The sequence below is a fragment of the Medicago sativa genome, chromosome 5 (genome assembly GCF_051527215.1).
Source record: "Medicago sativa cultivar Bolivia chromosome 5, Bolivia_mono, whole genome shotgun sequence".
Taxonomy (NCBI): Eukaryota; Viridiplantae; Streptophyta; class Magnoliopsida; order Fabales; family Fabaceae; genus Medicago; species Medicago sativa.
In genome coordinates, this window is record NC_140753.1 from 2,781,682 (window position 1) to 3,067,294 (window position 285,613).

The following is a 285,613-nucleotide window of genomic DNA, read 5'->3' on the forward strand; positions in this document are numbered from 1 at the left end:
TACCATCTACTTTTTAGTTCATAATTCACCTCAGAGAATATTTTGTTGTGCACAATTGGTGTATAAATGACATAAATCTTGCATCATGTGTAAACTAATTTTTACTTTTGGATCAATAAAATTTACCGTTAAATTATGAGATATGATATAAGTTATAACTTATTGATTCAATGGTGAAAAACCACTTATGCATAATACGAGACCATTTTGTTTGTGTATGTTAGACAAAGCCTTACTAGTATTATCAATACAAGAACTCATGCATGATGTTGTTATTATTTCTTATTTTCTTTCACAATATTTTATGGAACAAGTCTCTGATGCATAAAAGATGTAAGTCTTATAGCATGCACTATATGTCAATTTCACCTTAAATTAATAAATTTATTAAATTAAATTAAATTAAATATGTGGAAAATTATTCATCTAATGATGAGTAAAAAACTTCTACATGATGGCAATTGAGCAATCACATAGGAACACAATGGATATCAAATATCTTTTTGAATAGTTTTAATATTATTGTATTCTTAGAGTTCAAACTATTTTAATGTATTACGTTGAATTATTCAATTTTTACGGGTTAAATATATTTTTGTTCCTATAAAATGTCTATCATTTAAGAATATTTCATATTTTTTCTATGTTTGTATATACACTTATTCCATGTTTGAAGAATTAGTCTCTACCACTTATTTTTTGCTCATTGGACAAACTATTTTTTTTTTGTCTCAACCCTCTGATTTGTAGGAAAATGACCCTAGATAATTCAAAGTTTTGCTTGAAGGGTAAGTAAAATCTAGTCAGAAAAACGATGAAAATCTTTAATCATAGATAATTAGCAACTTGAATTCAACCACTTGATTTGCAAACAAAAATATTTAAGTCCTCATACCTGAGTTAGCATGCATTCTAGTCTTTTTAATCATAAAAAAAGTAGTAATAAACCAAATTAAAAAAATAGAGGATAAGGAAGAGATCAAACTTAAGAGGAAACGAATGACTTCCATATTAAAATACAAATAAGACTAGATTTAAATAAGAGAAACTTTGTAAGGATGAAATCATATTAAACTACTATTTTTTTAACAAAAAAAATATTATTTAATGCAAAAAATGAATCATTCAAATAAAACTCAGTTAAAAACAATTCTTGATCAAAATACCTACCTCTCAATTAAACTCTAAATTAATGTGCTCGTGAGTGTAACTCAGTTGGTACCAATCATGCATAATATATGCAAGATTCAGAGTTCAAACACAGACCACAAAAAAGAAAAACTCTAAGTTACTATAGATTTCTTTTCCTAAGAATACGATGGTTAAAGAAAAAAAAACTTAACTACGCTTAATATTTCAAATATTTAATTACTCCTGAGGCCATACAAATAGGGCCTGAATAATGTGCAAGCCTTTGATATCATGACACTATAAATTTTCGAGTAAATAGACAATTTCCTCCCTGAAATGGTAAGTTTCATCAATTACCCCCCTGAAATTAACAAAACTTCAATTATCCCCCTGAAATTGCATAATGTTAATCAATTTACCCCTTCCGTCAAATTTTTCTGTTAACTGTTTACGGTTATGATCAAATACCCCCTTGAAATTTTGCACTTATGTGCAAAATGCCCCCTGAACTTGAAATTTATATTTTTTTTATCATTGACTCAAAAGATATTAAAGGCAAACAATTAACAATTATTGATCATATAAATCTTTATGGAATGTATGTTTATGCAGCTATTGGTCATATAAATTTTTATTGAAGGTATGTTACTCTCATGTGTTTTAAATATATACATATATAGAAGACTTTTTTTTACACAAGTTGGTAATTATGTTAGAGTATGCAGTCATAAAGTACACAAGTCTTTGATAATTGTGTGTCCATAAAGAAAATTCATAGGTTAATATCTACAGAAGGAAGAAGAAACAAGGCTTAGGTTTGTGAATTTGCAACTTAATTAATGATAAAATTTTTATAATGCAGGAAATGCCATATCTATTAGCTGCAGCATGTTAAATAGACTGTGTCACAGATCTTCTGCATGAAACCGGTAGATCACATTGTCCTACAAAGTTATGTGATAGATATCAATTTTTTGCTGTTATGACATTCTTGTCTTGGTTTATTTCAACAACTTGATATATTTTTAATGTTTGGTTTTTAGTTTTACCTTCTTTGTAAAAAAATTATCTTGCTCCTTGTTGATAAATATGAAATATGAATGAAAAGGCTGCACATGACAAAACCATTATTTCTCTGGCATATATTCATTCATGTTCTCGTGAATAGAATTTTGATGACAATAGGTACAATATACTACTTGAAGAACTGAATGTATGATTTTTGGTAAGGAAAAAAATATAAATTTTTAAGTTTAGGGGGCATTTTGCACATAAGTGCAAAAGTTCAGGGGGGTATTTAATCATAACCGTAAACAGTTAACAGAAAAATTGACGGAGTGGGTAAATTGATTAACGTAATGTAATTTCAGGGGGTAATTGAAGTTTTGTTAATTTCAAGAGGGTAATTGACGAAACTTACAATTTCGGAGGGGGGGAATTGCCTATTTACTCATAAATTTTCTGTCATCGTGCACAGATTACTTTATTTTTCCTGCTAATGTACTATGTACAGATTACTTTTATCATTCTCTCTCTCACAAAAAGTAAAAAAATTAAACACAGAAATACATGATGTTAGAAAACAATACAACGTCTATAGATTATAAAAAAACACTTATAAGTCATTTAGAGGTCACATTATTTATGTCAAAAATGAAGTTGTGATGACGAAAAAAATACAGATTATAAAAAATGTCATGGTAACCGGTGTTCTAAGTCATTGTTTAAAGTTAAATATTATAATTTTTAATGTATTTATTACACATTTTTCCATAATACTTATTATTTAAACATTAAACAATACTTTCTCCTAAACAAAACATCAAACAACTTAAAAATTATAATAGCAATAATTTTTTGAAAACTATATGCTCGTGTTTAAATGTCATCAACAACTTAAAAATAGGATGGAACTTTGCTATTTATATCATTTGACTATATTAAAGTTGAAGTGATGGTCCCTCTTTTGTACCCAAAAAAATGGAAGTGGTAGTAGTATTTTGATTTAATAACAAAATTATATAAGAGCTGCCTTAAAAAAACCAATTATATAAGAACAATGTTATTTTGACATTTTTTTTTATGGTGGCCGTGGTTTGAACCTCAGACCTTGCATATATTATGCATTGTCCATACCAACTGAGCTATGCTCACGAGGACATCTAAATCAGACATCGTATTTTCACACCGTACAAATACATTTTAAGATAAAATATTAAATAAATACATTTTACAATAATTTTAAGACTATCGTGGTTCTCTTTAGTACATCTTGTACTATGAAGAATACTTTAAAATGTTAATATAATTCATTTTGGTTTTGTGTTAATAAATTTTCTCATCATAGCTTAAAAAAATCTTATTATATAGTGGCATTTTTTTCACTAGTAAAATGTAACATAAAATATCTTAAACAAGCACTAAGATGCAAATAAATGGTGCAGAAAAAGTGATGGAAAAAGCTCTGCAAAGTTGATGCTCTTTGTGTTCCCCTCAGGGGTATTGAGAAGGGAGGTATGCACTACGCAAGAACATATCTATAAAAGGCAAAAACTCTGACTGTTTGACATGCCACAAAGCCAATTCTAATTAAGCAAACAAAGTACATGAAAAGCCTAATGAAACTTATGTTTAGAATCCCAAACTCTTCTTTTGTAACTGAATTTAGATTTGGATTCCATAAAGTCAAAAATCCTTCCATTTCCTACATTTAGTCACAAATTTATTGTACTTTTGTCTATACAACATACCGTAAAGCGGTATATAGCATAAAAGAAAATTTTATGATTAATGCATTTAAAAAATAGCACTGTTTTTTTTTTATATCAAAGAATAAAAAACAAATTAATCGTGTCTTATAAATAGAAGGGTTAATTATGTTTTTGGTCCCTACAAAATTGCGACCTTGTAAGTTTAGTCCTTACTTAATTTTAATAGCATTTTTAATCCCTACAAAAAATTTCTGCACTCAATATTAGTCCTTACTCAATCCAAATTTGTTTAATTTATGCTTAAACTCTTAAGTTTTTCAACAATTTTTTACAGGCGTGTTAAGAACGTTATTAAAAGGTCCTCCGAAAAAAATATCGCAAAAATTTGATTTCTACATCCATATTTTTGTTACTTATATCTTAAACTTTTGTCGTTTTAAAAAATTCATATTTAATTTATTTCATGTTAAAAAATTATAGATTTTAGTAAATGAACCTTTCATAGTGTTCTAAACTTGTATAAAAAGAATCGTTAAAAAATTTAAGAGTTTAAGGATAATTAAACAAAATTTATTTTAGCAGGGACTAAAATTAGAAGTAAATTTTTTTTTGTAGGGATTAAAAATGCTATTAAAATTAAGTAAGGACTAAACTTACAAGGTCGCAATTTTGTAGGGACCAAAAACATAATTAACCCTAAATAGAATAAGAGGGAGTATCAAATGTCACATCAAATTTATTTTATTGATGATTATTGTAAACGAAATCTAGAGGTTATGTTTGCTATTTTCCACCTTGTCACTTAAGACTACATATGATTATTTATGATTCCATGATAGTTGACAATGGTTTGTCATGGTGTGTGTGTGTATATATATATATATATATATAGTTACATGCACAAAATAGCCTTCAAAATTGAAGCATTGTATGTTTGATGTGGTATCGATAAAAATTGATTTTGTAAAATTGATTTTGACTAAACGTGATTTGAAAAGTAAAATACTTTATGTTTAAATACATTTATTTTAAATTGAGTTGAAGAATAAATTTGAGTGTTAAAATTAATTTTAGCATAAAAAAAACTCAATTTTTTAGTTTCAACTAGTATCAATTTTTTTAAACAAAATCAATTCTAATAAAGAGTAACCAAATATGCTAGAATTAATTAGACATATTTAAAATCAATTTTGACTCATTTAAAGGTGAAACAAAACATCTTTAGAATGAAAAATATAAACAAGAGTATATAAAACCACAACACTGAACCCCAAAAAGGGTGGCAAACACATGGGCATGACCCCATAACAATGAACAGAAAGAAAAAGACAGAGGAAGTGTCCTTATCTTCCGAGAACTTTATTTAGTAGTAGTATATAAGAATTTTTTTGAAAGAGTATTGCACTTTATAATATACAATTTTTTTAATGACAAATGTTAATTTTTTGACAAAAATAAACGATATTCATTCATTCAAATTGATAAAGTACATCGATACAATACAAATCCAAATTCGCTAAAAACAAAAAGGATGAATCTGTGAACAAACTCACAGCATCCATGTTAATATAGCATAAAACGGCAAAGTACCTATGCCTACAAATATGACTAATATGACTATATTCATGTCTCTGAAATACTCATGTCTCCGGATCTGCAACGCTGACGACGCCAAAGTCATTGTCATTGATCGGATCTGCACTTGCTCCAAGCTAATCTTTCAACTTGAATCAAATAAACACCGCACTACGACGGGAAATCAAAAACACACCACACAAAGACGGAAAATCAAAACAAACAGAGTCATTCAGAAACGACGAAACACAAAAACAAACGAAAGAAAACAGAAAATATGTGAAATCACATATTCAATTAGAATAGAAGGAAAAACAATTCGGAGGGGTGATTTTTGGGTCAAAATTGATCCTAAATCACCCTTCTAAAAAGAAGAAGAAGAAAGGGGTGTCGGCTAGGGTTTGAGAAGGAGAGAAGAGAGAATATATTTGAGAAGGTGTTCGGATTATAATGACAAATGTTAATATTAAGTAGTTTGTTAAATTAATACATTCTCATTTACTTGGGTTTGAACCCTCCAACTCATTTTCTATTAACCCTAACAAGTTTTTTTTTTTTTTTTTAAACAAACAAAAGGGTGCAGATGAAGAATCAACTGCAGCACCCTAGATATATAAACATAAAGAGAAACAAGGACAAAAGGAGAAGGGGGACCTAACGAAAACCTTCTCAAACGATAAAGGCAACAAAAAACAGGGGCCAAACGCCAAACCCAAAAAGAACAAGAAAATAAAAGCATACAAACAAAGGGGAAAAGAAAACGAACAAGAACAAGAACAAGGAAAGTAACTCATAGAAAGCTCATGAATCAATCTAGTAACCTACCCACGGAGCGAGTATTGTGAACCCGAAAACCCTTCTGCTTATTCCTCTTCTTTGTGGACCGAGACTCCACCTCAATAAAGGGCTCTTCCGAAGCAGCAGAGCAGTTCCTCAGATAATTGATAGCGGCCTCTCTTTCTTCCTCATCAGTGTAAAGTTGAGGCACAAAGTTCCCAGCATCATTACCCTTCAAGAAATGTGGCCGCAAAATCTCCAAGTCATGAGCGACGTTTGGGTTTAAAACCTCAATTCTTGAGGGAAGTGTGCCACACAATGACGAGGAACCTTGAGTGTAGTCTAGATTAGTGACAACATCACTCCAAGGACAAACAATGCATAAATCAGGATATTTGTCACTCTGTTGTTCCTCTCTATGTTGCTCAGCCAAATCAGAGGTAAGTATCTGAATTGGTTGCAGAGGATCCGTACCTATAAAAGAGCTAGGAAGAAGCTCTTTCTCAAATATTATAGGATCTCCCATAAACACGCTAGATGTTGCATCTTTTGACCTTATTATATCAATAATAAGGGGATCTTCAAAAGTCATAGGTTTTTTCCCGCCTTGCACTTGACCCACATTTTTTTTAGGAACAAAATCCTGTTTGAGTTTTTGTACGGGGTCACTTTTGGAGACAACCTTCTCAAGAGCTGCTTTATTGACAAGATTTTTTTTACAGTGATCCGGAGAATGGCCAATAGAGTTGCAATTGAAACAATAGTATGGAGGCTTTTCATACTCAATCTCAATTTCAAAAGAATAATTTTCTCTTTCAACGCACAAAGAGTTGGGAAGAAAACCAGCCATATCAACATCAACCAGCACACGTGCATAATGTCCAAAAGCATGATTTTTAGTATTCTCATCAATTGTTATAGGCGTACCAATAGCCCCAACAATCTCAAATAAAGTTAAAGGTTGCCAATACTCTAGAGGAAGATAATAAAAACGAACCCATACCTGACTATGAGTTTGTTTTTGGCTGGAAGAAATAAATTCTGGAGACCAACGAGAAAGCCGTAGCAATCCCGGTTTCAAGTTCCAAGCACCATTTGACCATACACTTCTAAGATCATCCGCACAAGAGAAACGAAATTCAAAAAATCCCCAACCTAGAGGAATCATCTTCCACTGATTGAGAGGTTTCCATAACAGCAAGAGTTTCTCGCGCAAATCTTTAGAGGAAATGGGTTTATCACCCCCGAGACAGCATCAATCTTCCATGAAGATAATTGTTGCTATTAGCAAGATCAATTTGGTATACATGATTATTTTTCTAACAAGTTTGGTTTATAACCCTAACAAGTTGAGCTACCCAACCCGTTATAATATACATGATTATTTTTCTAGAATATAACAGTGCGGCATTATGTATTTAAATATCCTTGGTAAAATTGGAGGCGGATTGCTATGTACAATGTGTTTTATAAATTGGTTTAAAAAATGTTGGCTAATCAACTAAAGGAAGTACTTTCTAAATATATTTCTAATAACTAATCATCTTTTGTATCTGACAGATCGATTCTAGATAATGCATTGTGGTGACATACATGACTCAAGTTTATGTAGAAATGCACTCGTTATTTCTCACATTTTATTTGCGGGTGGTTGTTTTTTTAGGGGCCAAATATAATGAATCACAAACAATGAAGAATATCTTATCCACCTGTGAAGCAACATCAGGTCAAGCTATTAGTCTTCCATAATCAAAGATTTTCTGTTGTATAGAAATGCCCCTAAAATTGTCCAGAACTCCATCACCAACATTATGGGGGTTTAGGTTGTCCTAGGGACCAAAAAATATCTTTGATTGCCTTCTATGATAGGAAGAAATAAAAGGGTTAATAGTGCTTTACCCCCTTGTAATATATGTCATTTCCGATTTTCCACCCTGTAAAATTTTTTGTTTGGTTTTCGTACTTGTAATTTGAAGATTTTTTGGTTTTGGACCTTCATGACAAATTTCGCCCCCTGTAATTTGATAAAATTTTGGTTTACCTCCGTGTAATTTGAGCAAATTTCGGTTTACCCCCTGTTAATTTGAGCAAATTTCGTTTTAGCCCCCTGTCATATCATCGAATTTGCACTGTCAAAAATCATGAAGGTCCAAAACCAAAAATCTTCAAATTACAAGGATGAAAACCAAACAAAAAATTTTACAGGGTGGAAAACCGAAAATGACCTATATTACAAGGGGTTAAAGCACTGTTAACCCGAAATAAAATGACTACATTTAACTTCAGTAAAGACAGGTGTGGCAAAGAATTAGCTATTGGTGTAGCAAGTGCCTACCAAAAGCGGGAAAGGAGATGATGATCAAGTCAATGCTTCAATATATCCCATCTTATGTAATGAGTATCTTTTTGCTCTCTAAGTCTATTATTACCACCATCGAGAAAATGAACAATTCTTTTAGTGGGGTAATGGTGGAACTTGTTGTGCATAAATCTCATGGTGGAATGGGTTTTAAGGATCTTGTGACATTTAATCTAACTATCTTAGGAAAACAAGGGTGGAAATTCTGAATTAGCGTGGATGCCTTGGTGATCACTAATGTTTGATGAGAAATTTAAATCACTTTTACCACAAAAATATGATGTATAGCTAGGTAGATATGAGGGTGGTGTCTTTCTACGAGCTTTTGGTGTTCTAAGATCGCATGATTTTTATAGGAGATGCTACAATTTTATAGCTTAGGACCCATAAATCGATGTTCAAAATTGTTTTAGAATGTCATTATATGAGCCGAGATTACTTTCATTTAACTCTTGATATAAATCATTTGAAATCTTCATAGTTTTTTAAATTCTTATAAAAGCTTATGATATAAATCATCTGAAATTCAAATTCAATCTTAAAAGTCATTAAAATCTTGTAGTCTTTTAAAATCCGCTAGACTTTTTCATTCAAATATTGTCTTTTAAAATCCTGATCGATTATAACTCCCTAAATTTTAATCGATTGAATATATTTGGGTTAAATATGTTTTTAGTCCCTACGAAATTATGAATTTTCTAGTTTAGTCCCTATAAAATTTTAATGGTAATTTTAGTCCTCCATAATATTGTAGTTTGTAAGAATAGTCCCCATAAACTTTTAGTCCTCCAAATTATTCCCTATAAAATGCAAATAGGGACTAAAAGTGAATAAATTTTTTGTAGGGACTAAACTTAAAAACTTATAATTTTGTAGGGACTAAAAACATATTTAACCCAATATATTTTGACAGTGTATTGATTGATCGTAAAAGGTAATTTAATGTTAATTTGTTTTTAATTTTTCTTTTTAATAAATTAAATTTAGGGTAATCAAATTGAACTAGTGATTAACGATCTACACAAATTAAGATGAATGGTTGAGAAGAACCGACCAGAGCCCGGATTAATATGACCCTTCTCCTAGAAACCTAAAGCTAACATAAAAAATATGGGTAATGCTTGAGTGAAGAGATATGCCTAAGTCCAATTTGATTTTTGTTTTTTACAAAACCTCAGTCCAATTTGATATAAAAGTATTTTTTCGGTGAATATTTGTTGTGAAAATATTTGAGTTTAAAATAAATCATCATCATCAAAATATAAAACCTAAACAAAACTAGGTTTCTTTTATCATCAGAGAAGAATGTCCTGCGGTGAGGAGAAGACGAAGTCAGAAGTAGAGACGACGATTGAGTTGCTTCCTGACGATCTTCGATGTCACATTCTGTCATTCCTTCCGACGAGAGATGCTGCTGCTACTAGCCTTCTGTCAAAGAGATGGAAACCACTTTGGCTCTCACTCCGTTCCTTCGAATTCAACAACAGATACTATACTGACTTTGGTAAGTTTTCAGATATCGTCATCTCAGTTCTCTCCTCACGACACTCTGTCCAATCATTACGCCTTACTTGTCACTCCAGTGATCCATTCAAGGTTGTAGATGTCAACCACTTTCTTTATAAAGTGGCGCTACAAGGAATTCCGGAACTCCACCTCTGCTTGTTCACATATTCAACCATATTGCCTAATGGCTTTTGCAAGAATCTTGTCACCCTCGACCTACACTATGCTAGTTTGAATTACTTTTCATGTGTTGATTTTCCGTTGATCAAGTCCCTAAGTTTGATCTTCGTCAAATTTGAAAGTCACGCCATTATGTTCAAGTTTTTGTCTGGATGCCCCAATCTTGAATATTTAGATGCAAGACACTTAGATGTAAGTAACCGTGACATTCCACCTCCCGCGGAAGAGATAGCAGAAGCCTTGCCCAAGTTGGTCAGAGCAAAAATTAATCATTCATCTATCCTGGGGCCCGTGCTTGGTAATGCACGGTTTTTGTGCATACAAATGGTATAAAATACTTCTGTAATATTAATAATTGTTTGGCTTAATGGTGTGTTTCGCCCCTGCAAATAGGCGGCGTTTAAAAATTGGTCCCTGTAATCGTTAATCCTGGCATTTTACCCCTGCAATTGTTAATCATTTAAAATTTGGTCCTTACGTCACCAGATTAGCAAAAATGGCATGGGAAATGACGAAATTACCCCTGACTTTTTTTTTTCCTTAAAAAAAAAAAATTCAGTTTTTTCCCGAATTTTTTTTACGATTTTTTCCCGAAAATTTTTCAGTTTTAATTTTAACAATTTTTTTCCGAAATTTTTTTTGACTTTTAATTATTTTTTCAGATTTTTTTAATTTAAAAAAGAATTTTCAAAATTTTGAAAAAAAAAAATTTGAAGGAAAAAAAAATTAGCCCAGGGGTATTTTGGTCAATTCCCATGCCATTTTTGCCAATCTGGTGACGTGGCAGTGATTAAGTTGGTCAAAGGACCAAATTTTAAATGATTAACAATTGCAGGGGTAAAATGCCAGGATTAGCGATTACAGGGACCAATTTTTAAACGCCGCCTATTTGCAGGGACTAAAGACATCATTAAGCCTAATTGTTTTTACTTGTTAGAAATTCTTATTACTTTCTAGCAACAATTACTTGTTTTTCCATGTGACTAGAACTTAATGAACTTAAGGGACTGTGTCTACATTCCCACGTTTCACAATCTATCCCACATGGACCTTACCTTTGACCGTGTGTACATTGGCTGCAATGTCGTGTGGAACTGGTTCGCACAAATGCTCCACAATAGTCCCAAGCTTCAAAATCTTACCATCAGCAAGGTTTGAATTTCATTTCAACAATACCCTTTTTTATTTTAAACCTTACTCCGGCATATTCTTTTTGACAAAAAAAATTGCATGTTATCAGCAGGAACACTCATATACATGTGCAATTGGCAAATGCCATTGGAAGGATCAACAAACTGTTCCAAAATGTCTTTCATCACAACTTAGAACGTTCAAGTTCAGATCATACAACGGCTTTGGTTGTGAGGTTCAATTTGCTAAATATATCATGCAGAATTCAAAAGTACTGCAAAATATGACAATCCACACTAAAGCAATTGACCTAAAGCACCAAATCTTGGAAACATTCTCTCGATGTCCAAGGGGCTCTGCGGCATGCAATCTTCACTTTGACACAACACCTTCTTAAGTCGAAGACTCTTGGAAGCTTCTTTATGATTTTTCAGTTATGTTTGTGATCACAAGTGCAATTAGGATCGTTAATTATAATTGTGATCGTTTCAATGCAAACAGCGGCTGCTGCAAGATAAAATAATTTTGATAGCTGCTAGTGCATTATGTGGATGGAAAAGCAGTATTTAGATTGTTTTATGGATCTAGACTCTGTTGGCTTTTACTGTGCCACTGTTCCGTATGAATATTTGTTAGTTTTAAGGGCATTGATTCTTCTGGATTTTATCGATGTAACCTTTTCATTTAGCTCCCAGCTCACTCCTTTTCTTTTCTTATCGACGATTGTTTTACATTCGAGTTTATATCAATCTCTATCATTGTTTGGCAGTTATTTTTCTACTGTTTAGTTTAGACATGAAAATTAGAGAGAAAGAGAGGAATTACTTCTGAATGCATCACTGTTCTGGAGACTATAATCCACTGGGCATCGAGGATTTGTTTTGTGATGGTTACATTGCAGTTTTTTTGCTGTCAAAATACTTTTAATCGATGTTGATTAATTATCTGTTAGGTGTTCCATGCAAAACTCTTCAGCATTGTGTTTTTCAAGTCGTTGATTTTTTCACATTGAGATACAATTTGTATTTCTGTTACTGTCTTTATGTTATTCGGGACATTTTGAAACTTTGCTCTTCTTGTTAAGAGTTTGTCTTCGTTTTATGTTAAGGGTCTCTCCTATCTATGCACCAAACTCTTGATGACTTTGAAAATTGAAATGCATGTAGAGAAGGGGACAGACTTTGTTTTATGTTTATTTCATGAGATTTTAAAATAATGTAATTGGGTTAGTTGGACTCTAGTGGCTACTCAGATGATTATTTATGAGTACATCAACTGTGCTGTGATGCATGAAGTTCATGCAATTATACTTTACATATGTTAATTGAAGAAGAGCAATTAATATGTTCACTGTGAAGTGATCCAACTCATTGTTTTGAACAGTAAAAACTTGTTTTTGACTCTGTCTCATCCCATGAGAATGTTGGAGTTTAAAATGCTTTTGGAGTTCTATAGGTCAATGCAGTGTTTGATAGTTTTATTTCATTCATGTTTGATGAGAAGTGTAAACCCATTTTACCAAAAAAATATTATGTCTAGTTAGGTATGGACGAGGAAGTGTCTCTCTATGGAGATTTTGGTGTTCTTAGATCACATATGATTTTGATAGGAGATGTTACAGTCTCATAGCTTAGGATCCACAAATTGGCGATGTTCATCCGATGGCTCTACAAATTGTTTTGTAATGATACCGCTTTCTTGTAGGTTAAGGAGTTATGGAAGTAGTATCCTACTGCTACTTTTCTTGTTTAGATACTACTTTTCTTGCCATTTTATCATTCTTTTCGACTCTTCTGACTCTAGTTCCAACTGTTCGGAATGCATGATTGCTTCATTTGCATACAATTTTCATTTTTAAAAGGATTCTCCAAGCATCCTTTGGGCTGGAGTAACACAAATTCACGAGGCTTATCATATATCTATCATACATTTGAGTAATGGTTACCTGTAATTATATATTATTTATATTTATATGATCTAATTATGAATGGCCTGATAATTTTCTCATTCTATCATAACTTCCTTACCGTATAACGATGATCAGGTGAAAAAAATAATAAAATTGCAACCTCAGTTTCTTATCATTGTGTTTTGAAAACAAGGAGGAAGCTAGGTATGGAATATATAGTTTTGTTTTTATGGTAGGTATAGTTAATTAGGTTGCTAGATTCTGTTTAGAAAGTCTATAAATAAGACTTGAGAATAGTGCAGTTTGTATCCCTGTCTACACATTTTTTCCAATATGATGAGCACCATCTTGGCTAACCAATAAATCAAGTAAAGTCTATACATGTTGATACAGCCACCTGGAATAATAATTTTATCTAGGTTGAAATCATGGGTTGAGTCATGAAACTTATGACAATTTAAATTGAATGAAATAGCCAATCACGAAACTTTAGTTATGCATATAATGAAATTAATATTGTTTGGATTTTATCTTTCAGCAAATCATTAAGCAGCTGATACAAAATTTGAATAAGTAGGTTATGCGCCTTTAAGGTGCTAGTTTTATTTCTTCTTGTTTATGCATAATGTAACATATTATTTCTGCCAAAACAAGTGTAATTCGTTGAAAACCATGAAGGGTACTGAGAAGTTGAACATAACAGCAAAAAAAGCGAATAAGATACACATTTTAAGCTATGCTGTTGTTTTCGCATCTACTCATGAAGGCTAGTTCATGTGTCATCAGTATCGCATCAGTGCAGCAAGACATCTTATTGGTCAATAGCATACGAGTTCATGTCTGTCATGCTTACATTTGAGCTGATTTAATAATCTGATTGCATCTTCCTCTGTTCTTTAGTTCTGGTTTGTAAACCTTTCTTTTGAATCAACTCAATTTTCCATCTCATATTTGTTAGAACATATTCGCTGTAATCTATTGCATTCTTAAAAGCCTACTATATAAATTGTTTAGTGAGGGAATTTTTAGAATCTTTTAGAAAGAGTAGACGCAGATAAACAACTGCTAAACAATGATAGTCATCAATACATTCTTTTGTGCATTGAGGCCATCGACTTCCCCACAATAAGAGCTCTGCCACGTCCATTGTTTAACCTCTTCATTTTTCCTCTTCAGATCCTTACATCCTTACTCAATCAATAATTTTGTTTCTTTGTCGATATGTATGCAACTTACAAAATAAGACACCATTAAGGATGTTTGTGATTATTTGAAACGTTTGAATGTTCAGTTTAATTTTACAAAACAATATCAGTTATTGATATTTGAGCTCTTAAGCAGAAAAAATATAACCATTCAAAAATTTTATTCTGCCAAGACTAATTTTTGGGATCAATTGGCCCTTAGAATCAACTGAATTGCAAGCTCTGAAAGTGTGCATTGATTATAGAAATGAACATCGCGTAATTCAATTTCTGATGACTCTTCGGTATGACATTGAGGAGCTGAGTGGGACTATTTACAACACACTCCTCTTTCCAAGTATTGGTTAAGTAGTTAGATCGTTGTTGGCAGAAAAAAAAAAATCATACTTTAACCTTGTAGGCCGAAAAAGGATTTTGTTACATGTAGTCTGTTATTTTTTAGCTAAATAGATTTATAAAAATGTCTTGGTCTTGTGTATTTTATTTTAGAAAAAGCTGGCTGACGTGAATTTGATTTAAGCTAGACAGAGGTGAAGTTTTGTGAATGCGCTTGGCGGAAATTGCAAGTTTTGAAGGCTAACACAACTTCCTGGACCGCCTTGCTGAGGCATGACGTCCATCAGAAGGAATTTTGTTAAGGAATCTTGTGGAACACTTCTGATTGGAATATCCGGCGGAGCACCTTGCTGCCTGGCAGAATTTGCCTTAAAAATGCTTTTTTTGACCCTAACCCGCCATGTGTTTGGAGCATTTAAATGACTAGCCAGCTCTTTTAAAACATGATTATTCCGGCGGGCGTTATCTATCAGTTAAGCGGTTATGCTTGAGATTCAAATACTATCAAAGCCAAACTTTGGGAGAATTCAAGGGTTTTGATTCAATTTCATCTTTTGAATGTGTGACTCTCAAACTCTATTGTAATGTTTGTAACTATTATGAGTAGATAAGTCTCTCTAGATTAAAATGTAGATGAACCTCTTTAAATATGCTTGAGCTATGTAATTCATGAATCCTGGTTATTTAATTGATTTCTTCTGTTTATTTGATCACTTTCAAATTGAAATTAGGGTATAATTCACTATTGAAAAATATGTTGTAACCAGATAATTGTTTGCCTAGATTATTGCTATAGGAATATGGATTTGTCAACTTGTTATATAGAAATTAGCGTTCTATCATGCTTTTGATAACAATAGTTCACTTACTTAGGGTGTGTTTGAATTAAGGGTTTAGGAGGGGAGAGTTGACTTTTCTTTTTTAAATTACGGACTATATAACATGTTTTTCTAAAATAAATTAAGTGTGATTGAAGTATTATATGATTGTTTATCATGTTAATATGTTAACTTTTTAAAAAACATTTCATAATGTCCGTAATTTAAAAATGAAAAGTAAACCCTCCCCTCCATTCTCCTCCTAAACCTTCCATACAAACACACCCTTAAGGAATCAGGACGCCTTTGTTTGATAACAATAGTTTTAGTGTAACTGGCTAATTTATGGTGAACATAGGTTTTTTTTTAATAGAGAAAATCGTAAACAGGTCATTCAATTACTATGATTGAGATCTTTACTACCATTACCAAGCAGTGAAAAAAAGATTTTGTCAAAAAAAGTAGTGTAAAAAAAGAATTTGAAATCCTAATCGTTTTTCTTTATCATCAATTTGAAGCAATTATTTTATTTCACCAAGTTTCTAAACAATTCACAAACAAACTCCTCAATTTAATTATCACCCAAGTAGAACTGTAATTCCTAGTACGTTTTAAGATTATTCTCAATTTTTGTGTTTGCGGTGTGATTTGGATCAATTTTGAGATAAAAAGTCATCTGTTATCTAAAATAAAAATTGCATGAGGTTCAAATGACTATTTTTAAAAAAAATGTGATTTGATTTGGTCAAAATATATGCCATTTAGATCAGTTTTTGTTTATAATAAAATATAGAGGAGTATGTATATTTTTTGATTAGTACAATAATTACCTTTTTAATAAAAAATACATTTAAATTGTTTATTAAAAAATAAATTATACATATTTTATTGGTAAATCAAATCTATCCGTGGTTATTATTTATTTGTACCAAGCAAGAGAGAGAATAGGGAACAACGTGTGGGTTAACCAATAAACTAGACTAGACTAGGGTTTCATTCTTATACCGATCAAAAGAATAAGATGAAGAAGACGATGCCTTCCTGTGTTTCAACTATCGAGTGTTTTCCTGACGATGTTCGGTGTCACATTCTCTCATTCCTTCCAACAAGAGATGCTGCTGCTACAAGCCTTCTGTCAAAGAGATGGAAACCACTTTGGCTCTCGCTCCGTTCCTTCGACTTCCATGACAGATACTTTCCTGACTTCCGCAAGTTTTCCAATTTCGTCATCTCATTTCTCTCCTCACCAAACTCTGTCCACGTCCAATCCTTACGTCTCTCTTGTGGCTCTGATGTTACCTTCAGATCCTTCCCAGATGATTTAGACCTCTTTTTTAATAGTGTAGAGCTAAAAGGTGTTCCGGAACTTGATCTCCGAATACTCTTTCGGACCAAATTGCCTAGTGGCTTCTACAGTTGCAAGACTCTTGTCACCCTCAAGCTAGGCAATGTTGTTTTGGATTACTCTTCTTGTGTTGATTTTCCATTACTCAAATCTCTAATTTTGAATGACTTCATCTTTGGAAGTCAAGCTATTATGTTCAACTTTTTATGCGGATGTCCTAATCTCGAATATTTAGATTTTGATGCAAGATCAGTAAAAATTGATCGTGACACTCCTCCACAAGTGGAAGAGGGGGCTAAGTCCTTACCCAAGTTGGTCAGAGCAAGAATTGGTTATTGCAACTATATTCTGTTTCCTGTGTGTTCTAATGCACAATTTTTGCACGCACAAATGGTATAAAATGTTTCTCTAATGTTAACAACTTGTTTTTATTTCTTTATCAAAAAATCTCATTATTTTTAGTAACAATTATTTGTTTCTTTCATGTCTATAGAACGTTAATGATTGTGTCTACAATCCCATGTTTCACAATCTAATCGATTTGGACGTTACCCTTGCGTGGGGAAACTGCTGCAACGTCATGTGGAACTGGTTTTCACAAGTGCTGCACAGTTGTCACAAGCTTCAGAATCTTACCATTTACAAGGTTTGTTTTAGTTCGACTTCTATTTTAAACCCTACGTGTTTCATTTTATTTTTTTGACAAATGAAAATTTACATATTGTAACAGAATTTCAAGTGTGTAGATGAAATTGGCAAAGAGCATTGGAAGGATCCACAAATTGATTTAGAATGTCTTTCAACACAGCTTAGAACATTTACACTCAAAAATTACATAGGCTTAAGTTGTGAGGCTCAATTTGCTAAATACATTATGCAGAAGTCAAAAGTACTACAAAATATGACAATTCAGAGTACTTTAAACATTGATCTAGAGCATCCAATGTTGGAAACTTTCTCTTTGTGTCCAAGGGGCTCTGCGACATGTAAACTTCACTTCGACTTACAGCCGGACATGTAATCTTCACTTTGACTTACATCCGACCCTACGCCATTTTTAATTATAGTTGTGAATTGTGATCACAAATGCAATTATGCTCATTTATTATAATTTTGTTCATTTTGACGCAAACTGCGGGTTGTGTAGGACAAATTGATTTTGATAGCTGCTAGGGCATTATATGGATTAAAAGGTACTATTTTCATAGTTTTATGTATTCAGACTCAGTTGCCTATTATTATTATGCAAATATGTAAAATAGCAACGCTTGGTAGTTTTAATGGCATTGACTCTACTGCTTTTATTTATGTAGTTTTTTCATTTTATCTCCTCCCACCTTTTTTGTCCTTTTCTTTTACTTTTGATGTTTGCTTGTTGCTCTAGTTATATCAATGTCTATTCGTTGCCTGGCAGTTACTAGTATTTTTCTGTTGTTTAGTTTAGACATGAAAATTCTAGGGAGGGGAATTGACTCTCAATGTATCAATGTTGTGCTAGTTTTGTTTGAAATTTGGTATAAGGATAATACACCTGGCATTGAGGATTTGTGATGTTATGGTTTTTTTTTTTTTTTTTTTTTTTTTTTTTGTAATCATATTGTGGTCGATTTGCTGTCATATTGCTTTGGATTAACAATATTGAATAAGATATGGTTGGACAATGTGTTCATAGGTGGTGGACTATCCTAAATTTACATTCCGATTTCGTAAGGATTGAGTTATGTCAAATCCGAATTCTAAGATGGTATCAAAGAGTACTATTCAAGGCTTGTTGAACTACTTGCCATGAGGTCACCGCTATCCGGCTACTCGGGGTCATGCTCTAAATGTCCAGTTCTGGGCACGATGGGTGTTGACAATATGGCCTGAAAATGTGTTTCTAAGTGGTGGTTAGTCCTCACCTAATCCTATTAATTTGCTGTTACGTGTCCAATGCAAAATTCGGCTGAATTATGTTTTTCCAATTGTTGGTTTCTTCCGTATAATTCACAATGGGGATCCGTTTGTATTTCTGTTACTTTGGGAGCCTTGCTTTTCTTTGGAAGAGGGGAAGGGTTGATTATGTGATTGTCTTATGCTGTTGCTTTCACTAGGAGTTGGTCTTTGTTTTATATTTAGGATAATATAAGATTCAGTTTTCTAATACTCTTCTTCCTCTTACGCTGTCCTCTTTCTCTCTCGCGATACTCTTTTCCTTCACATCTCTGCTTCCATTTTGTGCCTCAATTTTGTAAGTTGATCTACTTTTTTATTTTCTAATTCATATGATTTACTTGTCCGATGTTCTCGACTGGTTTTTTCTATTGATTTGCTATGATGCTCGTTGTTTGCTAATGAGTTCTGTTTAAATTCCTGCATAATTTTCATGGATGAGTTCTTTCAAAGTTACTTGGCAAATCAAAATCTTACATTGTTAATTTTCACTGATGTATGTTGTTTAACTTCCTGCATAATTTCCATTACTGAAGTGTTGTGTTACTCATATAATGATCTCTGTTTCTGTATGATCTGCTGCTGCATATTGTTCTGATTTGCCAATATGTTTTTTGCGCGTGGTTTCTGTTTTAGAGCATCTTTGTTGTGGATGTTTTGTTGGCTGTTTTTGTTGTTCTATTTGTGCAAGATAAACCCTTGAGAGCTTCCTAATTATTTGTTCCAATGCCTTTGATGAAACTTTTAAAAGAAAATGATTCCTGTAATACGAGTTCAAACAATTCACCGAGATAGATACTGTCAGATTACTTTAAAATCATCAAATGCCCCCTAAAAGCTAGTTAATCTTTCATTAAGTTTTTCTATCACACATTTCTCTATCTACTACTTATCCCTACTCCACCCTATAATATATCATTCATTCTTATATTCTGTTGTTATAATATCACCATGTAGGTAATGTACCATCTCAATTATGAAATCCTTTACTTTTTCATTCGTCCTTTCTTTATGTTTTGTCACCCTTTTTATCAATTACTTTCTAAAATAATAACAAGAAACAAGTAATATTGGTTGCATGATAGAGGCAGTTAGTTAATGTTGTTTTCAATTTCTTTTTGAAGGGTAATGCTATTTTCATTTTAAAGAGAACAAACCGAGGGTTTTAATTGCACACTACTTTGTTAACAATAATTATTATGCTGGTTCAAGTTATTATGTATGTTTCAGCCAAATTTGCTAAGATTCTTAATTAGTATTTCCTTTCAAATTTTACGTAATTGCCATCTTGCATTGGTTTTTCATTTGTTATGTTTGCTTCTGTTTTGTTTCTTTTGGTTTTGGTTTGGTAATGTCAATAAGATGTGGGTTGTGCTCATTAGTAAAGTCAATAAGATGTGGCTTGAAATTCATCTTCTCCTTCCCCTTCCTTCCCATAAAGTACAACTCTATCCCTATCTTTCTCTATCCCTCTCTCATGTATCTCTTGAATACTACCTTTTTAAGTGTTTTCTTTTTTAAATTAACACTAAAATAGTGATGTGTTATTTTTTTATTATTATACCCTCATTTTAATCCACCAATAAATTCCTATTTTTTTGCACACACTTTATCTTTCCAATAAATTTAATATGTTATCTTTCTCTCGTAACAAACAGTTGCCAGTTGATAACTTTTTCTCCAACAAATTCCAATTTTTTTTTGCGTGCTCTCTCTCTCTTTATCATATCAAACAATTGTCAATTTTCTAAATATTGTGCACATCTTTTTAATTATTTTAAATCAATATAAAATTTATTTCAATTTCTTCTTCATTGTCATCTTGTTCTTGTATCTTGTTAAATGAATCTTGAGTTAATTATGTTTCTAGTCCCTATAAAATAGCGATCTTGTAAGTTTAGTCCCTACTTAATTTTAGGTTAAAGTGCAACTTTGGCCCCCTATCTTTCAAAAAGTTGCGATTTTGGCCCCCTAAGTTTGAAAACTACAATTTTGGTCCCCTATGTTTTAGCCTCTTTGCATATTTGGTCCTTTTGGTCAATTTTGACCGGTCAACGGCCATGTGGCATGCCACATGGGTAATTATTAAATTAAAAATAAATAAAAAAATCATTTTTTAATTAAATAAATTAAAAATCTAATTAAAAACATTTAAAAAATCAGGAAAATTGAAAAATTAATAAAAAAATTGAAAAAAATTCTGAAAATATTAAAAAATTCTGGAAAATTGAAAATTAATAAAAATGAAAAAATATGGAAAAAATTTAAAAATTCTAGAAAAATTAGAAAAATACGAAAAAAATTTAAAAATTCTCGAAAAATTAATAAAAATAAAAAATGATTAAAAAATAAAATAATCTAATAAAATGAAAAATTCTGAAAAAAATAAAAAAGATTAAAAAATTTTGGAAAAATGAAAAATTAATAAAAAAATTTCAAAATTTTCAAAAAAATTAAAAAGATTAATCATGTGTATTTATAAACCGAGCTTAGGTTTATTCAGTGTATTTATTTCCAAAAAATTTGCAGTGTATTTTTGTGTATCTATAAACCGAGAATAAGGGAAAAAATATGTGTATTTATAAACCGAGCTTAGGTTTTTTTTTTATTTTTCGAAATTTCGAAATTTTCATTAGTATTTTTTCCGGGAATTTTTGTGTATTTATAAACCGGGAATTTTTGTGTATTTATACACTGAAAAAACCTAAGCTCGACATATATACTAATGAAAATTTCAAAATTTCGAAAAATACTAATGAAAATTCTAATTAAAATTTTAATGGAAATTTCGAAATTCTAATTAAAATTCTAATTAAAATTAGAAACGTGCCGAAATTCTAATTAAAATTCTAATTAAAAATTTTCATTAGTATTTTTCAATATGTTTTTTGCGCGTGGTTTCTGTTTTAGAGCATCTTTGTTGTGGATGTTTTGTTGGCTGTTTTTGTTGTTCTATTTGTGCAAGATAAACCCTTGAGAGCTTCCTAATTATTTGTTCCAATGCCTTTGATGAAACATTTAAAAGAAAATGATTCCTGTAATATGAGTTCAAACAATGCCTTTGATGAAACTTTTAAAAGAAAATGATTCCTGTAATATGAGTTCAAACAATTCATCTTCTCCTTCCCCTTCCTTCCCATAAAGTACAACTCTATCCCTATCTTTCTCTATCCCTCTCTCATGTATCTCTTGAATACTACCTTTTTAAGTGTTTTCTTTTTTAAATTAACACTAAAATAGTGATGTGTTATTTTTTTATTATTATACCCTCATTTTAATCCACCAATAAATTCCTATTTTTTTGCACACACTTTATCTTTCCAATAAATTTAATATGTTATCTTTCTCTCGTAACAAACAATTGTCAGTTGATAACTTTTTCTCCAACAAATTCCAATTTTTTTTGCGTGCTCTCTCTCTCTTTATCATATCAAACAATTGTCAATTTTCTAAATATTGTGCACATCTTTTTAATTATTTTAAATCAATATAAAATTTATTTCAATTTCTTCTTCATTTTCATCTTGTTCTTGTATCTTGTCAAATGAATCTTCAACTATTTCTCCCTTTTCATGTCTTATCAGCAGTTCCAATGAGTCTCCACTCTTTCTTCCTTTTGAACATTCATGAAGTCTTTTATTTTTCTTATCTCAAATATGTTCTTTTATTTTGCATTTGAAATTTTTAACAATTGCTACTCTTCTTATTTATAGAATTTTAACTCTTCTTAGAACCATTGTTTGTAACAAAATTTTGTTTAAATTTGAAGATAACAAGAAATAAATTTTGTTTAAATAAATAAACAAATTTTAATTTTCCAAATAAATAACATTAATTAGTTTTATTGAAAAAGGTAAGAGTAATTGACAAAAGGGTATAATTGACAAATCAGACCCTTGAAAATACCAAAAGACAGTTAAATAGGAAAAAAAATTCACCCTAAAAAGACACAGACACTTAAAAAGGGACGGAGGGAGTAGAAATTAATAAAAAGTTCAAATAAAATAATAGTTTTTTTGGACAAGATCAAAGTAATACATGTAGTTTATTGAGATATTTATGCTAAATAGATAATTTTGTTTTAAAAAAAAACAAAAAAAATTAAAAATAAACGTGGGAATGACATGTGACATAAAATACTTTACTTTATTATATTTTTTAGTAAAAAAAAACTTACTTTATACTACCTCCGTCCCTTAATATAAGACCCTTTTGAGAATTTTTTTTGTCTCTTTTTATTAGATCCCTTTGGTATTTCTAAGTACATTAATATATAAATTCTTTACCAACATACCCCTATTTATTTTACATCTTTTTCTTCAATCAACATTAAATACTATGTTGAAAACATACACTAATTCCCTCTCTTAAGGATAAAATTGTAAAATCATTAATTACAAACAAATTTATTACCACTTTCAACTTTCTTAATTCCAGTTATTTCTCTAAAAGGGCCCTATAATTAGGGACCGAGGTAGTATATACTAGCGAAAAGATGGGCACTCATGTGCTTGTCTTTCCGTTTTTTTTATTGCATTAACGTTTAAAAATTATGAACTGTGTTTTTTCCGATTTTGATTAAATTTTGATCATTATATTTCCAACAAAGTTATTGCCATGAATAATTTTTTTTTTGTGGCCGGGGTTTGAACCCCGGACCTTGCATATATTATGCATTGTTCTTACCAACTGAGCTAAGCTCACGAACTAAAAACAAACACCTAGTAGATAATTTTTGTTTTTATTATTTAAAAGAACCCCTAAATAAATTGGTTTTGCAGAGTTTAACCCTTGATATGCAGGAAAGAAAAACCTCTTGATAAAGGGGTTTATATATTGGAATTTATGGGCTTTTATATATATATATATATATATATATATATATATGGGGGCTGTTAACTTGCACCCACCTAAAAACACTAAGGTGCAAGTTAACAAGCTGCACCTACTAGTTATTTACCAAAAGACCCATGTTTTTCTATTATAAACAAATATTATTTATGCTATTTACAAAAATGTCCTTTTAATTAAAATAAAGTTTAATAGAGACAAAAGAGTGTTTTAGTAAAGTACAAGTATGTGCAGCTTGTTAACTTGCACCTACTAGTTATTTACCAAAACACCTATGTTTTTCTATTATAAACAAATATTATTTATGCTATTTACAAAAATGTCCTTTTAATTAAAATAAAGTTTAATAGAGACAAAAGGGTGTTTTAGTAAAGTACAAGTATGTGCAGCTTGTTAACTTGCACCTTAGTGTTTTTAGGTGGGTGCAAGTTAACATCCCCCTGTATATATATATATATATATATATATATATATATATATATATATATATATATATATATATATATATATATATATATATATATATATAAACCTTTCGAAGGAAAGGAAAGAAAAAATTAGGTTTCTTTTTCACAGAAGAAGTTGTGGCGAAGATGTCGTGTGATGGGAAGAAGAAGATGGAGTTTTCCAGTGAATCGAATTCAGAAGTAGAGAAGACAACGATGGAGTCGCTTCCTAACGATGTTCGGCGTCGTATTCTGTCATTCCTTCCAACGAGAGATGCTGCTGCCAGCAGCCTTCTGTCAAAGAGATGGAAACCGCTTTGGCTCTCACTTGCTTTCTTTGACTTCAATGACGGATACTTTCCTGACTTCCGCAAGTTTTCCGATTTCGTCACCTCAGTTCTCTCCTCACCGCACTCCGTCCAATCATTACGCCTCACCTGTGGTTTTCATCCTTTTGTCAACTCAAGTTTTCCTGATTTCCACTTCTTTCTTAATATGGTGGCGCTAAAAGGGGTTCATGAACTTGACCTTGGCTTGGTCACTTTAACCAAATTGCCTTATAGCTTCTACGGTTGCAAGACTCTTGTCACCCTCAAGCAACACAATGTTATTTTTGATTTTGATTGACTCTTCCTATGTTGATTTTCCATTACTCAAATCCCTATATTTGAATGATATCAAATTTGGAAGTCAAGCCATTATGTTCAAGTTTTTATGTGGATGTCCCAATCTTGAATATTTACATGCAAGATCCCTACAATTTATTGGTCGTGACAGTCCTCCACAAGTGGAAGACGGAGATAAACCCTTACCCAAGTTGGTCAGAGCAAGAATGGTTGATTCTCCATATACCCCGTTTCCTATGCTTTGTAATGCACAATTTTTGCGCGCAGGAATGGTATGGAATGCTACTCTCATATTATTTAGAGTTTATTTATTTATCAAAAGTTCTAATTACTATCTATCTACTAACAATTATTTGTTTTTTTTTTTTTTCCTTCATGTAACTAGAACTTTAAAGACTGTGTCTCCAATCCCAAGTTTCACAATCTAGTCCAGATGGACCTTACTTTCAAGTATCAACGCTGCAAAGTCATGTGGAACTGGTTTGCGCAAGTGCTGCACAATTGTCCTAAGCTTCAAAGTCTTACCATTTACAAGGTTTGTTTTTGTTGGTGTCTTCTATTATTTTAAACCACGCTCACGTATTTTATTTTTGACTAATGGAAAATTTATACATTGTACACAGAACCACACATGTGTAAATGAAGGCAATGAGCACTGGAAGGACCCACAGATTGTTCCGACATGTCTTTCATCACAACTTAGAACATTCACACTCAAATATTACAAAGGTTTGAAATGTGACCCAATTCGCTAAATATATTATGCAAAATTCAAAACTACTACAAAATATGACAATTCACACTACTCTACACATTGATATAAAGGATCCAATATTGGAAACTTTCTCTCTGTGTCCAAGGGGCTCTGCGACATGTAATCTTCGCTTTGACCTACAACCGGCCCAACATCGTTTTCAATTGTGGTCGTGAATTGTGATCACAAATGCAGTTCTGATCATTAATTATAATTATGTTCATTTTGACGCAAACTGCGGTTGCAGGATAAATAGATTTTGATAGTTGCTAGGGAAGTATGTGGATTTATATGCAGTATTTGATAGTTTTATGGTTTCAGACTCAGTTGGTTTTTATTATTATACAAATGTCCAACAACAATTAATACTAGACAGTTTCAATGGCATTGACTCTACTGCAATTTATTCATGTAGCATTTTCAATTTAGCTCCTCCCAACATTTTGTCCTTTTCTTTTCCTTTTGGTGATTGCTTCCCACTTTAGTTAATTTCAATACGTATCTTTGCCTTGCACTTACTAGTATTTTTCTGTTGTTTAGTTTAGACATGAAAATTAGAGGGAGAAGAATTGTTTATGAATGTATCAATGTTGCTGAGTTAGTCTGTGCTAGATTTGATAGAAATTTGCTGTAGGGAATTTAATCCACCGGGCATTGAGGATTTGTGATGTTGTGCTTTTGTTGTAGTCATGTTGTGTTTTTTTTTTTTTTTTTTGCTGTCATATTGCTTTGGATTCAAATCTGTTAACAGTTCCACATTGAATGATATATGGTGTAACAATGTGTTTATAAGGAGGGAAAGTCCAAATTGTCAAAAAAAAAAAAAAAAGTGGGGAAAGTCCTAACTTTACAAGTCAATTTTGTATGGATTGATTTAGACCAAACCCAAATTCTGAGAATGTATCATATCCTATCCAAGGCCCGTTGGACTAATCACTCGGGGTCATGCTCCAGATGCCCAATTATGTCTGTGATGGGTGTTGAGAATATGTCCGGTCCTCGCCGAAACCCATTAATTGAAGAAGGGTCATGAATATTGTAATGAGTAAACCAACTCATATTATTTAGAACAACAAAAACTGGTTCTTAACGTTTATGTCGCTTTCTATGCTCTTCCTCTAGGATCTAGGCATTGATATTCGATACTTTACTACTCATAGTTGACTCTAGGTCGCGTCGCCTGATAATCTTGGAGTTCAAATTGCACTTTTGACTTCCATAGGCCACTGCAGTATTTGATAGTTATACTAATGTTAGATGAAAAGTATTTTGGATATTTTGAGAAGAGGTTTTAATTTATTTTTTGGTGGCAGTGGCTCCCCCGTAACTAGGCATGTTAGCAAGGTCTGTAACCAAAAATTGACAGCGATTCCCCCCTTTTAACATTCGTGGGCAGGGTAATGATATCCTCCCCGCACTTACCTGTACTAAATGAAATTACTAATTTACCATCATATTTATATACTACCTTCTTAAGGTAGTAACTTGAAGACCTACTGTAAAAAAAACAAAAAAATACTAAAAGATCTAGATTCCCACAAAGAAAAACTAATAGCACTAGAGTAAGAGACCAGTTGAAGTTTGATTCCGCATCCACAATCCTCTGCACCGCATCTGCCTCTGCCTTCCTTCATGATCACTGTGCCACTCCTCCGTAACACTCTCGTGCTGTTCCAGACTTCAGATAGCTCGTGCTGCTCCACTCATCTCGTGTTGTTCTTCTCGCATTATTCCCCATCTTCCCTCGTATGCGGTCAATCTTTTTAAATTCCTATATAATTTTCACCGACACGCAAATAAAAGTTACTTGACAAATCAAAATCTTACATTGTTAATTTTCACCGATGCATTCTGTTCAAATTCATCTGGAGTGCTATGTTCCTTGTATAATGAATTCTATTTCAGTCAGCGCGTTTCTGGTTCAACAATACTGTTATATTATATATACTGGTTTATTTTATTGTGCTGCTTTTGCATATTGTTCTGGTTTGTGAATGTGTTTTGTACTTTTGTGCGTAGTTTCTGTTATGGAGAGTCTTTGTTGTGTATGTTTTTTTTGGCTTTTGGTTGTTCTATTCGTGCAAGATAAACCCGAGAGCTTCCTAATTGCTTGTTCCACTGGCTGGATATTGGTGTCCAAGATGAAACTTCTGAAAGAAAATAATTCCTGTAAAATGATTTCCATTGTCGTAATTGAATTTTATTTTTCTACAGTTCTTATAGCTTCTTCTCATTCTACTATGCCAAAAATTCATTAAGATAGAAACTTATACGAATTAAGTTTGCTATTAAATTTAGATGCTGTCAGATTACTTTGAAATCATCAAATTAAATACCCAATAAAAGCAAGTTAATATTTCTTTAAGTTTTTCTATCTACTACTTATTCCCTACTCCACCCTTTATAATATATCATTCATTATTATATCCTTTATTATAAAAGCTAGAGTTGTTTGGCTACAATGTTTGCCCTAATTCACCATATTTTGCCCTAATGTCTAGCATTTTTCCCTCCTAAACAAGTATTAATTGCTACTCTAATCTCACCGTTCAAACTCTATTTTCACATTTGATCACACCCATTGATTCAAACTCTAAAAATGTTTCCTCATATAACTTCGTTAATGCAATTAAAGACGTATTAAATGCTAATCAATTCATTCAACAATCCCCTACACTAATTGTTAATCAAAAAAATCATAAACATCCATTAAAATGAACTTATATCAATTGGTCACGAAAAATAAAAGCTAGACTTGCTTGGCTACCATGTTTGCCCTAATTCACCCTATCCTTTATTATAAAAGCTAGAGTTGCCAAGCTATCATATTTGCCCTAATCACCCCCTCTTTTTCCCTCCTAAGCAATTAAATGATCTTAGCCGTTTATGTGAATTCCTTGCTAATCTAATCTCAGCCGTTGATTCAAATGATATGTTTTAAACTACTCATTTCCTATCTCATACAGATGAGTCATAATGTCCATTAAAATCGTAGTTAATGCCAATCAAATCACCATAACTCCCAACGATTAGTAAACTTTTCTATTTAGGGAATCATATCGTATGTATTCATTTAGTGAGTAAAATCGTAACTACTCATTTCCTATCTCATACAAATGTGTCATAATGTCCATTAAAATCGTAGTTAATGCTAATCAAATCACCATAACTCCCAACGATTAGTAAACTTTTCTATTTAGGGAATCATATCGTATATATTCATTTAGCAAATAAAATCGTAGTTAATGCCAATTAGTGCCCTAATCACCCCCTTTTTTCCCTCCTAATCAATTATATGATCGCTGCCATTGATGTATTCATTAATCAATGCAAATAATGCAAATAAAATCGTAACTACTCATTTCCTATCTCATACAGATGCGTCATAATGTCCATTAAAATCGTAGTTAATGCCAATCAAATCACCATAACTCTCAACGATTAGTAAACTTTTCTATTTAGGGAATCATATCGTATGTATTCATTTAGCAAATAAAATCGTAGTTAATGCCAATTAGTGCCCTAATCACCCCCTTTTTTCCCTCCTAATCAATTATATGATCGCTGCCATTGATGTATTCATTGTTGGTTACCGTGGTTAATGGAAAACTATCTTGCAAATGATGCAAGGAATGCAAAAGCGCTGTTCCGAGGTAAATATGCCGCTTTTATATGAAACATATCAATGCAAATAATTAAATTGGATTATAACTGATATCATTAATCAATCCATTGTAGGTTCAAGCTGCATGTCATTGTCATGGATGATTCTGGCTCGACAACATTTGTTCTCTTTGATCGTATTGTCACCCAGTTCATAGGAAGGAATGTCCAAGACTTGATTGCAGAAATTAACAAGGTTGCTTTCTTATTCTTAGTTTTATATTTTATATGCAGATTCAAGTCAACACTAATCACTACAAACTGCCATTTGCTTGGTGCAGCCTGAGAACAAGTCAATTGGTTATCCTATGGATTTCAACTTTTTTATGGACAAAAAAATGCTCTTTAAGGTGGAGGTTAGTGATGGTAATATCAATAGGAAGTGGAGGAACTATGGTGTCAAAAGGGCTACTGATGATGTTGAAGTCATCAATGATTTCATCAAGAAATACAATCTCAAGGTTTTTTTTTGTTTATATTTTTTTGTACTATCATATAGGTATGGATTCTTGTGCATGCCGTTATATATTAGAATTTTGACACGGAAGAAACTGTCTTTTTAACAGGATTCAACTGATGATGATGGTGTTGATAAGGAATTAGAGTTGACTGCGCTGGGTAGTGATGCCAATAATTTGGTGAGAAATTTATAAGCAGACTAATTGATCTTATGCCTTTTTTAGCATCCTGATGGCCGAATTATATCAAGTCTAATATTTTTAAACATTTCAGTCACTTTTGCGCAATCACAACTATATGAAAATTAATCGTTTTGCATATATCCTCTCTCAGGTGGGGTGTAGCATTACTACAGATACCTTTGTCAACATGCTGCAGGTTTCAAAGATGATTTCTGTAGTATTTCCTTCCCACGAACATATAACTGTCTACTACGTTTTAAATGTATAGTTTTTTTCATATAATGTCACAAGAAATTTATAGAATCCTCCTAACCGTTTTCTTATGACTTTACAAAGCAATACGCGGTTAAAACTTTTAATTGCTGCAATTAATAGGAATTACTACCAATTGATTTACAGTGATCATTTACATTAAAAACTTTCTATAAAGCCATACGCGGTACAAGTGAAAATTTCCATGAATTATTTCTTATGACTTTACAAAGCAATACGCGGTTAATGCTTTTAATTGCTGCAATTAATAGGAATTACTACCGTTTGATTTACAAGGGCAATTTACATTAAAAACTTTCTATAAATCAATGCGCGGTGCAAGCGAGAATGTCCATGAATTAACGTTGTGAGTATTTACAAAGCAATACGCGGTTAAGGCTATTAATTGCTGCAATTAATAGGAATTAATATCAATTGATTTACAATTGTCATTTACATTAAAAACTTGATTAAATTACACTCACCTCCCCTTAAAGATGCTTGAATTACACTCCCCTCCCCTCTTATGTTAAAATACACACTCCCCTCCCATCTTATTCAAAACATATTAGAAATTTTTTCACTCCCCTCCCCTGAGAGAAGCTTGAATTACATTCCCCTCCCCTTTTATGTTAAAATCTACACTTTACTCCCTCAATATTTTTTTTTTATTTCTAATAATCTAGCAAAAAAAATAATAATCTAACACAATTGGAAAAAAATAGTACTGCGATTCTATTTTAATATAATAAAAATTTGAATACATATTTTTTCGCTATTTTTTATTCATAATTTCATTAACATGTAGTTTTAAACTATGTTATAAAATATGAACAACCCAAAATAAAATTAAAATATGTGAAAAATTACTAAACACAATAAAATATGGTTATTTAAAAGTTAATTTTATACCATAAATTATAAAATCAATAGCAAAATATTTAAATTTAATTATCATTGACATTTAAATTATAAAGAAATGAATTAATTTTTCTTAAATGGTGATTCAAAATTAATGTATATCATAAAAATATTTATTTATATTAAAATAGATTAAAGTGTAGTGCACGTTTAATTATTAAGGGAGGGGGTTGTAATTCAAGCATCTTATAAGGGATGAGAGTATAAATTTTACTTTTCAAGGGAGGTGAGTGTATCTTTTAACATAAGGGGGGAGGGGAGTGTAATTCAATCATCTTTGAGGGGAGGGGAGTGTAATTTACTCTAAAAATTTTCTATAAAGAGTTGTCTTCTCCCTATATCTTTGTGCAGATTTTCGATTCAAAGGGTGCGATATTCGGCGATGTACGCGTAAGTGAGTTTCTGTTTATATATTGAGGTCATATTTATACATCTAGCCATTATAAACTAACCTATTGGCGCTATATAATATATATTTTAATTTTTTTGCTGTTTTGCTTTTTTTCAATTCCAGTAATTTATACGATTGAGTTTCAAACCTTTTTGTTATGTATGCTACCATTTCATTTTGTTATGTATGATATAAAACTTCTATCGCCAATGTATGGTTACATTATTTTTATTGTTCCGATCAACTTTTACGTGGTTGGACCCGTGCGGTAGCACGGGTCATTGGTCTAGTTCTATTGTTATAATATCACCACTTAGGTTATGTACCATCTCAATTATGAAATCCTTTACTTTTGATTAGTCATTTCTTTATGTTTTGCCTCCCTTTTTATCTGTTGCTTCCTATAATAACTAAAGAAACAACATTGGTTGCATGATAAAAACAGCTGTTAATTAGTATTACTTTCATTTTTTAAAGGGTAATAATGTTATTTTCATTTTAAAGACAACAAACTTAGCGTTTTAATTGAACACTAGTTTAGAATACTGGGTTACACTTATCGTTAACTATAGTTGCCATCTAGCATTGGTGTTTCTTTTGTTATGTTTGCTTCTGTTTTGTTTCTTTTTGTTATGTTTGATTTTAACTTTCTAAACTCTAAAACAAACTTAATATTCTTCAAAAGATCATGTCTTCTCCCACCTCCGACCCATTGTGAATTTTCGGCATCAACCTTAATTTCTTCTTATATATATATATATATATATATATATATATATATATATATATATATATATATATATATATATATTTTATTTCTTGTTTCTTCTCGGCATGAGAGTGGTGGCTGGAAAACGGTAGATCGTTGAATGATGAAACAAACTAAAATTGTTGCATAGGTCAACTTGCTCCTTGAATCCATGATTTCAATGCTATTAACAACATAATATCACAATGGAAATAAATGAGTGGATTGAACCCACGGATGAATTGATAAAAAGAAATGGTCGAACACAAGTTGGGAAATTTTTTTTATAAATGATGTAGTGTGATTCATGAAATAATGTGGGTTACAATTGTTCTGTTAATAAGGCGATTAGGGGGATCGTGCAAACATCGTTGAGGTATATGTTGGAGGGTGTGGTTTGAATGAGATTGCTCAACATTTATGTTTTGAATGTTCGAAGTTTGGGAGGGTTTGGATGGAGATGTTGGGTTGGTTGTGCATCAATACCGTGTTAGCAGTTGGAGTGTTAGCTCGTGCTCAATACTTTTGTGGGTTGAGTTTCGATGTGAAGAATTCTAAGTTATATAATTAGTTGGCGTGGATATGGTTCATATGAAAGTTGAGAAATATTGTTATTTTTTCCAATATTGTGTACAATATTTCTCACATTGTTGAAAATATTAAATGGTTGTCTTGCTCTTGGTTAAGAGCTAGGAATTAACTACTAAAATTGAACCTCACAAGAACAAGACTTCTCTAAAAAAAAAAGAACAAGACTTCTTTTTTTTTTTTGACAAAAAAAAAAGAACAAGACTTCTTGAGCCCTAAAGTTTTTTCTTTTTTGGATTTGGACACCGTCCCATCAACTTAAATTTTTTAATTAAAAAGCGACAAAATTACAAGTAACATTGATCGATAGAGAAAAAATTGATAATAATGAAGGAAATTAAGGATTACCTTTGATGAAATAATTAATATGAATTTGATAAAAAAAATTAATTAAATTTAACAAAAATTTGTACAAAAAAGAAGAGTTTGAAGTAAACGATGATCTATCAATCAATATATTATCTTATCAATAAAACATCAATATATAAAAATAAAAAAAAAAATTAGAGCAATGATCCAATTGGATTCCTCACAATTTTTTCGTAACAAGAATTTAATTCCTGGCAAAAAATAATACTTAAATTAGTCTATAATATCTTTATTTGGAGAACAAATTAATCCCAACTAATTATAGAGAAACTAAGTTATTCTTGATGTGAAAATGTCAATGATTGTCAAAAAAAAAATGTGAAAATGTCAATGATTCATTTGAGTATTATGTTTTGTCTGGGGATTAAATTTGACAGTCGTAAAATTATAGAACTAAATTGGGTCATTACTCTTTTTTAAAAGAATGTCTAAATTGAAAAAGGAGAGTCTAAGTTAAAAGGGGTCAATGTATGTCCTCGTGAGCTTAGCTCGTAGGGACAACGCATAAAAAATGTGTAAGGTCCGGGGTTCAGACCCGGCCACCACAAAAAAAAAAGGTCAATGTACAACAGCGCTTACTAGGTTTTTAGTTTTCGTATGAGGAGAGCGCTAGCTAGGGTTGTTGGTTCGTTCTTCACAGAAGAAAAAGACGAAGATGGCATCTGACGAGAAGAAGAAGAAGACGACGATCGATTCGCTCCCTGACTGCGTTCTGTGTCACATTCTGTCATTCCTCCCGACGAGAGATGCGGCTGCTACTGGCTTTTTGTCAAAGAGGTGGAAACCACTTTGGCTCTCACTCCATTCTCTTGAATTCGATGACAAAGACTATCCTGACTTCCGCAAGTTTCGCAATTTCATCAATTCAGTTCTCTTCGCAAGAAACTCCATCCAATCGTTACGCCTCATTTGTGGCTTTATTAATTCCTTTGATCTTGATGATTTCAACTTATTTCTTTATGCAGCCTCGCTGAAAGGAATTCAGGAACTCGACGTCAGTTTGTACTCTTCTTACTCCACCCATTTGCCAAATTGCTTATACAGTTGCAGGACGCTTGTCACCCTCAAGCTACGCAATGCTACTTTGAATTGCTCTTCATGCGGTGTTGATTTTCCATTACTCAAATCTCTATACTTGGACGATGTCATCTTTCAGAGTAGCGCTTATTTCTTCAAGTTTTTTTGCGGATGTCCCAATCTAGAAGATGTATATGCAAGAGCCCTAACAATTTCTGACATTCCACCGTCGGTGGAAAACGGGGCTGAACTCCTACCCAAGTTGGTCAGAGCAGATATTTCTTATAACTCTATCCCTTTTCCAATGCTTTGTAATGCACAGTTTTTGTGCGCACGAATGGTATCAAATGCTTCTCTAATATTAATAACGTGTTTTTATTTCTTTATTAAAAATTGTCATTACTTTCTAGTAACAATTATTTGTTTTTCATGTCAATAGAACTTTTTGGATCGTGCATACAATCCCACGTTTAACAATCTAACCCACATGAACCTTACCTTCGAATTCAAACACCTTACATTTGAATTCAAACGCTGCAATGTCATGTGGAGCTGGTTAGCAGAATTGCTGCACAATGTTCCCAAGCTTCAAAATCTTACCATTCACAAGGTTTGCTTTTGTTTATCTTATAATATAAACCCTACCCACACTTATGCATAACTTAATTTATTTTGGCACAAAAATAAATTTGCGTATTGGATACACAGGATCACATATGTGTAAATGAAGGCCATTGGTGTGATCCACAAATTGTTCCAGAATGTCTTTCGTCACAGCTTAGAACATTCACATTCAAACATTACAAAGGCTCGAAAAGTGAGTTTCAGTTTGCTAAATATATTATGCAGACTTCAAAAGTACTACAAAATATGACAATTCACACAACTTTAGACATTGATCTAAAGCAATCAATGTTGGAAACTTTCTATTTTTGTCTAAGGGGCTCTGCCACATGTAATCTTCACTTTGACGTAAAGCCGGCCCAAAGCCTTCGTAGTCCCAAAGCTTTGTGAGGCCTTTTATGAAAAGAAATTTAGTCATGGTTGTGATCACAAATGCAGTTGGGATTGTTGATTATAACTGTCATCATTTTGACACATGCTGCGGTTGTCGGAGGATAAAATAATTTTGATAGGTGTTCAAACATTAATGGGTATGTTGATAGTTTTATGGATCCAGATTCTTTGTTGGTTTTTATTATGCAAATGTCCAATAGTAATATTTGTTCGTTCTAAGGGCATTGTTGACTCTACTGGATTTTATTTTATTTATGTAGCCTTTTCATTTTAGCTCCTCCCATCTTTTTTGTCATTTTCATATTAATGATTGCTTCTGACTGAGTTTATATCAATGTCTATACATAATTGCTTCTAAATGCATCACTGTTGCTGACCTTACTCTATGCTAGTTTAATTTGAAATTTGGTATAGGGATTGTAATTTACTGGGCATTGAAGATTTGTGATGCTATGCTTCCTTCTGTGGTAATCACATTGTGGTCTTTTTGTTGTCATGTTCAAAATCCTGCAGCATTATGCTGTGCTTTTTGTTGCTTTTACTGGGTGTTGGTCTCTATTTTATGTTTAATTATGATAAGAATTGGAGAAACATATAATAAATTGTAAAATCATTTTGTATGCAAATACCTTTTAATTAATTAATCTCTACTCACTAGTTTGTGTTTACTACTCTGGCCCTTTTTATAAGTAACAAATGAGTCAATAAAAGTTGATGTAACTGGTTCATATGTAGACTAAATACATCAATTTTATTGTTCTATGTGTCTCTTGTAAAAATGACTGGAGGAGGTATTGTCTGCATTCTTCATTCCTTGTCTGCGCTTTGAGGTCTTGGTCATGTTGTGGCAATTGAGAAAGTAAGAATCATTCAACACATCTTTGGTCCAATGCATGCAATGCAACTAAGTTGGATTTTGAATTCTAATTTGCTGCATTGCGGATATGTTAATGACTTGGTGTAAGGTTTAAGGCTTCACCATGTTGTTTGCATTCTGTTTCAAATATCTCAATTGTTGGTGCAAATTAACTGCAATGTTAACTTGTCTGTCTTCTACTCAAATTGGTAAATTCCTCAGAGCCAAATTTTTACACAGAATGGTTATATGCCAATATTGATAAATTTACAACATCATTAACAGCAAAAAGAATAAGCTGAATTGATAGAGGATGAGGATAATTTGTTTTGTAGGCATAATTTTGTTGGAAAGGTTTGATATTCGATTTTTAAGTGGATTGGAACAGGAGTGATTTTACTCGGGAATGTGGTTTCTTTACTAGACTATTTCTCATCATCCTCTTTGAATTAAAAAAACCCGGGAAGGATTAATTCTAAGTTGGCACACAAAAATTTGGAAGATTTGGGAAGCTAGGAATGGGATAATTTTCTCATCATCATCACATGTCAAAGAGATTGTTGACGGGATTAAAACAAACTCTTGGAGCTGGTTTTTCCATGAGAAATGATATTTGTAAACAATTTCAATTTTATCTTTTACATAATGTTTTTACTTTCTCTCTATTACTTTAATTTTTGTGTCAATACCTCATTTTCTTTGTAAAGTATGGTTGTCCCATAATTTGTCATTGAAATGGTTGTACAAATAACATATATCTTTTTGTATTATGAGTGGTTCTCGAACCATCTTTGTTTTACCTTAAGTTTTTTAGTTTTGTTTAGCAGGTCGAGTACCCGTTGTACTTTTTCTGGATTGTGGGTTAAATACTCTTTGTACTTCTCTTTTTTTGATAAAATTTTGTTGTAAAAAAAAAAAAAAAAGAGTATGATTGATCATCAACGTTGGCTCAAGCGTAATCACACAAATGAGTTGGTCTCCACCATCTATCTTTATCCAAAATCTTTGTTTTTTTAGAGGATCTTTACCCAAAACCCTAAGCATTGAAATTATCGACTATCTTGCTTATATGTTGCTCGACACTCACTTTTCAATTCCATGTGGGACTTCTAACCCACCTTACACTTGCCACAATAATAGAAGGTTTAGTGACTTGATGAGTTATGAATTAGTTTTCTCATGAGAAAACTAATTTCTTTCTAATAAGAATGATTAAATATTTTAAATTCTACAATTAAATATTAAATAATAGGCTTAATTGATCCTTTAGTCCCTTAACTTAATTCTTTTTTTCGAATTGATCCTCTAACTATTAAACGTTTCAATTTGGTCCTTTATCTTTGTTTTCATCATCAATTTGGTCCTATTTTATTAATTTTAAACCTCTCAAAAATAAGACCGTTGGATAAAGGAGGTCCATCAGATCTAATGGTGTATCACCAACACCTAATTATATTACTTTCTTCATCTTCTTCCCAATACTAGAGATCCTAATCTTATGGATCTGTTAATGCTCTGCTGCTTGGGGGTGATGAAGTGATTTCACGGCCAGAACAATTCTTTCATTAGCAACAACATAAATCAGCAACAATCATGAATCATCATTTAAATTCATAAAAATTAATTAAATCCATTAATCAGTAACAAACAACAATTTATTCGGCAGCAACAACATGAATCACCAGAAACAAACCCATAATCCACCACAAATAATTCACCCCTCTTTCTATTTGTATCGATCCCAACTTACAGTGGTGTACATACTCAAACAAAATAAACTATGAAAAACAATTAACATTAAAAAAACAAGAATTATGAAAAGATTTGTCTATGGAAAAAAATTCACAGGCTAGTAAAACTGTTTTCGTCCCTGCAACTGCAAAGATACTAGTTTGTGCTTTTAAACGTTGTAAATTATGTTTTGGGTTGCAGAACACAAGGAAAACTTGTGCGGTAATTTTTTTTCCCGTGTTGTGATTGTTCACGTTCGAATTAATACTTAAATTACATAGTCCAAATTTTAAATAGTAAAGATAAAAACGGAGGTTTGATTCGGAGGTGGATGGAGGAGGAAGAAGAAGGATGATTGGACAGAGTGATTTACCGTTTTTTTTTCCTGGGCTGTGGTGGTGATATGAAGTTCAAAGGAAGGATAAGAAATAGAAGATGGAAGATGAAAGAGACATAAATTAGGTGTTAGTGATACACCATTAAATCTGATGGACCTCCTTTATCCAACGGTCTTCTTTTTGAGAGGTAAAAAATTAATAAAATAAGACCAAATTGATGACGAAAACAAAGATAAAGGACCAAATTGAAACGATTAATAGTTAGGGGACCAATTCTAAAAAAAAAATTAAGTTAAGGGACCAAATGATCAATTAAGCCTAAATAATAAAATTACTTTGATCTCAATGCAACTACTCATACCACCGCATCTTTATTTTGTTGATAAATGTTAGTAGTTTTTGTTAGATTATTTTTTTTTCTTTCTTTTTGTTCCCATGAACTTAGTTCAGTTGGTAGAGACATTGCATAATATATGCAGGAACAGGTGTTTTTTTGTTAACTTAAAAGGTGAATTCTAGTCTAGTTAACCCAAAAAAAAAAAATACTCTCCTTCGTTTGTGTTTTTTTTGGTTACAAGGCGAAAAACAAAACAGAAAAAAAAAAAAAAAAAAACAAAAGGAAAAAGGCTAGCACCTCATAAAGAGGACTCCTAATTCATCTGTCCTAAGCAGAGGCAGCAGGTCCTCCGGAGGAGAAGAGTGGAAAGTCAATTCAACATCATTCGATGCTCCAAGTTTAGCCATAAAGTCCGCACACTGATTTCCCTCTCCTTCGTTTGTGTTTGAACTAAGAAATCTCACTTCTTATCCCTTAATTCATACCAATTAAGTTTTCTAACCACAAACACCATGGGCTATTAAGAAAGGAAAGATGATGCCATAGAAAACCTCCATTGCAACATGATCCAAAGCCCTCACAACTTCTATGTTCATTGCTTCCATGATCTATTTATTTATTTTGTTAATGTTTCTACGGAGAATTGGAACATGACCTGGGTGGACCGTAATTATTTTAGAGTGCAACAATTAGCTAAATCTGATTTCTCTCCCATATCAAAGGAAAGATCACATTGAGTATCTCTTTTTTTTTTTTTTTTTGTCTCTTCCAAAGATTACGGAATTAATCCTAGCACACTATTAACCCTATAAAACTAGGGTTCATACTTATTATACCTACCACAAGAACAAGAAGAAGACGATGATGTACTTAGGTGAGAAGTCTCGTTGTGAAATAGGGACAACATATCACCGTGACATTAAATCTGGGCCACACAACACACATTGCCATTTGCATCTGGGCCACACAACACATCCATGAGTACATTTGTGTGGCCCAGATTTAATGTCACGGTGACATTATATCACCCAAGTATTTTCCCCATTGAATCACTATCTGATGACTTTCTGCGTCACATTCTGTCATTCCTTCTGACGAGGGATGCTGTTGCTACTAGCCTTTTGTCAAAGAGGTGGAGACCACTCTGGCTCTCCCTCCGTTCCTTCGACCTCGATGACAAATACTTTCCTGACTTCCGCAAGTTTTCCAATTTCGTCACCTCATCACCACAATCCATTCAATCCTTACGCCTCACTTGTGGCTCCCATTTTACCCTTGGGTTCGAGGACATCGAAGAAGATTCTTTCGACCTCTTTCTTTATGGACTGTCGTTCAAAGGAATTCAGGAACTCGATCTCCGCTTGGTCACTTTGATGGAATTGCCTTTTGGATTCTACACTTGCAATAATCTTGTCACACTTAAGCTACACAACACAATGTTACTTTCATGGATTGCTTTCCCTATATCAATTTTCCATTACTCAAATCCCTCACCAACATCTTTGACTTTTTTCGCGGATGTCCCAATGTCGAAGATGTAGAAGTAACATCGCTATCAATAGTTAATAGTCACATTCCTGAGCCACCAGAAGAGGGGGCTGAAGCCTTACCAAAGTTGGTCAGAGCAAAAATTTCACAATTCTATAGGCTGTTACCTTTGCTTTGTAATGCACAATTTTTGTATGCAACAATGGTATCAAATGCTTCTCTAATATCTATAATAACTTGCTTTTTATTTATTTAAAATGTTCATCCTCGTTACTATCTAACAATTATTTGTTTTTGTTTTTGTTATAACTAGTTCTATCTGCGTTGTGACTATGTCTACAATCTCACATTTCACAATCTAATCCACATGGACTTTACATTTGAGTTGATTTCTTGCGATGTCATGTGGAGTACTGGTTCGCGCAACTTCTCCGTAATTGTCCCAAGCTTCAAAGCCTTACTATTCAAATGGTTTGTTTGCTTTTGGTCATCTTGTATTTTAAACCATAATCTCACCTATTTCGTTTTTGACCAAAATAAAATTGTGTATTGCACACAGAATTACGCATCTCTAAAACAATCTGGCGGCGATGTGCATTGGAAGGATCCTCAAATTATTCCTCAATGTCTTTCATCACAACTTAGAATGTTCAAGTTCAAATCATACAATGGCTTTGATTGTGAAGTTCAATTTGCTAAATATATCATGCAGAATTCAAGAGTACTACAAAAGATGACAATTCACACTACATTAGACATTGATCTAAAGCATCCAATGTTGGAAACTTTGTCTCTGTGTCCAATGGGCTCTGAGACATGTAATCTTCACTTTGACTTAGAGTCGACCCCAACATCTTCTTAGGCCGAAAGTTGTGTGAGGCCTTTTTATGATTTTTTATTATGGCTGCGATCACAAATGCAGTTATGGTATGATCATTAATTTATTGTAATCACTTTGACACAGACCACGGTTGTTGCATGATAAATTAAATTTGATAGCTGCTAGAGCATTATGCACTATTTTGATAGTTTTGGTGGATCTAGACTCTGTTTGGCTTTTATTTTTATGCAAATATCCAATAACAATATTTGATAGTTTTATGGACAGTGACTCTTATGAATTTTATATTTATGTAGCCTTTTCATTTCAGCACCTTAGCTTTTTTGCTGTTTTCTTTTCTTATTGGTGATTGCTTCTGACTCGTGTTTATATCGATGTCTATCATTGCATGGAAGTTATGTTATATTGTTTAGCTTAGGTTTGAAAATTAGAGGGAGTGGAATTACTTCTGAATGCATCATTCTTGCTGAGCTTACTTTCTGCTAGTTTTATTTGAAATTTGGTATAGGGATTGTAATCCACTGGCCATTGAGGATTTGTGGCATTGTGCTTGCTTGTGTGGTAGTCGCATTGTGGTTTTTTTCCTGTCATATTACTTGGGATCGAGACCCGCTAATTTGTTGTTAAGTGTCCCTTTCAAAATCATGCAGCATTATGCTTTTTCGATCCAATCATTGGTTTCGTTCGTATTTCATTTACAATGAGGTACAGTAGGTGTTTTTGTTATTGTGAGAACTTCACATAATGTTACTTGAAGAAGAGCCATTAATATTGTAATGAGTTCACCAACTCACTGTTTTGAACAACAAAAACTGGATATTGACAACCATTTATGTGATGGAATTCTCTGTTCTTACTTCTTGTGATAACTAAATGGATTCACCAAGCTTCCTTTGTGCTTGAGTAACACAAATTGATTAGGCTAATATGTGATTGACTAATTTCCTGTTCAAGTGAAAAAATGTAAAATAAAATTCTGACCTAAGTTTCTTTCAGCAGATGTGCTTTATAAAATTATAATATTACTGTGTTTTGAAATTGAGGTGGAAGCTAGGTAGGAAATAAAATTACTCTTTATGAGTTGTTTTTGCCACCATTGGTGTGGAATAAGTTTTCTTTTCTCTATCTGCCAATATATGTTACTCCAGAAGAGTTCTGCTGGGATTTACAAGCATTATGATTATAAGCAAGAGTACACTAATGATCAATAATGTTGTCAAAATCAAGATTTTTCTTCGAAAAGAATATAGCAAGATCACAAAACCTAAAATCGATAAATAAGACTTTTTTTGGTTTTTTGCTGATCTTTCGTACTGTGAATTTATGGAGGCGTCTTTGTCCTATTTTTGGGTTGTTTCCTTGAACTTGGAATTTCCTCACTTGAGAGAAGTGTAGTTAGTATCTGCTTACTTGTATTTGGTAGTACTAGTTATACCTTTTCTTCTACATGATGAGCACCATATTGGCTTGCCAAGAAGATAATAATTCTATCAGCTTCTCACTTTTAGGCTGAAATCATGGGTGAAAGGGATCAACGGGTCAGACTTTGCTATGAAACTTAATGTCAATTTTTCATAATTTGATTGCAGTAAAGAAAAAGAAAATAAAAACTTAAGTGTTTTAAGCAATACCATTTTGTTATTAGAAGAGTATTATTATAGATTGCTAATGTCTTGAAATTTTACTAAAAATCAATCTCAGCTTATGATATCTACTTAATCTGAGTACATCACTGATGGAAACTTCAATTATGCATAATGTCACAGACTGCACATGGAAGGAAGGTCGCGTCCTCTTCTGGCTAGAGTTTCATTAGTAGGTAACTTATCGTGTAAGCTTCTCCGAGGAATAAAAGGTTTGTCAAGGGGAATAGCTATATGCCAAATATGCTTTGCCCAACTGGTATTTTGGTCTAAATAATCACCATGAAAATCATAAGCATCATTGAAAGAGAGATGACCATCATGAGAGTGGTTCCACTACATTGTGTCCTCTCTATCTAAAATAGGGATAGTCACCATGTCAATCATAGATTGAAGAATGGATAAGCATGCATAATACGACATGGAAAGATACATCTTGATATTGAGAGAGCTCCTAACAAAGTTTGATATTGAGAGAGCTCCTAACAAAGTTTCAAATTTGTTGCTTCATTAATTTGTGACAAACATTTGATGCCCAAACCATTTTCCTTTGTAAGGGAGCACACTTTATGTCAAGCAACAGTTACTAAACTTTCTCTTGTTGATACCACCACTCCAGATGAAGTTTCTCATTCACGTTTTCCAAATCATTGATAAGCTTAACTGGTCAAGAGTATATGGTGATGAAATGGAGAAGCATGCTTTGGACTACACTTCTAACTAATTCAACTCTTCTAGTGATGGATAAGAGAGAAGCCTTCCAAGCAAACAACTTTGATTTAACTCTATCAACAATTGGTTTAAAGTGTATAGTTTTGAGATTGCCTTTGAAAATTGGAACCCCTAAGTATGTGAATAGAAGAGTACCAATATTAAAACATAATATGTTAGCAATTTGAGATAACCTAGGATGGCTTGTGCCTTGTTAATTAGTCTAAACTATTTTTACCTCTGATGGAAATTAACCTTGTTAGTAGGATATAATTTATTTGTGTATATTTAGAAGTATTTCGGTGCGTACGTATCCGTGAAAATATACACCCAAATGCTTTTTTTTTTGTAGTGGCCGAGGTTTGAACCCCGGATCTTGCATATTTTATTCATTGTCCCAACCAACTGAGCTAAGCTCACGAGGACACACCCAAATGCTTTGCTCCATCTCATTCATAAGAGGGATATTTGATTTTTTTTTTTTTTACCAATTAGTAATTACCTATGTGTGCAGACGCACACTACATCTGCATTGAGTTTTGGATTTAGGATATAAATGAATGTGGATAACTTCATCATCCTTGCTAATAGGTGTTTTTTAATTTTATTTAATAATATATTGTTTTTAATTAGGGTATATATACAAACACACACTATACATTTTTTTAAGGAGCACACACAATACATATATTACTTCATCCGTATTTTATTATTTCACCTTGCCACTTTCAAACATATTAAAAAATGTAATTATTTTATATGTAAAAGAGAAATTATGCGTGGTTTTACAAAATTATTCTTCGTTAAAAACATAAGAAAGAAAAATTAAAAGAAATGTAAAAAAAAATAGAGTAATAAATAAGGGTGTGATAGAAAAGAAACATCAATGTTTCATTATTATTGTAAAGTGGTTTATAACATTTCATATTTTTTAAAAATGCGACATAAAATACGGATGAAGTAGAAAAATAATATGTCAAACGTTTGTTTTTAATTGCAAATATTACTAATTAGTTTTTTGTGACGAAGAATGTGTTAGTAATCAGTTGCTAAATTCATATTTAATCATTCATTTGAATTTGAACTCAAAAGCTCCAAATTTTTACACTTACCCACCATAAACGTCATCATATGTTCTTTTTAGGGGATAATTGTCACCTTATGTTTTGTTTTATGGTGTATACTCTATCCGTCTCAAATTATGTGTGATCTTTTATATTTTTCTTTTTCTCAAATTAAATGTTACATTTATAATACCAATACAACATTTATTTTTCTTTTTCGTTAATGTAAATTTATTTATTGCACTTCAATCATCTAACTACTCTATTATATTTAATTAAGAAATATATTTTAGTAAATGAAGTACATTTTATCATTGAAATCGATATTACAAATTATTTTCTTAATAACTAAATTCAAAAGATACATCTAATTAAAAACATAGAGAATAATGTATGTGAACATAAGAGAGGTGACAACGCACATATTAAACACATATTTTTCAACACATTATATTTGATTGGTTAAAAATCATATAGATCCAATCAAATCATGTGAATTACATATAAATTTGATGAAATTCATATGAATTTTAACCGATCAAAGATAATGAATTGGAAAATGTATATGTGGAAGATACTTGTTGCATTATTATATATACTATCAATATTATGTGGAAAATGTATATTAAAATTGGTGTAGTTAACATTACTCATGTAATCGAATGATAGAAAAACAGTGATGATTAAAAAACGAAGAGAAGGGGAATGAAATTGGTGGGGTAAGAAAGGGAAAGGTGATGGTGTGAGTTAATTTTATTTTTTTTTTCTTTTTAGGAGGCAGGTGTCAGTTAAGCTTTAGTTGTGCATCTGTGAGTACAGCTGGACTTAGCTGAAGCCAGCTGGCATTGTACGGACACGAATACGCAGCTACCGTCGCCGTTTCAGCACGTTCCTTTTCTCTCTCTCTCTTTCAAAAAAGAAAGAAAATGCAGCGTGTCTTAAATATTAAATAGGCTTAAATATGGTATTGGTCCCTGCAAAATAGGCCAGTTTTGGTTTTAGTCCTTGCAAATTTTTTTTATAGTTTTTGGTCCCTGCAAAATAGGCCAGTTTTGGTTTTAGTCCCTGCAAAAATTTTTTATAGTTTTTGATCCCTGCAAAAATAGGTCAGTTTTGGTTTTAGTCCCTGCAAATTTTTTATATAGTTTTTGGTCCCTGCAAAAATTCTCGAAAAATGAAAAATTAATAAAATCTGGAAAAATGAAAAATTAATTAAAAAATATTAAAAAACTTCTAGAAAATTGAAAAATTAATAAAAAAATAAAAAAATCTGGAAAATTAATAAAAAAATTGAAAAATTCTGGAAAATTGAAAAATTAATAAAAATTAAAAAATTCCGGAAAAAAGAAAAATTAATAAAAAATTGAAAAAAATATTAAAAAATTCAGGAAAATTGAAAAATTAATAAAAATGAAAAAAAAAATACTGAAAAAAATTAAAAATTCTGGAAAAATTAATAAAAATAAAAAACGATTAAAAAATAAAATAATCTAATAAAATGAAAAATAATGCTAAATTCTGAAAAAATTCTAAATAAAATTTTAATGAAAAATAAAAATTCTGAAAAAATTCTGGAAAATATCTAAAAAATTTCGAAAAAAATTAAAAAGATTAATCATTTTTAAAAAAATGAAATTTTTGAAATTTTCATTAGTATTTTTCGAAATTTTGATTAGTATATATTCCAAATTCCCTTATTCTCGATTTATAAATACACAAAAGTTCCCGGTTTATAAATACACAAAAATTCCTAGAAAAAATACTAATGAAAATTTCGAAATTTCGAAAAATACACAAAAAACCTAAGCTCGGTTTATAAATACACATATTTTTTCCCTTATTCTCGGTTTATAAATACACAAAATTCCCGGAATTTTTTTTGGAAATAAATACACTGAAAAACTTAAGCTCGACATATATACTAATGAAATTTTCCATAATTTTTATTAAAATTTTGAAAATTTTAATTAAAATTTCGAAAATTTCATTTTTCCAGAATTTTAATTTTTTTCAGAAAATTTTGAAATTTTATTTTTTCAGAATTTTTTAATCTTTTTATTTTTTTCAGAATTTATCATTATTTTTCATTTTATTAGATTATTTTATTTTTTTAATCATTTTTTATTTTTATTAATTTTTCCAGAATTTTAAATTTTTTTCCTTATTTTTTTTAATTTTTATTAATTTTTCAATTTTCCAGAATTTTTTAATATTTTTTTCAATTTTTTTATTAATTTTTCAATTTTCCAGATTTTTTAATTTTTTTATTAATTTTTCATTTTTCCAGAATTTTTTAATATTTTTTTTCAATTTTTTTATTAATTTTTCATTTTTGCAGAATTTTTTAATATATTTTTTAAAATATTTTATTAATTTTTCAATTTTCCAGAATTTTTTAATATTTTTTTCAATTTTTTTATTAATTTTTCATTTTTCCAGAATTTTTAAATTTTTTTATTAATTTTTCATTTTTCCAGAATTTTTTTTCAATTTTTTTATTAATTTTTCATTTTTCCAGAATTTTTTAATATTTTTGCAGGGGTCAGGGACTATTTCCAAAAACAAAAATTTTGCAGGGACTAAAACCAAAACTGGCCTATTTTGCAGGGACCAAAAACTATAAAAAATTTTTGCAGGGACTAAAACCAAAACTGACCTATTTTGCAGGGACCAGTACCATATTTAAGCCTATTAAATATTCATTCATATGCTATAGTTTTCTGAGAGATATTCATTCATATTATTATATAGTTTTTTAATAAATTTTTGATAGAATGGGAGTTGAAACCAGTACACGAGTGACAGAGTGGGGACCAGTATGCTGAGACAGGGAGCCATGCCATTACCTACGAATCGTTACGAGATTACGGTCTTGCCCTTTTATTTTGTTTTGTTATTTTGAACGTTCAATGAATGAAAGGCTCTTTTCTTGGTCTACGTGCGTGGGATTTGCTATGGCAATGTGCTAATTACAGGTTTTGTGTTTCACAACAAAATATAAGTTGTCCCTTCAAAAAAAATATATATAAGTTGAGACTAATATCAATAGTGTCATTTAGGTTTGTATATGTTTACATAAAAGTAAATTGATTGTAATTATTCTATCAATATCTTTCTTGGATGGAATCTCCTCTGTATCTGACTTGAATTTCTCCATCACCAAAATTTTTTTTGGTCAATTTCAACATTTTTGTACCATGATAGAAACATCACATTTTGTATATGGTTGTTAGTAGTTAATCTATCTCTTCATGTAACACATGATTATCATTCATGTAACACATGAAGATATAGTCATTATCCACATCTTCATGTAATGCATGAACATATATTGATGTAACATGTAAAGATGTAGTTGTTACTTGTTAATTGTTGTTCATCTATATTTTCATAAATTTTTTAATTGTATCTTAATGATTCTTATTTTAAATCTAAATCTAAAATCTTTTAAATATATCGTATTATTCTCATCAAGAAGTTGCTGATGTAAATGTTGTTGTTTTTGGATTTTGAAAAAATTATGTTATACTCCCTCCGTTTCAAAATACATGTCCAAGTCAACCACTTCACATATGCCAATGCATAATTTTGACCGTTAATATCTTTAATTATCTAAAGTAAAAAATTATAAAAATTTAATATATTGAAAATATTTGTCGAGACAAATCTAACAACATCTTACATGCTAATATTTGTATTTATACATTAGTAAAAAAGTATGGTCAAAGTAAGTCAAGTGAATAGTGCACATTGCAAAAATTGGACATGTATTTTGAAACGGAGGAAGTATTATTGGGTTGAGTCATAGACTAGGCTGATTTTTTCAATGACGGAGACCATTTTTTTATTACTAAAATAATTCTATTTGGTCAAGCTAGAAGCACAGGCTGGGTTAGACATGGTCGACGTCACTCGTGTGCTATTAAATTTTGTGTGTATCCTCTTCCGTTCACAAAACTATGTAACCCCAAGAGCACGCCCTTGAGGTTCCACTTCTATTATAACACACTACTAGTTGGTGCTAACTTTTCAAGTAGGACTTTGAGATTTTTAGTTCTCATTGCAATGACTCTAATTCAAAACTTGGTATTTAATCTTCTATCCTTCCAATTTTCTAAGTTCCAACAAGTGGATACATAAATACAGTCACGAATATAATGATAGGAGAAGCACATAGGAAAAACAATCTACCACATTCTTCTTTCAGAAAAAACAATCTACCACATTCAATTTATCATTGAAACTGCAAAATTTGGGAGTCGATTTATATAAGTACTTCCTACATCTCACCCAAACTTTATTGGTTTTGTTTCACTGCTATATGTTACGTCAATAACAAAGGTTTAATGAGATTTTCATTTATCTCTTGGATGATCAAATTCATCTTATTTTCCTGATTTTGTTGCATTATCTAGTTTTTTTACTGCTATATTTGGCTTTTGATTTTTTTGTCTTTCTTTTGAATACGTTGAATCATTTTTGTTTGGATATTTTACACATTCTTGTCCTTTAGGTTTTCCAGTGGATTTTATTTTTCTATGTCCTTAAACATTTGCTCATTTTGATAAAAAGAAATACAACTTACCAACCTTGGATTGAAATTGAAAAAAATAGTAATAACCATCTACTACAAGCCCTAATTAACCTTTACTAAAAAAAAATTTAATTAACCTCCTCTCTGGTTTCAAAAGTTGGTATTGATGACAAAGTAACAGCCACACACCTGTGCAATGTGTAAATATTAGAAGGGTGGGTAGAAGAAAACAAATAATATAAATCGATGCCAGCTATATGTGTTTGAACTTTGTTGTAAACGATGCAAACTTTTCTGGCATTCATTATTTTTTTTAATACTATAAATAAATTAAATTAGTATATCCCCAACATTTTGAGGTGCATATCATCAATTAGAGCACAATACAAAACCAGAGAAGCAATATAGCATCTCATGTGCCTTATACCTTGCCCATGCTGCTGCAGTAACTACCTTTTCACAATTAATCCTAGTACGCACTATACATAATTAGTACTTCAAATGAAACATCTTGTGAAAGCATTTGACCCCACTCCAAAGAGATCAATACACGTAGGACAAACCATATACATGACTACGTACAAATGTTATGTTACACAATGCATTGCACACCATCCCAAATTGAAAGCGTGCATGAAATGAGCTGTTGTAGGACAAAAGTAGGACAAAAGAAGTCGACTTTCAAATTATATTTTTAAGGTAAATAAATAAATAATTGAAATAATTAATGTAATATATCGCTGAAGAAAAAATTGGTTGAGAGAGGAGAACTCATCTTATATGTTCCAGGCGTTCTTTGATGAAAATTAATTATCGATCAACAACGACGAAAACTTCGTATTGATAAATATGTTAAGAAAAAGAAGACAAAGAACGAATCTTTGAAAACATTTCTAGAAAAATAATCCCTTGCACCTAGCAATATATGGAACTTTTTATTAAAAGGAAAGCTTAGTATTAGTATAGTATATATTATTTTATCACTGAAGGATTACAAATTAAAGTGAGTATTCAAATAAGTTTTTTTTTTAAAGAAAAGGAGTACTCAAATAAGTTTTAGAACTAAATATAATTATATTAAACAATATGATCCATCAACATCCTTATTTGTTTTGTAAATAAATATATATTTTTTAAATCCAAATTTAAAATTACAATATTTAGATGGCAACTATTATGAGTTGAGTCCAATAAATACATTTAAAAGTGAAAATGTAAGTGTTTGATTGGGGAGGACATAATATCTAATTAAAAATCAATATAATACCAAGAGAGATTAAATATAACATAAGAGCCTAAACTCTCACAATGTGGCGAATCAATATTAAAATTTTGACCGAGAGAGGTATCCATATTGAAAACCTGAAATAACTCGGATAAAATCATCTCTAGTTGAAGGAACCTATGAGAAACAAAAATATCAATATAAAATAGATGCTCAAATTATTTTAACATAAATTATATTATCTTCTTATTATTATTCTTATAATTAATGAATATTGGATTTTTCTTTAAAAAAAACGAATGTTGGATTTTATTCCATAAAAATGCTGAATTTTTTATAATGTCATTTTTGACAAATAATAAATATATATACCAAATTTTATATTATCTTCTTCTTATTAATTAATGAACGTTGATTTTTTTATTCCATAAAAGTGCTCGTTTTTTAATTGTAATCTTTTGACAAAGAATTTTAATTTGTATATACCAAAATTTATATTATTTTCTTAATATTTATCATGAATGTTGAATTTTATTCCATAAAAAATGCTGAATTTTAAACTATTTTTTTAACAATTTTTTACAAAGAATTATTAATTATATATAGACCAATAAAATTTCAGTCAATATATACCAATTATTTTAGTAAAAAATAATAATATTAAATTGATATTAATTTGGGAATGCTCATAAATTCAAGTTTGAGAACATGCACCAAATCCAATCCTGATATTGTATAAGTGCTATATAAATTTCAATGTATCAAGTTGGTTTCATAATCATAAAAAAATACAAAAATGTGAAGGAAAAAAAAAAAGAACGTTGATTATAAAAAGACGATATAATGAGCACAAGAAATTTTGGCTTTCTCTTTAATTGCTTTATAACTGTTGTTGTTCTCATTGTCACCTTATCAAAGTCGCATCATTCTTATTCGTAATACTATACAGTAGTCGTAAATATTCACAGAATTGGCATCACTTTTAAAAATATTCATTCAAACCGTGATACGGACATCAATAAAATAGGAAATAAATAAAAAAAGATTATTTATTTTTGCATGTGATATTAATATTTGTCAAAGAAGAAATATAAGAACGTAGAAAGAGAGAGAATGAACCAAAAAAAAGAGCACAAGTCAAAGTTGTCATTAACCTCAAAATCTGTCATAAACGGTAAAAAGATCGCGGAGAGATACTATGACAAATCTGTAATATCATAACCTGTCTAAGGACAAATCCGTCTTTACACTTTTATTATAAAAAGTTACCATACCGGTTCATCTTCCAACATTTCCTTTATTTTCTAAACCGGAGCCGCCCCTTCTTTCTTTCTCTCTCTGCATTACTTTCTCTCTCTTACTTTCGCCGGAAAATTAAATCTCCGGCGAGTTTTCCGTTTCCCGTTTCACCGGAGTTTGTTAAATCGAATCATTTTTGCTCAATCTTAATTATTCTTAAGCTATTTTTCGTTTAAGTTTGTTGCGTGCATGATAAAACGGCGACGTTTTCTTTCGGTGAGAAATCTTCGGAGAGTGGGAAAACGGCGTCGTACGGATGTAGTTTGATCGATCGGTGAAGATGGGAAGAGTGGTAGTGGGAGTGACGGCGACGGTGGCGGTGGCGGCGTGTGCGGTGGCGGCAGTTATTGTCGCTAGAAGAGTGAAGAGTAGAAGAAAGTGGAAGAAAGTAGCGAATGTGTTGAAAGAGTTTGAAGAAGGTTGTGATACGAGTGTTGGAAGGTTAAGGCAAGTGGTTGATGCTATGGCGGTGGAGATGCACGCCGGTTTAGCTTCTGAAGGTGGTTCTAAGCTCAAAATGCTTCTTACCTATGTTGATAATCTTCCTAACGGGTAATCACTTTTTTTCTTTCTTAAAGTTCATTTTTTTTGTGTTCTTAATCTTAACTGTGCTATTGAATAAGTTGATTTTTTTTACTATTAAGCTGTTGCTTTCAAAATGCTGACATTTTTTGTTTTTTGATTTATTATGTTTGGTTCAACAGTGTCATTTCAACGGTTTTTTTCCTTCCCAGTTTTGTCTATGTTTTTGTTTTTCACGCCGTTTAAATTTCTAATTTTTATGTACAGCTGTTTCTGTTGTCTATTTCATGCTTTCTGGAGTACCATGTTAGGTGTTTTTCATTGCTGTTTGCATTTGATTTGATTTTTGAATAATGTGAAAGACATTTTTATGAAATTTTATTTAAATTTTGTTTATGGAAAATGTACTTTGGATTTGGACATTTAATAAATGGCTGTTGTCTAATTTACTTTGTGAAAGTGAAGCATGATTTGTGTCAATGATTAAACTAATTTGCAAGCTGTAAGAATGGTTGATAGATTGTGTTTGGATTGGTTTTGGGAGAGGCCATGTGTCACTATGTCAGTTCAGTTGAGTCTATGCCAGCTATTTACTGGTTGGCATTTAACACGCTAAGGCACACGCACATAGATGTGCCTGTTGGCCGGTTTGCTTTGCGAAAAGTGATGCGCTCGGATACGTGTCGTGTCCGGCAACACGACATGACACCGACACATATGATTACATTGAATCATGTCATTTTCTCAAATTTTATCGGTATGGGCGTGTTCGTGTTGTGTCCGCGTCTGAGTCCATGCTTCATAGGTGATTCATGATTTGTGTCGGTAATCAAGCTAATTTTTGAAAGCTGTAAGAATGATTGATAGATTGTGTGTTTGGATTGGTGTTGGGAAAAAAGACAATGTGTCACTGTGTTAGTTGAGTCTATGACAGCTATTTATTGGGATGGGATTTAACGCGCTACGGCACATGCCAACAGACGCGCCATGCATTGTTGGTTCTAGCTGTACATTTTTGTTTATATCAAATTTGAGCGTTACTAGATCTGCCAATCAAGAAGGTTCACCCGGTGGATTTGTATATGCTACTATGAGCACACATTGCAGAAACCGCACTCCTTATCTTTAGCAAGATTTGGTGATGCTTACACGTGTTGTCAACAACACTCATAAGCATAACATCTTTTATTATGATTACCGAGTCCTTTTGTTAAATTGGTTTGTTTGTCTTTTTTATCAGTACTGAGAAAGGACCATATTATGCGCTGCATCTTGGGGGAACAAATTTTAGGGTAACGCGGGTTCATTTAAGTGGTCAACCATCTCCCGTCCTTGAGCATGAAGTAGAGCGACAACCTATTCCCCCACATCTAATGACTAGCACAAGCAAGGTGACATGATCAAAACCCTAAAACTTTGGTTTTCTTTGCTATTCATTTGTTATGATAATGTCCTTTTCATGTAATAACGTTAAATTGAATTTTATGCTCGCAGGATCTCTTTGATTTTATCGCATCATCGTTAAAAGAATTCATTGCTAAAGATGGTTCCAATACTTCACAGGACAGAAGGGAACTTGGCTTTACATTCTCCTTCCCTATGAAACAAATGTCTGTTTCCTCGGGCATTTTAATCAAGTGGACAAAAGGGTTTTCCATTGTAGATATGGTTAGTCACTTTGATTTCTTAATTGATCTTTAAAATTGGCTATTTTTGTTTTCTTCTCCATAAATAGTTACCAAACAAGCATGTATGTCCTATTCAAGTTGCACTTGGTTTTTCAGTATAGAGATGAAAATATTAACAACCCAAAGCTATTTGTTGTCAGGTTGGAAGAGATGTTGCAGCATGTTTGCAGGAAGCATTTGCACAAAATGGCCTAGATGTGCATGTAGCTGCCTTGGTAAGGAATTCCTTTCCTTAGCCTAATTGTATGATTTGTTTTTCTTTTTTTATCCAATATTTCCCTCTGAAAGCAATGCTTGCCTTATACTTACACAACCGGGATTAAGGTATAATACATAATGTAATTTATGAGCTCGCTTCCGCCTTCAACAGATTGTTTTTTTCTAGGGCATATTTATGTTTTTGATCTAAATGTAAGGAATTTATAAGTGTGTTGAATGAATCAGTTTTTCGCTGCAAATCCTTCTTTTATACAAAAACTTTTAATTCTATAATAGTGAAATGGTGAATAAATGATAATAGTTGTAAATGGTGCTTGTATACAATAATGTCGATAAATTATGTCATGATTTTTATTTCTATAGTTGTGTAGTTATTATTTTTAGATATCTTAATTTGGTGTGAAGGAAAATGGGTGTTGTCATGTAAAATAAATCCTATTTGTTTCATTATATTACTTAAAAATATGTTTTTGATTTCATTTTAAGCAGGTTAATGATACTGTTGGAACATTAGCTGTTGGGCATTATCATGATCCAGACACTGTTGCTGCAATAGTCATTGGTACTGGTACTAATGCCTGCTACTTGGAGCGAATTGATGCTATTATCAAGTGTCAGGGTCTTCTTACAACATCAGGACGCATGGTATTGTTCTCTCTTTTTTCAGTTCTTATTTTTCATTTTTGGGTTCTAGTTATGACTTATGAATTTATTTTCCGTCTTTTAGGTTGTCAATATGGAATGGGGGAACTTTTGGTCGTCTCATTTACCAAGAACACAGTATGACATTGAATTAGATGCTGAAAGCCCTAATCCAAATGATCAGGTTAGGTTCTGCTCCTAATGACTTTTGTTGCTTGATTTGTCATTTGTTATGACTAAAACTTTGGTGATTTGGGTGCAGGGTTTTGAGAAAATGATATCAGGAATGTATCTCGGTGACATCGTGAGGAGAGTCATTCTCAGGATGTCACTAGAGTCGGATATGTTTGGACCTATTTCTTCGAAGCTTTCAACGCCGTTCGTACTGAGGTTTGTACCGATTCTCAGTCATACACTATGTATGACCAATGTCTTTAGGAAAACATACTTGATACTATGGCCAGATGTGTTCTGTTATTCAATAAAAAGGCAATCTGGCAGGACAAAGCATCTCTTATGTGTCTAGGGAAAGGTCAAACCTATTGTTGTTCTATTGTAGGCAGTTTTATCTTGGTTATACAAAGCATTGGAAAAGGCAAATTCTACACTTACAATTTTTTTAAAATATTACATTATTTTTCAACGTTGATGTGTATATATATTTATCTGGTGATTTGGTCTCAGCCTACCTTAATTTTTTTAGACATTGAATATTTCTGTTCTACCATACGCCCTTCATTAACTAAGTTAATAGTTCTGTTTCAAGTTCAATTTCATTGACGTCCAATTGTAGTGCATGAAACATAGTGGATCGATTTTTTTTTTTTGCTTTCTTTCATATCCTCTTGTGGTAATAAGACGACTTCGTGTTTAACTATATTTTTCTTTTAGCACACAAGGGGCAATGATTCATTGCTTAGTAAAATTGACTTTGCTATAAACTTGGACTTACATATGACAACTGCCTTTGGCTTTTCTTGTTTTGATTTTATTACATGCTTTTTGAAATGTTGGACTCGAACATTTGTTTGCTGGCTATGCCTGTATTCTATTCTATGTACACTTGATTGAACTTGCAAACATCATGCACAGTTTGTTTTTTCCTGGAGTATTTGAGGTGACATGTGCTCCGTGAAAATGATGCATAGGCTGATAAGATATATTTCCTTGGATAACTACAATGTTCCATACTCAATTGTTCTGGTTTTCCAAATCTCTGGTTTGAATTTGATCTGAAACTCTTGTCATTTCAGGACTCCTTTGATGGCTGCCATGCATGAGGATGATTCACCTGACTTGATAGAAGTAGCAAGAATCCTCAACGACACCTTTGAGGTAAATAAGTCAGACACCATATTTTTTGTCCCTAAATGGGTGTCCTTCCTGTAAATCTAAAAACCATATATCTTGTATTTGGCTGTCTTAGATTCCAGATCTTCCATTGAAGGCAAGAAAAATTGTTGTGAAGGTGTGTGATGTGGTGACTCGAAGGGCTGCTCGATTAGCAGCTGCTGGTATTGTTGGCATCTTGAAGAAGATTGGTCGTGACGGGAGTGGTGGCATCACAGGTGGACGGAGTAGGAGTGATATAAAAATGAAAAGAACAGTTGTGGCAATTGAAGGAGGATTATACTCGAGCTATACATTGTTTAGAGAGTACTTGCATGAAGCTTTAAACGAAATATTGGGGGAAGATATTGCTAAGCATGTAATTCTTAATGTCACCGAAGATGGATCAGGCATTGGGGCTGCATTGCTAGCTGCATCATATTCTTAAAAATGTGGATAGGGTACACACCTGCTATTTATATATATCAACATTGATTGATATATATAGACACATACACACATATAGCCCTGTAAATCAGAATTCGTTCTTTATATTTAATATCTCTGTATAGAGGTTTCATCTATTCTTTGATCAGGTTATGTTCATTAATATTGTTATCGTTATTATTCTTTACTGAATGTTTATATTATGACATTGATCTCTTATAAGTTGTAAGAGATCCTTTGGGTTGTAAATGCAATAGTATTAGGAGTAATGACTTGAAATTCTTATTATTATAGTCTTGCTTTCTTTGAAAAATTTGTTGTAATCTGGGAGGTTTTCTTATTAACTCTGTCAGCATTGATGACCCTGCTTTACGTGCAGAGCGGCTTACATTTCTTAAGATTGGTAGAGGTATTTCCCACGTTGGTGGGGAAATAGGAATCATTTTTTTTTTTTTTTAAGGAATTGATATTTTTTGTCTTTAAATTTAGAATAGGACTACTTTGATTTTCTAAAGTAAGTTCTATTTAATTTGACCGTAAAGTTGAAAAACATAAATTCCAGCCTACTTTATTGTCTAGGGTAAGATTTTGACCACCGCAATCAGATAACTTTATAAAGGGTTTTTAATAGTAAAAAGTAGGGAGGACAAATAATAGTTGATATGAGCCAGTAGTGCAATACATATTGCATGCAATGGATTGATCTAAGTGATAAGAGACCATTTGAGCCTCTTAAGCAAGTGGTATGTTTTATCTCACAATGAAAATTTTCTACATATTACTTGATGCAGATGAGTTAGCCAATAATTCAATACATATTGCTGAGCTCTAAGCAATATGTATTGAATTAGATCTATCATAGGTTGTTGATGCACCATGTTTGTGAGTATTGTAAATCTCTAAGCATCAAGTTTGCTCCTAATCATAGAAAAAACATTGCTTACATGCGTGTAACACTAAATTTACTATTTTATTTTATTTAATCAAGGGAAATAGTGAGAAAACAAATCAATGCATGTTATAAGCTTAAACACTACTTGATCTAACATATCTCAAAATGGTATAACCTCGTGACCAATTGATTTAATGAAAATGGACATTACCATATAACTTAACTTTAATTATACTCCGATTTCAATTATACACAAAATTTGTTAAAAGAAAGTTGATGGATTTAGTTTAAGATTTGAACTAAATACATTAATTTTGTTTGATCAATCTTTTTTAAAAAGAATTTTTATTTATATTTGATTGAAACACAAAAGTACACCATAATAAGTTGACAGTTTGTTCCCTAAAAAAAAAAAATTGACAGTTTGACAATACCAAACAGAGCAAAAATGTAAGAAAATAATGTTGCAACACCATCATAAGGTTGACAGTTTGACTTTACGAAACATACTCCCTCCGTTTCAAAATATAAGCAAAATTCACTTTTTAGGTTCATTCATTTAATGATGTATGTGGTCCATATTATGAACCACATACATCATTAAATGAATGAACCTAAAAAGTGAATTTTGCTTATATTTTGAAACGGAGGGAGTAGCAAAATTGGAAAGAAATAATTTTGTTACACCATCATATAGTAAGTAGTAAACTTGGCGGTGCGAGTCAACCCTGGAATTAATGCAGCAGGAATGATTGAATGAGTGTGGAGAAAGGTTAACTTTGAAATCTTAAGCTAGTGGCCAATGGTCAACGCATGAGACCATACTACCTTTGAAATCCCATAACTTTCAATCTGAAATTTTTGAATTGTATTTGTCCGAAAATTTAAATATGTTTTGTTTAATAGGACACAGACAAAACATGTTTTTCAAGTTTCTTTTTTGATTGGCACATGTTTAACAAGTTATATCCCAACCAATCACAGCAATTTCCACAGGAATAGCTTCTTATTAAATCAAGTTCAAGCATAGTAATAACAAGAGTTGAATGTGTTCTTGTCAAAAAAGTAAAAAAACAAGAGTTCAATGACGGCCAACAATGTAAAATAATTTCACCTAATGGATAGATTGGAATAAATCCATAAAAGAATTCTTTTCATTTTTCATAATATGGATAGATCACAATTTGTCTACTTATTTTTTTAATTCAAATGATCAACTCAAAAAATAATACAAATCTATTAAGTAAAATAGAAATAATTTTGACCAAAAAAGTATAAACAATTTATTTATAAAATTAAGGCTTTATTGCAGTTTTGGTCCCCTATTTTCATGATTTTGCAAAATTGGTCAATCTATTTTAAAATTCGACAATTTTGGTCCCTCGAATATTTTGTCTAACATATTGTGATAAGATATGTTTTAAATGAAATTTTCAAAGGAATTTTGTTACAATTTTATCGATGTTGATCTTTTTCCATTTTTAGATCATATTCTACAACATTTAAAATTTATCACATCATATTTTTATAGTTAAAAAATATGATGGAATGACCAAAATTGTTGAATTTTAAAATAGGAGGATCAATTATGCAAAATGGTGAAAATAGGGGATTAAAACTGCAATTAAGCCTAAAATTAAGTAGACATTGATGTGTATATCTATTTTTATAATCTTGTATGAAATTGTGTTCACATTTTTTTTTCTAATTTTTTGAAATGACACGATTTTTGTAACTGAAAAATATTTAAAAAATTGATATAATTTTATTTTTTTTTGCGGTGAATAAATACAATTTTATTTCCTTTAAAAATACATTTTTTTTTTTTTTCTTTCAAAACAGAAGGAACTCGCATAATAAACTACCACTAACCCACTATTGAGTAGTGAGTTACTCTTTTGCTAAATCGTGCTTTGGTGTAGTAATGGCGCCCGATACTGCTGCCGCCGCCGGTGGAAAGAAGAGAAAACGCTATCTTCCTCACAACGTATCTTCTCTATTACACCTCACCTCTTCTTTCAATTTCAATCTTTCTATCATTTTATTTATTTTCTGAATCTGTTTTCCTTTAATTTTTGCAGAAACCAGTGAAAAAGGGTTCGTATCCATTACACCCTGGTGTTCAAGGTTTTTTCATCACTTGCGATGGTGGAAGAGAACATCAAGCCACTCGCGAAGCTCTCAATATTCTCGATAACGTATCATTTCATCTTTCCTTTTCTCTTATAACCGCTTTCCATGATTTTTTTTTTTTTATTTTTTTATTCATTTTCAATTGCTAATCTTCAAATGTCAATTATTATTACTCTACAAGCATATACTAATTCGTTTTACTACAGTGAGGAAAATTGATTTTGAATGAATTGATTATGGTTAAAATTGGGTTGAAAGTAAACTGAGTTATGTTTGGATATATTCATGCAAAAGTGATTTCAATAGTAAATTTGAGTGTAAAATTCGATTACAGAATCAAAAGTTCCAATTTATAGTTTAAAGTTAGAATCAATTACGGAGGCAAAATCAATTCTACTTTTGAACAACCAAACATGTTAAATCAAATTTATATCTCTATAATCAATTTTGGCACCTCCCAAAGTGGAACCAAACATACACTTATTGAACTATCTCAATTGAAATAAGTTCATGATGCTTTATTTATAGGAAAACGAATATCCTCATAATTTATATATGTTTATGGAGAAGGTAAATGAGTGCTTTAGCAAAAAACTTAGAGGTAGAAGTTGAGTTTGACTAATAGGAAAATATGATGTTTAAAAATTTATTGTTACTGTAAGATTAATTAAAAAAGATTCTTTTAGGGTGTGTTTGGATTGGGGGTTTAGGAGGGGAAGCGAGGGGAGGGTTTACTTTTCTTTTTTGAATTACGGACTGTAAAACATGTTTTTCTAAAATAAATTAAGTGTGATTGAAGTATTATGTGATCGTTTTTCATGTTAATATGTTAAATTTTTAAAAAACATTTTATAGTGTCCGTAATTTAAAAATGAAAAGTGAACCCTCCACTCCCTTCCCCTCCTAAACCCTCCATCCAAACACACCCTTAGTGAATTAGCGAAGTTTATCATATTCTCTTTGATGGAAGAAACTTCTGTTAAGGAAGGAGACAATATTATCCCATAAAGTATGCATAAAGGATGAAGTACTTTACTACATTTGAAATTTTGAATACACTGTGGATCTGCTTATGGCATATGTATGTCTTGAGAGTTTGTTCTGTGTAGTTTAAGTGTTAGTTTGGCATTAACTTAAAGATAGTGGGTGGTGAAAAGAAATTTAGAGATGAACTTTATTCAACAAGTTGAATTGTATGAAAAATATACGCCTTGACTTTAACAAGATTCAAAGTAATTCTTTATGATGTCCATTTATCAATTTATACAAGTGAGGTTCCCATTAATGTGTATCGCTTTTTTGTTCCTTTATTGTTTCTATTGTTAGTGAGATGACTTTTGTCCTGCAAATTGATATCACGCCATTGTTTCAATTTGTCTTGCAGTTTTACGAAGAGCTAATTGATGGCGCACATCCAAGTGTAACAAAGTTGTCCGATAAACCTTTAAATAAAAAAATCACGTTTGCAGATTCTGACTCTTCCAGTAATGACGATGATGAGGAGGAAGAGGAGAAGGCGGAAGTGCCAGAAGGAAGTGAGGAAAAGGAGGACAAAAAGCCTAAACTGGATGTTTCCAATAGCGACAATACTAGCCATGACAATGAAACAGGTGAAAAATCAGATCCTCCTAAAATTGATGGTCTGCATGCTCAGGCTGGGGATAAGGCTAGGGATGATAAAGGAGACGTTGACAGTCCTAAGACCATAGAAAAGATAGCTGATGAGCCACCGGCTGTGAAAGAGTGCTGCAAAACAAATGCGCCAACAAGTGATTTGGGTGAAAAAAAAGTGGAAGAGAAGTCCATTGATAAGTTAATTGAAGATGAACTCGTAGAACTGAGAGACAAGAGTAAGGTGATTTGACGAGACTTCCATTCTGTATATTATTCTATTCTGTTTCTGTTAAAAGTTTCCTAAACTAACATATCATATGATTTTTTTTTAATAATTTCTGGCTTTGCTCAAACTTTTATGTGGCTATCCAATATTAATAGTTTCTCTCGTAATTTTCTACAATACAGTATATTCAAGATAGAACATCATGGCATAATTTGATCCATGTAGCCGACTGCACTTAGTGGGATAAGGCTTGGTTGTTCTATATCATATTCAAGATTATATACATATTTATGCAACAGATGCTAAGATTTTTAGTCATGCTAGATGCTGATTCTCTTTATTCCTTGTTTTCTTATGTTTCAATGACACTGCCGTATATATCTCTTTATTTTGTTTTCTTTGCTAGATTATATCCATGTTTCCTTCTTTCACTTGTCCTTCTTTATGACTCCTGAGATGGAAAATATAGTATGATATTGGAAATATTATCCTTTAGAGTTCAAAATCGTTCTGAAACATAATCATTCTTTGTTGACTTCTTAGTAAAGGATACTTATACTTCAAGGGATAATATTGACTTTCATCTGATTATCTCAGATATTTACTTTTGATGGCTTTTGTTAATTAAGTAGTGGCAGAATCAGGTTTTATATTTATCATTTTTTTCTTGGAAGATTTTGATTTTTGGGTGAAGAGTAAATTTTGTTTTGTAGAAAGACAAATACCTAATTCTTCAGTTCCTTGTGCATTGGAGTATAACTTTGAGGCACTGGGGCTGAGGCCTGCCTAAGTATTTGTTTCACATTTCCTTTTCATTTGTGAATAGGTGTGTGTTTTGCTAAGAGGCTGTCTTTTTTTCTTCATTGTTTTACACAGAAACGCTTTGCCAAGCTTGAATCAGGTTGTAATGGTGTGGTATTTATTCAAATGCGGAAGAAAGATGGAGACAAAAGCCCCAACGAGATCGTTAACCGGATAGTGACATCAGCAGCATCGACTAGGAAACATATGTCGAGGTAAACTTTCAGTTTCTATTCTAAGAAGAATGAACATACACAGAAGAAACGCTGATACATTGCTGGCTACTTCTAGGTTTATCTTGAGAATTTTGCCTATCGAAGTCTCATGTTATGCTTCAAAGGAGGAAATTTCAAAAGCAATCCAGCCTCTTGTGGAGCAGTACTTTCCTGTGGAAACTCATAATCCACAGAAGGTAATACTGTGCATCAGTTTAGCTCCGCGTGTATTAGATTATTTTTTCTCCTATTGCACAAAGTTTACACACAATGAGACTCATTAGCTTGCAAAGCATGAGAGCCATCCTGGAAAGTAGCTTTACTATCATAAAAATTATTGAAATTCTACTTAAATGTGTCTTTCATTGAATTCGCCATTAGATAATTTGTTGTCACTGCATTCATTCATTATCTTATTTCTTATTTTCCTTACAAGACACAAATGTTGTTGACAGAGTTCATGCTCATGTCTCTCTATGAATTGATCTTTTGTCTACAGCTTGACCAGTATTTTGTATGTGTAGTTTGCTGTGATGTATGAAGCCCGGGCAAATACTGGTGTTGACAGGATGGAAATAATTGATGCTGTGGCAAAGTCGATTCCTGCACCTCATAAAGTTGACCTCAGTAATCCTGATAAAACCATAATAGTTGAAATTGCCAGGGTAAGAAAGGCTGAATTTCAATTAAAGTATGTTGCATGCATATATATTATACCCATCATGCCATATATTTCCCGAGTAGCAGCCATTTTTTGAAGTTTTTTCTTGCTGTGCCAGATTATTTCCATTCCTTTCAAATCAACTGCTATTACGTTTTTGCGTTCACTTTTTGCCCCCGCTAAATCATCCACCCAATGTTGTGTGAAATTATGCATTTTCATGGCTTTTCAATTATTTTAATTATGAAATCCCTATTGGAAAGAAACCTATTTGTCAAAAAGTATGTTTTACTGCATCTACTCTTGCTTTGGCTGGAGAATCGCTAACTTCTTGCTTCTCTTCAATGGCAGACTTTGTCATTTTTCTTTTTTTGCCAACTTAAATCGTTAACACAGTTAGGCCACATAAACTAAAATGCTGAAGTGAAAAATTATTATTGAAGTTTAAACCCTGACTTGTTTTATTATACCATCTTTCTGTGAGAAATGCTCAGTTGTACAAAACTCTTCTTACACGAATGAGTTTCAATCTGTTGTATAATTTTTTATCAGTTTGGTATAGAACTAATGCATGCTGTTTGTTTGGCAGACTGTTTGCTTGATCGGGGTCATTGAGAAGTACAAGGAGTTGTCCAAGTACAATATTAGGCAGTTAACCTCAAGTAAAGCATGAGCCTTTCAGACAATCTGTATGCTTCTGATTGTGGCAAAATTAATACCTAGACATATTCATACTTGCAGCAAGTGCTAGATTTCGCAAGTCCTTTAAATGTAATCCAGTTCCTCACAAATCAAACTAGAAATTCACATGCAGCACAACACTAGGTTCAACTGCCGTTAAGAATATTACTTTCAAATCTTTTAGAATCTGTAGCGCATTCATGCTTTGATGTTGTTTTTTTCGTTAATGACTTTTAAACCGCGTTTATACAAAATATCGTATTGGTCCTCACCTTCTGGGCAAGTTATCGCTCTAATCCTTCCTCTGATGACATCATGGACAGAGTTTAGGACAAAAGCTTTGGACTAGTTTCTGTGAAATGTATGTGTGCAGTATTTGTTAGTTGGCGGGATCCAATTTTTTCTAGAGCAATGTTTAAATGTGTCAAGTTAATACAGTATCTTTTGGGCACATTAACCCTCAAAATGAACTATTTGTCTTACTTTGGATAAGTTGCAAGTTGCTAGTAGTTTGTGAAAAATATATTTCGGTTCTCTTCCCTGTATGGGTGTTGGGAAAATGACCGAAAGTGAAAGAAAGTGGATAAAAGATAATTGGAATTCGAAAATAGCTTAGAAAAATTCATCATACTCACTGTCATTCGTTATCAACCTCACTTCTAAAGCTTGTCAAAATAAATTGGAATTCTTACATCTTTTTTTTTTTTTTTTGGAGTTGAAAATATACTACTAAATCTTGTAAAATAAAGTTTAAATATTTTTTTGTGTACAATTAACATGCTTTTTTTATATTTCAAGCAAATATATTATTGTGTTTTGTCCTTATAAAAATATTCTTGTTTTAATCCCAACAAATTGTTTATATTGAAATTGGTCCTTGTAATATTTATTTTAGTTCATATTTTTGTAAGCGACTAATTATAATATATGTTGTGTCAAATGTAACCAAAAAAAATATATGTTGTGTCAAACAAAATAACAAAGACCAAAAATAAAAATTCCTTCAACAAAAAAAAATGATCTATTTGTAAGGAATAAAAACAAAAAATTAAGTCCATGTGATCCTAGTTATCTAGCAAATGGCAGGGACAATGCAATATGTAAAGATCGGGATTTGAATTTCAGATTTTTCAGGTACTCAATGATCCTAGTTATAAATTTTACATGGAATGACCAAAAAGAAATAGGCTTAATTGCACTTTTGCCCCCTATATTTTGTCAATTGTGCGATTTTGCACCCCATTGTTTCAAACGAGCGATTTTGCACCCTATAATTTGCCAATTGTGCGATTTTGCACCCCATTGTTTCAAACGAGCGATTTTGCACCCCATAGTTTTCCCCCTTTCTGATTTTGCACCCCAAAAAATCATAAAAATATTCAGTTTTTTTCCAAAAAATTTAAAAATCAAAAAAAAAATCAAAAAATTAGAAAAAAATCAAAAAATATAATCAGATTTTTTTTAAAATTCTGGAATTTAATTTTCAAAATACAAAAAAAAGTAAATTTTCAAAATTTTAAAAAAATCTGACCTTTTTTTAAATTGGTATCCAGATTTTTAAAAATTAAATTATCAAAATTAATTTTTTTTTAAAAAATCTGACATTTTTTTAAAATTTTGAAAATTTACTTTTTTTGTATTTTGAAAATTAAATTCCAGAATTTTTAAAAAAATCTGATTTTTTTTCTAATTTTTTAAATTTTTTTCGATTTTTTAATTTTTTTGGAAAAAAACTGAATATTTTTATGATTTTTTGGGGTGCAAAATCGCACAATTGGCAAAATATAGGGTGCAAAATCGCTCGTTTGAAACAATGGGGTGCAAAATCGCACAATTGGCAAAATATAGGGGGCAAGTGCAATTAAGCCAAAGAAATATTAACCAAGAACAAAAACATAAATAAACTAAAAACAAACCTCTAATTATTAAGAGCATCCACATCCATTATACTCATTATGGCTCTTTAAATGGATCTCACTTAATTTTTTATAGGCTTATTTGATTCAATGGTCCCTCAAATAATTTCAAGTTTTCATTTTGGTCCCACAATTAATAAAACGTACTTTTTTATCCCTCAAGTTTTCCTCCGTTTGCCAAATAAATCCCGACTGTTAACTTTAACTCTAAGGGGGGTGTATTGGATTAGGATTTTGAAGGACAATTTTTGCTTAAAAAAGTCTCAAAGATTTTAAAAGATTTTGTAGGATTTTAATGACTTTCATGATTTTAAAAGACAATCAGGATTTTCAATTTGGATTTCAATGGATTTACATTATAAGATTTTAAAGGATTTTAAAGGATTTTATGAATTTATAAGATTTCAAAAGATTTTATGAATTTTGAGGACTCATTGAAAAGAAATGATTACAACACACTCTCTATCATAATATTTTGAATACATGCTCTTATTTTTTATTTTATTTTTATGAGAGATAGAGAGAGGGGGAAGAGAGGAAGGAGAGAAGGGAGAAAATAGAGGAGTTAGAGGGAGGAGAGAGAGAGAGAGAGAGAGAGAGAGAGAGAGAGAGAGAGAGAGAGAGAAGGGAGAAAAGAGAGGAGAGAGAGAGAGAGAGAGAGAGAGAGAGAGAGAGAGACGAAGAGAGAAGGGAGAGAGAGAGGAGGGAGAAAAGAGATGAGAGAGGGAAGGAAGAAGAGAGAAGGAAGAAGAGATAAGAAATAGATAGTAAAAACTTTTAAAGAAAAACAATCCCAAGAAATCTTATGTCTTCATGAAAGACATTTTTTTGTTAAAATTTCACTAGACAATCTCACAAAATCCATCAAAATCTAACTTATTGAACAATCCTTTGAAATTTGAATGATTTTGAATACCATGAGACTTTTTTTAAATGATGAAAAGTCTTGATTGAATACCTCAAGACTTTTTTAAAATGACAAAGAATCTTAATTGAATACCACAAGACTTTTTTTAAATTGCAAAGAGTCTTGATTGAATACCACAAAACTTTTTCATAATTAAAAAGTCTTTTAAAATCCCTTAGATTCCTAATCCAATACATCCCCCTAAATGTCTATGGTGGGCCAACCTTAAGAGTGGTCCATCGTAAACCTTATTAATTTTGTTAATTTTAACCGTTTGATCTTTTTTTAAAGAAAGTGGACCGTTGGATCATACAAGTCTATTATATCTTACGGTGAATCATCAACACATAATTGTTTTTACTTATCAGCCTGTGTGGCATTTCTTGATCTTCTTCCCTCATATTCAACAACATTCATACCAAAATCCAGAAAAAAATTAAAAACTTGAAATTATTTGTGGGACCATTGGATCAAATAAGCCCTTTTTATATTATTTCGCACTTTTCAATTATTTAAACAAGGGTTTAATATGTGATTCGTCCCTGCAAATAGGGCTCGCTTAAAATTTCGTCCCTGCAATCGCTAATCCTTTTTTTTTGCCCCTGCAAAGTTTAATCAGTTAAAAATTCGTCCTTTGACCCAGTTTAATCACTGCCACGTCAGCAAATCACCAAAATGGCACGCGAAAGGACGAAAATACCCCTGGCTTATTTTTTTTCCTTAAAAAAAAATTTCAAAATTTTGAAAATTCTTTTTTTAAATTTAAAAAAATCTGAAAAAATCATAAAAAATTTCGGAAAAAAAATTTTAAAATTAAAACTGAAAAAATCGTAAAAAAAAAAAAATGGCGAAAAATCTGGAAAAAAAGTTTTTTGAAGGAAAAAACAAAAAAAAATAAGCCAGGGGTATTTTCGTCCTTTCGCGTGCCCTTTTGGTCATTTGCTGACGTGGCAGTGATTAAATTGGGTCAAAGGACGAATTTTTAACTGATTAAATTTTGCAGGGGCAAAAAAAAAGGATTAGTGATTGGAGGGACGAAATTTTAAGTGACCCCTATTTGCAGGGACGAATCACATATTAAACCCTTTAAACAATTCACTACATTTTCTTCCCTCAAAAAAACAAAAACTCAACTACATTTTCTAAAAATCCATACAACCTATCAAAAAAATTAAAATGGATTCAACTAAACCCCCCGCAATAGATGACACTTATATGGTTTTTAGTTGGCTAATGTTAACTTGTGCCCTCAAGGCACGTGTTAAGATACTCATTATAGAAATACACATATCAAAAGGCGTGCATTCAACTTCTTAAAAGTTGTTATATTGTGTTTTCCAATGCAAAATTGCTCTATTTAGGTTGCTTAACATGTGCCCTAAGGGCACAAGTTAACATGACCCTTTTTAGTTTCAATTTCATATATTTGGTCCCATCGTAAGGCAAAGGACCGTTCAACACAGGAACGATGTCATATTTGAAAACGAGCTTTGAAGGCAAATATTGGTGAATGGCCTGACATGGTAGTTGTGAAAAAACGTTTAATTTCTTTCTCTCTTGGTTGAAGTAATGTTTTATATTTTGTTTTATTTCTACCGTTGTTGTACCTCATGTACATTTGATGTGTTTGCTAAAATGCTTCAATCGAACCTTTACTAGATTGATATCGTGAATTTAATCGGTTATTTGAGGTAGTGATGCAATGTGATGATGCAGTTCGTTACCTTGATAATGTTGTCAATTATCTCAATTGCCAATATGCTTTTGTTATCACAAGGGCACCATTGCAATTATTTAAACAACAAAACTTCCTAGTGCCAAGCAAACACTTGTTAGAAGCGCCAACTTTGAAAGATGGAAAGAGTTCATTTGAGAGAACTCGAGTTCGATTGGTCAGGTTATATTACCTCACAACCAAATTCACGATTAGCTTAGCATGACCCATTCTCTTGAGAACCGGAGAGTTAACACCAACAAAAGATATATGAGACTCATAAGAGTGAAACGTACAAATAAGATTAAGTCTTGCTAGCAAGTGTCTTAAGGGTATTGTTTAAGGAACTCATTAAAAGAAATTTTATCTTAAGAATACAAGTCAAACACATGTAAAATTCATAATTTTTGTATGTTTAAACAATGTCCTAAGGGCACTTGTTACCTTGAGAATTTACTCCCTCTTTTGTATTTTTCTTGCAACAAATTACGAATTGGAAGTGTTTAGAGGAGCAAATCGAGTCATTGTTGAATGATTGAATCGAGTCATTGTTGAATGATTGTGTGAGATTCTTTGACTGCAAAAAATTAATTTCGATTCCAACAAAAGTCATTGTGGAGATCTCAGTGTTTTTTTTTTGAAAGAAGTGGAGATCTCAGTGTTGATTCACCAAAAACGTTGATTTGGAGTTAAGACAACCTAAATCATCATTTGTATTATGATTGGTCATGATTTGTTGATTACTATCTATTTCTTTAATGAAATTTAAAATGAAGATTATGATTTAGTCATGATTTGTTGGTTTATGGGAATACTATAGATTAAAGTTATCGACATTTGTATAAACCAAGATTTGGTAACATTGACATTACTCAGAACGGACAACAATTTTGAAGTAATAGTTGGCATTTTCGCTTGGATAAATGAATGAATACCGTAAAGAATAATGAATACCAAGTGTTGTGGTGTAAATAAATGAGTACAAAGTGAAAAGTAAAATAAAAGGAAAACAAATTTGATTGTTGAATCAAATAATCTTGCACAAAGCAATTTAATTGTTGAATCTCATAATCTTGAACAAAGTAATTTGATTGTTGAATCTCGTAATCTTGTACAAAGTACCCCCAAAGCTCCAAAGAAGAATAAAATAATCTATGACAATGTTTTAACTTTTAACTAATTCTCAACAAAAGAGAGAAACAATCATGTATGGAAAATTTCAAAGCAAAGGAAAGGATGAAACAAGCTTTAAAAATTTCATCCCTTCTCTTTTCCAAAGCAGATCACAACCAGACATAGAGAAGAGAAATCAATGAACTCCGAGATCAAAGTTTAAGCAGCAGGATCTTTGTACAACTTCTCCACCATCTTCCTGTATTCTGTAGAAGTAAAGTAGAACACAGCAAAATCAGTTCATCTTTCAGAAGATATACTCTACAAAATATCAATTATGTTTATTTACCTTCTTGATTGCTCCAAAGCTGTGCTGCCTGTGGATTTAGCGGCGAGCTAATGTTTGGCTCTAAATTATGAAAGAAGTAAAAATACAATTAACAAACAGGGAAGAACAAAATAAAAGTGTTATATTATTGATTCAGGTTTCAAATTTACCTCCTAGCAGGCTTTGAATTGACAAAAGAATTGTTCTAACATCATAAGCAGATGACCATTTATCCTATAAAACAGATTAATCAATTAATCATAATCAATATGCAATAGTTGTATTGAAAATGACACAACATAACAAGATGTCACCATCATCACATGCTACTGACACAACATTCATTACCTGAAGAATGTCCAAGCAAATATTGCCATGCAAATCAACATTGGGGTGGAAGCATGTGGTGTCAAATTTGACCTTTGGAGCCTTAAAAGGATACTCATTGGGAAATGAAAGTGACAATTTGTATTCTGTTCCTTCAAAGACAGTGTCTTTGCTTCCTGCTATTGTTCCTTTCCAGCACAATATATTGTCCTCTTCAGGAAAAGCAGATACACCAGAATCTCCACTCATCTGCCAAATAATCACATTAATGAATTAATCACTTTTCCCCAACTGATTTCATACAAACTAAGTGCTCAAATTACATTGCATACACACACAAGAATAAAAAATAAATGAGCCCAAATAATCACATTAATGAATTAATCACTTTTCCAAATAATCCCATTACCATCTAATTACTTTTTTAAGTCCTCAAATTACATTGCTTTAGACCAAACTAATTGATAAACTAACACAAAATTAGATCACAGAAAGTGAAAAAGAGAGATCCAATTTCTTACCATCAAAGCCATCAATTCAGACTGCAACCTGCAAAATTGCAACAACCCACAAAAAAAAAAAAAAAAAATTGAGTTAGTTAGATTAGGAGAAACAAACTGAAAACCCTACCAATATTTTAAATTAACTAAACTAAAAACCCTAAATTTAGTTTAATCAACAAAAACCCATTGATTCCCAAAATCAAATAAATTCAAAAGTTAAGTAAAAACCCTAACTTTAATTCAATCAACAAAAACCAATAGATCCCCAAAATTAAGTAAATTAAAAAAAAAACCTAAATTTTAATTCAATCAAGAAAAACCCATTAATCCCCAAAATCTATCCGAAGGGTTTGATTTCTTTTAAATCGAAAAACAAAACAAGATTCAAAAAACTGTAATGCTGAATTGAAAAAACGAACCTTTTGAGAACAGATTGAGTGTCAACGGATTTAGGCGGAGGGAGAGGTTGCATTGAAGGAGCAATGTTGCTTTGAGAAGCTTCAGTTTGAACGTTAGCGCTAGCCATTGAAAGAGAAAGAGAAAGAGAAAGAATAGAGAGAAATTAGCGATTGATTTTCGATTTAGGGTTAGGGTTTTTGTTGAAGGAAGAAGCAATTGAATTGAATTGAGAGAAGAGTGTTGTTGTTCTGTTGTTTGATTTTAAAGGAATTGTGCCTTTCACGAAACGACGTCGAATTTAAGGTCGGTTCAAAGAATTCGAACGTTGAGAAGCCTAAATTAATCACAACGGCTAGTAATCTTGGATAAATGGAAATAAATCACAGTTTGGTACTCTATTAAATTAAAATGTTAAGTATTATTATTCTCTCTTTTATTTATTCCTTAAAAAACTCATTGTTAAATGGTATTTTCTAATGAGTATTGCTGCTATTGAGCACTACAAATTTTATCAAGAATGTATCACGATCACATTTTAGCCAATTAAAATTCTTGTTGGCCGGAAGTTAAAGAAGGCAATAGATATAATTTAGAAAAGGTATTGAGCAATTACACGGTCGGAAAGTTTTCGTGATAATATTCTTCGCTACACCTATCATTTCCCTTTTCTAAAACATTGTTTCAGTAAAAAAAAAATGTTACGTTGATTCGAGTAGAACTAGACTATGACCCATTAAGTAAGGTATTATGTTCAACGAACATAGTTATAACAAGTAATAGATTCATTCACCATTTAGTTTTGAATTTGATTTATGGCTAATGTATATCTGAAAACAATTATCGAAAGAGGTTAACCCCTTAAAATGATCTCATTTATCTTGTGATGATTTATCTCTACAATTACAAATGGATGATACATTTTATCTTGTGATGATTTATCTCTACAATTACAAATGGATGATACATTTCATTTACAAAAAATAAAGGTGTTAGGTTTGTTAGAGTAGACAACTCAACATAATTTAAGGCCTAAAACAATATATTTTTCATGAATTTTATATTCTTATTACACTAAATTTAAATTTTGTTGTCGGCGGGTAATCGTGCAATTTGACCCAAAAAAAAAGACATTGGTACATGAACTTGACCACTATTTAAATTTTTTAGATTCGGCGTTCTGAATTAACACATCAAAATATGATGTGAATTGCTAATATAAATATCAATGTATTGTACTTATACTTGACTTACCCTTGCATCTCACTGCCCACATACGGATATGGATTTTCTCCATTGAAAATCATCTCAAGTTTTCAATAGAGAGAATCCAAATTCCCCACATACCTAAATAAAGAACTTTCTTAACTAGTTAACAAACTCAGTTGATTTTTTTTTTTTTGAAGTAAACAAACTCAGTTGATAAAAGTCATTAATAAATTGTTCAAAAAAAAAAACATTAATAACGGATGATATAACCTCATTTTTCTCTAGGGAGTTGAACTCACAACCCATAGCCTCCCATAGCCTCCATCCAAGCACTTTAACCACTTGACCAGTAGCTATTTTGGTGTTATAATATCGCTTCCACTAATACATTATGATTGAAATGAATGAATAGCATATCATGAACAAACCAACAATGAATTAATATCATTTGGCATCAGCAATTTTGGAAGCTTAAATTCATTTAAAACATATTTTTAGTTTCTGCATGTGTAAATAGAAAAAGATGTTTAATTATATTTTAGTTTCCTACATCAATAATGTTTTGTTAACAGTGCCAAAGGTTGTGTTACTAAAATTCACCCATAACATAAGCACTTTTGTTTATAGTGCACTTTGTGAAAAAGCTTTATATAACATTTTAAAGTTTGGACAGTATATCAATTGGCATACATATAATAAAAGCTGGTATTGTTATTATGGATTCTTGAATTCATGGAAGATAAACTATTACTACCAAGGCCTATGAATTTTAATAATCGATATCTAGGAAAATTTTGGCACATTATTACTATAGAGTCTACACCAAAAAAACATTACTACTGTAAAGTATATAGTTATTTAGCAAATGAAAACAAAAATGAGGGTCGGTTGGTATATGTGGAAATTGTCTTCTCTTAAAAAATGTTGGTTTTTAATTAAAATGGATTTTGAAAGTTTAATAAAAGTGGATTTTAGTTGATGAAAGTTTATTTTTGGTGTTTAACAAAAAAATCTTAATATATTGTGCATGTATGATGGATAGGGCTGGGACCATTTGCCCTAGCATTATATATTGTCTTCTGTTAAAGAATGTTGGTTTTTAATTAAAATAATTATTTCTCCCATATGATATAAAAGTGGATTTTGAAAGTTTAATAAAAGTGAATTTTTGTTCATGAAAGTTTATTTTTGGTGTTTAACAAAAAAATTAATTTTAATGTTATTTATAAAAGTTGGGTAATCATGTTATTTTGTGTGAGTTGGAATATGATTGATTGAAAAGATATCAATGGACTTGGCAGTTATTTTGATGGAATATCAATTGCTATAACTATTGCTAATTCTAATTATTGGGACTTTTCACTCTCAATTTTGATGGAATATCAGTTGATGTAAGTGCTGTTATATCTAATTATGGAGACTTTTCACTCTCAATTTTGATGGAATATCAATTTTGTATGAAAACCGTTTCTCATTCATGGCAAGGCTGCGCCCAAAACTGAAAAAAAAAAAAAAACTGATAGTGGGATTTTAATGAGATACCACAAATTCTGGTGTATATATGGACCATGGATCATCACTCTATTATTCACTAAACATTGAAATCAAAGTTCTAGGTGAAACTCTTCCTTCGTGTGCTTGATATCACCATGGCTCCATTCATCACTCCTGTTGCCGCCATTGTTGCTGGAAAGATCAACATCAAACTTCGACTTCGTGTCGTCCATGTTTGGACCGTGTCTGAGTTCAACAACCCAAATGAGGATAACTCTATTCACATGCTATTGCTTGATGACAAGGTTGGTTTTTTGAAATTATATAATGTGGTCTTATATTTTGAAAATTATATTTGGCTCAGGTTGTGTTATATTTCACCTTTGTTTAATTTAAAAAAACAGCTTGGAAAGATACAAGCATCTGCTAAAAAACATTTGGTGCCAAAGATAAGGTCAAACGTGGAAGAGGGATCTGCATACGACATTGAGAATGTTTTGGTGACTAAAAATGATCCTAAGTATCAGGTTACCCAACATAAGTTCAAGCTAAACCTTATAGACAGGACAAAGTTCTTTAAAATTGATGCAAGTACCATTCCTTTAAATCATTTCGATTTTATGCCTTTCAATGAAATATTGGAAGCAGAGAGGGAGGAAAAGACTATCGGTGAGTGTCTAGACTTGGAGTAATATATTGAGCATGATGTTATTATCAGTTGATATCAACAATTAAAAAGAATACACAAGGTCAAGTAATACAAGGCACAATTAACTTTTAATTTGACGTTATGCTTTTTGTTTCATTTTACGTTATACCTCCTTCACACATTCTTTACATGTTTATTATAGATTATGGATGGATGGATTCATTTCTATCACAACCTTTGAACTGCTTTTTTTTTTTATTCCGTAACTCATTTTTTAATTATGACCATACACTCACTCATTATATATACAACCACTAATATGATCTCAATATTTTTAGTTTCTACATTGAAAACATTGTGTATAAATATGTGATTTTGTGCATCATATTTTGGGTTTTGTTCATCATCACTTTCAAGTAACAATTGGATAGTTTATCTTCAATTTTGTATTGTTGTTTTTCCACTCACTTTTACTCTTCATCTTTTGATTATCAAAGTCTAAAACAAGAGTGTTCTATTTGTGGATTGGAGTTTGCAATAGGACAAGTTTTAGGTGGCTACATGAGGAGACATAGAGCTTCAAATATGAAAGGAAATAACAATATTCACAATTCTAATAATACTATGTGGTGGTAGTAGTCTTGATTCGCTGCAAAAGATGAAAGCTAGAAACCAGTGAGTTTTGGTGTTGGATTTGGATTTGAATCCATTTTTCAATATTTCTTGGTATTAATTATATGACGATTTATTCATTAGTGTAGGTACAATTTTTCTCTTATCTCTTGATTATTAACTGGTTTCTATGATATGATAATTGATAGGGAGTCAAGTTACTTTTAGATTGATCAAATAGTTAAGCTTCAAATGTTTATTAGTCTATTTTTCGAACTTTCTTTTATATATTTTTTTATTCCTTAATGTGTATGTGGATTTTTGATTTTTTTTGTGAATTAGGATAAATGATGCTTCTATTTTTTATTTTGTTGCATCATTGATGGTGAGGAAGAAGCTTATTAAAAATGGTTGTTTATTGTCACTTTCTCCATGAAACTATTGGATGATTCCTCTTCAATTTGGTGTTATAGTTTTTCTTCTCTTTTTTACTCTTTATTTTTTGGCTATTAATTAATACAAATTGGTAATATAAATAAGGGGTATATTTATAAATAATACTGTTTTTTTATAAAGGTGAAGACAAATGTTTACCATTTTTTCGTATAAAAATAATAATAAACATATTACTCCAAGTATAATGATAGAGATAAACATTGTGTATGTGTAATTAAGATAAAGATAGATAAAATTGAGATGAATAAAGAATAGTGTCTCTAAAAACAATATATAGAGAAGGTTAAAGGATATGATCCAAGTTACACATCTATCTCTCTATCTTCTATATATTTATATATCTTTGAATTTGTACATCTAAAAAAAATTTACACTATTAATTAACAACTTGACTTTCCAATTATCTTTGAAGAATTAAAGAATTAATTAATTATCAAATTGAATAGTTTCCTCCACTATTGAAAAAAAAAAGGAACTTCCCATTTTGCATGTCACACAAAATGAAAGGAGAAAACAAAGACTTACTTGACAGTTAGTACTATATACCTCAAAGAAAAATATGTATGCTACAATTATTAAATAATTAAATCCATATGTCCACATAAAATAAATAAAAAAACGTATACACTAATCAAATTGTCAGAAAATTTAGGAAAAGTCAGTCCTAACATGATAAGAAGATTAAAATGATTATGATATCCAAAAAAAGTTCCATTCATTAGATTGGAAACTCTAAAAATGAACGTTTTAATTTTTTCAATAAAATCTTGCCCCAACTTATCTTATATATGCATGATTGCCCAACTCTACTACCATGATCATTTATGCTTTTGTGCTTTGTTAAGGTGATGTGGTTCTCCTTTTACTTTCCTTTCCTTATTTTTTGTGTTTGGGTATACATTTTCGGTCCATAAATTGATTTTTTTTTTAAGGAAGGTCCGTAAATTGGTTGATATGTTTTCTCAAAAAGAAGTTCGTATATCCCACACATACAACATATAAGATTATACATAGAGAACACATTATTTTCTTAGACTAATACAGTTTTATTTTCATATTTTATCCATAACAACAAAGAGAGTTGTGATCACTAAGATGTACTTTCAAGGTTTGATACTTACTATTAAAATTTGCTTTTAGGATTTACACATATGCAATTTGTATGACCCGTGCGGCAGCACAGGTGCAAGGACTAGTATTTAGCATTACTTTTGTTAAACAAGTCGCTACTTGTAAACTTGTATACTCAAATACCATTTCATAAAAAAGAAGTGCAATTTCAATGTTTCTTATATACTTAAAAAATATATTTCATGCTCACTAATATTATAATGACAAATTTTGAAAGTCTTTCAATGTTATTTAGTGATTCGTTCGTGTAAACCAAAAAACACAATGTTCAGACTTTTTTGTTTTTAAATAAAACTCATTTTTAACATTTTAACATAATTTTCTATCTTTAAAAAAACATATTTTTCTATATGTTTTTTCTTTTAAAACAAATTAATAAACACGACCATTTTAGAACTAGTTATATAAAAATATATATAGTTTTTTAAGTAAATTATTTTTATCTACCTCTTAAACAAAATTATTTTCAAAATAAGTACGTAAGATACAATAAAATAAATAATAGAGACTTTTTCCCCAACAACAACAACAACAATAATAGAGCTTTATGCAGTGACTATTTTGGATTAACACCAATTATGTAGTTCTTATAAAAAAAATAGTGTTTTAAAAGAAAAATCATAATCAACGTTTTGAAATTTCAAAAATATCAATTGATTGAACTTATTCGAACCAATTTACTCTTCATCGATTTGGTTTGTTTTGGATTTCGTAATAAATTTATTATTGCAAGAAAAATTACAATGTTGAACTTAACAAAAGTTTACATTGCAACGAGTGAACACTATATTGTTGCTAATATGAAAAACTCTCAATTAATGTCCTTGTCAGAGACTAGGTAAGATTTGGTAAAATAAATTGTACTTGTCTTCAAACAATGCTCAAATCTTCAACATCTTTTCATTCATAACGTTGTAATATGTTTTTAATTCCAAAAAATTATTATTGTTTACTTTAAATCATATGTACAGAGACATCAAGTTGAGGTGAGATGACATCAAGGTGAGGTGAGATGTTTACGACAATCATGTCAAATACATTGTGAATAAATGGAAACCTTCTATGGAAGTTTGCTGTGAAATGTACTCCACAAAGTCTTTTTAATAAATTGTTAAATGAGATCCTTCTATGGAAGAAGTGAAGGTTTGTTGTGAAATGTACTCCACAAAGTCTTCTTAATAAATTGTTAAATGAGATGTTAGTTCTCTTATACTACCTATTTTCATTAACTAAAGTTGTACTCCACAAAGTCTTCTTAATAAATTGTTAAATGTACTCCACAACTGTTTTTGAGAAAATTCAAATTGAACTACAAGGACAAGTTCAACACGGGGTAGTGTGCCCCACTTGTTCATCATATTTTTAAACAACACATGCATAGTTATGTAATATTAATAGAAAAATGCTAACTTGTACCATTAAGGCAGAAGTTAATGAGTCAAAAATAAAAATATTTTATTGTAATCAATAGATTTGAATTTAATTTTTGTTACTTTTGATCAATTGAATACGCAAAATTTAAGAAAATGATTCTACTTTTGGGTTGTTTAACATGGGCTCTTATGACACAAGTAGCATGACTCATGTTAGAAAATTGCTATTGACACACTAAAGAATGCTAAAACACACCAGTAAATTACTCAAATGCCTCCATCGACAGTTAACTGCCGCGGAAATTAAACGGCGGTAGTTAACTGCCGAAATTCAATTTAATCCATCGGCAACTTAAGTGCCGTGGAAATCATTTGAGAGAAAGAGCTGGAAGGAGAAAAAAAGGAAGGAAAAAAAAACTTTTTCTTCTTCTTCCACTTCAATCACTTTTTTTCTTCCAAAAACAGAGCCCAAGAACAATCGCTTTTTTCTATCACCACTTTACCTGATTGTGTTTTCACTTGCAATCTTTCGAATCTCTTCATCTAGTTGAACACCCAACAATACAAACTCTTAGAATAAGTATTCATACTTAAACTGATCTCAAAAACAAATTAAAGATTGTAAATTCTATTATATTTATTGAAACAAATAAATTGGAAAATGAATTGAAGAAAACTATTCAGATGTGAATTCCTCAGGTTTTTGGAAAATAAATTGGAAAATGAATTTGGAAAATCATGAAGAAAACTGTTAAGAAAATTGGCACAGGTTTTTGTTTCTGCCATAGCCGTGAGTTAGGTGTGATGACGGAGGATTTTTCCGTCGGTCCGAACCGGAGGTGGAACCACAAGGGACCACCGTCGGAGATGACTGCGGTGGCGGACGTTAGAGTTGCGGAGGTGAAGCCCCATCTCTCTGCAACTGCGTCGTTTTGTGCGAACCGTTCTAGGAAGCTTGCAGATTTTCCAGCTCTTTCTCTCAAATGATTTCCACGGCACTTAACTGCCGATGGATTAAATTGAATTTCGGCACCCGTTAATTTCCACGGCAGTTAACTACCGATGGGGGCATTTGAGTAATTTATCGGTGTGTTTTAGCTTTCTTTAATGTGTCAACAACAATTTTCCTCATGTTACTATACTTGTATAATATTATTGTCCTCGTATAGTTCATTTATAATATTTCAACAAACTACTCACTACGTCCCAAAATAACTGAGTCATTTGCAATAAAATATTATCCCAAAATGACCGACTCATTTCACTTTTCAATGCAGTATTAATTACTTTTTTTTTTCATTTATATACTATAATTAATACTACTTTTATCATTCTCAATTCAACATCATCCACTTTACATTTATGATAATTGTGAATGTATCAATACTTAACAATGACACTCAAAACTTTTGTAATAAAAAAAAAAAATGACACTCAAAACTATTTTTCTCTCTCTTTCACTTATACGTTTTTCTTAATATGTGTGAAATAAACAAAATGCTCGCTTATTACGGAACGGATGGAGTATAAATTTAATGAATGTCCTAAGAGTTTTGGTTAAATAACTAAATGAAGTTACTTTTTATAAAAATGGTGTAATTATTAAATTGATAAAAGTAATTTGTATTGTCGAGATGAATTTTCCTTTTATGAAATCGACTCCACTTATTCAAATTTCTTGATTCGCCTTTGCCTTTAATTTCCAGATGTATTGTTCATAATCATTGTGGAGATGATAAAGATGAATTCCTTAGTGCAAAATGTTGGGATAAGTTGCTTAATTTTGTGCTAATCTAAAGTATATACATCATAACAGCTATACACTAGATTACCGCATCAATGCATTCTCTGCGATGATCCTCTATACCTCTAGATTCTCCGTACCTCTAGATCCTCTATACCTCTAGAAATGAATTACTTCAAGTCCAAACACAACCTCACAATGGTACCCTAATTGTTCACCAAATCTAAAATAATTGAAAATACACACGTTTAATTAACACAAAGAATATATCAATTTCAGCCATGAGATAATTCAATATTATGTGAGTCGTGAATATAATTAACACAAAGAATAGTAGGTGAAGAGGAAGAAAAATAGTATACGTGAATCTATTTGTAAAAAGTTAAACTTATAATTTTAAACAATGATAATTTTGGTATTATGATTAAATTTTAAATATCTTTGGCGTTTTTGGGTGTAAAATTTAATCATAACTAGTATATTTACCCGACGTTGCCTGCGTTAGACATATAAATAAGGATGACCAAAAATTTATCTGTGATATCCGCAAACAAAATTCACGACGGACAGGTACATGACAAATATCTTAATGAGTACACATGAAATAGAATATAATAAACCATATTTTAAGTAACTGTAAATTAGTAGAAGCACTGACGGATGAAATTAACTGGATTTAGTAACATTATTAACTCACATAGAATAAAATTCCTTCAAAAAAAATTCACATTAAATAAAATAAACATTTAAGTATTGGGAGTACTCTCTATAGAAATTAGGGTAGCCGAGTTTGCATGGAAATTAGGGTAGGCGAGTTTGCATGGAAATTAGAACTACTAAGAAAGATCTAGAGATTAATGAGTTGGATAAAAATATAGTTTACGATAGAACATTATGACGTCGTGTGATCCATGTAGCCTAAAAACTTACGTGGCCATTACTTTTCTTACAAAAGTTCATCCATTTGCAATTTAACTTGTTTTATCTTTAATTTCATAAATACGAATGTTCTTAAATTTTGCTGAAATCAATTAAAATTGGTGAAAAATGGAGCTGGCTCACAATAAATCTGAGTGGTAGCATTCCTATAACTTTTTAATTCTTTATATACCCATTATTACCATTTTGATATGTTTCAATGTTATCCTAACCTTCACAAAGAACCGCATGCCTTATAAAATTTGTTTTTCTCAAGTTCATAATGTATTGTAAATTATAAGTAAACATTATAAAATTGGTGCATCCTTGAGCAACATTTCAAAAATACAATAGTATCTTGTGCAAAATATCTAATTAGGATGACAGATAATCCAATGACAAATCACATAGTATAAAACTATATATAAAATGCAATAACAAGAACCCCAAAAAACAAAATATACAGTATATGGAAAACCACCGATTTCTCAAGTTGTAAAATCAATCAACTATTAATTAAAAATAATTCTAGAAGTCGCTCATAATCAAAACAAGTACAAATTAAATAACATAAAGAGAAGCTAACATATATGTTGCGGTTGAGTCTCATACTTAAGTGACGTAGCACCACATCTACATCCTAGCATTAAAAACAAGGTGATATCAAACTCTCAACACAAACTTCCGGGCACCACATCTACATCCTAGCATTAAAAACAAGGTGATATCAAACTCTCAACACAAACTTCCGGGGTCCTTTCAAAATTAGCACACTTAAAAGTACAATTCCTAGAATTGTAAACAAATATCTTTGAATGCGGACTAAACTTCACCAGCACTTGATCATCCTCGAAAATATGTATTGCCTTGATGTGAGATTTCCTAGAATCCACCGTGTACAGTTTAATCCAAAACTCTTCATTTCCATACTCCTTCATAATCCAAACATCCTTCATGGCCCAAACATTATCACCAGAAGTTGCACACAAGCAATCACTCACGTCCAAGGTCCACAATTTACACACAATTGGGAGGCAAAATCTTTTGATAAGACTCTTTCCCCAAATCATAGGAAACAATAAAGCTTGGATTTCTTAGTTGGAATTCATCAGAGCACAACCAATTAATTGCACCACTTACAAATTTTCCTGATTGTAGATCAATAGGGCCAACACCAAAAGGAAAGTCTTGAATACTTTTCCAAAGATCGATACCCAATGTATGAACCTTCACTTCTATTTTGTAAATGTACTTACCATTACTATCTTTTATATGATATCGCAAAACAACAACCACCTTGTAAGCATCTCTAAAAGAATCATAGCCAAAACCAAACGTCATTTTAGTGGAGTACACATTTGGCAGCTTTTCAAAAAGCAGCAACTCCTTGATTTTTCTAATAGAAGGGTTACACAATATAACTAAGCCTGTATAATGGTTGGCAATACAAATGATGCCATTGCAAGAGCCAACGAAGTCCATAGGAGAATATCCACCGTTTGAATACTCAAACCGCGTCAAGTTGGTGGCTTTTGTTCTTTCTTTCCTTCTTCTTTTTCTTAATCTTATGTTAAGAGATTCTATCGGATAAGAGGTGAATTTGTACTTGCTTGAGAAGGTGGCACGGCTTAGGAAGTGAAGACGGCGAGTGGTTGACTTGCAGAAGTGTTTCTTAGCAAATTTGAGATCGGAGATTAGAGAATTCCACGACTTACAGACGCAACGGAATCGAAGGAGGAATATCACGGGTAGCCAACACAGAATTTCTGAAATGAGGTCGAATGGAAGGGTGGGCCGAGGCTGTGCGTTCAGGGAAGGTGGCTGTGATGTTAGGGTTAGGGTTTTCTCCGTTGTTACCATCGTTGACGAAATCATCAATCAGGATATGAGTGTGGCTGTAGCGTAAAGAAAGAAATATATATATAGGAGGAGAGACGTTCCAAAACAAGGGTTTTGGAAGGCTGTTGATGTTGATCATATTCCTATGCGATTTCCACGACAATAAATCCAAGATTCTCTCAAGAAATAAAACAATACTATATTTCTTTTACAAGGAAAACAATAGTTACAAACAGAGTTATCCCAAAAAAAAAAAAAAAAGCACAATATAAATTTTTTCTTCCTCCATCCAAACAAAAGTATTAAAAGACAAAAGCAATTTAATTAAATCATTTAAATTGCATAAAATTCTAAATTCTTTAAAATTTTCCAATTACATCATCCAAATAAGGTTTTGGCCATACTAAAGTCATTTATGTTTTCAATTTGTTAGAGTTATCCACATTAAGAATTTCTTTATGCTTCCCTCTGGGAAGTCTTGCATATGAGCACATTGAGACAACCATTTATTTCAGCAATAACTGACATTCTTAAATATAAGATGTTTCACATCTAACTCAAGTTTCTGGTTTTATTGGCACTGCAATCCATAACTGATGGAATTACCTGCACAAAAGATTGTATTTCTTAACAAAGAAACAGCATCATTAGAAGTTAGTTTTGGGCAATTTGATTCTGAAGGGTGGAAAATTGAAGACTATTTCTCTTGCACATAAATATTCCAATGTATATATATGCAAGCATATTAGACTCTAAAGGGAAAGCCTTCAAACGCTTTAGAGCGAGTCTAGTGACAAAACTGGTGCATCTAACTTTACATTTGTTTGCTCCTAAATCTCAAATCCTGCACACTGAAGTTTAATAGACTCTCAAACTGATCAACACAGAATCCGCACTGACAATTAAAGGGAAAAACTATCAACTAGAGTCAAGTAATGCAATAACCAATAGTTTGTAACTGAATGCTTAGAATGCGTTAGCCATATTGCATTTATATGTTTTTTTTTTTGGTAGTGACATTTATATGTTTTTGATGCAAAAGTAAGTTTCTGATAAACAATTAGAATATCATGGAATGCTTCACTGTCAATGGAGGAAAGCATTCTGCAGAAATAAATGATTAAAATATGCGTATTATCCGTAAATCATAAGTCTGAGTAGGAGCGAATGATAAATTAATGCATATGATTACTTTATTTTTAAAATATTATAACAACATAAATTAAATTTGAAGAATTCTTATTAAACCCTCCAACCCCCCCCCCCCCCCCCCCCCCCCCCCCCCCAAAACCCTCCTCCAATACAATTTTTTAGTTCCTCCAAATGAGGAGGGTTTTGTGTTATGAAGAAAAGTTAACCCCCCAAAGCCCTCCTCTCCCATTTTCCTCTATTTCTTCCACTTGCTCATTCCTTTTTTCCTAAGACTTCCCCTCCCTCCCCTCCAAACTCGCAAACAAAGCCTAAAAGAAACTACTAAAAAAGATCTAGAGATTAATGAGTTGGATAAAATTATAGTTTACGATAGAACATTATGGCGTCGTATGATCCATGTAGCCTAAGAACTTACGTGGCCATTACTTTTCTTACAAAAGTTCACCCATTTGCAATTTAACTTGTTTTATCTTTAATTTCATAAATACGAATGTTCTTAAACTTTGCTGAAATCAATTGAAATGGGTGAAAAATGGAGCTGGCTCCCAATAAATCTGAGTAGTAACACTCCTATTACCTTTGTGATATCTTTCAATGTTATCCTAACCTTCACAAAGAACTGCATGCCTTATAAAATTTGTTTTTCTCAAGTTCATAATGTATTGTACAATATAAGTAAACATTATAAAATTGGTGCATCCTTGAGCAGACATTTCAAAAATACAATAGTGTCTTGTGAAAAACATCTAAAGACTAATTAGGATCACTGATAATCCAATGACAAGCCACATATAAAACTATATAAAATGTAATAACAAGAACCAAAAAACAAAAAAAAATATGGAAAACCACCAATTTATCATGCTGTAAAATCAATCGACTATTAATTGAAAATAATTCCAGAAGTCACTCGTAATCAAAATCAAGTACAAAGTAAATAACATAAAGAGAAGCTAACATATATGTTGTCGTTGAGTCTCATGCTTAAGTGACGTAGCACCACATCTACATTCAGGCATTAAAAACAAGGTGATATCAAACTCTCAACACAAATTTCCGGGGTCCTTTCAAAATTAGCACACTTAAAAGTACAATTCCTAGAATTGTAGACAAATATCTTTGAATGCGGAAAAAACTTCACCAACACTTGATCATCCTCAAAAATATGTACCGCCTCGATATTTACCGCCTCGATGTGATATTTACTAGAATCTATTGTGTACAGTTTAATCCAAGACTCTTCATTTCCATACTCCTTCATAATCCAAACATCCTTCATAACCCAAACATTATCACCGGAAGTTGCGCACAAGCAATCCCTCAACACGTCCAAGGTCCACAATTTACACACATCTACCCCGCCATAATTGGGAGGCAAAATCTTTTGATAAGACTCTTTCCCCAAATCATAGGAAACGATAAAGCTTGGATTTCTTGGTTTGATTTCATCAGAGCACAACCAATTAATTGCACCACTTACAAATTTTCCTGGTTGTAGATCAATAGGGCCAACACCGTAAGGAAAGTCTTGAATACTTTTCCAAATATCGGTACCCAAACCTTCACTTCTATTTTGTGAATGTAATTACCATTACTATCTTGTATGAGATATTCTTGCATGAACTCTTACCTAAGAGATTATTCTTACACCCAACCAATAAAAATATGACACATGTTATTAACTTTAAAAAAATGTGATTTTAATTAAGGAAATGGAAACAATAAATGGTGGTGGGTGGTTTTTGTCGGTTAAAGAAAGTGGAAAAAGGAGAAAGAAATATTAAAAATAATGAGAAAAAATTATAATATTAATTATTTTTATTATTTTAATGAGATGTTTGATTTTAATTGGTTGGGTGTAAAAATAATCTCTTAGGTAAGAGTTCATGTAAGAATTTCTCAAAAAGAAATTGATTTTTTTATTTTACTATTTTTTAAATTTAAATGATGTGTCCTATTTTCATTGGTTGAGACTAAATATAAGGTGTTAGGTGAGAGACCATTCAAGAATTTCTCATCTTGTATTTGATATCGCAAACCAACAACCACCTTGTAAGTATCTCTAAAAGAATCATAGCCAAAACCAACGGGAAGCACTTGGGTGACATAATGTCACCGTGACATTAAATCTGGGCCACACAACACACATTGCCACATAACATCTGGGCCACACAACACATACTGTAACACCCCGTTCTCAAACAACGTAATATTAATAAATAAAATCAGAGTAACCACACAACGGAGTGTCACACTACTTTTCAAAATTTCATAAATAGGAAATATCTATTTATTTAAAATCAACGTTTAGAATATCTTAATAAACTGCAGCGGAATAATTCTTTAAAAATATAGTTTCAACCAAATTCAACATCAATGAAAATCTTGGCACAAAGGCCTCAACGTAATAGACATTATCCTCAACAATAATAAATCCAACAACGAGGTCTTTTCAAAATATGATACATCAAAGAAATGAAGAAGACATTCGCGACGATCCCCATCCTAATATGTATCAGAGCCCTAGACACTTGAGCCAATCAACCTACAAGCCATCATTACCTGCACATTACCCACGGTCGAGGCAACATATACGCAGAAGGGGTGAGATACTTATCCAATAATAATATATAATTCATCAAATTAATGAAACAACGAAGCATATCACAACAGGCATCATTAATAATGTATATAAATAAATACATAAGCAACAACATAATTATTTTCAGCAACAAGATACAACAACAACAACGTTATCCACAACGACACCGATAACTCGACTATTCGACAACGACAACAACTCGACAATGCTACAACGACAACAACAACCCAACAATGCTACGACAACAACAACTAATGCATCATGCAGGTGGTACCAATCTACGCGCGTTGAATGCTAAGCATTCCAGGGCATAAGCCCCCAACAAATTGGATGGTTAAAGCATCCCAGGGCATAAGCCCCCAACAAATGAATGATAAACATTCCAGGGCATAAGCCCCCAACGGTTGAATGATAAACATTCCAGGGCATAAGCCCCCAACGGTTGAATGATAAACATTCCAGGGCATGAGCCCCCAACAGATGTGAGTATGCAATTGGACTCAACTTGTGTATATCAACATACAACTTCAACAACGACCACAACAACAACATATGTGCCTAAAACATTTATGACACACTCCCCAACTTCGACATCAGATGATACAACAACGTCAACGACGGAAAGGAAACAAGATAGCATAATAGAATGCATTAACATCATTTAAGGAATGAATTACATCAACATAATTGTCATATAACATCATAATATTACTCATAATCAATTATCATCATATATTTAACCACTTCAGACATCATAAACATCAGCATTACTAATCATTTAGTATCATACTATTATCATCATCAATCATAAACAACATCATCATCAAGACATCATCATCAATAATCATTTATCATCATAACAACTACAACAACATCTATGACAACGACAATGTGCATTATTTACTATGACTCAACGACACAATAATTTTCAACAATGGAACAACAACTTTATTATCAACAACTAGCATATATATAAATCAATTACATTCATCTCAAAGTCTAAAACATCCCCCAAAAGCAATTAAGTTTTGATCAATAGAACATAAGTCAAATATCCATAAAACACCTCAACTAAATCCCTAACACTTAAGTTTGACGTTGGGAAACCAACCATAAGTTTTTGGACTAACTTGGGATTAGTTATGCTAAGTTTTCTTAAGGTTTTCTGAAGACCCACCTGGACTATTTTTATCATAACTCAAAAACTATGAATCATTTTCATGTCAAACTAAAACCATTAGAAAGCTAACTTAAATATCTACAACTTTTATGTTTACACCGAAAGCTAATTCAACACGGAAGGGGGTGAAAAAGACACAAGAACGCAACGATCGAAGTTCTGACAACACGCAACGAAAACACAACAAGCAGTCACCCATGAGGGGCTGCCTTGCTGCGCCCAGGCGTGGAAAACTGCGTCCAGGCGTGGGAAGGCAGTAGCCACCTGCGCTGCAGCTCTGTGCAGTCCCATTTTTTTCGGTTTCACCGTTTCGTGCATAAAATTCAAACCGTTAAGCGGATTTCAGTGCCGTTTTCGCCTACACGCTCCTGACATTTCCCTCTATCATAATATACAGAAACATTCAATATTCCACCACTCAAAAAAAATCGATTTCCCAACCTCCCATAATCACTTGTCTGTAGAACATTCAGACACCGACGTTTCGATCGAAAGTCCCAATTTTCGATCCTTGATTACCTAAAATACGTTTCAACAGAAGTTTCAGGTTCAATTAGGCAATATAGCAATCAATTAACATAGAAACATGCATCAACAACACAATTCATCATATTATAGCAATTAACCTAAAACTTTCTAACCCTAATACCAAAACACCACAATCATCAAAAATCAGAATTATACATATTATTAGTGAAAGGAATCCTACCCTTACCTTATCTCAGCAAATTCTACAGCAAAAATGGTTGGATTCTCTCTTCCTAGCTCTTCTCCTAGCTTCCTCTTCCTTCTCTCAAAACCAGTTTCTAAAGTTTTTACGTGAAAATGTTTCTGCCTCCTTTTCTTTCTTTTTTTTTCTCCCAAAAACTATAACCTCCCCTCTTTTCATTTAACTCCCACTAAACTCACATAATTACTATTTAATTCCCTTTAATTAAAATAAATAATAATTCTATATTATTTCTATTTCTCATATTATTTCCTCAAATAATAAAACATTATTCATTCAAATAAAACACAACTCCATAAATCATATAATAAAATAGAATTACACCATATATCACATAAAATCACACAAAACATATATTTCACATGAAATCACACACACACACACACACACACACACACACACACACACACACACACACACACACACACACACACACACATATATATATATATATATCAAATAAAGTCATATAAAAATATTCACACATCTACTAAAAATAATTAAATAAAAATGGGGCGTTACACATACAATACATCTGGGCCACACAACATAACACCTTTGTGTGGCCCAGATTTAATGTCACGGTGACATTATGTCACCCAAGTATTTTCCAAAACGAAACGTCATATTGTTGGAGTACACTTTTGACGGCTTTTCAAAAAGCGGCAACTCCTTGATTGTTCTAATAGAAGGGTTACACAATATAACTAAGCCTGTATAATGGTTGGCAATACAAATGATGCCATTGCAAGAGCCAACGAAGTGATCCGAGTTGGCCATAGAAAAATTTCCACCTGTTGAAAAATACTCAAACCGTGTGAGGTTGGTGGCTTTTATTCTTTCTTTCCTTTTTCTTTTTCTTATTCTTATGTTAAGGAAGTCTATCGGGTAAGAGGTGAAAGTGTACTTGTTTGAGAAGCTTCTGTGGCTTACAAAGTGAAGACAGCGAGTGGTTGACATGCAAAAGTGTTTCTTAGCGAATTTGAGATCGGAGATTAGGAATTCCACGACTTACAGACACATCGGAATTGAAGGAGGAATTTCACAGGTAACCAACACAGGATTTCTGGAATGAGGTCGTATGGAAGGGTGGGCAGAGGCTGTGCGTTCAGTGAAGGTGGCTGTGAAGTTAGGGTTAGGGTTTTCTTCGTTGTTACCATTGTTGACGAAACATCAATCTGGATATGAGGGACGTTCCAAAACAAGGGTTTTGGAAGGCTCATATTCCTATACGATTTCCACGACAATAAATCCAAGATTCTCTCAACAAATAAAACAATACGGAGTATTTTTTATTTTTTACAAGGAAAACAATAGTTTTTTTTTGGTTGCAAATAAAACAATACTCCCTCTGGTCCTATTTACAAGAGAAATTTGCGTCAACAAAAGTTGATGTATCTAGTTAAAAATTCAGTCCAAATACATCAACTTTTGTAGACCCAACTTTCTCTTATAAATAGGACCGGAGGGAGTAGTTACAAACAGAGTTAACAAAAAAAAGCACAATATAAAATCGCTAGATATATATTTTTTTACCTCTAAAAAAAATTATTTTATCAAAAAATAAATATATCACAGCCCTTATAAATTAATTTAAAATTGTGTTTGATTAAAAAATGGTTAAATATGTTTTTGGTTCTCATAAATATATCAACTTTTGGTTTTAATCCTCTAAAGTTTTCCTTCGATTTTAGTCCTTATAAGATTTTCAATCACAACTTTTGGTCTCTAGTTTTAAGTCAACTCGTGTATTTTTTTATGAAATTATAAATGTGTAGAATATTGTAAAAATCTCTCAAAAAAAAATTAAAATTTATTAACAAAACATGAATTTTTAACCTGCAAAAATATAAAAATTCATATTCAATTTATGTTTTGTTGTAAAAAAAAATTATTTTTGTTAAAAAATTCTAATTTTTTTTTAAGATTCTTATAATATTATAAACTTTGAGTTCAATGGTAGTGGGTTGGCAGTCCAAAACAACTTTGCACATACATTCAATCAAAACATTCTGAATTGTTAATGTTTTTAATTTTTGTGGCAATTCGGAATGTTTTGATTGGTTGTGTGTGCAACGTTGTTTTGGACTGCCAACTTACCATCATTAAACTCATAAACTTTTTTTGTAAAATTTTATTCAATAATATAAATTCTAAATATAGGTATACTTAAAAGGAGGGACCAAAAGTGAAGATGGAAAACTTTTGGAGAACTAAAAGGAAAAGTTTATATATTTATATGGACCATTACACTTCTACACACGGTTTTAGAGCCCATTAGTTATAGCTTTTTTTGAAGAAAAAAAATAATAATAATCACTTTTAAAGAGTATTGCATATGTACCAAAAAAAAAAGTATTGCATATGTTTGTTACAACTTTAAAAAATATGAATTTAAAAATAATCACAAAACAACTTAAAATGAGAAGTTGTTACGAATAACTTCTCAAAAAAAAAATTACATGAGAGAATAAGATTTCGGATAAAGATATCTTATAAAAATTAATATTTCAATCATATCCTTGTGTTTCTCAATTTTTAATGTCCTTCATAGTAATTATATTATAAAAAATCACTTTAATATAGTTGTATCCTTTTAATGAGTTCACCCAACTCTCAGATTTATCAAGATAAAATGCTGCACTTATATGGGATTTTTTTTTTTTTTTTTTAAAAAAAAAAATTATTAAAGATGAGATTTTTTCATTTTTAAGACTCTTGAATTCATTTAAGCCAAAACCGATGCATAGAATAAACTATTCTATTAATCTGTCTGCTCTATAAATTCAAGTTTCTCAAGAAATAAAAAAATCTCAACTCTCCAATTGACAACCGACCAAAGGGTCTTTTATCGAAAGAAAAAAATGACCAAAGGGTCTTCACCCCAAGGGGCAACTGAACACATGACTTATATGGGATTAAAGAAGGGGTTTAAGGAAGAAAAAAAAGTATTACTTTTCCCACTCTATGACCTTCTCCCGCACCCTGTACAATTTCCAAAAGTGCCCTTGTGCAGTCCGGATTTTAAAATCCGGATTCATGTTTACTATTTCGGATTTTATAATCCGGACAATTCTTATGTATAATTAGCGATCAGATTCTCTCACATTTCAGCAGTTTTGAGTTTTGTTTTTAAAAACAACAAAAAAAAACTAAGTAAAAAATGCTAAAAACCTGTCAAATAAAATCATAAAAATATAAAAATACCACCAAAAAATTCTAAAAATCAAATAAAACTAATGCAAAATTTTTCGGATTTTTCTGAGAATATGAAAAATGAAAAATGGGTCTAAACGATGGTATTTTGGATTTTGAGGGGCGGAGTCTCGTAAGAAGTCCCTTCTACGGGAGTCATGGTTCTTGAATTTTTTTTGATTTTCTTGGAAAGTTTCGGAGCAATCCGATCAAGTAGCCCGAAAACCCGATTTTTGACTAAGAACAGGTAACAGTGACTCAAAATAGAAGGATGAGAGTTAAGAAGATTAATATTGTCCCTAAAATGACTATCCATGTTACAAACATGTTTAAAATTTGTGCTGATACAGTTCGGATTATATAATCCTAACTATTTTTCACTTGAAAAAATGGGGTTTAGGGTGTGTTCAGATTATTTAATTTGGAAAATTCATGTAACGCGCCCTATTTTTTGAAGTTCCTGGCTTACAAAATCCGAAAAAATCCGTAATTCATTTTTTCACCCTTTAACAAAGGAAAACACCATTCCGGATTATAAAATCCAGAAACATCAAGGGCATTTTTGGAAAAAAAAAATAGGGTGCGCGAGAATTCTATAGAGTGGGAAAAGTAATACTAAAAAAAAAAAAAAGCTTTAGTATTTGCACTTTTTTCCAATACACTACCTCTTTAGTCCGTATACCCAATTTTGGAATCTTATTTCTAGAACGCTTTTGTTTATGGATAACTGAACACTTTTTACTCCATAATGACAAAAGGACTTGAACCTATAAACTCATCCAGACTGCTCAACCCTCCTCACAAGTTAGAAAAATATATACTTGCAGCAAATCTCAGTCACAAACTAAAAAAAATCTGATTAATTACGGTTTGAATATGCTTTCTTCCCACCAGTCATTTATAGTTGTGCAATTTACAATAACATCATGTAAAAAAATTGGTATGGGAAGGTGTCAAGCTTGGTTGCGTCTCATTCAGTTTTATGAACTCTTCAAAGCTGATAATGCTTCCCTTGTTGCCATCGAGACAACAGCATCCGAAGCATTTGGCAAATAATAGTACTTCCCTGCAGTGAAAAATTTATGAACATAATTTTCTTCTATATCAGAACTAAACATGTTTATTCAGTAAAATAGCACTGCACAAACCTTGAGCAACTCTAGCAATCTCCTTCGCGAAACCTGTTGAGACAAACTTGTTTTCAGTGTCAATGACAAGGAGAGACATTCCTGATTTATATATCTTCCCAGCCACCTCAAGAATTTCATCCTTCATTAAAACAGAGTCAGTAGTTAGTTCAGACTGACAGAAGTTGGAAGTGAACATGTAATATGTAAAATCCTGTGAATTTATGCAGATTTAGGAAGACTGTGAAATGAAAGTAATGCTTATTCAAAAAAAAAAAATTAAGGATAAAACATAACAATTTTTCCCCTCAAAAAAGGAGATTAAGAAGACAACAAAATGTGTAGCGTCTAATATGTTGACAAACCTCTCAAAGTGGGAAAAATAGATATTGGAACCTCAAAGGAAATTGTATTACTTGTCTTGAATTCAATATAAATGGCTTCTACCCATAAATAGCTACCCACCATACATGAAATGAAAGTTATAGGTTTATATTTTCGTTTATTTGGTTACTAAGGAGATGGTTTATCTCATTTGGACGTCAAAAATTTGTCTGATTACAAAGCTTAGCCGTACCTTCAAGTCTTGTGATGTAGGTTTAGGGGCATCAGTAGCGGCAGCAGCTTCAGGATCAGTTGACCTTTTTAAAGATATGTTGGCTCGGCCATCAGTGATTGCAACAATCATTATACGTCCAACATCGCCACTTTTCTCTGCATTTAATCCAACCCTAACAGCCTAGACATTTTCAGAAAAATAAGTTTAAGATTCAGCAAAAGAAATATTGAGGGACAAAGTCAACTTCTGATTCATGAAAGACCAAACTGATTTTAACATTTCTTAATCAGAAAAGACAATATAAGCAAAGATCTAAACTGACATTGTCCATCTCTCTACTGCTTTGAGTTTACTGCCATTGTCATTTGCAAATAAGTGGTAATGTCAATTCCTTAAACATGTCAATAGTTGGAAATCATCATTAAAAATATTAAAAACAGGTTCAGAATAACGTTGCTTTCTACATTTGACCTCGGTAGAACTTGTGTTTGTTTAAATTTTAAATATATTACTATACTAAACATGAGATGCTAAAGATCTGCATACCGTGGTAAGACCATGGGCAAGGGGTGACCCTCCACCACACGGAAGCCTTTCAAGACGTTTCCTAGCCATTGCAATCGATCTAGAAGGTGGCAGAAGAACTTCAGCTGAATCTCCACGGAAAGGAATTATTGATACCTATTTAACCAGAATAGTAATTATATCAATAATATCATGAATCTTCTTTTATGTTTAGTCCAACAAATATCACCACTTAAACTCTGATATGTTAAGGTTAGGTGTATATAATGAATCATATAAACAAATCAAACTTATTGTCATTGTTCTTTTCTAATACAGTGATTCTGGTTCAAGGATTAGCAAATATACAGTTATACATATCTGTAACCTCTGAAAATAACAGGTATCAACTTCCGCACACCCAAGGAAGTAAAGAATAGTTATAATTTATAAACTGCTTGAGTTCTCAGGTGACAAAGTAACTGTTCTCCTTAGGTGGGTATATATGCCGTATTTGAATGATGAAAAATTTATTTTTTCGAGTTCTGTCTGATAATTCTTATACGAAACCCAAATAGTGGATGGGCATATGTAATCTCTGACATAATATAAAGCCTCATTTTTGTTAACCGTTAAATTATAAAGAAACAAACAATGAATGTTAAAAATTACGAACCTGATCCCTGCTTGTATAACTTTCTGCCAGAAGCTTAAGTGCTGCACCTTTTGCATTCTGCATCCTGTTCAATGCCATGCTTCCACTGGCATCAACCACAAATATCACCTACAACAATTCAGGTTATTTTTTAAACAATAGTATAAAAGCTTGCTGATAAACAATTCCATATTTCTGTAGTAAGTATTGTCAGAGCAAACTGGAGATTTATATTATATTCCATACAAGCCAAGTAAAATAAAGGTCTTTGATGCAAAATTAATTAGTCAGGAACAATATGGATGTAAAAACAGAATGGATTAATTACTAATAATAAATTGTATAGACAGTAAGACACTAAGAGTCTAAAACAAATTGCATAATGTCAAGATCAACGATATTTACAGTTTGATGTAACAATTGTTAACTTCATAAGTTCATATACATTAACACCTATGCATCCTTAAAAGTTTAGAAAATTAAAGTGATCAAGACTGATGAGGGTACAGATTATAAAGAAGAATTAAAGGACATTAAGGAAAGTTGAGAATATTTTAGAATAGATAGGATGAAGATCGGGGAAGATTAGAGGTTATATAGTAAAATAATTCTATGTAATATTATTATTATTATTATTCTTAGGGTTAAATATGTTTTTAGTCCTTACATTTTACGCCCTTTGAAGAATAGTCCCTACATTTCATTAAATGTTTTGAAAATACTCACATTTATCTCCGTTATCAAAATTAGTCCCTGTTGTTAATTCTCTAACGGAATGATGATGTGGCAGTTAGTGGGTCCCAATTATTTTAAGGTTAAATATGTTTTTGATCCCTACATTTTGCGTGACTTTGAAAAATAGTCCTTACATTTCAATAAATGTTTTTAAAATCCCTAAAATAATAAGGACTATTCTTCAAAGTCACGCAAATTGTAGGGACCAAAAACATATTTAACCTTAAAATAATTGGGACCCACTAACTGCCACATCAGTATTTTGTTAGAGAATTAACAGCAGGGACTAATTTTGATAACGGAGATAAAATGTGAGGATTTTAAAAACATTTAATGAAATGTAGGGACTATTCTTCAAAGAGGCGCAAAATGTAAGGACTAAAAACATATTTAACCCTTATTCTTATTATAATTAATTACTGTAAATGCAAGTTCTGAAGTGAGATAACATATGTACCAATGCTCCTGCTTTACGTGCCATTCTCTTTGCCCTCATGTCAGTTTTTTCAACAAATACTTTTCTACGGTTTTCAGTGTCTTTTTCCCTTCGCAACTTTTGATAAGGTGCAGCAGCTCTAAGGGTTGCATCAACTGCTAATCTCTTTACAGGACCCTGCAAACAGTAGCATCATTTAGCGGGGGAAAAACATATTCAACGAGAACTTGTAACGAAAGTGAAATAGTTTTGATCATCAAAGATAATTACTTAACAGGGCATTGTAAAAGTGGTTCGATTAGAATGCCGTGACATATATGTCCCCCCCAGTCTTTGTATCTCTGTTTTTTATTTAATTTTTGTTACTTTTGTTTAAAAAAAAAAAAAAAAAAAGTGATTCGATTAGAATGCCGTGACATATATGCAAGTTGATATGAATCGATCAAATCATTTGATTTTATACCCGATTGCCGCTCACCAAACTTCCAAGAAAAAATTATAAACTGCAAACCAGCTAAATATATTTGATGTTTTATCTTTCAGTTGTAGTCGTATAACAAACGAATGGTGTGAGGAGTACCTTTGGAAGCATTGGCTTGATATATCGGCCTCTGTCCTCTGAAAATATAACATTTTTTGCCCTTCCAGCCTTCCCACGGCGCCTCTGTGCTTGTTGGGCAAAGAAGAGAAGTTTTTCATCCACCAAGCCCCCTTCAGCATCAAAGATAAATTCTTCAGGTAATTGTTCTTGCTGTTCTTCCTTCTCTTCATCCTTGTCATCCTGTTCAGAAAGAGAATATACAAATTATATAGGTACGGTGAGGTGGATGTTTACTTCAGAAGAACTGTTGCCGAACATTCCTATTCATTTTTCAGTAACAAGTTACGCAAATAAGTCCGTATATAAACATTCATTTCAAAAGATAGGAAACCCACTGTACTTGACATGGTTAATACTCGGCTGTGAATGAGCAAAATTTTATTACTTTCATAAAGAGACTGTCCTCAAATTTTTATTTAACATTTTGAAAGATGATTTAACTTAACCTCCTCTTCTTCTTCTTCCTCTTTGTCTTCTTCTTCATTCTGTTCTTCATTGGATTCTTGGTTTTGTGGAGGCGGTGGAGGCGGAGGCGGCTGATTTTGTTGCTCAGGTGGATTATCAGTAACAATTGACCGGGGGAGAATGACCAATTCTACCTGAATTACAAAATATACGACAAACAATTTATCAGATGGACTCTTTAATTTTGAAAAGTAGTAACGACAACTACGTGATGAGTATTATTGGGCTGAGATCAAGTTTGATTACACCATTCACAGTGATTCTTGTACTTAATCAAAATTCTTCGAGCATAAATACATATAAAGGGCCTAACCGAGATCAAGTTTGATTATACTATTCACAATGAGTCTCTCTCTCTCTCTCTCATGCACGCACACAAACACACTCGCACGCAGAGAGATACATAGAGGTAGAGCTAAAACCAGGATAAAACCCTATACTTCAGCATCTCAGTCTCCTTCTAGAACAAAGAAAAAACCTTTAAATTAAGTCAAAGAATATTGAATTTCTATTCTTCATTATAATATAGACAATTAAGGATCAAATTGTTGTCCAATTAATCAAAGATGCTGTGATTTGTAGAGATAATAATTTTAGAGTGGAAAATTATTTCAGCTCAAATAAATTTCTTTTAAAACTTTATATTCTTTTCACTTCACAGAAACAGAATATCACAAAGCTCGAAAACAGAAGGCCGAGGAAATAAAATTATATTTAAACAAAGTATCAATAATTTTGCAAATGTTTCAATATAACAGCAAAATCAAATTATGAATCTTTTGGATGCATAACTCAAGGATATTATTTTTTCACCCTTCCTTTTTAACAGGCTGTCGGGACTAAAAACAATTAGTGGCAAATATTTAGCTACATCACATTTATTTGAAACAAATTAAAGTAACTAGACAAATTTATATTTTAAATGTGTGGGACACAGGCTAATTATTGACCACTAAGTGTTCATGGATGATAGGAAAGGCATGGAAAAACCTCCATACTTCAAACTATTGACGCATAGTGGTTATGTTCATAGGAGGAGACCATAAGAACAGTAGAGCCAGCATTTAAATTTCAAAGAAAGCTTACGGCTTTTTTAAGGTCATCCGCGTAAACCTTTTCACGTCCCTCCAGAGCAGCTAAACACTTAGCAACACGAGCAGCATACAGCTCAGCTCTGTGTCCCTGCAGTTCATAACAAGTACTTAAATTATCAGACCACGCGGCAAAGGATATCAGCTCTGACGAGTGATGAATTTTTTCTGTTAAATGGAGTATTTATAGATTGAAAATTTTCATGTCACTTATGTTTCAAACTTTTGTTTAAACTCTTCCATGGTATCACCAAGTCAATTTTTAAATTATACATAGCACTGAAACCTCTATTCTCTATTATACTGCATAGCTATTCCTCTTTCTCACTATACACTGTAACAAATATGATGACATCAAATATACTCACAGTTAATGCTAAAGCACATAACAGTTTCAGAGAAAGAAGAGCCTTGTGTTAGACCACGCGTAATTAATAAATATCATAGGAGAACCAGGCAGGTTAAGGTGGTATCTTAGTTAGGTAGTTATGCAGTTACATTTGTGTGTTAGCAGTTATGTGTTTCAAGAATTGTAATAAATAGGGAACCAGTTGTGTGTTACTATGCCTGTCTCTATAGACTTTCCTTTATGTTCTGGTGTGTGATTGCAATAATAAATCTATATCCTCTGTTTTAAGACCATTCTGCAGAGGATTTATCCTACAATTTCTGCTCCTATCCTACTTTATTTGAATAGAGATACCAGTTCTAACACCTTTTTAAGGAATAAAAAAGAAATGGTATTTAATGACCTCAGTAAAGTAATCAGTATTACACACACACACACACAGAGATTACACTCCCCTCCCCTCAAATATGCTTGAATTACACTCTCCTCCCCTCTTATGTTAAAATATACACTCCTTTCCCCTCTTATTCAAAACATATTTGAAAACATTTCACTCCCCTCCCCAAAGAGAAGCTTGAATTACATTCCCCTCTTAAGTTAAAATTTAGAGTAAATTACACCCCCCCCCCCCCCCCCCTCCCCTCAAAGATACTTGAATTTCACTCCCCCTCCCCTCTTGTGTTAAAATATACACTCCCCCTCCCTTGAAAAGTAAAATTTATACTCCCCTCTCCTATAAGATGCTTGAATAAACAACCCCCTCCCTTAATAATTAAATATGGACTACACTTTAATCTATTTTAACATAAATAATTATTTTTATAATATATATTAATTTTGAATCACCATTTAAAAAATATAAATTTGTTTCTTTATAATCTAAATGTCAATGACAATCAAATTTAAATATTTTGTTATTAATTTTATAATTTAGAGTTTAAAATTCACTTTTAAATAACCATACTTAATCGACTTTAGTAATTTTTCACATATTTTAATTTTATTTTGGCTTGTTTCATATTTTATAACAGGATTTAAAACTATATGTTAATGAATTTGTGAATAAAAAATAGAGAAAGATATGTATTCAAATTTTGATTATATTAAAATGAACCTGCAATGCTATTATCTTTTTTGAAGTATGCTATTGCTAGATTATTAGAAATAAAAAAAAAAAATTATTGAGGGACTAAAGCGTAGATTTTAACATAAGAAGGGAGGGGAGTGTAATTCAAACTTCTTTTAAGGGACGGGAGTGAAATATTTTCTAATGTATTTTGAATAAGAGGGGAGGGAAGTGTATATTTTCACATAAGAAGGGAAGGGAGTGTAATTCAAGCATCTTTGAGGGGAGGGGAGTGTAATTTACTCTAAAATTTACACTTTACTCCCTCAATTTTTATTTATTTCTAATATTCTAGCAAAAATAATAATAATCTAACACACTTCGAAAAAAATAGTATTGCGGGTCTATTTTAATATAATCAAAATTTGAATACATATTTTTCCCTATTTTTTATTCACAATAGATTATAAAAAATTTCCCTATTAAAATAGATCAAAATTTGAATACAAAATTAGTATATATCATAAAAATATTTATTTATGTTAAAATAGATTAAAGTGTAGTGCATATTTAATTATTAAGGGAGAGGGTTGTAATTCAAGCATCCTTTAGGGGAGGGGAGTGTAATTCAAGTTTCTCTTAGGGGAGGGGAGTATAATTTACTCTTTAAATAATAATTAATGGCTAAGATTAATTACTAATAATCCCTATGGTATTGTTTTTCTACTCCTTCCAAAACTCTTGAGCATTGCATCTATGAGTTTCAATCCTTTGAAACTCCAGTACGTTTCGTGGCTTCGACAACCAAAAGTCGTCCTCACTCTGCCAATGCTTTTGATTTTCAATATTCCAATTTCAATTTTCATTATCATTTTATTTTTTCCAAGGATATCACTTCATTCTTTTCAGGTTTTGTATTGATCCATTCATGTAGAATTTCTGGATTTTTTTCCAACGATATCAATTCTTTTTTTTTAATTATTGTGTTTTGAGTATTGACGATGTAGAACCGTCACTGCCTGTGATGATTGTGAAATTCAAAACCTGTGGATTGCAGATTTCAAGGTTACGAATTCTATAGAACCAAAAATTGAGAGATGACCACTATGATTTGCATCGTAGCAATTTGATTTCAAATCATAGATGGAGTTCCACTTGGGAACGGCCACAACAGGTTCAATTTTTCTGGGAATTAAACAAAAAATTGAGAATGTGTTTAGGAGGAAGGAAGCCTAAGGTGGTTCACGTGAGGAGCAAATAAAATAAACTTCAAAACGTTAGATTCAAAAGAATCAAGGGCATGGAATTGGAGTAGTCTAGAGACTTAATCTTGGAGTCAATATATCCCTCCTCATGTATGTATGTGTATATATATATGTGAGAGAGAGAGAGAGAGAGAGAGAGAGAGAGAGAGAATCCAGAATATTTCCTTTAAAACTATAGCCTTTCTTTGGTCTCACTAATACACGATGTTTCTTGTGTTTTCAAAATTTATATTGCACACATAATCTCCTAAACACAGTTAGTAGATGAGAGAATATAGAATGATCAGTTATTGAGGCAATGTTTTCTCGTCCCGCTCACTTGATTGGTTTAAACTAGATGATTCGTAATCTAATAGTTAGAGGCAGCGGCGAAGCTAGGAAATTTTTTACGAGGGGGCCAAATACAAATAATTTTTTTAATCAAGGAAAAATTATATATTTTAAAATATTATATATTAAATTTAAAGGTCAAATATGTTTAATCTCTATAAAATTAGGTTTTGAGAAGTCGAATATTTTTCTTTTTGAGGGAAGAAGTCAAATATATTTATAATTGAATATTTGCTAAATAGATTAACAATTTTTTTTCAACGTAGACAAATAAGCTATTTGTATTAAATTATCGTCTATTATGTTTCACTGTTGATAATTTATATTTCTAAAAATGCTTTCTCTATAGTTGTTATAGAGATCGAAATGTCGAAATAAAACAAATAAGTTTATTAATCAAGTTATAATTTGTTAACCTTTTAATTTATGTTACTTTTGTGCAAATGAATTTGTTTGAGGTAGCTAAAATTATATTATTGGGGTAGCTAACCATATAAATATACCTAATGACTCAATAAAAATAAATTTTTTGGGGTAGCCAAAGCTACCCCATCCCATTGAAAGGATTCGCCCCTGGTTAGAGGAAGAGGGAGATCAAGATAAACTATAAGTCATACTATTAAGAGAGATTTTGATGCCCTTCTCAAACAAAAAGAGATTTGGATATAATAGAAGAACAAGACATCTGTTTGGTGATTTACTTCATTAGACAGTAGAAAAATTGCTTCTCTTAAGAAACAAAAAGAATTGTCCAAAAATTCACAATCAATGGATATATGTAGTGTAAATCAGATTAACTATATAAAATACTTCTCCTGAAACCTAGGACTTGTTACAGAGCATTTACCTGGACACCACCTCGTAAAGCCTCAAGTACCAGGTATTTTAATTGTTCTTTGCCAATAGTAACATCCTTGAGATACTCTCTAGCCAAGATGATCTGCATTTCATAAATATCAAGTCATAGAACTGTTGCTGTCAATCTACATAGAAAAGCCTATATTGTGAAATAAAAGCTGTCAACTAGGAAGTTCATTTAACTATATAGCAAAAGACCAAAATAAAATAGACAAAAGGAATTTATAAAGAAGATACCAACACAGCATATATATGGTAAAATTAGTAATTTCGTGGTAAGGTTTACAAAGTCTCAGCTCGGAGACTCAACTGCATTGTTTGCCTCTGGGACTTGACCTGAAAACCCAATTTGGATAAAATTATGTAGATCCTCACCATCTATCTTAACTGTCATTTACATTGTGGAAATGACACTAGGACTGTGAACTTATGCATTATGCTTACAATCTTACAGTGGCTTGTAACTCTTCAGTTTAAGTGATTTTATTTATTACGTTCATAGGGCTTCAGGCTGCTCTTCTTTACAGGTTTTCTTGTCGGCAGAACCCACGTTAAAAACGTGTTTTGTAGGCAGAATAAGGATGAGCAGGGGGAACAGAATTTTGGATAATTTCTATTGTGAAAACCGGGGCCAGTTCAAGTTAATGATTACTGTATTAACAGTTATTAGAGATCACAACCAAATTAGAGGAGAAATACAGAAACAACAATGTATAGATAGTAAGAGGAAATAGTAGAGATCCGATTGGATTTAGTGCAAACAATTAGTGCAAAGTTTGCGAGGGAGTGCGAGGACTCTCCAATTTTTTGGGGTTATGTGTACCTATCTATAACTCGTGTTCTTCTATCCTCCCTTGTGATTTTGCAATCATCCTGATTCAGAGTCAGGAAGGAGATTGATATTCAATAAAAACCCTAGTGTTTCCTATCTGTTCTTCACTTTTCCAATATGACTTTAATTACCCTCCTAGGCATACCTGTGTCTTTGCATTGTCTGTATCCTCATCAACCATTTTAAATACTTCGCCACAGTTATCCTGAAATTCTGTCGCAATTCCAACAGCTGCAACACGGTTTTCAAAACTCATTGGAAGATCTGCACTGCAGAGGGGTGTATAATTAGAAATAAGGGAGATGGTCAAATTTTGATAACTCATCTAATTAACTAAGTATTAGGTCAGGGTTTTTTTAACCACTCAATCATTTTTTATTAGTTTATAAAACTATGATGGCTTAAAAAGTTTTTCAATTGGTTTTTCTTACCATGTCAGATGCCAAATTGTAAATGCTAAAAGTAAAAATTGGCAATGAACCAGCTGTTGTTTCCGGGAGGGGGAGAGAGAGAGAGAGAGAGAGAGAGAGAGAGAGAGAGAGAGAGAGAGAGAGAGAGAGAGAGAAAAGAGGAGACAAATACGGAAGAAATCGGAGCAGGAAATGAAGACACAGGGAAAGTGAAAGAATTTTCATCACTTGAAGACAGTTTCAGTGTATTTTAAAAATAATGATTTCATGACATTTTGAATCTGAAATTTTGTAGCTTCCAACCCCACTCAGTGGGATAAGGGTTGGTTGTTGTTGTATGAAATTTTGTAGCTTATTTGCCTCATCGCCACACAAGATCTTGGGCCTATCTTGTAAAGGGAGGAAAATTATGAAGAATCCTGAAGGAGCAACATTGTAGATCACAGCAGTACCTCAAGTTAATTGCAATGCGATCTAGCAGATGTTCACGAACAGAACCCTCGTCAGGGTTATAGGTAGCAATCAGAAGGGGCCTGCAGGGGTGCCTAAAGCTGATTCCCTCTCTTTCAACAATATTTACTCCTTCAGTCAATACATTAAGGAGCAAATTACTGATACCCTCATCCAAAAGATTAATTTCATCAACATATAGAACACCTCTATGAGCTTCAGCAAGTAAGCCTGGTTGGTAAACAGTCGTGCCAGTCTTCACAGACTCCTCAACATCAACTGATCCAATGAGTCTGTCCTCTGTGACTCCAAGAGGAATCTGAAGCATAAAGAAATTTATGATGCTTCATAGAAAAATAATTTCTTCACAAATAGTAATTAACATAATGAATCGTCAATGCTAGAACTTAATCACATTATGGAAAGCTTATTCTCTGAATAGTACCTGAACAAAGGGAGATTTGACAATACGAGTTTTAATATTTCCATCAGAATCATATTCCACGCGTTGGGCAAGATCATCTTCCCACCTACAAATATTACTCTTAATTTAAGACAGCTTTTAAAACAATGACTTAAAGGTAAAAATAAGAAAGGGGATCAACAAAGATTGCTTCATCCCAATTACAAAGATGTGATGTCAATCATGGTTACATGAAATCAATTCATTAATTCTCCGGCAGAAAAAGAGGGGAACACAACACAAAAACTTCAAGGGATATGTTACTTCTGGTTCTAACTACTAAGGCTGAGTGTGTATATCTAAAAGATGACACACAAATTTACAATTGCTTATTTAATAAAACCAATTAACAGTGTTACTACATCATCAAACAAATTTACAATTGCTTATTTAATAAAACCAATTAACAATGTTACTACATCATCAACTATGCATGATCAAATCATGCTCCATTGAGAAAGTATGACTAAACTCAACCCATGATATTATAATGTCAATGTATTACGCCTTAGCCCTTGAGCTCATATCTACTTTTATGTTGTAAAAAGACAACATGCCACCTTAAACTTGTAAAGTTATTTTATTTATTTCTCAATTCCCCAAACTGGCTAACATTTTTCTCAATAAAAAAAAAAAAGGAAGAAACCAGTGACCTTACTCTTCTGGGCACGAGGGATCTGAATTGGCTATGGAACCTTCTACTACTTCAATAGGCGGAAGTATTGCATGCATTCCACGTGCCATTATCGTTTTAGCAGTTCCTCGCCTTCCTGATATAGCAATCCCTCCAATCCTAGGGTCAGTAGCCCCAAGTAAAAGAGCAGTTTTAATAGCATCCTGCATAACAACCATAATTTGCAAACTTCATCCTTCAACAGCAAAAATTCAACTCGCATTCACATTTTTAATCCTAAATCGTTTGAAAAGTTGGTAAGGTTTTCAAAACACCTCATCAAAGAAAAAAGTCACATAATTAACTGTTACATGTCCACCATTTTCCCCTACTCTTCTATCATTACTTGAAATAAACAATGCATTGTTTATGCAAACTAATATACTTTAATTTTGAATTTAATTTTTAAAAATTAATATAATCCAGCATAGTCACACTATGGGTCTATTTGGCAAGTACAATAAACTATATGTTAGTTTATAAGCTCATATAACTAAAAAGACCCATTTAGTAACTGTCATTTTCTCACGAGCTTATAACTTATTTTTACTAGCTAATTCAAGTAGCTTACAACTTATCATTTACTAGTAATACATTTTGACCTTCTAAGAATGAATAATGAGTAAAATCATGAAGATAGTGTTTTCATAATAACAAGTATGAATTGATTATTAATACAGAAAATGTTGAAAGCTAAGAAAAGGAAGAATTACTTGGCCAATAACAGCAGCAAGAGGGAAGTACTGTCTTCCATAAGTACTAGCATCGAGCTTGTTCTCCTCCTCAGAAGTAAGGACCATAGCACCATTTTCAGATTGAGCGCGAAGCTTCGGAACGCTGCGTTTTGGTTGAACTCGACATGTTTGATGAAATGGCAAAGAGAGAAACGGTTTTGATGAAAATAGAGAGTGGAATTGGAGTTGAAGATTAGTGTAAGGGGTTTGTGTTAAACTGAAACCCATTCCGTATGTTGTTTGCATGAAAAGAGAGAGAATCACAGCTTCTTATCCATTCTTCTCTTCTCTTCTCTTCTATGCTTCCTTTTGGATTTTGGATAACAGCTACCAGCAATCATGCATTCAAGTGGAAATTATTAAATTATTTTAATTTCACTGTAAAAATATGCATTTTAAAAATTATACAAAGAAACAATATTTGTACCATTATTTTGTGACAGTTTTTAAATAATTTTCTATTTTCTCTTTTATATTCGTATTGTGTTTTTATTCTCTCTTTTTCTTTTTTTTATATTGTTTTTTACCAATAAAAAAAAAAAGAAAGATAATATTGTCCTAAAAATTGTCACACTTTTCTACATACGTTGCTTTAACTAGCAACTTAGATATTCTTACGTTGTATAATGTTCCTCAATTAAATTATGTTGAAGAGAAATGCATGTGTTTGAAAGAATTTATATCAACATTTTACAAATACTTGAAAGAATTTATAGTAATGATAAATGACACGTTCAGATTTCAGAAGTTGCTATTAGTTTATTTTTTATAAGTTTCTCTTTGATATAGTATTAGTTTAGGTAGAATTTATCTTTATTTTTATTATTTTTTCGGACAGGGTCAATGACACACCAAGGTCAAACTCAATATATTATGATGTTACTCATAATTTTTTTACTGCATATTTGTATTATAAAATTTACTGTTGAGTTGAAGACGATCATCACATAAGTTGTTGTATCTATTAAATTTTCCATTAATCAGAATCATTTGATTGTCAATAAGATAAATCAAAATTAGTGCGTTTGATAAAAAAAATCATGAAAAAATGATTTGATGTAGCTCATTGAATTATCAAATGATTTGAGATGAATGTTAAATTTTATATACTTAATCTATAATACAATCCAATGGTAGATTTTGCAATAAGGATATGTGATAAAGAATCGTCAAACATTAATTTCAATTGACCTTTTTAGTAGAAATTTCAATTGTTCTTGTCCTTTTTTATTAACAAATCGTTAATTAAGTTTTTTTTTAAGACATAAAAATGGAATATATTAACAACGGTAGTGAAGCACCTAAGTACAAGATGTACTAAAAGTGTCACCCCTATAAACAGTCAGTCATACAATGAATAGTCAAAGCGAAGGTCAGTCGATACCCAAACATAATAAAGGGTCCGACCATCATCTTTGAGTACCGTACATAAAATTGGCCTTATTACCTTTGAGCCACCACAAAAAGTGATATTTAACTTTTTCTACTAGCTGTTCCATGTTGGTTTGGATATTATGGAGTCTATTATTACGTTCATTCCAAACCAACCATGTACAAAGTAACCAAATAAGTTGGAGGAAGAATTGTCGAGCCTTTGAGTGACCTGTCACCCCTATAAACAGTCAGTCATACAATGAATAGTCAAAGCGAAGGTCAGTCGATACACAAACATAATAAAGGGTCCGACCATCATCTTTGAGTACCGTACATAAAATTGGCCTTATTACCTTTGAGCCACCACAAAAAGTGATATTTAACTTTTTCTACTAGCTGTTCCATGTTGGTTTGGATATTATGGAGTCTATTATTACGTTCATTCCAAACCAACCATGTACAAAGTAACCAAATAAGTTGGAGGAAGAATTGTCGAGCCTTTGAGTGACCTGTAAAGTGAGTAAACTGAATGAAATGGTCAAATTTTGTTTAAAGTTATTTATCCAAACATCTTGCTGTTTAAAGTTTAAAGAGAAGAGGTAAATTTTGACATAAATTTGAGAAGAAAAAGATCAAATTAAAAGTTTCTTTCACCAAATCATACTTATAGTATTTTTTTGTTGTGGTGGCTAGGGTTTGAACCTGGACCTTCCATATATTATGCATTGTTCATACCAACTGAGTTAATCTCACGAGGACAGACATACATATAGTATATCAATCGAAATAACAATTCCAAAATGAAATAACAATTCTTGTAACAAAAAAAATAAAAATAACAAAACAATTCCAAAATGAGGGGATACAAATTAGTAAAGTAAATCCAGTCAAAAAATAATAATAGTAAAGTAAAATATTTGTATTCTAAATTGCAGCTTAAAACTCTTCTTCTCTCTAAGGCCAAATCTTTCTGGGATGGAAACACTAGTTCTCCCTCACAAGCAAAATGTTGCTTAACTAATTATTAAACCACTCAAACTTCAATTAATATAAATTAAACCACTCAAAATGTTGGGTGAATTAATATAAATTAGAATTTTTAGAATTTAGACCACTAGTTCTCCTTCACTATGAAAGGTTCAATTACTAAAATTTAGAATTTTTTAACATGAAACAAATTAGATATGATTTTTTTAAAACAACAAAAGTTAAAGATAAAAGTAATAAAATATGGACGTAGAAATCAAATTTTGCGAAATTTTTTTGCGGAGGAACTTTTAGTAATGTTCTTAACACGTCTACAAAAAAATTGTTCAAAAACTTAAGAGTTTAAGAATAAATTAAACAAATTTGAATTGAGCAGGGACTAATACCGAGTGCATAATTTTTTTATAGGATAAAAAGAACTATTAAAATTAAGTAAGGACTAAACTTAAAAGACCTCAATTTTACAGGGACTAGTGTAAACTTAGGAAGCTATGTAATGTCAAGACCGCCATAATGTAGAACTATTAAAATTAAGTAATGACTAAACTTAAAAGACCTCAATTTTACAGGGACTAGTGTAACCTTAGGACTAGTGTAACCTTAGGAAGCTATGTAATGTCAAGACCGCCATAATGCATATGTAAATCATCCTATGCCCGAAAAAGTTCAACATATGCACACTTATATTGCTCAAGTGAAAAGCATAATTGTTTGATTGTCTCCTTCTCCTCCTCTCTAAGATCACACCATTCTGCCTAGTCACCTCTTTTTCAAGTTCTCCCACTCAGTTTTGTATTTGTGAAGAAGAAGAAAAAACATAATACGGTTTATAAAATTGGATCATAAAACTAAAACAATCTAAATTGGATCATAAGTATTTAGTATTATGTCTCATAAGTCCTAGCTCAACTGGGAAAAATGCCGAAATTGTTGGGTCGGATGTTGTTGGTGATTTCCAAAATAATGGAATCACTTTAGAACCAAAAGTTGTAACTCTTCATGGGAATCTTTCATATACATTGGAACCTTTGGCAAAGGGGTGCTTAATGAACCTTTGCATTGATTCAAGTGTATATGATGATAACCTTTGGCAAAAAGGTGCTTAATGAACCATAACATTGATTCAAGTCAAAGGGGTGTTTTCTCTCATGTGAAGGGTCATATAATGCACTATAAATGTTTGGCATTTGGGCATTAGTTGGACACACTACAACACACAATTTTGGATAGAAATTTGTTACATTAACAACATAATTCTTCATCATTCTCTTACTCTAAATCATCCATCAATTCTCTAATGCATGAGTGAATTGCTGGAATCATAAATCTGTAAAATACTGTTAGGAGATACGCTTGGTGTGGTTGTGCAATACACGTCAAGGAACTCATAGTATCCTGAAGGGGATTCGCCGGTCATTCCTTATTGCATCCAATATACAGTTATTGGTGGGGGCGAATCGAACCTAAAGGTTAGTATGGCAACCCCATACGCTTTGAGTTTACATGCATAACTATTAAACTTTTCAGGTTTCAAGTGCAGCAGCCTCTTCCCAACAATCAAGATATACAACAATCTTTGGAATTTATGTGCACACTTCATCGTATTCATCTTCATCATCTTCTTGGTCAAGTTATTGCAGCAGACCCCCAACACAAGTTCCAACAGATGTATGATTAGGGTTCGAACCCCGGTACCTCCACTTTGTGTGTGTGAGTTTATGATGGCTTTGTCATCTCATCTATCTACCCAAAAAAAAAGTATGTAGTATTATTAGTTAACAAATAAAATTAGACCGCATGAATTCTTGTATACCACCTTACAACAATCCAAGTAAAACAAATGGAGTCCATGTTTGGTGTCAAGTAGTTTTGCCAGAATCACGGTGATCTACTTGACTGGCAAAAACTACAGGTTGTAGTTTTTACAAAACCACGGGTTCATATAGATACCAAATATGCACGGAAATGCAAGTAACAATATCAAGGGGGACTGTGTGGGTTCCTTCAAAACTTGCCCATAAATCAGGAAAAAAAAATCAAAGAACAAGACTCTCTTAAAAAGTACTTCTTACGCAACTGTGTCAGTCAAAATCCAAAATTCTATCGTTTAGACTCATTTTTAATTCTTTTTTCATATTCTCGAAATAATACCAAAAAAATTTGCATTACCATTATTTAATTTTTTTCAAAAAACTTGATGGTATTTTTATATTTTTAAAAAACTATTTGATAAGTTTTGTCGTTTTTTTCACTTTGTTTTTGTGTGATTTTTAGGCCAAAGTTCGCGAAAGTTGAAATGGAAGGAGTTTAGGATCATTGCCTATATATAAGTGTAATTATGATTATATAATCTGAATTATGTGGTTTTTCTTACAATTATATGATCCGAACAAGGGCAAAATGGGAATTTCAAAATTTGTTCTCATGCACTCTCGAAATGACTATTTTATCCTCAACGGTAGTTTTTATTTTTTAAAGATATCCCCAAAAGTATTTTTTTTGTTAACCACCCGGTTCAAAAGGAAAAGAGTTTGAACAAGAATTATTCTATCTAAAAATCAAACTCGAACAATTCGTTAATTGGTGGGGAGGTCTGCATTGTCATCCCTACTCTCACGAAATCATTGTTATTACGCATAGTTAGCATCCCTTTAAAATTGACACATTTACATTTACATATTCACCATTATAATTATGGATTGAGCATTGCTAAATAGTGCAGCAAGCACCTTAACGGAATTTGATGAACTAGAAAAACACTTACCTTACAAGGATAATGTGGTAACAGAAAATAAGTGAAGGATAAAAATAATATTCTCTCAAACAATAATGATTCCTGGTCGTTTTTCATTAACTACTTTATCGATCCGTCCAGTAATTTCCAGAAATTCACTTTTTTAAGGTAAATAACTGGGTGTCTTTAATGGAACATCTAGTTGTCATTCCAATGGAACATCTAGTTCTTGTCACTCTAATGTGAGTTGTTGAATTTGTTGGATTCACAATCACTATTGTTGATTTATTTTGTCCAGAAAAATAGGAAAACAATGCAGGTGGAGAGAAAAAGAGAGGTGACTGCATATAGTTTGCATTCCAAGATAAATGATTACATTGAGCAAGTAAAGTAAAATGAAAAAAATAGCTCATATACATTCGAGTACCATACAGGTTAGAGTATAGGAGTTCATGAAGAACAAAATGAGTAGCAGTCAAGTAGGAAAATAAAAGTATCTCTAAATTGACAATCATGAATACTCATTACCATATTGGTAAACTCATTCATTCAAACAAACAAAAACAAAAAGAAAAATTAAAACCCTCAAAACTCTACCCATCATTTCTTCACTTCATATCATATTTTTCTTCTTTCTAATATTCCCTTCTTTTTCTTCTGGCTTGAAAATTAGTCTTAATTACTTCCTAGCTCTCCAAGCTGTTGTTGAAAACAAAGACCTATCTTGCCAGCAAGTTACTACACAACCATTTTCTTCTCTCATTCTATATCCCTCACAACCATAACTCTGTAGAAACCTTCTTGCCTGCAACATACCATAATAGCTTAAAGGCACATTACCAAATCCACACGAATCAAGTCTCATAAACCATTTATCAAGTTTTTCATGTCTTTCCTTTCTTTCAGCTCCTTCACAAGCAATTATGTTCTTGATTTCCTCACCAAACAGCATCTTCTCAACCTTTAATCTCTCTAGGGATGTTCTTGATACAGTTGACTCCAAACAATCAAACAATGCTGCATAAGAATATAGGGCTTCAAGCAGCCTCTCCATCAATGTTGAACCGTTGTGATTCGAGTCCTGTTCGGTTACAACCATGACTTTTGGTGACAAACTCCATAAAGCATTGAGAAAACTCTCCACATTCATTGAAGCAGATGAAGATGCTGGCGACGATGATGATGTTGAATCGGGACTTGGACTATAGCCATTAACCATATCTTTTTCAAGTAAATCACCTAATGATGTGTTTTGGTTCATAAACATGGCTTTTTGCAGGTGAAGTCCATTTGAGTTTCTTGACATAATAGGAGTTTTTCTCCTTGAGGATGATTCATCATCCAAGGCCAAAAGGGAATGTAACTGCAGAATAGAACTAATTGCAAGCGCCTCGCCGGTTTTCACACGAAGTTTGTCGAAATCAAGATTTTCTAGCTTGCTAAGAACAGGGTTGAATTGGAATGGTATATCTAATTTCTCAGCTTCTTCAGAAAGCTTATGGCCCATTTGCTCCAAAACCTCTTTCTGCTGATGAATCCCTGTGATTCTCAAATGAGGAGGACCTTCAGGTCTTGCACTCAAAACTTGTAAAAGAGCAATCCATTGTGCAGGTTCAGCAGCATTAAGATCAATAATATGAACCATTTTCTCACCTTCCATAGATTCAACAATAGCTTGATTTGTCAAAATATATGCCACCTTCAAGAAAGGGAAAAGCTCAAAGAAAAACTTCTGAACCATAATTTCTTCAGAAAGCATAATAATTCTTGTGGAATTTAAGGCTCTATGGAGTCCAGGCCAAGTTTTAAGTATCCTATCAGCAAGTGCTTCAGTGAAATAAGCAGCAATTCTCTGCATAGTGTCTCCATCAGGAGTTGCAAGCTGTGAAATCTGTTCAAGTGTTGTGTTTGCACTTTCAAGACTACCAGAAGCTACATGATTTGCACAAGTGATTAACAAATGGATCAAATACAAACCCCTTTCCTCAGATTTCAATTCTCTACTAAGCCATGGATAAGGTGATCCTATTCCTCCTATGCTAGGTGAAACTGACATCATGGAAAATAACTGTAGAGGTGAACAAGTTACTGATGAAGACCCTTCTTCTTGTAACATAGATTCCATTCCATGTAACAAGTTACAACAATCTTAATCTTAGGATTTTGGAATAATCAAGAAAAGGGTTTGATTGCCAAGTAGATAGGAAGAGAAAAAGTGATAAATTTTATTTTGAATCAAACAAAAAAAAAACAAGCTTTTGAGGCTCTAAATATATCAAAATCTCACACTTTGCAATGAAAATACAAAGAAATTAAGATGATTTTAGAGTCAACTTCAGCAGATCCTACACGGAAAGTAGAGTTGAGACAGGTTAAATAAAGAAATTGACAATAGTAAAAGAAGAATTTCCACTGATTCAGGGGAAAGTTATTGAGGAACCCTAGAAAAAGTACATTAGAGGAATTAAGAAACGGAAGAAGGAAAAGCTTAATCCTTGATGGGTTTTGAAATTGAAGAAGAAAGAAGATGAATCCCCATGGAAAGAAGAAAACTTGGTTATTGGAAGAATAATGGGGTGGTTTTGGTGTGTTTGATGTGGGAGAGGAAATCAATGTTTGGACTGAAGTTGTTGTTGATTAATTTCAATTTGAAGGAATTGAATTGATCATATCATAGCTAAGTTGAAGTTGTGACAATGTTTTGAAGGGTCCATTTTGTCTTTATTGTTTTGTTGTATGTAATTAGTGAGTGGAGTATGGAATTGGTGAGAGTGTGACTCTAGGTTGTTTCTGTCTTTATGTCTATAAAACTGTCTTTTCTCTCTCTAAGAAACTTTTGTTTGTTTCTTTTCTAACAAAAACTTCCAATGAAGATGTTTTCTTTTGTCTTTACATGAGGTGGATAGGGAATCAGGCTGGCCTTGGAGTTTTTAATATTCTCTACTTTAGCTAGAGTCCAAACATGCCTTAGCAAAGACAAACATTGCCCTTGGTTTTGTTTCTTAGTGGGGGAGAGTGTGAGAAAGAATGGCAAGAAAGGTAGTACCAAAATGCTTCCAAAAATTTGTTTTGTTTTTATTTTCAAAAGCAATGACCATACAATTGGTATTATCTTTCTTTCTATTAAGACAAACAGACAAGGATGTTAAGGAAAACTACAAAAGTAGATTGTACGTTTATCTCTATTTGTGGATTCTTAGGTGGCACTTGAGAATACCTCAACTACTACCTTCCATTTTTCTTAGGAATTGCCAATTCTTTTGGGAAATTACCAAACCCAAATAACATGCTGGCCTGGTTAGGTGCCGTGTGATAACATTAGATAACTCTATTGTTGACTTCTAATTACAAACTTGTATGGTATCCAAGTCTTTTAATTCTCTCTTGTATTCTTGATCAAGTTTAAAAATTGAGAAAAACGACGGAAAAATTTAGTGTGATAAAAATTTATCAATATTACTCTCCTATGAAGCACGGACGCCTCTAAAATTAGGCGTGTCGCGGTGTCCGATACGCGTCAGTGTTAGATACTCTTATGACATTCGTACGATACGTGTCAAACAAGTGTCCTAAATAAGTTGTTTTCTTCTTCACTTCGATACTCCTTGGACTGATGTCCGACACCTATACAACACTTATATGAGGCGTGTCAGACAACTCATACAAATATCTAGACTTATTTCTTAGCTTTCACACACAATGGATTCAAGAGTTAAAGATGTTTGAAAAATGTTGATCAACGAGAGGTTATAGACATTAAAGTTGATTACAACGCATTTAAATTTTTCAGTAGTAGGTGCATAAACAAATGCCTAATACAATTGTACCTTGTTAAAGAACTTTTTTTAAAGAAATAAATTGCTCAAGTTAGATACATATGTATGTATTTTGGTTCTTAATTTATATTTTTTATATTAGCGATGTTAGTGTCCTATGTTTTTTATATTAGCGATGTCGACGTGTCAGTGTCATGTCAGATGTCTTAGTCGGATCACGCATCACAGTTACTCTCTCCTTCACAAATTAATTAAGTCATTTGTAAAAAGATATTGTCTTTAAATAAATGAAGCATTTTACTTTTCAATGTAAATTAATTATTATTTTTTAATTATAAACTTTAACTGATACTCCTTCTGGTCCTATTTATAAGAAAAAATTTGGTCAACAAAAATTCATGTAAAATTGAGTCAGATAGATTAACTTTTTTTGACCCAAATTTCTCTTATAAATAGGACCGGGAAAGTATTAATTTCATAACTCCCAATTTAATATATTTCAATTTGCATTTAAAATAATGGTGAATACATCAATACAGAACATTTAAAATCATTTGTCTATTTCTTTCACTTACACTTTTCTTAATATGTGTAAATTAATCAAATATCTCAATTATTTTAGAACATATGAAGTAATAAGTTTATGCTACACAGTTGATAGCCATGCTAACATGCGTTCAAAATAAACTGGTAAGGAGTTAAAAAAAAGAATAAAAAATGTATTGAGAATAATAATTTAAAACTTTCAACTTTTTTTTTTGACAAGTTAAAACTTTCAACTTATTGAATACAAAATTTTAAAATAACATTTTTATATTTGTTTTTTGGGTTAATTAAGTAAATGGTTCCTATAAATATTCATAATTTCATTTTTAATCCCTACGTTTTTAGTCCCTATATTTTATCAAGTAGTATAGTAGATAGAATTCACCGTTTAAGATGAACAAAAGACGTCCGAAGTTTGAACTTCAGCCTTTACTTACAACAATGTATTGCCTCTGTCAACTTATTTATGCTCACGGGAACCCCTTATATTATTTTATAATTGGTACAACTTAGACATGTTTTAAAAAAAAATTAAAAAAACTTAATTTTGATGCAGTGTTATTATTTTCCTATATCATGTATTCCTGTCCTCTCTATCGTTATTTTTTTTGGACAAAATTGATCGATTGTCTTTTTTATGGAACATCACATACTTTCTTAGGAAATGATAGCATAAAAAATTTCTTAGGAAATGATAGCATAAAAAAGAAACTGATTTTTTTTAATAATAAAAAAAAAGTTAGGAACTAAATGTATGACACATGCACATCAATTTGCAAGAAACCAAAGCATCAAACTTATATAATCCAAGAAAAGCACATGCATTACACTTGGCTTTTGGCTACAATTTAATGGATAGCTTCTGGTCAAAAAATTCTTGTTTCACAGAGTTTTGCATTCACTTTGGCAGGACTTACTACAGTTAAACTAGAAATTACAAAACAAAAAGGACAGAATCCTTTTCCCACTGCAGGATTTACTTCCGTTGTTTATTTACTTTTTTAAAAAAGAAAAGATAGTGCATTAGCTTCCACAATTACAAGGCATCCTTGACCTAGCTGATTTGACTTTCTTTGGTTCCAATAATAGATTTTGAGTTAATTAAATTTGTAAAATTGATTTTGATTAAAAGTGAGTTGTTGAAGGTAAAGTTATTTGTGTTTGAGTACATTTATGCGAAAGTGGGTTAAACTATAAATTTGTGTGTAGAAATCAATTATATAATCAAAAACTAAAAATCTCAGCTTCAATTATAAACTTGTGTAAAAATTTAGGGGTGAAAATCAAGAGGCAAAATTAATTCTACCCGACGCAACCAAACATGTCAGAATCAATTCTACACATTCAAAATCAATTTTGCCCTCTTCAAAATGGAACCAAACATTCATTGAATGGACTTTTAACCTAGGATATCCGAAGTTTGAGAATCATGATTAAATTTTAGCAACACTTTACTTAACTACAAATCAAATTTTGGATTAACATTCTCTTAAGAACCAGGATGCTGCAAAAAATTCTCACTTCTACGAACAACTCAAGGATCTCTGATCTTGTAAGTTGCAAACAACAACAACAATAACAACAACGAAAGCTTTATCCCACTAAGCGGGGTTGGCTGCATGGATCACATTAAGTCGTAATGTTCTATCATAAACCATATTGACACGGTGGTTTAATTGGGGGTAGAGACCCGACGTGAAGACAATTGATGGGACGGAGCATTGTTGATACGAAGTGTTGCACGGTTTTTGCTCTTCACCCTCTGGTTCTTAAGAGAATGTTAATCCAAAATTTGATTTGTAGTTAAGTAAAGTGTTGCCAAAATTTTGAGTTTCTGGATTGTAACATTCAGGAAAACTTGTAATCATAGCAGGAAAAAAAAAATCAATAAGAAAATGTGAAGGAAGCATGGCCATGGACATAAATAAAGTTGCCTCTACAGCTACCAAATGTACATAAAGGTGAAAATATCAGTGCATCAAAAGTGAGTCCATCTGTTATATGGGAAAATAATTTCTTTGGAGTAAGTATCAATTTTTGCACAAATAGAAGATATATCATTGTACAGCCTGATATATACATAGTTTTTTTTTTTTAAAGATGTATATACATAGTTCTAATCATCAATAGATGCAGAAAAACTTGGCACCTATGAGTAGAGCCTTTGGGTCCACTACAAACTAATTCTGAACAAAATGTGGTAAACTAACATCAAACAGTATCAGTTTGCCTTCTGAGTTACCATGTCCTGTAAGTGCATAGGATAGCACATTTTAGTGTGCTCACCATTCCATATATTGGCTGCCAAAATTCCATTCACTGTATCAGTTGGATGGAACTGGTCCCACCAGATATAGTTGGATGCATTACTGCATGCCATTTCGGGTGATAAGCACATGAGCCAACCCTTGTACTTCCCGAATCCACAGCAAGCCTCGGACGTGACGTTAAAGCCTAATCAAGGAACACAAAGCAGAGTAAGATATGACAATGAAGCTACTACAGTTGCCTAATAGATTGAGGGCTGGAAAAAAAAACACAAATACAGAAATACTAATACCATATTGATCGTGATTCTTTAAAATATCCATTGAACCTTCATACACATCACAGAAGATGATATTGGCATCAGGGAGCTCCTCAGCAAGCTTTTCAACAAAGTATCTCATGAGAAAGTTAAACTCAATGGCCATGTCATTTATCGGTTCAACACATTCTCCATTCTGAATACCGTACTCCCACATGTAGCGAGGAGCACAACCAATAGGGGCAAGTCCCATGACCACCATTTTCCTAACATTTAAGTTGTACAAGTTCTGCATCATCAAGGTTAATATATCAGGATTCAATTTAACCCCTTCAGTTTCTGTATGCAACCAATAAAGTTTTTGGTTGATAGATTTAGACTCATAAAATTTCACATGATCATATTCATATGAATAAAGATTTACAGTGTCCTACCTATTTAATCATGTATAAATAAATAAAATGAAAGTTTAGGTGTATTTTACCTGTATTTCTCGTGTGAGTGAAGATGCTAAAAACTGGTTGAAGTGCCATGGAAGGAACAAATTATTGACATTGGATGCATTGAGCAAATAGTAATGAATGTAGTCATTGATTCCAATAGAGATATAAACAATGGAATTGGATATGAGAGTCCTTGCAGAATCCTCTCCCATACTGAATATAAACTGCTGAAATGTGTCGGTAAATTGTTGAACCTGCTGAGTTAAGGAGATATGCTGACCCTGCTTGCAGCAATAATTCATTACAATTTGTCCATTTAGAGATTCACTTATTTTAGCTAATTATTGGCATAAGCACTTGTGAGACTATTGTCATGTTTGGATAAACAATTCAATTAAGTCCTTATAGCATAAACGTGTATCATATAAGTGCTTCTGTCTAACTGTTTTTATAACAAAAAGTAAATAATATCAAATTGTTTCATTATAAGCTATCTTGGAGAACTTATGGGAAAAAGCAAAAACAGCTTATGGACATATCGTAAGATATTTCCATAAGTTCTCACAAAAGTCCCACAAGTATTTATGCTAGTAGATAAACTCAAATAAGTCGATCCAAATGGGTCCTATTTGGGAGAGCTTATTGAAACAACTTATGACATGTCCATAAGTTGTTTTTCATAAGCCCTTCAAGACAGTTAATGAAAACACTGTAACTTCATTAAAAAAATTATTAAACAAATAACTTACACATTAGCACTTATAATATATGATAATTGTTTATGCTATAAACCCTTAATTAAGTTGTTTATCCAAGCAATACCTTAAACTCATATTAAATTGTTTTGAAACAAACTATTCACTATACAAAAAAAGAAAGAAAACAGAAAATTACCAATTCAGAGCCACTTGAGACAATAATTCCTGCACCAGCAGAAGCATAATTGACACCATGAATCATATCCTCTACATTCCCTCTCTGCCCAAGATAACTTGGCACAAAAGGAAGTCCAAGACGCAAAGCTAATGCAAATCAACCACAAAATAATCACTTTTAGAAGTAAAAAAAAAAAGAATCTAAAAACTGCTTCAAATGTGAAGCAGTTTTTAATAGCTTCTCTGGATAATCACTTTTTGAAAACAGATTATAAAAAAGTGATTTTTATTCTAGTAAAGAAACACAAAGTAGCTTTGCTTTTTTAAAAAGAATCTCTAAAAATTAATCTTGAAATTATTAACTATCAAAAATATCACTTCTTTTTTCAACACGTCAAGTAAATTGCATGTAATGTATCTATCAATAATAAGAAGAAGAAAAAAAAAGATTGTAAAATAGAGTTGTAATGTTTTGTTGATTACCAAGAAAATCGACGGGAATTCTGCCATTGGAGAATCTTCCAGTGGGTTGATGAGTGTCAAAGTCTCTGCCATAAGGAGGACGATCGGCGCGAGCAAAGGTAGCAAGAAAATTGTTGGTACCGGAATCAACGGAGGAGTCACCGATGACGAAGAATGCAGGAGCTAGAGGTGGAGGAGAAGGAGGAATAGGAGGTTGTGGTTGTGGTTGTGGTTGTGGTGTTGGTTGTGCAATTGAGGGACTGCATAAGAGGATGAAAGATAGTAGAAGAATAATAGATATTGTTGTTATGATACTCGCGTTTTCCATGGCTGAGTTAAGAAGAAGAAGAAGAAGAAGAAGAAGAAAAGGGGTTAGAATAGAATGCAATGTGATTCAAGTGAAGTTCTGATGGCGCGTTTATTTAACTGAAAAACTGATCAGGGAGTGCTAGTGGTTTATAAATTGAAACAAATTGGAGGGAGGGTTAGTGGTTGTTAACTTGGTGAATTTATATATTTACTAGACCATCGACCCGTGCTCCGCACGGGTCCTACCAGCTTACACATGCGCGTTTGAAGTTACGATTATTAGTCTCTTCCTATATTAATTGGTTATAACTGAATCAATATGTAAGTAATATTTTATAAAATTCCAATTACGATAAATATTAGTCGCATAATGGTGGCTTTAGTAATATAATTTGTTGCTACCATTGGAATGCAATAAATCAAAATATCGTACAAAAATCATTGATTTTTAGCACAACTTATCTTACATTACGAAATACTTTTGGATATACTACATTTGAAGTCACATTGGCATCTTGAACATTTTCATCCATTGTAAGCATCTTCAATCCATCTCTTGAGGTAACTCTTGATATTGCAACATATAACTGACCATGTGAGAACACATGACTTGGCAAATATATCTCAACTTTCATCAGAGATTGTTCTTGACTTTTGTTAATAGTCATTGCGAAAGAAACAACTATCGAAAACTGTCTCCGTTGAAATTTGAAAGGTATCATGACATCAGAAGGAGTAAGAGATAATCTTGGTATAAAAAAATTTCTTGCATATATTGCTTCGAAATATGACCTTTCCTTCAGGCACAAATTTACCCATTCTAGTTATGATTAGTCTTGTGCCATTGCATAATCCTGATCTTTGATCTGTATTCCTTAACAACATCACTGGAACACCAACCTTTAACTTGAGTTTGTGATTTGGAAGACCAGGTGTATTAATTGTGTTGAGAAATTCAGGAGTGAGGACAACATCAATTGCATCGCCATTCGGCTTTGTTGCTAACGGCGAATCTTAACTCAGATACATTTTTGCTTCGCCTGGAATCAAATCCAATATATAATCGTTTATTTGTTTCACAAAAATTTCACAGTGAAAATTAATTTTTATTGTGGTTTCCCGTAAATCTTTTTAGCTCTTCACGCATGACTGTTAACATTCTCAATGTTTAACAGTTACTAACACCATTTAACACAGTAATTATTGAGGCATGCTACACACCATCCAATCCACACATCTATCCATACTAAAAAACTGATATTCTCTATGTAGTTGAACCATGTAAAATCACTTGACATTTATTCCATATTTTGTTAATTGAGACTATTCAGCTTCTCCACACTCAGCAAGATTTGTAACTAAAAAATACATATGTATCTTAATAAATAATTATCCATACATAATATAAGGTTGTAAATACGTATCAAGCATTTTTTATCATGTGCAGATAAATATTAAGAGCTTTGACTATTCATAAAGCATAAAAAAAATTAATCCAATCTCATTAAAATAATATAAATGTATCACCAAAATATTATTATCATTATAATTTGAAGTTGATGCAATTACTTAATTCTTGAAGTAGGTTCTTCATAATGTAGCAAAATTTGAACGGTACAATATCTTGGTAGTTTTTTTTTTTTTTTTGTTGATCAAAATATCTTGGTAGGTTATTTTGACGTTCCAATGTGGCCATTTTTTTATTAAATAAATAAATGACATTAAAAAGATGGTTATCCACTTGTGAAAAAAAAATGTCTTTAATAATGACAATGGAAATGGAAGAATACCCAAATAAATGAGTATACGTCCTTGCCATATTTTCGATGCATACATATATAAATTGAACAATACTACTTTAAAATGTCTTTGCCATATCTCTTATACTTCCAATTCATAATTTTCCCCGAATATTTATTAAATTTGAAAAATACTACTTCATATCCAAATATTGTTGAAGGGCACAATAAGAAATAAATGATGTAACCTTGAATTAGAGAACTGCATAATAATAATCCCTCAAAAAAAAGAACTGCATATTAATATGGATTCAGCAATAGACCAAACATAATAGATAGATTTTAAAATGCCACATTACATAATTGTTGGAATTGAAACGCACTAAATATAAAAGACAGCCAATTCTCTAATAGCTACTGCCTTACAACATAAAAACTGTCCCATAAACCATACAAAAATTAAGAAGCATAAAAAGCATAAAAAAAAATATTAAGAGCTTTGACTATTCATAAAGCATAAAAAAATTAATCCAAACTCATTAAAATAATATAAATGTATCACCAAAATATTATTATCATTATAATTTGAAGTTGAGGCAATTACTTAATTCTTGAAGTAGATTCTTCATAATGTAGCAAAATTTGAACGGTACAATATCTTGGTAGTTTTTTTTTTTTTTTGAGCAAAATATCTTGGTAGGTTATTTTGACGTTCCAATGTGGCCATTTTTTTATTAAATTAAATAAATGACATTAAAAAGATGGTTATCCACTTGTGAATATACGTCCTTGCCATATTTTCGATGCATACATATTTAAATTGAACAATACTACTTTAAAATGTCTTTGCCATATCTCTTATACTTCCAATTCATAATTTTCGCTGAATATTTATTAAATTTGAAAAATACTACTTCATATCCAAATATTGTTGAAGGCCACAATAAGAAATAAATGATGTAACCTTGAATTAGAGAACTGCATAATAATATGGATTCAGCAATAGACCAAATATAATAGATAGATTTTAAAATGCCACATTACATAATTGTTGGAATTGAAACGCACTAAATATAAAAGATAGCCAATTCTCTAATAGCTACTGCCTTGCAACATAAAAACTGTCCCATAAACCATACAAAAATTGGGACAACCCATTAGAATACCTAAATACAAAGACAGTAGCACATCATAACAAAAGACAAAATCCCCATCCTACAAATCTCCATGACTCAATTCATAACTTGTGGGCGTTTCACAATCAAGTAGATCTTGTCGTTATTTCCTGCATATGGAGCCCCAATCTTGATGTTGGTACCAACTTTAATCCTGCGTGCATCCACCATACGTTTCCATCCTCCTCCGATCTTGAGATGGTTATATGGACGTGTACCATATATGGTGATGCAGTTCCACTTGTTACCGCAGTCATCAATAAGCAACACAGAAGTAGACTTCTTACCCAAAGTCAATTGACAGAAACCTTGATAGAATAGCTTCTGGAAAAAAAAAAAAACACAAACATGCATATTAGATAGTGGCTTTGGCATTATAATAAACCTCTGCAAGATGAAAAAATATAAAGATAAAAACTATACCAAAAAACCAGATTCAACATCTTTCTTAGTCAGTTCTTTCTCATAATAAAGCTGGAAATTCTTCTCATCATGACGAAATGATAAGATTTCAGTGGAGACTGGTACACCCTGGAATACAAAATGTGGATCCATTTTTTTCTCTATTTCAAACAACATTGGCGGTGAGAAATGGGGAGGATCAACGATACGGCCAATCCTACTGATAAGGTTAATCCCAAATTGCCCTAATCCCGTAAACACCATCATGACCCATCCCCCCCCCAAGTTAGGTCATAGAAATCACGGATGGCACTGAACCCTGTAGTCAGAAAAATGCAACCATTAATCTTCTCGGTTAGAACCTCGAACTGGTTGTTATTAGGATCAACAAAAGTAACATAGCTTCCAATCTGGTCACCGAAATCGTAAGAAAACAACTTTGGAAGCATAACAGCACCCTGTCAAAAATAAATCAAACAGTCATGTACAAATGAATACGTGCTATTTAACAACCAAACCGAACTACATGATGGACTCACTTCATGGGCATGGAACTCAACGCATATGGTCCTGTACTGCAGGCGCAAATCATTCACGAGTTTGTCCAGGTCAGTTGCTGGGTTTGGATCCAAAGGAGCTGTTCATGAAAATATACAGCATAAAAGTTAATTAATGCATACAACGAAAATAGAATACAACAACAAAAGGTGTTAACCAAGATTAAACAGTAAGGATACTATACCCTTCAAGCAATGCAATGCAAGCAAGCTTTGGAACTCAGGAAAGGCCATTGAAATGATGAGCAGATGTAATGTTTTTTTGATTTAGGGTTAAAAGTGAATGAAACAGTACCATGAGTGAGTATATATAGAGAACCAAGGTTGAGAGAAGACTCATTGATAGAAGATACGATTTAATTATAGGGAGAGGGAATTAAAATTTCAAAATGAGAATACAAACAGTTACCAAGGCAAGTGTGGGTCTGGCATTAAATAAACGCATAACAGCTTCCAAAGGAAGCTAGGGTTAGTTGTTTTTTTTCCTAAGAATATTGTTGGTGTTGTTACACGTGTAAAAGCTTAGTGTGGAAGCTAGGATTAGTTGATTAAGGAGGGAATTAAGGAGTGTGATTAGGGTTTAGTTATAGCTAAACTTTACAAGCTTTTAAAGTAAGAAGATTTTTTTTACTAATAGGGGATTTTTTGTTTTTAATTTACTTTTAAATTTTTTAATTACCTTGAATTTTGGTTAGGCACGGTGTTTGATATGACATTGAATGATTAGCCATTAGAAGGGAACACACTCAATCAAACTCTATACATACCATTGTGTTCACTTTTTAAAATATTGAAACGATTAAAAAAAATAATTAAAAATATGTAAGTATAACGAGGCATCCATGTGTCCTGGTTTCAATGCCAAGTCACCTTATTTACTTTAGGAGTTTAGGTGCATTTGTTTTGCCTTTTCTACGACTAGTATGTGACCAATTTGCATGAATTAACTATTTTATAAAGCTTTCCGAATAAAGAGTGTTGCGAATAACCATCAATATATTTTTGTTCAAAAAAAAAAAAAAACCATCAATATATTCCTTAAATTATCAAGCTTTGTCTCCAATTTTTCGGTCAAGTAATCTATTGACAAGAAATTCACCTTTTAAAATAAATAAATGAGAAATTTTGGTTGAAACCCCAGCTCCTACTTATATAGTGCAATGTTCCTCTCCAATTTAGTCCATAAAATAGGTAAATATACTAAATAGTTCTTAAACTATATAAAATCCGTCAATTTAGTAAAGAAGTTGAGGACGAGATCAAAGGATTGTCAAATACATAAGGATTTCAAATGCTTTGCGGATTACTTAAATTTACATAGTTTGGATACTAAATTAGAGTGATGGTGATAGTTTAGGGACTAAAAATTGATGGTATTCAATTTAGTGCTACAAGAGCTCGACTATCTCTCAATAGTTAATATTATAGTTTAGGCACTAAATTAGAGAGATGGTGATAGTTTAAGACTGAATTGATGGCGTTAGTATAGTTTTTTAAAAAAATTATTATAGTCTTGTGTCTTATTTTGTGTGTTCTGGTATATTTAATTTTTTGTGTGGTTATGTTCTTTGTATTACTACCTATGTAGGCTATGTTAGAAAAGATGATAATAATGTACATCAGCAGTCTTTGTAGGCTATTACATGAATACTATCATTCAAAATCATGTTCAAATCAGTATGTCAATGTGAACAAGATCTCTTCCTCAAATTACACCACAATCCATTTTTGGTATGGATAGTTGCTCCGGTAACTAGTTCAACCGATTCAGGGGTCCCCTTCAATTCCACGTCGAAATTTTGAAGCAGCATAGTCAGTGCTACAGTGGACTCCATGAGAGCAAATTGATCCCCAACACATTTCCGTGGACCGCCGCCAAAAGGCAAGAATGCAAAATCCGATATAATCTGATTATAAGGAAAAACAACTTGTCAATGTTCTTTAAAATGAATCACACAAGCCAAAAATAAAGAAATTTTGACATATCTAATTGAAATTTCATTTTAAACGAAAAAAACAAAGGAGTTATAAATTATAATGATTGAAATAAATTTTTGATAACTCTTTTGCTTAGAGGAGTTCTATCCTGCTGGGAGAAGAAGAAAAGAGAGAAGAAAAAAAAAAGGAGTACGAAGAAACCTCGTTTGGATACAATGCCCCAGGACTTCGAGATGGATCAAAACCAGCCCACCCTTCAATTTCTTCATTCTTGTTTTCAACTAGGAATCTCTCAGGCTCAAAGTCATCAGGGCGGTCCCAAAAATATGGAGATCGATGGAGATTATATACCTGGATACATGAATATTTAATTTGAGCAGCCACACAGACATCAAGGGATATGTAGTAGTGTTGAACCAATATATAAGTACTACACTAATATTTTGGAAACAAAAATGGCAGTAAGGATTGGTTACTCCAATACTATCATGATATCAATGACATGCATGGGATTCCAAGGCAATGGTCCACACCTAAACTTGAAAGGATTACCTACAAATGTCACTCATGCACGAGAAAAATGCAACAAAACGGTGGGGATTTCCCACAGTGACACTCTTGGTTGAAAAAATGGCAGTAAGGATTGGTTACTCCAATACTATCATGATATCAATGACATGCATGGGATTCCAAGGCAATGGTCCACACCTAAACTTGAAAGGATTACCTACAAATGTCACTCATGCACGAGAAAAATGCAACAAAACGGTGGGGATTTCCCACAGTGACACTCTTGGTTGAAACTGTAAGTTAAAGTGTGATTGATGTGCAGAAGGGGACCCCGTCATGTTCGTGTAAAACATTGAACGAAACTAATCATAAAATACATGGATTTGTGATATCCACTCCCTTGCTATGAAACAAGGTGTCACAGATGTTTGTACTCACAGAAATGAAGACATCAGTCCCGGCAGGAATTGTATAACCATCTTTGTCACCTTTATGCCCTCCTGGAGAAGTGGTACAAATCCTTAGATAATTCAATAAAGAAAGATAACTAACATTCAATAAAGAAAGAAATAGTAGTTTAAAAATCTCAGCTACAAAAAACTCCTAGATGCCTCCTAATAAGTGGAAATAACCTCATACAGCTTGAAGATGATGTGCAAGATATCGGACAAAATAAATCTATTTGACCTCATTCATCGATTGAATCCATAACTTTTGAAATCTGAATCATGATAATGCATCTTATAACTAAAGAAAAAGAATTAAAATGATGCACCTTAAAGTTGAGTAAATTCATTTTTTAAATATATTAACTATTTGACTTCATTCTAAGGAACCTCATTCAGTTTTGGATCTTTTTACCCATCTTTATCACCTTCAACCTTGATTCTTTTCAAGGAATTCATGATTCCTTTCAGTTCTCCAATACTAAGAAACCGGCCCCTTCAATTCTTTCATTACTGAATTCTTATTTCAATCTCAGCTTTGACAGCCATTTTTTGGAAAGCTAAACCTCCGTATAAGGTTAGGGCTTGTGTTTAAGATGGAATAATAAATAGGAATGAGTAACACTAGTGATTTGTTACAGATGCACACGCTTTATGAAGCTCCCCCTCTTGATGTTTGTTCACGTACCACCTCAACAGTAGCTCTGATTCAAATAGCTAAGCCAGCTCCTCTTTTACCATGGTAGATTCTGTTTGGAGAACATTAGATCTGTCCAACCAATCCACCATGATTTGAGTTCTAATCTTCCACCTAGAGTGGAGTGCATTCACCAAGAGTGGAACGCCAGATTGTCTTATACAGAGATTTCTTTCTACTTATGTTCTCCTGGAATATGCTTGTGTTGTTGACCCCTCTAAATCAATTTCAGTTGGTAAGAAAGGCGTTGCTCTCTCCTTGTCCATATGCACGCATTGGAGCTGTTTTGTTCTTTGGAACTGATCATTTTCCTTCTTTTTTTTCCTTTTATTTTTTCTTACTTCCCCATGTTTGGAAGAGTTCTGATATTCTGCACCGTACGTATTTTCACTCTGATTTAATTCCACTATCTCAATTTTGATTCTGTATTATAATCTGTCCTGTTCGTGTATAAGACTTTTAATCCATGTTGGGTGTGCTACATCGGCAAAGCATGAGTAATGCATGTTCAATCAAAACAGTTGATCCACTCTGAGTTTCATTAAGTTCATGTAGGGTATTGATCATTAGGATTCTACACCCTTAATTAATTTTACTAATCAATATTTTTAAGTAAATAACAATAACAATAATAAAATGTGTTTCAATTCCATCTTTGTTGAGTATTCTGTAGAAATCGATACCTGGTAAAACATCAGATTTGAGTGAACGTCTAATCAGCAGAGGTGGTTGTGGATATAATCGTAGAGCCTCCACAACAATTAACCTGATGTACCTGGGTGCAAGCAATGGACATTAACATAGCTGTTTTATAGTAGTGGCTTTGATGATTACTTGGTACAGTGGACTCAATGTAATTGTTGTATAATGGTTATGGTTTTATAAGCTAACTTTAACTCATAATTCTAATCAAATAAAAGGAAAAAAAATGATAATAATAACCAATAAATATGGAAACTAATCCTAAGAGATAATATAAGATACCTTAAGATAAGACACTCCAAATAATATCAAGATATTTCATTATCATCTAACAGTAATGTTATATAAAAACATTAGAAGCCCAACACCAACCCTCATCATGACAAACCACACTATTCCAGAAAAACTGACTGACTATAAAGTTCACATTATGAAAAACTAATTGGAATTAACCACTTGTTGTAATGTCTGTTTTTCAAGAAGATGAGGTATATTTTGCCCCCTTTTACTTGGAAAATAAAATTATTGTTAATGCATCATAAATTTATTTAATCTTTCTGAATCAAATAATAGCCATCAAACAGGTACTGAGGTACCAGTGAATATAATAGGTAATATGAAATGGGAACCTACTGCAACTTTTTAAGCAATTCAAAAGTTGGCCTCCCCGTACCCAACACCGAATCTACCTCTGCTTGAGCCTTCTTCATTTTGTCAGGATTCTGCAGTAGAGAAATTGGTAAGCATTAAGATGGTGTTACACAGAGAAAATCATGAAAAGAAAACATGGCAACCAATGCCACAAATCTGCCTGTCATGAGCAGTCATGTTCAGGTATATTTGATTAACATACTTGAGCTAGCAGGAAAACTGCCCATGTAAGAACTGCAGCCGTCGTTTCATGACCAGCAATAAGCATTGTCATTAAATCATCCCTCAACTGTCAAGAGAAGGAAAGAAGTAAACAAACCCTAATTTGAAAAGCTACCTGAAAAGATAGATATTGTCTAAACTCCAAACAAGCATTTTTGCCTATCTAAAGCAACCGAAATTTCAACCAGACTGGTTCCTTTGGAAGAATGATAAATCAGGAAGAGTTATACCTGACGATCATCAACATCAACTCCCCGCATATCAACTAGAAAGCGCAGAAGACTTGCATCCTGTAAGCTTCCATCTTAGTAAACAGTATGGAATGTATCAAACTCCTAGTTTTCATGGAGTCATCCTGAGAGCTTAACATTATCCCTTGGTGTAAGATCCATAAAAGATAAAAAAAAAAATTACCTTCAAATTTGAGTAATCCCTTTGCTGCAGTTTCTCAACATCTGTTTCCTGCAAAGAAAAGTATAATCAAGACCATGTCATGTACAGTCAACACAAAGTAACAATCAAACAAAGATACCAATTCCTGCAATGACTCGTAATCACCAATGAAAAAGTCGAAGTATTATCTCACCTCCCTACTCTCTTTTGCATTTCTGATAAGTCCATCGAGACAAGTATTAATGACCTTAAGGTCATCCTGAAACTTCCTTTGCCTGGGTACTATCCACCTTGCTAATGGAAATTTCCAATATGGAATATAGAAAGTGGACCTATGTTCAGCTTCAAAAAGTGTGCCATACACTGCCTGTAACAGATTTAACAGTAGAGGGTTCAGCTTCATTAACTCTCTTAACATATGGTAACAGATAAAAAATTGTTGTTTTGAAAAGCATATTCTCAATGTTATAAAATTTTGACTCTCATGTTCATGCAGTTTATTACGGACAATATGAAAAGCTTATAAGAATTAGATGATTTTTTACATATTAATGATGAAGAGCTTTTATTCTTACCCACATAATGACATAATTATTCCCAGAAAATATCTCTGAGCACTAGGCATACAAAAGATTGAGCTTTTGGATAACATACTAATATGGCACGTATACTTGAATTTATAAGAAGAGAAATGCTAGCAACACACATTAATACAACATCAGTATCATTTGAAATGCACAATCCTTTAGTCAAACCTTAATAACGGGAGATTCATTGGTGACAGAACCAAAGTCATAGTTGAACACACCTAGCCCAATAATATCAAGCGCCAAATTTGAAAATTCTGCCTCAAGGTCCAATTCGATTGACTTCTGCCCACTATACCCCTCTCCTTCAAGAAGCTTATCGATCTTTAATACTGTTCTTTCTGAACAGGAAGTGAATAGTTTTACCATAGCTTCCAAGTATGAGGTATGGAAACCCGGAGCAATCACTGCAAATTTTATGAATACCAAGTTAAATAAGAAAAGAAGGTTATTGCCAGAATTTCGAAGATAGATCACATGGAAATTATCAGTACGGGACAAAAGAGGGATTTGGGGAGGCAAGTGTCAACGCCATGCAGATGTGGTGGAAGAGGAAAACATTAGAAGCAAAGTAACAGCAAAGGGAGAGATAGGGAGAGGTCATCCATTCATTGAGTAAAATTTGGGCCTTTGTTGTTTTTTGATTGATTCTGATCCTTGTAATTGACTATTATTGCTATTTCTTTGTAATGAATACCTACATCTGGTCTGTTACATTCATATAAACTCTTGACAGTTCCCAAGAAATGCAACCTATAGAAAACACCGATGATTTGAAAGTTCTTCAGACTCGTAAATCTAAAAGATTATCAGTGTTAATTTAACAAGTTCGTTATTGCAGTCCACATGAGTTGGAAAGATTAGATAGATTTGAGAATGATAATAAATACTCCCTCCATTCCTTTTCTTTTGATGTTTTAGAGCTTAAACTTTATTCCAAAACTTTTGATGTTTTAGAATTTTTAATACTTTTTATCCAATTTTACCCTTGTTGAAAAACACACTTTGAAAATTGGAAATTTAAATAATAAATGCAATTTGTGTGGTGAGTTTCAATAATTAAGGAGATTAGAATTTTGAGAAAAAAAAAATCAAGGAGTAAGTAAGGGTATTTTAGTATAAACCATACGATTATTCCTATAATTTAATGATTCCTTAATATTTGTGCAATCACCTAAAACATCAAAAGAAAAGGAATGGAGGGAGTAGCATATCAGCGAGGACATGCATTTGACTGGTTGCAGTTGTTGGGCATCTACATGGAAAAACACTTTGAGATATTATTATAACATATTTTCTCATAGACATCAGTAACTTTATGGTATATAAGATGAGTTCTAGTAGGGAAATATCTTGGGCAGTTTGAAGGGTTGACATTAGAGACCTTCCATTGGCTAGAACACAAGCATCAGAAGGTTTATGGATGTATCATTAGATTTGGAGTAAAAGGTATTCTACTTTCTTCTTTACATTTTTTTTCTTCTATAAAAGGCATCTAATTAAAGGAGAAAAGAAGCAAAAGAAAATGGAGGATCACAAATCCTCAATAAGCTATGAAGATAACAGGGTAAAAACAAAAGAGAAGATACATAAGCTCTAAAAAGAATCCCTATCCTATGCAAATCTGAGAGTTGAAAAGTCCGTGGGTAGAAACCTGCCATGATCTACAAAAGCAAGCATGTTCAATATATGTGGAGAAAGATAACTATTTAGGAATTACTCTAAAGGTAGATAACCAAACTCCAGCAAAAAGAAGATAGTGCTGAAGTTCACTTAAGATTTCTCTACCCCCAAAAACTTTATTGGTAGAGAATATAACTTCTAAATCTAACAAAATATCAGATATGGAGTGAAGGAGAATAAAAGGGGGGAAATGACAGAAAGATAATAGAGATCAAGTTTGCACACCTCTTCTCCTTTGCTTCCATGTCTCAAGGTCCGCAGGAATGAGTCCTTTTCCCATAATTGGTTCAAGGATATCAGCGAGTACTCCCTAGTTTTTCAATTAACAAGCACAAGCAAAAAAAAAAAATGATTTGAAAGTGAAGTACAAAATAGAAAGTTAGAAACTAAATGAATAACGCAGGCACGTCAATTCACAAGAAAACCAAAGTGTCAAATTCAAGCTCATGTAATCCAAGGGAAGCACATGCTTTACATTTGGCCACAATTTAATGGATAGCTTCTGGTCAAAAATTTCAGGTTTTTCAAAGTTTTGCACCCACTTTGGCAGGACTTACTACAGCTACAGTAGAAATAACAGAAAAAAGATAGAAGCCTTTTCCCACTGCAGGATTTACTACAGATGTTTATTTACTTAATTTTTCCAAAAAGATAGTACCCTAGCTTTTACTGTTATAATGCGCATCCCTGACCTACCTAGTTTGGCCAAATGAACAATTAGCCTGTAAATCCATAAGACCATGTACAATGGAAAAAAAAATTCAATAACCTTCAACACCCACTTTTTCAATTCCCATCACTCCACATCATTTTCTCTCTCTTAATTCAACACCCATTCAATTTTTACTACTCCAATAGTTTTCATTCAACACCCTACCCCACCACTTTTTATTTCTTATTCTTATTTAATTTTTGTTTTTATAATCACATAAAATTATATTATCGATTATAATTAAATTAAAATAATACAAATAATTTTTTTTAAAAAAACAATATTTTTTTTAAATAATTTTTTTTATTTTCTTAACTTAAAATGCAATACAAGAAACTAAGCACGCGACACACGAATAGCTTAAAATGCAAGACAACAAACAAGCACACAAAACACACGTAATTTATTTAGTACGATACAAATGATCTTCAATTACGAAACATTCCAAACTTTGTCCATATGTGCTTCACTAGATCTGCTTGCAATGCGTGATGAACATTTGGATCACGCAACTCGGATCTAGCACGCACATGATTTGCAAAAGTGGGTAACACCTCGGTCGAGTATGGTTGCGGTGTACTAGATCCACTTCCCTCGGATTGCTCAAAATCGGTCCAACGTTGAGCATATGTATCTCGTTCATCCTCAACAATCATATTATGTAATATGATGCATGACCTCATGATGATACCCAAATCGGTTATGTCCCACAAGCGAGCTGGTTCACGGATGATTTTAAATCGAGCTTGAAGCACTCCAAAAGCACGTTCGATGTCCTTCCGACATCCCTCTTGATGTTTTGCAAATAACTTATCGGGTTCACTTTGAGGAAGTCTAATTGATTTGACGAAAGTTTGATAAGAAGGGTAGATACCATCAGCTAGATAGTATGCCATATTATAGGGACGTTGATTCACAAAGAAATTCACCCTTGGAGTCTTTCCCTGTTCCACATCATCAAACACTGGTGACCGATCTAGAACGTTTATATCGTTCAACGTTCCCAGACATCCAAAAAAGGCATGTCAGATCCATAGATCATGAGATGCAACTGCTTCAAGAATAACTGTGGTGGTTCCCTTATCCCCCTGGTAAATTGACCTTCCCATGCTTTAGGACAATTTTTCCACTCCCAGTGCATACAGTCAATACTCCCGATCATCCCTGGGAACCCCCGCATTTCACTAACATGTAGTATTCTTTGCAGGTCATCTTCGGTTGGTACTCTCAAGTACACTTGCTCATACAGTCGTATGATTCCTTTGCAGAATCTAAGTAAGCACTCCAATGTTGTACTACTTCCTATTTTGATGTATTCATCGACCGCATCTGCTGCCACACCATATGCTAACATTCGCATTGATGTGGTACATTTTGCTAATGGTGATATACCTTCTTTGTTGGTGGCATCAACTCGCTGGGTGAAGTAGTTATCACTACTTGAAAGGTCTCCAACGATTCGAAGGAAAACATGTTTTTGCATCCGGAACCGACGACGAAACATTGCATCGTCATATGTAGGCTCATTGGCAAAGTAGTCGTCAATGAGTCTTTGGTTAACTGCTGCATGATCTCTATTTAAATATTTTTTTTTACGAGATCCACTACCTGATCCACTACCTTCCTCTAGTTTTTTTCGACGCTGAATAAATCGGTTGACGATATAAGTGTCTTCAGCATCACGTTTTTGGAAGTAGACTTTCATATCAAAACCAAAAGGATCCATTGATAGTGTTTGGAAGTAGATATTGGAAGTAGATATGAATGCAATTTGAGAAAGGAAATAGTTTAAACAATATTCAAGTGGCAAATAGGTTTGGAAGTAGATATGAATGCTATTCAAGTCCCTATATATAAGCAAATAGTTAAAGCACGGGGAGTGAATTATTAGTGTTTGTTAAAGGACGGGGAGTGAATTATTAAAGTGGATGTAACACTAACAAAATAGTATGCATAATTAAAGTTTTGTATGCATAGTAAAGCAATACCATGGGCTGTGAAAAAACTAGTGAGGAATACCATGGGCTGTGAAATTAAAGTTTGTGAAAAAAGTCACGGGACAAATATTATGCATAATTATTAAAGCAACATTGAGGACTAGACAACACTGACAATTATTTAAAGCAACATTGAGGACTAGACAACACTGACAATTATTTAAAGTAAACATTGGGGACTAGACAACACTGACAATTTTATTCAGTGTTGACTAGTCCTCAATGTTGCTTTAAATAATTGTCAGTGTTGTCTAGTCCTCAATGTTGCTTTAAATAATTGTCAGTGTTGTCTAGTCCTCAATGTTGCTTTAATAATTATGCATAATATTTGTCCCGTGACTTTTTTCACAAACTTTAATTTCACAGCCCATGGTATTCCTCACTAGTTTTTTCACAGCCCATGGTATTGCTTTACTATGCATACAAAACTTTAATTATGCATACTATTTTGTCAGTGTTACATCCACTTTAATAATTCACTCCCCGTGTTTTAACAAACACTTTAATAATTCACTCCCCGTGCTTTAACTATTTGCTTATATATAGGGACTTGAATAGCATTCATATCTACTTCCAAACCTATTTGCCACTTGAATATTGTTTAAACTATTTCCTTTCTCAAATTGCATTCATATCTACTTCCAATATCTACTTCCAAACACTATCAATGGATCCTTTTGGTTTTGATATGAAAGCCTACTTCCAAAAACGTGATGCTGAAGACACTTATATCGTCAACCGATTTATTCAGCGTCGAAAAAAACTAGAGGAAGATAGTGGATCTCGTAAAAAAAAATATTTAAATAGAGATCATGCAGCAGCTAACCAAAGACTCATTGACGACTACTTTGCCAATGAGCCTACATATGACGATGCAATGTTTCGTCGTCGGTTCCGGATGCAAAAACACGTTTTCCTTCGAATCGTTGGAGACCTTTCAAGTAGTGATAACTACTTCACCCAGCGAGTTGATGCCACCAACAAAGAAGGTATATCACCATTAGCAAAATGTACCACAGCAATGCGAATGTTAGCATATGGTGTGGCAGCAGATGCGGTCGATGAATACATCAAAATAGGAAGTAGTACAGCATTGGAGTGCTTACTTAGATTCTGCAAAGGAATCATACGACTGTATGAGCAAGTGTACTTGAGAGCACCAACCGAAGATGACCTGCAAAGAATACTACATGTTAGTGAAATGCGGGGGTTCCCAGGGATGATCGGGAGTATTGACTGTATGCACTGGGAGTGGAAAAATTGTCCTAAAGCATGGGAAGGTCAATTTACCAGGGGGGATAAGGGAACCACAACAGTTATTCTTGAAGCAGTTGCATCTCATGATCTATGGATCTGGCATGCCTTTTTTGGATGTCCGGGAACGTTAAACGATATAAACGTTCTAGATCGGTCACCAGTGTTTGATGATGTGGAACAGGGAAAGACTCCAAGGGTGAATTTCTTTGTGAATCAACGTCCCTATAATATGACATACTATCTAGCTGATGGTATCTACCCTTCTTATCCAACTTTCGTCAAATCAATTAGACTTCCTCAAAGTGAACCCGATAAGTTATTTGCAAAACATCAAGAGGGATGTCGGAAGGACATCGAATGTGCTTTTGGAGTGCTTCAAGCTCGATTTAAAATCATCCGTGAACCAGCTCGCTTGTGGGACATAACTGATTTGGGTATCATCATGAGGTCATGCATCATATTACATAATATGATTGTTGAGGATGAACGAGATACATATGCTCAACGTTGGACCGATTTTGAGCAATCCGAGGGAAGTGGATCTAGTACACCGCAACCATACTCGACCGAGGTGTTACCCACTTTTGCAAATCATGTGCGTGCTAGATCCGAGTTGCGTGATCCAAATGTTCATCACGCATTGCAAGCAGATCTAGTGAAGCACATATGGACAAAGTTTGGAATGTTTCGTAATTGAAGATCATTTGTATCGTACTAAATAAATTACGTGTGTGTTGTGTGCTTGTTTGTTGTCTTGCATTTTAAGCTATTCGTGTGTCGCGTACTTAGTTTTTTGTATTGCATTTTAAGTTAAGAAAATAAAAATAAATTATTTAAAAAAAATATTGTTTTTTAAAAAAAAATATTTGTATTATTTTAATTTAATTATAATCGATAATTATAATTTTATGTGATTATAAAAACAAAAATTAAATAAGAATAAGAAATAAAAAGTGGTGAGGTAGGGTGTTGAATGAAAACTATTGGAGTAGTAAAAATTGAATGGGTGTTAAATTAAGAAAGAGAAAATGATGTGGAGTGTTGGGAATTGAAAAAGTGGGTGTTGAAGGTTATTGAAAAAAATTTCCCATTGTACATGGTCTTAAGTGATGAACATGTTCCCAAATCCCAATCATGATGTCATTTCAATCACTATTAGGGTTTAAGCAGGGAGGTGGTAAAAGGATAAATTGAAAGCTATAGTTTTGTTGTAGGATGCTGGACAGATTTTGAGGACAAAACCCATGGTAGAAGCATACTCTTGAAATGAATTCATTCAATATTTTCGGGTTCATGTGAGGATAGATTAATGGGAGGAAAATTTACTGTACACTAAACTTGAGTTCCAATAAGCTATCAGATAAGCCAAAATAACATACCAATCTTTTTCATTTTATTCTTTTCAGGTTCATACTCATAATAATAAAGATCATCAGAGGATTAATCAAGTTAGCATAAACAACCTCTCAGACAATCAATTGAACCAGGCATGATATATAATAATAAAACAAGGGGTAAGATTTTACCTTGTCATAAGAAAAGGCATTTTCTCGCAGAATATGTCTTGCAACAATGGGATCAGATACAACGACAAATGCTTTGGGACCAAACGCAAGTTTATACACAGAGCCATGCTGTCACGTTCAATAATATCCTCATAGGATAACTAAAAGTGAGACAGACTGAGTAAAGTGAAAAACAAAAGTAAAACAAGAAAGAGTAAAATTGTCCAATTCAACAATGTAAGAAAACAATCCACATTCATATAATACAAGTATAATAACATTTTCCCTTTTGGAAAAAACAGTTTAGTTAAGCGCTTTTAGCATAAGCTCTTATCATACAAATGCTTATGTATAAGTTGTGTTCATAAGCTCTATTTGGATAAATAGCTTAATTTGCAGCTTATAGCATAATTGTGGTATGTATTCTATTTCTAAAGATAAAATGAAGTTAAATTGTTTTTGCATAAGCTGTTTTTATAAGCTATCTTAGAGAGCTTATTAAAATAAGCTAAAACAGGTTATGAACAACATGTCATAAGTTGTTTTCATAAGCTCTTCTAAACTCAAATAAGTCAACCAAACAGACCGTAAGTTGAAATTCAAAATCCAAATGAAAAAGGTCGAATACCTCTAAGAACCAATCATATAGTGAGAAAAAGAGAGGTCGATCAAACAAATCGGTGACAGCACCTTCAGCTATGGGCATATTCCCTAAACTTCCGCCGCTTAACAAGTTTGTTAAAAGATTGCTGGCGTTGTCAAACACATTTCGACTACTACTGCTACTTTGTTTCTTCTTATCACTGTTAACCGCTTGACATCTACATTATTATTATAATTCAAATTCAATACATGCATGTATGTATAGCTTAAACAAGTTTTGAACATTAAATAAATAATTAATTAACCAGAAAAAGACCTGATGGTAGAAGAAAGGCGTTTGGAATGAGAAGAAAAGCGAGAGGGATGAAGAAATCTGGTGTGAAGATTTGCACCGGTGAGTGTGACGGTGGAGATAGCGACGGCAACCATGGCGTTGACGACGGTGTGAGTGGTGGTTGTGATTTTTAGTTCCGTTGAAAGATACTAGTGGAAAGTGATGACATTACATTACACTGAATAAAAGGAAAAGGAAAATGTTAAGGATATGACTCATGAGACTGAAGTTGAACCATTGGTGGTGGTTATTTATTGTTTTTTTTAGCTGCCGCCAATTTTACACTAATCCTATTTTAACACGTACTTATTTATTTCAAAGTAAAAAAAAAAAAACTAATAATTTTTTATTGTTAGGTTTTTATTTTAGTAAATAGGCAATTACGCCCCCTGAAATTGTAAGTTTCGTCAATTATCCCCCTGAAATTAACAAAACTTCAATTACCCACCTGAAATTGCACAACGTTAATCAATTTACCCCCTCCGTCAAATTCTTATGTTAGTCAATATAACATTTTGCACTTATGTGCAAAATGCCCCCTGAATTTGAAAATTTATATTTTTTTTTCTTATCCTTAAAAGTGATTACATTATCATTGAATTGTGAAGCATATTAGCTAAGTTTTGACAGTAAACAACCATATATTGGCAGTATGGTAGAACAAATTGGCACTATTTGGTAAACCCTACGATAATGTTCAAAACTCAATAATATTTACAAAACAAACATAAAAGCATTTAGTTGTTCCAATATCAAATGTTTTTTTCTTTTTGAAGTTGTCGTTCACCCCATTAGAGTTCAAAAGGATGGTGGCTATCATGTTTTGAACAAGTTGTCCTACATGAAATGTTGTTTTTTCTTGAGTTTTGAACATTATTGTAGGGTTTACCAAATATTGTCAATATATGGTTGTATACCGTCAAAACTTAGCTAATATGCTCCACGATTTAGTGATAATGCAATCACTTTTAAGGATAAGAAAAAAATATATAAATTTTCAAGTTCATTGGGCATTTTGCACATAAGTGCCAAACTTCAGGGGCGGTATTTGCAAAACGTCATGTTAACTAACAGAAAAATTTGACGGAGGGGGTAAATCGATTAACGTTGTGCAATTTCAAGGGGGTAATTGAAGTTTTGTTAATTTCAAGGGGGTAATTGACGAAACTTACAATTTCAGGGGGTAAATCGATACAAAGTTTTCATTACTAGACTAAAGGTGGCGTTTAGCATGGGACAATAAAGTTTTTTCCCATCATGGGAAAGTTTTCTTTTTTAAACCATTAGATCAAAAAAGAGCACCCGTCATATTATAGTCTGACCACATCATCATATATTTTCTCACTTTGTCTCTCCTCCATGCCACCCACCACCAGCGACATGACAATCCTCCTTTCTTGTGTGATATCCGTTCAGTTCATTCATATTTTGTGTGACGTCAATTTTTGTTTGTTGTAAAATGGGTTATTCTTTGAGTTGTATAATTGTTGAATTAATCCTTTTGTGTAAATGCGTTATTTATTGGTGTAATGTTTTCTTCCAATTTGCATATACTCACCACCACCATCATCATCCACATTTCATAGCATAAGCACAAAACAATCAATTAAAAAGAGTTTGCGAGAAGCAAATTTGGAAAACGCAAGGCACATGTCAGAGTGGTTAGTGAGTGGTTTAACTGGACGACGGTGAGTGGAGTCGACGGCGGTGAGTGGGGGCGTCTGAAGGTCCGATAAGATGGTGGAAAGGCGTCGAAAAGTCCGTCACAAGCTTTGAGACGATTGTTTTGATGTTGTTTCTGGTGGTGGAGAGTGGGGATGGGGAAGAGAGAAGAGTGTGAAAATATCTAGTGTTAAGAGTCCATGATAATACTATATTCTTCATTTGATCCAATGGACATAATCAACTTTCCCATGGTGGGAAAAAACTCTACTGACCCATACTAAACGCCACCATAAACTAAATGGAAATGCACTTTAACCTTAACTAATATTCATCAAAGAATTTGTGGGGATTGATAAGAATTGATCTCGTGACTATTTGTTTAAAGCTTTGTTTTCTAGTTTAGAGTCCGGAGGAAATGTGAGGGTTTTGGGTAAAAGAAAGGAGGAAAGAGAGATGAAAGAAAGAATAGTTTACTAACTTGACAAACGATTTGTTTTTCTACCTATCAAAAAATCTTTTTAAAATTAGGAACTTCAAAATTATATCGAAGGAGGCTTTTAGAGGGTTTTGGATGAATTATTCAAATAGATTGCAAATATGAATAAAGATTGTGTTGGGATTAGACTTCGCTAGTTATTCATTCTAGATTGCAGATATGAATAAAGATTGTGCTGAGATTAGACGTCGCTAGTTATTCATTCAATGGTTCCTCTTCAATTTTTATATTATTTTGCATAGGGTCTTGTTAACAGTGCCTCCGGGGCATTGGTTAAGGAATCCATGAATGTAAATTTTGTCTTGGAAATATAAGGTGTTACTTTTGACCAAATAATAATGATTACATCATTTTTGTGTGAAAACTTTCTTGCTTTGGATGCTTAATTAATGCCCCTGGGGGGACTGTTCAGCATTCCCCTTTTGATCTTAATTAATGCCCCTGGGGGACTGTTCAACATTCCCCTTTTGATAATTTAAAATTTGAAAGTTGGATGAAAATTTAAGGTTCGATCTTATCCCTCTAATGCTCAGAGGAAAAAAGCTTTAGTAATATGAAATTCACTCTAAAGGTAAGTAAAATCTATAAAGTATTGATCAAATTAAAGATCAAACTTGAATACTCTATATCAATAATTTAATTTCGAACTTAATCTAAAATTACTTTTAATTTATAAATTAAATGCTACGAATATTAATTTAAGAAATCATAAAAACACAATCATTATATATATATATATATATATATATATATAAATAAATCAATTTTGAACACTGGATATATCATACACAGTTGATTATTCCTCATTCTTGTATATAAAATATGATTCTCAAAGTCATGCATGTCAATCACCGAAAATACCATCAACTACATTATCATTCACTATATGTATTAATTAATATGACTCTTAAGTCATGCACGTCATGTGATGATCAATATTATATATGTTAAAAATACAACACAGTTGTAAATTTTAACGCATACTATATTTTTTTCTTGGTTCTGACCCATATTATACTTATGCATTATGTATCTATTATATATGAAAAGATATTTTTTTTAAATAATCGCATAAATTTTTGTAAAGTTCCATTATTTTATGCAAAAATTATAAATTACACCATTTACCACTTGTTTTCATTATTAATTATTTATTTGGTTTCTCACTTGTATTCATAAACTCTTTTGTATTTTCTTCTTTTCCCTTCTTTTCCTTTTTTCTTTTTGTACACATACGTAAAAATAAATATTACTTGCGTAAACATACACTTACCTTTTTTTTAAGGGACAACATACAATTACCTTGTTAATACTAACAAATATTGTTTTACCCCTCTCCTTTCAAAAAAAATATTGTTACCACTCTAACCGATAAGATATACTATTAAGAAGACTCATTTCCCCTCTAAATAATTATATATATGTATATATACATATATACATTTATTATAAAAATATATAGTAATGCCCAGGCTACCGCTGATTAATATAATATATTTATGTATTTCTAAGATCTTTACGCTTTTTACTTTCTATAAACTAAAGTTATTTAAAAATAAATAAGAACTTTAGAATCACACATAATGGGTGTGTTCATCATACTTACATATGTTATAGAATAAGATATGATATGATAAAAAAGCTAAACAATTTAAATTTTTATGTAATAGTTATAATTTGCACTATATATTATAATTTGCATGATGAGAAACTTTGAATTTAATTTTTAATTTCTAATGAAGATTATGAGTAAAAAAATGTATTTAGTTTTATACATCGATTATTCAATAAGTTCAAAGTAGTATTTTGCTAATCAAATACTTAAATGGATATATAACATTAAAGAATACGAAGAAAAAAACTATTTGGTAGATTCTCTAACCAAATACTTGACACGTGAGTTTGATAACTCATATTTATTTGGTTAATTTTTTTCATATTTTGAGCCGGTGGAAGTTTATTACGAGATATGTATTAGATTACATCACTTTATTAACATATATGTTATAGAACTCTGGATGGTTAAACCATTATTGTATTACATATTTCTTACATATATCCATATTCTCTATGCTTATGTGAAATGTTAGTATTTGACGGCTATAATTCTATTAAAGTTTGTGTTTTTTGTATTGTTTTGATAACAAGTGCTTTTATAAATGGTTGACATTATTCTTATATTTCAATAATTGATTAAGGTTAGCCAAATGAAAGAATTGTTAAATTTTAATTCATAAAATAACCTCGATTGATAATTAAAATATAATAAATTATCATATCGATGATTAAATTATAATTTATAATTATGCACTAGAGAGATTACTATATTTTTTTAAATTATGTTACAATTTTTTGATAGACTAGACAATAATTATTAGGGAATACAACTGCAACATATTGACGATGATGATGATTGAAAAACGTGGAAGATAAGTATGTGATAAAAATGATGCAAAGATAGGTCCAAAATTTCAGTCGTGTGATATTCCAAATTTGAGTTCTTTCCCTTTCATCTCTTTGATTATTCTTAATTTCAATGGTGTATTAAATCATATCACTTTTATCAATCGGTTTTTCGTCATCATTTCTCGAGGTTTCACGGTTGGTTCATTTACAATCTCAACCTGGTGTGTTCCAACTGTTCCTCCTCGTAACCATATGCTATAATGCATAGCACAAGATAACCGAATTTCCGTTTTCTTTAGCATCAAATCGTCATCTCTACACAGTATATTGTTTTTGCACAGTTTCATGTTGTAAGGGTAGATTTATTTTCTCACATATGTCATTCGTTTAAATTTAAATTTTCAAAATATTATTGATTATCTTTTTCCTCGATCACTTGTTGATTTCTTGCCATTATATTTTTTTGTATCCCACGATTTTTTTTTCAATTTTTTTGTGTTTTTAACTCAATCAACTTCTTAATAGTTAATGCAAACCGATGAATAGTGAAATTAGATTGAGTGATTAATATATTTCAACAAATTTATCCAAAAACAATGTGTGTGAATTTAACCACTAGACTACTTGACAAAAAAAATACTTAATTTTTCTGTAGCAACAGTGTCATTTAATAGCAATGGTTCAAATTCACGAACCCAAAACAAAGAATCATTTTCTCTATTATGAGATACTGAGATGCGATGAATTAATAGATATCTCAATGCCGTTGATATCCGGTTATGAAATAAAAATTGTACTTTACACAATCTCAAAATATAACACAAAGAACAATTGGGCATATAACATAAAGAACAATTGGGCAAAATGAGCACAAATTAAACTCTAAAAAGCACCCAAATGCAAGTTAAATGATTAATTTGGAATAAAAAGATATTTAAAAGCCGATTCAAAATAAGGGTTAAAATTAAAGGAAGCAAAAATAATTTTGCCTATCGTTTAATTTCTTTTGTAGCATTCAACCACACAATAGTTTTTTTTCACGAGAGAAAGTTTAGGTGAGTTTGGTCTTAACGGTTCATCAGTTTAAGATAGACCTCAATGCTCGGTGAGTGTCCACATATGTACTTATACATTACTCCATCCGTCCATAATTATAAGATTCTTGACTATCATATAAATATTTTCTATGTATGCATTCAGTTCGTTTGATTCGTGCTTGAGCCAGATGATGAAAAATTCTCATGTCCGATTCTTTCGGAGGATGGATCTATAAGAATTCACCTATCCCAATAACAAAAAAAAACCTGACTTGAATGATCCTATATTAAGAGCGAAATTGGCTAAAGAGATGGGTCATAATTATCATGGAAACATTTTGTATCTCCTTAAATATAAGATCATTTACAAATTTTTAGATGCATTCATTTTTCAAATACATCATTTATTAATATAATACTACCTATTTATCTTGGAATATAAAAAATCAACACTAAATACATTTATATGAATAATCATACACATATTCGACATATTAAGTAGGTTCGCCTATTAAGTATACTATCAACTTTTCTTAATATACATCAAGATGGTATAACCAATTAAACAAATAGAGTAACCACCAATGAAATTTTAACTCTTATAGCTGTGGTTAAACTCTGAAGTAGGAGTAAACTTTTAATCAATTAAACAAACCTACATCAGCTTAAATCACAATGGTATAGCCAACTGCGTTAAAAGTATGTCTTATGAACATCATTGAGCAATAAGGCACAACAACCCATGATAGTTTAGCCATAATATTACTTGATTAAGAAAAATGTTTAACCATGATTATTTTGTTAACACACATAGTCCTAGTGCGCATCCACATCTCCGAATAGAAAGGTCAAATGTGAAATTTGTATGAGAAAGAGTCGAGAACGTCAATGAAATAAATGTCTAAGACCACTAAGAGATTTAAACACACATCTCTACTCAACACCTTAAGACACTAGATATATGAATCTCCTCACTTGTATATGCAACATTTCCTTCATTTCAAGTTGATATGAGACTTAACCATTCATGTTTGTAACTCAACATTAACACTGTGTTTGTTTGAAGAGAAACTGGGAAGAGAGAAGTTGTGAAGAGAGAAATACAAGAGAGATAGTGAACTTCTTTTGTTTAGTATGCAGAGAAATAGGGAAGAGAGATCACAATTATGTGGGACCTACCACTTTTTGTGGTCTCCTCTCATCTGCGAAGAAATGGAAGAGATTCCTATCTTTTTTATATTTCCATCTATGCCCCTTGTTCTTTCCCAAAACCAACAATAATAAAAGTCATCTCACCACTTACCACACCACTGTGTGCTGAATAAGTAAAACTTGGTGATTGCAAAATTTGGTACAATAATAATAAAAGACAATGGGAAGAATTATTAACAATAAAGTAATCGACTCAAAAAAAATTAAAATAAAATGTATAGTAAATTAATTTAATAATACACTTAACAAAGACCATTAAATTTGTATCCGAAAGAATATTAAAATTTGTTTTTTTCCCCTACCATATGTTTTAAGTTTGATTTTTTATAGATGGGCTTTTTTGTCAATTCATAAATTCATTCAACTTCTCTCTTCTATTTCTCTCATCTCTCTCTTATACTAAACAATACATCAAATCTACTTTATTTCTCGTATACTTCTCTCTTCTCAAACTCTCTTTCACCTATTTCTCTCTTCACAACTTCTCTTCTAAACCAAACACAACCTAAGGGAGAATATACCATCTTGTTTATTTGATACTAGTTATTCAACAAACCTAACCAACTCTAACAAATCCAAACAAACTAAAAACGCTCCTTGTACTCGTTTTCATAATATTTTAGAATATGATTATTTTTCGGTTACAAAAAGTAAAAAGAGATTCCCGTTATAGGAGTTTGAGTCAAAATATTTTATAAAAAGCCAACGGCTACAAACAATACCGTTCTGTGTCTTCTTCTCTTAGATCATAAAAACTAACATTTCCGAAAACATCGCAAATTAGCTCTAACAAACTTCATTCTCATCCAAACTCTTTCTTCCCATTTAACCTCTCTCCCTTCCCTCATTTTCCTTTGATTCTTTCCCAGCGTTAGAATCCACTCTCGCTCGCTCGCTACATTTCTTAATCCCTTCTTTCGAGAGAGATTAATCATTAATTAACACATTATTACTTATTCTTTCATTTCTTTATTATTATCATTATTATGTAACATTTTATTCAATCTTCTGTACGGATTCCTTCCGTTAACTACAACTAGCGGAAAGACAGGCACTGCAGTTTTCAGAAAGAAAAACAAAAAATAGTTTAGATTTGAATTTATTAAATTTTTTTGAAAGATGTCGGTTGCTGATGTTGCATTGAGACCGATTTTAAAAGAATCGGAAAAAAATTCACATTGTCATCACCGTCGTTGTTCAAGCGAATCCATTCTGATATACGTCACCGTAGACGGAGCAGTAACACCAATGCGTGTGTTGGAATCTGATTCAATTGCATCAGTGAAAATGAGGATTCAAACACGCAAAAATGTTTCATGGAAAAAGCAAAATCTAGTTTCTAATGGAAGAGAATTATCTCGTAACAATGCGGTGATGAAAGAGTACGGTGTAACTACTGGTAATGTTGTTCATTTGGTTCTTCGTCTTTCTGATATGATTTTCATTGTTGTGAGGACAATGTGTGGGAAGGAATTTGAGTTTCAGATTGATCGGCATAGGAACGTTGCACATCTTAGGAATTGTATTAAAAGAAAGGGGAAAGGTTTTGTTGATCTTGTTGAGGAAGAACAAGAGTTTTTTTGCAGCGGCGAAAAGCTTGATGATAAGAGGATTTTTGATGATATTTGTAAGAATGATGATGATGTAATTCATCTTATTGTTAAAAAATCGGCGAAAGTTAATGCTACTTTTGTTCATAATAAGGATTTAGAGCTTTCTGTTGTTGCAGATAATTTGAATTCAAACTCGAATCAGAATTTGAATAATCAGAATCAGGATGAGGTTGTTAAGGTTATAGAACAACCCTCTGGTTTTGATTTTTTGTTAGAACCGATTTTCGTGAACCCTAGGATCAATTTTTTTCCTTTCCTATGGGATATGATAGATGCAACTTTCAATGGTTTGAAAAAAGGAAATAAACCTGTTAGATCTTCTGAGGGAACAGGTGGGACTTACTTCATGCAAGATTTCAAAGGTGTGGAGTATGTTTCTGTTTTTAAGCCAATTGATGAGGAACCAATGGCGGTTAATAATCCGCGTGGATTGCCGGTTTCGGTGAATGGTGAGGGATTGAAGAGAGGGACAAAGGTTGGAGAAGGAGCTGTGAGAGAAGTTGCGGCTTATATATTGGATCATCCAAAGGCTGGACCGCGTTTGGTGTCTGGTGAAGCGATTGGTTTTGCTGGTGTTCCGCCTACGGTTATGGTGCGGTGTTTACATGAAGCGTTTAATTACCCTGATGGTGGGGATTGTGGCTCTTTGAGGATGGATCATAAGGTGGGGTCTTTGCAGAAGTTTATGAGTAATGATGGTAATTGTGAGGATATTGGACCTGGTGCTTTTCCTGTGCAAGAGGTGCATAAGATCAGTGTGCTTGATATAAGAATGGCGAATGCAGATAGGCATGCAGGGAATATATTGTTTAGAAAAGAGTCAAATGGTGAAACTCTGCTCATTCCCATTGATCATGGTTATTGTCTTCCTGAGAAAGTAAGTCACCATTTCACATTCTTGTTTTATTTTCCTATGCAGTATTATAATGTTTTCTATGTTCTGTTTGGTGTCTACATCATTGTTATCAGTAGTTTACAATACATGCAAGTAGTATCTCAATTTGATACAAAACTGAACTCAACCGATGTCAATCCATAGTATAGATCTATTTTGGATATGAATCTCATTTTGAATCCCGATTTATTACGATGAATCTCGATTCATTCAAATGAATCATTACTTAAACTTAGTGCAGTCGGTCCTTTTTATGCTAACTTTGTATAGCCAGTCGCTTATCTTTTGTCATTTGATATATGACTTGAATATTGAATATTGAATCTACGGTCGTACAGTCTCTTTTTTACCTAAGAGATATATTTTTATTGGTAATGCATCATACGATTTATAATAATATTTGATTTACAGTATGATAACCATGTTCGTTATATTTTGGATGCAAGAATACATGTTTAATGAGAGAAGTGAGAGAGTTTCTGAACCAACTGAGATGCAGATGTCAGTTTAGACTTATATGGTATGAGAATCTATTATTTAAAAAACCAGTAGTTATTGCAAGATTTTTGTAACATATTTTCTCACTAGAGAGTTTCTTGAGAAATTCATCCAGACTACTTTTATAACTTGTTCATTTTCGAGATTCTTATACATCATTTTGCAAGGACATTGTTTACATATTTGATTAGTCCATGCATACGAAGTTGCTGAAGGTGGATCAACAAGTTATTATGAACTTAATACGTATGTCATAGGAATTCAGACATTGCGATGATACATAAAAGTCGATTAGTTTGTGAATTAATATTTTTATTCTCTCTGCAGTTTGAAGATTGCACATTTGATTGGCTTTACTGGCCTCAAGCACGTCAGCCATACTCTCCCGATACAGTTGATTACATATACTCTCTGGATGCTGAAAAGGACATAGAGCTTCTGAAATATTATGGTTGGGATGTTCCAGTTGAGAGTGCTAGAACACTCCGCATTTCCACAATGTTGTTGAAGAAAGGGGTTGAGAGAGGTCTCACTCCCTATGCCGTTGGAAGCATCATGTGTAGGGAAAATCTGAACAAAGAATCAGTGATCGAGGAGATTCTCTCTGAAGCCCAGAAATCATTGCTACCAGGCACGGAGGAATCTGATTTTCTCGAATTTGTATCGCAGATCATGGATTCCCGCCTTGGTGAGCTGTCGAAATAGACTTTTTTTTTCTTTGTCTGATTCATAGGTATTAATGCATGTATGTATGTATTAAATGAAGAAAACCAGTCCATATTTGGATGGACTTAAGGTTGTTGTATAAGAAGGTGATGGTAAGAGGTGTTCTAATCAGGGACATATAGGTCCGAAGAGATTGCATATTATTACTCACCCAATCACCTCCTTATATTGTTTTTCGGGATTGTATTGCCATATTGAACAGAAGTTAAAAGTCTGAATAAGATGTATTCTACTGAGATGGTGTATCTTAGGATTGTATATATTAGGGTTGGAACAGACATAGGAGTTGGATATGTCTTGTGTACATAATAAAATGGACATTTTACTCCTTAACCATATCATAAGTATGCACCTTTAAGTATGTAAAGTAATTTAAGTAAGACACAATATGCTGAGATTCACGTTAAGTCCTAAAATTATTATGTAACTTGAATCTGAACCACATTCCATTTCCATATCTATGCATATTCAACTTTTCAGTATACATGTAAAGATAAAAATCACAGTACATTTCCCTCTGTTCAAACTGTCTTTCTCCTATTGACTACCATAAGGTTTTGATCTTGATAGAGTCATCCAGACATTGTTAAATCTACTTGCTGATTGCTCTTCTCTGCTGCACTTTGTTGTGCCATAACTTCCCAAAATTTTGAGGCTTAATAACAAACTTTTGGTTTTAAGAAGTAATTTTGGAACAACTATCCAAAACCCAAACACCTGTTTTAGCTATTGTAGTTTAAAAACTAATTTAAGTTATTACAAATTTCCAAGAATAGAAAAAACAAACATAGAAAACTCTTTAATTTTTATTACATAAAAATACATGCCTTGATCTTGTGCTTGAAAATCTTAACATCTTTGGAACCGTTTTTGGAGAATATTGAACATGTCTTAAAAGATCACTCTAATATGGAGTCGTTTTTGGTAAAACCTGTAGGCATGAGGATATCAATTAAATACATAAAGTGAATTTAGATGTGAAGTTTGCAATTCAAGTAAGCAATATTCGCGCTTCATGAAGACAGCTATACTAAATCATTTTTATGTGTCTAAATCATTTGCCTATTGGAATATCTTTCGTAACATATATAATGATGTTTAAAAACATTAAGATTTAATTTTATGAATATGAGCGTCTTATACGACTATGGATCATGATATAGATGACCAATATTATATGGTCTATAAAAGACTATTTATACCTTAAAAAAAGGCTAAATTACCTTTTGGTCCTCTAACTATTTAATTGGTATCAGATTGGTCCCTAACTAAAAATTGATTTATTTCGGTCCCGTAAGTTTCTCACCGTTACTACATTTAGTCCTTTCTGTTAAATTTAATTAAAAAACGTTAGGGTTCATCAATTTCTGGAAAATAGGAAGAACACCATCAACAACAGCAAGAACAAAACTCAGCACATGAACAAACAACAGCAACAAAACCCTACAACAAACAATCACAACAACCCATTAACCACAAGAACAAAATCGAGCACTACCAACATAAAATTAGGGTTCTGAAAGGGGGGAAAACAAAAAGGGATAAAATTTAATCTGATAAATCTGCTTTGCTTTAATGACATAAAACGAATTCTATACTCAATTGCTAACCTTTTTTCGATTATGATTCCTTGTTGAAAGACAAATTAAATTCAAAATTGATATGGGGTTTCTTCTTGAATTCGATTTTGAGTTTGGGGGTTTGAGATTTTGGTTAATTTGGTTGCTGGGATTTGATGAAGATGATGATGAAAAGGATGATAATAATGTGATAAAGATGCTGTTGAAGAAGGGGAAGAAGATGCAGAAAAAGTAGGTGTTTATAGAGTAGTGATTTCAAGTTGTATGAAGAATTTTATTTTATTTTCCAGATTTTTGTTTTGCTGTTTTTTTTATAAAGGTGAATGAGGAAGATGATGAAGAAGTTGAATGAAGATGATAATTGTATAAAACCTAATTTTTTTTAATTAAATTTAACAGAAAGGACTAAATGTAGTAACAGTGAGAAACTTAAGGGACCGAAATAAAATAAATCAATTTTTAGTTAGAGACAATCCGATTCCAATTAAATAGTTAGAGGTGCAAAAAGGTAATTTAGCCTTAAAAAAAGACTTCATTTAATTTCCGTCAATAGAGAAGTTATACACTTATACTTCTTCTATAGTCATGTTATAGATACGAAATATCTTCGATGTTAAGAATCTTCGTTAAAAATTACGTTAGTTAGAATCATAATGTATATTTCCTAATTTTGATATCTACTTAAGACACTTGCTTGAGTCTCTGGTAACTTTGATTTTGATATGAATCTTCTCCATTATAATTTTTTATTTATTTTCAATCTTCACCTTTCAAAACACCATCCATTTTTTCTGTTCAAAAAAAAAAAAAAAAACCATCCATTTTTCCTTAGAAAAATAGTGTGGATTCTCTCCTACTCTTAGGTTTGGTAGTGGCACTGCATAATGTACTGTACTGTAGAACGCAGAAGAGAGTGGAGGGAGAAAGAGGAAAATGAAAACCTCCACTACAAGACAAAAAATGACAGGTATATAAAATTGGACCGAAAGCAACATAACAAACAACTTACGGTCCCACAGTTGTACCACTTTCGCATTCACATGTACTCCCTTGTCATCTATCTAAAGCATAACATTAACACATGTTCTTCAATAGATACACATATAGATAGATAGATCTCTCTCACAGTCAAAAACCGTAACCATGACCAAACATGAACATGAAACACCACCGTCAAACCGAACAAATCTAGCTTCATGTTTGGTCGCCACCGTTTTCTTACTCTTCATCATAATCATAATCTTCACACTTTACTTCACACTTTTCAAACCACAAGATCCAAAAATCTCCGTCACCGCCGTTCAACTCCCTTCATTCAACCTCACCAACAACTCCACCACCGTCAACTTCACTTTCTCCCAATACACCTCCGTTAAAAACCCTAACAGAGGTACATTCTCACACTACGATAGCTCCTTTCAGCTTCTTTTCTATGGAAAACAAATCGGTTTCATGTTTGTTCCTGCTGGGAAGATCAATGCAAGAAGAACTCAGTTCATGGCTGCTACATTCACCGTTCAGTCTCTTCCGTTGAACTTAGAGCCCGATGGGCTTAAAATGGGGCCCACCATGGAGATTGAATCTACGATTGAAATGGTTGGGAGAGTGAGAGTTTTGCATCTGTTTAGTCATCATGTGGAAGCTAAAGCTGATTGCAGAGTCGTCATTGCTATATCAGATGGAGCTGTCTTAGGTTTTCACTGCTAATAATTAGTATAATTTTCTGATTATTATTGTCTAATTAATCTTTCATTTTTGTAACTGTAAACTAAATTAGTTAGTTGATTCAGGTGGCTAAATAAATTGACCATCTCTGAATATTTAGAATCAAATTGTTTTATCAATTACAATTTACTCTAGGATTTAATTAATTAGTTTTGATATAGAAATAAAATGATGAATGAATAATTAATTCTGATATTGAAATAACTAAGATACATTCGAAAATGCGTGACGTTCATACGGTTTTTGAATCTTTAATATGTGTGGATTTCAAGTGGCGTTTGACACTTTGTATATAGAACAAAAGTAAATATCTCAGACACTTCAAATATGAAATTTAGTTTTGAATTACTCCATGTTAATAAAAAATTATTGTTTAAGTGTATTTTTTTGACATTGCAAATATACTTTTCTGTTATTAGTTTCTGTGGTTTTTTGTTTTGGTTCTTATTGTTTTATTTTAGTCCTATAATATTTAGAACATTTAATTTAGTTTCTTCAATGTGAGTTACATAAGCACTAGAATGAATATTGTTGCAATATTGTAAAGACAAAAAACTAATAGTATAAATGTATAATACATTGAATTTATGCTTTCATTAAATTGATTTTGTAATCTGAAACTCAACCAAAGGAGAAAGAAAGAAAAAAAGTACTATATGCTAAAATGTAGCAAAAGTTAAGACATTATATTGGTTTGAGTGGAATTAGATTCAATTTTTTAAAACAAGGTCTTAGATTTGAGCATTGTGGATGAAAAAATAGGGTTAGAATGGGAGACCAAACTAAAGCTGGCTAGCTAAATTTTTCAGTGGAGATTAACCATAGATAAAGTTCGTTGAAATTTTGCACCAATAACATAGTTAAAACAAAATTAGGCAAAGTAACCTCATGACTCTGATTCTTTTTTAAACTATCAACCCGTATATTCAATCGAGCATATATATACCTATCATCTCCATTTCATCATTCTTAAAATTACAACTTTAATAGCATTTGCTGCTTGTTTAAAACTTAATTTCAAAAGGAAAACCACAAACATAGCTCAATATATATACTTTGCAGCAATTGATTACAATAACTAGAAGAACTACTAGTATTTGTGGAGCTTGGATTCCAACTGTAAATCTGGTTTCCACCACTGGTGAATCCCATGAGCTTCTCTGAAACACTTTGGAGGAGTTAAATTCACTGTCAGAGCAGCTGAAGGAATGAGATGCAGAGGTTCAGATTCCTTCCCAAACATATTCATCATTAGAGAACCAAGTGAGTTTTGTGTTGCTAGTTTTTCAATGCTTCCAGCACCAATCTCATCCATTTTTTTTCTATGTTCAAAGTATCCGACATACTCCGAACATATATAGTCAGATGGATTCACAAATAAGCATGGAATCCAAGCTGACAAAGCATCAAATGAATCAAAGGACAAACTTTTCTTATCCGAATTCATAGCAATGGCGAGTCCGGCTGTAATCACGCTGCTAGCAATTCGAAGTCTATGTTTCACTTTCTTACTTCTAATTCTCTCAATTGGAGCAGATGCAAATGGAGGGTTGAAAAGAAAAGACTCAATGAATGTGCCATTTTTAGCTAATGTTTTCCCGGCAAGCAACGCCATGCCAGATCCTAGAGAGTGACCGGCCAACCATATATTTGAACCATTACCACCAACACTAGCCACCACGTTTCTGACAGCTTCAATGGCTATCTCTGAGCGTGAAGTTCGATGAAGTCCATTTTTGAGAAATTGGAGATCCAACTCAATATCACGCGAAACTGAGTCTGCTTTGGTTATAGTCCCTCGAAACGCAACTACATAACGTGGACTTCTATTTAAGGTGTTATTGCACATATATGGTGGAGGCTTGAATTCATAAATTGCACCAAATATGGAGTTATCAACATCATCAACTAGTGTATGAAGCAGCTGAAAGTGGAAGAATGCCCACCAAGGAAATGCTATAGAATCGGGACCTTTCCGCTGTTCTTGTCGGTCTTTTTCTAGAACATAAACTCCTTGAACCAAGCTAGCAGCTACTGACTTTCGATGATATGCATGATCCCTGTATAAGATTGAATCTTAGTTTTTATTACAATAACCCTAATAACCAAAAACTATAACTCAGATACAACTTTTAGGATTCAAAATATTAGCGATATTGAAGCTTTATGTCCAAGAAGAATGACATAAATATATCAGGGTTTTGACAATGGGAGTAGGCTTAAAATTTCCAAAGAAGATATGTAGTTCATCAAAGTCGTATAAGTCATCAATTTCGTCTCTGAACTTGTACCTCTTTCTTTAGGTTATTTCTCAAGTAAATACAAATGATAGGTAGTCCAAAACATTTAGTCACATCCCTTTGTTAGTTCCTATTATTATACTCTTTAGTTTCTTACATAAAACTTTGTTGCTTCTTTTTCCACCCTATGAGTTTCTCTAGCTCTATGTAGTTCGGATTCTATAATCCGAACTGCATAAAAACATCATAAAAACCTCCAAAAACTTGTTGAAATATTTCGGATTTTAGAATTCGAATATGACACGCGAGAACTCATAGGATGAGAAAAGTAATGGCCTAAAACTTTTGGTCTTAAAACAAAATAGGAAAGAGAGTGTAAATTTCTTGATCTAAACAAGTTTCTGACCATATACTACAGTCATTTGTTTGAATCGGTAAATACAAAATAAACAGCATAGTTGAAGTGAAAGATTTGTTTGATAGATCTTACCAATTGACATAAGTTAGATGTAAGGGTCCAGAGAGGTGAAAATAATCCCTCTCAGAGGCCATTACACCTTACTTCCCCACCTGCCTTCCTTCAATGTCTCCCCACTGTCATAGATTAGAGACCATATAAGGGAAATATCAAAATGGATCCAGTGTCGGCAATTAGTGTATAGTGTACTAAATGACTCATCATTTATTCATTTCATTTTGATATGGAAAAGAAAAACATTGTACCAAAAAAAAAAAAACATAATATAAATGGTTGTGATGGTTTCAGTCAATATCACCAATTAATACATGTTCCCGAAAAAAAAATACATGTCAATGAAAGAAATATGTGTGCCTTTATCATTTCTCATTGATTTGAGATCAAATATATACTACATGAATACATGGGTAACCAAAAAAAATATACATGAATACATGAGTGATTCTACAATTCTTTCAACAACAAAAAAAAGAGTGATTCTACAATTAATTACATTGATTTGTAATGGTAATTGACATTAATGTACAATAATTCACATTCAATAATAAGAGATTAATTCCATACAGCTGAAAAACCATTAACCCTTCATAATTCATAACTAGTCCAAGACATATAGTAGCAGTAGCACATGAGCTGGAAAAATGAAGATTAAATGTAACCACGAAAATTGAATTTCCAACTCCCGTTGACTATAAGCAAAAAAATTCACAAACCAAAGTTAACTAACTCCCTCAAACATGTTTATTTTTTAAAAATGTTGATAATTACAAAAACGGAAATATTGGATATTGATTGACGCGGGAGCATACAACATTGGAGATTCTACAATTGAATTAGCTAAAAAAAAATAATAGTTGCCAAATGATAGGAAAATAAAAATGTATAAGCAAGAAAATGAGAGTCAAATAAAGAGGATACTCACCTCACCTGGTAGAAGTGGAAGAAGTAAACAAGAGGGAGGAGGTTTCCAAACAAGTGAATAAGAATGTAAATGAAAATACAAAGGTGATCATCCCCATCTTAAAAGGGGAAGTTTCGTTTCAAGTTGGTGAGTAATACTTAATGCCAATTAGTAGTACAATATTCAGGTATTTGGCAACGGTTGAAGAAATGTCACTGTCTCCTATTCAACTGAGCTATTAGGGTTGCTTCCTGATTCCAACCATAAACCAATCAGATATTAGTATTGACTTCATATATTATACTTCTAGGCCACTAGTAATGCTGTATTATAGAGAGACTTTTCTTTGATACAAGAAAGACTTTTCTTTTTTCTTCTAGTAAGAGAATTAACAAAAAAAAATATTTAACTGCGATATGTTTGTTAATGAGTATGAATTCCAAGCACTGACGGATCCAAAAATTTTAATAAGTGGGGTCAAGTTATATCATAAAAATTTATACAAAACTTTATAAACGTGTAAGCGTGCGAAAATTATACAAGTTATATTTATAATTGATTGCCCTAAAATGTTGATTTTTTTTTTAAATATTTGTCAATTTCTAGCAGAGTATAAAAAATATAACCATAATTAATTATTTTTTCACCATCAACGTAGCGTCAGTCACAACCTTTTTCAACAAATATAAGAATAGTTTATATTATAATAGTAGTTGTATGGTCTTGCCAACGATATTTTCTGAGATAATTGGTTAAAGATTTCATAAAAGAAAATTTTATCTTAAAAATAAGCAAGCATTATTTGTATCGATATAATAATTATAACAACTTTTTATAGAAAAAAAAACTACTTCTTTTCATTTATTAACTAGTGCTCTTAGAACACCGTTAAGATCCTTCTTAGTTTTGTAATTTTTACAGTGTAATAAATAGACTATGTGAAGACAATAATACTATATAAAGAGAGGTCAAACTAGATAAAGAGAGGTCAAACTAATTTAGGGTTAAAGATACAATACACATGTAGAGGCAAGTGGGGTCGCTTGACCCCATTGCCCCCACACTAGGATCCGTGGCTGATTCCAAGTATGAATTCGAAAGAACGTGTTGTCAAAAAAAACATCGAAAGAACGTGTTGCTACTATTTCTTTATTATTATTATTTGAAAATTTGAAAATTGTCCCTGATGCATTTGTTAAAGAACTAAATATAGTAAAAGAAAATTATTTTGAAACTAGTGCAGTCAACATTTTAAAAATGTAAATGATGTTCTTTTCAATATAATTTTTTCCCTTTCAAGTGTCTCAATGTCACCGATTAGCATGACTCTTATTATTTTTTCATTTCAGGACGTGCTTAAGGACATATTTTTACTCTCAATTGAATTTTTTTTAGAGGGGTGCTAAGAACTTGCTATGGATGTGTTGAACTTTCTTCGTCAAAATAAACATATGCCATTTTGAAATGCTACTATTTCCGATTATACAAGTTTGAGACAGAAATTAAAATATTAAGAAGGGGTCGTTTGAAGACACTGCAATAATCTCACCCACGAAAAAACATTCTATTTTACAACAAGACAGACATCTAGTAAAGATGACAGATGTAACGTTTTGCATGACAATGCAAAACCCAAAGTAAATGGAAGAAGAAGGAAAAGAGATATAGACAATGAAGATAACACATGAAATAGAAGCAACCCTGCTCTCAAACTTAACATCACATCTACTTAGACCAAGCGGCGGAATCAATCTCAGCTTGAGCACTCCTGTATAACTCTAGTCTCTTTGCAAGGGCGGTACGTCTTTCCATTACTGCAGGATCCTCATTCAGCAATGATGACAGACGCTTGGACTTCAAATATAATTTTATTCACACTATCAGTGTTTGAACTATTTTGAAAATATCATAACTAAAATGAAAATAAAAGCTTAAATGTATCACCAAAACTATATATCATAGACAGATTAGATTTATTATTCTCACCTCATATTTTCCTATCTCAATGAAGAAATGATCAAGCAGGCTTCGTTTGGCTTCACGCACTTGACAATGGACAATTGACTTTGGAATTGAATGCCTCAAACTTGCACAGACCATATTGACATAAGACAAAACTGTTGATCCTGTTTATAGACAATTAATCACAGAGAATGAGACCTTCAACTCATTTCCAGCATTTACAAACTAATATAAAATTTGGGGGGAATGTTGTAGATTTTACCAATTCGCCTAAGATATGAATCATTATATCTATCAAAAATTGAATGTGTAGGATTGCCACCCTTGTCTACATCTTGAGGAAGTTTCCGAAAGTACTCAACCGTCAGATAGCCACACTCCATATCAACTAACTGTAGAGTTGATTTTTTGCTTTCCTCCCTCATTCGTTCCAGCGAATCAGAAGCTGCATTTGTGACCTCAACCCGCAGACCTGGATATTGCTTCAGTTCCTGCGAGTCAACCAAACCAACACCATATATATCAGCTGCGAGAGAGTGATGGGAACTCCAGATATCTTAAGGAAATGGATAAGAAAATAAATGAAATCCAATGAAGTTCCAAGAAGTCTAGAGTTTTACATCAAATCAGTTGCTAGACAAGAAGGGGCTCAAATATATTAAGTCTAGAGCTATACATTAAATCAGTTTTACAAAATTATGGCAATTTAATTAGGAACATGAAGTCTAGAGCCTTTGAAATCTCTGCATGATTTAAGCAGCTTTACATTACTCACAAATAGAAGGTTCGAGATTAATGAACAACAGCATCTGTGCAATTTATTTACTTAGGAAAACACCCCCCATAACTGATTTTTGAAACTTCAAATGTAGCTAGTTTTAAATTACAAAATGAACCTTGTCTGCTAGAATAAACACGACAAAGTAAAAGCACCGAGGAGAGCCAATTCAAATTTAAGTCAAACATAGCAGCAAAAAATTATACAACACTCTAAATTTTTGCATTTTCAGGAGCTTACCACAGTCTGACTAATTGCTTTGTGAACCAAATCCTTCAATAAGGAATGAACCTGAAAGAGTTTAATTGAAAATGGCAAATTAATAAAGATGAAAGATTAGATCAGCAAAGATAAAAAGTTAAATTGACTAAGATAAAAACACAGAATCATTATAAAACACCAAATTCATAAGCTTTCTCTAATTTTAATATTAAAAGATTTAGTGTTAAATTTTCTATCAATGATTTTAGCTTAATTCATGATAAAACACCCAATGTAGCCGGCCACAACTAGTGGGAAAAGACTTGGTAGTTGTTGAATAAATTTCCCCCATCTTAAGGCCTTTGACCAAATGGAGGTTGATCATAAAAAAAAATTAATCATTAAGAAGAACGACTACAAATCAACTTAAATTCCAAAGATCATAAAGTTTTTTAATCATTAAGAATAAGGCCTAAACATTAACTTAAATTCCAAAGATAATAGTACACTAAGTGTAATGTCCCGCTTAAAACTCTAAAGATATTTTATCGGATATTGAGTTTGAGAAGAGTCTAGAAAAAGGCAAATTGGTAATTTGCACCTAAAGGGTATAAATAGAGCAAAACACATAATTTCTTTCATTTTCTCCACTTCTTTCTCTCTCAAAATCAGATTTTTCCTCTCCTCCCTCTCCCTCTTCATTCCAATCCATTAAAAATCATCAATTCCTCTACCAAACCAACATGTAATGATGTTTTAAGAACCTTAGAGCAATTAGGGACTTATGGGAGCTTGATTTTCTCTATCCTTTCCTCTCTTGAGAAAGATTGAAGCTAGGGTTTGAGCAAAGAAGTGAAATTTGGAACTTGTGGCATCAATTGGATGTTGTTTTGAGGTGAGTTTCCAATAAGCCTTGTTTTTTTTTTAGAAGTTGTGTTGTTAGAGAATGGAATGAAATTAGGAGTTGGAATTTAAGAAACTATTAGGGATTAGTGATTGAGTTATGAAATTACATTGCTATAAGTGGTTTTGCAACTAATTATACATGTTTGGGTGGACAAAAGTGATTATGCTTGAATGTTATGAGATGGGTGTCAAAATTCGTATGGCATATATGTGGTATCTCTCGTCACGTGTGATTAGTGAAGATTCAGATTCTACACTTAATTCCCTTCGGTTCGGATATAAATTTTGTATGATTCATATGAGAAATGGATTGGAAAACGCGTTTAAAGTTTGGATTCTATGCTGAAAATTGCTTACGGGTTTGGCATGGATTTTATATAGAAAAACTCACGCCAAACCCGTAAGCAGTTTTCAACATAAAATCCAAACTTTAAACGCGTTTTCCAAATCCATTTCTCATCCGAATCATACAAAATTTACATCCGAACTGAAGGAATTAAGTGTAGAATCTAAATCTTCAATAATCACTCAATTTCAGGTTACACAACAAAACTATGACGAGAAATACCACATATATACCATACGAATTTTGACACTCATCTCATAACATTCAAGCATAATCACTTATGTCCACCCAAACATGTATAATTAGTTTCAAAACCACTTATATAGCAACTTAATTTCATAGCTCAATCACTAATCCCTAATAATTTCTTAAATTCCAACTCCTAATTTCATTCCATTCTCTAACAACACAAATCTAAATAAAACAAGGCTTATTGGAAACTCACCTCAAAACAACTTCCAATTGATGCCACAAGCTCCAATTTTAAATTCTTTGCTCAAACCCTAGCTTCAATCTTTCTCAAGAGAGGAAATGATAGAGAAAACCAAGCTCCCCATAAGTCCCCAATTTGCTCTAAGGTTCATAAAACACCATTACGTGTTGGTTTGGTAGAGGAATTGATGATTTTTAATGGATTGGACACCTAGTTTTAATATTTTATATTTTATAATGATAGAAAACGAAGATCCGATCTATAAGTTTCAAAAATATATTGAATGGAGACCAAAAACTGATAGGTAAACATATACTGAATAACCGTGGTAAGCATATATTGACACTAGAACCACTTAGAAATGCACGTAATCATTTTCAAATCGTTGTTCTCGTATTTATACCGCATCAACAGCTGCCTCGGCAGGGCCCCTGATACTAGTTAGAGAAGATTCAATGAGGCGACGGTATCCTTGTTCTGGAGCAATTAAATGAGGTTGATATCCATCAGCTTCTGTAATAAGTTTCCTTATATTTTCCATTGAAAGCTGCTTATCAAACTGCAACCTTTTTAGAGCAGCAGGGAGCTGATTGTCAAAGACATTATAAATTTTATCACCACCAGGTCGCCTGTAGTAGGTTGACAAATTACAGACGTTAGTTTGAGAAAATGAAAAAATCCAAAGGATAATTAAGAAAAAAAGGGATAGAGCAAAAAGTCATTTTATAAAGAAATAAGGACTGAAAAAGGACACTTACACCCCATCAAGGTGTTCTTTAAATATTTGATCAAATGTGCGGCATATTTCCATGATTGCATACAATTTTCCCTGCACATGATTTGAATCAATTATTAGAAAATTCATATGCACAATGTGAAAATAAGATCCATGAAAAAACGATCTTATCGCTGTAATAAATCAATTTGCTGAAATGATGAATACTTGCAAGCTTGGAATGGAAAACAAGGCCTTTTTCTAAAGTTAATCCATATAATAATAAAATATTGATAATTCAAAGGGAGCTTTTGGAGAGCAAAATTACCCCTTCATCAGCTGCAATAGGCTTTCCCAAACGACTCAGTTCCGTTTCAAGTTCAGCGATTGTTTTGCTGATAAGTGATTGAATGCCTGGAATTTTGGACTTGATTACTGCCTCCAAATGCTGAGATATTAAGCAGTATAGTTCAGTTACAGAAACAAGTAACACAAAATTAAATACTAATTAAAAATTATTAAAAACTAATATTCCGTCCAATTGATGTTTTATATGAATAAATTGTTATTTCAATACCTTTGAAAGCATCTTGGCAAGGTGCTCAGAACCCATTCTGTGAGCAAGGTGTTTATATTCAGGAGTACTGGAAAAATACTCGCGTTCTCTACGCCTAGCAGCAATCATATCAACATTCTTGTTAATATCTGCTTGTGATCTATTGACTACACCAATCCAGGGATACTTTAACCTATAAGATCTCCCCTCCAGCATCTGAAATAAAGAAAAATCATCAACATTATATTAATTATCATCACCCAATGGCATGATGTTCCATCACAACTCAAAAAATGATTGACTTACTTCAACGGCATCAGTACCCTTATCCATAAGATCAATCTTTGTCAAGACTCCAATTGTCCTTTCACCTTAAAATTAAAAGCAGTATACATAAAGTTAGAACTTAGAACACCAACAGAATATTTATTTCAAGCTGTTCAAATCAATCAAATTGCTCAACTGTTAGAATTTGGTGAAATTCACATTTACATTTTCTAACACAAAATTCTAGGGAAACAATGATAAATTAGAAGATTGTAGAAAATAAAATAATGAAATTACCAGTGGGATCCACTTCACGAGAGATTTTAATTGCATCTGATGTCGCAAGATCTTGATTGGCTGGTGTAATAGCCAAAATTATACAGTTTGGCTGCAGATTAACATCAAATCAGTACACAGTTTTTCAAATGTAGGCACCATTATAAGGAATTAAGCATGGAAAATAGCCTCATCAGAAAATATTATGAAAAAATTAAACACAGCCATATTTATCATACAATGAGTCAAATTTGTCAAATCAATTTTCTAGAGATGAAAGTTAAGATTATAAGAGCTATATGATACAAGTTGCAGACAGAAAAGCAAAATGTAATACTACGAATTACAAAGTTTGTTACTTAAGTTTCAGCTTAGAGAAAGGTAAGTACCTTCTCAATGTAGGAGCGAACCATATTCTCAATGTCTTGGACAATACTATCTGGTTGACCCTCTGCATGTTGCAAAACCATTTGTTAGCATGTCTCTCTTATTGTCACAAAACACTTAACAGCTTGACAAGAAAGACATTTCCAAAATGTTACTTACCAACAGCCACCTTTGTAAGGCCAGGAAGATCAATGAGTGTCAAGTTAACAACTACAAAGGTCCAAGCAGTCATTAGTAAGTTGAAAAACAATGAACAGATAAAAATAATAATAAAAATAAAAAATCCACGCCACAATTTTACCCAGCATTCTTTCTCACACACCATTGGGAGAATATTTACTAAGATGAATAAATTCAAACAAATTGGAAAAAGTTGGAAAAGGAGTTGGGAGTTGCGTGTGGTACTGGTGATGGTGATAGTAGTAGACACAAGAAGAGCCACATATTGGAGTTAATAATGACTTATCTTCTCAACCCAATTCCCCAATATGGGACTAACACCATCATTCCCTAGTTCCCATATTGACAATTGCATTAAGAGATTAAGTTATTATTGACTCGATAATTTCTGCACTTATGTTAACTACTATCACTAGCACACAACATTTACTCATTTTCCAACTTTCTTCAAATTGTTTGAATTTTACACTGTATTCATTTTAACACACCATTGGGAGAATTCAAAAACACCCACCATTGGGAGAATATATACTGAGATGAATAGGAACAGTTGAAATCTGTCTTGTTCGTCCAGTCTCTCTATCGGTTTCATCTTGAATCTCCTTCCTCACATCAGCTGCACAAATTAAGCAATCATTACAAGTAATAAAAAGTGAAACAGCTTCGTAACATTTTAACAAAATAATAATGAAACAATTATTTGAGTTTAGTTTAGCTACTGGTATAAAAACCCTTGTTAAACTACATGGTGACATGTCCATAAGCCGTTTTTCGCCTATTTCCATAATTTGTTTTTAGCTTATTTCCACAAATTACATCAGGTTGACTTTATAGAATAACTTATCCAAACAGAGCCTAAAAGTTGAGGAATTGAGAAAAATTACCAAAATCAGTGAATCTTTTTCTAGGAAGATGCAGAAACTCTGCATACTCTCTGCTTCCTTCATCAATCTTTTGAAGCTGCAAAACAAGAGGCCGCCGCGTAACAATGCCTGCAGAACAATTTGCATGCAACTCATGAAAATCAAAAGGTTTGAATTGAAATCACAATTTGAACTAAAAGCTTGCATGCAAGTAATTACATTACCTGATCCGCGAGGTAAGAAATCTTTGGCAACAACGCTCTCTAATACGGAGGATTTTCCAGAGCTCTGGCCACCGACGACGGCGATAGAGGGAAGAGAGTCCCAGAGAGTGGGTAAAGAAGTGGCTGCTTCACCGTGGTCACCTAAAGCGGTGCATGCTCTCTGGATTTTGTTTACCAGTGATATTAGGTTCTCCATTTGAAGTTGAGAGAAAGAAAGAGTTTGTGGAATTTGGTTTGTTTGCAGAGTGAGTGAATTCGAATGAGTAAGTGTTGCGTCTGAGTGATGACAAGTATATAATGCGTTGTTGTATTCTTATATGGTGATGGTGATTATGATAAATAAGCGCTAAAACATTTATCGACCGTTGGAAACAACTTAAGACGTTCTTTCTTTAGAGAGAAACTTACTCTATCACCATTGACCTTGTTCAAATTGATATATCAAAATAAATTTGACGTTTTTGACCTTACTTTATATTTTTTAGCAAGACTACTCTTACTTAATACCACGACTCACCACGGACAAAAAAAACTGAATTATTAAGTAAGGTTAATTAAGTTTTTAGTCCTTATAAATATTTGCAGTTTTGTTTTTAGTTCCTATAAAAACAAATCACACTTTTTAGTCCTTACAAAATTTTTCGTTAGTATTTTTAGTCCCTGTTAAATTAAAATTTGTTTAATTATGCCTAAACTTCTAAATTTTTGAAAGATTTTTTACAGACATGTTCATAACATCGTAAGACACTCTTTTTTATTTTAGTTTTTTAACATGTAATGAATTAAATATGAATTTTTCTAAAAGCTAAAATTTCAAGATTATATTAATGAAAATTTGGACCTAATAATAAAATTTTGAATTACTTTTTTGCGGAGGAACTTTGTATAATGTTCTAAATAAGTATGTAAAAAATATGTTAAAAATTTAAAAGTTTAAGCACAATTAAGCAAATTTTAATTTTACAAGGACTAAAAGTATGTGTTGGTCCCTGTTAAATTAAAATTTTATTAATTATACTTAAAATTTTATATTTTTAAATGATTTTAACAGACATGTTAAGAACATTATAATAATCTCTTTTATAAAAAAATTAGAATTTTTTAACATGTAATGAATTAAATATAATTTTTAAAAACACCAAAAATTCAAGATAAAAACTAACGAAAATTTGGACCTAAAAATAAAATTTTGAGCTAACTTATTGCGGCGGAACGTTTTATAATGTTTTAAATAAGTATGTAAAAAATCATTAAAAAATTTAAAATTTTAAGCATAATTAAACAAATTTTAATTTAACAGGGACTAAAAACACAAACGAAAAATTTTATAGGGACTAAAAAGTGTGATTTATTTTTATAGGGACTAAAAACAAAACTGCAGATATTTATAAGGACCAAAAACTTAATTAACCCTATTAAGTACATTAGAGTTTGGATGAAGGATATATACTCAACCAAACTTTATGGTATCATTGTGTGTGGAGGAAGTTGGGAGGCAACAAGTGATTGCAATCAATCATATTCATATCTCAATCAATTGAACAAATTTCAAAATTACATTTCATTTTTTTTAAAATTTAAAGTTCGAGTTTGAAATATAGATCCAATGATTGTGATCGAACGGTCGAGAATCCAATGAATAAAATCATTACAAATTGTGTTTGTTTAGTTTAATTGATCCGTGCATGTTTGGTTTCACTTTTAGAGTGGTTAAAATTGATTATGAAGATGTAAAATTGATTCTCACATTTTTTATGCTTTCGATTAATTCAACTTGAAACAATAATTTGTAGTTTTTGATTTTATAATTTATAGTTCAACTCACTTTTACATAAATGTATTCAAACACAAATCAATTTTCCTTCAACTCATTTTTAATCAAAATCAATTATCTCAAAATCAATTTTTATCAACTCTTAACCGAACATACACGAAATGCTTATAAAAAAAATTATTGCACAAGAGCAGTAAATTTTATTTGCTTTGATAAATCTTTTCATTTTCAAAGTTGAAATAAAATGAGGCCTCTTCATGCGATGATTGTGAATTTGAACTGCCCTTTGTCACTATGCTAAAAGACTCGTTGCTTGTCCACTCTAGACAGCGTTACTAGTTATTGTACCGTTGGACTTTTTCGGAAAAGAAACTCAATTATCTTGTTACCATGTTAAACAAACTCAAATTTTGTATCTTGCTTCTCATTTTTGAATTTATATTTTTACTGTACCTGCTCATTTTTGTCATTCAACATTCAAAGTAGGCCTCAAGCTCTTCATGAGAATTTAATATTAACTGGTCAATGGCCATTGTCACATTTAAATTGACATTTAGAATTCTAAGACATGGTCAAATGCTTGTACTCTATTGTTCAAGACTCTTTGACGACGTCCAAATTTGTTGTATTTTAATAAACATTTGATGTAGTATCAACAAAGGTTAGATATGACATGAGCTAGACACACAACGCGACGAACCAACTTTCAAAATTTGACCGAGAAAGGTGTTCAAATTTAGTCTTCAACAATGTATCAAATAAGATTACATCCGGTAACCAGAACTTGTAAAATAACAATGTATCTAGTTTTCAAGTCGTTCTTCAAAGCTACTTTTATATCACTTCTACAATTACAGCTATAGAGAAAGAAAAAAAAAACATTATTCATTAGTATAACATTAATAATTTCCCTACAACTATACCCAAAACATAGAAATTTATAATCTGACAACCATATATAAAAAAAATTCAATTGAGCGTCGAGTTTGCTCTTGATATAGTTTTTTGGATCAAAGATTGTTGTTAATACCAGACTTGCAGAGTATAGCCGAAATTACAAGAATGCATAATGCTTGTACAAGAGTAAGTTTAACTGTTTAAACCAAAAAGGTTGTTTAACAATATATTCTGATTACAGGCCTATTGTCATCATAAATGGTCAGTAACTGCAGAAAAGAGCTGGTGACCAGCAAAAAAGACAGTAGAGAATTAATTCAAGTTTTCATGCATTGGTAGTGCTAAATATGAAAAGTTTAGTCTGGCATAACGCGGTGAGAGAACCTTTAGTCATCATATTGTAACAAATAAAATCTGTAGTTTAGATTTACAAAACAGGAAGCCGTCATGTTCATGTCGAACACGAGAGAATCCTTATCCTTATATAACTATAACCTGTAAGGTGGAGTCTAGATATAACCTATAAATTATAGTATGGTAAATGTAAATCACTACTTATTTACCTGTAACTAGAAATCACAATAGTGGAAGTATTTGTCACCTTAAAATCGCTAAAAGAAAAATAGCTTTAGTGTTAACTAAAATCACAGGACCTATGGTGATTGTTGTGGCAAGAATTCAGATAAGAACCCAAGATAATAACTTCTATGGTATATTTTGTAACTATAAAGGTTAATCCGTGGAATCCGGAGATCCATAGCCGTAAGGGTTTTTGCTAGCCCAATTCCATTGATCACGGCACATTTCATCAATTCCATATTTTGCCCTGCCACATCAAATAATATTTAGAGAATAATATAAAGGTGGAGGAGGAGGAAAAAGAAGAATTCCACCAAACAATGCCTAGAATGTATCATTAAGATGATATATGTTTCACAACAAGACAGTTGCAACAATTAACAAGATGAAAGCCAGACGAAACAAGCTATTAGAAAGGAAAGTCCAATCAGTTAGATATCCATTTGAAAGCAAATGACACTTACTTCCACTTAAGTTCTCTTTCAGCTTTTTCTGTGGATGCATAAACAATTTCAGCATCGCCAGGTCTACGGCCAGCCTTCACAAGTGGAATTTTCTGAAAACATAAATTATCATGAGCATTATTGTATATACACTGAAAATTAGCTCAATGTTATACATGATTTGGTTCAAGATGCTCTAGCTTTTAAGAATTTATAAACAAAGTAGCATGATTGGGAATTATGGATAAGATGGATAGAAAGAATACTAGAAGGAAATTATTTGATTCCTAGAATATTTGGTTGCCATTTTTCATGTCTCTAGCTATAGCACTAGATAAAGAATAGGGAAGCAGATTATAGAGCAAAAATTTATTACTTTTCCAGATGCTTGTTCAAAAGCTCTAACCAACTCCAAAACTGATGTTCCTTTTCCTGTCCCTAAGTTATAAACCTCACAACCTGTGCACGCACACACACCATGAATATTAAAGACAGAGTTTTAGTAGAATAAATATATCACATTACCACTGCCTCGGAATTATCCAAGAATACCTATGTCAGCTTCTTCTAGTTTATGCAATGCAGCAATGTGTCCATCTGCTAAATCAACAACATGAATGTAATCCCGAACCTGAGAATAAGGTGAGAATCATCCAATTAGATCAATGGTAAAGAAAACAAAGGTAGATCTTCAGAATGGCAAATAAATACGGCACCCTAACAGAACAATCCAATAAGGACAGCTAGTATGTTCAAGCAAAATTACAAAAAAGGCCAATACAAACGGGATGGAGGGAGAGCATTGTGCATATGAAATGACCAAACTGTGGTTAAGGTCACTCAGGACGTGTTCAACATAGAGAAATTATGTGTTGTGAGATTTGTTAAACTTCCTCAACTTTTCTCTGCAGGCAAGATTTCAGCAGGAAAACTAAAGCCAGTGATAACATACCCCAGTACCATCAACTGTATTATAATCATTTCCAAAAATTGTCAGTGCAGGCCGTCTGCCAACCGCTACTTGCTGAATGAATGGCATGAGATTGTTTGGAACTCCACGTGGATCCTCCCCAATATAACCACTAGGGTGTGCACCCACTGGGTTAAAGTATCTCGATAATATTATTTTCCAGTCTGGCTCGGCACGATGAACATCACGACAAATTTCTTCAATTGTAAGCTGAATGAGAAACATCATATCAGATATTATTGCAATATTCCAAGACAAGCATTAAATTAAAATAGCATTCATCAACTTCAAAAATCATAAAATAGTTCCTAATCATACCTTCGTTCGTCCATATGGGTTAGCTGCTGACAAAGGAAGCTCTTCGGTACATGGAACCTCCTTTGGCCAACCATATACAGTGGCCGAAGATGAGAACACAAGCTGATATGATATCATTCAAATAAATACAAAAACAGTAAGATAAGAAAAACGAAGCATGATTGAATAAAATGCATACTCAACCTCCCCTTACAAAACACTTCAAGGTAGTTATGTGTCAAAAAGGTAACCCAAGGGCTTTGTACTTCACCACTGTCACAATTAAATAACTGTGCCGCAGCAAAAGCATTGACTAGAGCCACATAAATATTTACTCATAGTTTATGAAAGTCAAGTACTTAACTGAAATTTAAGTAACATACATGCAATATTTAGGCAATTCAATTGGTGACATGTATATACTGTATCCCAAGCAATAATAAAGAACTTGGCAAAACATGATCGAGCAAAAGACGCTGCAGTACCATAGAAATCTGTTCATATTAAAATTGTTCTCTCGATGCTACTAAAGTCTATCATGCAGAACTTAAAAACAAGAAGGAACTTACCTTCTTGCATCCATGAGCAGCCATGACTTCCAATAGAGTGATTGTCCCAATCAAGTTGTTGTTGTAGTAGAGTAACGGTTTCTGTGCACTTTCACCTACTGCTTTTAGTCCAGCAAAATGTATGACTGCATCAAACCTACAATATAAATGAATAAAAAGTGATAAGTAACAGTTATAATATCAATGATCAAGGACAATTACAAGATAACACGAGGCACCAAAATGAAAGATCGAGTCTTCTTCATTATTATTACAAAAACACGAGTCATACTCAACTGAGCATCAAAATAGGAAGGTAAAAAATAGCTTCCGTCATCATCCTTACTTTGTGGAAGCAAAAATTTGCTCTAGAGCAGCCCTGTCCCGGAGATCTGCCTGCAGTGACGAAAATATAGTTAAAACTATTGGTCAACAATATAATGAACAAACTTCAAATAAGCTATAACCAGATGCAAAATTAAGTAACCGAAGCATCTGTGATTTCCTTTGGTAGAATGAATAAAATATGTATAGCAGATTTGAAATAGTTTGAACTTTACCGAACAAATAAACAATTTGTCTCACAATTTGAAAAGGAAAAATAACGTGTTGTCCTAGAGTGGAAAAAAAACATAAACTCGTAGTTGTGAAGTTAGATTAGACATGACAGAAAGCTTAGAACAATATTTGGATCTATCAACTAAACAAAACAAGCTGTGCCACAAAAATTACATCAAATCAAACAGTTCATCATGAATTTTCAAATGTATTTGAAATAGACAGAGCACTTATTCCAATCATTTTTAAAAAAGAACATGATAGAAAACATAGCACAAAACCTTAGCTTTCTGAACTCACAGTAAACACAAAAATTGCACAAATCAAGTATAAATGAATAGCAAATTAGAAAAAGAAAGAACAAATTGGAGAACCAAAATCCACAAAATAAAAAAATACTACAAATAATCAAAATTGAGCAAAAAAAAAACGTGCAAGGGAAAGAGTACCTTGTGAAATCTGAGGTTATTCCCAAATTCACCGGCGAGTTCCTTAACTCTGTGAATGGCAATTTCTGAGGAATTATCAAGATTATCAACGACTACGGTCTTGAAACCGCCAAGTAAGAGCTGAAGAACGGTGTGGCTACCAATGTAACCGGCACCACCAGTAACGAGCACAGTTTTGTAGTTCATGATAAAACTAGAGTCTAGAACCATTTTTTAGTCCTATGATACAACAAGGACGTTGAATGTTGTGATGGTTAGATTAGAATGTAGTTTTTGGATATTTTGTTGATAAGCATTGAGCACAATGAGATTTATGAACTGTTTCATGCGATGAGTGTGAATTTGAATAACCTTTTGTTACTGTGCTGTTGTGTGAAAGAGACTCGTTGTTAGTCCATTCTCTACAGCGCTGACTAGTTTATACTCCTAGATCTAAATCATATTTACTTTTGGCTGTTTTTTCTCATTTTCCCATTCAACGCTGAAATTAAGTCTCAACGTCATATTTCAAATTGACATAATTTTATAGGCATTGGCATATACATGTATTATTCAACATCTTGTGATAGCTTCTCTGCTGTGACTTCCAATTTAATTTTAGCTAAATGAACATCTGATCTAGTTTAAGTCTTTCCTCAAAGTTGCTTAGATACCCCGACTTACAGAATATAGGCAATTACATGAACACAATGTTTGTGCAAGAGTAAGCTTAAACCAAAAAGGTTCTTTAACAAGAAATTTCTGATTAAGGCATACTTGTATTGTCGTTAATAAACGCTTAGTAACTGCAGAAAAGAGCTGGTGACCAGCAAATACTAACGTCTGGAATTTATTCAAATTTTCATAAAATGCTTGGTAGTGCAAAATATGAAAGCTTAATCTAACATAACACGGTAAGAGTATTTGTTGGTTATCATATCATATATAATTAAAATACATAGTTTAGATTTACAAAACAGGACGCCATCAAGTTCATGTAGAACATGATAGAATCCTTATATATAATAATAACCTATAACCTGTAAGGTGGAACCTAGATATAACCTGTAAACTATAGTATGGTAAATCACTACTTCTTTACGTTGTAACTAGAAATCACAATAGTACTTGTCTCCTTTAAAATGCTATAAGAGAAAAAGAGCTTCGGAGAAAACTAAATTCACAGAACCTATGGTGATTGATGTGGCAGAGTTCAAAAATAAAAGAAAAAACCCAAGATCATAACATCTATGGCATATTTAATCATTGTCCACTTTAATCTGTGGAATCAGGAGATCCATAGCCGTAAGGGTTTTTGCTAGCCCAATTCCATTGATCACGGCACATTTCATCAATTCCATATTTTGCCCTGCCACATCAAATAATTTTTTTTAGAGAATAATAAAATATAAAGGGGTAGGAGAAAGTAGAATACCACCAAACCACACCCAGAATATATCATAAAGATGAAAATGTTTGATAACATGATGACTATTAATAAGATGATGCCCAGTCCTTACATGATATTAGAAAGGAAAGCCTGATCAGTTAGATAAGGAATACTTACTTCCACTTAAGTTCTCTTTCAGCTTTTTTTGTGGATGCATAAACAATTTCAGCATCACCAGGCCTACGGCCAGCCTTCACAAGTGGAATTTTCTGAAAACATAAATAATCAGAATTATTATACATGCACTAAAAATTAGCTCAATGTTATACATGATTTGGTTCAACATGCTCTAGATTATCATAATATATAAAAAGTAACCGTGATTGTCGATTAAAGATTAAGTTTGGATAGAAAGAATCCTAGAGGAAAATTATTTGATTCCTATAACATTTGGTAGCCACTTTGCATGTCTCTATCTATAGCACTCCATAAAGAAAAGGGAGGCAACTGAGACTATAGAGCAACTGGTCTGTCTTAGAGAAGCTGCGTATCCTTAACTACAGTTGGGGCAACTTATATTCGAACACAAAATATCTTGGCTAAATTTTCAGAACAGCTTACGCCGCAAAGAAATAAAAGCATGTGAGCAACAGTATTTTTGTTTTGAAAAGTGGAATTAGAGTTGACAGCAAGGATAAAGGCGACAGATAGGAGACCAAATAAAGTTATTACCTTTCCAGATGCCTGCTCAAAAGCTCTTACCATCTCCAAAACTGATGTTCCCTTTCCTGTCCCTAAGTTATAAACGTCACAGCCTGTCCAGACACACACAGCATGAATATTAAATACGTAAGGTACCACTGCCTCAAAATTTTCTTTTTCCAATAACAAAACGAGTAAGTGTTTTTTTGAAAGGACACGAGTAAGTGTTAGAAGGTAAGATAATGATATATTTGGAATAATACCTATGTCAGCTTCTTCTAGTTTATGCAATGCAGCAATATGGCCATCAGCTAAATCAACAACATGAATGTAATCCCGAACCTGAGAATAAGGTAAGAACCATCCAATAAGAGCCATAGTGAAGAAATCAAAGGTAGATCTTTAGAACAGTAAATGAATACATGCACCCAACAGAACCAGGACAGACAGTTTATTCAAGCAAAAATTTTAACAGGGTACAAATGGGATGCGAAGAGCACTGTACACGTGAAATAATCAAAACGGAAAAGTTGTGAAGTGAATGACAACATACCCCAGTGCCATCAACTGTATTATAATCATTTCCAAAAACTGTCAGTGCAGGACGTCTGCCAACCGCTACTTGCTGAATAAATGGCATAAGATTATTTGGAATCCCGTGAGGATCCTCCCCAATATAACCACTAGGGTGTGCACCCACTGGGTTGAAGTATCTCAATAACATTATTTTCCAATCTGGATCAGCACGATTGACGTCACGACAGATTTCTTCAATAGTAAGCTGAATGAGAAACATCTCATCAGATATCATTGCAATATTTCAAGACAAGCATTAAATTAAACTAATTAAAATCAAAATCTTTTTTCTTCTAGTAAAAATAGAAACTCATTCAAACAAACAGAAGATAATTAGAAAGAATTTGAAGGAATCCTCCTTAAATTATTCATCTACTTCAAAATGATATTTTATTCAAAACCCCAAAAATATATGGCAGAGACAGAAATTTTTTAAATTACAAATGCCCTAAACAATTTCCTTATCATACCTTGGTTCGTCCATATGGGTTTGCTGCTGAAAGAGGAAACTCTTCAGTACATGGAACCTCCTTCGGCCAACCATATACAGTGGCTGAAGATGAGAACACAAGCTGAAATCATTCAAATAAAAAAAAAATCAGTGAAATAAAAAAATGCAAAGTTATTTAATTTTGAAAGTGTGCATCTCATCCAAAAACAAGGAACTTACCTTCTTGCATCCATGAGCAGCCATGACTTCCAAAAGAGTGATTGTCCCAATCAAGTTGTTGTTGTAGTAGAGTAACGGTTTCTGCACACTTTCACCCACTGCTTTCATTCCAGCAAAATGTATAACTGCATCAAACCTACAATAAAAGAATAAAAAAGGTTAAGAAACAGTTATAACATCAAGTACAACTATTAGATAACATGAAGCACCAAATGGAAGGAGCCGATTTTTCATTATTATTAAAGAAATAGCTTAGTGACGAGAATCTCACACATTAAATGTGGAGAAGTGTGGAATCGCGAGCGAACTCGCACCCAAACTTATCTAATGTCTTTGCAGGCTGCTGCTACTATTTGAGTGGTACTTACTGAATCAATCATACTCTACTTACTGAGAATCAAAATAAAAAGGAAAAAAAAAAAAAAAAACTTGATATAATCCTTACTTTGTGGAAGCAAAAATTTGCTCAAGTGCAGCCCTGTCCCGGATGTCTACCTGCAGTGGCCAAAATATAATCAGAACTGTCTGTCAACACCATACTGAACAAACTGCAAACATGTTGACTTCACTAAGAAAGCCAGAAGTAAAATTAAGGGTGTGTTTGCGAGTTGGTTTTTTTCATAGGATTTTGGAGGGCTAAATCTATATTTTAATATTATTTAAAATTATAAGAACAACAATGATATTATATGCTCATGTATTATGTCATTCTTTCAAAAAAAAAAAAATTTGAAATATCAAATATATATTAAAATATAGACTTAACCATCTAAATTGTTCCCCTCTAAACAAGAGTAAATTATTAAACAGATAAACAAACTGTCTCATAAACAAGTTACTGAACCGAATTATCATGAAAAGTCAAATTTTTAGTGTTAAATTAGACATCACAGAAAGCTCAAAAGCAATATTTGGATCTATCAACAATTCTAAACAAGTTATGCCCCAAAAATTACATCAAATTGCAAAAATTCTTATCAAGGACTAAATAAAGCTAAAGCACAAAACTTTAGTTTTTCATACCCACCGCCATCACAAAAATTACACAAATCAAAATATAAACGAATTGCAAAAACAAATTACTATACCTAAATTCAGAAAATTATCAATTTCTAAAAATATATACATATATAACGCTGAAGGTAAAAAATCGCAACGGAAAGAGCACCTTGTGAAAATTGAGGTTATTCCCAAATTCAGCAGCGAGTTCCTTAACTCTATGAACAGCAACTTCGGAAGAATTATCAAGATTATCAACGATAACCGTTTTGAAACCGCCGAGTAAAAGCTGAAGAACGGTGTGGCTACCGATGTAACCGGCACCGCCGGTAACTAGAACGGTTTTGTTTTGAGTCATGACAGAAGCAGAATTAGAATTACTACCGTTTTGGGTTTGGAATGAAGAATTCTTAGAAGGTGATAGAAAACGTGAAGAGTTTAAATAAGAAGAGGTGCCATTAGTGATGCCGACGCGAGAAGCCATTGAAGCGAAGCGAGAATTGTGTGATACGTTCCGAAAGTTATGTGATTTGATTTAATATGAATATGAATGAATGGGAATATACTATGCTCTATGGGATTTGAGTTTAGTTTAGGAATGAAATGAAATGAAGAAAGAAGAATATTTATGGTGATTGGGGGAGAGAGTAACAGATCAGCCACGTGGATTTCCAGTGTGTTCGGTTTACTTTTTAAACTTTAGACTTTCTTTCTTTTTGTTTAGTTTACTGACTTCCTTTCTTTCTTTGTGTATAATTGTTTAGTTTACTAACTTCCTTTCTTTGTGTATCATCATGTCTACATCACTCTAATCTACTTTATTAACCTCTCACTTTTTTCAACACCAATTTAGTTTCATCATTGGTTTCATTAGACCCAATAAGAAATTGAGATTGTGACAATTTTAAATCCGGGTAATAATGGTATTCTATTTTGTGTAACTAGTACTTAAGATAATCTTTATCAAAATTCTAAAATAGTTTTAAATTATACACTTGTTTAATTAAAATAATTTTGATATTAAAACAGTTCATTAATATTGACATTAACTATTTTTATATAAAGACTGAAATGACAATAAGTAAATATTTATATGGATTGATATGACAATCCGTAAGTATATTAAAGGAATAACGACGTATTTTAAAGGAAATGACTATTTTGAATAACACAGTGCACAATCAATAAATTATTTTGAAATTTTGATACATCGGAAGATTGTTATGGTTATAATTACACATTTAAAGATCAAAATGATTATTACACCTTTTAAATTGGAAAAAGAAAGAAGGATTTCCTCAATTGATCAACGAGCTTTACTTAATGATCATTTTTTTAAATTAAAAAGAAAAGAAAAAAACCGAGTTTAATTTTTTAGATGAAAATTCTTTTAATTTTTGAAATGAAATTTCTTTTAATTTTTTCAATCCTTCAGGGGATGAATCACCGTTGAATTCATTAGAAATTTTATTAATTTTTAAGCGTCCTTCAGGGATGCACGGGTGTTGAATTCTTCAGGAATTTATTAAAAAAAAATTGTCTATACGATCCTTCAGGGATGCATTAGTATTAGTGTTGAATTCTTCAGGAATTCATTAAGAAAATTTTGTTTGTGCAATTTTTCAGGGATGCATTAGTATTGAATTATTCAGGAATTCATTAGAAAATTGAGTTTCTTTATTTCTTTTTTAAGCATACCTTCAGGGTTACATGAATGTTGAAATAAAATAAATAGAAACAATAATAGAAAGAATAGAGAAAAGTATTATTATTCTCTGGTATACATAAGAATGTTATAAATGAGTTCCAATTATAGGGAAATAGAATAGCTTGTGGACTAAGCTAATAATCTAATAGTTACCTCATTTGCTATTTGGCCATCTACGGTTAATGTTTATAACAATGGGCAAATTAAATATGAAATATTTGGTTGATGTTTCCTACCATATCTTGCCGCATTTGTGCTTTTTAGACAAATCAATCATAATTGAATTTACTTATGAATTTTTGGACTTGTAACTTTAGTATTGAACAATACTAAATCTCTTGAAGTGAATGATTAGATAAGGCAAGATTGAACTTTATGCGTCAAATAAATATAACTCTATCTATTCCTCAACATATGTATTCATTTTTTTGTCAACGATGCGAGATCTATGGAATCAACTAACTTTCAGTGCTTGGTGGTAAAATAAACGATTGTTTCAATGACGTACGCTCGGATAGTAAGGTTTATCACAGTTCAGACTAAATCAAAAGATCATTTGTAGAACATTGCATCGTCGGCAAAAGCATTAAGAACATATTCAATAAAGATTATATTAAATGCATGAATCATATAAAACCAGATAGATTAAGAGTACTACATAGAATTCTAGCTATTTATTTATAATCTTAACACAAAAGAGAGTTCAGTTACTAATGGAGAGCATAACTGACAAGAAAAGATTGATAGATGTTCGAGAAACATCAACAAGCTTGAATCCAAGCTCCTTGGCTCTCATTTGGTTGCTTACGCCTTCTTAATTTGCTCTCTCTCTCTCTCTCTCTCTCTCTCTCTCTCTCTCTCTCTCTCTCTCTCTCTCTCTCTCTCTCTCTCTCTCTCTCTCTCTCTCTCTCTCTCTCTATCTATCTATTGTGTGAGCTACAAGTGATTCTAAATAAAAGGACAAACTACATCTTTATTTATAGTAAGTTCACTAGATGCAATGAGGTCCATCTAGCGAGTCGAGCTTTCTTCTTTCGATGGAAAAGTCAGTTGTCTTCAGATATTTCTCGAAACCACAATAACTCGCTTAGCAGACCATTTCCTGTCCAACGAGCTGTCTTTGGTATTTCTCCTTGGAACTTATTGTATTGGCTCACTTCATAATTGTTGAGCTCACCTAACGAATCGGTGTTGTCCCCAAATGTCTTTATGGTGATTTGGCTTGGCTTCTGGCGTGCATGTTTGCACCGCTTTGTTCCACATTGATGTAGTCGTGTCCAAACCTACAAAAAGGTGTGGGAAACAAACATAATAGCTTTCTGGCATAGTTGTGCGATTTAAACGATATTTCATAACATTGGGGTTCTTTTAAGTCAGATAACTTGCTGAACAAGTTGATAAGTGTTATGAAAAAATAACTGTAATTCGACAATTATTAGTTTACTTGATGTCTATTTAGGTGACTAGTTAGTAAGGGTATAACAGTTCAATTTTGTTCACTTTTCTGTAAAAAAAAAAAAAAAAAACCGAAACCAATCAAATCTACATCAATTTGGTTTTCAACGTCGCTATAAATTAAATTAAACTGATGATATACGGTTTGGTTGATTGGTTCGTCTGAAAATACAACTAAAAAAGTAATATTTTCAAATACCAAAACAAAAATATATGAAGTTGCAATAAACATTATATGAATATCTAATTGAGCACAAAGATTATCTGTTGGTTGTAGTTATTTCATGAAATTTTAAGTTGAAATAACGTAATTAAAGTAAAAAAAGATGTGAAAACCTAATTGAGTAGCTTAAGTTATCATTTAAGTAATATATAAATTCTAGTTACAAAGAATAAGCTTGCCATTTGTTATTTTTAATTATTTTTTTCTACTTATTCAAGTAAGTGAATAGAAGTTTTTGTTTTTCTTTCTTTTATATATATTGGGTGATGATATTAGTAAAATGTTGGAGTTAAGTTAAGTCAAGGTGGATTTAATAAACTTATTAATCCTATCAGTTTGATTCATCAATTTATTGAATTTCAAAATTGAAATAACCAAACCAATATGGTTTAATTTTCTTTGATTCGATATTTATCCTTTCTAAAAAAGATCGAATAATTTTTTGTTTGATTTAATTTGGTTTCCCTCTCATCTCCACAAACCTTAGTTTAACAACGGTCCTCCAAAAAGTATTGCAGTAATATTATTAGCAAAAAAACTATATATGAGAAACCAAGACGATTCACTTTTTTATATGTAAAAGTAAGACGATTTCTACACTTTAGATATAAGTTTCACATAAAATTACAAAATTCATATAGATTTCAAAATTCATATAGATTTCATTTAATAAAAGAATAAATGTCAAAGAAAATGTTGAAACTGAAACTTATCTTAATACTCCTAAAAAATATGACTTGAAAAGGGAAAAGAGATCGAAAAAGAAAACTAAACCGACATAGAGCCTTGATTTTAATTTGTGCATATGATGTAGTAATATAGAGGATAATATCAATATCCACAAATTTGTCTTACCTGACTAAGATGAACTGAGCGTGAGGGAACAGGCTTTGATCTTCAAAGAAAATAATAACTCCCATGATGTCACCACCGTCCATTCCCTTCTGGAACTGCACTTGGATTTTCATAGCTTTAATTAATTCATTAACTAATTAACCACCTCCTAAATTACGTCTTCATATCATATTGTGACATTTGTAAGAATAGATTAGGTGGCCATTGAAGTAAATGACCTAATTTGCTGGAATAGATTATACAAAAGTTAGTTTTTTTTTTTGTTTTGAAAGGATACAGAAGTTGTTTTTTTTTTATTATCCAAAAGTTGGAAAAAACACACATTTCAAGTCACAACAATTGGCAATATATTCACTTAAATTATTTTCTCATCACACTAAATTTTTATCGAATAAATAGTGGTTAGTTGGTGGTTTGGCTAAGTTGGATCATATTTGTTCTTCCCCTATGACCTCTGTCTTGCTAGTAATATATGTCTTGCTGATAGCAACATATATACTGTATAGTGTCATTGCCAGACCTCTTAAGCTCTCCGCTTATATCTAAACATGCTCAATGAACATTAATCTCAAGCTAAATTCCTGGCACATAGAAAAACATTTAATTATTCGCAGACTTGTTCTGTAGCACTTTAGCGGTGTTAGGCAATTTACAGTTTTTTATTTTTTTTAAAAAATAATATACTATTGATCAATTAACATGCAAATGAAAAATAATAATACATAAGTAACACAAACCTTCCCCTGAAAAAAGAACACAAACCTTATAGCGTTTTGAAGTATTTGTTTTATAGAGAAATAGTTAATTGATTTGGTTGAGTTAAGAGATTTAAAGAAAAGAGGTAAAGAGTAGAAATCTAATGCATAGATTCTGACAAGTAAAAAATACTAGTAACATTTCTAACTAGAAAATTATTTGTTTTATTCTTTCGATTTAAACAAAAATAGCTTAAAATACTGAGAGAAATTTATTTACAAAACAATTTTGTAATCCAACATCTTATTAGAAAACATAATTTCATAAGAAAAAACATCATTTCAATGTTTATAAAAATCATAATAAATTTTTAATATTTTCTCATGAAAAATAATCAATATTCTTTATTATGAGTAATAAAAATTCAAAAAATTATATTTTATTTCGTCGACATTTTTAATAAATAAAATTTAATTTATTATAATTGTCACTGATAAAAAATAATTATTTAATGTACTGATACCCTCAAACTTTTGCAATAAATTATTTTCTAGTAGTTCACCCAACAAAGTCGGTCAAGGATTTGGATAAGAAGAATTTGGCATATACAAATTCATCATCATGTTAAAATTAAACATTAAACATTAAAGACAAGAATGCTTACGCAACGAGAACCCGCAATACAACACCTCAGGGAAAAAAACCAACCATAGAAAAACACAAAGTTTATTAAAAAATAAATAAAACAACAACACAATGGTTGTGAATTGTGACCGACATTGATTTTATTTTTCAGTGACCATATGCCACATGATCCTTTGACCTTTTCTATGTTTATGTATAAGAAATTTAAAATAGCAATTTTATCTTGAAACATATTTATTTTATATTAAATATATAGTTTTTTATAAATCATTATTGTTTTTTAATAAAAAGTCATTACATTCCTAAAAAAAAAGTTATTATTTATAATTTTTAACATATACAATATTACACATATTAGACAAATCTTACATATATATATATATATATATAAAGTAAAGAAAATACGAAGGGATGCCACTAAGACATTCATTAAAGATTGCGAAGGGATGTCACTAAGACAGTCATTAAAGATATAAAAATGTTTTGAGTAAGCTTACATATTTGATTTTTTTTATAAATATTTTTTTAATTTAGAATATTTAAAAAATCTTTTTAGAACACTCGTTAGTAAAACTTATAAGATAATCCTTTAAAGAAGAAAGAAATTAACACTTAAATTTGGCAAGTTGAGGGGATCATATGCTGCGATTTTTTCACTCAAGAAACTCTTTATTTAGCTGGGAATTTAGTGGACAACCCATTTTGTATTTCCAAGGATATATGAAAAAGTAGTATACAACAACGGTGGATTTATTCAAGAACATTATCAATTTTGTGGATAAGTGAGGTAGGAGTGTCACATTATCAACTTATGTGCCAGTGCTTAAACTTTAAATCTTAACGATTGGTGCTACCTCTTAAAAAAAAATTGGTGCTTTTTAACTTATGTGCCAGTGCTTAAACTTTAAATCTTAACGATTGGTGCTACCTCTTAAAAAAAAATTGGTGCTTTTTATCGAGCCTTACAAGAAGAAAAGATCTTTTTATATCTCATTCAATTTGAGATCTTAAAAGTGTGATAATGTTAGAACTTAGAAGTCTCACATTAAGTAAATAAGAATAGCCAATGTGATTTTTAAACCATGAGAGCTTTCCACCTAATAGACTAGTCTTTTCGGTTGAATTCTAGTGTTCATATGCTTAAGTCATAACAAAGTGTAGAATAAAATGGTGCTGAGAAATGCCGAGTTATAAGTGTTGCATGGTAAGAGAAATATAATACTCCTTTCGGTCACTATTATAAACAAAAAAATCAACTTTTTAGGTTCATTAAATAAATAATGTATTTGATCAATATAGATCAAATACATTATTTATTAAATGAATTTTAAATAAAAAAATGATTTTTGTTTATAATAGTGACAGAAAGGAGAAAAAAGTATGTGTTAAATTCTATTTTAATTTATAAAAGGAAAATGTTAAATGATTGAACCTTTGAAACAAGATTTGAATGGTTTAATAGTAGTGCCAGATAGCAAGTGTTTCAACATATTGTAGATAGACTTTTGTACCATCTTATTTGAATTTGGATTAAATCTAACTCAATTTTTAAAAAACTTGTTTGTAAGACGAAGGATGTCCATACTTATAAAATTATGTTTAGATATATTGTAATGAGTCAAAGAGTTGAAAGGGGCAATATAGAAAATGTGAATGTGGACTCTTGTAAATAAGAGAAGGCCAAGGAAAAAAGCCATGCAAATTGTGATGATAATCATCTTTCTTTTCTATCTTAACTCTCTTTCTCTATATTCTCTAATTCTTCCTTCTTTATTGTACTCTTTCAAACTTGTTCTCATTCAATTTGAGAACCCACCAATGGTATAAAAATTTATAAGGATAACGACTAAGAAAGATGTCAATATTTACTCCAACACAAACTCCAAATAAGATTTTCTTATATGAAAGAACAAGATATCTCTGTATAATTGTTGGCGCTTGATATATGGTCTTATTTCATACAATTCGATACATTTAATTAACTTAACATAAAACTTAATGAAGGTAAGAAAATTACTATTGAGTATTGACAAGAAAAAAAGTTAATCACATGAACATTATGATGAAGATTGATATAAATTGTAGAAAGATCTATACAATCTGCATCACTCGGGCAAATTTCGACATAAAGGGCAAGTAGCATTCATCTTGAGCCAAACATCTATACAATCGGCATGGAAATGATGATTACATTGAGGTATACTTCTTAATGTCTCCATGGGTTTGTACTCACCAAGACATATGGTACAAACATTGTCAATGGACTTAGGCAATTGTCCACTCTCTGCTAGTTGAATCTTTGGATATTGTTCTATCCTTGAATGATCAAGTCCAAACACAAACCAAGGGGGTTCTCGAATACTTGGTTCTAATTCTATGATGGTAATTGTTTGTGTTTGTTGGATATGGTTTTGCTGTCTATCTTTACATAGGGACAAAGTTACCCACATGAAGAGCAGAATTCCAGTTATTCCCCATACTACTTGAAAAAAATAGATATTTATATTCTTTAGAGTTGTAGGATTTCCACCTGTATAATTAGAACTCTAATATAAGCTATTGCAATTTATTTATACATTATCAACAAAACTATAAATGTATTATAAAATGTTATACCTGGGCTATGAAAGTAAGGGTAACAAGTAACACCAAAACCCCCATTCGTTGCAAAGCCACAATATTCACCTGCTTCGCAACTACAAAGAGGTGTATTCCATCGCAACAATATATCAGAGTTTAGTCCATCATTGATTACCTTTGGTTCACCGAAATTATTTTGACTGGAACCTTAGCAAACCCAATTTCACTACACGATGAATTCCACAAATTAATAAGAGGTGATTGTATGGTATACACAACCGTATAATTGCCACGGCTTAGACAAGGTATATTAGGAAGATCATCAAATGGTTCCTTTTCAATATTGTTAGTACACTTGAGAAATGTTACGTTTTCATAATGATCATTAAGACTATGATAAGAGTTGTCCAATCGAAAAGGTGAATCATTGTTGAGATCTATCTTTTGAAGGAACCTTCTTGGTGGACAATCGTTGGGGCCGTTGATCCAAATTCTTTGACTCTGAAAGGAAATACTTTTTAGAACAAATTTTTCTCTTGCATTCGAGAGTGTAATCAAAGCTTGCTTACTATTGTTGCAATAAACTTCAAACCCCGGGTACCCACATCGATCACTTTGATTATTCTTAATTTGATTTTCTTCTCTTAATTGGAAAGGGAACATAATAAGGGTTCCGCAGTATTTGTCTTTACAAATTGGAATTGTGCTTCTTGTTAAGTGAAAAAGCAAGAAGACTTTGGAAAATATGAAATAAATTTTAAAGGTAGCCATTAGATATGATATGAGAGTGCACACTATATATCTTGAAATATTGATTGTCTACTGTAACGGGATGAGACATAAAGTTTGTGTATTCCAATTAATGCCTACTTAATCCTAGTATTACTCGTCCAATATTGGATTATGCACGTTGTCCCTTTTACCTCAACGAATTTACTAGTTCTTTGCTGTACTACTACGAAGGAACATACCATATAAAAAGTTTAATGATAGCAAGAAGTCCAAATATCCTCAGGCCTATGGTTTTAATCGGGACAAACCAGTCCGTGGCAGCTTGGGGGAGAATGGAGTATAAATAATGGTTTTGTTAACGACCGTTTTTATAGAATAGATCTCCTCAGCTCTATAGTTTCTCTGCTATGCTTGAATCCCAACCTTTAATTGCACATTTTTTCCTTCAAAACAACAACTTTTAAATATTTAAAAAGTTAAATATACTTCCCTCAAAAAAGAAAAAGTTGAATATACACTTTCTTACGGTTTTTCCAAAGAATATTTCTATTTTAATTTTCTTAACAACGACCCTAAGGGCGTTCTTTAGTAAAAATAACTAAATAAATGGTTAATTGTTAAAATTGTTCATATAATATACGTGAAGTCTGAACAATGTCCATATAATTAAAAAAACACACATTATTCACCAGTAATTTGAGATTCTTCATTTTTGTATCCTCTAGCTAGCAGCCCAGTCACATACAGATGCTGATGTGGCAAGGAATCTTGCCATGTGGATTTTTTATGAGGTGGTATTTTATGCCTAATTATTTTTTTCACGCAACCTTTTTCCCTCAACTTTTTTCCAACATTAACTAAGGGACTGAAATAAAGAAAAAAATGGATCATTTTCTATCAAAAAATTCATAATTAATTCGTTCCTCGTAACAAAATTGTAATTTTACATGTTTTGATTGAAAAATCAAAATAAATTAAGGCTTCTTCAAAATGCTATGAAAATTTATAAATAATTTCTATATACTTTTATACAGGTCTCTGAAAAAATTAGTTCAAGATTAATCTTCCTTGTCAGAAAATTCTAATTTTATTTGTTAGACATTATTTTAGGGACTTAAACATATTTGCAAAATCACGAAAAAACCATGTGGCAAAATTTCTTGCAACATTTGCGTCTCCATCGTGACTGGGCTGTTAAAGGACAAAAGTATTAATAATCTCAAATTACAAGATTAGTATCTCTTTTTTTTATTTTATTAAAGAGACATTTTTCAGACTTCACATATATTACAGAGACAATTTTGAACAACTAACTCATAAATAAAAGTCCACTAAACTCAAACAACCAAAATTACAATATTGTCTCCATTTAATTTTTTGACACGTGTTTTTTGTTAAAGAAAATATTTGCACTTTTTTTTATCTTTATCAACTTAACTATGCTTATGGGGACAAATCTTTACATCTTTTTATTTATTTTAAAAGGTAGCAAGTTGCCACTTTCACCTTATTGAATGCAAACGAGTCATTAAAAAGCATCGTTGAAAGGTACAATCCATAAATAAGGTGAGAAAAATGTATGTCATTTTTTTTGGTGTTAACTCTTTGGTTTTCAACGTAACGGCCCTTAGTAATTTTGTTTTGTTCTACTAAAAAATCGAACTCAGATTCTTCTTCTAAATGATCCGTCTTTTGATGAAACTCATTAACTATTTGAATTCAAATCACATTAAAGTTCGGTCTGATATTTTCTTTGAATGCTCCTTTTTCTTCCAAAAGTATAGATGCAATACTTGGATTGGATGGGGATTGACTCTGTTATGTAGAATGAATGTTGTAAACATTTTTTACGACTAAAAAATCTAGTGATAGTGCACTTGTGCTTGAAGTCTAAGGTGGCAAGCGATATGGTATGTGATCTTGTGCATAATTTGAAAGGCAAGTAGAAAAAGATGGTTTTTGGATATAAAAGGAATTGTGTTCTTTGGATTTGTAAAATTAGGATTGTGTTCTTTGGATTTGTAAAATTAGGACTGCCCTCTCTATGATTCTGAAAGTGTGTTTGGTATAGCGGCAGGGAGAATTGATTTTGATAAAATTGAGTTTGAGAGAATTAATTTTAATTAAAAGTGAGTTGAATGTAAATTGATTTGTGTTTGGACACACTTGTTTAAAAGTGATTCTTATGAGTTGATGTTGTTCGGATAGTTTGAATCAAAATTGATTTTGAACGTAAAATGACCAAATACCCCTAACTTTATTCTTACAAAAAAAAAAAACCAAACTTTCAATAAACAAAAGTTGGGAAAATCAGATTTACACACATACTGTGTGCGTGTCCCTTCCAACCCAACCCAACTTTATTCATATCATTCTCTACACTGTGTGTCCATTCCATTTCTCAACAACCTTCTTCAATGGTTTCTACACCCATGCTCATCTCTCAATACTCTGCTATTGTTTCTTCTTATTCCATCTCTCAATAATTTCATTCCATTCTACCATTTTTTCATCAATTAGTACTTGTGCCCAATAAAAGAATGAACTTGCAGAGGGAAATTAAAAGCCAAACGTGATTTTGCTCTGTCGTGGAAGCTACGAATTCCAGCTTCTCCTATACCAGCGTTTAGAAGCTTAGAGTATGATTTCTGTAATTGCTTTTTCTGTCAGCCAAACAACAAAAAAAAAAGGGTGGAAACCACGTTTTGTTGTTTAAACGCAGTTTTGGAGGAAAAAACGTGTCTCCAAACCGACACTGAGTGACTCGATAAGAGCAACATGATAACTATTGATCCAACTGATTTTTGATACACTCTTATATCTAGAGGTTTGAATCGGTCAAATCGATTGAAAGAGTCTACAACCTATCATACAACAAACTCATGTCACATCAGACTAGTTTTTAGAGACTACATCTTTTTTAAAAGCTGATTTAACTTAAATTGTCAAGCTACTTAAAAGATGATTTAACTTAAATTGTCAAGCTAGATGTCATGGGAAAAGTCTTTTAGTCTTATCAGACTAACTTACTTAAGTAAATATGAATATATTTTTATCACTATTATTTTCTTAGACTTTATAATGTATATTAAATTATAAATTTCATAACCTTTTCATTAACTGAAACATATTATCCTACCTTTTTGATATATTAACTTGATAATCGATTTAAAGATATGTCAAATTACATAGTCAAATATAGTGACAAAATATACTTTTAAATAAACTAACAAATCATACCAGATTTTTGAAAATGTTAGACTCGAGCTTTAAAATAAGTATTTGACAGGTAACAAGTCAAATATAGGCCTCAATTTTTTGATAAAGTCAGGGTTGAGCTTTGTAAAGGTATGTTCGATCCAGTCTGTCAATATTATCATTCCCATACATCATCTTAGAATTCGAGTTGAGTGTAACTCATCACTTACAAAACCGACTTGTGAACAACGTCATCACTTATAAATGTATGTTCAAACCATTTCTCATCTAATATGAGACTCTTAACTGCGGTATCTTGCTCCTAATAGAACTAGCTCCAAAAGAGATAACCCAGGGGGAGAAAAAAGTTTGTATATAATTGTTCGTGTTTGATATTTAGTCTCATTTTATACAATTTGATACCTTGAATTAACATAACATAAAATCGAAAGAAGGTAAGAAAGTGACTAATGAGATGAAAGAAGTATATTAACATTATAATGAAGATTGATATAAAATTGTATAAAGAAAGAAGCACAAAAAGATAACCAAAGCACATGCATCACTCGGGCAAATTTCGACATAAAGGGCAAGTAGCATTCATCTTGAGCCAAACACCTATACAATCTGCATGGAAATGATGATTACATTGAGGTATACTTCTTAATGTCTCCATGGGTTTGTACTCACTAAGACAAATGGAACAAACATTGTCAATGGACTTAGGCAATTGTCCACTCTCTGCTAGTTGAATCTTTGGATATTGTTCTATCCTTGAATGATGAAGACCAAACACAAACCAAGAGGGTTCCCGATCACTTGGTTCTATGATGATAATTGTTTGTGTTTGTTGGATATGGTTTTGCTGTCTATCTTTACATAGGGATAAAGTTACCCACACGAAGAGCAAAATTCCAGTTATTCCCCATACTACTTCAAAAAAGTAGATATTTTCATTCTTTGAACTTGGAGTTGTAGGATTTATGCCTATAGAATTAGAACTTAGTATAAGTTTTTGGAATTTATGTATACATGTATATTATCAACAAAAACATATATAAATGTATTATAGAAAGTTACCTGGGATATCAAAGTAATTACCGTGACAAGTAAGATCCAGACCCCTATCCGATGCAAATCCACAATATTGTGATGCGTTACAACCACAAAGTGGTGTATTCCACCGCAACATTAAATTAGAGTAAAGTCCTTCCATGATAACCATTGGTTGACCGGATTTATCTTTGACTGGAACCTTAGCAGATCCAATTTCACTACACGATGGACTCCACAAATTACCAAGAAGTGATTGTAACGCAAAAATGATCAAATAGTTACCATTGCTTAGACAAGGTATGTTACGAAGATGATCAAACATTGGTTCCTTTGCATTTTTAGTACAGTTGAGAAATGTTACGTTTTCATAATGAGTACTACGATAAAATCTGTTGTCCCATTGGAAAGGTGAATCGTCGAGGTCTATGTTTTGAAGGAACCGTCTTGGTGGACAATCATTGGGATCATCCATCCATATTCTTTGGCTCTCATAGGATATATTTTTTATAACAAACTAGACTCTAACCCGTGCGATGCACGGGTTTTGTAGAATTTCGTATATAAATATCATACTGATTATACATTCAATAATATGCTATAAAATAACTGCAAAAAGCAACAAAAAATGCAAAAATTATACCAATTTAAGCTATATTAACTTTATTTTCTTATCAAATAATATTACCAGGCTGTGTTCCTGAATTTGTTATTTCTCAACCTTTATATTCAATTACATTCATGTTAAAAGAACAACTAAAATAAGCAAATTAAAAATAGTAAACATGTTTGAAAAGTCAAAGGGAGAAAACAAAGTAATGTTATAATCAAGTGTAGTAATTTTTGCAAATAAAAAGTCAGAATAAATAACTGCAAGTAATATAATATATGAGAAACAAAGACGCCAACAAAATTACACTAAAAAGTGAAGTTTCTAGTGATAAAATTATCATATGAATCAGTCAAATTATCAACAATTTTAAAAATTATCATTACACGTAATAAGCATACACCAAGAAACGGATCCTAACCGCAATGACTGTTAAATCTATAAAAATGAGAAGAAAAAGGAAAATAATAATAATAATAATAATAATAATAATAATAATAATAATAATAATAATAATAATAATAATAATAATGAACGATCATCAATAAAAGAACGTTAATAATGAAATGAAATTGCTATAAGAAAAGGAACTTCTAGGTTATTTGTGGCTTTAAAAAAATGCTTTAGTACGGTATATCAATTCTAGGAGCAATAATATTTCAATCAAAATGGAGGTGGCTTAGTGGTGAAACTTGTATAGTGCAGCCATATGGTGCCCGGTTCAAATCCTTGGAAAACCTTTTTTGCATTAAAATTATTCAGACCCACCAAAAAGGGCGGGATTAGGGTTATGTCAGACTGTCTAACATTTATATATATTAAGATAAATCCTGGGTACCCACATCGATCACTTTGATTTTTTTCTCTTAATTGGAAAGGGAAGTTAAAAAGAAGTCCTAACTCTGGGGTTCCGCAGAGTCTCTCGACACAAATTGGAGGTCTGAATTTTTTTTTGAGGGGAGGAGTTGTGCTTTTTGTTGAGTGCAAAAGCAAGAGGACTATGGAAAATATGAAAGAAAATTTCAAAGTAGCCATTAGATATGAGAAAGTACATGTGGTGTGTATCATGAGTCACTAACCTGAAATATGGATTGTATACTATAACGGGATGAGACATATAGTTTGTGTATTCCAATTAATGCCTACTTAATCCTAGTACTAGTATAGTGACCCGTGCCAAGCACGGCAAATAAAAAACTTTTTTGATCAAATGTATAGATTTTATATTATGTTATCTTAAAATTATAAGTGTGGTTATAATTTAAATTTGATATGGAAAAAAATATCATCTTAATTTTGTATATATTTTGAAATATCTAAACATTGCACATAACGATTAAAGTATTTGGATTTATACTTATATATTTGTAGTATAAGATGTACTCGTTGTTAAACTTAGCATATGTAATATTTTTGCAAAAATACGCCGACGTACTGTATATTATTATTTGTTGAAATAATGTATATTAATCATAAAAACTAAAAAATTTGTATTTTTTTTTTTGTATAATAGTCAGTGTCAGATATATAAACCTAGTTTGTGAATGCAAACGTTAAATTTTTTACGGGTGTGTATAAATATAGTTTGGGCTACAGAAACGCCGATTGTTATTTGTTTTTATTTTTTTACAAAACCAATGGTCTAATGTAAATATTGTATTTTAGGGTAACAACGATGTAAAAAAAAAATCGCGTATTGTTATACCTGAAAAGTGCATCAATTAAAAGTCAAAGGCAGGAGGATCTGCTGATATAGAAATTGCATGTCCTATAATGACCAGTACGTCTTATAAAGAAATTAAAAAAAAAACGACTTCCAATCAATACACAACTTTAGTTTTCTAAATTATAGCAACAACAATTCTAAAACATAACCAATGATCATACTTCTTGAAAAACTTCACGATACACCACATTTGTGGGCTCCTTGCAAACATTATTATCTTCATCCTAGATGAGCAGCTTCAAACCTTTTCTGGAAGTAGCTCGAGAGACAACGACATAGAGTTGTCCATGCGCGAACACAGGCTTAGGAAGATAAACTCCCACTCGAGATAAAGATTCACCCTGACTTTTATTTATTGTCAATGGAAATTGCTTGTGCATGAATTTGAAGGGTAGTCCTGGATCACTCGGAATAAGATTCATCATGGGAATGAATACCCTGGTACCTGCCCTTTTCCTGTAATTACAGTAGCATCTATCGTGCTCTTCCCTAGATGTGTAACTGTCAGCCTCGTACCATTACACAGTCCATTGACATGATCGATGTTTCTCATCAGCACAACTGGACATCCCACCCTTAGTTTCAACCGGTGATTTGGAATTCCAGAGCTCTTAATACCATTAAGAAATTCCATTGTGAACAACTCGCTTTGGACATCAGAATTTTCACCCGATCGACAAACAGAATCAACGCTTAAATAATCTTTCTCTTCACCTGGAATCAATGACATCATATATTCGTTAACATGTTCAACTGAATCAAGCATTGGTGCAAGTATTCCCCTTTCTTGGAAAAATAGCGGGTCACCAAGATTATCATTCAAATTGGGATACACAAAGTCTATAAGTGACATCAACGGATTTGTTTTGTCCGATATGAGCAAATCTTCATGAATTTCTACCTTCATTTCACCATTCTCATCCGAAGCGTAATTGCCGTCTTCAATTGAGGTATCCGCTTGCCAAAATTAGCAATTTCTTCCTGCTCTACAGGCACCGAAGATGCACACAATCTCATATTAACAATAAGCCTTAACACATCACAATAAGCCTGTATCTTTGATGAATTGATTGAGGCATCAACAATATCCTGCCTCGTTCCTTTTCGGACAACACGAAATATCTGCCTGAAATCACCACCTAAAACTGCTGTCATTCCACCAAAAGGTCTAAACTTGTTTAGGGGATCATTCTTTGACATGATATCACGCATTGATCGATCAACTACCTCAAAACACCATCAGTGCATCATTGGAGCCTCATCCCAAATCATCAACTTGCTGCACGTACCAGGTCTGCCCTATGGCTATCCTTTTCCATCTTAAGCGATGATGCCTCGTTAATCTCAATAGGGACTGTCAACGTCGAGTGTGCGGTTCTTCCACCTGGTAATAGAAGAGCTGTTATACAGCTGGATGCAGCATTCAATACAATTAACCCCTTCGATCTAACAGCAGCCGACAATGTTTTTCATATAAAGGTTTTTCGAGTACCACCGTAACCATATAAGAAAAAGAAACCATCGTCGTCAGAACCAAAGGACTCCATGATCTTGTCATGCACACATATTTGTTCATCAATCAGCATCAGTAACATATCAGCGTGTGTCTTTTTCAGTTCATCTTTGTTGTAATTTAGCTCATCAATGTTGAGCTTGTTTGTGAAAGTTGGCATGTCTGCTACATCTGGCCTGGGCATAGATTTGAAATCAGTAAGCGACTGTCCGTTTTCCTGAAGCAGCATTTAAATTTCAATCAAACAAAGGTTCTTCAAGTCATCATCACCGATACATAGATATGCATATTAAATGTAAAGTCACGAAATTAATATTAACACTTTTGCATGCATATGTGTGCACGTTGAAGAGAAAGCAAAAAATATCAGCTTTATATGAGAATCCTTTATATTTAAACATATCAGCCTAAAAAATGTAGAAAATGTTAAATGGTATCGTAGAGTTAGTAACTCTTAGTTTTTTTCTTTACTATATCCTAAAAAAGTACCTCTTAACTACTTAAACTACTATAATCAGCCTTTACTATATCCTAAAAAACACACCCCTCGAAAACAACCTTGTCATCAAGGTTGGAATGTGCTAAATTTCTTAATGTGTAATAGTCTTCAAATGTATCACCCTTATCCCTGTTTTTTATCAGTGAAGTACTGTTTTGATTCTCACTTTAATTTGAACTCTTTGGTTCCACCAAGATTCTTTACTCCTAGCTAGGTCCAAAACCTATTAATTCTTCTAGTGTCTCTTTTGCTACTTTTCTAATCTCATATGTCATCTTGTTCCACGTATCATTTTCGCTTCTATGTAGCTTCACACAACCTTCCTTCAAAATCTTTTGTAGGAAAACACTTTGATTTTGATCCTTTAAATGTCACCACTTGATCCTTGTATCCCAATCATGGCCTTTCATCTCCACTCTTATCTTAACCCTTACATCCATAATCAATACTATATGTTGGATAGTCAAACTCTATCCATGTAAAACCTTAAAGTCAAACAAATATTTCTGTCATAATTCCTAATAAGAAATAAATTTATTTGAGAACATGAAATCCCACTCTTGTATGTAATAAATTTCCTTTTTATTTTCCTAAAGTAAGATTAAAAGACAACAAAAAATCTAGGGTGGATTTACCCTATGCATTTATGTCCCCGAGGCTATACCCTCATTCACGCCTTTAAAACTTATCAAACACTCCTTACATTCCCATTTAAATCCCCTCCTAGAAAAACATTTTCTCCTTGTGGTATTTCTTGAATTAAACATTTCAAATCCTTCCAAAATTTAACTTTAGAATATTCTTCCAAACCTACCTAAGGTTAGTAAACACTCATAACATTAAAGATGTCTTATTTCCTTTAAAAAATAAAGATGTCTTATTAAACTAAAAATTTGTGGGATACAATCAAATCTTACATCCTCTTTACATCCACAATATCCTTTTTCAATTCCTTATCCACAATAATGTCTACACCATTTCTCAATCCAACTTTTCCAGTTTATCAATGCTTTATCAATGCTTAAATCTTGAACTATCTAATTCTTTCGTCTTTTCACCTACCCACATAGTTTTTTGTTGACACATAAAATTAATCTTCATTTTAGTCATTGCGTCAACTATTTCCATATATGTTCAGGTAAGGGTACCTTTATTCCATGTTGTAAAACGGATCATACTCTCATTAACTAACTTCTTTACTCACACTCGTTCACAAAGATGTGGATACCCTTGCTTATTTTTTACTGCATTCAGGCAGCGATGTATCCATCCTTGCTCATTTAACATTGTATTTGAGCTATACAACGCGTTTCTTCTACGCATTGATCAAACCTAATGAAACTTGATTGCATCGGGTAATTATTTAATATAGAATGTCATTTAATTATATTTATTTTTAAGATTTTTGTTAAAAGTTACGTGTAATTATTTATTGATCAAACCTAATGAAACTTGATTGCATCGGGTAATAGATTACAATGAAAACCGACTCATCCCGTGAACACCTGTAGGCGTGGATGTTGAAGCATGTTTGCTTAATTTCTTTTTAAATAGGTATCATCATCCATAATTAACTTTTTTTATACCCATGACGATCATAAACTTATTTTTCCTTAAATTTAATTTTTTTATTGAATGATTTTTCTTACAAACGACGAAGGAATTAAATGATTGTATTTCCTATGTTAATCGTCATTTACTATTGATTGATTTTATTTCCCTCATCAATGAAACTCCTCTTCAATTCATTAAAAACAATGACATGTTGAAAGTGCTCATCCCACTTTTACTTAAGAAAAAGTTATTTTTTAGGACAAAAAACAGGTATATTTTTATTTTATTTTTCAGGAGAAGGAGATGGTTTGCATGGTATAATATGAGTTAGACTACCCGTTGTACGAGTCAAGATCCTCTCCATTTATAACTTTTTCCATTTGTTGCAATTTGAAGAGAGATAGACACATAAAAAATAATGATGGTGGGTTCCACTTAGTGATAGGACCCACCACTTATTTTTTGTGTCTATCTCTCTCCAAATTACAACAAATGGAAAAAGTTATAAATGGAGAGGATCTTTACCCCTGCTGTACTCTCTTTTATTATGTATTATTTTCCTTATTAAAACTCAAACATTTAAATATCCAATTGCCATTCTTTATCTTTTGATAAAATATCTTTTTTAATTCTGATTTAATGCATATTAGGATTATAGAAATCAATAATAAAAAAATCTATAATAAAAACAATAAAAATCGAAATTCCTGCAAATAAAAAACTATAATAATCATTTATATGTATAGTAGAAATTCCATAACTAATGAGTTACCTTATTTTTAACTTTCATTTAAAATTTACGGTTGACCATAATTTTTTTTCCGTTGAATTTTAAATTAGCAACCACATAATTTCAAATAAGTTATTTGTCCCAAATTTTTTATTTCATACTTTGATTGAGAACTTGCTTGGTTTGATTTTTTTTTTTAATGATGGTTCAATGATCTATTGTTTACCAAGAATAGTAGAAACATGAATTGAAGAACAGGATGAGGGTCAAGATTAAATAGAAATAAGAAAATGAGACATTCATATTCTTTTTTTTTTGAAGAAGACATACATATTCATTATTGAGTGATTTAAAATATTCTTTGAATTTGTTTTTTGCGATTGCCTTGATTGAAGCATTTCAAATTTTCTACAATTTATTTACCTTTAATGCAATTAATTCTTAATTCATGAGTTTTATTTTTTTAAATAAAAGAGGATTTTTTTATGATGGTTTAAAAGTTATTCAATGGTGATTGACTATGGAAAATGGAAAACTTGCTATATATTCTTAAATGAGTTAAGGAATTCCGTGAATTTTTAAGATATCCTTGATTGCACCATCAAAGTTTGTCCTATGTATGAGAAATTAGAATTGTTGTTAGAATGCATTGAGATGATGGTGGTGGTGTTGATGATTGTTGTTTCCTAAAATAAAAAATTTTGGATTTTTTTTATGAACATTGATGAAGGTGATGTTGAAGAAGATGAAAATGTGGAAGGAAGAACATAAAGAAACCAAAAAAAAAGTCAATTACCCCCCGTGACGTGGCATACAGTTCAGTCCACATGGAGGTGCCACGTGTACATATAACTGCCATGTCACAGGGTTTAACAGCTCAAACAAACGGAGGGGGGGTAATTGACTAACGTTTGTCAATTTCAGGGGGGTTTTTGAAGTTTCTTAAAAATCAGGGGGTTTTTTGACGAAACTTACAATTTCAGGGGTTTTTTTTGCCTATTTACTCAAAAAAAAAATTTGACCAATTTTCCAAAAAAGGTTAATAGAATTATTTTAAAAATGTCTTTAGGTTTAAATTTTTTTAAAAAAGATCAAAGTATTTTTATTCATAAATATTTCGTTTTTTATGTAAAAAAAGTTAGTTAACAAATTAATCAATTTATTCATAAAAAATCAAATACATTATACACAACAATTATTATTAAAATTTGTCATTAAGGATAATCTTCTCATTAAAGCTAATAAAATGGCTTTATTTGAAGACATCATTATTCATTAAGGAAAATATTCTCATGAAAAATATTACAATTCGATGACTTGTTTAGGAAGTTTGTATCGCATTAATTTTTTTTTTGGTTATAGAGGGAAATATCACATTAATATATTTTATTAAATAATTTTATTTTTATTATTACTTTATTACTTGTATTTATTTGATTGACAGTATATAACTTTTTTTAAAGAAATATTGGTTGTATATAACTATTAATTATTATGTGAGAGTTCACCTTAAAATTTCTTACGTGAAAAGTGATATCGAGTGTGAGAAGTTGTTAAAATAGTTTAAGAAAAAAGGCATGTTAATGGTGTTGATAAAAACTCGTGAAACAAAAATCTAAATTCATACACATGTATTAATATATTTGTATTATTCATGTACATGCGATATACAATAAATTAATAATTATAAATCATGAAGAAATGGGCATTCACGACACGCGGCACTAAAATTTCCAATATAATAAATACAATCTTCAGTTTCTTTGTCATTCTTGTATTTGAAAAAAAAACAATTAAAGAAATAGTGCGCTATTTCTTATACACTAAATTGAAACGCCTCATTATCAATGTCTTTTGCAATGCTCCATCATATGACTCTTCTTCCTCATAAATGACTTTTTGTGTGTCACAATTTCTAATCACTTTGTCTCCCTGTCTAAACTAAAAAACAATAAAAGCTATAAAAATAAAAGCTTTATGTAATCTAAATTAAAAATGAAAACGGTAATATATGTTAAGGAGAATGACAGATTAACATTTTTCAATCACATATAAACCAAAGTCTACCAACAGAAATAATGAAAATTGAAATGATTATTCAAATAGGAGGCACAGAAAATAATATGAAAATAAGAAAACAAAGAAGAATTCAACAAAAAATTTGAGTTTATAGAAGACTTTTAGAAAATTTGTGTTGCATTTTTCAAGTGATGTAAAACTTGTGAGTATCATAAACAATATTTATAGGAAAAATCATCAAGTAATAACAATAATCACTCCCTTGATTTCTTCAAAAAAAAAAATCACTCCCTTGATTTACAGATAAAATAAATGTCAAAAATATCCATTAATTTTCAAAAAGTCACACATTTGAAATTAGAAAGAAAATCATATTAAGTTAAGTTGTATATAAAAAAATTAATGGTTCTGAATAAATATAATTAAATCATTTTAATTTGAATTACTTTAATCAAAACGTATTTTTATTACTTACATATATCAATAATTTGATCTCTTTGAAATTAAAATATTTAAATATAAATTATTCAATTAGTATTTTATTTGAATCTTTGAATTTAATTTTAATAATATATTTAAATATAAATTTGTCTTATTTGTCTTATTTAATAATTAATCAATACTAATTGAAATAAAATACTAATTGTAATAATATTCCACAGATAAATTTATTATTAAATTAATATTAATTAATTTTGAATATCAATGCATCAATTGAGAATTGTTTTATAAAAAAAAAATAACACCATTAGTGCCAAATGCATTAGAATGTTGAATTAAGTCCATGATGCCACATGTCATGAGGATGCTTTGGGAGGGTTTCGTTTTCATATATACGTTTGAGGAATAAGCCTAAAATGTACAATTTATAGATAGATATGGATATAGATTCGAGGGTAATTTGGTAATATGATCATTACTGAAAATATAAAAAAAAATGATAATTATCTCAATATTGTTTAAAAGAATCGTAAGTTTTAACACCTTTAAGAAATGGATGAATTTCATGCATTCTTAATGCACAAACTTCATGTTAACGTCTAAAAGAAATGGAGGAATCAAAATAAATGCATTTATTTACTTTTTTTATTCCTATTTTTAGTGTATTTTTAATGGTTTTTTTTATTATTTCTTTATTTGTTTCAAAGTCAACAAAGTTAATTATGGTATATTTTTGTGCTTCCAAAGATCTGAATATTTTTAATTTAATAATTTTTTGAGGTAATTTTCTTTGGCTAATGAGGAATTACATGAATATATATTTTTCGTAATATTAATAATAAATATATGCTATTACTATTTGTTTTTAAGGAATAATATATGCTAGTACTATTTGTAATCCAACAAATTAAAAAACAATTTATTAATATTCTCGTTAATAATATATTAATTAGTACTATTTTCTTTCTTTGCAAAATTCTAATATATTAGTATTATTTTATGAAATCCAATAATTTATAGACGTCATTCATAATGAAAACAATAATATATTACTACTATTATCTCGATAGTTAATTATTATATTATTAAAAAAAAATATGCACAATATTAGGCCTATTCTTTTTTTTTTGAAGAGATATTAGGCCTATTCTAAAAAGTAGTATATAGAATCATGCATATTGGTGCACAAATTTAATTCGAAACTACAATGCCTGTTCTGGTTACTATCATAATAATGTTTTTCTCTAAAAAATAATAATCATAATAATGCTATTTTAGGAATATTAATATTGTAATTTATTTATAATATCAAAATCAAAAATATAAATGGTTATAAAAATTAATTTGGGATAGCATTAAATATGAAATGCATGAGAGAAGAGTGCCACATGTTGAGACTTGGAGCAAATGCAAATGCTTGAGGAAGAGTGCCACATGTCAACACCAAAAGAAGAGAAAATGAAATATGTCTCAAATTTATATAATATAGATTACTCGTCCAATATTACTTTCCTTATGTCTCAATTTGGATTATGTATACTGTCCCTTTTATCTCAACGAATTTAGTTCTTTGATGGACTACTACGAACTACAAAGCAACATGCGATATAAAATTCAATGATAGCAAGAAGTCCAAATATCCTAAGGCCTATGGTTTTAATTGGGACGAGCCGTTCTGTGGCAGCTCGGGCAGTGGCGTATCCAGGACCCTGAGTCAGGGGGTGCAAATTTTTTAATTTTAATAATTAATATTAATATTAAAATTATAAATTTTTATATATATGTATATATGGTTACCAAAATTTGATCTAGTCATATTTTTCAGTATTTAATAAATATGTATGAGCCTTAATCCATTTATGGAAAACTAAAAGTCTACCAATTACAGTAAATAACATTAAAAGTCATTTTTATGGGAAAATTAACAGCATTAAACACGTCATTCATGGGAAAATTAGTAGCACTAAACACGCCAGTTAATATCAGTCACGCTAAACTGGCATAGTCTTGTGAGGAGGTGCAAAACTAAAATCTCAGGGTATGCATATATCAATAAAACTAAGAGTACTGGTGCAAATAACAAAGATCCAGGGTGTGCAGGTGCACACCCTCAAGCATAGCTGGATCCGCCCATGAGCTCGGGGGAGAATGGAGTATAAATAAGGGTTTTGCTATTAACCTTCTTGGTAGAGTGGGTCTCCCCGTAGCTCTTCTGTTTCTCTGCTATGCTTGAATCCCATCCTTGAATTGCACTTTTTCTCCTTTTTAGTACTATAAAGACATTCTCTAGCCTATTTGATGGAGTGATTAAATCACACATGAGAAAAAAAAACCAATGTTAGGAGAAGAGAGGATTGTCCACAGAAAGAGCGTCCACCAAAATCTTGTTGTCCACTAAAAAAGACAAAATGTAAAAACTTTACATTCAAAACAACAACTTTTAAATATTTAAAAAGTTGAATATACAACGGCAATATCTAACGGCTTCCACAATGTTACTTTTGAAACGGACAGCAAGATTTTGGTGGACGCTCTTTCTGTTCACAATGTTCCTCTTAATGAATTTGGTGACCTAGTATCTGAATGTAAGAGTCTCTTATTTAGTAATTCCGACTATGTAGTGTCGTTCGTTAGGAGGCAAATGAATAGGGTAGCTCATAGTATTGTTAGAGCTGTCTTATCCCACTCTAGTCCTCACACTTTTCATGAAGTATCTTCTACTTTGCATCCCTTGATTATTAATGATATGCAGGAATCTTGCTTTGATTCAAAAAAATAAGTTGAATATACATTTTCTCAAAGTTTTTCAAAAGAACATTTCTATTTTAATTTTCTTAGCAACTTCCATAAGAGCGTTCTTTAGTAAAAATAACTAAATAAATGGTTAATTATTAAAATTGTCCTTATAATATTGTCTCCAGTTAATTATTTTTATAATCATGTTGTCTACTAGTACGAATTTCACTATTTAAAGTGAATAAGTGATGAGTTCGAACCTTGACCGACTCTGCATATTATAATGTCTTTATCAACTTAGATGTGCTTAAGGGGACAAATCTTTACACATTTTTATTTATTTTAAAAGGTAATAAGTTGTCACTTTCGCGTTATTTTATGCAAATGAGTCACTAAAATGCATCGTTGAAAGGTACAATTCATAAACTAGACAATTATTTATCACAAATTAATATTTTTTTTATATCTTTAAATAAAAATAAGAATAATTATAATATACCAATTATAAAAACAAAAGTCTTACATATTTTCATTCATTTTAAAAAATAATAAATTGTCATTTATCAACTTTGTATTCTTTTTGATATGCCATTACATTGTTTTCACACCGATTTCTTAAAAATAAGTCACTAAAGATTGTCATTGAAGCATACAATTCATATACGGGACAATTGTTTGTCATTAATTAATTAGGTAACTTTTTTTTATTTCTTCTAAATAAAAATGAGTAATTATAGTATGCTACTTATAATGTATTATATAAATCATACACAAAACAAATGTGTATTATTAAATATTGGAAAAAACCCAAGTCCCACATCGGATAGATAAGACTCTTGAGAAGAGTATTCTAAGAGGAGGCAATCCTCACCTTACAAGCCGGTTTTGTAAGGATGAGTTAGACTCCAACTTTCAACATGGTATCAGAGCTTGTCAAATTCAAGGGACGGATATCAAGGGACGGATAAACCAATTCACACACCAAGCCCACCAAGCCCAAAGAGTGAGGGGGTGTATTGGGAAAAACCTAAGTCCCACATCAGATAGATAAGACTTTTGAGAAGAGTCCCACATCAGATAGATAAGACTTTTGAGAAGAGTATATAACAAGGGACGGATAAACCTATTCCTTTTGAGAAGAGTCCCACATCAGATAGATAAGACTTTTGAGAAGAGTATATAACAAGGGACGGATAAACCTATTCACACACCAAGCCCACCAAGCCCAAAGACACACACCAAGCCCACCAAGCCCAAAGAGTGAGGGGGTGTATTGGGAAAAACCTAAGTCCCACATCAGATAGATAAGACTTTTGAGAAGAGTCCCACATTAGATAGATAAGACTTTTGAGAAGAGTATATAACAAGGGACGGATAAACCTATTCACACACCAAGCCCACCAAGCCCAAAGACTTTTGAGAAGAGTCCCACATCAGATAGATAAGACGATAAGACTTTTGAGAAGAGTATATAACAAGGGACGAATAAACCTATTCACACACCAAAGCCCACCAAGCCCAAAGAGTGAGGGGGGTGTATCGGGAAAAACCTAAGTCTCACATCAGATAGATAAGACTTTTGAGAAGAGTATATAACAAGGGACGGATAAACCTATTCACACACCAAGCCCACCAAGCCCAAAGACACACACCAAGCCCACCAAGCCCAAAGAGTGAGGGGGTGTATTGGGAAAAACCTAAGTTCCACATCAGATAGATAAGACTTTTGAGAAGAGTCCCACATCAGATAGATAAGACTTTTGAGAAGAGTATATAACAAGGGACGGATAAACCTATTCACACACCAAGCCCACCAAGCCCAAAGACTTTTGAGAAGAGTCCCACATCAGATAGATAAGACGATAAGACTTTTGAGAAGAGTATATAACAAGGGACGAATAAACCTATTCACACACCAAAGCCCACCAAGCCCAAAGAGTGAGGGGGTGTATTGGGAAAAACCTAAGTCTCACATCAGATAGATAAGACTTTTGAGAAGAGTCCCGAGATAAGACTTTTGAGAAGAGTATATAAAGATGACAATTATAATAAAAACAATCATTTACAATAAGTGTTTTTTAAATATTCCTGATATGAAAAAGAGAACAATTATAATACCCAATTATAATTTTTATGCATTTTATTGTTTTCACATTGTTTTCCTCTACATGAACCACTAATGAGTGTGCGCACGATTCTTACACAAGTCAATTGTTCCTCACTAATTAATCAGTTAATTTGGTTACCTAGTTAGGCACAACAATGATCTAATACTCCGAGAGAGAGCTTGTTGATCCACTATCAATGAATTTTTTTACAATGAGATATCAAAGAGGTTAAAGAAATTAACTTCAACAAGTTATCCATAAACAACATAATTTCTACCTGTTTTTCAATTTCTTCCCCTGATCAAGAGACCGAAAGGATTTCACTTTTTCAAAGTATTTACAATGTTTCCCAATCCTAAAATCTCATCAAAAGTCACTCAACTCTTAGTCTCTAAGTTTCTTAAAAGTTTCCTTGTACCTCTGACACTTGTGCGCCTTCCGTATGGCTCCTTGCGTAAAGCGTATCAGGCAGTACCGGAATCCGTAAAAATGGCGAGACTCTTAACAATGGCGTCTCACAGTGCTCCAGATTGAACTAGCTCCAAAAGAGATAACCTATGGGGAAAAAAGTTTGTATATAGAGTGGTTCGTGTTTGATGTTTAGTCTCATTTTATACAATTTGATACATTGAATTAACAAAACATAAAATCGAATGAAGGTAAGAAAGTGACTAATGAGATGAAAGAAGTATATATTAACATTATAATGAAGATTGATATAAAATTGTAGAAAGATGCAGAAAGAGATGACCAAATCACATGCATCACTCGGGCAAATTTCGACATAAAGGGCAAGTAGCATTCATCTTGAGCCAAACATCTATACAATCTGCATGGAAATGATGATTACATTGAGGTATACTTCTTAATGTCTCCATAGGTTTGTACTCACTAAGACATATGGAACAAACACTGTCAATGGACTTAGGCAATTGTCCACTCTCTGCTAGTTGAATCTTTGGATATTGTTCTATCCTTGAATGATCAAGTCCAAACACAAACCAAGGAGGTTCCCGTTCACTTGGTTCTATGTTCAAAATTGTTTGACTTTGTGGGATATTGTTCTGCTGTCTATCTTTGAATACAGATAAAGTTACCCACACGAAGAACAGAAGTCCAGATATTCCCCATACTACTGGAAAAAAGTAGATATTATGCTTTGGAGCTGTACGATTCCCATCTACATGATTAGAACTCTAGTATAAGTCATTGCAATTTATTTATATTATGAACAAAATTAAAATAAAATAATCAAACATCTATGCTTCTCAAAGACGAATGAATGATGCGGTATGTCATTTACAAATCATCATAATTCAAATTCGTGTTCATCTAGACCAATTTTTTTTTAAACATTAAATTTAAATCTTATTAAACAAACAATAGATAAATTTAAAAGGATTAATTGCAATTTTGATCCCTCTATTTTTATCATTTTTTGGAACCGGACCCCTTATTTTAAAATCTGACAGTTTTGATCGCTTCATCATTTTTATAACTAAAAATTAGTGATGTGATATGTTTTAAATACATGATATATGATTTAATGATGAGAAAAGATCAATATCAATGAAATTATAAGAAAAATCTCTTAAAAAATACGTCTAAAACATATCTTCTTATTATATTTTAGATCAAATATTAGTTGAAAGGGCAAAAACTATCAAAATTTAAAATTAGGGGACTAATTTCGCAAAAAAATGATGAAAATAGGGTACTAAAAATACAATTAAACCATTTTAAAATGATAAATAAAACATTAGGGTGTGTCTTTTACAAGGTATGTAATGTTATTTTCAAGAACATGAGATTGGGAATGTAATATGGCACGTACTGTGTTGAGAGGGCTTAGTTAATAGGTCTCCCGTTGTAGGTGAGTGGAAAGGTAGCAAGTGCATCGTATACCCACCCACACCTCATCAATTTATGGTTTTTGCTATCTCTCTCTCCTTCTTCATCAACTTTTCTGCCTATAATTGTAATTCGGTTATCAATTTCGGTTCTCTCTCTCCTCTTGATCTTTTAGGTTGATTTAAAAACTGATGTATCTAGTTGATATTATAGACCACATGTATCATTTATTCAGTAAATTTAAAAAATGATTCTTTTATTATAATAGTAACGGGGAAGTAGTCTTTTGGATTGAGTTATACTCATGAGTTTAAGTCCTAACCATTGTTGTTCTTATTGAGAGGTGAACAACAAAAAGTACCATGTATACCTGAATTACAACTTATCATAGAATCTCATTAAAAGATTGAAGTCGCCAACGAGGGAAGGGTAATACCAAATCAGAACCGATAGAGTGAGAGTCATTGCCAACCCTTAAAGCGCGTAAAAATATTATGAATCTCGTGTTGAATAGATAATGTGTATTAAGTGTCACACCTAAATAATTAACCATTTGGTAGGGTTTTTCCGTAGGCTTTAGCCCTAACACTATTAGACTATAAGTATTATGCTATAGGGCACATGAAAAATAAAGATAAATAATGCATTATAAAAAATTATAGGCTAAATTACAATAGGGGTCTTCTAAGTTTGAAGTTTGTAATAGATTGATTTTTAAGTTATTTTGGTCACACATAAGTCTTTTAAGTTTGAGGTTTGTAACAGGTTTGTCTTTAAGTTATTTTGGTCACCTATAAGTCCTTTAAGTTTATAAACTTTTACAAACTTAAAGGGCTTATGGGTGACCAAAATAACTTGACAAATCTGTTACAAACCTCAAATTTAAAGGACCTATTAGGTGTGACCAAAATAACTTAAATGACCAATCGGTTACAAATCTCAAACTTAAAAGACTTCTGATGTAATTTAGCGAAAATTATACCTGGGTGACCAAAATAATGGTTTGTATCGTAACAAGTAACATAAAGACCCGTATCCGCTAGAAAGCCACAAGATTGATCTGCTTCACACTTACAAAGAGGTGTATTCCATTGCAACAATATATCCGAGTTTAGTCCATCATTGATTACCATTGGTTCACCATAATTATCTCTGATTGGAACCTTAGCAAACCCAATTTCACTACATGATGAATTCCACAAATTAGTAAGAGGTGATTGTAAGGTATACACAATTGTATAAGTGCCACTGCTTAGACAAGGTATATTAGGAAGATCATCAAATGGTTCCTTTTCAACATTGTTAGTACAATTGAGAAATGTTACGTTTTCATAATGATCATTTTCATAAGAGTTGTCCAATTGGAAAGGTGAATCATTGTCGATGTCTATGTTTTGAAGGAACCTTCTTGGTTTACAACCATTGATATCCTCGACCAAAATTCTTTGTCTCTCGTGGAAAATATGTTTGACAACAAATTCTCTTCCATTTAAGAGTGTAATCAAAGGTTGCTTCTTATTCTTGCAAAAAACTTCAAATCCTGGGTACCCACATCGATCACTTTGAGCATTGTTAATTTGATTTTCTTCTCTTAATTGGAAAGGGAACTCAAAAAGTTCTGACGAATTTCCACAATGTCTCTTGTCACAAATTGGAGCTTTGCTTTTTGTTGAGTGAAAAAGTAAGAAGATCACTAGAAAAAATAAGAAATAAATTTTGAAGATAGCCATTAGATATGAGAGTAGTGCTTGTGGTGTGAATCACTAAATTGATTGAATGAAATATTGATTGTCAACTATGTGGGATGAGACAAAATCTTTGTGTAAATCAATGCATACTTTAATCATAGTGTTACTCGTCCAGAATGTGTTAATTTGGATTACATATGTGGTCCCTTTGATTTCTACAATTAAGTTATTTGACTACTACGAAGTAACATGCATGTATAAAAGTTCAATGATAACAAGGAATCGAAATATTCTAAAGGATGTGGTTTTATTGGGACATGCCGTTCTGTGGCAGCTCGGGGGGAGAATTGAGCAAAAGTTAAATAAAAAAGGGGATCAGCAAGCGTTACTTTTTTTAGGGGGATGTTACATACATACATACATATATAAGTCGGGATCCGTTGACACCAAATCCTATCCGTCCTTTTTATCATCTCAACGGCTGACATTTATTCACTTTAGATGTTTAGGTGAAGACTCCTTAACTGATAAAAGAAATCACGCTTCTTCTTCTTTTTCCTGAACTCACTCATAGCTATGATGCTTTTATATATGCAGAAAAAGTTCCATCATAAGATTGCTCTCTTATTTTCGATTTCTCCAGGAATAGGTTTTGATTATGTTTCTCACAATTTCAAACTTCACTTTGTTATTATCAATTTTTTCTATCGATCGACATCCCCCTCTCCATTTTATATGATTAACTTTCCCCTCCTTATCATAATGTTTATAATCAAGCAAATTTTCTACATATCAATATTATAATGGGGGATAAGTATGGATTATCACTCACAATAAACCCTGCAAACTTTTAATCCCCTTTTCGTTGATAATTTATTTCCAATCACCATCGATAAAAAGGTTAATTAATTAATTCATTGAATTTGGAATCCTGTGATAAACAACTAAAGAGAGTAACGTAATCACTAGAACAACTAAAGAGAGAGTAGCGTAATCACCAGCAAGGATGAAAGAAAATTGTTGGATCAGGAAAAGGAAGAAGAAGAGACGTGATTTTTTTTATCCCCTAAAAAGTCTTCACCTGAACAACTAAAGTGAATAAATGTCATTTGTTGAGATGATAAAAAGGACGGATAGGCGTTGACACCAAGTGTCAACGGATCCTGACAATATATTTATATTTGAGGGAGGTAAGGGGGATGTTACATATTTATTTATTGAGTAAAAAAAATATATTATTTAATCATATGAACATAAGTCTCTTAATAAGAACATTGTAATATGTAGAGGCTCGGAATTATACCCAAAATTATTTATTTTTGTAAAAAGTATATTATTTATTGCCAAAAAAATATTATTCATTTAGTCTTAAATATAGTATTTTTGAATTTTGATACCTATAGACGTGATTTACTTTCACTTATATGATACCTATTATTTATTACCAAAAAAATACTTTTCCTTCAAAAATATTTTATGATTCCACTTAACTTGAGAGATTAATCTCTACAATAACGCGCAAATGATATCCAATTTACATATAAAAAATCTGAATGGGTCCTAGATATTTTTTTAAAAAAAATAGTTTTGTAAGACTCAAGTTCAAATTTTATAGAAGTTACTTTTTATTTATTTGATTTTTACATAATTTTTTAATTTGTTTTGAAGAAACATATATTTTTTGAAATTATACAAACATTTTAAAGACTAGTATTTTTTTATATCTATTTGTCAAAGAGTAAATGTCCAATTTTGTCTCTGACTTTTGTGAAATTAGCAATTAGTCCCCAACATGTATGAAATCACTGAATCATCCTTGATTTTCAAAACATCAATCAAGTTGGTCCTTCCTGTCACCTCTGATTGACTGACAAATTTAACTATGCTGATGTGTCATGTTAGGTGACATGTGGTCAAAAGTCAGAGACCTATTTGATACTTTACAAAACTAGTTTGCCTCCACCTTATAATACGCGTCAGCAAAAAGTGGGGATTGACTAATTTTAAAAAGTATCGAATCAGTCTCTAACATTTGGCCATATGTCACATAACATAACATGTCAGCATAACTAACGATGTTAGTCAATTTGATGTAACAAAGGGACTAACTCGATTAATGTTTTGAAAAAGAATGGGGTGATCCAGTAATTTCATATATGTTGGGGGCATAATTGTCAGTTTCACAAAAGTGAGGGACAAAATTGGGCATTTACTCATTTGTCAAAAAGTCAAGGTGAAAGCACCGATCTGGCTATAAAAATATATTGTTTTTTTTTCAACATATTGATTTCTCACGCGTCCTACATATTTCAGATTATATAATCTAAAAGCAGAAAAACACCTTCCAACATCCTCCATTTTTCGGATTACATGATCCGAATTTAGAGGGTGGAAAAAGAACTTCTCTAAAAGTTATCATTCTTATTCTTCATATTTGACCAAAATCTAAATTTTCATGGAAGATATACTTGAAAGCCTAAATTTCTTCAATACAATATTTTCTTAAGAAAAACAGGAGTAAGCTCAATGTACTAGAAGACAAAAAAAAAACACAATGCACTCGAACACAACTCATAGATGATTCCTCTGTTGGAATATTAACCATAGATGTCAAAATCTTATAGATAAAATATATGACATATAGAATAATATTGATGCGAAAATTGTCTACATGTATGATCATCAAAGAATTCATTGGGGTTGATTGATGATCAAAGCTAAATGTGAGATGTTGAGAAGTCGTCTACCTCTTACCAATAAGTGCTAGTGTTGTGTTTTGTCAATGTGTTCTAACTTAATTGGATGACTAGTATATATATTTAGTGGGGTAGAGACCTATGAGTAGACTTCATAATATTTGCTAATATCCCTAAAAAAAAATTGCTAATAACATACACACGATATCATTTTTCAACTACTATTTTTCCTCGAAAAAATATATATTTAGTATTTTATTTTCCTTCAAAATATTGTTTTTTAATTTAAATTTACTTGACGTGTTTAATTTGGAGGGAATGTCTTAATTTGACGTTATATACTTTTGCAAATTGCGAATATTCGTATGATTAATCTCTTACGATAAATACTTATATGGCGGGAAAATGTCCGTATGGTCCTCACTCCACCTCACCCCCTATAAAGCTCTAACCACACCCCTCTATTCACAAAACGCAGTGTTTTGTTTTCTGCACCATTATTATTCCAAACCCTCTCTTCCGTTACTGCTAGACTAGATTCGAAGCTCCATGATTAAGCCATTCTCTCAGGTAACGCATCTCTCTCTCTCTCTCTCTCTCTCTCTCTCTCTCTCTCAACAATTTCCCTAACGGTGATTTCTCCTTTATCTATTTATTTTCAATTTCATCAATATTTTCGTTGAATCTAGGGTTTCTCATTTCACACAACTTTCGTAAGATCCTTTGCAAAACGAGTTAATTCTTTATTCATTTGCATGTGTTTTTGTCTTCACTTTGTTAATATCTATCAATGTGTTGTGTTGTATTTTAGGAACGAATCGTGAAAATTTGAAATCGGAATTTGGTAAGTAGAAATGGATTCTGCGTTTGATGATGAAGAAGGTGGGCCATCCGTTACGCTCGGCGAGTACCTTGAAGAAGTTGAGGAACGGGAGCTGGTAAATTATTGATTTGATTTTGACATTGTTATCTCATAGAACTGTAGCATTACTTGTGGTCCTTTATTAGTGTATAATCTGAGTCTCGTAGATTCGGTAAATTGGATTATCCGAGCTTCAATTGACCAGTTGTAATTTGCTTAACAATATTTGGCTATTACTTTTTGGTCCAGAACACACTCCTAGGGTTTTTCCCCGGTTAGGTGAGTGTGTGTAGAAAATTTGATAATTGTCCTAGAAGCTAAGTTTCCCTTTTATACTCCCTCCGTCTCTAAAAAATAGTCGTTTAAGGTTTATGCACGATTATTAAGGAAATGATTAATTGTGTTGATTTTGATGGTAAAATTAGTATCATATACTAAAACACCCTTATTAATTGTAGTTAGTGGAGTAGTTAAGTTGGATGAAATTCAATAAATAAGGGTATAATAATGGAAAAAAATAATAAATGCTGCATTGGTATTCTAAAGTGACAATTATTTTGAGAAAAAGAAAAATGGGTAAAGAGACAATTATTATGAGACGGAGGGAGTATTGTTCTCCGGGTTTCATGAGTTTCTGGGCCCTCAAATCCATATGGGGCGCATGTCCCAGAGAATACTCCTTTGAGCTGGCGATGATTGGGTAAGCTACAGATAAGTACCATGTGATGGGTGAGGGTGTTGTGTACTGGTCTGGTTGGTCGGGTCCCCCTGGTCTAGGTTCGGCCATTTCACCAAGGGATCTTTACCCTAGTCGGCCTGCTTGACCTCATTCTGAGAGACCCCCATCCCTGGGCCTGGCGTCCATAGACAGAGTACCGTTGCTGAGGTACCATACAACACCTAACTCATTTAAATCGATACAAAAACAACAATTTGATGTTGTCCTAGATTGGTTTCATACCTTCCGTGTAAAAATTTTAAAATTTGTGAGTTTAGTTTTTTAATTTGAAGAAAAAATGGAAAATCCAGTATGAAGCTTATATATTTGAGAAATCACAATAAGCCACTCTGTTATGTGTGTGTTTCATATTAACTGTCAAATTACTTGCAAAATTGTAAATCCTGCAAGTGCATTTTGAACATATTTTGTGCTGAATTCTTGCTTGTCATTTGTGCTGATAACCCATTAATTTAGAGAAAAAGAAAATTGAACGGAAAACTGATGTTAAAGATAAAGAATAGGTGCATTTGATATTATATTAGATTATTTAATCATTTTTATCGCTGCTACGGACTGCAAATGTTGTTAGACATGTCTTTTTATTACGTTACTGTTGAATGGTGTGCTGTTTTCCTATATCTTTTCAATTGCAACAAAAGCAGTTCTTTATAATCATCTGAAATGTCATTTATTCATTTTCTTTTGCCTGTATAGTCTTCAATTATTACAATAAATTGTGATTGTGAAGTTTACTACAATCTGCTATATGATTCACATTTAAATTGAATGTATCCCCTTCGTCATCTGCACTTTGCTTTATTGAAAAGAGTCTGCATGTCGAGATCCTAGCTTTATAAGGAACCATTGTAATCTGGCATACACTTCAATGATTTCCTTTTTCCTTTTTTTATTCAATTTGCAGGAAGCTGATTTAGTTTTGGGGGGCGATGAAGGCAGGGAGTGTACCTATAACAAAGGGTACATGAAAAGGCAGGCAATTTTCTCTTGCATCACCTGCACCCCTGATGGGAATGCTGGAGTTTGCACTGCTTGCTCGTTGTCTTGCCATGATGGTCATCAGGTAGTTCTTTTCCTTTGACTCTAGAACTTCGGATTGAATTACCGGTGTATCAGTGTTTGCTTTTTTACTGTAAATGTGAGAGTAAAACGCATAGCCCCAGTTAAATCATATATTTTATTTGTGAGGACAGTGTCAGTGGCGGAGTGGCTGTTCTGAAAAGAATTTAGGTTATTTCTTTATAAAAAGTGGTGTTAGATTTTGATGTCACTTTTTAACTATTAACTGGTCTTTAATAACTTTCGATAGTGTATCTTGGGTCTTTTCCTATAGTATTCCGTTGTAGATTTGCCTTGCACTTAATATATGACATGTAATCTGTGCCTGGTCCCTGATTTTATTCGACATGTTATTGTGATGGGACTGATTGACTTTGTCTGGAATAGCTTGAGTAGTTTGCCAAAATATTATTACCTGATTATAAACCCAGTTTGATTTTGATGGCTTATTCAAACTCGATTCTAATAACCTTAGATATCATATATTGCTATGTCGTGCAGATTGTGGAACTATGGACAAAAAGAAACTTCAGATGTGACTGTGGGAATTCAAAGTTTAATGAATTCTACTGCAAGATTTTCCCAAGTAAAGATATTGAGAATGTTGAGAATTCGTACAATCACAACTTTAAAGGTTTGTATTGCACCTGTGCGCGCCCTTATCCAGATCCAGATGCTGAAGAACAAATAGAGATGATACAGTGTTGTTTGTGTGAGGACTGGTTTCATGAAGAGCATCTTGGTCTCGAGTCTTCTGATGAGGTTGGTATTATTTTTTAATAGTGTCCAATCTTCTCTAATCTATTTTATATCGCGCATTAATATTTTAGTCTTGAGTGAGTTTTTATGCATTTCCGAAAATAAAAAACATTGCATTTTTTATGAGTTGCCAGATTGTGTTTAATATACTGTCATTTCATGTTGACTACAATCCACAAATCTCTGAAAGTTACTAAGGCTATGTTTGGGAGTTTGGAGAGGAATGGAGGGGAGGGTTTCGGAGGGTTGAGATTAGAGGAAAAAATAGAGAAATCTTTCAAAATTTTGTAGAGAATGATAAATTAGTACTTATCATTAAAGTATTTTTAATTTTGAAAGTATTATAACAACATAACATAGATTAGATTAAATTTGGAAAATTTACCCAAACCCTGCAAAACCCTCCAAACTCCTCCTCATATACAATTTTTTAGTTCCCCCAAATTATGGGGATTTTGTATTATGACGAAAACTAAACCCCCTAAAGCCTTCCCCTCCCAAAGCTCTATTTTCTTTCCACTTCCTTTTTTACAAGCCCTCCCCTACCCTCCCCTCAAAACTCCCAAACATTTGTTTTAAAACTAGTTTAACTAATTAATTATTGGTACAAAACGGTTTTGACCTTTTATTGTGGTCTTGCCCCATAATCTTCAATTGTCATTTCTCCCTTCGAAAAGAGTTCTCCAAAAATGATGGTTGTTTGTTTCATGCTTTTTGTTTTTAACTTTTCCAATCATGTATCTGTAATAGATAACAAGCCCTAGCAAAGCTTGATAACAATATACTCAATTTGCATTTCTGGTATGATGGTCTGAGAATATTATATTTTCCAGCTGTTACATATTTATCACTCCTTATTTTTGCCATTGTGATTTTCTATCATCCTTGCTATGCTTCAGATTCCCAGAGATGAAGAAGGTGAGCCACTTTACGAGGATTTCATGTGTAAGGCATGCTCTGAAGTATGTTTCTTTCTGAAATTATATCCTGAGGTAATATTGGTGGCTGGCAAGCAGTCAAATGCTACTGCTCAAGTTAGCAAGGACAAAGGTATTTTGGAAGACATGCCTTCAACTTGTGGGTCTGAAAAGCCACTGGGTGATACTTCATATAATTCTCCTAAAATTGATGTGGCACAAGATTCTGTTGGTTCTGAATCTATATCTAATGGGGCAGGTCTTCCTCCTGGTGGAAGTTGTAATAGCAGTATATGCACTGAAGGCGCCAGTTTGCATGTTAATTGTCTCCTTGGTGTGAACATTGTTGCTGCTTCCCCAGTTATACATGGTAAAGCAATGTTCCTTTCCAAAAATTGGAGAGATGCTCTATGCAAATGCAAGAATTGTTTGGAATATTATCATCAGAAGCGGATTGCTTTTCTACTTGACAAGGAGGACTCAATTGTGGAGTATGAGAAAATTGCGAAGCAAAGAAGAGAAGAAAAGTTACAGCAACAGGAGGGTGCTGAGCTAAGTCTTTTTAATAAACTTGGACATGTAGAGAAAGTCGAGATCCTGAAGGGCATTGAAGATATGAAGGACGGGCTTCGCACTTTCCTGGTATGTTCTCTTTTTGGCATTAATTTATTGTATTGTATGTATGTGTGTGTTTCTTCACTACTTTTGTCACTGCTAGATCTTTAGTGAAGTCAGTTATAAAAAAATAAAAAATAATAAATAGATGGATACATTCTTCATGGCCGTGTTTAATGACTCTAATTTGTTGTTTGATTATATGTTATGTTTCACGACAGGAGTCAGCCGATTCGTCCAAGCCAATTTCTGCTGCTGATATCCATCAGTTTTTTGATGACATTAAGAATAAGCGGCGCCGTGTAGGGTGAGTTTCAGCTGTCTTGGTGGTTTAAAGGCTCGTTGGTCCTAACTTGCAAACTGTTGAGTTTATTTGTCATATCTGGTGTTCACAAGTTATGATATTTATATCAGTGCCCAACTTGTATGAACTTTTTTACATGGCAGACTCTGTACTTCGTCTCTTTAAGTTGGTTTCGACAGACACCCTTGATGACTTCTCAATATTACGTATTTTTAATGCTGTCTTCAAAAAATTGATATAGATCAAATTTATAAAATGTCTAGGACGATTCAAAAAATTAACTGGCACTTTTTAATGAGACAATTGATTGACACAAACATATGCCGTTTTCAAATTATAGATAAACGTTGATTATAAATTAGGTACGTGCTTATGCTTCGTTTGATTTATTTAAAATATAAGGATTTGTTTATATTTTTATTAATTTTGCTTTTGGTTTTTATAAGATTACTTTTAAGAAGTTTGGGGTAAATTTTGAAATTTCTAATCTAAAATGATAAAAATAAGTATTTGAAATATTAGAAGATTTTTTTTAGGGTTCTGAAAAGAAAAACGAGCATATCACAAAAAAAAAAAAAATACATATGCATATATAACCAAGATTATTATGATCTATTTAACTCAAAATTAGTTCGAATCTTGTTTAGATAATTAACTTGTTGAATTATTTGATGTATTAAAAATGAAGTGAATGTTGAACTAAATCTTGGTTACTGATGAAAATAATTATTGGTTAAATTTTTATTTATCTCTCAACCAGCCTCAAAGTTACTCAAATCCATTTCCCATAATTAGAGTTAATGATTTAAAATTGGACTGAAGATGGATCAATGAGACCTCTAGATATGGTTAAATTGTCTTAACTTTAGTCTAGTGTGTAAGCGAAGAGATAAACCACCAGCTTTGTTTAAAATGACGCACTTCTAAACTCTTATTTCCTCCTCCTTGAACTCTTTCTACTCAATTCTAAGTTGCTGCAAGTATGCTTTGCGGTTGCTTCAAATGAGGATCATGTGGAATGGATTGGGGAGTTTTGAAGAACCTGGTTTCGTTTCTACAAGCCTACGGAGCATAGACAACATAAGCTGGCTGATTGAGGTCTCAGGCATAAATAACTTTGAAAATGGTCATAGTTACTCAATTTCTTCTCCTTTTTACTCTTTTACCCTCCTATACTTCCTGAAGTCATGCTGAAGAGTGAAGCCTAAAGTTGTCACATTTGGCTGGGGAGGAATTGGAATAATGTCTTCTCTAAGCTTACATTATTTTGCAGTTGTATTATTTCAACATCAAAATATAAGATAAAAACTGAAAAACACTGTTTGACATCAAAGTTTTCTAGTATTATTTTAAGGCGGGGTAACAAATCTATGGTTACGATCTGTCTAGGACTGTTCCCGAACCCAACACAAAGGTTAACAATGTCAACGAACATTATAAGGCAGAGACAAGGACAAGAGTAGTAGGTTTGGTGGATTGAATTCGCGTCAGCGATAGATTTTGAGCATGTGTATCAACAGTTCATCAAATCTGTTAAATATTATTAAACTAGTCATGTCCAACCTAAACTACAAACTTGTCACCCATCCCTAATTCATTATTTTTTTCCAGCTACGACAGGGAAATTAGAGGTTTAAAAATGCTAATTAGCATATAGTTTTTTATTTTATTTTTTATTAATATAATAATTTTACTTGACGTTTTTCAAAATTTCATCATGCAATTACAAAATACTCCATCCGATCCTATTTACAAGAGACAATTTACTTTTTAGATACATTAAATAATTTATGTATTTGATTTAGGTTCTTGACTAGATACATACATTATTCAATGTATCTAAAAAGTCAACTTTTTGTCATCTGCCACGTTGTGTTTTGGATTATTTGATTTCTCTTTATTCAGCTTCGTCTGATGTCACAGTGACTTCTGTTAGATGTAAGCAGACTATGTCCATGACACGCATTAGATACATATACATGGATACATATATACTGTGAATTATGTGCGATCATGTTATATATATGTTATTGCCCATGAGTTATAGCTTATAAAGAACTATGCCAAATTCCTGTCAATTAGACACCTGTTAGAATTTGAAGTTTAAAGAAATCGACATTAATATTCATCACGGTTTATTATAATGAGGGCATAGCATAGCTAAAAGCTGTGCGAAAACGAAAGACGTAGGTAATATAGGCTAGCTACTGAAATTGTACACATTGTTATACGCGTGACCACACTATATTACTCTTACATAAAATTTCATGCAAATATAATAATAAGGAGATTGTGATATGTGAATCTTCATATATTATATGTTGCGTACTCTCTAGATTTTGATTTAAAATAAACTCTTTACTTTTCCAAGAATCAAGATCAATGTCAATTTATTTTTGTTTAAGAAGTTATAATGAAATATATTAACCAAAATTTAGTCTCTCAAGCATAAGGAGTGCTAGAAGAACTAAGGTAGAAGAAATATTTGTTACATGAGGTTAACAATGAAAAAAAAAGTGATATAGACATAATGCACACACGCTTAAAATACAGAAGTTAAACTAAATTAAGGGAGATTAAGCCACCACATGTGATAATTAAAAGAAAAATTTATGATGATTTGCCTTCAACCACCAGAAGGATTAGAGCTTAATTTTATCTATAAGCTGAATGATTGAATTCCTCTTTTGTTGAAAAACTCTAGCATTCCTGTCACGTTAGATAATCCAAACGCAAGAAAGCCAAATTAAATAAAAAGAAAAACAAATGTTTTTTGATAAGCCACCTAACGATCAGAAAAGAAGCAAGTGATCCTTTACTCGAGCTGGTTTAACTGAAACCACTCCGAACCAATTATAAATTTCATACCTAATTTGTTCAAAATAGCCACAGGTCAAAAACGTATTTGGTTGAAGGACCCATAGCCTGATTAAGTTATCGGTTGTTGGAAGACGGTTTTGCAAAAGACGCCACACAAAGATGTTGACTTTTGGAGGAACCTCCTTGTGCCAAATAAGAGTGTTATGATCATTGTTTGAAAGTTGGTCCCTTGATGTCAAAAAATTGTAGACACTAGTAACGCTGTATTTTGAAGAGGTATGAAGTTGTCAAATCCACCAGTCATTGATATCAACCTGCAAAACAATTGGTAATAAAATAGCACAATATTCCCAAGATCAATGTCAATTTATAATATCAAACTATTATTATTATTGTTGTTGTTGTTGTTGTTGTTGTTGTTGTTATTATTATTATTATATCAAAGAAAAACATTACGATTACTTTGTTAAACTCATCATAGTACTAATGGTGATTTAGTTATATATTAAAAATGATTAAACTTACTTTTTATTTTCGATATTATAAACATAATATGAATTTAAAAGCTCTTCTAATTTCAGCTGTGTAGTCCTACAAACGAATTTAATTTTTTCATCAATTAAACTTAAGGAAAATGCTAACAAGTGCCCTAAGGGCATTGTTTAAGCATCTAAAAGTGACAACTTTTACATTGAAAATTGTACGGTTATGACTTTTAAAAGTGTTTGACTTGTATTTTCAAGACATAGTTTCTTTTTTGGGTTCCTTAAACAATGCATTTAGGGCACTTGTTAGCAAGACCCTAAACTTAATGATACCTATACTCTCTATGTGACCTGTGTAATGTTGAAATTCAAACCTTCCGACAAGTTCAAGATGAGACAAAGGATGAGTTAAATGTCTTCATCACCGGCAACTCAATTGCTTGCAACTCCCATTATTGCCATTGTTTATTAAATTTTTCAATCGGTCCTACGCTTTTAATAGAATAATATGAAACGAAACAAGGACGAATGGTACAGTAAGAGAGACGGTGCCAAAAGCCAATAATACCACAGATAAATCAATATGAGTCATTCATTATTTTATTTTATTTTAACAAAATAATCATTCATTAAGCTTAAAAATTATTATAAAATTTAATATCTTCTCTAAGCACACGATACAGGTATTTCCGTGAGTCCTTCGTTCAGAATCTATGAGCCCACATGCATTTTTTCTTTAAGTATTATTAGTTAAATGGTAGCCTATAGTATTGAACTTTATGAATATAAATACTCCCCTCTCTCTATTCATATCCTTCCACATTAGGATTAAGGGTCACACATAGTAATCATGGGAAATTGCATGGAGACATACACTATGAGGCCAGTGGAGATGGAGCAACAACAAGAAGAAGAAACAAAATCATCAATTAATGATACTAAAGGGAAAAATGGTGTAAGCATGAAAATTGTACTAACAAAAGACGAGCTTAAATGGCTAATATTTCAACTCAACAAGAAAGGAGGAATGAAAGTGGAACAAGTGCTTGAAGAGATAGAGAAAGGTAGACAAAAAGTTGAGGGATGGAAACCTTCATTAGAGAGCATTTTAGAAGCCCCTGAAATGCTTGAGATCAATTGATTTTCACACCCCCTTCAATTTTTCTTCTCCTTTTTTTTTTGTCTCTAATATATAGAGCCTTTTAGATCACCCACTTTTGTAAATCTTAATTAGGATGAAGAAATTGTTTAACTTCGATCGAGGATATACACATGTGTTGTTTTCTGCTTTTTGACATAGAAATTCAGTATTTTCTTTTTCTCATGTTATATATAGCTTGATCATACGTTTTATTTTCCAGCATCTAGCTCTTATATTTATCCCAGAATAATTGAATTTTTCATCTATTATACTTATTAAGTAAAGCTAGTGAGTAGTGCCATTGTATGGCTCATAACGAGACCATGTACAAAAGAAATTGATGTTTTTTTTTCCCATTTTAATTCATGGTATACGTATTTTCTTTATGTGATTTTAAATACTGCCCCTCAGAAAAAAGAATCTAAGGTCTGATCTTAATACTCAAGAACGTCACCAATGACCCCTCACGACAATATAAATACTAATTTGACAAATATTTAAAAAAAAAATTAACAAAATGAAAAAGTAAAAAAATTGTTGGAGAACCGCCAACAGCTATATATTAGCCAGGGTCCCAATACTATTTTTATTTTATAACAACCATACTTTTAAAAAGAAAGTGATGTTATGCATCAATTTTGAGTTCATCATGTTACACACACATGAGAAATCAAGTTACTTTGTCTAATAACTCGATATAAACATTGAATTTTTACCTATTCAACCGTTGATTATTATCATATTATGATGAAACACAAAGTTTTAAACAAATTTAAAATTCGTAGCTATGTAACCCGATGCATGCGTTTTGAAGATGTTATGCATTAGGAATACTAAAAGGCTCAACGATAGATTGGTTCAATGAGGTATGGCATTGGTATATAATGTGTGCTGTGGAAATTTACATCTTAAGCAAGTCTTCCCAAGATTTTATTAGTTGTCGGAGCACAAGAATGGGTTTGTTTCCGATTTTGGGGAGTGGGCAGATGGTAAGTGGTTGTGGCGGAGTAAATGGAGGCAGCCATTCTTTGTTTGGGAGGAAGAGTTTTGCAAGAAGCTAGTGGAGTTGGTCTCTTCGGTACTTTGTCGACATATGAAGATGAGTGAGTTTGTGGTGCTTCCAAACAATGTACTTTTTTGCTAGACTCAATCTACATTCATCTTTGTAGGGAGCTTTTGGCTCAAATGCGGGAAGCCATGCCCCATCAAAGGTAGTAATTTTTTTTATTAAAATAGTTGTTGGATTCCTTACCGACAAGATAAAATTGTATTTGGTCTGTGGATATACATAACGTGAAAGAGCTTTATTTGCAAAGTGTTCATTTGTGAGTAATATTTGGTATGCGTTATTCAAGTGGCTTGGAGTCACCTGAGTGGTGTCGGGGACCTATATACCTCCAATTGAGTACATCTATGAGGGGAAAGGGTGTTGTTGGTATGACATACAATGTTTTGACTCGGGTGCCATTTAGCTTGGACCTATTGAGGTATTGGTCCATGATGGACCAATTACTTCAACCATTAGATTAGATTATCCCACAAAAGCTTATCATAGTCCATCAACATCAAATCTAACTTGTTAACTCTCTCTCATTGCACTTTCTTCTTCCTTTGTCCTTAAAATCCATTCGCTGAAGGTGAGTTTCTTTTATTGCTGATCTTTTGGCTATTGATTCACCGAAAATCCATTCACCGAAAAATAAATCTGTAATTGTTATGTTATGTATCGAAGAATCTTTTTTCTATGATTGTAAGGTACAATTTGTACCCACCGAAATATGAAAAGCCAGCTTCACCAATTTTAATCTCAATTGTATGTAAAGTTCTACATTAATTGTCCATTTTCCCCTATTAATTTTTAGTTTTTTTTTTCTTTACATCTGATTTTTTTCTTTGTCCACATAAACTTTTTTTTTAATAAACATTTGACTCTTTGATTATTTCATTTTTTTTATTCATAACATTAATGGACTAGCAGATTTGGTATCCAACTTACAAAGATTTTATCAGTTTATACATTGATAGCTTATTCAAGAAATTAATTTCAAATTCAAATTGACAAAATTCCAGCAAATATGTGAGATCCAAAGATGGATGCCACAATGATTCATAACAAAGAAACCAAAATTTTCATTTTGGATTGAGCTTTTGTTAAGGTGAACCACTCGGTTTAGAGTGAAAAATTGAGAAGAAATGTTGCAGTTCTATTGCATGGTTGGAAGAGAGAAGGTACAATGAGAGGAGATAAAGTTGAGGTTTAGATTTAGTATGAGTGACCCATGATAAAATTGGATAGGTACTATAATCAAACCGTGTAAAAAATTGGTTCATGATGAGCCAATATTTTGATGGGTCTATTTTATACGGAACCTTTGACTCGTATGGAAGGTAAGAGCATCTCCAGCGCTAGTTGCTTGATGTGCACGTGGATGGATAAGTTCCGTCTCTTCACATTTTCACCATTGGAATTTGGAGCAAACACAGGTGGCAGTTTCATTGCTTAAATTTTTCTGTCAGTTGCTTATTTAAGCAATGCAAAAAGTGGATTGCTTCTCATTAAAAAACAATAAAATATGGTTGAAAGCTCAACAGAAAAGCACAGATCAGGAGGGAACAAAACAGATTAACTTATAACAATGGAATTCAGATTAATTCTCATGAAAAAGTCTCAAATAAAAACTTTTCCACAAATAAAAAAATTCACAAATCGCTCAAAAAAAATAGTAGATCTGAAAAATGGAATAAGGGAACTACAGATCCAGAAAAATGAAGTTATGGTTTGGGTCATGCTTGAGCGGAACAAAAAAAAATTGTGATTGTTTTAGAGAAAGAAATGAATTGCATTTAAAGTGGATGGGTAGTGATTGTTTTAGAAAAATAAAATGGTGATTGTTTTATTGCTGGAATTAGGTGAGGAAAGAAAAACAGAGTGGAGAGTTTAGATACAAGAAGAAAGTGTGGGTGGGTTAAAAGTAAACCGAACCATTATTTCACAATGAATTTTTTTAATTATTTCTTAATTAAAAATTGTGTCAACTGGTTTCATTAATTCTTATTGATTTTTTTTATTATTTATTAATTAAAAGACTGTGTGTTTAAGGGTTATATTTGGGAACGCTTCGGACACAGATTTATATATTTTTCATTGTTATGTATTTCACATTCTTATATATTTCTTATCATTATGTATTTCTTGTTTATTTGTATTATTCATTGTTTTTGCTTGTTATAATAATAAATTAATTTAAAATCGATTTATTATATTTACTAGCGAAAAGACGGGCACTCACGTGTCCGTATTTCTGCTCTTTTTATTACACTAAAGTTTAAAAATTATGAATGATATTTTTTTAATGAAATATTGATTTTGATTAAAACTAAAAAAAATGTTTGTTGATTAAAACGTTTGATTAATGAAATTTTGATTTTGATTTTAACTATTAATAAAAATATGTAAATTTAAATTTGAAAATATTTTTTTTGTCTAGTAGCCTAGTGGTTGGAGCTCACACAATTAAATGTGGAGAAGTGGGATGTCCGTGGTTCGAACTCCGGCCCTTGCATAAATTACGCAATGTCCCTATCAACTGAGCTAAGCGCACGGGGACAATTTGAATCAAATTTAAGTGAAGATTAAAAAATACAAAATTGTGGGGCCAAGTATAGGGTTGCTTATTGTTAATCACCATTGGAGTAAATTGATTGAGATTGCTTAGAAGTTGCTTAGTTGCAATGTGGCAACTTGGGCCCACAAAAATCAAGTTAAGCAACCCAAATTTAGTTCTCCCATTGGAGATGCCCTAAGAAATGATTAGATTTTCAATTCAAGGGTATACAAAGTGGAAGAGGTCCTTTCAACAAAAAAAGTGGAAGAGGTGGCAAAAGCGATTAATTTTTTTTTTCTTTTTAAAAAGACGATTAAAAAATTGGATTTGGATCCTCTCATGCCCATGTTGTCCATCCTGCCTTAATCCGAGCCATTTACTAACTTCTCTCTCTCTCTCTCTCTCTCTCTCTCTCTCTCTCTTCTTTATTATTATTCTTTCCTTCCTGTATCAATCAGCGATTGGATTGAAAAAGGAGAGATGGCTGAACCAAAAGGGCTGGAGAAGATCCATATCCTTAAAAAATTATCACGAGAATGGTTTTTGAGTAGTAACAAGACTAGACTACCCTGTACATTTTCTACGAATGGCTCCGGTTTCCAATAGATTGTATGATTAGATAACTTGATTGTATTTTAGGGTTTTGTCTATATTGGGATGGGAGCTTTTTGGGAGGGAGAAGTACTACTTGTATTGTACTCTTTATTTTTGGACAAAAGTACTACTTGTACTTAATCCTATTGTATTGGTCAAGTATCACTTTTATTTCTCCTTTTCTAATAAATTCTACTTTGCTATTAAAAAAAACGAAGGTGGAAGTCATGGGAGAACTCTAAGCAATTGATTTCTCTAAAACACTAAAGTATAGGAAGTTTGTGTTGAAATGATTTTGAATCATTGGTGACGGCTATCGAAACCAAGGCGTTCCTAACTCGTACTGGAGAAACATTGATCAGCTTAAGGCAGAGACAAGGTAAGGAGGTAACCAACTGATGAATTAAATTTATGATGCTAACAACTGAATTAAATTTGTGCGGAGGAAAGGTAACCAACCAGCCCATTTATTGGCCAAGTTAGCTCTTACTGAGTCAAACTTTACTTGAACATGTCCTCATCTTCATTGTACCGTAGCCTAAATGCTTTGTACTAGTACTAGTATAATAACTATCACAAATGATAGTGATTTTACTAAAACAGAAAGTTCTATGAGACTCAAAATATATAAGCATTTTGTGGGTTGAATGCGAAAATTGTTATGGATTAAATTATAAAAAACATTGAAATCAAAAATGAATATTTGTTCGGTAAAATAAAATGAATATTTGTGAACACCGTAGATATCATTTGAAAATGAGCAGTTCAGATTGAATTGAACTTATGATTGATCGAGGTACTTAGAATCCTATCTCGTTGTATTGGATTTGTTTTCTATAAAAAAATGTTACTAAAAAAATTAATATTTACCGATATTTATGAATTATTAGAAGTCCCCAAAAGGTGATATGTCTCATATTTTGGTCTATAAAGCCCCCAAAAGGTGTTGTGTACGGTGTCCGGTGATTAGAAGTCTAGAAGGTTCTAACCCCCAAAAGGTTCGATCTGAATGTGATATGTCTAGTTTGTACTTTTGCTTTCTCATATATATGACACCGACACTTTTGATTGAAGACGTGTCCTGATGTTCAACATGTGCCGTGTGCAACACCGACACTCATTTTCTCAAAATTTTATCCGTATCGACTTGTCCATGTCAGCGTCGTGTCCGGTGTTGATGCTTCCTTGATATATATCTTACCTTGCTATTAAAAAAAAAAAACCCTTACGAACCACTGATAAAACTTTCTACCACATAACTGAACATTATCTATCTATAAAACGCTCAAGAAGGGAAGCCTTCCCCAAAAATAACGGGCTTTTGTCAAACCCAATCATCTTGATCATCATATATATAGAAAGTTGGCCAATTCCATTGCACAGTTCCAATGTCAAGAAAATCAATAATTAACTGATTGACTCGAATAAATTGTTCTTAGAATCAAAACAAAATTTGATAGTTTAAAATTATGGATAAACATACAAAAAAATTAAAGGGTTAAATTAAAAATTAGTTAGATGTTGAAAATACAAATTATCAGTCATTTTCTTATGTTGCTAAAACTACTTTCATATTGAAATTGATAAGATATCAAAGTAGCATTTCTCTGTTCTTGCAAAATGTGTAGACAATATAGTGTAGTCCAAGTACTTTTGGAACTCCCAAGACTCACAGAAACAAACTAGCACTGCATATCATGTTGTACAGTGTTGAATATTTTTTCCTATATACTCCCGCCGTCCCAAAATATAAGCAAAAAATGGTCAACCAAAGTTAATGTATTTGGTTCAAAATTTATACCATATACGTGAACTTATTATATTGACCCATTTTTACTTATATTTTGGGACGGAGCGAGTAAGTTGTTCCAGAAATATATGTTGGTTCAAGTTGATAGAATGGTAACTCGGTCCATTGGGAGTGCCACAAGCTCAGAAGCAACATCTTTGAATGGAAGAACTCCTCCTTCTTTGCATTTAAATTTTGACAGTAACTTAGCTGCTTCTTCCTTTGTCATCTTTACCTTCACTCTAGTAACATTCATCCTTTCTCTTTCTCCTAATAATTCATCAATATAATTACTACCACAGCTTCTTCTTCCTTTCATCAACTCCTCCTTTTCATCCTTTTCCAAAATGACATCATGTTCTGAATCTGCGAACCGAACACTTTTCCTAACTGCCTTTCTTGTTAGGGGAGATATGATCTTTTTATTGCCTACCTCATCTTTGTAGGTTATTGCCTTTGTGTCTTTGAATTTTGCTGCTAATTTTTCATATGATATTTTCCTATTAAGAAATTCAAGACAAGCAAACAATACGGTGCTGATCATGGTATTATTTTGGAAAGATTGGTACTAGAAGAAAAGAAGTGGGAAGGAAAAGAAGGGTGAGGAAAAATATGGACATAGAAGAGTGAATTTATAGTAGTTGATTATGAAGTATATGATATAAGGATAAGCATATGATCGATATGTCTAGGGTGGCGGGGCACAAAGGGTCATGGACTAATTACCTGAATTATTTTCTGCTCAATATCAATTAAGTGACCTATGCGTCAAGGAAGAGAAAAGTCATGCATGTCTTTGCCAATATTAGTCAAGCTTTAAGCTATTGATGGTTACATTACATGGTCCCTCCCCCCATTGTCCTACTACAAGAAAACTTGTGTCAATTTTGTCTACTTATAGATTCATGGAATATCGCTAGAAGTGTCACATATATGTATGTTGTTTATGATAGACTAATGCTTAAAAATCATTTACATTTTCTAGTAAATTTTGTTATCTTTTAAGTAAAAGTCTGGGGTCATCAACAATTTTGCATCTAAGATATGATCGGTGTTGATTCAATAAAAAACAAGAGACAAATAAAATATAAATTGACTTTGAGACACAATATTGGTTTTAAGTTGTGAAACCAATTGCAAACAGGGTGTGTTTGATATGTTAAATAATAAGTATTGGACATAACAACATAACATAAGACAGAACAATATAAGACAAACTTTTATGATATTGAATAATTTTTGGTCTTATACCATTTTTTATGGACAAAAGACTATTTTGGTATTTTAGACAACTTATACGTGAGAAAAAAAAGTTATGCTATGGTTTAGTGAAGGACGTTTTTATCATGTCACTTGCCTCTGATTTGTCCTGTCCCAAAAATGGTTTTACAAATCAAACATAGTACAACTAGAGTTGTCATATTCTGTCATTCCTTCTTTAACAAATCAAACGCACCCATAAAGTCTACAAACTGAAAAACGAAACTAATTAATCCTAATTAGAATATCAAAATATTATTAAGCATCAATTTACTATATTGGTATAGTGTATAAAGATACGTTGACATGTGAGATAAATGGCAACGATACCAGAATAAACAACTTAATTTGCAGAGAACTTAATTTGCAGCTTATAACATACTCCCTCCGTCCCATAATTTTGAGTCTTTTGTAAAAAAACATTGTCCTAAAATAATTGACTCATTTCACTTTTCAAAACAATATTAATTACTTTTTTTCAATTATAACTCTTATTAATATTACTTTCACCACTCTCAATTCAATATATTCCACTTTGCATTTATGATAGTGGAGAATCCATCGATACTTAACAAAAGCACGTAAAACCATTTTTCTCTCTCCTTAATTTATACATTTTTCTTAATATGTGTAAAATGAGCAAATGACTCACTTAATCCGGGACTGAGGGAGTAATGTTTATCATTAAAAGCGTTCATGTATGAACTAATTTTATACGAATAGATAAAATAAAGTTTTTTTTATAAGCTAGCACATCATTTTCAAAAAGCTATCTTGAAGAGTTTATGAATAAGTTGAAAACAACTTATGAACACGTATCACTGAAAAGAAAAAAAAATGCTTATATTAATATATAAACTCAAACAAGTTCATTCAATTAGGGTGGGCGACCTAGGACACCACTTTTTATGGGCACCAAAATTATGATTTTTAATTATTATAGTTAGTACTATATAGATATATCTATTTTTAACTCGCTTTAAATAATTTTATTGAAATATATTTTTAGAGAACCTTAATTATAAATGAATCTTTTACAATAAAAATGCAAGAAAAATGACATTTGAATAATTAAAAAGGAAGGTTTGAGGTTCAAACCCCAGCAACCGCCAAAAATGAAAAGACACAACTTTATTGTTTAAAAAAAAAGCACAACTTTATTAATTCGCCTAAGAGATGAAAAATGTTAGAACTGATGGAGTCGACACTAAATACTCGTTGTTGAAAGAGTCAATACACAAATCAATGCCGTACATAGAGGGTAGTTAGAGCCTTTAATAATCATCCAATTGTGAGGGTGAATTAAAACACTTTTGCCATCGATCTCACTTGTGGGGTTGAAAGGGTCAATATTTCATCTGCAGGTTAATGGAACACCTTATACATTGACTTTTATTAGTCTTTAATATTTTGGCCAGTAATCCTAAGGAAGAGATTGAATTGACATATCCGTAAGAGCTAACCACACATTATAATTAGATCTAATTAATCCAGTAATCCTGCATTCCACGTAAATCTTACACTGTGTGTTGTTTTCAAGCACTAAATTCTTCTGTCACCACTTGCGTTAACTTAATACTCCATATAGTTATCGTGAAGGACCCGTTCAACTTATTCATTCGCCATGCAATTAAGTCTAGTGTGATGGCATAGCTACTTTGAGGCTATCTCACACAACTATCATGCATGCACACGTCTATTAATCGAATATAAACTCATGTGTTATGTTGTGTTAGTGTCGGACATCAGACATGTATTTGATCGTAAGTCCCGGCATTGGTGTCGATACTAATTACCGTAACAAGTAAATAAACCATATAGTAATTATTTAAGAAATATATCTTCTTGAAATTCTAGAAGGTATATGCAATGATAGATTGAAAGTGCACCCAAGACGACTAGAATACCAGTACTATGAATTAATTATAGCATTCATATATTGCACAGCTGCACAGAATGCATAACGTGTCACTAAAAATGGAATCGAAATACAACTTGATAGCCACAAAAAGACAAACACATTCACTTGTCTCCTTTTTGTTTTTGTTGTGAAAGTATGGTCCTCCTTACAAAACTAATTAAAAAAATTGTTTTTTTTAACACAAAATGACTCTCTTTTTTAGAGGACAAAAAGACTGTTCTAAGGTAAGGCATATGTTAAACTTAAAAAAATTGTGGATAAATTATCCAACAACCAACAAAAAATAGCCACATAAGTAAATTTACAAGTTGATATCCCCGGACTAATCTTTATTTCATTTGTAAATTTGTTTATATGGAAAATTATCCATAATTCTTTAAAGTTAACTTAGAGAAAACCCCTCTACACTTTACATGTTTATGTGTTAAATTTTGATTTTTTATTTGAAAAATGTCAAGCATGTCTCTATTTTATCCTTTTCTTGAAGACTAAAAGGTGGGACACTGTCTAGTCAAGCGAGGAACGAGTCATGAGAAATTATGCAACACCAATCCTATGGATCTTGGATAAGAAAGACCCAATTATCTAAAGCTACTGAATCTAATTTTTGTGAATTTAATTGAATATGGAATTTAAGTAAAAAGGTTTTCTATTTCTTTGTTCATGGAAAAAAAATATTTTTCTATCTTATAATTGCTATCTTTTTAAAGAGTAACACATATTATTATTTTTTTTTTAAATTGAGAAGTGAATTTTTTTTTATCAATTAAAGTGACACTAATGATCATTTACAACCGTTTTTGAGGTGATTTAAATTTTTTACTTTGAGGTTACAAGACAAATAAAACATGGTTAGGAATGGAAATTCTCCCAACCCATAATATAATCAATAATACCATAGTCTACTGAATTCAGCAATCCTCTGTCAGGACTTCTTGTGCAGAAAAAAACAGAAGGGGAGACAAGGGATTTCTTGTCTCACACTTCTAACACTTCTAATACAATTGAAGTACTCAATAGCTCTGTCATTCACCAAAAAAGAAAGCTTTAAAGAATATTAACGATATTTTTATCCACTTACAAAAGGTAGAATCAATATCAAAAGTAATACAATCTGCAAAAAGTAGAATCAATATCAAAAGCCTTTCTATGTCTATCTTCAAAGCCAAATTGCCTCCAAAACATTTTTTTGTCATGCATGTTGATAGCCTAAGAAGTAATTCAAATACAATATGAGATTTTCCTAGCTTTAATGAATCCTCTTTGGTTTTTGGAAATAGTATCAAGTCTGTCATAAAGCACTTTTGTAATGATCTTGGGCCATGATCTTGAATTTGAGAGTTAGGCATAACAATACTAAAGTGCTAAATTTCTTGAGAGTTGATTTCTATGCACCCTCTAATTGCTAAATATTCAACTATTGTTAGTTGAGCGGCAATTAGCCGTCGTTCGTCACAAAACGGCAGTTAAGTGTCATTCGACACTTTTTAAATCAGTCCAATCACTTTTTTAATTGGTTTAACCGATGTAAATAGTCCCATGTAAGGTAGTTAATGGCCGCTAGGAGTATTTTTGTCGGTTCGTGTCTGAGAGCAAGCCATCGATGCCTAAAGAGCAATTTTCAAATTTCTTTGTCCCTTTCCATATAGGATGCTTAGTCGGCCGTGAATGTAATAATATGACGAGACCCAAAGAGTCCTTGTATAGAAAGTTACTCTTCCCACATTTGAAATTGCTAAAAAAAACGTACCCAACTGTAGTTAACTACAATCAGTGGTTCAATGACTTTTTAAGTCAGCTATAATCGACTTAAAAAGTGATTAGACCGCTTTAAAAAGTGTCCAACAGTGATTAACTACCACTGGAAAAGCCGAACTGTAGTTAACTACATTTTTTTTTTTGAAACGACTAATATTATTTAGCAAGGCTAGCACAAGAAGCACAAAGCCTGCAAAGGGGGAAAAAGAGTACAAAGGATGCAAATAAACAAATGCACCTTAACTGCCCACCTTAACTACAGTTGGATACGTTTTTTAGCAATTTCAAATGTAGGAAGAGTAACTTTCCCTTGTATATATGGTGGTTTGGACATGAGACCCTTGGGTGGAACTGCTCAACTCAAGCTTTGAAAAGAATTCCTCGCATCAAATTCCCCAACAGACATCCCAATCCCCCCGGTATTCATTCCTCCTCTTTCCCTTTCACTCATTTTCATCGATTCATTATAATACAATCTTAATCTTGTTGTTTCTCTTCAAATTTTCGTATATTTGTTTAGCAATATTTTCACATCATACTTTTTTTCATTTAAATACCACATCGCTTTCCCAAACACCAGATAAAATTTCAACTTCAAGTGATTCCGCAAATTAAACATAGTCCATTTTGGTTTTAATCAATGTTATTATAATAAACTATGAAGCTAGATTATCTTTGTTGTGCCTGTGCAAACTATTGATATGCTTAGATACATATTTAAGTTCGGTTGGTGAGTCGAGAGACCTTGAAAGAGTTCAGGTCTAGAGTTCTTCTAACTAGGAGTAATTCACAAATATTTTCCTATAAAAATATACTTGTGATGTAAGTTTTTCCTACATGTCATATAACTATGTACACGTGAGTATATATAGGATCGTTTCCACAGGGAGTTACGTTAATTATAAGCATTTTCACAATAGTTCACATTAAGGGTTTGGATATAATTTGTTTGTTTGTAACACTATATCCACCGATGACATAAAAGTAAAAACGAGAGGAGATCGAACTATTTCGCTTGCGGTATAAGATAATGAGCAAGCATAACAGCAGCAATCTCTCGATCGATTAACAGACTCTAGCTTTATAACCAATATTATTACAATCATTTCTACAACATCCTTCGTGTCCAAAGCGACATCGTTATTTCCAAGTTAGCGTTTAAACATTCGTGTCCAAATCCCTTAAACGATAACAAAGTCGATCGGATAACTTAATCGACCGTGTCCAGCCTGATTAAGTATCCGAAAGCATTAAAATCTTGATTAAAAGTAATTATCAAAGGTTTACAAACTTGTCAAGAGTGATATAACATAAGATAGATTGTTATTCTAGTTCTAGATTCAAGAGTTTGTGTCCAAATCATCTTGAATCTCTTTGAAAGCATTAAAAGCAAGAATAACAACAATATTGAATCATTAAGCTAGAACCTTATATATTAAAAGATCAAAAGATTACATAATAGCTTGGTTGTTACCTCAATACTACAAAGAAGGTGATAGTTACACATAGACATGTAAACTAATGCAAGGAATGAAGGAAAGATGAAGATTCCATGCCAAGATCCTTGATGTCTCAATGAATCTAGGGTTGAATCTACTCCTTAATCACTTGCTTTGTGTTTCTCTCTATGAAATAGCTCTAACCTCTCTCTAGAAATGTATAAAATGTTTCAATGGAATAGTGAATGACCTAAAGAGAGGTAAGAATGCTATTTATATGTGCCTGTGTTTTTGTACCTACGCTAATAGCGTAGATTACGCTAATAGCGTGGTATGTCGGCCTATAATCTGGCCAATGGGCTTGTGCCACGTTGGCCTTGCCCTGCTTCTACGCTTCAGCTACGCTAATAGCGTGGTCCTCTGGAGCTTCTACGCTTATAGCGTAATCCACACTAATAGCGTGTTTCTTCATGACAGCCACGCTCCAGGTGCGCCTATGGCGTAGCTCTCGGGAGCTTGTACGCTAATAGCTCAGAATACGCTATTAGCGTACTCTTCAAGAGTGCTCCAGATCCTACGCCCCGGTACGCTAATGGCGTATCTCTCTGACCTTGGGCATTTCTTCATCACGCTAATAGCGTAGGACACGCTAATAGCGTATGACATTGAACTTTGACGTTTCTTGATCCTTGCTTGTATTTTCCTGCACAAAAAGGGTAGAATAAGGCTCAAAAGCATAAATGACATATTTACACAATAATTGGAGTTTTCCATAGAGAATCTTGCAAAACAAGTCACTAAAATGCCTAAACTCCTATATGAAATATATCACTTTTAAACACTTATCAAACTCTCCCCAACTTGGCTTTTTGTTTGTCCTCAAACAAATCAATTGAAAAGGAAACTAACAAGGCTTTGGACAAGGTTTTCAACATGGTGTCAAACAATTCAAAACAAAAATAAACAAATGGTGATTCAAATAAGATCGCGTGGACAAGCATGAATTCCTCCGCTACTCTAGATTCAAACTAAGAATGCGAAAAATGTCCTAAGCACAAACTATACATCATAAACTTCAAAATATAAACATATCTATCTATGAACCACACCTAACACACTTCTTTAAAAGTAAATACAATGATATGATAACAATAAGTGAGGTAATGAACACACATCCAACAATCATGCTAACATCCTATTTAAGTTAGGTGTCCATCCAAATATCGTCTCAAAAAGCATAAAAGCATGGATCAAAAGGTCTTGCAAGGGTTATAACTTGGCCGGGCTACAAAAGAAATGTCATATGTGGGGCAATTGATCAGAAAGCCTATCAAAGAGGAACATTTTTTTGTATTACAACTTGAAATCCATATACTTCCCTACCAAAATTTACAACCTTTGGTGATTAACAATCAAACTTATAACCTTGACAACTTATTCTATTTTTGATTTTTCTCTATCTTTTTCTTTTCTTTTCTTTTTCAAATGTACAATTTTTTCTTTGATTCAATGTTGTCAGGTTATTTTACAACTTCACTAGAAACTTGACATATAATGCCTCCTTTTTCTCCCCAACTTGAATACAACAAAACTCTAATTGAATGTTCCCCTATCCTAAGGCAAGGGACAAAGTACAAAAAGGTTAAGGGTTCAACAAAATTAAAAAAAATATCAAAGTCCTTTCAGAGACAAGCATGAACTGGATTTATGAAAAATTTCAGACAAATTCACTAAGCATTGTGCTTATGAATATTGACAGTTCATGTTTGAGGACTTGATTCATTAGGCTCAGATTGGGGTATCAGATACTCGCTCTTCTCACAGGTAGGCTTTATGTGGTCAAGTAGGTTACTCTCAATTCAAAAAGTGCCTTGATCCTTTCCATGCTTTCAAACAATTCAAAATAATTATCAGATTTAACATAACTAAAACAAGTTAGACGGTGATTATCGGTCTCCAGCATATATACAACAGATTGAAGCTACCTCACATTTATGTTAAGTACTAAGTGGTTCAAAGATATTTATGTTTATGAAAAGACTTAAATGATATATATTTTGTGCAAAGTACAAGTTTCAAATTCTTATTAAAAACCTAGAATAACAGGAAACCAATACCTTGGCCTTACGCTTTCTCACAAGTAATATCATTATCACTCACCTGCTTTTGCTCAAACATGGCTCCATGGAGCACTTTAAAATTTATTGTTCATGAGCAATTTTCTTTTGAGAGACACAAGCAAGATGTAAACAAAAATTTCATCCAAAGCATAAGTTAAAAACCAAAAAGCTAAGTTATTAAACCAAATATAAAGTAACAAAGTAACAAATCAAGCACTAAAAACCACAGTGCTTGAAGAGTACAAAATACAACCAAATAAACAAATGTTCCAACATGAAATAAAAAACCTAGAGTTTGAAAGCAAAAAGAAAAACATCACTAAAAACCCAAGATATCACTGATCATCCTCTCCAGCATCATCCATGTCAAGATCCTGGTACACATCATCACCATCAACTCCATCATCATCCGGAGTAGCCTCATCATCCACAGCATCTGCCACCCCCACATAAGGACTTGGCCTGCCCTCAGGCCAATGAACATAGCTCTGGTACTGGTCAGGTGTCATTACCGGGTAATCAGCATTTCCCGGATACATGTGAGCATTGTAGAGGTCCTGGTGTATGCCCATGTTGCTCCTCCAAATTGCCTCATTCTGATCCATTAAGAAGCTATTCTGGTCCCTCACGTACTGGTTATGCATCTGCTGCTCCAGCATAAAGGTCTGCAAACCTGAAAAATCAAAAGAACCAGTGCCCTCAGATGGGCCAGCCTCATCATCAGAGAAATGGTATTGAGCTGCCCTATTCTCTGCTTTCACCCAGGTACGGATAGAAGTGTCAGTAATGGTCCCCTCAATGTCTTCATCAAAGGGTCCAGAAATGGGCACTCCATAGGCCTTCAGCAATCCCATGATAAGTCCCGGGTAGAACAAAGCAACCTTCTTAGCACCTGTGGCAACCTTCAAAGCCACAGCTTTCATCTCATTGGCTATGATGCGAGCAATATCAACAGGCACTTCTTTCATAATGCACCAGATGAGTGGCAGAATGGCTTTTGGGGCATCAGATGTATGGGCTCTAGGAAGGGCATTGTGGACAAGAAACTGGAATACTAAGTGTGCCTTAGCAGTCATCTCCTTTGTGAGAGCATGTCTAACCTCTCCCTTATCATTCTTTACAAAGCACCTACCCTTGTTCATGATATCCCGCTTAATTTGGTCAAACTTCCAGTTCCCCTGAGCATTTCTCTTAGCATAAGTACATAAAGTGGGCATAGTGGGATCAGGTGAAGGCTCAAGGTTTAATGCATTGTCAAGGAAATCATTAATGGAATCCCTATCAAATGGGATTTGCTTCCCTCGGACATAAGAAGTCCAAGAGAAAGTATCAGCAAGGGTGGTTGGTGAGGCATCAGGGACAGCATTACAATAGAACTCCTTGATTAGATCAGTGTTAATTTCAGTACTGGGAACAAGGAGTTTGGTCCACTTGCGACCAGTGAAAATGTGGAGCAAATCAGAGAATTCACCACCTGGTTGAATGTCAAACGTTCTCTCATGCCAGGTTTTGTACTGTGCCATCTTTTTAAACCTGGCAGAGTGGGCAGTGGTGGGAAAACGGTTAGGGTTGACTGGTGGGGCTGAGGTGGAGGCAGATTTGCCTCTTGGACGTTTGGTCCCGGTAGTTTTTTCAACATTTTTCGGTGCCATCTGCAACAAAACCAGGAAAAACCAACATATTGCATAGAAAATATTAGCACAAACTAGAATTGGTCATTTAAAAACATCAAAAATTTTGAAAATCTGGGCAAGTATGAAGAACTACGCTATTAGCGCCAGCCACACTAATAGTGAAATTTTCTGGAAAAATTTCGCTATTAGCGTAAATTTCGCTATTAGCGTATTTCTTCGTACCTGCAATTTTCAAATTTTCAAAATTCTTGTTCCTGCAATTTCACAGCACAAACCAGCAATTTTCAACCCTAGGTTTCATCCTATGTCTCTAAAACACAATATAATCTTGAAAAGGAATCAGAATCACAACATTGGCACACAAATCATTCAAAACCCTTATTTTTCAATTTTTACAAAATGGGTCAAAATCAAAAGATGAATGTTTGTTGCATGTGGGTTATGATTCTTGTTCCTTTCCAAACTATAATCAATGAAGAACAATCTCTATTCACAAAGCAAATATCTAACCCTAACCTAACCATTTCTAAAATTGCTAAAAGCATGATATTTTCAATTCAATTAAAGCAAAGGAGAAAAGGAAAACAAACCTGTTAGAATGATGCAAATTCAAGCAGAAATGCAATGCAAAGTGTTGTATTTGACTTGAATTGAAACAATGAAAATGGGTTTGTGAGTTAGGGTTATGTGTGTGTGAGAGAAGAAGTTTGTGAGTTGAGAGTGAGAAGAGGGGAAAAGAAACCGTAAAAAGGGAGTGAATGGGGGGTTGTGGGAAGTTAAGGGGAGTTAATCCCCTGGGCCCACCAAATTTTTTTTCTCCCACGCCAAACTCACGCTATTAGCGTGGCTCTCTGGAGCTCCCACGCTAATAGCGAAAAATACGCTAATAGCGTGAAGCTTCAGGATCAGTTTTTCAAAGTTTTTCATTTCTGCTTTTAAATGCTTATGTACTACTACTATATGCAATAAACATAAAAATACTTACAAAACTGGGTGTGCCTCCCAGCAAGAGCTTGTTTTACGTCCTTAGCTTGACGCATTTTGAAGAAATCATGGCTCGATTAGTGAAATCGTCGTCAAACACCGATCAATTTCACCACCGAAGTAGGGCTTAAGTCTCTGCCCATTCACAGTCCAGTTGGCTTTTGTGACTGGATCCTCAAGCTCAACAGCTCCATATGGTTTGACCTCTTTAACCAAGAAAGGTCCGGACCATTTAGACTTCAATTTGCCCGGAAACAGTCTTAGTCTTGAATTGAAAAGTAACACCATTTGCCCCGGCATGAATTGTCTCAGAATGATCTTCTTGCATGATACTTCTTGGTCCTTTCTTTGTAGAGCTTTGAAGATTCATAAGCTTGATTTCTCAATTCTTCAAGCTCATGCATTTGAATTTTTCTTCTTTCACCGGCCTTCTCTTGATCAAAGTTTAGGAACTTCAATGCCCAAAATGCTTTATGTTCGAGCTCGACCGGTAAGTGACAAGATTTGCCATAGACCATTTGGAAAGGAGTGAGGCCTATAGGAGACTTGTATGCAGTCCTATATGCCCACAAAGCTTCATCAAGTTTAGCCGACCAATCCTTCCGAGATGTAGAGACCGTCTTCTCAAGTATTCGTTTGACCTCCCGGTTGGAAACTTCGGCTTGTCCATTCGTTTGCGGATGATACGGTGATGCTACTTTGTGCTTGACTCCATAATGATCTAGGGCCTTGGCAAGTTGTGCATTGCAAAAGTGTGACCCTCCATCACTAATGAGAACTCTAGGTGTACCAAACCGGGTGAAAATATTCTTTTTTAGGAACTTCACTACCGTCTTGCTATCGGCTTTAGGCGATGCCACGGCTTCCACCCACTTTGAAACATAATCAACAGCTACCAAGATGTACTCATTTGAATATGATGAAGGAAAAGGGCCAACAAAATCTATACCCCAACAATCAAACACTTCCACTTCAAGGATGAGTTGTAGAGGCATCTCATTTCTTTTTGACATTGATCCGGTTCTTTGGCATTCATCACAATGCTTGCAATGTGTATTGGCATCTTTGAATAGAGTTGGCCAATAGAACCCGGATTGAAGTACCTTTGCGGCTGTTCTCTCCCCGTTGAAGTGACCTCCATAGGGCGAATTATGACATTGCCATAGGATCTTCTTTGCCTCTTCATCATCCACACACCTACGCCAGAGATTGTCCGCTCCAATTTTGAACAAATAAGGCTCATCCCACACAAAGTGGTTAGCATCATGAAGGAACTTCTTGCGTTGTTGCCATTCAAAATCTTCCGAAATGAACCCGGTTGCTTTGTAGTTCACCATGTCGGCAAACCACGGTCTCACATTGATTGCTAGCAACCGTTCATCTGGAAATTCTTCACGAACTTCCGGTTCATTCTTGGTTACCTCATTGTTTGTCAACCTTGAAAGGTGATCAGCTACAAGATTCTCCGTGCCTTTCTTATCTTTGATCTCTAAGTCAAACTCTTGAAGAAACAACATCCAACGGATGAGCCTTGGCTTTGAGTCGGACTTAGTAAGGAGATACTTGATAGCTGCATGGTCAGTATAAACAACAATTTTGGAACCTACAAAGTAAGAACGAAATTTCTCCATTGCATAAACTATTGCAAGTAACTCTTTTTCAGTTGTGGCATAATTGATTTGTGCCTCATTTAAAACCTTACTTGCATAGTGAATAGCATGAAATAATTTGTCCTTACGTTGACCCAATACCGCACCAACAGCATAATCACTTGCATCACACATTAATTCAAAATTTAAGTCCCAATTAGGAGCAATGATTATTGGTGCGGTGGTCAACTTTTCTTTTAAAGATTCAAATGCATCAAGACATTCATTATCAAAAACAAAAGACTTATCTTTGTTGAGCAAGTTGCTCATAGGCTTTGCGATCTTTGAGAAGTCTTTGATGAACCTCCGGTAGAACCCGGCATGACCAAGAAAACTCCGAACACCTTTGACATTCACCGGTGGTGGAAGCTTTCCAATAACATCGACCTTTGCTTGGTCTACCTCAACACCCTTAGCAGAAATCTTATGACCAAGGACAATACCCTCGGTAACCATGAAGTGACATTTCTCCCAATTGAGCACCAAGCTAGTTTCAATACACCGCTTCAGCACGGTATCCAAACTATTCAAACACATATCAAATGAAGAACCGAAAACTGAGAAATCATCCATGAACACCTCCATGCATTTACCAATAAATTTGGAGAAGATTGCTTGAACACACCGTTGAAAATTTGCGGGTGCACTACATAAGCCAAATGGCATTCTTCGATAAGCAAAAATACCAAAGGGACAAGTGAAAGCCGTCTTCTCGTGATCATCTGGGTTCATGGCGATTTGATTGTAACCGGAGTAACCATCTAGGAAGCAATAAAAGGATTGACCGGAGAGTCTTTCAAGCATTTGATCCATGAAGGGCAAGGGGAAGTGATCCTTCCTTGTTGCTTGATTGAGTCTTCTATAATCTATACACATTCTCCATCCGGTGACGGTTCTAGTTGGGATCAACTCATCTTTATCATTAGTGATCACCGTCATTCCTCCTTGAAGTTTTCTTCGGATAATTTTGTGCTACCGTCATTCCTCCGTTGTGGTTGTGCTACCGGCTTGAAGTTTTCTTCCATCATAATCTTGTGCATACAATAAGATGGACTTATCCCTTTCAAGTCGGATAATTTCCACCCTATCGCTTCCTTGTTGGCCTTGAGGACCTCTACCAACTTTGTTTCTTCATCGATGGACAAGGAGCTACTAATGATCACCGGTTTTGTACCATCTTTCTCAAGAAAAACATATTTCAAATTAGATGGTAAAACATTTAATTCTACCTTGGTGTCATCAACTTTTGCTTCTTCCTTGGATTCTTCTTTCAAATCTTCAAGTATGGCTTGATTAGGAAGAATCTCCTTCAAGGAATCTAGCTCCTTCAAACACTCTTCAATGTCTCTTGCTTCATCTTCATCAATAGCATTGAGTGTGTCCACCAAAGCACTCTCAAGGGGTGTTCTCTTGTGCAATTGCTTCCGAGTAGTTAAGATGACTTCTTCGGTTGCATCCATTTTGAAACACGCACCCTTGTCTTTTGAGTACTTTAAAGCTTCTCGGATGTTGAAGGTAACCTCTTCATCATTTACCCTGACCTTCATGATATTATCATCAAGATCAATCATCATCCGAGCCGTTTGCATGAAATTCCTTCCCATTAAGATAGGCACATCCTCATCTTCTTCGACATCCATAACCACAAAGTCAGCCGGAAAAATAAATTTTTCCACTTTTACAAGAACATCTTCGGCCATACCTAGTGGTTTTGCAAAGGATTTGTCGGCCAATTGCAACATCATCCTAGTCCGCTTTATACAAAGGTCACCAACTCTTTTGGCAACGGACAAAGGCATGAGATTGATGCTTGATCCAAGATCAAGTAGTGCTTTACCTACATGTGTTGTGCCAATAGCTACCGGTAGAGTGACTCTTCCCGGATCTTGCTCTTTCTTAGGCATCGTTCTTTGAATAATAGCACTACAATTGGCATCAATTTGGATCGTCTCTTCATCGTTGACTCTTCTTTTCTTGGAAAGGATATCTTTCATGAACTTCGCATAGACCGGCATTTGCTCCAAGGCTTCTGAGAATGGTATATCAATTTGCAACTTCTTGAAGAGTTCAAGAAACCTTGCGTATTGCCGCTCTTTGTTTTTCTTCGATGGAGCATGTGGGTATGGTAAGCGTTGAGCCACCACTTGCTTCTCAACTTCTTGTTTCTTCCCTTTATCTTTCCCCACATCTTTATTCTTCCTCTCCATCTCCCCTTGTTCCACTAGATCTCTTTTTTGATTTTTTTCTTTTTCAACTAATTCTTCTTTATTCTTTATATACACTTCCTTCTCTATCTCTACAACATCCTCCTCGAACTTCTCTTTATCCTCCTCAATGACAACTTCATCATCCTTCTCTTCAACAACAATATCTACACCTACACCTTTACCTACTACTCTACCACTCCTTGTAGCTATAGCTTTTGACTGCTATGCTTTGTGATGCTCCTTAGGATTTGGTTGAGTGTTTGCGGTGAAAGTTCCCACTTGCGGAGGACATTGAGCCATTTGTTGTGCTAACTGACCAACTTGTGTCCCAAGGCCTTTGATGGACGCGTCGGTATTTTTCTGGTTAGACATGGACATTTGCATGAATTGCTTCAAGACCTCCTCGGTGCTTTGGGAATTATTAGGTTGTTGGGGGTTATTTGGTGGTGGAAATTGGTATTGATTATTGAAAGGTTGTTGGAATTGAGGGAAAGGTTGTTGGTAGAAGTTTGATTGCGGATATTGGTAGTTATTGTTGTAAGGTGCTCTCCATGGTCTCTGAAAGTTTTGAGTGGCCGGATATCTTCCTTGAAAATTGGAAGTACCCGGATTTTGGGATTGTTGTGAGGTTCCGGCTTGTTGTGGTTGGTTAGGCCTTTGTTGGTTTCCCACATAGTTGACCTCTTCCTCTTCAAAAGAACCGGGTTCGGGACAATAGCCGTGTTGGAACAAAATATGTTTAACAATAAACCTTAAAGAGTTTTGATGATAACAAGGTATTAAAAATTGTAAATTGGATTAGCTAATATTTGTTCAAGTGTACAGGACCATAATTATAAAGTTACATCATCATTGGTTCTGAATGAGCAAATAAAGAGCTATGGAAACAACAAAAATTTGAAGCTTGGACGCTTCTGAAGGCAACTTGCTCCTGAAGAAAAAGCGCTCCTGAAGTCAAGCTGCTCCTGAAGAAATAGCGCTCCTGAAGTAAGCTGCTCCTGAAGAATAGTGCTCCTGAAGACAAGAGGTCCAGAAGTCACATCATCAGAAGCTGCATCATCAGAAGCTGCAGAAGTCATCTCATCAGAAGCTGCATCATCAGAAGCTGCTTCATCAGAAGCCATTTCACCAGAAGCTGAATATCAACTGGATTTGCAAAGAATCAAGAATTGAAGAATTATCAATGCAAAAGCTGTCTATTGGATTCGAAAACACAAACAAAGGATTAGTGGAGTTTGCAACGGTCATTTCAAAGGTGTTTGAAGGCATGTGTTTGCAATTTGGACGAAAGCGTTGACATTGTACTTTGTACGAATTGTACAACCACGTTCTCCACTACTCTGTTTTGTGTCTGCACTTCAAGACAAGAAAACAGCTCCAGAATACGGTCTCGCCTGCATAGATGTTCCTTTGGATAAGGAATGGATTTCAAATTTGTTCTTCATAGGACAACAACCAAATCAGGCAAAAGATCATTGGTGAAAGATCAAGCTTCAACAACGACTCTTTGGTGTGCTGGCAATTTCACAACGTCTCTTTCACACCTCTATATAAAGGAGTGAAGACCTAGAGAATTGGTAATGCAAGAACGCTGAACGAAAGACTCACAAGATTTTCACAAGTACCAAACCTCTGCTGAAATTGTTCTGCATTCACTTAGAATTTCTGTGTCTCAAAGTCATATCTTAGAAATTCTTAAGTCCATTGAGTCTGTATCTGATTTGTATTGTGAGCACCTCTGATTGTATATCAAGTGTTCAACCTTAAACAATTTTCTGTGTAATTTTGTTTAGTTAGGAAGTCTCTTGCAGTTGTGCTTGAGCAGGAAGTCTCTTGATTGTGTTCTTGAGCAAAGGAAGTCTCTTGCTTGTGTGCTTGAGCATTGGAAGTCTCTTGCTTGTGTGCTTGAGCATTTGTAATCAGATATTACTCATAGTGAAATCTCCTTGGAAGTGCAAGGGGGACTGGACTACTTCCGGATTGTGGAAGGAACCAGTATAATTGCTTTGTGTCGTTCTTCTTCTCTCTCTCTGTTTTATTCCGCTGCATTTAGATTCTGATTATCACTTCAGAAGCTGTCTCACTTAGCTTCTGATCAGTGTGTTCAGTTTTTAGGAGAAACGAAGAATTTTTCTAAAACACAATTCAACCCCCCTTCTTGTGTTTTTCTCACCTTCAATTGGTATCTAGAGCCTTGGTCTGTTGTGTATCACTTAACCGTGCAACAGTCAAAGATCTGAGAAAAACATGACTACTCCTCCTCCTGATGGTGATACTAGCTATAAAAATGTCTCACATGATTATAGTGATAGTAAGAAAACAAGTGTTGGAAAAGTTCCAAAGTTCAATGGAGATGCTGAAGAGTTCTCTTGGTGGAAGACCAATTTTTACAGTTACATCATGAGCCTAGATGAAGAATTGTGGGATATTCTGGAAGACGGCGTTGGTGGTTTAGTCCTTGATGAAGAAGGAGCTGCTGTGGATAGAAAGAAACATACTCCAGAACTGAGGAAACTTTACAAGAAGCATCATATTATCAGAGGAGCTCTTGTCACTGCCATACCCAAAGCAGAATACATGAAGATGAGTGACAAATCCACTGCTAAAGCTATGTTTGCTTCTCTCTGTTCAAATTATGAAGGGAGCAAGAAGGTCAAAGAAGCAAAGGCTCTCCTGCTTGTACATCAGTATGAGTTATTCAAAATGAAGGATGATGAAACTATTGAGGAGATGTACTCAAGGTTTCAAACCTTAGTTTCTGGTCTACAAATTCTAAAGAAGAGCTATGTTGCTTCTGATCATGTAAGCAAGATACTCAGAAGCTTACCTGCCAGATGGAGACCAAAAGTGACTGCCATTGAGGAAGCTAAAGATTTAAACACTTTAAGTGTCGAAGATCTTGTTAGTTCTCTCAAAGTTCATGAGTTAAGTCTTAATGAACATGAGTCTACTAAGAAGAGTAAATCAATAGCTCTTCCATCCAAAGGCAAGTCATCAAAAGCTCTCAAAGTGGTTGAATCTGAAGAGGAAGAACAGTCAAGTTCAGATTCTGAACCAGATGCTGCAGAAATGGCCATGCTCTCAAACAGACTTCAATATCTGGCCAAGAAGAACAGAAAGTTTCTCTCCAGAAGGGGTAACTCCAGAAGCTCAAGGAAAGAAGATCAGAAGGGATGCTTCAACTGTAAGAAGCCAGGTCACTTCATTGCTGAATGCCCTGATCTTCAAAAAGAAAAGTCAAAGGACAAGTCAAAGAGGTCTACATTCAAACCAAGCAAATTCAAGAAGCAGATTAAGCAGAGTTTAATGGCAACCTGGGATGATTTGGGTAGTGAATCTGGATCTGATAAAGAGGAAGCTGATGAAGATGCAAAGGTAGCTGTTGGGTTGGTAGCAACAGCAACTTCAGAAGCTGGATCAGATTCAGACTCAGAAGATGAAAATGAGGTATATTCCAAAATTCCCAGAGATGAACTTGTTGAGTCACTTAAAGAACTTCTTACACATTTTGAAGTAAGAACCAATGAGTTGAAGGATTTAAAAGAAAAATATGCTGATTTGGTACAACAGCAAAAATCAACTTTATTGGATCTGAAAGCTTCTGAACAAGGACTGAGGGGCTTTGACTTCATGTGTAAAACATATGAAGATCAGCTCAGGTTCTTATGTCAGAAGCTACAAGAAAAGTGTAATGAAAAACCTTTAAGTAACCATGAAATTGCTCTTGAAGATTTTATTATATCTGGCATTGACAGAAGCAGAGTGGCTTCTATGATTTATAGCATTTACAAGAACAATGGCAGAGGAATTGGTTTTCCAGAAGTGAAACTGGAGAAAACCAATCTAAAGTCTTGTTGTGAATGCATCAAGGAAGGTCTGAAAACATTCTTTGTACCAGAAGGGGCTGAGTTGGAAACTGTTGTTCAATCAGAACCTGAAGCTTCCAGTTTTAAGGCTAAGATTACTTCAAAGCCAAAGAACTCTAAGTCAAAGGCTATGATCAAATCTGATTCCAAAACTTCAAAGGTTAGGATCCTGAAAAGATCAGAACCTATTCCTCAGAGTCTGGTGAAACCAAAATCTGGGGTTCTGAAGTCTAAGTTTCAGAAGAAGACAGTTACTGCTTCTGAAGTACCAAAACCTAAGGTGATGGTTAATCAGAAGCAACCCAACTCACAGCACAAGGTACAAGAAGTGAAGAGTAAAGCCTTAAGTACTAACCTTCCAGGACCCATAGAACAATGGGTACCTAAATCTAAAAATGTCAATGATGCAGGTATGTCTAAGAGCAGTGCCAAAGCAAAGATCATGGTACCTAGACAGCGGTTGCTCAAGACACATGACAGGAGACAAGTCCATGTTCCTCAGCCTAACAATGAAAGAGGGAGGAAATGTGAAATTTGGAGGCAACCAGTCAGGCAGGATCATAGGTACAGGAACTATTGGTAATTCCTCTACCTCAATTAATAATGTATGGTTGGTAGATGGTCTTGAACATAACCTTTTGAGCATAAGTCAATTTTGTGATAATGGTTATGATGTGCTTTTTGAAAAACCCAACTGTACAGTAATCAACAAGAAAGACAAATCCATTGTGTTCAGGGGAAAGAGAGTTGACAATGTCTATAAAATCAATTTTTCTGAACTGGCTGATCAGAAGGTGATTTGCCTACTATCAGTGAATGATAAGAAATGGATGTGGCACAGAAGGTTAGGACATGCTAACTGGAGGTTAATCTCTAAGCTTAGTAAGTTACAACTTGTGAAAGGGCTACCAGACATTGACTATCATTCAGATGCACTTTGTGGTGCATGTCAGAGAGGGAAAATTGTGAAATCATCTTTTAAAACCAAAGACATTGTCTCAACCTCAAGACCTTTAGAATTACTCCATATTGATTTATTTGGACTAGTGAGTACTGCATCCTTATATGGAAGTAGATATGGATTAGTCATTGTTGATGATTACAGCAGATGGACTTGGGTGAAATTCATAAAGAGTAAAGATGTTGCGTGTGATGTATTCAGTAGCTTCTGCACTCAAATTCAATCTGAAAAAGAATCAAAAATTTTGAAAGTCAGAAATGATCATGGTGGAGAATTTGAAAATGAGCCATTTGAAGCTTTTTGTGAAAAACATGGAATTTTCCATGAATTCTCTTCTCCTAGAACACCACAACAAAATGGAGTTGTAGAGAGAAAGAATAGAACTTTACAAGAAATGGCCAGAACCATGATTCATGAAAACAATTTACCAAAACATTTTTGGGCAGAAGCAGTGAATACAGCATGCTATGTTCAAAACAGGATCTATATTAGACCTATTTTGGAGAAAACAGCATATGAACTCTTTAAAGGAAGAAAACTCAATATCTCTTACTTTCATCAATTTGGATGTACTTGTTACATTCTGAACAACAAGCTCTACCTAAAGAAATTTGATGCCAAGGCCCAAAGAGGAATCTTTTTAGGTTACTCTGAAAGGTCAAAGGCATACAGAGTGTATAATTCAGAAACACTCTGTGTTGAAGAATCTATGCACGTTAAATTTGATGACAAGGAGCTTGAAGATAAAACTTCAAAGCAGGGTGAAAGTTTTGCAGAGATACAGGTTCCTGAAGCTACTCCAGAACCTGATCAGATAGCTGAGTCTGAAGATAGTCCAGAAGCTGAACCCACATCAGAAGCGCAAGATGAAACTGCTTCTGATGAAGCACAAGATGGCTCACATCAAGAAGATCCTCCCAGAAACACATTCAAACACAAGTCTTCACATCCTGAGGAGCTAATCATTGGAAACAAAGATAGTCCAAGAAGAACAAGATCACATTTCAGACAAGAAGAGTCAATGATTGGACTAATCTCAATGATTGAACCTACAACAGTTGATGAAGCACTCTCAGATGATGGATGGATCCTAGCTATGCAAGAAGAGTTGAATCAATTTCAAAGAAATGATGTGTGGGATCTGGTACCCAAACCTCAGCACAAGAACATTATTGGAACAAAATGGGTATTCAGAAACAAGCTGAATGAGCAAGGTGAAGTAACAAGAAACAAAGCCAGACTTGTTGCACAAGGGTATAGTCAACAAGAAGGCATTGATTACACTGAAACGTTTGCTCCAGTTGCAAGATTGGAAGCAATCAGGTTACTTCTTTCCTATGCAGTTAATCATGGCATAATATTATATCAGATGGATGTCAAGAGTGCATTTCTCAATGGTGTCATAGAAGAAGAAGTGTATGTTAAGCAACCTCCTGGATTTGAGGATATTAAATATCCTGACCATGTTTTTAAATTGAAGAAATCACTATATGGCTTGAAACAAGCTCCCAGAGCTTGGTATGATAGACTAAGTAATTTCTTAATCAAAAATGATTTTAAGAGAGGACAGGTTGACACTACACTCTTCAGAAGGACCCTTGGGAAAGATATTCTTGTTGTGCAAATATATGTTGATGATATAATATTTGGTTCTACTAATGCATCTCTTTGCAAGGAATTTTCTGAGTTAATGCAGGATGAATTTGAAATGAGCATGATGGGAGAGCTGAAGTTCTTCCTTGGCATTCAAATCAATCAATGCAAAGATGGAGTCTATGTTCATCAATCAAAGTACACAAAGGAGCTTCTGAAGAAGTTCAAACTTGAAGATTGTAAAGTGATGAACACTCCAATGCATCCTACGTGCAACCTGAGCAAAGAAGATGAAGGAGCTAAAGTAGATCAGAAGCTGTATAGAGGTATGATTGGTTCTTTGTTATACCTCACTGCATCTAGGCCAGATATTTTATTCAGTGTATGCTTGTGTGCAAGATTCCAATCAGATCCTAGAGAATCTCATATGACTGCTGTCAAGAGAATCTTCAGGTATTTGAAGGGAACAACTAATCTTGGACTCCTTTATAGGAAATCCTTAGATTATAAGCTAATTGGATTCTGTGATGCTGATTATGCTGGTGATAGGATTGAAAGAAAATCAACCAGTGGCAATTGTCAATTTCTGGGTGATAATCTTATATCCTGGGCTAGCAAAAGACAAACAACTATTGCTATGTCTACAGCAGAAGCAGAATACATTTCAGCTGCAAGTTGTTGTACACAACTACTTTGGATGAAACATCAGTTGGAAGATTATCAGATAACTGCTAACAGTATTCCCATTTATTGTGATAATACTGCTGCTATTTGTTTGTCTAAAAATCCAATTTTGCATTCAAGAGCTAAGCACATTGAAATCAAACACCATTTTATCAGAGATTATGTTCAAAAAGGAATTTTAGATATACAATTCATTGATACTGAAAATCAATGGGCTGATATATTTACTAAGCCTTTATCTGTTGAAAGATTTGATTTTATAAAGAAAAATTTGAACATGCACTTCGTGTCTGATTAAATGTTTGCTTGCTCCTGAATAGGATTTTAGGTTCTGAAGTTAGTTCAGAAGCAGTAGTCCATCAGAAGCTCTTTATTGAGGTTCTGAGGAAAACTCGCTTCTGATGATGACATCAGCATCTGAAGTCCAGAAGCTGGATTTGTTGCTTCTGAATAGTTGGATTAGTGGAAACGTTAGGAGTTACTTTTTAAAGTAACTTCTGGCCCACTAACTTGGTAGTTACTCTGTGAACTTCTTACGTGGCCTGTATGTGTTGGTGTATAACTAAAAGGGCAATGATGATTTAATAGCTATGAAAGTACTTTTCACGCGCCCCCAATTTTGTCATTAATGTTATGTTTGTTTGTCTCTTTTGAATTGCAATCGTTTTACTTTTAACACTTTGTCAATTCACACACTACTCACTCACAACAAACACATTTGCTCTCAAACCGTTTGCGAAGTAAGCGCATTCTCTCAACCTTAGAACCCTAAAAATCTTCATCTTCTTCAAATCTTCGTCAATCATCAAATGGCATCATCAAGCTCGCAACGAAAAGTTTCAGTATCTACTTCAAGAATGGTCCCTGAATATGACTACAGAGGAAGAAGCATGAAATTGGAAGAATGGGATTTGCAAGTTCAGATAGAGAATCCAGTGGACTTTGATTCTCTGAATTTTCATGGGTGTTCTATCAGAAGCTACTATGAAGAGCAAGGACTCATGGATTATTTCAGAATGTTGAATGGACCAACATATGAAGCTCTGGTTAGACACTTCTGGGTAAGAGCAAAATTTTACAACAAAGCGGCATCCTTATCTGAGGAAAGTCAAATGGTGCTAATGTATCCTGAATTAGAAGGGAAAACAAGAGAAGAAATGGGTCTTGCGCCATTTGTTGAAGATGAAATCAGGTCCAGCATCTGTGGTATTCCAATAAGAATTGCACAATGGCACATAGAGTATGTTCTCAAGGCTGCAGCCTCTGGATACTACTCTGGAATTGATCTTTCAGATGCTGCTGAAAAACGCATTTGGAAAAAGCAAGCCAACTTGGTGATTTACAATTCTGAGAAGGAGAAGAAATATGCTGAATTGAGCATGGAAACCAAGATGCTTCTGAAGATTCAGAATGAGACCCTGTTTCCAAGTGGTGACTGTGTGAAGCCAAATCTAGCTCAGAAGGTCCTTCTCCAGCACTTCATCAAGAAGGAAAAGGTGAATGTGCCCAAATACATGTTCAAGTACTTGGTAGAGTGTTTGAAACAGAGTCAGCTACTGGATAAACCCTTGGTTCCTTATGGAAGACTCCTCTCAGAGATATTCTATCAAGGAGGTATCTTGGACAGTCTCAGTCAATCTCAAGGCTTCACAGATCAGCTACTTGACACAAAAACTGGAAAATTCATTAATGCTCATACTCTCTTGAATATGAAGCTAGTCAGTGAAGTCACCAAACTTCAAACTGATTTAAGTGAATCATTTGTTAAGTCTGATCTTATGAAGGACTTTCCACCTATCTGCAAGAAGGATCCCATTGAAGTGCAGATGTACTATATCAAGGAACATTTTGAGGCAACCAATGAGAGAATCAGATTGGAAGATATTCCAGAGGAAATGTATGGTGGTGCTCTACCACGAGCCAGAGGCAGAAAGTCAAAAAGGAAGATGACTGCAGAGCAATATCTAGAGGTTGAACAACCTACTAAAAAAGTTGCTGCTGACAAGCTCAAAATTGGAAGTTCATCAGTACCTTCTATTGAAGAAGCCATTGAAGACATGGACTCCAGGATGATCATGGGTGTTGACATTTCTCTTGATCAACCTGCTATACCAAAGAGGAAGAGAAAGCCAGCCTTGAGGAGAACCAAGGATTTTCCTCATATCACCTTAAGAGCTCAAGCTGCTTCTGATTTGAAGTTAAAAGAGTTACAAGAGAAGAAAGCAGCCGCTGAAAAGGTTCTGGAAATTGCTGCTGAGCTACGAGAGTCTGTAGTTTCAGAAGCCAAGCAACTGTTGCAGGTGTCCAGTGAATCTGCTAAAGAGGATTCTGATCCTGAACCAGAAAAGGTAATTAATATATCTTCAGATTCCGCATCCGCATCATTATCAGATTCTGATGATTCTGATGATGATATACCCTTAGCTAAACTATTTCGAAAACCAGTAAAAAGCCAATCAACATCATCCAAAACCAACGATAAGCCCTCTCAGTCAACTACTTATGAACCAGTTGGTCACATAATTATTGAGAAGTTGGCTGAACTGGCTGAGCAGAGAGAAAGAGTCATTGACACTATTTTTCGCCTTCACCCTCAACCTCTTAACATTCAACCTCTCAACATGATTCCTCCTGAAAATGTTGAGTCCACCTCAGAAAAAGCCTCTGAAACAACTCCAGAAGCAGCTGCTTCTGAAAATGTTGTTTCAGAAAACCCTCATCAACAAACACCTGAACCACATAAACCCACAACACCCCCACAATCACCAATAGCCATCACTGACCCCCAACTCAACACTCAAACAACAACTTCACCACAACAACCACCATCTGAAACTGAATTTCAACCTTTACCTGAACACTCTCCTGAACCAACTCCCATGGATGTTGACATCTCTCTAGTCAATGTTCAAGCCTCAACCTCCACCACACACATTGATTCTGACCAGCCCTCATCTTCTAACACACAAACACACCTTACCATTCCAGTTCCTAACCCTATTCAAGACTTAGAAATCAGTGATTCTGATCTTGAAATCCTTGAACATCCACCCACAAACATCCTGGAATCTGGATATATCAATTCTGAGCTTCTGACAATCTTGAGTCAGATGCACAATCTGGTGGATCAAAGAAGGACAATTGATCTCACAGGTGCATATGAAGACTCCTGGGCATCACTTCAGAACAGGGCAGCTGAGCTTATTGAAGAAATCAAGGCTAAATGCATCAGAGTCAAGCAAGCTTCAGTCAGAAGGCTAATGGAAAATCTGAATCAGAGTCTTAGAGTAAGAAGTTCTACACTGCTTCTGGCAAACCAGCCTTTCTTCTTTGAAACGGATTACTTGACCAGAGAAGCAAGGCTGTGTAAGCTTCTGAAGAAACAGATGGCACAGCAGCAGCAAGAAGCTAAAGAAAGGGAACAAGCTCTTCTTCAGAGGCAACAACAACTTGAAGAATTGTTGAAGAAGAAGATTGAAGAAATGGAAGAGATGAAGAAACAACAACAAACCAACCCTTAGTTGCACACCCTTGTGTTTTTCTTTGTTTGTTGTTTGTTTTATTTTCTTAGTCCTTGCTTCTGAAATCATCTTGTCTTATTTCTTTTGCTTCTGAATGCTTACTGATTCTGACTGTTTAGCTGCTTCTGACAATTGAATATACATGATTTTTTGCTCTGATTTATTTAGTTCATTGCTTAGTATACTCTCTCTCGTTTGAGTTTTTTCTCATATCTTTTTGTCTTTTGTGCTTAGATTTATTTTAATTTTTTTTTGATAATGACAAAAGGGGGAGTATATGTGACAAGTATTTAAAGGCTCTGAGCCCCATTAATGGCATTTGAAATTTTTGAAAAACTTCTATCTTTTTACCTTATTGGTATAAGCTTAATGAACGAAGGAGTATCAAAATTCAAGTAAAGTTAATTGAACCATTCTTCTTATCTATAAGTAAATTCTTTCAATGATTCAATTTTGCTTTTAAGCTCTGATAATAATTATTGCGCAAAATGAATTTAATTAACCTGGATAGAACTTAGGGGGAGCTTACAAACCTCACCTTAAAGACTGTCAGACTCAGGGGGAGTTTGAGCTTACAAACCTCAGATTCTGAGCTTACAAACCTCAGAACCCCAAAGTCAACTTGTTAATTAGATTAACAACAATTGATCAATTTTAAATACTTTTGTTTGTCATCATCAAAAAGGGGGAGATTGTTGGAACAAAATATGTTTAACAATAAACCTTAAAGAGTTTTGATGATAACAAGGTATTAAAAATTGTAAATTGGATTAGCTAATATTTGTTCAAGTGTACAGGACCATAATTATAAAGTTACATCATCATTGGTTCTGAATGAGCAAATAAAGAGCTATGGAAACAACAAAAATTTGAAGCTTGGACGCTTCTGAAGGCAACTTGCTCCTGAAGAAAAAGCGCTCCTGAAGTCAAGCTGCTCCTGAAGAAATAGCGCTCCTGAAGTAAGCTGCTCCTGAAGAATAGTGCTCCTGAAGACAAGAGGTCCAGAAGTCACATCATCAGAAGCTGCATCATCAGAAGCTGCAGAAGTCATCTCATCAGAAGCTGCATCATCAGAAGCTGCTTCATCAGAAGCCATTTCACCAGAAGCTGAATATCAACTGGATTTGCAAAGAATCAAGAATTGAAGAATTATCAATGCAAAAGCTGTCTATTGGATTCGAAAACACAAACAAAGGATTAGTGGAGTTTGCAACGGTCATTTCAAAGGTGTTTGAAGGCATGTGTTTGCAATTTGGACGAAAGCGTTGACATTGTACTTTGTACGAATTGTACAACCACGTTCTCCACTACTCTGTTTTGTGTCTGCACTTCAAGACAAGAAAACAGCTCCAGAATACGGTCTCGCCTGCATAGATGTTCCTTTGGATAAGGAATGGATTTCAAATTTGTTCTTCATAGGACAACAACCAAATCAGGCAAAAGATCATTGGTGAAAGATCAAGCTTCAACAACGACTCTTTGGTGTGCTGGCAATTTCACAACGTCTCTTTCACACCTCTATATAAAGGAGTGAAGACCTAGAGAATTGGTAATGCAAGAACGCTGAACGAAAGACTCACAAGATTTTCACAAGTACCAAACCTCTGCTGAAATTGTTCTGCATTCACTTAGAATTTCTGTGTCTCAAAGTCATATCTTAGAAATTCTTAAGTCCATTGAGTCTGTATCTGATTTGTATTGTGAGCACCTCTGATTGTATATCAAGTGTTCAACCTTAAACAATTTTCTGTGTAATTTTGTTTAGTTAGGAAGTCTCTTGCAGTTGTGCTTGAGCAGGAAGTCTCTTGATTGTGTTCTTGAGCAAAGGAAGTCTCTTGCTTGTGTGCTTGAGCATTGGAAGTCTCTTGCTTGTGTGCTTGAGCATTTGTAATCAGATATTACTCATAGTGAAATCTCCTTGGAAGTGCAAGGGGGACTGGACTACTTCCGGATTGTGGAAGGAACCAGTATAATTGCTTTGTGTCGTTCTTCTTCTCTCTCTCTGTTTTATTCCGCTGCATTTAGATTCTGATTATCACTTCAGAAGCTGTCTCACTTAGCTTCTGATCAGTGTGTTCAGTTTTTAGGAGAAACGAAGAATTTTTCTAAAACACAATTCAACCCCCCTTCTTGTGTTTTTCTCACCTTCAAGCCGGTGGGATGATCCCCCGTACAAAGTCCACAAGTATTGACTTGAGCGGTTCCTCCTTCTTGCTTGAGAGATTCAAGAATTTGTTTTGGCATAGCTCTCATCTCCTTTTGCATAACTTCTATTTGTTGAGTGAGAAGCTTATTTTGAGCTAAGACCGCATCATTTGCTTCTAGTTCAAGGATACCGGCTTTCCTTTGTTGAGGATTCCGGTTGTGAGAAGATTTTCTTGTGTTGAGAGCCATTTGGTTAATGATTTTGACAGCATCAGCTGGATTTTTCATAGCAATAGAACCTCCAGCACTTGCATCTAGCATCGTCTTGGACATGTCTTGAAGCCCTTGACGAAAAAGATATAGTTGCATTTGGCTATCAAAACCATGCTTTGGACAATTCCTTAGCAATGATTTATAGCGCTCCCAAGCTTCACAAAGAGAATCACTTTGGCCTTGAGCAAAAGTTGTAATTGAAGTTTTAGCCTCAAGATGCCTATCCTCCGGAAAGAACCTTTCTTGAAATGCTTTCTCTAGCTCACCCCAATTTTCCATCAAAGAAGTTGGTTGATCAATATACCACTCCTTAGCCTTCCCGATCAAAGAATGAGGAAACAATTGCACAAACACATCCTCTTCCTCATCTTCCTTCTTACCAAGTGTACCGGCGATAACATAGAAATTGGTTAAATGTCTATATGGATCCTCATGATCCATACCGGTAAACTGGTTATGAGTTATCAAGTTTATCAACCCCGACTTCAGCTCAATTGATTTGGCATTACGATTGCCAAGATTAGCTAGCCTCCTCGGACTAACCCACATAGGTAGAGCATCATTATCTTCTTCCTGAGCCATGACTACTTCTGGTTCACTCTTCGGAGATGAATGTGCAGAAGAATGTGAAGAATCACCAAGTGATATAGTATGCACCGAACCTGACGGAGAAGGAATAAAAAGTAAAGATTCCGGCTGAGCCAGCCTGGCTAATCTCTTAGCTTCCTTTGCTTGAGCTCTAAGTAACCTAGCAGTTTTCTCAATCTCAGGATCAAATTGTAGGTCTTCGTTAGCAACGGTACCTCGCATAAACAAAGTTCACCAAGACTATACCAGGTGGTTAGCATAAAAAATAATGAATGATATATGTGTATATGTATATGCATGAAAGAATTTTGTGCAAAATTGACTTAACATGACAAAATTGTTTCCATACTTATAATAAATTTCCGTTACTCCCCGGCAACGGCGCCATTTTGATGTAAGTTTTTCCTACATGTCATATAACTATGTACACGTGAGTATATATAGGATCGTTTCCACAGGGAGTTACGTTAATTATAAGCATTTTCACAATAGTTCACATTAAGGGTTTGGATATAATTTGTTTGTTTGTAACACTATATCCACCGATGACATAAAAGTAAAAACGAGAGGAGATCGAACTATTTCGCTTGCGGTATAAGATAACGAGCAAGCATAACAGCAGCAATCTCTCGATCGATTAACAGACTCTAGCTTTATAACCAATATTATTACAATCATTTCTACAACATCCTTCGTGTCCAAAGCGACATCGTTATTTCCAAGTTAGCGTTTAAACATTCGTGTCCAAATCCCTTAAACGATAACAAAGTCGATCGGATAACTTAATCGACCGTGTCCAGCCTGATTAAGTATCCGAAAGCATTAAAATCTTGATTAAAAGTAATTATCAAAGGTTTACAAACTTGTCAAGAGTGATATAACATAAGATAGATTGTTATTCTAGTTCTAGATTCAAGAGTTTGTGTCCAAATCATCTTGAATCTCTTTGAAAGCATTAAAAGCAAGAATAACAACAATATTGAATCATTAAGCTAGAACCTTATATATTAAAAGATCAAAAGATTACATAATAGCTTGGTTGTTACCTCAATACTACAAAGAAGGTGATAGTTACACATAGACATGTAAACTAATGCAAGGAATGAAGGAAAGATGAAGATTCCATGCCAAGATCCTTGATGTCTCAATGAATCTAGGGTTGAATCTACTCCTTAATCACTTGCTTTGTGTTTCTCTCTATGAAATAGCTCTAACCTCTCTCTAGAAATGTATAAAATGTTTCAATGGAATAGTGAATGACCTAAAAGAGAGGTAAGAATGCTATTTATATGTGCCTGTGTTTTTGTACCTACGCTAATAGCGCAGATTACGCTAATAGCGTGGTATGTCGGCCTATAATCTGGCCAATGGGCTTGTGCCACGTTGGCCTTGCCCTGCTTCTACGCTTCAGCTACGCTAATAGCGTGGTCCTCTGGAGCTTCTACGCTTATAGCGTAATCCACGCTAATAGCGTGTTTCTTCATGACAGCCACGCTCCAGGTGCGCCTATGGCGTAGCTCTCGGGAGCTTGTACGCTAATAGCTCAGAATACGCTATTAGCGTACTCTTCAAGAGTGCTCCAGATCCTACGCCCCAGGTACGCTAATGGCGTATCTCTCTGACCTTGGGCATTTCTTCATCACGCTAATAGCGTAGAACACGCTAATAGCGTATGACATTGAACTTTGACGTTTCTTGATCCTTGCTTGTATTTTCCTGCACAAAAAGGGTAGAATAAGGCTCAAAAGCATAAATGACATATTTACACAATAATTGGAGTTTTCCATAGAGAATCTTGCAAAACAAGTCACTAAAATGCCTACACTCCTATATGAAATATATCACTTTTAAACATTTATCAACTTGTCCAAGGAGTATCCTATTTATTTAAAGAGTTTGTGAAATACATTATTGATTTATATTTATATGATCAGGATACAGCTTTGATACTTTGGGATCCAATTCCAAAACTTGTCTTAAATATTTTTGTTAAACTTGTTCTTTATCATATTATGTGTTGGATTGGAATTCAATATATATTCAATTGTTCATTCTTTGAGGATATCAGAAAAGAGAGTGGTTGTGACTTTTGGAACATTAGTGAAGATGTATATATTGATGATAGTGGTGGACTTCCCAAGTTGTTTGATTTGTCTTGTTTCTTTATAAAGTTATCCATTTTAGTATCAACATATCTTGTATCATATCTTTAGGTTTTGAGAATTTCCATATCATACTCGTGTCGTATTAAGTATCTAGGCTCTATAGATCTTGAATACCAAAAGGTGTTCTCTACACGCGAACAATACTGAGGCATCACAATAACGTTGAATGACACTTGTTTAAATCAGTAGTCCCAAAATGTAAAACAGTGCGGTAGAACAAACCTATTTTACTTCTGTCTTAGGGAACATTATTATTTTACTTTTAAAATTTTCATTGCAGGGTCTTCAGCAACTCACACCAATCTCCCTTTCTTCTCAAGTTCAAATGCTTCAACTTCATTGGGAGGGAAGGCATCTCTTCAACCCAAAAAAACTCCTGTGACCAATGAGGAGATTGAGGCAGTTTTGGTATGTGAAATCTCCTTACTCATTCTCATCTGTTGTCTTAAGGATTTGGTCCTATTTAGTCTGCTGCTTGCATGATCTGCTATTGAAGTTTGCTACATTTTTTTCTTTTTGGTCTCTTCTTTCTTTTCTCTTGTTTCATTTTTATTTTATATTTTCCCATTCTATGAGATTGATCTAGCACTCCACCTTAGCATTTGCTTATTTCTTTTATCAATTATGTTTTTTTTTCCTTCCGGAATAACTGAGAAATCAATTCATATTGCATACCAAAATATAGGTCTTGCCTTTTATTTATTGTTTGTTTCTATTGCTTATACAAAATCAATTGTCTTTTGATTTTGGCAGTTGGGCGGTTGCTTCTAATCAGGTTGTCAAGGCTATATTTTCCCATAGTTGATGGTTCTTTAGTTGGTGCTAACTGTTGGCAATGTCTTTATGGTAGAAGAGAAACTGCTAAAAAAAGCTTTCAACTTCTTTGTTTCTAGCTGTTTTTCTTCTACCATGCGGGTGTTCAATAGAGTTGGTGCAGAGAAGGTCATCAAAACCATGTTGACTGTCTACCATGTAGAGACATCAATAGAAAAGTGATATCAACAATGTCAACCGAACCACAATGACTACCAATCATATACAACATTATACATACCCCTATTAAAATTTACAACAACGTAATTTTATTCAAAACAGAAAATAAAGAAACAACAATATGAGGAAAAAAATCATCATCCAACAGGGAAAAAAAATTAATTACCATTAATTGAAACAATTATATATAAAATGCTAATTTTATAATCACAAATGAAACTAACAATTACACTACTCTAATATTTTTAAACAATTTGTTTCCATTTTTATTATAAAGGATGCACATTAGTTAGCTTCTTTATATTAACAAAACAAGTACAATCTCTAACGTTGGTGTAAGTTGATAGTTCAATTTCTAAACTATAACGTGTCCACTAAATCCTAAACTCCATGAACCGCGTGATCTCCAATTATCTGGTGACCCGCATTACCGATATTCTGTGTACGACCTTCCGTTAACATTTAGGTGAAGGCCAAAAACTTACTACACCACATAAGATTAATCAAAATTAATCATAGTTAAGTAAAGAACAAATATAAATTTTGAATAAGCAATTTTTTTGTAGCGGATTAAGATCTTGAGAATATAAAAATTAATATAAACCAGCCACCAAATCACAACATGCATGATACATATCGAGCTAACTTTTCATCATTTATCTTTAATAACTTTCAATTTAATTCCCTCTTAATCAGTCATTCTCTCTCGTCTACGAATTTATTTTATGTCAGGGCAAAATCAATCGCTTTTACTCTTGCACACACTCACTTTGTTTCACTCTTTGTTTGTTACCAAAAAAGAAGATTTGAAGAAGAGGAGAAATTTTTTACAGAGGGAGAGATAGAATGTAATATGGAGTTTTTATACAACACTTGGAAAAGCTATAATTGCTCATAACAAACTGGTGTCAAAACATAAAATTTGAACTTTATCCCTTAAAATTTGTAAAAAAATAACGTGATTTTGCATTTAGAATTAATTGGAAACATGATTTTTATACGAAAACGTGATTTTGCATTTATAATTGATTACAAACATGATTTTTATACTAAAACTAGTGTATTTTCCGGTGTTATCCGAGTTATATACATAATATTAATGTTTGTATTTTATGTATAATTTTTTTTAAGGATGTATAATATTTATTAAAAGTTCATATAATTCAAGAGTTATAAAAGAAAAAATATTAGTCATATTATGACCCTTATTTTATTAATAAACTATTAATATTTGTTTAAAGTATAAAATAAATTATTTCTAGTTTTTTTGACAAAAAATAAATTGTATTTATCAAAATTGAAAAAGTTATCAATAATATTAGTGTGCGTGTGTTATATGTATAATATTTATTGAAAAAACAAATAATGTATAAAAATAAAAGAAAAAAGATTGCTCATATTATAACTCGTAACTTGTTAAATAAACTATTAATATCTACCTAAAATATGAATTTAAATGGGGTCCAACAAATGGACGGTGGGATTGAAATCCTCAGACTAGTCGGTCATTTGACAAGATATCGAGTATTATAAAAACTTCTTAAAATATAAAATAAATAATTCCTAGTTATTTTTTTGAGGGAAAATCCTAGTTATCTAAGTTGAAAAATTATCAAGAGTATGTGTTTACAATGAAAATAATTAGCACATCGAGTCAAATAAAATTATTTTCTTATAAAAATATGAAATTGATTAAAATAAATAATTTAATCAAATAATCAACTTTCCATATCAATTTAATATTTTAAAAATGAATGAATTATCTATTAAATTTGACAAAATCTATGATAAATAAAATTTAATTTAAAATGAAAATGAATGAAGGAGAAAACTGATAAACAAATAAATAGTTTGAAATAAGGACAAAACTCGTGTGAATTTCTTTATGTGTTTTTCATATGCTCGTAACTAAAAATACACTTTTCATGAGCAGTTTATTTAGGAACCATATGAAATGCAAGCACATAAGAAAATACACTTAAGTTTTTTGCTAGAAGTAAACAAAGGATAAAACTTATGTGCATTTTCTTAAATGCTTTTCGTGTGGCACTTCACATAAAATATTTCCAACTGCCTTTGATTTCTCAAATCCATGATGTTTTCAAAGTTTGTTATAACCATAAAAAATTAATGTTAATTATGTGAAGAACATACAGAAAGCATGTAAGGAAAATGCACCAAAGTTTTATCCTTAAAATAAAGGATTTTTTTAATGAAAAATATTAGCAATTAGTTGTTAAAAAAACACAAAATATATAAATGAATAAAAATATCAAATGAATAAAATAGTAATAATAGACTTGCGAAGGGGAAAAATAATAATAATAGTAGTAATAATTAGGGATGCCAAAAAAATTATATTCATGATATCCATGGATAAAATCGACCATTGATACGAAATGAATAAATTAACAAGTACACACAAATAAAATAAATTAATATTTTGAGTAATTTAACTTAATGGATACATATGTAGATATAATTATATCTCTATAGAAAATTTATAGTGATAATTAAGACGCGCAATATGTGTAGAGAATACCATATAAAACATCAATTTTTAAATTAAAAAATTGTTAATGTATTAGTATAGTACATGTCGATAATAAACAAATTATAAAATTAAATAATATATACTTTGAGAGCTTTTCCATCCGGTGTGATCCTAACCGACTCGATATATTAGTCTATGCAATTACGCGCAAACAATTCTTGATCCACACAAAAAAAAATGAAAAAATAGAAAAGGGTAAAATAAAGTTAACATTGGAGTTACACACATACATAAAAAAATTGAATATAAAATATTTTTGAAATTTGAATTTAGAATAAATTATTAAACCTATTGAAAAATATATTTTAAAACAATTCGATTTTTTTAGCGGAGTTGGAAATTTTTAAAAAATGTGTATATTTGTTTGGATATATTGAAAACTTATGTGTAGTTATAGTTGATCTTTTTTTTTTGGTGGTGGTCGGGGTTTCAACTCCGGACCTTTGCATATTTTATGCATTGTCCATACCAACTGAGTTAAGCCCACGAGGACAGATATAGTTGATCTATTTATGCTAATATAAAATATTACAAATACATTAAAAATTTAAATGAAATATTTAGAGGATAAGATCAAAGTAATATGTGTAGTTTTATTTTTTTTAAAAAAAAGTAATATATATAGTTTTTTTTTTTTTGAATTTAGTAATATATGTAGTTTGTTGAGCTATTTAATCTAATCAAAATATTAGATTGATTTGTATGTTCAATTCATTTATATAATTTTTTTTGTTCAAATATCCCGACTAAAATTTATGTTCACTCTTTTTTTTGACAAGAAAAAAAAAGAGTGAACATAAATTTTAGTCGGGATATTTGACAAAAAATTATTTCGCTCTTCTTATTTCATTAAGTTGATTAAAATTAATTTGATTTTGATTAAAATTATAAATATATTTGTTTAGCAAAGGCAAATTTACTGTATTTCATTCAAAATAAGTGAGTACAAAGTAGTAGGTACTTCACGAAAAACATGGGGGCTAGGGTGAGATAAAGCAGCTCTAGCGATGTTGTGAGCTACTTTATTTGCTTGCCTCCTAACAAACGACACTACATAGTCGGGATTACTGAGCAACAAAGTTTTACATTCATAAACTAAATCACCAATTTCATTAATTAGAGGATTGGTGGATTTTAGTAAGTCAACCAGAATCTTGCTGTCTGTTTTGAACATGACATGGTGAAAAGCTTTTGAGATTGCCATTTTGATTGACTCCAAAAGACCAATAGCTTCAACTTCCAAAACAGTGACAGAGGAGTAGTTGAGATCTGACTTACCAAGTAGAAAATTGCCTGTGGAGTTTCTGAAACAAATTCCATAACCCATGATTGTATTAGCATTGAAGATGGCGGCGTCAACATTACATTTGATCCAACCTTGCTGAGGTTTTGTCCAAACAAGTCAATGTTCCTCATGGTGTGGTGGGTTCTTGATTTTTTGCATACAACTCCATTCATGGAGGACCTCTTGAGCACGGGTGACAATGAGAGTTGGAGTGGTGTTCGTATTTTCCCAAAGCAACAGGTTGCGACTCTTCCACAAACTTCAAAGTGTCATAGCTGCTAAATGTCTTTGTTGGTCGGTTAGCCTGCTAAAAAATTCAAAAAGCAATTTTTGAAAGTTGTCCGCGCTAGGTAGCAGTTCGCTGATGATGTTGCCAACACCAATGAGATTCCAACATGCAACAGATTTGTGGCAGATAAAGAATAAGTGCATATAAGATTCAGCTAAAAGGTCACAAGAAACACATGTTTCAGAGCAAGGAACGATCCGTTTGGAGAGGTTGTCACTCGTAGGTAAACATTGATGAGTTGCACGTCAAAGAAAGGCACGTACACAGGGAGGAACATGGAGGTGCCAAAGGAGCTGCCAATGAGTGGAATTTTGAACCGGTAAAGATTCATGAAGAATGTCAATGCGTATACGGTAAGCCGATTTAACATAATAAGAACCATCATTTGTTGCCTTCCAGATGCGAGAGTCTTCTCGTTGGCTATTGTAGAGAGGAATGGAGAGAATGGCAGCAACATCAACATGATTAAAAAGAGAATGCACGAGGTTGTTGTTCCAATAGGTTGACCCCGGTATCATCAAGTCACTTACTTTTAAGTCCTCATAATCTGGGGGAGGAGGAGTGGACGGTTTGAGAGATGGTAAATTGCACAACCAAGGCATATTCCATATATTAATTTTTGAGCCATTACCAATCTTCCATCTATGCCCCAAAGTAAGAAAATGTTGAGTACTCCAAAGACTTCTCCATGTGTAGCTTGGATTATGACCGAGAGGGGCATCCAAGAAATCCCTTCGCGGGAAATATTTGGCTTTGAAGACATGAGTAAGTAGAGAAGACGAATCAGATAACAGTTTCCAACTTTGCTTACCGAGCATAGATAAGTTGAAGGCTTCCATATTACGAAAGCCAAGACCTCCAAATTTTTTGTGAAGAGTTAGTTTGTCCCACCTCATCCAATTGATTCCACGAGCGCCATTTTTTTTCGAACCCCAATAAAAGGAATTCATTATTTTTTCAATCTCATCACAAAGAGAGGTAGGGAGGAGGAAAGCTCCCATACAATAAGATGGGATTGCTTGAGCAACTGATTTAATAAGAACTTCCTTACCAGCACGCGAGAGAGACCGGGCACTCCAAGATTGACATTTTTTCCAAATACGGTCCTTAAGGTAAGAGAATATTTCCTTCTTGCTGCGACCTACCATAGAGGGGAGGCCTAAGTATTTACCAGAACCGATAGTATTTGAAACCCCAACGGAGGAGGAGATGACTGAAATGACATCTGAAGGCGTGTTAGTACTGAAGGCGATAGCAGATTTACTGTAATTGATTGCTTGCCCTGATGCTAATTCATAATGTGAGAGGATTTCCTTCAGATTTTGAGCTTCGGAGATTGTTGCTTTGCAAAAAAGGAAGTTGTCATCCGCGAATAAAAGATGGCTAACCGGTGGGGCAGAACGGAAAATACGGGTTCCATGCAATTTATCTCGAAGCTCATAATTTTTTATGATGGACGACAATCCTTCTACACATAAGATGTAGAGGTATGGTGAGAGAGGACATCCCTGACGAAGGCCTCGTTGTGGGGTAATAGGACCAATGCGGTCTCCATTGAAAATAACATGATATTCAACAAAAGTAATGCACATCATCATCCAAGAAATCCATTTAGCACAAGCCCCGTCTTGGTAAGGATAGCTTCCACATATGACCAGCTGACACTATCGAAGGCTTTTGAGATGTCTAGTTTTAGGGCAACTTCGCCAATTTTGCTTTTCCTTTTGCAGCGCATGTGGTGAAGAGTTTCGAATGCCGTTAAAGAGTTGTCCATGATGGAACGGGAATGAACAAATGTTGCCTGTTTCGGAGAGATCCATTTGTTAATAAGGGGCCGAAAGCGGTTAGTGAGTACCTTAGGGATAACTTTGTAAAGAACGTTGCACAAGGATATAGGGCGAAGATCTTTCATTGATTCTGGATTGGCCCCCTTAGGTGCAAGAACAATATTTGTAGCATTAAGATCCGTAGGTAAGGAACTAGAGTCGAGCCAAGAAGAGGCTGAGGAGTAGACATCGATATGGATTTCATTCCAAAACCGTTGAAAGAAAGCTGGGTTAAGACCATCAGGGCCAGGTGATTTATCTGGATGCATGCTGAATATTGCCTCCTTGAATTCTTCTTCAGTGAAAGGATGGGTTATAGATAATAGATATTTTGCACTTTCATATTGTAACAAACTATACTTATTCTTTTCAAATATAACAAATATAATGTCTTTTAAAAAAAATACAACAAAAATGATATAATTTTTTTTTTGAATGACACCAACAAAATATCATTATTTGGTTATAGTAATTGAAAGAAGAAAAAGTCAATCCAAAATAGTCTATTTTCTTGTATAGATTCAAAATCAATTTTTTGTGGAATAAAAATAAAATAAAGCTACTGTAAAGCTAAACAAAAGACTAGAGGCGTGTCGTACTCGTACGTAGGATTTTGATTCCTTCGAATGAAAGAAATCCATTAGTAGTATCTACCTACTTACCTTCGTTTTCGTCCTCTCTTCTCTTCTCTTCTTAACACGGCCAGGCCAGGTACAACTAACTAACTACAACTTCCATAAACTCTTTCTTTTTCCTCTCTTTATTACTTTTGTTTTCTTTTTTTTTTCCTACAAATTTAACCTTTTTTATTCTCTTGGATTGTTTGGTTTTTTATTTTTATTTCAATTTTTAAGTTGATTAATGAAGTTTAGGGCTGATCGATGGATACATGTTGTTATAGTCTTTATTTTGAAACTATTTTAGTTGAGAATCAGAATATTTAGGTGGGGGAAAATCGGTATGGTGTTTCTAAGAGAGAAAATTATATGCAATATGATATTTAATTGGATTTTAACCTAACCAATTAATAACTGTTCCACTATTTCTTTAGAGGTGATTGTCTCTGTAAATGTGCTTTGTTTGAGTTTCGTCAAAGAGTTACTTGATGAACAAGTGTTATCTTCATTTAAATAGTTTAAAAGCAAGTTTGTCGGGACTGCTAGTCTAACAATCCGGTGAGCTTGCTATTAGTAGAAGAAGTGATGGATGTTATTACTTTTTCTTTTCTTTTCCGATTCTACATATTCAGTTTATCATGTTAATTTCAATTTTTTTAAAAACATTTTATAGTGTCCGTAATTTAAAGAAGAAAAGTAATCCCTCCCCTATCTTCCCCTCTTAAACCCTCCATCCAATCACACCCTAAAAGGATTTTTGGACTTTATATTTTGCAAGATTGGTTTGCAATATGGTAGTACTTAGATACGGGAAGTGATGCCAAGTTGCCAATAGTAATATCACTAGAGGAAACTTGATTCATGTCCAACTTCTAGCATTGTTGATGTTTCAGGATTATTTATCGGTTGCACTTATCGCCATTATCTTCCTCTGGATAGGTTGGCATTTCCTTGAGAACTTAAGGTCATCTGTAATCACTCTCAAGTTTTAACATCTGGTGTAGAATATCTTGAGAACAAGGCACCTATTACTGAATCTGGAACTCATAAATCTTTTAGGCATTGTTTTCTGGTGGGAAAGGGAATAAAGATCAACACTCTGAAGGTCGTCAATCGCACAATCTAGCTTATTTTGGGCCTTGGTGCCATCCGAGGACTTGAAGAACACCAAGGGCTGCTTTCATGTTGAAATTGTTTACACTTCGAGGGCTGCCATGGAGCCCTAGTAGTGGTAGTCGGGAAAAGGTTTGCTTTCATCAGGTTTTGCACTGCGTTTCTTTTGTCATTGATGAAGGTTCTGTTATATCTTACCAAAGTCAATTATATTTTGTAGGTTGAACTAACAGCTGCAGAAGTAGAGTCTCTTCGATCAGAACTTGTTGATTTAGAGGAGAAGGAGGCTCAGTTAAAAGCTCAGTGAGTGATCCATAACTTTTTACTGTTACAGCATTTTCTGTCTTACAATGTATTACAATATCTTTTTACTGTTATAGCATTTTCTGTCTTACAATGTATTACAAGTTTAGTCAAATAGCAGTTAGCTTTGGGTTGCAATTCTTGTGATTTCGTATTTATCTTTTGATCAAATTTACGAAGACATTGAACATGACAAAGCTAGGATTTCAGGTTCTAGCCATAGATTTGGAGTCTAGTCACAAGTGATTGTCTTAGTAGTAGGGATCAAATGAAGTTTAATTTCCTTATTGTTTTGTAGTTCTTCATGTCACTCCATATAGTGATTCTTTTTTGCTGTTACAAAGGAAGCTACTTGACCTCGGAGTTGAAATTCAGTGTTTAATCTTTATCCAGCCCTCCCCTATCTGGGGAATACTTTTTGTGTTTTCTGTATATAACTTTGATTTTTTTATTTGACACAGGTTGGAAAATATTGATGAAATTTTGCGGTCAGCTCGTCTATCCGGATATTTATACATCCGAACCGTACTTAACTGCCCAAACCTTCATTAGTTTATTTTGCATCCATCTGCTTGTCATTACCTAACACGCTTAGTACTGATTGGCTTTCATTTTTTATCTACAGAGATGGACAGAGCTTCCAGGAGAATCTCCACCTATTGATGATACCGATGTAGATGATTGGCTTCCTCGCTTTGTTGTTCTTCAGGGTGAATGTCTCTTCATATATTTGTTGAGTACAGGTAGTGCTACTAACTTCTATTTTATATGCAGAGCTGTATTTCTCACTTTAAGGCCTTTACCCGATGAATCTCTCTTATATTCTCTCGTTAGTTTCACATTTTTCATATTTATATTGTTTTCAGATATATGTATTCAACTTTAGAGCAGTGAATCAATGCTCTTTTTCTCCTTTTTTTCTCTCCTCTCTATTTTTTTATCCTTATGCTTACGAAAACGCGAGATGTATATATGTTTATTTGCTTCAGAGATAAACTTACTTTTAAAAATATTTTTCTAAAGTTTCACCTCTTTTTACCAATATTTTTCGGATGATTGGCTTTCATTTACAATTGCTGATGAAGGGGGAAATTGCAGACTTAAGTCCTCACGACTCAACACTTCTATCTGACATTGTTGAAGTATACCAATTACCAAGTATTAAGCGTGAAGATGGTGAGATGAGATACGCCTTTTGTATTTTAACACGACATGGATTACGATATGAATGCTCGAGCAGTTCTAAGATACAGGTATGCCTAACTTAAGAATATCTGATTAGTAAAAAAAAAAAAGTTAATATTTGTTTTTTAGAAGTTAACACTAATGTTGATCAATTTCTAATTGCATGTTGTATGTATTTTCATCATATTAAATGATGTAATTCGCTCTTTTATTCCTTTTTAAGGTGGATTCGTGGTTATCAGCTCTGCAATCGGACTGCAAACTGGAATCTGATGCATCAACTCCCAATGGTTCGATATAGATGTAACATGTTTTACTCCTTGTTTGGGGGAATTTGAGATGGCATGAAAGATAAACTACTGTGTAAATATGAAACTGATGCCATGACTATTATTTCTTGTACATGCAACATAAAGTAACAGAATAGAGACTGATGATTATTTGGTCACTTCTGACTTATTCCAGGACTTGATTGACCCATTAAATTTTGAATTAGAGGAACTAATGAACTTTGCTAGTTTGGTGATTTTCTACGTCTATATAAAATTGAGTTCTTCCTGAACAGTTAAGTTAGTTATACTGGGTGATCTTGATGGGGATCATTTTTGTCTACGCCTATATAAACATTTGCTAGTTTGATGATTGTATACATAGCTTTGTATGAACACGAGGAGTGCTTAGGTAGTGTTTGGCCCAGCTTTTTTTCAACTTCTTTCACCTTAAAAGTAGAAGGAGGGCCAAACACTATTTATGAAAAGCTATACAAAAAATAAGCAACTTAATTTTATAGAAGAAAATATGACCAAAAGGAGATTGAAAAAAAGTTAAAAAAACTAGCTTTATACGGAACTTACAACTTAAGACCACTATTCCATTCCTGCCATGGATAAAACCAGCTATTTTTTTTAATATTTTTCATTTGAAACTCCATCTATACGAGGCTACCATTAATTCCTTGCTAATCTTTTAAAAAAAAAATCCTTGCTAATTAACATAATGAATACTACCATCAACGTTTTTTCCCCAGCTAATTAACATAATGAATACTACTTGCTAATTAAAATAATAAATTACTCAAAAAAAATTAACATAATAAATACCACTCGTATAATTCCTGCTATTTTTTTAATCTTTTCATTATTTCTCTTTCAAAAAAAAAAATCTTTTCCTTCTTTCGATTAAGAAAAACGTGATTTCTCTTGTAAAAAATAGTTATTTCTAAACAATACAAAAATTATTTTATTTAAAAAAATTAGTCAGTTTTGAATTATTTTTCTGATCAACGTCATAATTTTTTCTTATAAAATTGATTAAAAAAATATTCAGTATTTTAATTTTTTTATTCTATTAGCGAACTATTTTCTTCATTTGTTATATATTTTTAATGATCAATGCATTCAACAATAAAAATTAATAAAAACTACAAAAAAATTCGAAATACATATATTAGTTTAAAGATGGTTTTTAAGTTAAAAAAATATAAAATTGCCAAACACCTTTAACTTTTTTATTAAAGGACTTATATATTGACTTAATTATAAAGTAGCTTTAAACCTACATATAAGTCGGGCCAAACGGCAACGCTATCTTTTCAATATTCCTTTTTCAGGGAATCTTTTCAATATTCTATCTAACACTTTTTTATTGGGTAAAATTAATATGGATCCCGCATTTTGAGAATGAGACTCGCATAAGTGATAGGATTCACATTGATCGTAGCAAATTAAAAAGTGATTATTAAAAAGAGTGTCAAAAGAGTATATATGACATTTCTTGTTGCTACGAGATTGGGGTTTATGGGTTTCTAAATTAGATTTTGTTAATTTGGGGGAAAATATTATTTGAGGATTATTGTTGATATTTTAATATCATATAGCTATATTTTTTTAAAAATTTGTTATTCGATCTAAGGACCGACTAATTTTAAGGGTCCAATTCCTACCCTTTACTTGCGGGACTATAGACTAGTTCATTGAAATTGGCATCAGACAAGTCGAACCTAAGGTCTTGAGAGAAACTCATTTTGAGGTCAACATCACAATGTCATCCCAAATGGGTTTATAGATATCTGAATTTTATTAATTATTATACTTATTAAAATTTATGTTGTTGAATTAAAATAAATCTTATGACGTGGATATTCAATATGTCTATATGTTATATGGAGAGGTGTTAAATGGGTTGGCCCACCAAAACATGGGAGGTCCAACTACATAAATGGGCTAGACCGTCTCAGTCCATTTGTGTTTGGACAACGAATTCTAGTGTCTGGTCCGATCCGTGTGGGATCATGGGCCAACCATACCCGGCTCGTTTTAGTTTTTTTTTTATTTATTCAATTTTTTTTATGTATTTTGACATTTTAGTTACCCACAACCATCCTTTTTAAAATATGATTGAATGAACATATAAATTTAAATAATTTTTACATTAGCATTAAACTCTAGATTTATTCCTTCAAATGAATCGAATTAATAATTTATAAACTTTAGAATTTTAAAACTTTGAGCTAAATTTATCCATTTTTATTAAGCATACTTATTTAAATATTTTTTATTAATAAATTTTAAATTAGTTGATAATCTTTAAAAAATAGTGTTTTTTAACAATAATCAAATGAAAATTTTGATAGTGGCCGACCTGAAACCCGATGGGTTAGCTCAACCCATTCCAAAAAAAAAGCTCAAGTGTATTTTGGGCTGACAATTTAAAACCGAATCCTAAATGTAGACTAATAGACCGGTCCATTTTTCACATCTCTAACTACATGTGATCTACCACATACCATGTCTACAAACTAAAAATAATAATTTTAAGAGCATTAATTTTTCCACTCTGTTGCCTTCTCGCGCGCCCTGCAAAAATTTCAATAATACCTCTGGAAAATAAAGGAAAATGTTAGTTTTCCGAACCAGATTGTTAGTTTTTCCGGAAAATAAAATCCGGACGCATACGCTATGAATATTTGTGTCTTTCTTTGATGTCAAAGGTCTCTGTTGACCGTTATACGACCCCCGCATAAGCTGCAATGCAATTGCAGGGGTCGTATGAGTGGTCAACAATGACCATGACACCACAAACACTCCTAAAAGCTACCTAAAAAACTTAAAAAATTTGAAGAAAATGTAAGAAAGGAGGTGAAGAAGAATGAAGGAAAATGTTGAAGATCCAAGCCTTTTTATAGCCTTAAATAAGTCATTTAAATAAGTCATAGGTCTTAATTACAATCAAATATAACGTGTTCCACATTCAAAACCGTCAAAAAATGCATTCAAACTCCACTAACCGGCCTAACTTTTGGTGAAACGTCACCGGCCAAAATGTTACTGAGGGTTTCCGGATTTTATAATCCGGAATGCATGAAGTTATTCCGGATTATAAAGTCTGAACTGCACCAGACCCTTTATTTGGATCGTTTTCGTTGCGAATGCCTTGGAAAAAAATTGAACAAAGGTACATAACATAAATAGAAGCAACATAAGACAAATAAACAGTTAAAAAAAACCATAACAGAAATGATGAATCTTTTAGGAAGGTGTTTTCAAGAGGATTTCTTTGAGTTAGATCATGCTACCCTGTCAAATGACATATTCATCTGGCAGGCAGCAAGATCTTACTCATAGAAACCTCTTGATATTTTTGAGTTATCTATCTATCAAGGAGGCATCAAGGACTATCTATATATTTTTGACAGCATGCTGAGGATCTTTGATGAGTCAATAATTAGTTAGTTTTAGTATAATATTTAGTTTCATTTTAATTAGATTTAAGTTTATTTTATTTTAATATTATTTCCTTTTTGAACTAATTTACTTCAATTGCATATTATTATATTTCAGGAATAAATATTTGATGGATTGAGTCTTGGAGCAAAAGAAAGGAGTCTGGATCTGATTCAGAGCAAAAATACGAAGATTTAGAGACAAAAATATATCTTCCCAAAGTAAGAAGCTTGGCACGGCCCGTGCTAAGATTGGCACGGCCGTGCCACCCTCCAGGAGTGCCTTTTGCTGCTTTTGCTTAGTATTTAAGCTACTCTATTTAGTTTTGACCAAAAAACCCACAATTGCTTGTGGAACATTCTAGTGATGTAATTGCTTAGATTTTAAGTCGAATGTATCCTATAAATAGAGTAGCTAGCCATCAAAAACGAAATCATCTATATTTTTGGAATTCAATAAGTGATAATTGTCTTTCTCAATAAAGCTCTTCTTTTATTTCTTTACTTTCTTGTTATTTTATTTATGTTCTTCTTCTCCTTCTCTATGTCTACGATGAACATGAGTAAGTAGACTTCTTGGGATTGTTGGATAAGTCTAATGACATAATCCGGATCAAACCAAGCCTTAAACCTTAATTTTATGTAACCCTAATTTCTAATCTAGATTCACCGTTTTAACATGAATTAACCATTATCAAACTGTAGAAGCGGAAGTGGAGGGTTTGATAATTGTTAATTCATTATTCCAAATATCAATTCATAAAACGAAAGTGGAGTTTTGATATTCGAACAAGTGAATCTAGACAAGGATTGCGAAACATGAAAATAGTCTAGCAAACCTTGAGACACATAAAGTTTCGAACTTCAAGGATTCCAACGGCAATCACCCATGAAAATAAGTGTGGTTGTTGGAGGAACACACTCACTGAGACCGAAAGGAGATGTGATAGGCCAAAGAGAAACTTGTCTTTAGAGATTAGGTCTAACATAAAGTTATAAGTTTAAAGGTTTGGTTTGTAAAGGATTTGTCGCCACGATGAACCAATAATCTCAAGGCTCCTTTTATTATTATATTTTCTTTCAACCAACTGAAACCCTCTACTTTACAACTTGCTTCTCTTCTAATCATCAAATTAAAGTTGATTGAATTGAACAACTCCCTGTCGGAACGATACTCTCTTTTATTACTACTTCGATAAACCGTGCACTTGCGGTTTATCTCATCAATCTTCATCGTGCCGTTATATAGAGATCTATATATTTAAAACAACATGAGAAAGATCCTCAGCACAATGACAAAAATTTGCTCTGGTTTCTTTGGTGTGTTTGTTTGTATTTTTGACAGCATGCTGAAGATCTTCATCACGGAGTCAAATAGAGAACTATCTATTTAGGACCGCGTGAGAAAGATCCTCAGCTTGATGACAAAAATTTGCATGGTTTTCTTTGGTGTGTTTGTGTGTTTTGCTGGTATTGAAGCTCAAAACCGGAGAGGGTGTATTTATAGAGGTCCTTGGATGTTGTGGACCACATAAACTCTTGGTGCAATGTGGATCACACAAAAGAATCCTATGCTGAGGTATTCCGGATTTCGTTTTCCGAAACACACTTACGCCCTAGGTGAATCCGGATTTCATAATCCGAAAATCATATCTTTGGTTATTTTATCGATTAGATGAACATATTTGACGTAATTTAAAACATAATGAAAGTTTAAATAATATACATATATTATTCAAAACATAATGCAACAGCTTAATTCAACAACACATAACTAACACGCAATTAAAACAACATAAAACACGCGATTAATTAAAACATAACACATTATCACGGATCATCTAAACTAACTTCTTCCTTTGGTCCCTCCAGCAGAGCCCTGATCTCTTCGTAGTTCCTGGGCCGGTGCAAACCTTTCAGAATTTGTTCAGCAGATCTAACCAACGAAGCGTCCAACTCGATCGGTCCTCTAGTACTGTGCTGACCAAAGACATAGAACATGGTTCTCACGTCGTCGTCGTTTGTGAGTTTCATCCGGCTGAAGCAAAGAGATCCGGCTGAGTCGGACAATGGACATCGATATTCAACATCGACCACCCTCATCATGTCTCTGTGGTTGAGTTGACGGTTGATTTGATCCAACTCATCCTTCAGCCCGGAGAGGGTGACATCGTTGCGAATACTAAACAGATGGGGTGGTTTAACGCCGTTGTAGTAGACTGCCGCTAGTTTGGTGTTCAGATCAAAGCCATGGAATTCCATAATTTTTTCCTGGTGTAGTTTACTTGTAACGAAAATAGGGACCCCTATTTATAGAGTTATCTGGGCGTTGTGGACCACATAAACTCTTGGTGCAATGCGGATCACACAAAAAGAATCCAATCCCGATGAATTCCGGATTTCAAAATCCGAACCATCCATCACCCTAGAGAAAGGCCAACTTTCCCTTTGTTTCACCCTATTATCGTATTTATTCGGACTACATAATCCGGAAACCATTAGAGTTGTCCGAATTATGATATCCGAACTGCATCAGTTAGTTTTGGCCGGTGGTCTGCACCACAAGAAACATGTTTTCAAAGGTTTTTACCACCATTAATGGCTGGTAAAACTCTTTTGAACACGTTTTTTTGACTAAGAATTAAGTGTTTACATAACCTATGCTTAAAGAAATCCTATAAATAGCCTCCAAAACCTTCCCATTTTCACACCATTTCTCAAACTCTTTCCTCCTCTCCTCATGTTTATTCTATGTAAAATGTGTTTCCATCGTTGGCCTTTCATAAAACGATGTTGCTTTGGAAACTCAGGGGTTATATGACCGGTCAACGGGGAAGGCAACGCGCTACAACGAAGCACAGTTTGTCTGGGGTGTCACGTTGACCATCACGGTCTCTTTCACCCCGGAAACAAACCTTACCTCAGTAGCCTCCCCCCCCCGACCAACCTTCTTGGGGCAAAGCTAGATTTAGTTTTACTCCAGGGAGGTCGGTTTTCTGGTAGTTTTTTTTTTCTTTTCTACTTTTCTTTTTATATTAATAAAATGAGTTTGTTTTAGGCTCTTAGGTGATTAGAAATAGTTTTAGGTTCTTATGTAATAAGCTTAAAAAACTTCAACGTTATTGTAATGTATTATTCAAATATCAATAAAATGAGTTGTTTTATATTTTTGTCTTTTTATTTCTGTTTTATATGTTTATTTGCATTTATTTTACGAATTTCAAAGCTTAAAATTGAAAAAGTTCTGGAGAAAGACCATTTCGAAATGTATAATCCGGATAAATCTGAAAAACGTTAACAATTCATTCCGGAAAACGAATTCCGGACCATTGGTAAAAATGAAAAAAAATAGGGCACGCGAGGAAACCTAGAGGGTGGGAAAAGTAAAACTCTAATTTTTAAGGTAAATCTATTTTGAACTTTCTTGTTACAACTTAAAAGGATTCGTCATCAAAGGACCAAAACTTAAACAAATAAGAAGACCAAAATGTATTTATACTTTTTTTTTTGGGTAAAATTACACTTTTAGTCCCTTAACTTAATTTCAGGTAACAGTTTGGTCCTTTATCTTTTTTTCATTTCAATTTGGTCCTTTTTGTCAATTTTCATATGAATTTTTAAGCTTATAATTCATGATTTTATTTTCTTATGGTTTTTCAGTCTTCAAATCTATGATCCTCGTCTATGTTTGCATAAGAATATTAGATTTGAAGCTTGAAAATGTATATGAAAATGAACAAAAATGAACAAATTGAAATGAAAAAAAGATAAAGGACCAAACTGTTACCTGAAATTAAATTAAGGGACTAAAAATGTAATTTTGCCTTTTTTATTTTGTTACAACTCGTGTGGTACGACGTGGTTCACATAAGTGACCAAATCCGAGTTTTTTTTTTGTTGACGTTTAATCCAAGTTACTCGTTTTTTTTAGGGATTATCCTTGTAGCAGCACATGTCCTGGCAATTTGTATAGTGTAATTTTCTAGAATTATCAACATTTGCATTTCCATGATTTATTTATTTTAGTCAAGTCCATGATCTTATTTTTTATGAAGATATTTTTACACGTCAACGAAAATGTCAAATCCATACATTAAGAACATCAAAACAGATAGAAGAAAAATGTCAAATCCACTTTAAGAACATGTTTGTTAAACAATCCCATCGTTGCAATACAAAATATAAGAAACTTTCCTTCTTTCAAAAAAAAAAATATAAGAAACTTTCCTAAACTATCCAATTTGCCTTAAAAAATAGACAAAAAATGGACGTCATTCAATACGTACCATACCAACTACTAGTAACTACCACCAAGTGCCTTAAAACAAGAAGAAGAATGAGCATGTATACATGTACTGGCAAATAAATACTACACGTTGGGACTATTTATTGTTCAACATTAAAATACCGGTACATTTTTTCTTTTGACAAGTACATCGTGGGCACAGCGTTGTTTGGCTCATTTATTTATATAAATTTGTCTCAAGCAATTTAGATAGAGACGAATTAACTTTTGAGTTTTTTTTAAGGAAAATTAACTTTTTAGTTGTTCAACAGACACATATAACTTTATTTTTTTTCGTTCAAAAGAGATTTAGAGCCCATTTATTAAAAATTAAAATAAAAGTGGTTTTGATATTGAACAATTTATAGATTATTTTTTAGAGATTTTATAAAAAAATCAGATTCTATTTTGCGTTTTTTTATCGTAGTAAAAATCATTTTTATTTTAAAAAATAATTTAATTGTTTGAACACAACTATAAAAAATGGATTTTTTATTTCAAAACTAGTTCAATCTTTTGATATTTATTTTTCCTCTCCTTTCAAAAAAACTATGTTTTGAGAAGATACTCCTAACAACTTCTCATTTAAAGTTATTTTTAGATTTTTTTAAAATTCTATTTTTTTAAAAAAAAGTTGTAACAAATGCATGAAATATTCTTAAAAGTGATTATTTTAAAAAAAATCTATTAAAAAGCTATAACAAACGGGCTGTTACTTTAAATCCTATTAGTTAACGATGGTGTTTCACATATACTATAATAAAATTTTGTAAAAAGAAAATACTATAATAAAATGTTCATATAAAAAAAAATGTTTTTTGGCCGGATAATAAAATGTTTTATTTTTTCCTTGAAAGAGCAACAATATATCGTTAGTATCTTTTTTTTTTTGTTTCAACATTATTAATTTATAATCCCCTAAAAAAAATTGACACTAAACTAGCCCATCCAAAATTAACATAGAAAGAATTTAACCTAAAACTTTGAGGAGGAGCAAACTTCAAGGTTTCAAATCAACACCACAAGGTCAAAAATAGGGTGTTTTGATTTTAACTAAAAAAAAAAATAATTTGAAGCTCAATCTTCTCACTTAAAGTTTGCAAAAAAAATAAAATTTGAAGCTCAAACTTCATTGCATCGGCACAGACAGCCCTGTTAGGCGCTAACTCCCAAACATTTTATCGAAATTCCACCTTGTATCTATGATTTGTCATCTAATGAAATGAGATAACTTATTCCTTTCAAGAAAAAAAAAAACACTGTGAAGGCATTAGATGAGTCAGATTCCACATTTTAAGGTTTAGCTCGAGGAGCAATATCTCACTAGGAAACAAAGTCTATGGGCTAAACTCATTTAAATGTGAAAAAAATTTATCAACACTCTTACAACTACAAATTAAAATTTTACATAAATTACACGAGAGTAATACAATCAAAAAGAAAAATTACACAAGAATAAGAAATATCCACACCAGAAAGTGTAAAACGAGTTTGAACTTTAGATTCCTTGAAAAAAAATAAAATTAAAAGTAGCTTTTTGTTTTATTTTATGAAGAAAAAGGAAAAAAAAAATCAAATAGTGTTGCGTAATGAATCGGATGGATGGAAGTACTTTATTTGCTGACCAACCAAACCTAATTTAATAAAACAACACTATCTTAGCCAGCAATTACGCTGAGCACGTTTCAATACTATCATACCCTACCCTACCCTACACTCTGGCTCACTCCATCGACTCTTCAAAGTCAAAACCAATATTCCCTTTCCCTTAAACCACCGTTAACTGCATTTAAAGTCTCATCTACTCTCTCCATTTAAAATTTCTCATTCTCCGCTTTACTTAACCATTTTTCTCATCGATCGATTGTTGAGCCATGGCGCAGAAAAGATTCATCATTGAGGTCGAAAAAGCGAAGGAAGCTACCGAAGATAAACCTTCAAGAGGACCTGCGTATCGTAGCATCTTCGCTAAAAATGGTTTTCCATCTCCTATTCCTGGTCTTGATAGTTGCTGGGATGTTTTTCGGTTAGTTTTTCAATCACTTCCATTTTCATCTTAATTTCGATGTGGATTTCGTTAGTGTCATGACTTGAGTTGAAGTTTTTCGTTCTTTGATTTAATCTTCATTTCGTTTTTTTTTTTATGTTAGTAATTAGTAGATTTAATTACACTAGATCAGATTCTGTTCATTTTATTTTAATTTAATTTAATTTAATTTTCGTTGAGCTTTGATGCTAATTTGCAAATCAGAGCTCTCTGATCTGAATCTTAATATCATTCAGAGTGAGTAAATCGGATTTTGCTATTCGGTTTCTCGAATTTTCTTTCTAACATTGGAGAAATATTGTTTACTTTTTTTTTGTGTGTGTGTGAGCATAGAGGACTTGAATATTGGATTTAATTTTTCGCTCCATTTTGGACTAAGTATGAGTCATGTATTACTTCACTTTTAGTTAATGTTAAAAGAAAATAAGTGTTGTTAATCGCAGATCACGACAAATAGAGGTTTGTTTAAATTCTGTTATAATTTCGTATAGCCGCTATTTGACAAGATTTTGTAATAAATAGCTTATCATGGAGCGATAACTATTTCTAAGAATTCTGTTATACTATAGTTTCGCTTTTTAACAACACTAGCAAAAATTTGGACCTGTATTGATAAGACATTAGCCGTTTCAGTTCTGATTGTATTAGTGCTTTTACAGATTGTCCGTTGAGAAATATCCAAATAATCCTATGCTTGGTAACCGAGAGATTGTGGACGGGAAGGTAAAGTATTGGTTACTGTATAAATCTTTTGTTTTTTTGAAAATTTTCTTGCCATAGCTTGACCGGTCATGGATTTTGACTTATTTAAGTGCTCGCATGTTATTATGAAACTTAACAGCATGGCAAGTACAAGTGGCAAACTTACAAAGAAGTATATGACATGGTGATCAAAGTCGGAAATTCTATCCGCAGCTGTGGTTATGGAGAAGTAAGTCTTATGTCTCTTCTCTTGATTACCAGAAAATGAAACCTTGTTTTGTTTTTGGCTATTTAAATAGCATTTTCTACTTTGTATGATATTCAAATTCTTGGGTTCTCTGTACATGTTGGGTTGTTCATTATTTAATAGCTACAATCAGCATCGACGTGCAATGCCAAATTTGTGCGGTTTCATGCAATTGGTAGTTTCAGAATTCAGATACCTCTTATTTAATTTCTTTGAACATATATTATTGATAATGTTACTATCTGCATCATAAATAGTTCAATAGTTATTCACTTACCAAGAACATGTTCATGTGAGTTCAATTGCAAGTCTTTGTCACTACCAAAAAAAAAATTTGCTTAAGTCTTTGTCACAGATTTTCCTGATGAACTTAAGCTGGCAAAATTTGTCTAATATGATTTTGACATTTCACTTCCGCATGTAATAATTATTTATATTGATTAGTTTTTTTGAGCTTAATTTGTATATTGCTGGTTTGCAGGGTGTAAAATGTGGTATTTATGGTGCCAATTCTGCAGAGTGGATTATGAGCATGGAGGTACATTTTATTTTGAATTTCTTTCGTCTTGGTTTTCTTTTAAATTTTTCCAATTCTAAACCCTGTTTTGTTCCCCAATCTTTCTCTTGCTGCCTGATTGACTCATGCCTCCCATTGAAGGTTTTGTTTTGTGGTTTCAATCCCTTACGAGGCAGCACAAAATTAGGGAAAAGTTCCTTATTGTGTGATCCAACACATCTGTGAGGCATTGTGATGTTTTCTTCCAAATATTGAGTCAGTTCAATGGACCCCTAAGTCATCCATGTTATGCTCTCTCATTTGGAACCTTATTTCTGATTTAAGTCCCCCAAAAAGTATTCTAAGAGTTGTTCCTCTTGAAGGACTCCAGCTTGCACTTCAATGTTCTACACATGCTCCTCCACTCAGTCCGTCCGATCCAATGTGTCCAACTTTTTCCCTCTTGTCTCTTCCTCAACCTTCTAATCGAAGTCATTGTAGAGGCTTTGCAACCAGATATAGGCTTTAATGGAGCCAAAACTGAAATTGATTGTTGTCGCACTTCCCATTTCCATGATATTAATTTGTAGGGGAAAATACACTCACATCCCCTTAAGTATGGGTAAATAACACAAACATTCCCTCTAGTTTTGAAAAAACAACAACCCCCCTTGAGCTTTCACGGCGTTAAAAATCTGTTTGATGCAGACCTCCTTTCTTTCATATGCTTCTCATCCATAAATTAGGTTCGGCTGTCAGTCACCATTTCTTAATATTTGTTTAAAAAACATAACTGTACAATCGACAAAGCACTAGCTTGCTGCAAAATATAATCTAACAACCTTCTTTCGATTACAATTTCACTTTCTAATCCATACATTTATCTATATGGAAAAACATGCACAGTGCAGAATTATTTTTCATGAAGTTTTAGGAGTTGCAATTATTTCACAAGCTTTACATTCGATTACTTCAGAACAAAATTTCCTTCTCGTCAATCTTAGATCCTTAAAACCCTTTCCTTTGCTCTTCTATCGTTCTAATTCTAAACTACCATTTGGTTAAACGTCTATCAAAAATACGAAAATGAAAACTCATTATTTTCTCCACTTTTATTTTTGCAAACAATGGTCTAATGTTATTCGATTTCGTGAAATCCCTTGAGAAACCTTGAATATGTGAAAAAATTATCATTATAACTTTCTGTCAAAATAGACACCGTTAACTTGAGAGGGGTAGTGAGTGTCTATTTTTTTAAGATACAAGGGTGGTTATTGTTTAATTAAAAACTAGAGGGGGTGTGAGTGCTATTGAGTCAAACCTCAGGGGAGGTGAGTGTAACTTCCTCTAATTTGTAAGGCAAGTGCAGTTTCTCTGCTGAACTTTGCACCTCAAAATTTCTCCAACTCTGCAATCAACTCGATGGAATCTTTCCTTCTCCAAGGCTCCAACTTTGTCCACACCTTCCAGGATCTGATTTGTACTCTTCTAACCTCCTTTTCATTTACCTAATCCTATTAACCGGTTCATGCACTATACGTCTGTTTTTCAACTGTCCTTCCCTTACCTCTCCTGTAATACACTTTTAATGCCCTCTCGTTAATACAATACATTCACTCTGTTTGTTGCGGATTTTTTTTTTTTTTTCCTTTTCGGTTTTATACCTGTTCTTATTTATTTCTATGTCTCCTGTGTTTTCTTTTGGTTGTTCTTGTCTGTCAGTAGTCCTTGTTGACTATAAAGGACAATAAGTTGTTTCTTTATTGAAACTCTGTTTCATCTTTTGAATGTCTACTTTCTACAGTGTTCTGCTTCTATTATTTATTGCTCTTGTGCTTTCGTGGTGCTGTTAGTGAGCATCCCTGGTCACCTTGCTATAATATTCCTTTACTAGCTTCTTCCACTCGATTGTTATTAAGTTTTAAAATATATTCAAATAATTGCAGGCTTGCAATGCTCATGGACTTCATTGTGTTCCTTTATATGATACCTTAGGTATGTGTAAACGTTTTGCATGTTTGTACACAGTTATGGTGCTTTAACTGCAATTGAATTTTGGTTTCCAAACCTATGTGCATGAGATTTTACACTTTGATGTTGTTAGAAAAGTTGCAACATTTTTGTCAATATGGGATTTTTTGCTTACTTTTACCCAAGCTCACCAATTTATGCTTAAAAACTTACACCCTCCGGTCACAAATATAAGCAAAAATCCAAATTTTAGATTCATTCAATAAATGATGTATGTTGTCTACAATAAAGACCACATACATCATTTATTTAATGAATCTAAAACATGGATTTTTGCTTATATTTGTGACCGGTGGTGTACCTGTTTTATTAACAAAGTTCCTTATATTTGATAAAAAAAAAATGCAAGTTCTAAATTCACACATTATTAAGAACTTTGATGTCTATCCGGTATATTTTTGTTTTTATCCCTCGTGATTTTATAAAAAAAAAGTGATTTCATTGATCAGTTTTTTGAAAATCTTACCTAATTTATGAGCTTATTGCTGAAAAATTACTAAACCTTCACCAAAACTTGTCAGTTGCCTAAAATTGTGATAAACTATCTCACAGCAATAATAACTTGCTTGAAATTTATTACCATGCAGGAAATTCAAATTTTGCATGAGTGCTAGAAACACTCTCTTTTCAACACTCTCTCTACCACTCACTCTTTTATTGGGCAAAATCATTGTGGGGCTCACACTTTGGAAATGGGTTATACATAAAGTGGTGGGACCCATGTGGATTTCACCCAATAAAAGAGTGGGTGTTAAAAATAGTGTTTTTAGCATTTAATACTGGTTGAATGTCTTGATAATCAGTATTTTGTTAGGTTATTTTTCCACTTCGCCGAAAATAAATGCCATTCTAATACTTTCATATTCAGTTTTCTAATTTTGAATTTCCAATTATCATTGGTTTTGACACTCTCATACATATATGACTTAGGTTCTGGGGCCATAGAATTTATTATATCCCATGCAGAGGTCTCAATTGCATTTGCAGAAGAAAAGAAGATACCTGAGGTTCATCTATTGAAATAATCTATTTCTTATTAATTTATTGTTGGGAAGGATCAGAGAGTTAGGTATCCTTTTCTTTGAACAGTCTGTCTGATCCTATCTTTATTTTAAAAACTTTTCAGCTATTGAAGACATTTCCAAATGCAACCAAATATCTCAAGAGTAAGTGTTTTATTCTCTTCTATCTTTGCTAAAATTCATGTGCTTTAGAGAGAAGCAATGACTTTTATGTTTCTATACAGCAATTGTGAGCTTCGGAAAGGTTACCCCTGAACAAAAGCAAGAAGTTGAAAAGTTTGGATTGGCAATATATTCATGGACTGAATTTTTACAATTGGTGAGTTATTCATTTCATGTATTATTACTCTTTCTACTCTTACTTGTAAATTGGACATGAAAGCTGCTCCTTGTATAATTAATTGGCATTGCCTACAATTGCTCTGAGTCCCCTTTGCAGCATAAATAGTTGGTTGAGTTGTATCACTGTCTCGGTCCACCGGAAGTTAGTCTTAGTAATAGCGGAATGTGTGGAAAGAAATAAGTTAATATAATTGTTATGCAATTCAAATAAGAAAAATAAGGATGATATCAGGTCAATGGAAACTAATGCATTGTTTGAATAGTTGACTTGGGTCAATTTTTGTAGATACATATGCATTAGAAGTTATTTTTCTAAACCTCATTACCTAGCAGAAATTAATGTCTCTTTTGCTACTTCTGTAGACATATTGTGGTTTCCATTCCTAATTTGGTTTTTTATACTTGCCACAGGGTGAAAGTCAGAGTTTTGATTTACCTGTAAAGAAAAGAAGCGATATCTGTACAATAATGTATACTAGCGGAACTACTGGTGACCCCAAGGGAGTATTGATATCCAATGAGAGTATTATTACCCTCTTAGCTGGGGTGAAGCGGCTATTGGAGAGTGTCAATGAAAAAGTAAGTATTTATCTCTTATATTTCACTTAATTTATGCACTGAGCACTCCCTATGCAAAATTTCTTTTCATTTAATTTATGCATATTCTATATCCAATTTCAAAGCTCTGGATTTAATTTTTTTTGTTCAGGTTTAAGATACTAAATGCTTAATTGTCCTTTCTTTGACTTACAAAATCTCCCCTCTTTTTTTCTTTCTTTACAGTTGACTGAGAAGGATGTGTACTTATCATACCTTCCTCTCGCACACATCTTTGATAGGGTCATTGAGGAGACATTTATATGGCATGGTGGTTCAATAGGCTTCTGGCGTGGGGTGAGTATATGTACTAAACTTGCCGTTACTGAATTATAATTCATAGTGATAATTGAACTTCAGATTTATTTTTATCACCCCAACAAGTCCAAAATTGGAATTTTTTTTTATTTGAATATGACCTTGTCCATCATTTTCACAATGGCTGCAGGATGTTAAATTATTAATTGAAGATCTCGGGGAGCTAAAACCAACTATTTTCTGTGCGGTACCCCGTGTACTTGAGAGAGTGTACTCAGGTATGGTCTTTTGAATGTTGTATGACTGTTTTACCTTTGTAAATCATTTCTTGATAATTGGAGTGGGATTTTTTCCCCCACATTTCTTACCTATTTTTCTGAGCTGCCACCCCTTTTTCCAGCTAGATAAAAACTATATTAAGATTCTCAACTTCGGTATGCAGGTTTGACACAGAAAATTTCTTCTGGAGGCTTCCTGAAGAAGACATTATTCAACTTTGCTTATTCATAGTAAGTACTAATGAACTGTCATGAATCCTCTATATGATATTAGGAAATTGTGAGTGTTCCTTTGTCAAGTCATGCAGAAATTATCTTTTAGATTAGTTTTTATTTTCTTAATTAGGTTGTTAAATTCAACTATTGTTCGTCCTAGTAAGCATTGCAATATTCCAAATAACATAAGCTCTGAGAATATATCGCAGTAAGTTGAATAACATGAAGAAAGGACAAAGCCATGCTGCAGCATGTCCACTTCTTGACAAAGTTGTGTTCGATAAGGTAGTAAAGTTTACAAATATTAATTAATTACCAGCCGCAGTTTCACAGCATGTTTTTTCTCCTTTTGGCTGATTTGGTTTTGCAATTTTATTAGGTGAAACAAGGTTTAGGGGGTAGTGTACGTCTTATTTTGTCTGGAGCAGCACCTCTATCCTTGCATGTGGAAAGTTACTTACGGGTGGTGACTTGTGCTCATGTCATACAAGGATATGGTATGCTCTTTCTGTATTTGAAAATCAAAATTCACCCATGCAATAAGCACATAGATATATAGTTGAATCTTTATCTGTGTTTTGCCAAGTCTAGTTTCATATTTTAATTGCTGAATATATGGATATAAACTGTTGATTAATTTGAGATGAGCTGTGACAATTAGCAAATTAATTTTAGTTTTAATGTATGTTTATAGAAATATAAAAGTCTAACTGAAATTTATGTGGGAATTATTCTGATGTTTCTTCACTTCAATGCAACATATGTAATAATGTAGATATCAGCATATGTACTATGGACTTCACTAATGTGTCTTTGTTGAAATGAAAACAGGTCTGACTGAAACCTGTGCGGGAACCTTTGTCTCATTACCAAATGAACTAGATATGCTTGGAACAGTGGGTCCTCCTGTACCAAATGTGGATGCGTGCCTGGAATCTGTTCCTGAAATGGGTTACGATGCCCTTGCAAGCACACCAAGAGGAGAAATTTGTGTGAAGGGCGATACCTTGTTTTCGGGGTACTACAAACGTGAGGACCTCACGAAAGAGGTTCTGGTTGATGGATGGTTCCATACAGGTTATTGATGTTTTCCAAAATTAAACTATATAGATACTATTTAAATTGGCTGTTGGATCACATTTTGAAGTTTATATTCTTTTAAACTGCATGGTTTATTCAACAGGGGACATTGGAGAGTGGCAACCTAATGGAAGTATGAAGATTATTGACCGGAAGAAGAATATATTCAAGCTTTCACAAGGAGAATATGTTGCCGTTGAAAACCTGGAGAATATTTATAGCCAAGTTACTTCTGTTGAATCTGTATGTCTTGAGAGCCCTTCCAATGGTTTTAGTGTCCTAGCTTGTAGTGAAATTATTCCCCATATGAAGTTGAAAAAAATATCTTTTTACTCGTACTACATGAATTGATGAACTCGCTGGTTCATTATAGAATTAAAGAAACTTTCAATTACGGAATTCAAAATATAAGCAGGCTATAGACTGATCCTCAGTTAATGCAGAGACGCCATCTCTAGGCTTGGATATTTTTCTCTCTTTCCGTAGCATAATCCAAATTGCATTCTTATTTCTTGCTGGACATATAGTTCTATAACTGTACTGAGCTTTAAATTTTCAGAAGCAGCATGTGTATGTTGCCCATAGTCCTATGTGCAGTCGTGCACAGATTCTGGTCCGTATTGGTATAATTTACAACATTAGTGTCCACATTCTGTAGTTCATTATGATCAAATAAATAGGACTATTCTTGTTGCATGTAGCAGCTGTACAATTATTCATTGTGACATCCATATGCATAAGCTCATAAACACAAAAAAAGTCTTTACTTTCAGCTTCATTTCATGAGTTAAAATTGTTCTGTTCTGTGCTGATTTTAACTTTTATTCCTCCTGTCTCAGATATGGGTTTACGGAAACAGTTTTGAGGCCTTCCTTGTTGCTGTTGTTAACCCCAGCAAACCAGCACTTGAACATTGGGCAGAAGAAAATGGTATATCCGTGGACTTCAATTCTCTCTGTGGAGATTCTAGGGCAAAAAGTTACATACTTGACGAGCTCTCAAAGATTGGAAAGGAAAAGAAGGTTCTATCTAATTTAAATTTCTTATTTTTGTTCTAATTTGTTATGAATGGAGTGTATGTATGCGTATATCATGCCGATAAAATATCACATTAATTTAAGGGGGGTTTTCTACAATTATCACGACTATTAATAATTCCCACACAACATACTTTTTTAGAAAGTACCCTTTTCAACGTAATATAAAATACCAACCATCTAATCATATACTTTTAGTTTCAAATACTAGTAAAAAAAAGTTTGTACTAATATTTAACAGAAAATATTAGCATAGTTAACTAAGATTCAATGACTAGGTGGCCCAAAATAATTTTGTTCAGAGGATTTTTTAAGTGGTGTGTGTATGGTCTTATGTTTGCACCAATTGATTCTATTCTACATGTACACGTGTTTGCATGCATAAGTACATCTCCTGAAATTTTATGCTATGATGGATATGTTTGACAGTTGAAAGGATTTGAGTTCATAAAAGCAGTCCATCTTGACCCAGTTCCATTTGATATGGAACGGGACCTTATCACTCCAACATATAAGAAGAAGAGGCCTCAGTTGCTGAAATACTATCAGGTAAAAGTTGTCAAATTCTCAGGATTTGATTTCTGCTTCACAAATTATTTCTGCTTTATTATAGGAATGGATAGAATGAGCTGTCTTTGTATATAGAACTTTTTTTTCCTTCCCTCATATTTTCTTTCCACTGAGCGTATAACTGAAAACTGGTATGGAAATCTCATCTGATTGAGTGAACTAAGAGTCGGTTTTTAGATGTCATCTGCACCCATGTTATTAGATTAGTTGTGAATCATAGTGCAACTGATGTGCCCTGTTTCGCTGCTTTAATATCATATTAGTTATGAATTAGTTACAATACAGTTCAGTTAAAGTAGTCTCTTCACTTACACTTGGCTTGTATGTAAATAAGCAAGTACCTGTTCATATGATCCATAAGAAAGTTTATTTTCTTGTATTTCATGTATAGGCGTAGTTAACTAGTTATGTGCCAAACTGACTTGAAACTGAACACTCTACATGGTAGTTGTATTCTAAGTAATTTGGAATACTTAAGGTGAACGTCTAAGTAAATGTGTAAAATGTTTTCAAGTGATTATCCTCTAGTTAATAGTGGTGAGCATACAATTATTTTTCCACTTCACTTTCAACTGCAATTTTCCATTGCACTTTTAACGTTTCAAAGCCTGTTTTAAGGACTTGATAATTTCTGTATTCTGAAAGTACTGACTGCAATTTTATTTGTGGCACAGAATGTTATCGATGACATGTACAAAAGTGGAAATAAACCCCGTGCCTGAGAAATGCTTTTGGAGTTGGTGCCATGTCATGCAGATAATTTATTTTCTGCATGTGATTGTACTTGCCTTTGTTCATTTATTATTTCCTTTTGGTTACTGTCTGTACATATGATTATGAAGAGACGGCAGATCGTCTGCCTTACTCAACTGTGAAAGATACAATAATACAAAGTTTAAACAAATTGTTTTCTTCACCTCCGACAATATTCGTTACAAACTTTTGTTAGGAAAATAAAATATTATTCCATTCCTTGGCAAAATTAACAATGGTGTAGTTCTTGTTTTTTACTTAGAGATGGTTTCAAAGCTTTATGCAATAAGCTGTGAATCTGACTTATAACTGTTTGTTTTAATGTTTACAATTGATTAGTTGGACACTCCTTATTCTTTCTTGTTAGTTAATTCTTTTGAAAGCTGTTCTAAATCTCACCATTCATATATAATGGAGATTATGTTTTTAAAGCTAGAGTTGTATTCAGTGCAGTGATGATTTTTCTCACGTTACTCATTTGTGGGTTTTTCTCTTTTGTGTTAACACGATAAAAGGAAACGTCACGGACCACGGTGACGTATCAAACAGGGTACTAGACAAATCATCTATTAGGGAATAAATTGAGAACTGCAGCACCTTCATTTGGTATTTTACAAGGAGAATTCTACGGTACAGTCACCCAAATGACTTTTCCAATAAAGTCAAACATTTTAAATCAGTTTGTGGAAAACCGGCTTTAAAAGTCTAAATAAAAATGGAATTTATTAAAGGACCAACAGGGAAATGTATTTTACAACCCTTTATATTATGTCCAAACTATCAAGATATTACACTAGTTAAAGCACAAATTAGATGGTGTGATACAACAGCTGAATATTTTTTAAACAAATATTTATATGAAAGCAATGAAAATATAGATCATTTTTTATATAATGAATATAAAGGATTAGCTCAAGATTTAAGGAATAAACTTAAAGAATTAGCTAAATGAGTGAAGAAAATAATACCCTCACAACTAGAGTTAAAGCTTTGCTTGACGAAACCAAGAAATTAAATGAGAGATTTGAAAGACAGATTTCTTTTCTTGAAACCTTACCTCAAATCTATAAACAAAATAATTTGTTTACAAAAGATTATGAGCAAGGATTAGAAAGACCCCATGAAACTTGGGTAAATATGGAAAAAGATTTTCCGTGTTACAATAAAAATGAGAATAAATATCCTCATATATATCATTCTTTTAATCCTCAGTTAAACAATATCACTGATATGATTAATTATCTAATAAAAAACTGTTGTAAACAACATCTTTCTCTTCAAGAAGGGGGGAAGAATAAGGAAAAGATTGAAGAAATTGAAAAAACTCTATTTTCTAACTATAAGAAATGAGTATAGAAGAAAATATAGAGTATCAACTCGAAAAATTAGATCAACTTATGGCTACTTTAGACATAAGTGAGAAAGATTCCATTAAGGAAGAACCTGAACCTAAAGATCTAGAAGATATTATCTACGACTTTAGTTCCGATGATGATTCAAAAGACGATGGAAATTTCGTTAAAATAGAACAATTAGAAATGGGCGAAAGCTCAGGAACAAAAAGAGGACCCTCTTATAATTGGAATACAGAATTCCATAGGGAATTTTCCCAAGCTAAATACCAAAAAATTCCTATGAGTTATATTCCCAAGCATAGTGTAAACGATGGAAGTGGAATTTTAAATATTGATTGTGTTGACAATCTTGTTCAAGCCATAAGAAATTGGTATAATAAAAATACTATCCAAATACAGTTAGATAGTGATTTAAAAGGTCTAAGCCCAAAACAAATTTTTAACTATCTTTTGTGTAGAACGGAAGGTAATGCATATAAATTTCTGGCCGAAAAACCTGAAGAAGAACAAACTGCAGAAAACAGTATGGGAATGATTAATAAAATCTTTGAATGGCTTTTAAATGAATTCAAAGGATGGCAAGATACGGTAGATTCAAATACCGCCTTTAACACTGAAAAATTATGGAGAATAATGAATTTATCCATATGTAATCCTTGTTACATAGAAAATTATATTTGTGAATTTTCACAATTATATTATGATTTAAATAAAGACACTAGAGAAAACCAAAAGGTTGTCGAATTATTTTACCAAAAATTACCTATGTCTATGTCCCAAATAATTCAAAACGAATTTAACAGTGCAGTATCCTCAGGAACGGTTAAAAATACTTTAGGAGCTAGAATTTCTATTCTTAGAAATTGGATGCAAGAACAATGCCTAAAGAAACAATCAAAACGAGATGCACGAATAGGTTTGTGCTGCGATAGAATCCAAGGAAAAATTGGAGCATATGGTTGTGAAAAAACTAGGAAAAGAAGAAAATATCCTAGAAGAAAGAAATTTAAAAGATTTTCCTATGATAAAAAGAAACATAGGAAGAAAAAATTCTATAGAAGAAAAAGAGAATACCCTAGGAAAAATAAAACCTGTCCTAAAGGTAAAAAATCATGTACATGTTGGTTATGCCATGAAACAGGACATTATGCTAATGAATGTCCAAAGAAAGTTTCTAAAGAAAAGAAACAAGTTTTAAACATGATCTATAGAATAGGTTATGAACCAGTAGAATCAGACTCAGATTCTGATTGGGAGCAACAAAGTTTCTATGAACTTTGTACAGATTCCGAAGATGAGCAAAACCAAGATTTTGAGTAAAGGAAACCCTAGTGCTACCTTTATTAAAATAAAACTTCGTAAGAAGGAGATTTTAGCCTATTTAGATACGGGCGCAACATTATGTTTTGGAAAACGAAACATATCAAGAAATTGGGAAAGATTAGGAAAACCCAAAGAAATAATTGTTGCAGATAAGTCAAAACATCAAATATGGTTTGTTTTGAAAAACATCTCAATTACTATAGAAGGTCATGAATTCTTCATACCAACAATTTATCTCCATGATTCAGGATTAGATTTAATCATTGGAAATAACTTTTTAAAGTTATATGCACCGTTTGTGCAAAATGTTAAAACTATTTCTTTACTTTGGAAAAATTTAGCAAACCC

The 285,613-nt window shown here is 32.7% G+C and overlaps 29 protein-coding genes, 3 long non-coding RNA genes and 5 pseudogenes across 41 annotated transcripts; 16 read left to right on the forward strand and 21 right to left on the reverse strand.

Annotated features, from left to right (window-relative positions):
* Positions 1-9,718: 9,718 nt before the first annotated feature.
* LOC146919134 (F-box/FBD/LRR-repeat protein At4g26340-like) lies at positions 9,719-12,113 on the forward strand. The gene is made up of 3 exons (XM_085710564.1): positions 9,719-10,566; positions 11,227-11,391; positions 11,480-12,113. The coding sequence occupies exons 1-3, from the start codon at positions 9,859-9,861 to the stop codon at positions 11,765-11,767; spliced, it is 1,161 nt and encodes a 386-aa protein (XP_085566690.1). The 5' UTR covers positions 9,719-9,858; the 3' UTR covers positions 11,768-12,113.
* Positions 12,114-16,594: 4,481 nt separating this feature from the next.
* On the forward strand, positions 16,595-18,291 carry LOC146919135 (F-box/FBD/LRR-repeat protein At4g26340-like). 2 transcript variants are annotated; one of them, XM_085712385.1, is made up of 3 exons: positions 16,595-17,376; positions 17,477-17,629; positions 17,714-18,291. In XM_085712385.1, exons 1-3 carry the CDS (start codon positions 16,660-16,662, stop codon positions 18,002-18,004), a joined length of 1,161 nt encoding a protein of 386 aa, XP_085568511.1. In that variant the 5' UTR covers positions 16,595-16,659; the 3' UTR covers positions 18,005-18,291. The 2 variants fall into 2 exon arrangements, with proteins under 2 accessions (XP_085568511.1, XP_085568512.1); XM_085712386.1 differs by having other exon boundaries at positions 17,730-18,291.
* Positions 18,292-24,289: 5,998 nt separating this feature from the next.
* Positions 24,290-26,001, forward strand: LOC146919136 (F-box/FBD/LRR-repeat protein At4g26340-like; annotated as a pseudogene). Its single transcript, XR_015010659.1, has 3 exons — positions 24,290-25,110; positions 25,224-25,373; positions 25,462-26,001. The product of XR_015010659.1 is annotated as an F-box/FBD/LRR-repeat protein At4g26340-like (transcript).
* A 2,010-nt stretch (positions 26,002-28,011) lies between these two features.
* LOC146919137 (uncharacterized) lies at positions 28,012-30,298 on the forward strand. The gene is made up of 5 exons (XM_085712389.1): positions 28,012-29,245; positions 29,331-29,451; positions 29,537-29,716; positions 29,822-29,893; positions 30,048-30,298. Exons 2-5 carry the CDS (start codon positions 29,353-29,355, stop codon positions 30,162-30,164), a joined length of 468 nt encoding a protein of 155 aa, XP_085568515.1. The 5' UTR covers positions 28,012-29,245; positions 29,331-29,352; the 3' UTR covers positions 30,165-30,298.
* Positions 30,299-33,785: 3,487 nt separating this feature from the next.
* LOC146919138 (FBD-associated F-box protein At4g10400-like) lies at positions 33,786-35,361 on the forward strand. Its single transcript, XM_085712390.1, has 3 exons — positions 33,786-34,522; positions 34,622-34,792; positions 34,891-35,361. The coding sequence occupies exons 1-3, from the start codon at positions 33,821-33,823 to the stop codon at positions 35,194-35,196; spliced, it is 1,179 nt and encodes a 392-aa protein (XP_085568516.1). The 5' UTR covers positions 33,786-33,820; the 3' UTR covers positions 35,197-35,361.
* A 4,022-nt stretch (positions 35,362-39,383) lies between these two features.
* Positions 39,384-41,054, forward strand: LOC146919139 (putative FBD-associated F-box protein At1g32375; annotated as a pseudogene). Its single transcript, XR_015011357.1, has 3 exons — positions 39,384-40,154; positions 40,263-40,420; positions 40,509-41,054. The product of XR_015011357.1 is annotated as a putative FBD-associated F-box protein At1g32375 (transcript).
* A 10,200-nt stretch (positions 41,055-51,254) lies between these two features.
* Positions 51,255-56,426, forward strand: LOC146919140 (hexokinase-3-like). Its single transcript, XM_085712391.1, has 9 exons — positions 51,255-51,818; positions 53,029-53,179; positions 53,283-53,456; positions 53,617-53,691; positions 54,185-54,340; positions 54,423-54,521; positions 54,600-54,727; positions 55,591-55,672; positions 55,764-56,426. The coding sequence occupies exons 1-9, from the start codon at positions 51,547-51,549 to the stop codon at positions 56,112-56,114; spliced, it is 1,488 nt and encodes a 495-aa protein (XP_085568517.1). The 5' UTR covers positions 51,255-51,546; the 3' UTR covers positions 56,115-56,426.
* Positions 56,427-58,868: 2,442 nt separating this feature from the next.
* LOC146919141 (THUMP domain-containing protein) lies at positions 58,869-63,607 on the forward strand. The gene is made up of 7 exons (XM_085712392.1): positions 58,869-58,992; positions 59,087-59,203; positions 60,523-60,993; positions 61,855-61,994; positions 62,071-62,191; positions 62,519-62,659; positions 63,245-63,607. Exons 1-7 carry the CDS (start codon positions 58,930-58,932, stop codon positions 63,326-63,328), a joined length of 1,137 nt encoding a protein of 378 aa, XP_085568518.1. The 5' UTR covers positions 58,869-58,929; the 3' UTR covers positions 63,329-63,607.
* A 5,303-nt stretch (positions 63,608-68,910) lies between these two features.
* Positions 68,911-70,913, reverse strand: LOC146919142 (ubiquitin-conjugating enzyme E2 20-like). Its single transcript, XM_085712393.1, has 6 exons — positions 70,564-70,913; positions 70,163-70,190; positions 69,663-69,890; positions 69,485-69,548; positions 69,336-69,395; positions 68,911-69,252 (listed from the first exon to the last, which is right to left on the reverse strand). Exons 1-6 carry the CDS (start codon positions 70,668-70,670, stop codon positions 69,206-69,208), a joined length of 534 nt encoding a protein of 177 aa, XP_085568519.1. The 5' UTR covers positions 70,671-70,913; the 3' UTR covers positions 68,911-69,205.
* A 2,312-nt stretch (positions 70,914-73,225) lies between these two features.
* LOC146919143 (uncharacterized) lies at positions 73,226-74,976 on the forward strand. The gene is made up of 2 exons (XR_015011354.1): positions 73,226-74,653; positions 74,847-74,976. It is a non-coding gene; the product is annotated as an uncharacterized LOC146919143 (long non-coding RNA).
* A 5,635-nt stretch (positions 74,977-80,611) lies between these two features.
* On the reverse strand, positions 80,612-82,003 carry LOC146919144 (F-box/kelch-repeat protein At3g23880-like; annotated as a pseudogene).
* Positions 82,004-84,135: 2,132 nt separating this feature from the next.
* LOC146919145 (F-box/kelch-repeat protein At3g23880-like) lies at positions 84,136-88,917 on the reverse strand (annotated as a pseudogene).
* LOC146919146 (uncharacterized) lies at positions 85,300-88,056 on the reverse strand. The gene is made up of 2 exons (XR_015010660.1): positions 87,615-88,056; positions 85,300-85,679 (listed from the first exon to the last, which is right to left on the reverse strand). It is a non-coding gene; the product is annotated as an uncharacterized LOC146919146 (long non-coding RNA).
* Positions 88,918-91,657: 2,740 nt separating the features above from the next.
* ALB1 (ALBINA 1) lies at positions 91,658-104,762 on the reverse strand. Its single transcript, XM_085712395.1, has 15 exons — positions 104,407-104,762; positions 103,679-103,857; positions 103,003-103,087; positions 102,560-102,876; positions 101,843-101,966; positions 100,855-100,947; positions 96,993-97,088; positions 95,888-96,040; positions 95,421-95,621; positions 94,862-95,017; positions 93,691-93,798; positions 93,057-93,191; positions 92,529-92,690; positions 91,973-92,093; positions 91,658-91,890 (listed from the first exon to the last, which is right to left on the reverse strand). Exons 1-15 carry the CDS (start codon positions 104,671-104,673, stop codon positions 91,805-91,807), a joined length of 2,283 nt encoding a protein of 760 aa, XP_085568521.1. The 5' UTR covers positions 104,674-104,762; the 3' UTR covers positions 91,658-91,804.
* A 5,080-nt stretch (positions 104,763-109,842) lies between these two features.
* LOC146919148 (scarecrow-like protein 3) lies at positions 109,843-112,421 on the reverse strand. Its single transcript, XM_085712379.1, has one exon. The coding sequence runs from the start codon at positions 111,645-111,647 to the stop codon at positions 110,202-110,204; it is 1,446 nt and encodes a 481-aa protein (XP_085568505.1). The 5' UTR covers positions 111,648-112,421; the 3' UTR covers positions 109,843-110,201.
* Positions 112,422-115,818: 3,397 nt separating this feature from the next.
* Positions 115,819-118,671, reverse strand: LOC146919149 (SGNH hydrolase-type esterase superfamily protein). Its single transcript, XM_085712397.1, has 5 exons — positions 118,173-118,671; positions 117,709-117,836; positions 116,856-117,095; positions 116,405-116,660; positions 115,819-116,298 (listed from the first exon to the last, which is right to left on the reverse strand). The coding sequence occupies exons 1-5, from the start codon at positions 118,477-118,479 to the stop codon at positions 116,066-116,068; spliced, it is 1,164 nt and encodes a 387-aa protein (XP_085568523.1). The 5' UTR covers positions 118,480-118,671; the 3' UTR covers positions 115,819-116,065.
* Positions 118,672-121,431: 2,760 nt separating this feature from the next.
* LOC146919150 (uncharacterized) lies at positions 121,432-122,040 on the reverse strand. The gene is made up of 2 exons (XM_085710607.1): positions 121,798-122,040; positions 121,432-121,698 (listed from the first exon to the last, which is right to left on the reverse strand). The coding sequence occupies exons 1-2, from the start codon at positions 122,038-122,040 to the stop codon at positions 121,432-121,434; spliced, it is 510 nt and encodes a 169-aa protein (XP_085566733.1).
* LOC146919151 (uncharacterized) lies at positions 122,040-122,567 on the reverse strand. The gene is made up of 3 exons (XM_085710608.1): positions 122,519-122,567; positions 122,316-122,413; positions 122,040-122,234 (listed from the first exon to the last, which is right to left on the reverse strand). The coding sequence occupies exons 1-3, from the start codon at positions 122,565-122,567 to the stop codon at positions 122,040-122,042; spliced, it is 342 nt and encodes a 113-aa protein (XP_085566734.1).
* Positions 122,568-123,927: 1,360 nt separating this feature from the next.
* On the reverse strand, positions 123,928-136,795 carry CYP97B3 (cytochrome P450, family 97, subfamily B, polypeptide 3). The gene is made up of 14 exons (XM_085712396.1): positions 136,553-136,795; positions 136,262-136,454; positions 135,655-135,762; positions 130,388-130,472; positions 128,648-128,886; positions 128,086-128,259; positions 127,914-127,961; positions 127,730-127,789; positions 127,480-127,566; positions 127,260-127,348; positions 126,608-126,699; positions 125,220-125,281; positions 124,473-124,622; positions 123,928-124,240 (listed from the first exon to the last, which is right to left on the reverse strand). Exons 1-14 carry the CDS (start codon positions 136,663-136,665, stop codon positions 124,016-124,018), a joined length of 1,725 nt encoding a protein of 574 aa, XP_085568522.1. The 5' UTR covers positions 136,666-136,795; the 3' UTR covers positions 123,928-124,015.
* Positions 136,796-144,163: 7,368 nt separating this feature from the next.
* LOC146919153 (phosphatidylinositol 4-kinase gamma 2-like) lies at positions 144,164-147,454 on the forward strand. The gene is made up of 2 exons (XM_085712381.1): positions 144,164-145,876; positions 146,720-147,454. Exons 1-2 carry the CDS (start codon positions 144,506-144,508, stop codon positions 147,095-147,097), a joined length of 1,749 nt encoding a protein of 582 aa, XP_085568507.1. The 5' UTR covers positions 144,164-144,505; the 3' UTR covers positions 147,098-147,454.
* A 123-nt stretch (positions 147,455-147,577) lies between these two features.
* LOC146919154 (uncharacterized) lies at positions 147,578-149,084 on the reverse strand. Its single transcript, XR_015011355.1, has 2 exons — positions 148,729-149,084; positions 147,578-148,561 (listed from the first exon to the last, which is right to left on the reverse strand). It is a non-coding gene; the product is annotated as an uncharacterized LOC146919154 (long non-coding RNA).
* A 666-nt stretch (positions 149,085-149,750) lies between these two features.
* On the forward strand, positions 149,751-150,569 carry LOC146919155 (Late embryogenesis abundant (LEA) hydroxyproline-rich glycoprotein family). Its single transcript, XM_085712400.1, has one exon. It carries the CDS (start codon positions 149,842-149,844, stop codon positions 150,403-150,405), a length of 564 nt encoding a protein of 187 aa, XP_085568526.1. The 5' UTR covers positions 149,751-149,841; the 3' UTR covers positions 150,406-150,569.
* Positions 150,570-151,280: 711 nt separating this feature from the next.
* Positions 151,281-154,415, reverse strand: LOC146919156 (GDSL esterase/lipase At4g10955-like). Of its 2 annotated transcripts, none has more exons than XM_085712398.1 (3): positions 154,064-154,415; positions 153,154-153,257; positions 151,281-152,483 (listed from the first exon to the last, which is right to left on the reverse strand). In XM_085712398.1, exons 2-3 carry the CDS (start codon positions 153,213-153,215, stop codon positions 151,514-151,516), a joined length of 1,032 nt encoding a protein of 343 aa, XP_085568524.1. In that variant the 5' UTR covers positions 153,216-153,257; positions 154,064-154,415; the 3' UTR covers positions 151,281-151,513. The 2 variants fall into 2 exon arrangements, with proteins under 2 accessions (XP_085568524.1, XP_085568525.1); XM_085712399.1 differs by having other exon boundaries at positions 154,069-154,339.
* A 1,129-nt stretch (positions 154,416-155,544) lies between these two features.
* LOC146919157 (dynamin-related protein 5A-like) lies at positions 155,545-162,424 on the reverse strand. Its single transcript, XM_085712401.1, has 15 exons — positions 162,137-162,424; positions 161,934-162,041; positions 161,564-161,665; positions 161,029-161,079; positions 160,872-160,933; positions 160,504-160,594; positions 160,246-160,310; positions 159,961-160,155; positions 159,712-159,831; positions 159,427-159,497; positions 159,072-159,297; positions 157,023-157,073; positions 156,267-156,495; positions 156,029-156,168; positions 155,545-155,896 (listed from the first exon to the last, which is right to left on the reverse strand). Exons 1-15 carry the CDS (start codon positions 162,330-162,332, stop codon positions 155,768-155,770), a joined length of 1,836 nt encoding a protein of 611 aa, XP_085568527.1. The 5' UTR covers positions 162,333-162,424; the 3' UTR covers positions 155,545-155,767.
* A 2,758-nt stretch (positions 162,425-165,182) lies between these two features.
* Positions 165,183-169,395, reverse strand: LOC146919158 (UDP-glucose 4-epimerase GEPI48-like). The gene is made up of 9 exons (XM_085712403.1): positions 168,652-169,395; positions 167,991-168,040; positions 167,666-167,801; positions 167,118-167,219; positions 166,782-167,009; positions 166,382-166,460; positions 166,206-166,288; positions 165,851-165,942; positions 165,183-165,633 (listed from the first exon to the last, which is right to left on the reverse strand). The coding sequence occupies exons 1-9, from the start codon at positions 168,859-168,861 to the stop codon at positions 165,540-165,542; spliced, it is 1,074 nt and encodes a 357-aa protein (XP_085568529.1). The 5' UTR covers positions 168,862-169,395; the 3' UTR covers positions 165,183-165,539.
* A 137-nt stretch (positions 169,396-169,532) lies between these two features.
* Positions 169,533-173,567, reverse strand: LOC146919159 (UDP-glucose 4-epimerase GEPI48-like). The gene is made up of 9 exons (XM_085712402.1): positions 173,137-173,567; positions 172,414-172,463; positions 171,969-172,104; positions 171,769-171,870; positions 171,276-171,503; positions 170,986-171,064; positions 170,753-170,835; positions 170,198-170,289; positions 169,533-169,999 (listed from the first exon to the last, which is right to left on the reverse strand). Exons 1-9 carry the CDS (start codon positions 173,449-173,451, stop codon positions 169,906-169,908), a joined length of 1,179 nt encoding a protein of 392 aa, XP_085568528.1. The 5' UTR covers positions 173,452-173,567; the 3' UTR covers positions 169,533-169,905.
* Positions 173,568-180,495: 6,928 nt separating this feature from the next.
* LOC146919160 (putative RING-H2 finger protein ATL21A) lies at positions 180,496-181,900 on the reverse strand (annotated as a pseudogene).
* Positions 181,901-185,621: 3,721 nt separating this feature from the next.
* Positions 185,622-187,813, reverse strand: LOC146919161 (RING-H2 finger protein ATL20-like). Its single transcript, XM_085710566.1, has 3 exons — positions 187,461-187,813; positions 186,140-186,629; positions 185,622-186,046 (listed from the first exon to the last, which is right to left on the reverse strand). Exons 1-3 carry the CDS (start codon positions 187,788-187,790, stop codon positions 185,622-185,624), a joined length of 1,245 nt encoding a protein of 414 aa, XP_085566692.1. The 5' UTR covers positions 187,791-187,813.
* A 12,803-nt stretch (positions 187,814-200,616) lies between these two features.
* On the reverse strand, positions 200,617-203,629 carry LOC146919162 (putative RING-H2 finger protein ATL21A). Its single transcript, XM_085710567.1, has 2 exons — positions 202,882-203,629; positions 200,617-201,228 (listed from the first exon to the last, which is right to left on the reverse strand). Exons 1-2 carry the CDS (start codon positions 203,627-203,629, stop codon positions 200,813-200,815), a joined length of 1,164 nt encoding a protein of 387 aa, XP_085566693.1. The 3' UTR covers positions 200,617-200,812.
* A 3,121-nt stretch (positions 203,630-206,750) lies between these two features.
* LOC146919163 (PHD finger protein-like protein) lies at positions 206,751-211,896 on the forward strand. 2 transcript variants are annotated; one of them, XM_085712405.1, is made up of 7 exons: positions 206,751-206,853; positions 207,095-207,221; positions 208,789-208,947; positions 209,445-209,705; positions 210,602-210,752; positions 210,879-211,261; positions 211,456-211,896. In XM_085712405.1, the coding sequence occupies exons 2-7, from the start codon at positions 207,138-207,140 to the stop codon at positions 211,543-211,545; spliced, it is 1,128 nt and encodes a 375-aa protein (XP_085568531.1). In that variant the 5' UTR covers positions 206,751-206,853; positions 207,095-207,137; the 3' UTR covers positions 211,546-211,896. The 2 variants fall into 2 exon arrangements, with proteins under 2 accessions (XP_085568531.1, XP_085568530.1); XM_085712404.1 differs by having other exon boundaries at positions 210,602-211,261.
* Positions 211,897-215,662: 3,766 nt separating this feature from the next.
* Positions 215,663-216,172, forward strand: LOC146919164 (uncharacterized). The gene has a single exon (XM_085712406.1). It carries the CDS (start codon positions 215,694-215,696, stop codon positions 215,982-215,984), a length of 291 nt encoding a protein of 96 aa, XP_085568532.1. The 5' UTR covers positions 215,663-215,693; the 3' UTR covers positions 215,985-216,172.
* Positions 216,173-221,757: 5,585 nt separating this feature from the next.
* Positions 221,758-222,679, reverse strand: LOC146919165 (uncharacterized). The gene has a single exon (XM_085712407.1). It carries the CDS (start codon positions 222,514-222,516, stop codon positions 222,070-222,072), a length of 447 nt encoding a protein of 148 aa, XP_085568533.1. The 5' UTR covers positions 222,517-222,679; the 3' UTR covers positions 221,758-222,069.
* Positions 222,680-226,831: 4,152 nt separating this feature from the next.
* LOC146919166 (uncharacterized) lies at positions 226,832-253,511 on the forward strand. Its single transcript, XM_085710610.1, has 5 exons — positions 226,832-226,854; positions 227,191-227,330; positions 239,597-239,623; positions 253,021-253,148; positions 253,494-253,511. The coding sequence occupies exons 1-5, from the start codon at positions 226,832-226,834 to the stop codon at positions 253,509-253,511; spliced, it is 336 nt and encodes a 111-aa protein (XP_085566736.1).
* Positions 253,512-257,203: 3,692 nt separating this feature from the next.
* On the reverse strand, positions 257,204-257,614 carry LOC146919167 (uncharacterized). Its single transcript, XM_085710611.1, has one exon. The coding sequence runs from the start codon at positions 257,612-257,614 to the stop codon at positions 257,204-257,206; it is 411 nt and encodes a 136-aa protein (XP_085566737.1).
* Positions 257,615-260,282: 2,668 nt separating this feature from the next.
* Positions 260,283-263,364, forward strand: LOC146919168 (uncharacterized). Of its 5 annotated transcripts, none has more exons than XM_085712411.1 (8): positions 260,283-260,398; positions 261,198-261,268; positions 261,364-261,549; positions 261,638-261,720; positions 262,182-262,245; positions 262,346-262,463; positions 262,819-262,973; positions 263,129-263,364. In XM_085712411.1, exons 3-8 carry the CDS (start codon positions 261,487-261,489, stop codon positions 263,204-263,206), a joined length of 561 nt encoding a protein of 186 aa, XP_085568537.1. In that variant the 5' UTR covers positions 260,283-260,398; positions 261,198-261,268; positions 261,364-261,486; the 3' UTR covers positions 263,207-263,364. The 5 variants fall into 5 exon arrangements, with proteins under 5 accessions (XP_085568537.1, XP_085568538.1, XP_085568539.1 ...); XM_085712412.1 differs by having other exon boundaries at positions 261,198-261,243; XM_085712413.1 differs by having other exon boundaries at positions 261,244-261,268.
* Positions 263,365-268,456: 5,092 nt separating this feature from the next.
* Positions 268,457-268,888, reverse strand: LOC146919169 (uncharacterized). The gene has a single exon (XM_085710616.1). It carries the CDS (start codon positions 268,886-268,888, stop codon positions 268,457-268,459), a length of 432 nt encoding a protein of 143 aa, XP_085566742.1.
* Positions 268,889-272,636: 3,748 nt separating this feature from the next.
* Positions 272,637-282,816, forward strand: LOC146919170 (long chain acyl-CoA synthetase 4-like). The gene is made up of 19 exons (XM_085712418.1): positions 272,637-272,937; positions 273,618-273,681; positions 273,800-273,889; positions 274,389-274,445; positions 276,350-276,398; positions 277,365-277,441; positions 277,561-277,600; positions 277,681-277,775; positions 278,210-278,377; positions 278,582-278,692; positions 278,844-278,931; positions 279,096-279,162; positions 279,357-279,432; positions 279,527-279,644; positions 279,979-280,224; positions 280,331-280,470; positions 281,067-281,249; positions 281,694-281,813; positions 282,509-282,816. The coding sequence occupies exons 1-19, from the start codon at positions 272,786-272,788 to the stop codon at positions 282,554-282,556; spliced, it is 1,989 nt and encodes a 662-aa protein (XP_085568544.1). The 5' UTR covers positions 272,637-272,785; the 3' UTR covers positions 282,557-282,816.
* The last annotated feature ends 2,797 nt before the right edge of the window (positions 282,817-285,613 follow it).

Excerpts from the sequence above, each read along its gene's own strand:
- LOC146919166 (XM_085710610.1), top strand. The coding sequence starts at position 226,832 with ATGACGAGACCCAAAGAGTCCTT. Across the intron at positions 227,331-239,596 it reads CAGACATCCCAATCCCCCCG|GTCAAAGAAGCAAAGGCTCT; the intron begins GTATTCATTCCT and ends GGGAGCAAGAAG. Across the intron at positions 239,624-253,020 it reads AAGCAAAGGCTCTCCTGCTT|GGTCTTCAGCAACTCACACC; the intron begins GTACATCAGTAT and ends TTTTCATTGCAG.
- LOC146919142 (XM_085712393.1), bottom strand. The coding sequence starts at position 70,670 with ATGGCTAGCGCTAACGTTCAAACTGAAGCTTCTCAAAGCAACATTGCT. Across the intron at positions 70,191-70,563 it reads ACTCAATCTGTTCTCAAAAG|GTTGCAGTCTGAATTGATGG; the intron begins GTTCGTTTTTTC and ends GCAATTTTGCAG. Across the intron at positions 69,253-69,335 it reads GCTTTGGAGCAATCAAGAAG|AATACAGGAAGATGGTGGAG; the intron begins GTAAATAAACAT and ends TTACTTCTACAG.
- LOC146919165 (XM_085712407.1), bottom strand. The coding sequence starts at position 222,516 with ATGATCAGCACCGTATTGTTTGCTTGTCTTGAATTTCTTAATAGGAAA.
- ALB1 (XM_085712395.1), bottom strand. The coding sequence starts at position 104,673 with ATGCAAACAACATACGGAATGGGTTTCAGTTTAACACAAACCCCTTAC. Across the intron at positions 92,094-92,528 it reads CTACATCACAAGACTTGAAG|GATGAAATTCTTGAGGTGGC; the intron begins GTACGGCTAAGC and ends GTTTTAATGAAG. Across the intron at positions 91,891-91,972 it reads GATTGCTAGAGTTGCTCAAG|GGAAGTACTATTATTTGCCA; the intron begins GTTTGTGCAGTG and ends TTTTCACTGCAG.
- LOC146919138 (XM_085712390.1), top strand. The coding sequence starts at position 33,821 with ATGGCATCTGACGAGAAGAAGAAGAAGACGACGATCGATTCGCTCCCT. Across the intron at positions 34,523-34,621 it reads AGTTTTTGTGCGCACGAATG|AACTTTTTGGATCGTGCATA; the intron begins GTATCAAATGCT and ends TCATGTCAATAG. Across the intron at positions 34,793-34,890 it reads AAAATCTTACCATTCACAAG|GATCACATATGTGTAAATGA; the intron begins GTTTGCTTTTGT and ends TTGGATACACAG.
- LOC146919163 (XM_085712404.1), top strand. The coding sequence starts at position 207,138 with ATGGATTCTGCGTTTGATGATGAAGAAGGTGGGCCATCCGTTACGCTC. Across the intron at positions 207,222-208,788 it reads AAGTTGAGGAACGGGAGCTG|GAAGCTGATTTAGTTTTGGG; the intron begins GTAAATTATTGA and ends TTCAATTTGCAG. Across the intron at positions 208,948-209,444 it reads CTTGCCATGATGGTCATCAG|ATTGTGGAACTATGGACAAA; the intron begins GTAGTTCTTTTC and ends TATGTCGTGCAG.
- LOC146919169 (XM_085710616.1), bottom strand. The coding sequence starts at position 268,888 with ATGGAATTCCATGGCTTTGATCTGAACACCAAACTAGCGGCAGTCTAC.
- LOC146919135 (XM_085712385.1), top strand. The coding sequence starts at position 16,660 with ATGAAGAAGACGATGCCTTCCTGTGTTTCAACTATCGAGTGTTTTCCT. Across the intron at positions 17,377-17,476 it reads AATTTTTGCACGCACAAATG|AACGTTAATGATTGTGTCTA; the intron begins GTATAAAATGTT and ends TCATGTCTATAG. Across the intron at positions 17,630-17,713 it reads AGAATCTTACCATTTACAAG|AATTTCAAGTGTGTAGATGA; the intron begins GTTTGTTTTAGT and ends ATATTGTAACAG.
- LOC146919141 (XM_085712392.1), top strand. The coding sequence starts at position 58,930 with ATGGCGCCCGATACTGCTGCCGCCGCCGGTGGAAAGAAGAGAAAACGC. Across the intron at positions 59,204-60,522 it reads CTCTCAATATTCTCGATAAC|TTTTACGAAGAGCTAATTGA; the intron begins GTATCATTTCAT and ends TTTGTCTTGCAG. Across the intron at positions 60,994-61,854 it reads AACTGAGAGACAAGAGTAAG|AAACGCTTTGCCAAGCTTGA; the intron begins GTGATTTGACGA and ends TGTTTTACACAG.
- LOC146919140 (XM_085712391.1), top strand. The coding sequence starts at position 51,547 with ATGGGAAGAGTGGTAGTGGGAGTGACGGCGACGGTGGCGGTGGCGGCG. Across the intron at positions 54,522-54,599 it reads GCCCTAATCCAAATGATCAG|GGTTTTGAGAAAATGATATC; the intron begins GTTAGGTTCTGC and ends ATTTGGGTGCAG. Across the intron at positions 55,673-55,763 it reads TCCTCAACGACACCTTTGAG|ATTCCAGATCTTCCATTGAA; the intron begins GTAAATAAGTCA and ends TGGCTGTCTTAG.
- LOC146919157 (XM_085712401.1), bottom strand. The coding sequence starts at position 162,332 with ATGGAGAACCTAATATCACTGGTAAACAAAATCCAGAGAGCATGCACC. Across the intron at positions 160,595-160,871 it reads TTCGCTCCTACATTGAGAAG|CCAAACTGTATAATTTTGGC; the intron begins GTACTTACCTTT and ends GTTAATCTGCAG. Across the intron at positions 160,156-160,245 it reads AGGGTACTGATGCCGTTGAA|ATGCTGGAGGGGAGATCTTA; the intron begins GTAAGTCAATCA and ends TCTTTATTTCAG.
- LOC146919158 (XM_085712403.1), bottom strand. The coding sequence starts at position 168,861 with ATGGTTCTAGACTCTAGTTTTATCATGAACTACAAAACTGTGCTCGTT. Across the intron at positions 168,041-168,651 it reads ATAACCTCAGATTTCACAAG|GCAGATCTCCGGGACAGGGC; the intron begins GTACTCTTTCCC and ends TCGTCACTGCAG. Across the intron at positions 166,289-166,381 it reads ACTAGAAGAAGCTGACATAG|GTTGTGAGGTTTATAACTTA; the intron begins GTATTCTTGGAT and ends GTGCGTGCACAG.
- LOC146919150 (XM_085710607.1), bottom strand. The coding sequence starts at position 122,040 with ATGGTGTTTACGGGATTAGGGCAATTTGGGATTAACCTTATCAGTAGG. Across the intron at positions 121,699-121,797 it reads ATGTTGAATCTGGTTTTTTG|AAGCTATTCTATCAAGGTTT; the intron begins GTATAGTTTTTA and ends TTTTTTTTCCAG.
- LOC146919162 (XM_085710567.1), bottom strand. The coding sequence starts at position 203,629 with ATGGCTATCTTCAAAATTTATTTCTTATTTTTTCTAGTGATCTTCTTA. Across the intron at positions 201,229-202,881 it reads CCATTATTTTGGTCACCCAG|ATGGGAATCGTACAGCTCCA; the intron begins GTATAATTTTCG and ends CTAATCATGTAG.
- CYP97B3 (XM_085712396.1), bottom strand. The coding sequence starts at position 136,665 with ATGGTTGCCGTCGCTATCTCCACCGTCACACTCACCGGTGCAAATCTT. Across the intron at positions 130,473-135,654 it reads ATGCCTTTTCTTATGACAAG|GGAGTACTCGCTGATATCCT; the intron begins GTAAAATCTTAC and ends TTGAAAAACTAG. Across the intron at positions 128,887-130,387 it reads ATGGAAGCAAAGGAGAAGAG|TGATTGCTCCGGGTTTCCAT; the intron begins GTGTGCAAACTT and ends TAAAATTTGCAG.
- LOC146919155 (XM_085712400.1), top strand. The coding sequence starts at position 149,842 with ATGACCAAACATGAACATGAAACACCACCGTCAAACCGAACAAATCTA.
- LOC146919168 (XM_085712411.1), top strand. The coding sequence starts at position 261,487 with ATGTTGAAATTGTTTACACTTCGAGGGCTGCCATGGAGCCCTAGTAGT. Across the intron at positions 262,246-262,345 it reads GATATTTATACATCCGAACC|AGATGGACAGAGCTTCCAGG; the intron begins GTACTTAACTGC and ends TTTTATCTACAG. Across the intron at positions 262,974-263,128 it reads CGAGCAGTTCTAAGATACAG|GTGGATTCGTGGTTATCAGC; the intron begins GTATGCCTAACT and ends TTCCTTTTTAAG.
- LOC146919156 (XM_085712398.1), bottom strand. The coding sequence starts at position 153,215 with ATGGCCTCTGAGAGGGATTATTTTCACCTCTCTGGACCCTTACATCTA. Across the intron at positions 152,484-153,153 it reads CATCTAACTTATGTCAATTG|GGATCATGCATATCATCGAA; the intron begins GTAAGATCTATC and ends AATCTTATACAG.
- LOC146919164 (XM_085712406.1), top strand. The coding sequence starts at position 215,694 with ATGGGAAATTGCATGGAGACATACACTATGAGGCCAGTGGAGATGGAG.
- LOC146919134 (XM_085710564.1), top strand. The coding sequence starts at position 9,859 with ATGTCCTGCGGTGAGGAGAAGACGAAGTCAGAAGTAGAGACGACGATT. Across the intron at positions 10,567-11,226 it reads GGTTTTTGTGCATACAAATG|AACTTAATGAACTTAAGGGA; the intron begins GTATAAAATACT and ends CCATGTGACTAG. Across the intron at positions 11,392-11,479 it reads AAAATCTTACCATCAGCAAG|CAGGAACACTCATATACATG; the intron begins GTTTGAATTTCA and ends GCATGTTATCAG.
- LOC146919161 (XM_085710566.1), bottom strand. The coding sequence starts at position 187,790 with ATGATACACACCACATGTACTTTCTCATATCTAATGGCTACTTTGAAA. Across the intron at positions 186,630-187,460 it reads ATAATTTTAATGCAAAAAAG|TTTGTTATAAAAAATATATC; the intron begins GTTTTCCAAGGA and ends GTTAGAGTCTAG. Across the intron at positions 186,047-186,139 it reads TAATTACTTTGATATCCCAG|GCATAAATCCTACAACTCCA; the intron begins GTAACTTTCTAT and ends CTAATTCTATAG.
- LOC146919170 (XM_085712418.1), top strand. The coding sequence starts at position 272,786 with ATGGCGCAGAAAAGATTCATCATTGAGGTCGAAAAAGCGAAGGAAGCT. Across the intron at positions 273,682-273,799 it reads GAGAGATTGTGGACGGGAAG|CATGGCAAGTACAAGTGGCA; the intron begins GTAAAGTATTGG and ends GAAACTTAACAG. Across the intron at positions 278,378-278,581 it reads TGGAGAGTGTCAATGAAAAA|TTGACTGAGAAGGATGTGTA; the intron begins GTAAGTATTTAT and ends CTTTCTTTACAG.
- LOC146919167 (XM_085710611.1), bottom strand. The coding sequence starts at position 257,614 with ATGGGTTATGGAATTTGTTTCAGAAACTCCACAGGCAATTTTCTACTT.
- LOC146919151 (XM_085710608.1), bottom strand. The coding sequence starts at position 122,567 with ATGGCCTTTCCTGAGTTCCAAAGCTTGCTTGCATTGCATTGCTTGAAG. Across the intron at positions 122,414-122,518 it reads TGCATTGCATTGCTTGAAGG|CTCCTTTGGATCCAAACCCA; the intron begins GTATAGTATCCT and ends TTTCATGAACAG. Across the intron at positions 122,235-122,315 it reads TTGAGTTCCATGCCCATGAA|GGTGCTGTTATGCTTCCAAA; the intron begins GTGAGTCCATCA and ends TATTTTTGACAG.
- LOC146919148 (XM_085712379.1), bottom strand. The coding sequence starts at position 111,647 with ATGGAATCTATGTTACAAGAAGAAGGGTCTTCATCAGTAACTTGTTCA.
- LOC146919137 (XM_085712389.1), top strand. The coding sequence starts at position 29,353 with ATGGATGATTCTGGCTCGACAACATTTGTTCTCTTTGATCGTATTGTC. Across the intron at positions 29,452-29,536 it reads TGATTGCAGAAATTAACAAG|CCTGAGAACAAGTCAATTGG; the intron begins GTTGCTTTCTTA and ends TGCTTGGTGCAG. Across the intron at positions 29,717-29,821 it reads TCAAGAAATACAATCTCAAG|GATTCAACTGATGATGATGG; the intron begins GTTTTTTTTTGT and ends TCTTTTTAACAG.
- LOC146919149 (XM_085712397.1), bottom strand. The coding sequence starts at position 118,479 with ATGGAAAACGCGAGTATCATAACAACAATATCTATTATTCTTCTACTA. Across the intron at positions 117,096-117,708 it reads TCTCAAGTGGCTCTGAATTG|GGTCAGCATATCTCCTTAAC; the intron begins GTAATTTTCTGT and ends TGCTGCAAGCAG. Across the intron at positions 116,299-116,404 it reads AAAGAATCACGATCAATATG|GCTTTAACGTCACGTCCGAG; the intron begins GTATTAGTATTT and ends TTCCTTGATTAG.
- LOC146919153 (XM_085712381.1), top strand. The coding sequence starts at position 144,506 with ATGTCGGTTGCTGATGTTGCATTGAGACCGATTTTAAAAGAATCGGAA. Across the intron at positions 145,877-146,719 it reads GTTATTGTCTTCCTGAGAAA|TTTGAAGATTGCACATTTGA; the intron begins GTAAGTCACCAT and ends TTCTCTCTGCAG.
- LOC146919159 (XM_085712402.1), bottom strand. The coding sequence starts at position 173,451 with ATGGCTTCTCGCGTCGGCATCACTAATGGCACCTCTTCTTATTTAAAC. Across the intron at positions 170,290-170,752 it reads TTGAGCAGGCATCTGGAAAG|AAAATTCCACTTGTGAAGGC; the intron begins GTAATAACTTTA and ends TTATGTTTTCAG. Across the intron at positions 170,000-170,197 it reads GAAAGAGAACTTAAGTGGAA|GGCAAAATATGGAATTGATG; the intron begins GTAAGTATTCCT and ends TTGATGTGGCAG.